The sequence below is a fragment of the Lonchura striata genome, chromosome 1 (assembly GCF_050655825.1).
Source record: "Lonchura striata isolate lonStrDom1 chromosome 1, ASM5065582v1, whole genome shotgun sequence".
Lineage (NCBI taxonomy): Eukaryota > Metazoa > Chordata > Aves > Passeriformes > Estrildidae > Lonchura > Lonchura striata.
Genome location: NC_140703.1, coordinates 28030415 through 28316386, shown reverse-complemented (window position 1 = coordinate 28316386; position 285972 = coordinate 28030415). Strand labels below are relative to the sequence as shown.

At 45.2% G+C, this 285972-nt stretch overlaps 4 protein-coding genes and 1 long non-coding RNA gene across 14 annotated transcripts in view; 3 read left to right on the top strand and 2 right to left on the bottom strand.

Annotated features, from left to right (window-relative positions):
* Positions 1–6067, top strand: part of LOC146768628 (uncharacterized) — a 9895-nt gene extending 3828 nt beyond the window's left edge. The window contains exon 3 of the long non-coding RNA XR_014958422.1: positions 2741–6067. This is a non-coding gene — a long non-coding RNA (uncharacterized LOC146768628). The remainder of the gene's footprint in view (positions 1–2740) is intronic.
* A 2433-nt stretch (positions 6068–8500) lies between these two features.
* ARHGAP31 (Rho GTPase activating protein 31) lies at positions 8501–69361 on the top strand. 2 transcript variants are annotated; one of them, XM_021548869.4, is made up of 12 exons: positions 8501–10488; positions 45254–45356; positions 45845–45989; positions 50538–50620; positions 51223–51330; positions 53009–53154; positions 54442–54640; positions 56389–56513; positions 58929–58988; positions 59798–60418; positions 60730–61040; positions 61940–69361. In XM_021548869.4, the coding sequence occupies exons 1-12, from the start codon at positions 10389–10391 to the stop codon at positions 64397–64399; spliced, it is 4461 nt and encodes a 1486-aa protein (XP_021404544.2). In that variant the 5' UTR covers positions 8501–10388; the 3' UTR covers positions 64400–69361. The 2 variants fall into 2 exon arrangements, with proteins under 2 accessions (XP_021404544.2, XP_021404545.2); XM_021548870.2 differs by lacking the exon at positions 8501–10488 and adding an exon at positions 10500–34991.
* A 4081-nt stretch (positions 69362–73442) lies between these two features.
* UPK1B (uroplakin 1B) lies at positions 73443–86954 on the bottom strand. 2 transcript variants are annotated; one of them, XM_085591744.1, is made up of 8 exons: positions 86787–86954; positions 81538–81625; positions 80810–81010; positions 79247–79321; positions 78427–78537; positions 77963–78142; positions 77119–77199; positions 73443–76511 (listed from the first exon to the last, which is right to left on the bottom strand). In XM_085591744.1, the coding sequence occupies exons 2-8, from the start codon at positions 81604–81606 to the stop codon at positions 76461–76463; spliced, it is 768 nt and encodes a 255-aa protein (XP_085447870.1). In that variant the 5' UTR covers positions 81607–81625; positions 86787–86954; the 3' UTR covers positions 73443–76460. The 2 variants fall into 2 exon arrangements, with proteins under 2 accessions (XP_085447870.1, XP_021404719.1); XM_021549044.3 differs by having other exon boundaries at positions 86744–86805.
* An 11984-nt stretch (positions 86955–98938) lies between these two features.
* TEX55 (testis expressed 55) lies at positions 98939–101852 on the bottom strand. 3 transcript variants are annotated; one of them, XM_085591751.1, is made up of 5 exons: positions 101695–101786; positions 101404–101625; positions 100327–100766; positions 99987–100049; positions 98939–99332 (listed from the first exon to the last, which is right to left on the bottom strand). In XM_085591751.1, the coding sequence occupies exons 3-5, from the start codon at positions 100489–100491 to the stop codon at positions 99279–99281; spliced, it is 282 nt and encodes a 93-aa protein (XP_085447877.1). In that variant the 5' UTR covers positions 100492–100766; positions 101404–101625; positions 101695–101786; the 3' UTR covers positions 98939–99278. The 3 variants fall into 3 exon arrangements, with proteins under 3 accessions (XP_085447877.1, XP_021404695.2, XP_085447882.1); XM_021549020.2 differs by lacking the exon at positions 101404–101625 and having other exon boundaries at positions 101695–101852; XM_085591756.1 differs by lacking the exon at positions 101404–101625 and having other exon boundaries at positions 101626–101771.
* Positions 101853–107768: 5916 nt separating this feature from the next.
* On the top strand, positions 107769–248207 carry IGSF11 (immunoglobulin superfamily member 11). 6 transcript variants are annotated; one of them, XM_085591651.1, is made up of 8 exons: positions 107769–107910; positions 114185–114415; positions 240784–240947; positions 242120–242327; positions 243115–243270; positions 244274–244396; positions 244628–244778; positions 245394–248207. In XM_085591651.1, exons 2-8 carry the CDS (start codon positions 114376–114378, stop codon positions 245842–245844), a joined length of 1293 nt encoding a protein of 430 aa, XP_085447777.1. In that variant the 5' UTR covers positions 107769–107910; positions 114185–114375; the 3' UTR covers positions 245845–248207. The 6 variants fall into 6 exon arrangements, with proteins under 6 accessions (XP_085447777.1, XP_031361410.1, XP_021404779.1 ...); XM_021549107.4 differs by lacking the exons at positions 107769–107910; positions 114185–114415 and adding exons at positions 162971–163109; positions 163608–163809; XM_031505550.3 differs by lacking the exons at positions 107769–107910; positions 114185–114415 and adding an exon at positions 136297–136419.
* Positions 248208–285972: the final 37765 nt, after the last annotated feature.

The window sequence follows — 285972 nt, the reverse complement described above, 5'->3', positions numbered from 1 at the left end:
AGGAGCTGCTACAGAGACAGGCCTCTTTTTCTCAGCTTGATATCCAAAATTTTCCAAGTTTTTTGGGTTTGTAGCTTTAAAATTTCTCTATGCACTAATGATTGCTGTAGCTTTTTTGGTAGTGGTTTATCCTGAAATCTTAAGAGTCTTACAAGAAGCCCCCTGACACCAGGAGCTGGGACTTCGTGGCAGTTGCTGTGTGACAATAATATTAGAATCCAGAAAACTCAACACATACTGGGTTTTCTAATAACTCCCTTATCTTCTATGACAAAGGCAATTCCCAATTGACTCAGTTTTATTGAAGGCCTTTGAGTTACTCAAATTATCTTCTGTGATATGCTGAAGTGCAACACTGTAGGGTCTTTCATGCTGTATCCTATAGACCCTGTCTGCTAGGGGTCAGTCTAAAATGCAGCCTCTCCTTGATGCATTAATTTCTTCCTTTTACTGATTTACCTGTAAAACATGAATTTTAGCACTTGGGTAGTTCCTTGTACCCTCCATTCATATACAGTTTCCCCGTGAGACTGCTTTCCTACGAAGCCCATGAATCAGTGTTGTGTGCCCATGGTCTCAAAATATTATTATCTACTTATTTTTGCCCCAGCTGCATTTTTCATGACAGCATGCGTTCTCCTAAGCTGTTCTTAAAAGTTGGTTCCATTTTCAAGTTGGAAATACTTGGTATTGTTACAAAAAAATGCTATATAACTCAAACCATTGGATTTGTCCCAGCACCTCTTAAATTTGCCAGAGTACTGTGTGTATGGGGTGATCAGTGGAGTGAGACTATGACACTGGCACTGGGGTGGCATGCACTCCTGCCCACCTCCTCACAAGAGATTTATACCACTCTTCTCAGGCAGGACTAGATGTCTGTGGTTTAGGCAGATATTTTTCTAGCTAGTCTTTCTGTAAATTTTGCTATCATTCTGGTACTCAGCACCTTTCTTACACAGCTGGAAATGTTGCCACTTTTTTTTTTTTTCCCCCCAAGAAAACCTCTCTTAGTGCTTATGGGTTTAAAGGAAGACCCAAATCTGATCCAGCTGAAGGATGTTCCTGGAATCTCCCTCAGGGATACACATGTCCTTTTCTGGCTAGAGATATTTCGGCTCAGAGGGTCAAAAGAAGCAGCAAAGTTGGAACTTAAGGTAGTGGAACAAATCCATTTTGGATGCAAATCTGTGATTTCCAGTCTCTCATCATTTAGGCTGCTGTGGATTAGGCAGACCTCTCAGACTTAAAAAAGACTTTCATTCTCTCTTCTCCCTTATATGGTTTTTTTGTTTGTTTGTTTGTTTTTTACTTTGGCTCCTTTTGTTTAAAACAAGCAGAAGTAACCTTATTCTTGCTCTGCACACCAGTAGGGCTGGGGCTGCTTTTTCTCTCCCCTTACAGTGCTGCTGTAGCAGAGAATGGTGGCCAAACACCACAAGAGCACAGAAAAGAACAATGGGGTGAGGGAGAAGGGCATCTGACCACACCTGTAACCCTATATGTACATGAGCAGCTCCTACTACAATCAGGGCAGAGATAGCAAAAGCTTTCCAGGAACAACCTGCTGCTAAAATGTGCTCTGGCAGGAATACAGGATTGGGGGTGAGGGAGAACACAGAGCAGATCTTGCTTTGCTCCTTGCCATGCTGATTTGCTGTCTCTTGGCATTCCCTCCGTGTCTTCTGACACCTCCTCAAAGACAGTCCTCGGGGCAGGGCCACACCACAGAGCTCTTGCAAGGGGGAAAAGGCCATGGTGGAGGTTGGAGTGAAGAGGCACGATTGCTTCCCATTTCTCAGTACAGTATGTTACAAGGGGCCCATTGCAAAGCTTGGCCGCCTGACAGTTTCGTTTGCAAGAGCCTTGGCCCCTCTCCAAGCAATTCTTTCAGGTCTCATTGTTTGGAAGGAAACAAACAAGGGGAACAGCACTGGGTGGGCACACCAGAAGAGGGTCTAAATATAGCAGGGCAGCATTAGGGAGCCAGGCTTTCTAGCCAAAGCTTACTCCAAAGATGACAATCCCGCTCTGCTAGTCTACAGAAAAGACACCAGATCTGCTGTAGGCACCCCAGTTACACAGGAGAGGGCTCTCGAGATGTCCCAGTCCTCTTGGCCACCTACACTAGCCATAAAAGTTGAAAGCAGACTGTTAAGCTGAGTAAGTAATTGCAAAGCACAAAGAGAATATAACCAGTTTTAACCTGAAGTCTTCTGAGTAGTTTCTGCTATAATTTACACCCAGTCTAACTTCAGCACGAGTCAGGAAATAATCTGAACTACAGATTCAGGCAATGAGGTGTAAGAATGAAGGCAAGCCAAGAGCCCTTTCGATCTGTGATGGAAAGAAGGGAACTTTGTGCCACCTTTGCTTGGAGGTGCTGAGACTCAGTAGGATTCAAACTAAATAATTTTGCTGACAGCACTGCAGAGCTGGTGACATTTCTGAAAGCAAAGGAAAAGAGAAAACATGTGTGCTAAAGAAGTTTAAAAACATCCTCTTTAACTTGGCATATCCCCACAGAAAACACATCCCTCTAGAACAGCCAGGGCACAGGTAAGGAAACGTTAAAGGAGAATCGTGGCTTTTTCTGACGTAGTTATGGGGGATTTAATTTTACACATCCTGAGCAAGGGGACACTCAAAGGAGTTTCCCCACAGAGCTGCTTTTCCTGCTTAGTACCTTCAGCATTTGAGAGCACAGTAGAAAGGCAAGTTGTTTTTCCACTTAACCTAGGGGCATGCCTGACCATGAAGAGAGATGTGGGGTGAGGCAGGAAGAAAGAACACGAAGGAAGAGGGAAAATGATCAGCCTTGCAGAGGAGACAATAGGAGATCATTTGTGCAGACCCACCAGAGCATTTCCTACAGGGATGTAGCTCAGCAAGCAGAAATAAGAAACAACAAATGTGCCAGAGCCTGCCACATGCAGGAACACCTGGCCTTGCCTGATGCAGCTGCCAGCACTCTCTACCCCTCACAGCTGCCAGCCCTCGTTAGAGGTGTCTGCAAAGAGGACATGTGGCTTTTGTAAACTTGTATTTCCTCTCTTCCCCCTTGTATTTCCTCTCTTTGATGCCACCAAATCATGCTTTGCCCTGCTATAGACAGAGAAAAGGTGTGAAACAGCAGACTGTCCTCGCTGAAGACCACCATCATAGCTGGTGATTCTTCGTAGGAACTCATTCTTGTGCTGGATGTTCAGGCACAACAGAAGGAATCTTAGTTGAAAGCTTGTGCTAAAACAAGATATAAGTCTCTCATACAAAAGATGATTCATGCAAGTCAACAAGAGAAGACCTCAGAATAAAAGAACTCAGGTTTTAAATGACTTTTAAAAATAGCATGTAACAGGCTAGCTTTTATCCCTAAAATAGTAAGTGTCCCCTGAGCTATTTGTTGAGATTTTTATTTCCAACAACAACAACATTATTATGAAACAGCCCTTATCTTCTACAGAAAGTGACCAAAATGGATGATTGCTGGGGCAAACCCCTAAATCCACTTCTTTTCCCCCTTCCAGCTTAGTCCTTATAATAGAGGTTAATTGTCAGCCCTTGGCCTTGAGTCACCATTAAAATAATGCAAGGCTGCCGTTTTTATGCAGTCAGGTTAACCCACAACTTCCTTGTCCTGTGGCAACATGATTAGCAGAACGGATGATAAGAGAGGTACATCTGAAGGTGGAAATACAGGCAGTGAAGTGGGTGCTGGTTTCAGTGCTCTCTGCATGGTGATGAGCTGGGCTAATCAGAAATTATGCACGTGGGGTTTTTTTACAGAGTGCTGCAAATGCTGTTGTTTGGCAGAACTGAGGACAGGAGAGACAAAATAGTTTATTTTGTTTTATTATAGGCCTCTGGCTCAATAGATTTTTCATTACTGTTAGAACAGTGTTTATAGGCTAAAGGGCTGGGGAAACTGCAACAAAATCAGTGGGTTGCAAATGTGGAGGAAGAGATTGATACTTGAAACTCTCCTTCTATCTCTTAGGATGTGGTAGTAAATCTGCCACATAGTGACAAAGCAAGGGGTGTCTGAAGGGAGAGAGAGATAGATCTCCTCAGGATTCTCTTTCCCAACTGAGTTTTCTCAGCTACTAGAGACTCTGTCTGTGCTTGAAAATTCTGATTATCACTTGTATTCACAGACTAGTAAGACATAAGAAGAAATGGCCTTATGGTTAAGACATTCCCCATGTTTACAGGTGTAGCTGATTGGGCTTTTTGCTGTGCTATGGAGTCACAATGTAGTTTTAAGCAAGCTCTTCAATTTCTGTGGGCCTCTTTGGTTAGCTGATTGGATGGAAAAAAGCAGGCAAAAACATTTCCTGGTTTGGTGGGAATCTTTATTGTTGATATTTGCAGTGAGGCAATGTGTTAAAGGAATCACCTCTGTGACACACTACCTTGCTTGTACTCAGTATAAAGTTGCCAGCTGTCTTTTCAAAGTTATTCAAAAATTTGCTGGCAGGATGCTCTCAGAAAGGCCTGTGTGACTTTGGAATGTCTCCAGCATGGAAATTTTCTGGTTTTCCTGCCTCACCAAATGGGTCATCCTGCTGGTAAGATGCTAGGAGGAGGTTCAGACCATGCCTCTGAGATGAAGGAAGGTTTTGCTAGCTGTGTGGCTTGTCTGAAAGATTTCTTTTCTCTTAATGTTTGTTTTACAATACTGTCATATATTACTGAGCTATCAATAGAGTTTTACACAGGGAGACACAAAGCCTTTCTGTAATGGTCATCATACTGTTTAAATAATGAACAGTTTGAGTCCCCAGTCAAGAATTAGACATCCTCTGTGCTAGATGCTGGACAAACACAGAATTAGGCAAATATCATGGTTCAAACAAGTTTGTGCTCTGAGTTAGGGAACGGAGATATGTTCCTCATCCTGTTTTCTGTATCCAAGACATCTCTGAAAGGACTGTGAACAGTGAGAGAAGGCAATCTGGCTAAAAACATAGTTGTATGCTTTGTAGTTGTGCTCAGTATGGTCAGTACTGAATTATCATGTTATATTGGGGTACTTAGAATCATGTAGGTTGGAAAAGACCTTTAAGATCATTGAGTCCAGCACTGCCAAGTCCATCCCCAGACCTCATACCCCTGGCTACACTGTCATGTCATGGACAGTAAGCAGCAGCAAGGAGACTTGGTAGCATGTGTGAGGTGCCTCCTTCATTTGTTCCTGAGCTGCTGGGATCTGCAAAGTAGCTGACAAAACAGTTGCACAGGGCAGAGAGGCATATTAAAGAAAAACACAGAACAAAGTATGTCAGGGTGTAGGTCAAGAGGGTAGAAGGCAAAAAGAGAGGTGGGAGCTGAGGAGACAGGGCTTGTGTGGCTGAGAATGGGTGGAATTAGGAACCAAGAGTTGTGGATGCCCTGTGACAAGGATCAACCCCATACTCTGTGGTTCAAAATGTACTCAGAGAAACAAAAGAACTCCACGCCAGTCTTTGGCTTCACAATACACTCCAGCTTTGGCCACAGAGATGGGAGTAGACAGGAAACTGCTCTGGAGAGGGGCAGGAGAGGAAAGAGAGTATGCTGAGGGGTGGGGAGGGAGGGTGAACTGGCGTGTCAGAGTCTAACAATGAACCGTCTGTGTCAGGAAAACAGACGCACTCGGCAGGGCTATTTTTAGGGGTTCAGATCTCCCCCTCTCTGAGTCTGCCTCCCCCCCTCTTCTGTGCTGAGTGGCGCCTGGCAGATTGGTGGAGATTTAAAGGCCACAGATAGGAAAGAGCTCAAACACAATGAAGGAAATGCAGCAGGGAGGGGAGAGATGGATGCTCAGAAATAGCCTGTGTGACGCCTCAGCCACGGCCCCAGCTCTTAGTGGAAGGGGAAGAAATATTTAGACCTAATGGCCAAAACTTGTTCCCCAGGCTCTCAGAGGGCTCCTGGTGTCACTGATACCTTGTCTGTGAGAATGGAGAGAACTGTGAAGAACTGTAAAGTCATTATCTGTGCTGTGCTCATTCACACACGAGGCTGGCTCACCACATCCGTTCTCAAGCTGAAGGGTGGGTGAGGCAGGGCAGATCAGCAGTGAAGCAAGGTGGGAAGGTGCCCCACCTTCCTGCATGAACCTGTGGCCCTCACTGACAGTGAGGCCTTTGTAACTGACTTAAAATCCTGACCTATATTTACAGGTTAAAAGGGAAGGAACTAAAGTCATTGTCAGGGGTCATGGCTTTCAGATTTGGGCTGTGGCACTGTGGGGCTACTGGTCATCACACTCTGCACATGTTGGCACAAATGAGGAAGGAATCTATGGAAAGATGCTATGAGAACCCTGATGTGGCTTGGTGTTGCTCCTATTCTGCATTCACTTCTTTCTTTTTCTATTTTTTTAAGGAGGGAGAGAATCCCCCATTCTTTTCCATCTGTTTAACCTTGAATTCTATTTTGCTTTCCATACTTCTTGCCTGAGATCTTTTCCTCTTCAGGTTTGCCTGATCTTGTCTGTAAAATCTTTCAGAGGAGGGACACTGGCTCACTCCTTAGCCCTGCTCACTCAAGCTAGTTCCGAGCCCTGCCTCCTGGGTGCGCAAATCCAGATTTCGTATTTTTTCCTCTCTGGAGAACATCGCCCCTTTCCCTCAGAAAAATCCTTGGCTCAGCACTGATTTCAGGCTCCGATATGAAGTGCTTTATTTGTAAAGCCTCCCTTGTTTGGCTCCTGCTCACCTTGCCTGACCTTCTCCTCCTCCTTCTCCTCCTCCTCCTTCTTCCCCTCCTCTTCTTGGCTACAGGCTCCCTGGGCACTCCTGTAGCAACCTCCCCTCTGTCCTCTTGCTGAACCTTATCCTGGCATGGGAATAGCCACCCCTGTAGCCCAGCCTGCCTGGCAAGAGCTCTCCTGGAGCTTCTCAGGATTTCTTTCTGTTGCTGCAGCACACGCCTCTTTCATCCAGCTTGCCATGCCATTTCCTTTCTCCTCCCTCCATGGGAACGAGGAGCTGGGCAGCAAACCTATAGCATCTGAAATAGCTTCTGTGAATAAAGTGGGAATATTCCCTGGATTGTTTCTCACTTCTCTTCCCTCTGCTTGTGCTTCAGATACTGTTTTTTCTTGTCATGGGGGTGCCAGTCTCTCTGCTTTCCCCACTACGGTACCATGGTGGTGATGGCTGTTGGTGCAGCCTGCCACTGGACACTTAGGGTCCAGGGTCCTGGCTGGAATCAGGGCAGTAGACCACAGATCCCATATAACCAAAATGAGATGGCAGCACCTAATTTCTGCAGTGTTCATCAGCCAGCAAGACCCACCACCATGACTTCCAAAGATGGCACCAAGAAATGGTGCTTCCAGCTGAATATGCCTGCAGGCCTGTAATAAACACCACGGGCTGAGGGTGATGTGCTGATCCAGCAGTGCTGCTGAGTGCCCATGCTCTGGGACAGTGAACCTTGGAGCAGGGCTGTGCAAGGGAGGGGAGGGGGTCCGTGCTGCACAGGGTTCTTGCCTGAACCTGGGGCCAGAACTCCCTCGCTGGTGGCATGAGGAAGCTTAACTTATGGAGGGGGTGATTTTATTTTTTAAATTTATTTATTTATTTGTTTATTTATTTATTTATTTATTTTTAAATGAAGACATCCTCGTCTGAAGATATTCTGTTTGGATAGACTTGCAAGAGGAGTGTAGAGAAACCATATCTAAGATGATGGAGGGCAATGGAGATGGGACAGGAGCATGATGTAGAGGGTCACCAGATGAAAGCACAGGTGCACATAGACCCTGGTAGTGATGTGACCTCCATCTGATGTAGAGCAGTGGAGGAGACCAGCACAGTGATATTAAACATCTTGTTTAGCTCAGGAAGGGAGGAGTCTGCAGAGGGGAGTTCAGGGCTTCAAAGAAGATGGTGTGGTTACTCACCATGGTGAACTTGCTCTCTCACTGTTGGTCCTGTGTGGGGACTCAGCCATGTGGGAAAGGGCTGCTGAGTGCAGCAGGACACGCCTCCTCCCTGAGGGGCTAGGACAGGGCTTCATCTTCCAGCCACCCAGACAGGGGGAGGATGGGCTGGCAAGGCGTCCAGGTCTGAGCGTCCTGTTGTCTGTGCAAGCTGTCTGAAGTGCAGCCCTTGGCAGGCAGGCAGGATGCACTGTGGCACGCGATGGCTTTGGCGGCATGGCAGTGCGGGGAGGGATTCAATGCTCTGACTCAACCTCAAGGTGCTGTGAGAAGTTCAGAATAATTCAAGGAAGTTCTAAGTGTTTCATGAGACTGAGGGTTCCTGAGAACAACGACTGGTCTGGTAGTGAGAGCTGAGTTTTCCTCCTTAGCCTGAGAGTGGGAGCAGAAGCAGGGACGTGACAGGCCAGACATCTCTGTGACACATTCTGGAAATCACTCTCCCCTCAACCCATCAGTCATCAACCTGTAAAATGGGGATAATTATGATAATTGCAGTGATAAACTGCACAATTGGAGCTATAACTGTGCAAGGTCCCTCACTAGGTCCCTTGGTGTTTTTACTTATGTGTGAAGTGGTAACATGCAACACCTCTAAAGGAAAAAAAAAGTCACTGTACCAACAGAACCTGAATTGATTTTGGCAGTGGTCAAATCTCAGACAGAGGCTTGATTTCTCTGAAAAATTACTCTCAAGTGAGTGAGGTGGTGAGTTTGCAGAGGGGTTCCTCTGACCCATGAGAGTGAAGAACCAAGGCTTGTGAAGGGAGGTGGGTTAAGGGTGTCCTTTGCCCTGTTTCCTGGCCAGTTTTCCTCCAAACCAAAACTACTTTCCTTGTCTTTGGCCCGATTTTTAGTGAAAAGCTGTAATATCCTGTTTTTCATTTGCTTGCTAATTTTTTAACCCAGACCCATACAGCTACATTTGCACAGTGTAAGAGGGGGTCAATGAAGCCTTGGGAGAGTTAATTTTGCCTCCTTGGGTATGCTGGTGGTCATACCCAGTCCCGTAATGAAATCTGAATTTCTGGGATAAAAATATATGAAGTAAGTGCAAGGAACTGCTGTAATGAGCTGGCATATGTGTGTACTGAAAACTGGACCAGGAAAGTATTTGTGAGGTGAAGGGGATGATGACACAGACAAGGCTCAGGGCCTGAAGGCAGACCTGTCCCATTTCCCTTCTTGCTGTACTGAGTCATTCCAGCTCCTTATCTAAATCCCTTTGTTGGTCAGGGGGAGCCTTTTTTGGGAGCTGACTCGAAAGTATGTGAACTCACATGCCCGAAGAGCATCTGTTTCTGCTTGCCGGGGAGGAGGGAGCTGAAGGTTTCGCTCCTTCCCCCTCTAATGCCCCGACGCTCGGACCCCTTCTTGCACTTCAGCAGCTCTGTAGAGGAAGGCAGACCCGGCAGTGACAGAGATGCTGGAGGGCAGGAAGGCGCCTCGCAGCGAAGGAGGCGGCGAGCGGAGGCAGGGATTCACTGGAGAGGCTCCGGGTGTCCCCGCTCGCCGCCGGACCCGGGCTGCGGGCTGCTAGGGCAGGAAGCGCCGGGCCGCGCCGGGGCTGCCTGGCCCCGCAGGGATTTCCTCCCGGGCAATCCGCTATCTGCCAGGGCAAATCTTCCCTCTGCCTCCCCCATCCCCATCCCTGCTCCCCCAGCTCCTCTCCCCGCCTTCCCTCAGCCTCTCGCTCACACACGCACACACACACGCACTTTACTGCCAAAAACCGTCCTCCGCCCCCCTCCTCAGCTAACTTCCTTTCAGCATTTTTTTTCTTTTTGAGCTGGATTATCCTAGGATTTGTAAAACGGGGGAAAGGAGAGAGCGACTGAGCAGGAGTCAGGACAGGAAGCTGGTTTCTCATTCCTCCAAGTGTCCAAAGCAGGAGGAGGGGAAGGGGGGGAGCCAAAGAGGAGCCTTGTGCAGACTCTTCCCCAGTCCCTTTTCATTAGTCCGTTTGAACTTCCAGTCTCCTCCGAAAGCCGAGAGGAGGACGACCAGACTGGGACGCCTTCTGCTGGAAGTGGCGACAGCGCGACTGACGAAAGCCAGAAGGTGGCTGTGGAGGGTCCCGGGATCGCGCTGAGGGAAAAGACGTCCTCCCACCATCTCCTGCCCCCAACTTGCCAGCTCTGATGCGGGCACCCACCCACCACCCACTTGCCTCTGATGAGAACCCTTCTGGGCTCAGGCTATGATCGCTGCTGCTGCGGGCTGTGGAGCCTCCTCTCGCCCTGACCTTCTTCTGCCACAGGAGCAGCCCAACATCTGGTGGGGATTAATGTTTACTTCTCTGGCTGGACGCTGTACGGGACCCCCGATGTTGCTCCCTGGGAGCGGGACACGGGCGGTGGTCTGAGGAGAAGAGCAAGAATTTTGTCGCCCAGCGTGAGGCCGGGGGGAGGGGGGCAAGGCAGGAGGGGGGTGAACCTCTTTTGGGACTAACCTCATGAAGAACAAGGGAGCCAAACAGAAACTCAAGAGGAAGGGAGCCGCGAGCGCGTTCGGCTGCGACCTGACGGAGTATCTCGAGAGCTCTGGGCAGGATGGTAAATGCTTCTTTATTCTCGCTCTGGTTGCAGAAAAGCCAAGCGCGTGTCCCCCTGTTCTACTGGCAGGACTGCAAACCAGACCTTTCCACAAGCTAAGGGTTAGACAACCTGGAGCTGATTTATCCCTGGGAAGTGGAGTCACTGCCCCGTTACTCACAATGAATGAATGATCGGAAGATTGCTTTGGTGATGCATCTGCATGACCCTTGCATGAGTAGTGCTGTGTGTGTGGAAAGGACTGGGCTGGGGTTCTCGGGCTGCCTAAATGTGTATGAAGACAGCCCGACATCAGTCGTGATGCCCTCTTCCATCTGCCTGGCAGTGGAGGGGGTAACAGGCTTTTAGGGAGCCAGGTTTGGAAATCTGAACTGTGCTTAGTGTTGCCTCCTCCAGGATTTCAAAATCCACCTTAAGTCCATGAGACTGGAAATTGGGAGGACTCTAGGGAGGAACTGGACTCCAGTACAGTTCCCATGTTGTCCTTGGACTACTGGACAGAGACAGGACAGAGACTGGGTTATGGGGTGGAGTACGGTGTGTGGTGTAGGAGGCATCTGAGCCAACACGTTGAGCTAACTACCCTGAGCTAACCACCCTGCCTGTTGGCTTTCACTCCTTCTCCCCTTGACCTTCATGCTCCCAGGTATTGAATGAGAACACAGTAGCTCAGACAAGAGGTAACTTCAATAAAATAAGGGGGTCCTGAGTTTGAAATGGTCAGTCCTTGACGAGGGAAGGAGCAGAATGTTTTTTCTTAAAGTGAGTTGGATTACAAGAGAAGTGGTTGTGAGTTTGGCCAGCAGAAGGACCTGCAGTTTAGCAAGAGGAAAAAATAAATACATGCCTGTTACCATCTGTGACGTTAGCATTATGATCCTGATTTAGCATTATGTTCCAATTTGAATTGACCAGTATTACCAATGTCAGGTCATTTCAAGGGAAAAAAAAAAAAGACTTCTAACAGCAATGTCAGCTTTGTACAGGGAGAGCTGTACAATCAGGTCTTTCATTTGCTGATGAGCATGGCTGATGAAGTGCAGTGTGGAACCACACTGGCAGAGGGATGGGCTACATAACAGGAGTACTTTCCATTGCACAGTGAAGAGGGCAGTAAATGTATCACTAAGATGAAATGTTATATATGAGCATTTTTTTTAGGTATGGGGGAAAACCAGCCATTCAATTTCATTGTGGGTTGTCTGCAACAGGTACTGGATCTTTTAACTTATATAGCTCTTAAAAGCAACTGAATTAAGTGTCAAAAAATAACAGACTTAATGAGCTGATGTCCTTTTGCCAGTGTGAGGTGCAGAGAGATAAATTCCATCCAGTGCTACCATGGACCTCTGTGGTGGAGGAACTATTTACAGCTGTTTACAGCAGCACATCCCACAACCCAGTGCTGTGGGATACAGAACTAAAAGCGTTGTTGTAGGTTTATTGGTAAGGGTGTAAGTTGGATTGGAAATTACAGTTAATCAGGACAAAGGGAAAAGAAATTAAAGTATTAGAGAGAATTGATTTTGTTGGTAGGAGGACTCTCAGGATAAATAGAAATAACCAAGAATGCTGGAGTGATGAATTGGGGGAAAAAAGAAAGGTTGAGATGTCACCAGGGCATCCTAAACTTGCAACCAAATTAGAATAGCATTCAGAGTATGAGAGATGGTTGATTTGGGGAGAGTTGAGTTGTCCTGCTAAGAATTATTTCCAGTGAAAAGTCATTGCTCCTGTAAGCAGCAGGTTTTGTAGGGACATAAAGCTGTAGCTTTCTCTCTGCTTTGTTTTCTTCTCAGCGCTGTGTGTTTAACTGGTGGGATGTAGGCTCAGGTTGTTCTCTACTCAGAAGCAACAAAGCTCTAAGAGCGTTCCTGATATTTGAGAGTGGTGAGGAGCAGGAGAGCACTTTGGCTGCTGTCCAGCAAACATTTTGTTGTGGCCTTTCTGAAAGCAGGTTTTAAAACGCACCCAGAAGGGTTAACTGGAAAAGAAGATGCTGTGGGCCCGGCAGGACGTGAGTCATATTGGTCGTGCTTTCCGTGCTCAGGTTTGCGCTATGCCATCCTGCAGTGCCGCTCTGTGTGACCGGAGCTGCACAGGCAAGGAGAGGCTGGACCTGCTTTGCTGGTGCTGGCTAAGGGAGCACAGGGGATGGCCAAGGCTAGTGAAGATGATTCAGTTTGGAATTTTTCCCTCTGGGCTAGTACATGACCTTTACAGTTAGGGGGTGCTGCACAACTTGTGCGATGCTTTGTGGAAGAGAGGCACAACTTAAGTCCCTACATGCTTGTGGTTGTTGACGAGCAGCTTGAGCTTTCTGTAAGGACCTTAGTCCCTGTGTTGTTGCCAAATTCCAGTGGAGAGAATTATATTCTGCTAAAGGTATCAGCATTTCCTCTCTTCCCATTTAACTCTTTAATAACTTGATATGGTTCTCTTCAGACAGCCAAAGATCCCGCTGTCTCCCTTACCAGATCCATGTACCTAAACCTCTGTTAGAAAGAACTTTATGATAATACAATAAAAGCTGCAGCAGAACTACAAAGTATGTAAAAACAATCAAATAGGATGACTTCAGCAGGTACACTGAAGCAGCTCAGGAGCAAAAAACGTGATACAAAGCCTTTAGCCTTAAGTTGATTCTTCAGATCTGACACAGGTCAGTGGTGATGGGCAGATGTGGATGTCTGGTGGTTGGTTACACACTCAGATGTGTTGAATTTACTGTGTTTCAAGTCAGTTCCTGTCAGTACCACATTTGACCCTACTTGGCCTTTTCCTGCTGGCAGTCTCTGCACAGACACTGGTCACACTTCTTATGGGGGCAGACTGCTATCAGTGTACAGAAGCATTTAAAATCATGACTCAGGCCACAGAAACCACGATATAGAATCTGTGCTGGGTTCTTTGTCCACTTTCTGTTTTCCAAAACTTCAGTGTGCATCTGGGTTATGTTTTCAAATCTTTCTTTGGTAAGAGAGCTAGAAACTTGGGGAAAAAATAAGCTTCTCTTCCTCCTCACCATAATTATCAAACAATAGCTTAAATAGCAGTGTGTATTGAGGACAAGCTCACATCAGACATAAAGGAATGGTGCTGGCAATACCAATAAGGAAAAGTTGTCTAATTTTACGTAGTCCCTCCTGTGTCACTTTTAGCACTGAATCCACACTTGAAAGCAAGTGATCTTTTGGAATATAAAAGCTTCACTAGAAAGCAGTGTCTATGCCCAGACTTTGGACATGGATAGGTGTCCATGCAGAAGGAAGTGAGTGCTAATGCCTTCTACTAAAACTTTTTACTGTGCCAAACTTCACTGAAATATATCTGTGTAATGGGGCTAACAGATAATAGTCTTGAAGGATTAACATTCGAGTCATGTTTTGGCCTCTTGATAACCAGCTTGATTTCCAGAGGAGAAAAATGCATTGTGCCTCTGCTGAAGTCAGTGGAAGTTGCACATCAGGCTCTCAGTTACTGTAATAACAACAATATAATTTTCTGGTTATGAATGGGCCAGCAGAGAAGACAAGACACAAGTTTGTGCACCATCTTTAGCTGGGGCAGGACACTCTGAACTGCTTAAGAAAACAGTCACAAAGAACAGTCTTGCTTCTGGTTATATCACAGAAGTGTTGCAAGAGGAGGCTGTTGTAAGAGTCAAAGCTGTTAAAGTGAGAGGAACTAAATCAAAAGGAATTTTAATATTCCCAGTTCTTCTAACTGTGAGTGATTCAAGCTGGGATTTCAGGTATACAGCCAGGTACAACTTCCACTCTTTAAAATGGAAATGCACACAGCATCTACAAGAATTGGATTGTGATGGTAAAAGATAATCCAGTCTTTTGCATAGGAACCACTACCAATTTAAACCTATCTTTGCTTCATATACTTAGAGCCAGGTAGGACTTGAAAAAAGCCTGCATGTTTCCTGTGGGTTTTTTGGTATGCTGGTGTTGAGATGTTGGGCTAAGAGGTGCTACTAGGTGTGCACAAAGCCAAATCTCAGACTTGATGCCTTGTTCTTATGGTGCAGGTCAGCTCTGTGTGTCTGAGACTCCCCTATTTGCTGGAGAGTTAATTCTGCTGTTGCTGCACCCCTCTGTGGTTTCTTCCACATCTGTTTCCTGCCTGATGTTGTCTGGTTGGGATGCAATGAGCTCAGCTTTTCCCCTCAACCCCCTCCCATACTCCTCACAGCTCCCTCAATAGCTCTCACCCAAACCCCTTTCTATCTGTTCATCTAATGCAGCTTATTGTCTTTGTTTGTTTCTTGCTTTAGAAAAAGGGTTACTTCGTTTGAGAAGTTTTGAAGCCACCAACTCCCTTGTTCTCCTCATTTGAGGGGAGAGAGAGCAAAGCCAGCCAGCAGCTCTCCCTGAGGCTGGGAAGGGAAGAGGAGCTGTTGTCTTCAAATGTAGACAGGGAGACATGTGAGGAAACCCTTACAAGTCCCTTGATTGTAGTATAGGAAAGGAGACAACAACATGGCTAGCCCATATCACACTCTTCTGTGCTGTGTGGCTCTGCAGGGGCTGCTTCTGCCTGGTCACTGCTGCATTTGAATGAAAGAATAAGGAAAATGTTCATTTTGGTCTCAAAAAGGCAGTGGCTCCACAAGCAGGTTCCTCAATGCATCTAAGAGTGGCAGTAGGCAAAGACTTTGCTGTAGTGTAGGAAAAGACTATTCTGTAGCATAGGCAAGTAGTTTAGAGGAAAAGCAGCAACAATAATTCAGCAATAGTGTGCCTGGTACAAAGGAAATGTGGGCTTGGATACTGCTTCCTTGTTTTGGTACAGCCCCTTAAGCACACTGTCCCCTGCACAGTGATTTTGTCATCACATATTTCACTGTGAAGCTGCCTTGTTCTTGTGACTGGATAAGATCTGTCACTCAGGAAAAAAAATTCTTGCTTCAAAAGGGAACAGATTCCCTTTTGAATCAATCATTAAACCTGCTACACAGATGTGAAGCAGCTTTTCTGGGCCCTGTGGCTTTCTTTCCTCACTCTTGCATGTCTTTTGGGATAGGAGCATGCTGGGATGAGCATGAGGGTGCATGCAAGCCCATAGCACAAGTAAGTGTGTGTCACACAAGGTTGCATTTGTGTTCACTTAGGACATTTTTTGAAGCTGCCTTTCCCGTAGTGATGTTTCAAAGTGAAGGCATGTCCATACCTTTGGGTAGGTGCTTTTGGTTAGTGATGCATGCAAGAAGTCCTGGGAAAACTGCTGAAGAATCATTAAAGGCAAAGTGGAGGAAAAAGACAAAACGTATTTATTTTTTTTTTAAAGTCCCCTCAGAGAAATGAAAATGCCACACACTCATTTAATCTGCTGCAGAAGAATGAAGAGCTGCATTCATCCCACTCTCAAAATTAGAAACTGTGGCACTGGGAATTTCTGTCTCAAGAACTGATCAAGCTGAAAAGAAACCTTTTTGTGGAGCCAAATTGCCTTCAATCTAGATCTCTTTCCTGACCTACCTTACTCTGTGGCTATGCAAACACTTGTCTTCAATCAGGGAAGGAAACAGCAGGGGCTGGAGGAGAGCAGGATAAGAACAGCCTCTTGGGCTGGCTCAGAAATGCTTTAGTCCTCATTTTTTGTGTGTGGTGTGCTGCTGGGGTCTGATGCATATTTTCACACTGCTGATATGCTGGGAAGCCACATGGCCTGCACTCTGTGGGGTCTATTCCTGGCTCTAGTCATGAAGGCTGTGTGGATATTTAAGGCTGCATCCCCTCAGCCTTGTGACAGGAGCAACAGGGATGGTTGAACTCTGAAGTTTTGGGGAAAAAGAAGTGGGATTGTGTTATTGTACAGTGAAGGAGAGCTGTGGCAGCGGGGCCTGAGAGCTGAGTACCTGTATTGGCAGGTAGAGGAGCTAGGCTGGGCTTTGAGGGGAAGACAGCTCCTTGGCCTTTCAGTGTCAGCCAAAGCATGTCCAGTGGACAAGAAGCTTTGCTGCCAAAATGGATACTGTGGAGGAAATTATTAATAATGTAAATTCTTGCATTTTCTCCACCCTCTGTCACAAGTGGAGCATCACACTTTGAGTCCCAGATACCAGCCTCTATGGCAACAAGTGAGAGCAAAAAGACACTGGGAACAACAGGAACAGAAGCCATCTGTTTGCTTCTGTTACTTTGCTGTTCCTTCTTGGTTTGGATTATGTTTGTGTTACTTCCTCAATCTGTTTCTGGTTCCTGGGACCTGGATTTTTGTGTCTCTGTGGCACAATGTTACTGTTGTTTAACATTCATGTTGCAAGCTCAGCTCCTTGTTCTGTATTGACTTTCCATTGCTAGCACTGTGTGATTAGCAGAGAACTCTTGCATGTTGCCTCCTGCTTTACATTTCCCTTACTGAGCACTGCAGGAGGCAGATGTGTGGTTTGCATGCACCGAGCCCCACTTTGATCCTGCCTTCTCCCCCACCCCCTGCAAACAGCATGATTCACATCTTGCCTGCAGGTTTTAGATTAGGACACATATTTTGATTTAGCAAATGTTTTCTCTTTGTTGGTAGCAGCTGATTTCATCTGGTCTTGGAAACTAAGGAGCAGGGACTCCACTGCTTGTGGTGTCCCAGCTCTCAAAGGTTGAGGGAAACAGCTGTAGTGGATGAAACCCTGGCAGTGCATGGGGTGGATGTACAACACAGGCTGATCTAGACGTGATGAGCAAGTCTGGGAGGTCCCCATTGGTCAGGGGTGCTTGGGTCCCAAGCTTTAGTGTAGGCCTGGTTCTAATTTGGAGAGCTCAGAAAGCACGGGTCTGTAACTTGGGCTTTGCATCTATGACGCAGTTCTACAGCAGCAACATTTGCTGGCAGTCAGGGTTGTGCCAAAAATTTATGTTCCAGTGTTTCTCCTTTAACGGTAATAAGGGAAATGAAAACAGCCTGTCAGTAATGGTATAACCAGCCCTGCTCTGAAGGGCCAGGGGTGGGGTGGCTGTCAGATTGACTGCCCACATCATGGCTTGGACTGGATCTCTATCTGGAGGGCGATTAAATGATGGAGAGCTACCAGCATCTGCCTCCAGCCCAGCACCACCAACAGGGTGCCAGATACACTTAAAGCTCTGACATGGAAACCTACAGATACCTTATTGAAATGCAAAGGCTGCTAAATGGCTGCACTGCTGGTTATTTCAAGGGCAACTAGTGTTCCTAGCCATCTACTAGTGGTTCCTTTTCATACATTCCCAGAGCCTCAAGCCTCAGCTGTCCTTTGCTCGCATGCCAGAGCCTTCAGCTTCTCTGCTGATAGCTTCAGTTAATGTGTTTTGCATTGTCAACAACAATAAAAATCCTGAAACCAAACCAACAAACAAAACCCCACAAAACCCGCCCTGAAAAGCCAAAACAAAAAAAAGAATGTGCAGTATGTTTACAATGCACACAGAGAACAGTGTAACATAAATTGAATTTATTGTTAAATGAAATTACATTGTGTAACTGTGCTGACTATATTATTATAACTTTCATACTTAATTCAATAATGTAGACTCTGTTTTCTACATTTATCTGAAACCACAAGCAGACTTTCCAATCTTCTGCAGATTGCAGATATGAAAGTACTTAACCATGGACTTAAGACCTACCTTTTAGTCAGATGTTGGGGTCTTTGCATGCAATGAAGTTATAGACACCAATACTAACCTTCACCCTCACTCAAATGCCAGATCACTGCTACCCCTGTGTGTTAGAGTGAGGAGTTCAGTCCCTAATGCTACAAGTCTTGTGGCACATAAGTGCACAGGGAAGTGCCAGTCCTCTTCTGTTTCACCCTCCTGCCTTGAACACAGCCCTGCAGCTGGATTAGATTCCCCATTTTCACCTGAGTGGGGGCCCTTTTGATTTTAACAGTGCACCAAAAGGAGAAAACTCATGGTTTTTGCAGTTGCCTTCAGTTCCTCCACCTCAGCTGCTGTGTTCTCACTTGGAAGCAGCCACCTGGTCTTCTTCTTCCTGGTGTCACCAGCTGATGACCTGTGTGACAGACTCAGCTCCAGGCAGTGTTGTCAGGCTGGCTGGATGGCTGCCTTGTCTTAGGTGAGTTAATGTCCATGTAGGAAGAGTTACCTTAACAGCAGTAGAAAATGTTACAGAATCACAGAATTACTGAGCAGGGGCATCTTGAGGTTAAATAGACCAAATCTTCTGCTCTAGCAGGGTCAGCTTGAGTGAGTTGCCCAGGACTGTGTCCACTTGAATTTTGAATATCTCCACGGAGTTTTGAATATAACCTCTGTGAGCAAACTGATCCAGCCTCAGACTACCATCAAAGTAAAAAAGTATTGTGTTCAGATGGAGTGTCCTGATTTCTAATTTATGTGTCTTTTATTGTCAATTGGCACAATTGAGAATAGACTTGCTCCCTTTTCTTCATTCCCTTGCAGCAGGTCTTCATTCACAATGATAGATTCTTCCTGGCTGAACAATCCCAGCCTGTCCTCATAGGAGAGATGCTTGAGTCCCTTATTCATCTCCATGGCCTTGAGCTTGCTCCATCAAGTCCTTCTTGTACTGTGGAGGCCAGAGCTGGACACAGGACTCCAGCTGTGGGGTCAGCAGTGCTGAGCAGAGGGGAAGGATCACCTCCCTCAACCTGCTCGCAACTCACCTCCTAACTATTCTGATGTTCTTAGTAATCTGTACAGTTACTAGCAGAGATTTTCCTTGGCATTACAGGTTTTGTGCAATCAGGATGCTGTAAAAGATCCTTTCTGCCTTGCTTTAATGCTCTTTCTGGCCTGGTTTATAGTCAAAAGGAACTGTCTTCTCATAAAGAGCCCCAGTTCTTTAATGGTTTCTGAAGTTTTGCTGCTGGTCAGCCCAAATAAATTAATTTATATAATACACTGCTATGTTGCATGTTCTGAAAGCCATGCAGAGCCTTGGCTTAATAGAAAGTCTACAAAAAATGCTTAGAAGCAGCACACTTTTATCAGGTGGTGTTTCTAAGAGCTCCCCCTCTCCTCCCTCAAAGCCACGATGCACAGAACCAGGGCACTGTGGCCAAGCTCCTTTCTGCCAAAGCATGTCCAGCAGACTGGAGAGTGAGAAACTTTGCTGCCACAATGGATAACGTGGGGAAAATTATTAATAATGCAAATCTTGCTTTTTCTCCACCCACTCTCACAAGTGGAGCATCACATTTTGAATCCCAGATACCAGCCTCTATGGCAACAAGGGGGAGCAGAAAGTCACTGGGAACGAGGGGAGCAGAAGCCGTGTTATATCTCCAGCTTGGGGATCGAGCAAGGGGAGGGGAAACTCACATCCCTTTGCAGGATTCTCAGCTGTGTCTGCTGCTCTTAGAAATATGCCCTGAGCAGCTGACTTGGGTTCATAGCAATTTGTCTCCAGCTCCTCACTGCCCTCTTCTACACTCAGGGCTCAGCTAACTAAATGCCTTTGGAAATGCTATTATCTCCTGTGCTCTCTAGGGCCAGGAGCAGTGTAGAGATTTATTATCTGGAACAGGAGGCTTTGTTTAGTTCTGTAAAGCACAGAAGACTTAAAGAAAGAACAAAAAATAAACGCCAAACCAAATGCAAAACTCACTTTAAATCTCATGCCTTTTATTTGCTCTTGCCAATCTGGGAACATGCATGTATTTTGTTTTGTTGTGTCATTAGATACTGTCACATGAGGAAATGGTTAGAGGAGATACACCTCCATCTCTAGAATAGGGATTGAACATCCAAATGGCCAGAAGACATTCCTGATGTAACTAAGTTGTGTAATTTATTTCCTGAAAAGCATCAGACAGGAGACCAGGTCAACTTCTCCAATACAAACTTCATTTAAATTTCACTAAACACACCAGCATTGATACTGCCTTTTTACCTGAAAGATGCTGAACATGCTCACAAATTTTCTATACACGTGGGATGCAAGGCTGAGAATCCAGGCTGGATCTATGCCTGAACTCACCATCTATATTCACTGGCTCCTCAAAAAATGCTGATTTAGCAGACAGAACACTGAGAGGAAGGGTGTGTGTGTGTGTGTGTGTGTTTATCTGCAGCTGGATATTTCAGCTGGGATATTTTTGATACATTGGCATTCTGCATTTACCATCTCAGCAGTGAATGTGACTGTCAGTCCTGTTGCAGACAGGCAGCTTGGCAGAACAGCAGAGCCATCCGGCATGTGGAAAACTCTTTGCTGCACATGTAACTGGTGCTAATTTTTCTATTCTTCTCCTGTTGTGGTGCTGCTGATGGTGGTGGCAGTCACACCTCAGGAGGTTCAGAGGTGTGATCAGGCAGGGCGAGCTTCCTTATTGAGTTCTTGCATCTGTGCTGCAATTTGTGTGAAATAAACAAGCTGTCAGTGGGCCTGAATTGTTTACTTGCTTCGTGCAAAATCAGAGAGAGAAAGAGATTCACCATTTTGCTTTTCCTGTTTTTATCTTCTCAGTGTGCTCCAATTGGTAGTGCATTTTCCTTACTCTTGTTCTGGTCAGGTAATTTCAGATACATGAGAGGCTAAATGAGAACAAACTCTCTTGTGAGATTTATTGCATCTTCTGCTTCTAATCAAGCCAGAAAAATAGAGCAACAGACTTCCTTCTGTAATCCTGTTCTCTCCATTCCAGTCCCGACTGGAAACCAGAAGTACAACAAGGAGGAATGCAGGGAAAAAAAAAAAAGTTAAAACAAATGTCCTGGAATCTCTAAGAAGAGTGTGGGGTTTGGCCTGAGGTGATGGCTCAGGGGTGCAGAGGGAGCATGGAAGATTCTCCCTTCTCTCAAGTGTTTTCAGTTCCCTCTACTTAGCTGGTTTTTTGGGTTTTTTTGACCTCCACCTGTGCTACTCTCCCCATCTCCCTCCATTTTGATAACTTTATTGCCAGGATGGCAGTATGCACATGCTGCCAAAGTCAATATATCAAGCTCTGTGCCCAAGGCAGGCTTAGGAGCAGTAAATGAGAAGAGCTGCTCTTGATCCATTGAGTCCATCATTCTTCCCTCCTGGCTCGATAGTGACTTATATACTGCTGTCTAAGGTTCGCTGTGTAAAGCCACAAGCGAGGGCTGAGCCAGGAAATTCAGTTCTATATCCCAGTAACTTCAGTTGAGGGTCACCCTCCAGACTTGCCAGAACCTAGACAAGGAATGGAATCCCCTGCAGCCCCATCTGTAGATCAGGTGGGTTTAGGTGACCCAGTGCCTGCTGTCCTCCTCGGGGTGGCAGGCAGAACACAGTGGTAGAGGCAGCCTCCATCACAGCTCACAAACCTGCTTGAGGCAGGGAGGAGTTGATGTGACAAACACAAAGGAGGGCTAGGAGTCCTAATTATCCTCATTTCTATCCTGCTAAAATACCCATCTGTCACTCTGCTGCAATAATGAGATTTGAGAAGATTAACTGGATGCTGCTGAGGCCCCCTCAGCATGGCAGCTCAAGTAAGTGTGCCGCTGCTCTGCTCTAAGCCTTGCTTGCAGCAATTACACCCCAAGCAGGTTTTTATGTCTGGTTAGTGCTTGCATGGGAGTGGCCCAAAAAAATCTGCTACAGGAATGGGATGGGTGATTCAGAAGATGGCAAGCGTAGAAACAGCTCTGTCAAGTTGCTGTCTTGGCAGCATTTGGGGAAATGTTGCCATTTGGGCACATGTTAAAACAAGGACCCCAATATTTAAAAAAAAATCCCTGTTTTATCTTTTTCTTTCCTAGAGCATAGGGTCTCTTACAAATGCACATGCTGTGCTGTGTCTCTTCCTTTGCAGACGCAACTTCTGCTGGAGCTAGGATTTGTTTTTTTTATCCAGTGTCCTAAACTGGCACGTAGTGCTGCTCTGCCTGGCTCAACAGCTGCCACCTCCCAGCCTAGAGGTGGGTGGAGTGAGTCTTGTTTTTGCAGTTTGTGAAATATTTCAGGATGTAAAGCACTCATTAAATTATTGATGTTAGCTCTTGGGCATTAAACAGATGTGAACTACAGCTCTGGATCCTAAGGGCTTTAGAGGCTTATCCCTGCCCTAATGATGGTTCCCTGTTTGGGATTTTTCATGCATCTCTTACTACAGATTTGAACTCACTGCAGGATGGTGGAAGGATTTAGCAGATGGACAAAGGGTGACTGCAAGGCTTTTCTTTGCAACATTATATACCTGTGAAGTAAATCTAATTGAACTCTGGTAGAAAAAGGGGAAAGACACGTGCGTATTTTCTTTTGGAGAATGGGAAAAATTAGAAAAATGTGTTCTTGCCTCTTGACAGAACATGTTTGCAGGGTATGAAAAGATTTTGAATAGTTGCGATTCAAGGAACAGTGCAGGTGCACCTGACATCAATTCTTGTGCTTAAGGAAAGATATTGCAGCTTGTAACATGCCTTATTCCTATCCCTTTCCCCAGTCCTGCCTCCTTGAAAAGTGGCTGGCAGCAGTAGCACTGCTGACTTTACCTTGGTGATGACAGGGTGGAGGTTGGGACTTTTGATGCAGCCCTGTCTTTGCAGAAACTTCAGCTCTTTGGCTGGGCTGTGGTGGTGAAAAACAGCACCTTGGCTGGTGTGGGAGAAGGAAGGGAAGGTAAAAAATGTGGCACCATGAGCTGTTGAGATCTCTGGGCAACTCTGATGGCTTCTTGCTGGTTCCCAGGGAACCGACTGCAAACAAAACTCCGTGTATGGCAGGAAAATCTGTTCCCAGATTTGGCAGGGGGTCCCGTGTTTGTGTTTGAATGGGACGTGTTCAAGAGGTTTCTCCCTTCATCTCTGCTTTCCCACCCATTTTCTCCTCTCTGCTTCGGGGCACTGTGGGGACACAAAACCCTCCTGTTTGTTGTGGGGCAGAAGAAGGGTGAGGGCCATCCCTGACCCTCTCCTCCCCTCAGCAGTTTGCATGGTAATTAGCTCGTCCCTACCAGACAAGCCCACAGCCCAACAGAGCGACAATTCAGATGCTGAACAATGTCCAATTATCCATCCTTGGGAGCAAGAGGCCACTCCCTGACACGTGGGCTCCATGTCCCTGGCCAGATGGCTCCTCAAACTCCCTTGGCTGGCCCAGTAATGCTGCTTGGGGAATTTGACACGTGTCAGCAGTTTTGGCTGAGTGCTTTTGTGAGCTACCAGCAGCGCAGTTGCCTGAAATATCGGGAAGAGCTCCGTGTGTGCCCTGGGCAGTGCTGCCCATTTCATGCCCTGTGCTGAGGCAAGGCTGGTGGCTACCAGGGAACATGGGTGTTCTCGTGTGGAGGGAGATTTTGCAGCCTCAGCTTGGCTACCTGTGTCCCTCATCTGGTCTGGGGACCTGCTGGACATGTAAGCAGCTTAAAAGCACACCTTTTCCTTTTCTCTGCATTCCAGCATTTGTGCACCAGTGAAGGCTGAACTGCTCAGATTGGAGTTTGAACCGCGTGAAGGAGGTGGCAGGAGTCACATCCCATGGCATGCCACAGGCCTTGGCAAGCTCTGCTCCTGCCACTGCCTGGCTCAATGAGAGACCTTAGGGCACTCCTTCTTTTTCCTCATCCTACCTCCCTCATCAGTGATTAAATGATGCTAGTATAACTTCATTTTTGGTGCAAAGTTCCCATTATTGTTATTAAATGGGAAGAGTTGTAGCTGTTTTCATCACCCAGTACTGAAAAGTGGGCTTCTGCATCTCTGGGGAGGGACACATTGAGTGAGAGTGAGGGCAGCAAAGGATTGGGCTCACCCAGCTTGCCTGTCTCAGCAGGTTCCATACCAAGAGCCTCTGAGGGAGGTGTGAGGAGCACCAGGGTGACATTACATGCCCAGAGTGCTCTGTTCTGACTTGGTGAGGCTTCTGCCCTGATACGTGGCAATTTAGCTTTGAAGAGAACATGACAGCCATTTACTATCTAACCTCTGGGGTTAGGGAATGGAAAAAACAATGCAGCATGGATCTGAAATAGCAGAAGAGATTACCCTAGACTGGAACTTAGCCAGGCTGCTTCTGCTAATCTTGCAAAAAAAAAAAAAAAAAAAAAAAAAAAAGGAAACCAAGCAGAAAAATAATAATAATAAAAAAATGCTATAAAGATTTTCTGCAAGACTTCATTTTATAGTCTCTGATTTAGAAGGGAGAATATGCAATAACACAGCTTTGCCTTTGCACACCATGGGATGGGTTCATTACTGACTCATGGATAGGACTGTCCCTTACAAGTTGCCTGCAGCAACTTCAATTGATTCTGGCTTTGGGACCAGGCCCAACCTTAATTTATGGATAGAAGTAATAATAATAATGCATCCAAACAAAAAGCTAGGAGGAAAGAAGTGTGGCAGAGAAATGGAAAAGGACACCAGAGGAAATGGATAGGAAAAGGGAAAAAGGGCAAAAGTAGTATGGAGAAAAGCATGTGAGGAAATTCCAATATGCTTGAAAGGGAGGAGGTGGAGGTAGGAAAAACTAGTCTGAGGGCAAAACTGACTGTACTGGAACAAATGGAGACTGCTAATGAATAGTGGAAGAGAGAGGGCTGTAAGTGGGAACAAAATCCAAAATAGTGGCAGCTTTGTTAGTGGGGTGGAACAGAGGAAGAGACACCATTCTGGCTACAGACAGCTGAAGGATAGACAGGAACATGCTCAAAGTGTTGACCACTCTTTTATCCAAAACTCCTCTTTTTTACCCAAAAGTAAAAGTAAAGATATTTACCCAAAAGTGAGACAGGGCAAGAGGTAAAAGAACAATTTCTGCCTCATTTCAGCCCTTGGAACAAGCTTGGTTTTATGAAGTGCAAAGGAGATGGCATTGAGTTACTACATTGCAAGTGACACTTTTTTTTTCATCAGCTAACTACATTTTTTCATTCCCCTTTTGGCGCCTAACTGATGTAAAAATGAGCTTCAGTCTCTGACTAGTTCCAAAGTCTATGGATGTGAATAAGAGCAGCTTTGCCTTGCTTGGTTAAGCTCTCAATACTTAATGTTTAAATGTGCTCATCTTCATCCCCTGCTGAAGGATGCAGTGCTTCAGCTCCTTTTGCTTTGGAAGCCTGTGCTACGAATCAAAACTCCTCTGGATTTTACAGTCTCCAGCAAGGTCCTACTTTTAGATCTTTCAGTTCATCCCCCTTTGAGACACACCTGTGCAAGAATATGAACTTAGCCTGGAGTTTTCTTCCCTCTGAAACACATCAGCCAAGTACTAAAATCAGGATAAAGGTCATGGCCTGAAGTGTGTGGCTCAGCTGTGCTGGCTGTGGAGAACTGCAAAGACAAAGAGATGATGGACTTGTACAGCAGCACTGCAGCTATCAAAATGTAAGGAAGTTTGATTAAGTTGATCTCAACGCCCTTTTCCTGCAACACCCCTTCTTGTGTTTGCAAAGTGTTTGTTAGTGTCTCAAAGCCCTTAGTACAGCAAGATCCAGGAGTCAGAAAGGCAAAAGAAACACAGCAGAAACCCAATTCCTGGACATAGGCCTTTAAGAAATGTAGCACATTAAAGGATTTTTTCTTTGGTTGCTTCCTCTTTCCTTGCTTCCTCCAGTCTTTGTTATTCCCAGCAACGACTTTATTTACTTATTTGCTTCTTCCCAAACCACTGGACAGACGGGGGCTTCATCAGGGAGCAGTTTAGCTGGAGTGGGCAAAACAATGGGGCTTTAATCAGGGTGCCTCCAGCAGCCACTGCTGGCCAGAGGTTTCTCTGAATTCCCAACATGGAACAGTTGCCTCTTTCATGAAGTGCCTGTGGGATGAGCACAGGATTGCTACACCCAAAGCATTTTCATGCAGCCACAGCTCTCTGAAAGGAAACACTGCTGAGGACACCGCCTGCAACGCCCCAAGCTACTGGGATGACCAGCATGAGAGAGTCTTTCTTCCAGGCCTGGGCTGTGTTTGCCTTCCACATGCAATCTGTGAATAGCTCAAGCCTGGAAAGTGTTTAGGAAAGCATCTAACTTTTCCCTTAAAGGAGAAAAAAAAAAAAAAAGGAAGGAAAAAGAAAAAAGAGTACGTCAGGGATAAAGAAATAGTTTCCAGTGGCTTGATGCAGTGTGGCCAAACTATTTGTAATAATTTCCTTTAAATTCCCTTTATATAGAAAGAATTAAATATGAAATCATGAATCAGGAAGCAGTCATCCCGCCAGCCAGTGACATGCACAGAGAGATCAGAGCAAAGTGAGAAAGACACAGAACAGCAGGAAACTTGCAAAAACCTTTTTTAGCTCTCTCTTTTTCTTCCTCTTTTTGTTTAGTGTACACATTCATGTAGAACTAACATTTCTGACCCAAAAGAAGCTGCAGGAATCTCCTGCTGTTCCTTGTCTCTCCGATGGCAGCCCTAAACCTTCCTGTCTTGATGTGTCTCATCTGTCTGTGTTTCCTGATGGATGTTGCAGTCCCCAGATGTTTGGATACCTGATTCATCTCAAAGAAGACTGTGAAACATTCGGTATTCTTAAATACCCAGCTTTGTAATTGCTTTGTTTAACTTTGCAACATTCTGAACTCATATAAGGCAATAATAAAAATCACTGCTGTTTTCCTTCAAAGTTTTTTGCCATTGCTGCTTCTAAATTTGTGTGCACACAATGGCTTTTGCTTTTGCACCAGCAAGGTTTTAACATTTCTGTTTCCTGAATCCGTATTTTTCCAATGGCTTTTTTTCAAACCCTCTGTAAAGGTTCCTATCGGGAGTCACCAGGCTTTTGTGTAAAGGAGGACAGATGTTACCCAAGGGCTAGCAAACTAAAGTGAAGAAATTTAGCTAAAAAAACCTGAAGTCAGACAAACAGACCTTGTGCCTGTTGTCTAAGAAGGTCTACAGGCCCACAAAGTTGACTTGAGTAGCATTTGAGTTTTGCATATCTCAGGAGCCTGCTGGATTACACTCTTGAGCTCTCTGGAGCCTTTGTTGTGTCTCAGCCAAAATTAGAGATGAAGATGCCTCTCTGAAGCCCTGTTCATTTCTTGAACTTATTCATTTCAGATTGCTCTGATCAGGGCTGAATTTGAAGTACAGACGCCTGACTTCAATTTCCCTGAAATACAGGGTGTTCATCTCAGGATTTTTATCTGAGTCTGTCTCTAGCTTGGCTCCAAGGGAAAAGAGAATAAATACTACAGGCCAGGAGACTGCAGATGCAAAAAATTATAGGCTTTAAAATGTCACTAGCTGAGCACATAATAGATATTCTTCACATTTTATGATTAGCTGTTGTGCTCTGTTGGCCAGTGCTGCCTTCCTGATGCAATTTATAAAGGAGTCTCAGGTCAGAGTGAGGCAAGCCAGATTCAAAACTGGATTTCCTGAAAACACCACTATCTTTTGCAACTTTTCCTTAGTTTTCTTTGAGCAGGACAAGCTTGCCTGTGTACACCTGACTGTGACTCCCATCCGCTTTGCCATCTCCCCTTCCATTCCTAGTCCAACAGGACATCATCCACCCAAATATCTGCTTCCACACTGCAAAACCAGCTGGTTTATGAACCAGGTTATGCAGCTGAATCATGCCATCATGCCCAGCATTTCAGACCAAGGGAAGTGCATTATGTGTAGCATTCATACAACTGTCTCACATCGCTGCCCAGAGCCATCTTAGAAACTGGGATGACCTGAATGCTGTGTGTGAAACCAGTCTCTACATGGGGCCATCTGTGCCTTGGGTACCAGGCCACTGATCTTTAGACCTTGGCAGCTTTATCTGCACTTCATGGATTTGTAGCTTCCCTGCAGCTCCTTTCGTCTGCTGCTCGGGTGGGCCAGAGGTGCAGCTGGTCTCACTGAATGTCCCCTGCCTGGCATCCTCTGGTGTATGGAGCTGTGGAATAGAAGGGGATGTGCAGAGATGGAACATCCTACAGTGTGGCAAAGTTGGATGGAGCAGGACTGTACAAACCAAGGGATCCAGTTAGGAGCATACCCCTTGTCTGTATGTTGTGCCACAAGCCTTCCCTAGCATGGGGCTCTCGTCACTCGCTGTGTCCTTTCAAGCACTCCATACACAGAGTCTCCTGCGGTGGGACACAAGCAGTTTAAGGGATTTTCATGTTGTCAGGAAAAGAATGTCTTCATGTTGTTACTGTGTCTCTGAAAGGTTTCTCTAGCACCTTGTTGCCTTCTGACTCCTTGCCTCCATTTCAGCATGCTGCCTTTTACCACTGAGCTCCTCCAGAGGCACAGCCTGCATGGCATGGGGCCAGCCTCTGACCTCAGTGATACTAGTATAAGTCTGGGATACTGCAGCCAACTGGTATGGAAGTACTCAGTTCTGAATATACAGAAAGTACTCCCAGCCATAAAGGGGCTTATGATTTGGGTTACTGAAACAGTAGATCAAAGGCAATTTCTATGTGATAGCCATATTTGCAAATCTCTCTTGTGACAAAGCGTTTCTTCAACATCCACACTTTTCCTGTTACTACCAGAGTGAGCCTTTAATTAATTCCAAGGAAGTCCAAAGAATGCACCAGAGGAACTCAACTGATGCCAAGAATGAAAAAAGAACAAAATTTTAGGTGGATTTGTCCACAGAAGATAGACTGTTGTAATTTGCTGCAGTTGACATTTAAGACAGTGGTACTGTCAGCTCCAAGAGAAGTATGGTGTGTTGGCCTAGAACACTTCTCAGATTGCTGGGAAACTCCTGGTGAGGATGGATATGGATCAGAGGAGTGCTCAAGTTGAAAGTGTCAATGACACTGTCTGCATAGGAGGTTTTGGAGACCTGGAGACAAGGCATTGTCTGTTTTGAGTGCACTTGAATGACCTTTCTTGAATGAAACCAAGCTGCAGACAAATATGATCTTTTGTGAGACTTACAGCAAAATTCCTCTTTGGCCAGGGTCACTTTTTGTTGTAATTGAAGAAAATTAATGGATAATAAAGAGTGAGAAAAAGCATTGTGATAGGAAAAGATCAACTGAACCTGAGAGATGCAGAGCAGAGAGCAGGAAGAGGCTCAGCTCATTCCTTAATTGGATCACATCCTTACCATAATGCTTCCCAGGAAAGTGCAGTAGAGCAGCATTGCTCAGGCTTCTCAGGCTGAAGCCAAATATGTTATTTTAGAGGCCATGACCAAAATTTTGCAGCATATTGGTGGGCAAAGCAGAGAGAGAGAGAGCAGGACAATAGCCCTGGAAGTCCTGATGATCCCCCTTGGTACAAACACTTCAGGTGGGCTGAGGAGCAGCCCTTACTGGGGAGTGCTGGCTAAAAGTGTTTCCTGTGATGGGGCAGAAAGAAATGGACTGTGGTTGGTAGTTTCCTCAGCTGATTTTCCCCATTCCTTCCAAGAACTTTGCCCTGGGCTACTGTGACAGCAGGCAGACACATTTTATGGGCAGTTCCCTGAGGTCAGGCAGAGCCTGCTGGGCTCAGCATAGACTCTCCTGCAATCTTACAGGGAACAACATGGGTCAGGAAGGTCCCAGGTCATCTCAGAGCAGTCCTGGGGGCACCTGAGGAGGTCTCTGGGGCAGGATATGCCTGGCCACCCTATCCCTACCCTGACACACATACCCTTGGATTTGACAGAAGTCAGCAGAGCTAGAACAGTCATGAGATGTGAGTTCTGACAGCTCTGCAGTCAGTTGGCTCAGGAGGCAGCAGTAATGCATATATTTGGACTCTTCCTCCAGACAAAGCAGGGAATGTGTCTGAAGGGGCAAGTGTCCATCCCAATATCCAAGAGAGCCCTGAGCCCCCAGCATGGTTTTCCTGTGTGCTTGGTAGCATCAGCAGCTGCTGGTTTGGAACAGTCTGCATATCCTTGTGCCAGCCAGGGCAGCTGGAGGTGGATTTGTTTTCTGTTGATTTCATGGCAATGTTGCTGCTTCAGGCCACTGCCTTGGTGTGAGGAACAACATCCTAGAGGAGACACCCAGTGAACTGCTGAGTGCTCCATGGCTGGCCAATCCTCATGCCCGGCGTGGGAAGTGGTCAGACCACCCTGAGGGCATCAACAAAGCCTTCATGTTTGCTGACATTTCAAGGGAACAGAGAAGGGAGCAAAAGCTGGGAACAAAAGCTAGGAACAAAAGTCTTTGATGCAATTTAGAGCTGCAGTTGGAAGATATGGGCCTGAATTGTAAATGCCAGATCCAAGTGCCTTTTTGCTGGGGAGGGATTTTAAACCGCCACCCAGGTCCCAAAGGTGGGGTTTGAGTCTGAATTCCAGGGAAAGAAAATTATGCTGAAAACTGAGTGCTCTGTGAAATCAGAATGACAGGTAAAAAGAGGAAAAACTAGGTAGCTGAGGAGATGGAGGAAGTCAGAGGACTAGGAATGCAAAAAGTGTGGTATAGCTGATATGTAAACAGAAAAAGCATCTTTTGCAAGAAGTTCAGGCCTCTCCTCACCCACCCCCAACCTCCCTTCCCTGAAATGATCAGAAATATTGCAGTTTCTCCCTAGATGACCCCTTGATACAGTCTTGCTATTATTGTGGTATTCAGTTATGAGAAAACCATTCAAAAGGAAAAAAAAAAAAAGAAAAGAATTATAGAAGTGACACCAAGCCACAAAGCACAGGACTAATTCCAAACATTCCCAAGATCAGGGCTACTGAAGTCTGATCTTTTGGCAACAATGGACTTTTAGAACAAAAAATCTAAACGTTTCTCTGACCATCTGATCAGTGATCTCTGATTCCAATCTCCTGAGGTTTTAGCCTGTATGTTCAGGTTTAGGATAGAACTTTGGTTAGGGAGATTCTTTCTGGTTTGGTGGAAGCTTGGGGGAAACTGATCCTCTTCCAGAAAAACACATTTGTGTGAGATTTTCAACTCATCTTTCTGGGTCAGTGATTCTGACAAAGGTAAGTTTCTGTTTGCTAGGAATTGAGACAAAAGAAAACTGGTGCTTAACCTTGAGTCTTCCACTATCTCTGTGCATGACTCAGGCTGCCAAATAATTTCTGTTTCTCTTTTTGCACCTATGGGATGAGAATGATCCTTGTCCTCTGTTAATTCTTGACTCCTTGCCGAGGGCTTAGATTTTTGCTGACATAAGCAAAGCACATTTTGTGAGACTGTGCTGAGGTTTTATCCTCACAATGGGGGACGTGACATACAAGCAAGATTTCAAATGAGGGGTTTCTGTGTCCTGAGGGTTGAAAAGCAAACCATAGGACACTCACCTCCTTTTTTCTCATTCATTGACAAGAAACACATGCATTATTCTGGGCTTCAGCTTGCAAGGAACAGTGCTGCCATCCTCAGAAGTGTACAGAGAGGAGCAAACACTAGGCAGGCATTGATGATAGCACTCAGTGTCCATTAGAGCTGGTTCCTGTTTTGCACTGTGCTGTACTCCATCTTCCCCTACCACAAGACTTCCTTTCATCCAGAATTGGAATAAAAAAGGAGAAACTACTCCTAAATAAAATTTCTCCAAAAGGTTTAATTATGTTTAAAATAATGATAAAGTAGTAAATATATTTCATCTTCTAGAAACAATGTATTTGAATGTTTGTTTGAAAAATTGAACAGAATCCATGCATTCTGGTGAAACATTTTGATTTTGTGACGTGCACACTTTCCTACTGGAAAATCTTTCAGCTGGATGATTTTCAAATGGCCTTTGTTCCCACATGCTTTAGTATCCAATTTAAGCTCCAGCTGCTGGTTGTGGTTGCCCCTTGCTGTAGTGAGTACTGGCACTTATGCTTTCCTTTAACACAACAAACCCTTCCAGGGAATCTTTCTGTGGCTTAAAAGGCATCACCTGATAATGACATGGGAAGGTCAGTGAGATGATTTTGTCTTTGTCTCAGTGGAGAACCATTCAGTTCAATCTCCTGATGGAGTTTGAGTATCCAGGAAACCTGCCTCCCACCTTCTCCCTGAGAAGGCAATTCTGTGCCATACTATGTTTCAGTTTTAGGAGGTTTTCTCTACTCTTTAATGTTCTCTCACAGTTTCATTCACTCGTAGCTACAAGCCCTTGATCACCAAGAAGCAGCTGTTTCACTCCATGTTGTGCCTGCCCTGTGCACACTACTACTGCGTGCCTTCGTTTCTCTCCTGGTCATTTGGGCCAGCTGTGCCTATTTACCACCAGTGCTTTGTTCTTCCTTGCTAGTTAATCCCTGTAAGTCATTAGAGTTTCTGCTCCTTTTCTCTTCCTCCTCCCCATATGCTGCATGGTATCCTGTTTTCCTTGTAATTGTAGCCACACTGCAGGGCTGAAAGACTCAAGGATTTTTCCATTAATAATCCCCACGCCCTTTTCCTGGTCAGTACACTGCTTAAGAGGGATTGAGGTAATTCATTCACGAATAGCAGCGGGATGTAGAGAGGGGGACAGAGCACTAGGAAGATGTGGGCACGGTGGAGTCTGTCTGTCCTGCACGACCCTTCAGCCAAGGGAGGTTTTGCTCGTGGTCCCCCCATCCCACTGCCGTGTGTGAGCACTGGCACGGCTCCAGCCATGGGGGGCACACCCTCTGTGCCTGGGAAGGCTTGCTCCAGTGTCAGCACTGCAGATTTCAGCAGCCCTGGCCAACTCCTGCTAGGAGAATGTAGGTGGGCTTTTTTTCCTTTGCGTCTTGCACCCTTCAGCAGCCGTTACGATTTTGCAGCTGCACCTTGAGTAAGACTTTCTTCTGGTGAGGAAAACTAAGCCCCAGACCACTCTCTTGCAGCTCTGCTGGCTCTGCCAGACTTGGGGCCATATCTGCTGCTGACTACAGTTGCATACAGCTGGAATAATTTTGTCCATTTGCCTCTGTGGCAATTTATGAACAGAACTTGGAAGTATAGTCCTTTGCTTAATTAATGCAGTGTCACAGGAAGGCGACTAGGCCGCAGATAGGGAAAAAAGGAGAAAATCACATTATAACAATATATTTTATTGACATATACCTGTGACTCACCCCTAGAAGAGCACTAGTTCTAGACAGTCCGCTATGGAGCAGGTCCTATTCTGGTTACTGTTGTGCGCCCCTTAGAAAACACCCTCCCCAGCCCACCTGTTTGGCTACAGTGGTATGGAAAATGCAGTGGTATAGAAAATGTTGGGGGGCTCTATTTCCCCAGTCAAGGGAAACCCTTTCTTGCTGGGGTGTATGTCCTAAGGGAACCCAACTGCTTGCTCTGTGAGGGAGGCCATGGGACCCTCGTGGCTGAAATCCTGCGAAGGACAGGCAGCACTGTTATCCTCTGGCTGTGCTCCTCACCCTCTGCCTTGCTGTGTGTCCCTGTAGCCACAGGCTCCACGACTGTTTCTTACACTGAGCAGCAAACTGCAGAATTCCTGCTGGGAGATGGGACAAGCCCATTGGCTCCTCTAGTGGGACAAATGCAAACCTTGTATACAATGGGCTGGGGGAGGCCCAAAATGATGTCTGGTTAGGTTTCCTCTTCTCTGTTGTGGCAGTGGCACACACAGTGGCAGTCTGAGGAGCTGAAGTGATTCAGCTTGGTGTGAGCTGTGTTCTGCACATTCGTCGCCCATTTTCTCCTCTGTCGATGAAACAGCACTGGCAGTGGTGGTGATTCCTCCATTTGAGAGAATAAAAAGGAAGGCAACAGTCTAGTGTAAAGGTCTTGGCATTTCCCACAGCTTATGACAGCACTGCTGGAACGCAGGGGCTGTGGCTGTAGCTATTCTATTGTGAGCTTACATTCCTTAGCAGTGGGAAATCAGCAGCTGTAATTAGTCTCTGATGTTCTCTGCTAATAAGTGATTTTCTGCTACTTGCAAATATCAGCATCCCTAAGACATAACTGTATTGTTTTGACCTCTTATCTCTTCTCCCTCCTCCTCATTGAGAGGGACCCCAGATGTTCTCCAAGACTATTTGGAAAAAAAAAACCATCCAGCCTTGCTCCTCCCTATTACATCCCTTTCTCCAATACTATTTTTTTTCTTTCCCGGCCAGTGGGTAGGAAAATGGTTCCTGCTAGTCCTCATGGAAAAGGACACAGATGCCTTCAGGAAGCCCATTTGCTTTAGGAGGAAGAGGAGCCTGACATCAACAGGAAGAGCTGTGCAGCAGAGCTGCTCCTGCCTCTTAGAGAGGGGGGCCTTGAAAACAATGTCAGCTCGCAGTGTAGGACTGGCCAGCAGGAAACGCATGCACCCTGGTGTTTGCTGTGCAGAGGAAATGATAAGCACTACCTGGCCTGACTTGGAGCACAGATAGCATGGGGGGAAAAAAAAGAGGGGGGAGGGGGAGCGGGAAAGTTGTTTTTCTTCATACCGCTTCAGAGCCTGTCCTTTGCAAAACGGATAACAAAATAAAGTGTGAAATATGGAATGCATCAGGAATCTGTTGGGGGGCTTGGAAACTGAGGAACGCAATTGCCAAGTGATTAGATTTACTGCTTTAGTAACTGCTTGATATTGGGCTTTTTCCCAATGTTAGCCCTAGAGTGACCCTTAGTTTGATAACCCCTGGCATGCATATTTATTAAGAGGTGAAGGGAGTGATAGGCTGGTATCCCCTGTAGAACTGGGAGGATTTTTTGTGCAAGAAAGACATGGGGAGAGTACTACCACTGGGAGCAGAAGGGCCTTTTGAGTACAAAGAAAAGTGCTGTACAGGTAAATATCTTTCCTGACTTGTCCTTACTAGGTGAGGGGATAGAAGCCTTCTTGAGAAGTAAGGAGATACCATCAGCTGTGTTTCTTTTCTTCTTTTACTAGTCTTTAAAAGCAGTATTGTGCCTTCTTCATCACTGACCATCTGTCAGAATTAGTTTCTATTTCTGATGTCCTTGCACCTTTGGCAGGTAGTTGCAGAGGTCCCTGTGGCTTAGCCTTGAAAAAAACATTCCTTGTCCCCTGGGTGCATTTCTGTAGTTGTGTGCTGACGTCCTGATGTGGAGGTGGACAGACACAAGCAGCATGGCAAGAAACAGTCTAAACAATCCTAGCCCAGTGTCAGCCTCTAGAAGGCTGGCAGGCTTTGTGACACCATCTGCAAATGCTATTCTGCCTCCTTTGCTGTCCTTGCTGATTCTCTCAGGCTCTGGAGAGTAAGCAAACTGCCCTCTTGCAACATATGTGAGCACTGATGTGCCACAAGGCTGGCAGATGGAGCAGAGCTGTGCTCCCTGCTGTTTCTGCAAGAAGCCCTGAAGGAGCAGCACCACATCCAGATGTTTGAGCCAGGCTGCTCAGCAGCTTCTTGTTGAGCTCTTTACCCTCCCTGGTGTACGGAAAGGAAAACAAGATCCTTGGGATCACGACTGTAAGAATTCACTTTACAGTGCTGCAGCCTATGAAGATGAAAAGGTGCAGCCAATATGACCCATATCCCATGGGTTGCCCTTCTTAACTAAATTACTGAGTGAAACCAATCTGCTGAGACTGGTTCTGGACTTGCTGATGCAGGTGTCCGTGCATGCTTGAGGAACAGCCCCCAGACCAACAGCTTTCCTTGGCTGTGGGTGAGTGCTTCACCCAGCAAAGCCTTCAGCAGCAACAAGCAGAGCAATGCTACAACAAGCAAGAGGACCAGCATGTCATGATGTGTCCCCAGACCTATGACATTGGGCTAGCATGAATTTCACATCTTTTGACTTTGTTAGGCTTTGATTGACATCTCAATAAAACCCAGCTATTTGTCTAAGAATGTCATGGTAATGCACATGAAACCTCAAGCACACACTCCCACTCATGTACATACATAAACAAATATGGGGGTATGTATAAAAATACATTCATGTATATGCATTTATATGCTGATAATGCATTTATTTATGTGTAGAGTTATATGTGTCTGATCAGATGCTGCTTCTGGCAGAATTTTCCCCATGATTTTTGGACACAGAAACTGAGCCCACATACTGTTGTGATCATATATCCTGGGCACTACTTAGGATGGGCAGAACAGCACCTTGTTTCAGCAGAAAAACATCAGCAATCCGAATCACCCACAGCTTAATCCTCTTCAAAGAAAGACTGACCTGTTTTCAGCCTCCTCTAAGCAGGGCTGGGGGGAACATTTCTAGGTGACCTTCCATTGCCAGCAGAAGTCTTAATTGTCCACTCTGTGCTGAAACTCACACCATCATTTTGTGCTCCTGTAAAGCTGGTGAAAATACTTCTATCATTTGAATACCTCCTTTACTAGTATTTGCATGTCACAGTAAAAGATAAGAGGATGTAGAACAAATTGATTTTCTTTTCTTTTGTGGAAGATACTGATGAGTCCAATGGGATTTTTTGTATGAGTGTGTTTCTTTGGGTCAGGAAACCTAGAATTGAAAACACTCAGTCTAAATATAAGCTTAGGAACTGAGCAAAGATGGAAAGGATTTGGTGCTGCTTGGCTACGAATTATAATGCTTGATTATTGCTAGTGCCTTTGCATGTTTGTTTTCAATCAGATTGACATCATAAAACCTTATTTACTTTCTTGCAAAAGTCTGTTTTCATTTGCCTTTCACTTCTCATTTGAAGCTGTTATGGGTTTGCATTTGGGCTCCTCATCTGTCTGCCTGTGATATGTAATGATCCTCATTGATTTTTCCTGCTCTTTGCCCTAAGTTCTTGACTGTGTGTAAAACAGCCCATTTGAAATAACCTCTGGAAATTGCTGGACTGCTCTTGACTAGGAGAGCCCTAGAGGCAAGATCAGGAAGAGGCCTGAGTGAAAGAACATTGCTGCATAACCTAATGTCAGTCTGCATCAGTCCATCAGTGTGACAGAGGGCAAAAGAAAAAGGAAGGGAGAAGATATTAAGTGCTGTGAGATTCAACCCTGCCATTTTTCTTCCACATGAGAGCTTGGTCCAGGACCAGCTTCTCTGTTACTTTGTACCTTGCTACTGAATGATAACCTGGGCTCTCAGAGGGGTGATGGGTCCCTGTTCTCCCTTTAACACACCTGAGCTCATTGGGACTGCCATCCTGAGTTAGCTGGCACAGCTGGATGTGTGCTTTAAAGCTTGGGAGTGGCTGTCAAGTATGCTTGAAGGAGAACCATGAGTGCTGGTGGACCTCCATTCTGTCCTTGCACATTTGAAGGAAAATTGCACATTCCAGAAATTTCCTGGAAAAGAATAGCAGAGAGAACTGCAGAGGAGCCCACTTTGCTGTAGCTTGGGTGTTCATGAGATAACAACCCAGTTCCTTGCTTCATCCTGTCTTTCTGCAGCCTTCCAATAGCATTTATTTGGGAATTATTTGCTTTGTCACCACCATGCCATCACTACAAAAGTGAAGTAAGGATCTGTGGAGCAGTGAGAGATCATTACAGAGCAGGACAGGAACTGCAGGCAGATTGCATGTCCTCTAGAGATTGCTACAGATTTCAGTGTATGGAGATAGTGTTTGTGAAGGGCACAGGACAAAGGACTTCAAAACTGTTTAACTAGTTGCTGGTATACTTCAGGTGCACATCAAGACCTAAGCACTCAGAATTTCCTTCTAATAGCCCCAGTAGTCTGTCTTATAAAGAGAAACCTGGAATCCCTATTGCCTGGCACACTAGAGTCCAAGTTGAAAAGGACTAAGGGACAGACTAACCCTGACAACTAATCAGGTGGCAGGCCCAGGTAAAAGATGGAGACTGCACTTGTTTTATAACTTTCTTCTGAAGCGCTTGTAAATGAAAACATGTAGGTCAAAATCTGGCAAGAGGAGGAAGTAGCTTATTGAGTCCATATAATTTTGTTGCTTTGTTGCCAGCAGTTAAGTGGGTTAGTATGGCTTACTTGGGTTTCTATACTTAAGAAGAGAGCAGAAGAAGAAAGGAAAGTATGATATAGAAAACATACCATGAGCTTGTTTATTGATCTGGATTAAAGACAGCAGGCTCTCAAGAGACTTCAGATGAAGTCTACATTACTGACTTACCATCCCATCACCCAACACTTACCTGGGCTCTTCCCTGGCAGGTTGCTTCTCCCAGCTCCTTTGAGCTGCAGGATTGGCATTGCCCCATTTTGGCACTCCATCAGCTGGTGCAGCCTTTGGATTTGTTAGTGGTTTTCATACATGTCACCAGAATCAAGGCCAATGGCAGAATTCCTGTCTTACACCTTGCTTATCATCACAGTATCTAGGCATTTACCAAGACAGAGGTCAATTCATTACATGGAGCTTCAAAACTATTCTGATATTTTCTATACTTACACCCGAATCTATTTCCAGACACAGCATAAATTATCCAGTTAGTCCTATCTACAGAATTATTTATCCCAATTGCTTGTGATGTGATAAACAAAATGTTGTACAATATCCACTCTAATCTGCTGTGGATCAGAGTTGTTAGGATTTGAATGGTTAGCTGAGGATGTGCACAGCTCATTGACCTGCCATGCAGATACTGAGCCACTGTTTTCTGAGGTGGTTGTACCATAGGATCATAAAAGTTAGGAGTGGAGATATCCTGTTCTGTTATCTGTTTTTTTTTTTTTTTTTTTTTTTTCAGGAAATTCTCAGCAGGATGTTTTCCTAACAAAACTATTCTAGTATTTAGTACAACCTCTTTCAAAAGTGCCTGCGTGACAGAATTTGCCAGCTATGTCAAGGTAAAGTCACATTTCAGAGGGGCACAGTGACCGCTGGGCTGAGAGTCAGCGTTCAGTGTCTGCTTTGGCAGTGCTTCCTCTTAGGCTTTCTTTGATGTGTGCTGTCTATGAGCTGGCTGGGTCTGCCAAAAGCTTTTTCAGTCCTGCTTCAAACATCACAGTTGTCAGATCTGCTCTGGAAAAATCAGGTGTTCCTACATATCTTATTTAGATATGTTAGATGTAAGCTGGGTATAATATCAATGGGGAAAAAAAATCCTTGATGGTGGTGCCATTGGCTTCACTCAGACTCACAGCTGAGCCTGCAGGTTGTGTTGAAATGCATGTGCCTGGAATCAGAAGGCCACATCCCAAAGAGCACTCAGTGTTTCCACTTCCCATGCAGGCCATGGAGGGTGATGGCTCTCAGCATTTGACAGATCTGAGATCTGTTTTTCCTACATTTTTGCCCACCAAATCAGAACAGTGCACAGGACAGTGCTTTCATCACTGGGAATGGCACTGTTGTGATAACCTTTGTGACATTGCAGGGGCATTTCCCATAGAAGCAGAGGGAAAAAAACACATGAAGTGTGTGACTTACACAGTGAATAAATTGTGCTGTCCATGTGGACAGGATCACCTTGGTGCCAACCATTCATCCTTTTAAACTGAGTTTATGGCAGCTAAGGGAGAACAGCCAAGGTGAATTGTAACAAGTTGGTTTGTTTTTAAGCCTGTTTGGTGCTGTTTACCTGTCTCATGCTGTTCAAATACAGGGGGGGTGTGTGTGTATTGGAGGGGTTGTGGCAGCTTAGCCACAGCTAATAGCCAAATTCAACACTGGAATTTGAGAGTGGAAAAGGTTTTGACTTTTTTTTTTTTTTTTTTTTTTTTTGATTCTGTAAAATGAATTTAATGCTGGTGAAAAGCACAGACATCCTGGAAAATTAATCTCTTTGTCCTTGTAGCATTTATATCCTGACAGGGCAAACCATCCTCTTTCCCAGCTCTGCCAACTTCATCTCTGAACAAGAGAGACCCTCTGCAGGGATTTTGGATGCTGTGGTCCCTTCCATCCCTGGCGGCTGCTGGCAAGGAGATGGTGGAAGGCAAAGGAAATGCCACGTGGGAAGGCAGGATTTGCCACTGGTTAGGGCTGTGCACTGGGAGAAAATCTGGTGTTGTGACTGATGTGCTGCACCAGGGCTCGAGTGAGCTGCAGGGAGGAGAGAACAGTTTGATCTGCTCTTGAGTCTGTTTCTCAACCAACCTTATGCCTAGTGAAAATTGGGCTATGTCAGCAAAAAAGAAAAAAAAATATAGTGAATCAGCTTTAAAACTCGTGATTTACAGTAGAAAGTCAGGAAATGCAGAAAAATATCAGAGATACTGATGATCAAGTATGTTGCCATTTGTACAATGTTTTTCCTTTCCTGTGATTAGGAGGCCAACTGAATATATTAGTTGGTTCTGTTTCATTATTTTTTGTACAAAATAACTTGCACTTAGTATAGACTGAAACACTTTTTAAAAGGAAGTCTTTCCTATTTTAGTAATTTAAATTGAAACAGGAGACTTTTGACCTTTATTGTCATGGAACTGACATAGCATGATAGGAAACATGCACTACTATTGAGGGTAATTGAAGACAATTTAAAAAAATACTTATGTATAACAAAACCAAAATGATGAAATAAAAATGTCTACAACTTTTTTTTTTTTTTTTTTTTTTTTTTTTTTTGTGGTGCAGAATTCATAGTGGGGAGAAATGAAAAAAAAATCCAAACTATTTCCTGCAAGTCAAAAATCAAAAAGTTGTTCCAGGTGAAATGAAAGGTCTGCATTTATCCTCCCAATAGCTGAACTAAAATTAAAATAAAATTAGAGAGGACATGAAACCTCCACCATGTGGCAGAAACCAGTGCTTATCCTTACAAGGAGTAGTGTAAGAAAATGACAGAAGGATAAAGTAGAAAATTAAGTATGCTGCTATTCAGTCCGTTCAGTGCAGTGTACCCTGAGCACATGGCCCAGTACAGGCTAGCTTACTGTTTAACTGGGCACTATTCACACTGACTGGGTAGGGTGTCTCTACCCCATGGAGACTTAGAGTTTCTTCTGGAAGGTGGCACTGAAAGTCACAGGATATTGCTTGCATCTCCTGCTGGACCAGCATTTTCCTTGCTCTTTGCTGGCTTTAGTGGGAGGCCAGGTGGCCATCCTCCCACTGGTCACTTGAGGGGATCACTCCCTGTTTTCTTAGTGACCTCTCCACCTTGGGCTGCCTGGGGATCCAAAATGCTCAATCCAGTGCCAGATGAAGCCTTTGTCAGGCCGGCAAAGGATGGGCACCTTGCTGGTGGGTGGGAAGGGACAGGAGAGGGCAGAGTCAGCAGTGCTGGGAGGTGGGCATTTCAGTGCCCACTGCTGCCACTGCAAGCTGGGGGCATCAGAAGGAGGACAACACAGTGCCTGACCCAGTGAGAGTAGCAGACACCTGTAAAGAAGTGGCATGGGCTGTTGTCTTGGAAAAGACCCTGGTGAAGGTGCATGTCTGTGCATGCTGAACTTGGAGGTGATACCCAGTGAGAGTGGAATGAGTTACTGCGACTGCCCTTCTGGTTTATTTTCGTCTAGGGGAAGAGAAGTATTGTCTTTTGTGTGCAGTATGTTTATAACTCAATTTCCCTTCTGACTGATGCCTTGCTCCATGCGCTCTCATCCTCCTCCATCTGGTTTCTATTGTAGTTTTAAATGAGGACAGTTGGACTGTCTGGCAGAACCAGCGGGGTCTGTGTGACACCAGCCATCCCTTCCAGCTTCTAAACCTTCCAAGCTTCCAGCACAGTGTTCATTATAGGAGTGTCAAGATTGGACTCCCTGCCCCCATCTCCTTTCTATGCCTGCATGTACAGCCCCTGCTGCAAATCCCCATCCATGTATGATCTTCCTTTGGGAGACACCCAGCCCTGTGATTTACATGCCCTGTGACTCTGATAGAGACCTGCTGTAAAGCACATGCCAGAGTCTGTACCTTCCTGCATTCAGGGTTGATCCCAGCCTCAGTTCATCAGGAGCCATGTCTGAAATAATCCTACCAGCTCAGAAACTCCTGGAAGTGGGAGAGAGCTGCTCACTGCTGCTCTAACCTCACCAGCCCCAAAAGCCCAAAAGGCTAAGCTTTGTAGGAGATCAGAGCAGCTCAGGAATGCCAGAGCTACAGGTCCTGCTCAAAGAAAACATTTATTGTGCTCCAGTTCCATACAAGTGCTGCATTTAGGGGTTTGATTTGCAGGAAGTTGATGTAGTCCCTTCACCTCCAGGGATCTGAGGTTGAAGTCTGTAATTTTCAGTTGCAAGTGAAAGGTGTCTTATATGGGATTTTTTTTTTGACATCACAAAACTGCCACAAATTTTAGCATAACTGACTGTTTCTCTTCCTATGAGCCAAAGACCTGGTATGGCAGGAAATCTTGTGCATGATGAGTGAAGGGCACTGGCAGAGATATGTGAGAAGTCTAGGGTTGCAAAAGCAAGTTAAAATGCAGGGCTGCTGTAAGAGATACTGGCAGAGCTCAATGTATATTTCCTATTTGCAATCTGTAGGTTGTCTCTGCTCTGGAGTTTTCACCCACTTTTAAAAATGGGTTGAATTTTATACATTTGCTGCAGGTTGTTCCCCTCAGGCCCATGTTTTTTGCTTACCAGTCCTCAACAGATGGATCTAGCCTTCTCTTCTTCTTCTGTATAGGGGGTTTGCTTACCTGCCTGAGGCCTCTTGTCCTAATTCACTCCAAGGAAACTTAGAACTCAGCCAAAAAACTTTTGTGATTTAATAGCTCTTACTTTCAAGAGGTCAAATTAGTCACAACAAACATCAGTATGTGCATTTTTAGGTGGTTTTCTTATTCTTAATACGGAGGTTTTTAAAAAGTATCTCAAAAAGGATGCTTTGTGCATGGACCCCATTTTTTGGCAGCCAGACACCATCATATGAGGTTTGTCTCCATGAAAGACTGTTAACCTTTAGACAAACCTTGTCATGTGGCTATCATGATCAAATATGTTTTCTGTTCAATTAATTCTTCTTTTTTTAGGTTGCATGGAGTTCAATGATTTCTATCCTCTCACAGATAGATCTGAGGTGGACGTGGATCTGCCTAACTTTCATTTTTGCTGGTTACATGTCATTTATTCCAAGACCCCTACCAAGAAGGAAATTTTATAATGCTATGTATGCATAGCTTCTACCATAAAGATGTTAAAGCCTGATTTTCCAGAAATGGAAATCAGACCTGAAGTAATTTGTCTTTCCCTTCTTTTAGCATTCTCATCACCATATGATCTGAATTCCCTACTGCAGTTCCAGATAATCAGGACTTACTCAGAGACAGGAAGGTCCTCTTTTTTTGATGTGTCACTACTTGGACTTTTCTTGGAAGGATATTAAGGAAATTTAGTACTTATTTTTCCCCCCTCTATCTCCTTCTACACCATTCAGTCTGCACAGCAAGCAGGTGTTGCATGCACTGAAAGGAATGCTTCTCAGGTTCTTTCCTTTTGGGAAGGCACTGATGCACCTTCCCTCCGAAGTCCATGAGGAGAGAATACCATAGCTTTGTGACTGTTGTGAACAAAGCTTTCACTCTGAAGACTTCATCTGTTCTCTTTGCAATTCCTTGGTTTCATGAACACTATTGTAGGCTTAGGGCCTCTGCCATGAGCTCCACCCAACAACTTGAGGGTCTTGAAAATCAGCACAAGGGCTTTGAGTGTGACACAGCATGACCAATGTACTCATGTTACGAGTGCATGCTCAAAAACCCCATAAAGTCAATTTTTCCCTGTTGTTTTGGAGAAGGTCCTTTGCCTGAGAAGAATTAGTCTGTTTGGACCATTCAGGCTTCCAAGTAATCACTGAGACTTTGTGTATGCCTGCATTTGGGTTGGCCAAAAGACAAGAGAAGGGACACACAAAAGGACTTCTTCTTTACTTCCCTCAGCAAGTCAGGAGGCAGAAGGGCAGCACTTCCCTGACTGACTGGCTCAGTGGCAGTGTGTCACTGAGGTGGGTGCAAGCTTGGAGCCCTTCTCTCCAGAGCCTGTGCCCTGCAGTGCTTGGCAAGGACAGGTCCACCCCATGAACTGGCTCTGGCCCCAGTGGCTCCCATGGGAAATAATAAAATAATGAAAATGAATAATGTACTAACTGTTTTTGTTCAGGCTGTCACTGGAGGGCTGTCTTTGGATGTCATCTGATGAAGCACACGTTAACATATCATTATAGTCCTGAACTTTGAGCAGGAGAGCTCCGGGAAGGTCCAGCCAGAGGCATTGTCTCCAGGGTGTCACAAAGATGAAGTAATTGCTATGCCTGGCTTTCCAGTCAAATCTATGGCTTAGTTGGTTTTCCTCCATACAGCTTTTGAAATGTGCAGTGCAGCAGAGTCAGCATTATAGCTGGGAACTTTTGACTTGTGCATTTACTGACTTTTATGCCTATGGCTGTGTGAAGCATTGCATTAAATACACAGTAGTTTCTAGCACCTAATAAGGAAGGGCTTTCTTACTGTTATTGTTATAGCTTGGGTTGTTATAGTACTGGGGACAGGAAGGCTTGATCTGACCAAGAAAATGGGGAGTTCTTATACCTATATAATGGGGAAAAAAATAAACATATACTTTGGGTCCAGGTCTGGATGTAAATGTTGTGCCTCAGGCTCCTCTCAGCTTTAAGACTGGTTAAGTCTTTGTCTAGTTATGCTGATGGAGTTCTTTTGAAGTCAATGTCAGGTTTTGTCAGTGTGCAGATCTAGTCAATATTTGAACTTTATTCCCCCTCATTGGGATTTATGAGCACTAAACTGTGGGTATGTAGGCTTATATGGAAGTGTGAATGCTTCTCTGATTTTTGTCCAAGCCAATGAGACCTTTTGGCACAATTCAGCAAGGCTGGAGCTCTATACTGAAGAGGGTGGAGGTTCCCAGGACCTCATGCTTTACCACATGCTTTCAATTAGAATTAAAGAACTTATTTTATTTTATATTGGAAGAAAAAGGAAGAGAGGGAAACCCTACCTTTCTTTCTGCTATGTTACTGTGACTTCAGGGTCAGTCATTGTCACATGTCAATGAGCATTGCATGGCACAACCACAGCATATCCTCAAGGGCACCTTGCAAGGGTTATTTTTGATTTGCCCTGTATTTCTGTCATTGCTGTACCCTTTCTGCATCCACAGAGAGCCTCTGCTGTTTTTTCATGGAACTGTCTCCTTTGTGGTGACCTGTGGGAGCTGTTAGTGTGTATTCACTGGACATCTTGCTTTGCTTTCCTCTCGTAGTCCCTTACGTGCTGAAGAGCTGTGCGGAGTTCATTGAGACTCATGGCATCGTGGATGGGATCTACCGGCTCTCAGGAGTGACATCCAACATACAGAAGTTGAGGTAAGGGCCATGTTTGGGAGTGTCAGAGGGATTCAGGGACATTGCTCAGTACCTTTGTGGCATTAGTCCCTCAGGTACAACTGTGACCAACAGACCTCCACACTGATGCAGAAGATAAACTATCTTTGAAGTTGGTAACAGGGAGAGACAACATTTTAGGGACTAGTCAAAAAAATCCCTAGATCTCCCCCTGCATCTCTTAGTGGGAAAGGCATGGAGGGTCTCAGCACAAATGCTGAGTTGCTCTCTCTCACTCTGGGACAAAGCAATCTCTTTATATCAGTTTGAGGTCCACTCCCTGTGTTAGCGATAATGGCAAGTAATTGAAACTTCAGGGCCTGAGCTTGGGACACAATCTGGGCCAGCCTGCAGAGACATCTCTGCTTTCCCATTTGTTTTTCTCTAGCTGTAAGCAAGTACTTAGGGTGGAGTAGTGGCCTGCTACAGTTCTTATTCACCCATATTGTTATGCTTCCATGCTCTTTCAGACAAGAGTTTGTTTCTGACCAATGCCCAGATTTGACAAGGGAAGTTTACCTCCAGGACATCCACTGTGTGGGGTCACTCTGCAAGCTGTACTTCAGGGAACTGCCCAACCCTCTCCTCACTTATGAGCTCTACAAGAAATTCACGGTGAGACCCTTGGCTGTTCTTGTTCCTCTCCAGCAGTGTGGATGTGCTGCAGATTCCTCCATGACAGCTGTTTGGGATTCACTCCAATGTCCTGACTTCTGGTGCATCTATCCATATAAACACTTCTCAGTGCTCTTCCCTTCTCATCTCATGTTGGCTCTCTTTCCCTGTCCTTGTTTCTTTTCACCATTTCATGTTTATTTCTCTCAGTTTGTCTGCTGTTTCCTCCCCTTCATTTTGCTATTTTTTTCACTGCAGTGCTCCCCTGCTGTCTCTCCATTGTGCACCTCTTCCCAGCACTACTAATTCTCTTTCTTTTCCTCATTACTGTCCATCACTGAGTCCTCTAGGTCACCGGGGTTGTGATCATAATCGCAGGGGCGCGGTTTCCTCGTCCCTGCACCTCCAACTGCCCCTGACACCTGCACCAACTGATTGTCCAGCCCATGTGTAAAGCATCAACTTTTCTGTATCTGTCACATTTTTCATACCCGTTTGTAGGGCTGCAAGTGAGGATACTGGTTATGCCAGATACGGCATATCAGGTCCATCATGATCACATTATAAATACAAATGGCAGAGGAAAGTGGCAACTGGCCAAGCAGAAATCTCTAACTTTGTTTAAAGAGATTACAATTCAAAGAGTAGTTACTTGATTCTGGAAAACAGCCATAGATTATATGTGGATACAGTTGGAGCTTAGGAGCAGACTGCGGGGGAGCAGAAATATAAGACCACAAAGCTGGAATTTCTAAGAGACTTGGCTAATTTTGATGACAGATAATATTTTATTAAAAGGTGGCACAGCAAGCTATGCTTGTTATTAAAGCTGCCTGTTTCTTAGCACTCTAAATCTACTTTCAGTTTTTTTATGACACTAGCAAATTTACATCCCATCACTGAGGCTGAAATCTTGCATGCTGAAGGTATGCACTTTCAGCTAAAAGAATTTACCAACTTCTTAAGATAACTGGTGTGGGGGAAGGGAAAGATTGTTTTCTCAGTGCTAGAAACATCTCTGCTTTGGTAAGAATTTCTGTCATCCTATTCTTTTCCATTTGCTGGGAGGAGGAGGCGACAGCCATTGCCAAAAATGTTAGATGTTGCGGAGAAGTTCTGCAAAATCAGGTGTTTCTGTCTGAGTTGTCTCTATCCCGAATCAAGCACTTCCAAGTGGCACTACTGTGGCACAGGAGGCACTGGGAGAGATCCATGGGGTCCTCACAAGCTCCCCAAAATCTCCCTGCTGCCTGTTTTGGGAAGAGGTATCAGTGCAAGGGGTGCTTGCTGTGGGGCAAAGCCAGATGGGACCAGCCAAGCAGGAACTTGCTGTAAGAAGTCAGGTAGCTGTTAGGGACACGACTCTGCTGGGGATTTTGGGGTGGGAGTGGCTCGCTGTGCTGCCTGACAGCTGTGCAGTAATGTTAGGTGTCTTGCTGTTCCAAATATTAAGTAAGATAGGTCTTTGTTTCAAGGTGTATATAGTCAAATCTTCAGGGAAAATCCTGAGCAAATTTGAAAAATTGTCCTGTGTCTTCAGGATATAAGGATTCTGAGGATATGGGGTAGGATTGCTGGAGACAGTCAGGATGAAAATACAGGGTATTATTCAACCATTCATTGTAACTGATGAGTCTCATTCTTGTTGGAGCTATTTGGCCAGTGTCTTCCTGGCTATCACTACTGATTTATGGAAGAAAAAATGCTCTAAAGGAAACATTAAGATTTAGATGGAAACTTCTTTTTAGGAAAGAATGTTTGCTGAAAAGTGAAGTTTTGGGATGATGACTTGCAGATTTTCAGTAGATACATTTGGTAAATAGCTTTATTTAGAAACAAAGGGAAAACATTTCTGTAGCTGTCTGAGTGTTTCTCTTACAAGTATTTTCTAAAGGAAATGGTTCAATGTTTCATCAACACATCTAACTTACATAAAATGTCTTTCAGAAAAGGGTTAAATAGTTCCACATTTTAATTATAATTTATGTAACTGATGTTTGAGTGCAATGCTTTTGGTCAACCTTGAACAGTTGTTTTCTAAAATCTTCCCAAAATGTTATCACTTTGGGTTGACCTAAAAGGGTGTTTTTTTAAAATTTCTGGCTTTTCAGTTTTTCCACTTAGCCACAAAATCCATTATTCATGTAAGCCTGTTCAGTAGGGATTTATAATTGGTAACCCAGCTGACAGGAAGCACAGTCAGATACTAGAAGGAAAGAAAGAAAAAAGTCCAATTCCCCAAGGAGCAGAAAACCCACTAGGAGTGTGTCTATGTGTGTGTGGGGTGTCTGAACAGGGAACAGTGGCAGCTGTACTCCAGCAGATGAGTGCTGGAAGGAATAAAGAACACATGCTAATCCCAGCCTGACTGAGCCAGAGCTGGCTCTGAGCTGGTTTAGGCTGCACTTTGAGTCACCACAGTGATTCAGAGATTTCTGTCTAAGGAAAGTCAAATTCTTAATGACTAGGGAAGGGGTGGCTTTTTGGTCATCACTATGTCAAGTTCACAGGTGTAACATCCTACTCATGACCTCACTGGCTATAAATTTTTTGCCAGATGATTGCCATCTTGTATCCTAGTGATGGATGGTTGTTTCTCAGGACAGATAAATTGACTCTGCTTGGCTTGTTCTAGCCTGGGCATAGAGGGACCAGCTCTAGGAGGCCAACTTAGCTTCTCTCTCTGGACTTTATTCCACTTGTTAACCAGGGCTCATGAATTATGCCCTTCCAGAATCACTAGTGCAGATTAAAAAAATTAAATGGCATAAATTCATACCACGATGAACAGATATGCAAGAAATGGAATTATTGGTCCTTCCTTGAATTCTGTATTCTGCTGCTGTAATCTGCAGTTTAGGAGGGCTCCTCAGGTCTCAAAAGCACAGCTCGTGTGTGTCAGACATGTGGCTTGGAGGATTGAATGGGTCATGACCTCAGAGAAGCTGATATTCACTTGCTGTCTAATCATTAGGTCTTTGAGACCTGGAAGGTTGAATATGAGAATAAAAATGTGCACCAGGGGAGAAAAATATTGTTTACAATCTAGTTGAAACACTAATGCTTTATATGCACCAGTTAAAGTTTTTATTTCTCTCAGTCTCCATCTTTGGACAAGGCTATTCAACTGGAAAATTGTATTAAAGTTAGAAGAGCTCTTATGCTTCAGATTTCTGGTTTTCTGGTTTTGTGTTTTTTCTTGTGGTTTTTTTTTTTTTTTTTTTTTTAAAGGCACCATAGCCACGTGTAAAATCACTAGAAGGAGTTAATCTGCCTTTAATTTGGGCAAACCAAATGCATGTGCATCTCATATATACCTGACTAGTGACCTCACTTGCTTTGATCTGCCATCACTTCTCTGGCCTGGAAACTGGCAGAGTTTGGTTAGCTGATGGTTGCAGATGAGAAGTGATCCACAGGGAAAGGGGCAGTGACAAAACCAGAGGTGGTAGCATCATCACAGGGGGTGCTGTAGTGGCTGCTGCAGGAAGATGCTTCTCTAGCAGTGGCTGGTAATTTCATGTTCATGATGTTTCAGCAATGGCTGGCTTGGGAAGGGTTGTTTCCTTCCTTTCCTTCCCTGGCAGTGCTGACATCTGTCTGGAGGCAAAGCTTGTGCTGGTGCTGTGGGTCGCAGCATCCTCCTTTGAACTGCTCCAATCTCCAGTGGCAGTGGGGTGGTAGGAGGAGGCTCCCAGACAGTCATGCACTGTTTGAACTGGCTGGTGGCTTGTCCTCCCCCAGCACAAATATTGAAAGGGAATAAATGAACAGATGAATGCCAATGCAGTGAACTCCTAGGAATGCTGACAAAAGCTTCTCATGGCTCTCTGAGCTCTTGGTCTGCAGAGATTTGCTCAAGACTGAGATGTATAACCTTGACTCTGTCTAACCCTGAGTATAGGAATTTATTAATCTGCTGGGCAGAGATTCTGCTAAGGCTTCTTCCATCATGAAAAATGCAAACCCACAAAAATAATCCCCTCATCTGTGTTGTTATGACAGTCAAAATATTGTTTATTTTGAAGAATACGGAACATGTGTTCTCATAACACAACTTGAAAAACATGTTTTAACAGGTTATTTTTGGGGGGGGGTGTCATTGCTTTTTGCTTTTTCCATTATTTTCACTTCTCTCTTTCTCCTCTCTTTTTATTTAATCCATCATTACCTAAGTTTAAAAAAGTGAAAAGAACCAAAAAAATATCCCATGAAAAGCAAAGCAAAACAAACAAACACAAGCCAAAAAAAAACCCCAACAAACTCTGTAATTTGTAATCAAAGGCCTAAGTCTTTGATTTCCCCTCTCCCATAAATACTGACCACCATGTCTGAATGTCTGGGCATGGTGTGCTGAGACATGGAATGACAGTGCAGGAAATCTCTTGTTGTGCTGGGGACACAAAGAAACTTCTTCTTCCAATAGCTCTGTAGGGTAACACGAGAGCATTCCCTCTGAGCCAGGGTGTCTCGTGTGACCCTTCTTATCCCTCTTCCTTTTCCCCTGAGTCCATTCCCAGGGTGTACTGTTTCCTTGTGTCCCTGCAGGAAGCAGTGTCACGCTTCCCTGAGGACGAGCAGCTGGCACGAATTCAAAATGTCATCCAGGAGCTGCCACCATCACATTACAGGTAAGATTGGGTCCACAGGGGTGCTGAGGATCAGCGTGCTGACCTCACCCTCATCAGGGAATATTGCCTGAAATAGCTCTAGGATTCATTTCCAGAAATCAATCTCCAAAAGCTGACTCACCATTTCCAAATCTGGCATTTACATATCATTGAACAAACCTTTGTTAGAGACAGGACAAGGTCTCCCTGCTGCACTCTTATCATCCTCCTTCCCCAAGTATGACCACTGTGGCAACCTTGGGCAGTGTCCTCGGTGTGGTAAGGAGATGATAACCTGCTGGAGGTGCTTGAGCAAGAGCTAAGAGCTCAGCCTTTGCAGCATCCCATTCCCTCTTCCACCCATCTCCCATCTTCTTTGCTCCCATTATGCTAAGGATAGTTTGGTTCATGCCCCACCTTTGGCCACCCCAGAGCTCAGTTGTTCAGATATTCACTTCCATCCCATGCAAATGCTGGTGCTGTGACTCCTCTGCCCCATGGGCTCTGTTGTGCCATTGCAGACACCTGGGGAGGGGACAGGGATGGCTCTGAGCCTCGCTGTCCCAGCAGGCAGGCCCTGGTAATGTGACACATTTTCTTTTTTTTATGTGAAACCACTGCAGAACATTGGAATACCTGATCAAGCACCTGACTCACCTGGCCTCCTTCAGCAACATGACCAACATGCACACCAGAAACCTGGCCTTGGTGTGGGCTCCAAATCTCCTCAGGTACAGTAGAGATTCCTCTAACCCAGAGCACCATCCTGAGCTCCAAGGGGAGTGGCAGCATCTGACCGTGATGACCTGAGGGAAATGCAAGGACAGGGAAAAGCTGAGCAACTAAAGGAAAGAGCACAGCAGAACGAACAGCTTTTCTTCTAGGTTGAATAATCGAAGATTTTACTGCCAGCATCCAAGGAAGCTTGTGGGTTTTTGTATTTCTTATTAAAAAAAGTTGTTATTTGCAAGTTGAGCATAGATTTAGAAATGAGGACTTAACTCACCACTTGGGAATGTTAATAACATTTTTGATGGTGCCAGTGCTTCTGCAGCAGGGCAGAGAGGGACAGCAAGGATCAGAAGGGAGAAAAACAGGGCAGTAATACTAGAGACCTGTTCCCAGATCTTCTTGTGCAAAATTGAGATGAGCTTGCTGGGCTTGAAATGGCAGCCAGTGTCAGATCTCAAGACCACCAGCTAGTTTTTCATGTTTGTTATGCCTGGCACTCTGCTGTGAAGAAGCCTGGATTAGATGCAGGCAGGGGTTTGGCTGCTATGTTGTAGAGCTAAGCAGAACAAGGAAAAATCGCATCTGGGAAAAAGAAATGAAGTATTTTGTATCTTGTCAAAGTTCCCTTTCTGTCCATCCAATACCCCTGCATTTAGAGGAATGAGCTGTGCAGGGAGAGTCCAGGACTGCAGCTGGGCAGGAGAGAGGTGATGGTGGGCAGCCCTGGGCTGGCAAAGAATGTTGTCTAGAGAGGTACAGGCCTGAAAAGCATGCTCTAAAGAGTTATCTCACCATTCTGAATCCCAAAAATGGCAGAGCATGTTCTGAAAATGAATCAAATGTTGACTGTTGAATATCATAAATTGGGCCTTTACTACTGAGACATTTTCATTCTAGCATCTGTCCTTGTCAAAAAAAAAAAAAAAAAAACCAAAAAATGAAGTCTGTTTTTCCTTTGCAATCTTTCATAAGTACAAGTCCCAGGGAGTAAAAGAAAGGAGCGAGCAATGCAACTGCAGTCTCCTCACAGGGTTATCCTCTTGGCAATGCCCCAAGCTGTTATCTAACACACCAGTCATTAACTTTACAAAGGATCCATTGCCCAAAGATAATTTCTTCAGCAACACTTTGGCATGTCAAGATAAGGAATATTCCTTTGCTGAGAGCAAGATTGAGAATGTGGGAGCACAGGGTGGGCAGAAAAGAGACTATTGGAGCACACAGCAAAGTGTTGAAGAAATTGGCATGGGGAAGACCTGGGCAGAGTCTAAGGGATTTCACTGAGAGGTGATTGAAGCACTGAGTAGGGATCTAGGAGCAGCCTTTGAAGGTTCCTGTGTTGTCTTTCAGGCCCAGCCTTGAAATAGCTAAAACAGGAAAAAGGGAGAAGAATGGAACTTGAGAGTCACAGTTTTACCTGCTGAAGGATGTGAAAGCCAAGTGGGGAAAATTACACATTCAGGAAAGGAAGTAGCAGGGATGGCAAAGAAATAAGAGAAAATAATTTTTAAGAGTGGAAAGAGAGGATGAGGGCCTGTGAGGGAAGGAGAGGAAGAGGTACAGAAAGAGTGGGGAAATCATCCCTGTTGCCTTGCTTGCAGGAAGAAATCCTATCTGTCCTTGCCAGGGGCTGTGTGTGGCAATGCTCACTGCTGGTACCTCTCTTTCCTCATGCAGGTCCAAGGAGATTGAGGCAGTTGGCTGCAATGGGGATGCAGCTTTCCTGGAGGTGCGAGTGCAGCAATTGGTGATCGAGTTCATCCTCAACCATGTGGATCAGATCTTCAACAACAACAGGAAAGCCAGCTCTGCAGAGAACATTGGTAGCAACCTCCCTGAGCCACTTCACGTGTCGCTTGCTATGTAGTTCAGCTCTCCCTTCAACTATTATTACAAGAACAGTAACCCTTGCTATCACCACAGACTTTCCCAAAGACACCTTGAGCCCAATATCTCATTACTCTTGTCTTCTTCATTCCTATCTTCAACATTTTCTTTTTCAATACTAGCCTCCTTTAGTGTTTTCTCAGGCTGCCTTATGTCTCATCTTTTGCATGATCTCATATGGCTTAACCCTTTCCACAAAAGGAAGACCACCTGATTGATTCTCAGTCTTGGTCTAAGCTTTCTCTGTAAGTCCATCAGCCACAGTCTCATCTCTTCTCCAGTTACAATTCCTCATACCAACAATACCTGCCCTGCAGCCACTATTTCCACCCAAGTCAGAGGTCACACTCCCTGGCACTCCCGGGAAAAAAAAAATCTTGTGCTCCAAAAACTTATATCGTGTTCCTGAGGACATTTTATAAAAGAGAGGTATCTTTTTCCTGGGACATCAATAGTTTTCAGAGATGCTGATTTTGCTTTTTAGTGATGGTTTTATTGGCAAAGACTGGGAAGTGAGAAGGCATGGATCCACAGTGACCTCACATAATTGCAAAAATATGCACCTTCCCATTTTACACACTCAAAAGACTTCTGATACCTTCAATACTCAGGCAGTATCCACCTTTCTGCTTTCCAGCCCTATGTCAGCTTATTCTGCCCATCTTTACCCAAACATGGCTTTCCCCCTCCTCCCGTAAACAGACACTTTCAATTCTCTGGGCTATCAGTGAGACTGCTTTCTGTGGCCCTGAAATGGATTAGAAAGTTCAAGTAATGCTGGTTTTTAGAACAATCCCCTGTCCTGCAATGAGACAAGGAGAAAGATGTGGAAGTGAGAGAAAGAACTAGGCACCAAACTGGGATCAGAACTGCTCCAAAACTGGGGGAGGGTGAGATGGAGGAAGGGAGTGAGGGAGGAGTGAAGGGAATGTGTGAATCCTGGTGGTTTTCAGAGACACCTCCTTCACTCAGAAGTGTCTGCAGCAGAGGAAGCAAATCCACACAACACAGCCTTTGGCTGGCAAGCATGGCCCCTGCTGGGAATGTACTCAGATGGATAAGGTTGCTGGGGAGCTGAAAGGCTTATCTGACAAAAGCCTTTCTCCCTGCACGTGCCACTTCTTTCCCCCCTCCACAGGAGATGTTCCAGTCAAATAAAGTCATGAAGCTCTTGCTCCCATCTCTCCTCACCCCAGGCTGGAATGTGTTTTCTTGTTTTTTAGAGAGCTCATCAGTTGTGAAAAGTTTGACCCTCCCCTCGGCCTCCCTGCCAATGAAACTGGTAAGCCTGGAAGAAGCCCAGGCACGGAGCTTGTCTGCATCCCATCCTGCTCGGAAGGAGAGGAGAGAGAACAGCTTGCCTGAAATTGTGCCTGTAATTGGGTCCCTCTTCCACACAGTTGTTGACCTTCCTGACAGCAAGTAAGTGACAAGAGGAGTGTAAAGCACAAACAAAAAAATGCAGGTTCCCCAGTGAGATTGGGGGTTAATTCTGTTAATGTGATACCCCCACACCTGCACTCTTCTGAGTCTACTGCCACTACACAAAGAAAATTCAGTGTCCTCAAAAGAGGCAGAGCTACTCCTGAGAAGTATTGCAGGTGCTGGGTTCATAGCTTCTCTAGTTCTCATCTCTCCATCAGGGCAGCACCTCACAGACCTCTTGCAGGGGGAATGAATTGTCTTTGCATCCTTGTGCCAGCCAGAAGTTGGCTAAATATGGGATGAGCATGGAGCAGGTTGGGACAGAGCTCGTCCACGAGTTCCACCTGCTGGTGGCTGGTCCAGGGCACGCCTGGTGCCACTGACCTGCTCCAGATTCTTCATTCTCCTGGTTCCTCTGCAATTACAGCCAATCAGGAAGGCTCTTTTTCACTCCAGCATGGAAAGATATGCCAGCTATGCCTATGTCAGGAGAAGAGTCTGATTTCAGCTGAGGTTGCTGCAGTTGTTGGCACAGCTGCCCAGAATAAGTATTTATCTATTGGTCTATCTAACTGTTAATATATAGCCACTCTACTGCCTGGTTATGATAGATTATAGCCTCTGCAGCAAGAGGCTCATTAATCTACTGACCCAGAAAGCAGCAGAACAAAGATATTTATTGGCACTTGATATATTAAAGAAAAAAGAGTCATCTAACAGAATACTGGCAAGAGGATAACCAGCTTAAGACAAAAGGAAGTTTGTCCCTCTAGAGTGTCTTCTTCTTTCTTACTTGAATAGAAAAGTTCTATGCCCAAGATATTAATCCTCTTTGTAGGACTGATTTGTACTTGTCTGTGTATTGATCAGAAAGAAAAGCAGAAATATGGGGATAGAAAGCTCAATGTGGAGAGCAAGACAGGGAGCTAAGAGAATTCTTGCTCTGAAAGATGCTGAGATTGAAGGAGGAGTCAGAATAAGAATGAAGGAAGTGAAACAGAGCTTCATGAAGAAATATGTATACAAGGAAAAAATTATATTAGGACAAAAAGCCTCTTTCTGCAAAAGCTGGGATTTCCAAAGAGACACAGGGAGCTGGTGTCCCACTTCCTCTTATGGTTATGAGAAATTGATTTAATTCCCTTAAACCTCCTCCTCTTTGGTAAGAACATGATACTTGCATGTGAATATATAACATGTGTGATTAAATTAATACTAGCCTGAGAAGCATTAACAGCAACTTTTCATTAAGGAATCCCTATATTTTTTGCCATAAGATGTGGTCTTTAAAACATAACTTTGAGCACTGAGAAATGGTACCAGTTCCATCAGTTCCCTGGAATTTATCATACATTATGTCACTGTTAAAAAGGCAATTTTTCTTTGCTTTATTGCAGGATAGTCTGAGCCTTGAAAACCACTCCTTTCTGGAGACTAGCATGGTTGATTGCTCAATCACTGGTGCTGTAGCATGATGCCAGAATCAACTATCTGAAGGCTTAGGTGTCTTTCCATCCATTAAATAATTAAATCAGTACAGATAAATCACTTACAGCGTGACTGCTACCTATGAGCCAAAAAGGGTTGGATGTATAGCTATGCTTTTCATGCTTTAGAGTTAAAAGAAGTGTGAGAAGAAAAAAATGGAAAATGTTGAGGGGAGACAGCTCAGAGGCCTTTGGAGGGTATTAAAAAGGCAGAAGTCTCTAAGGTTTGGTGACTACCTGAGCCTTTTTTCTTTCCAGGAGGAAATTATCTACCAAGTCCAAGAAATGGAAGTCAATATTTAATTTGGGCCGCTCTGGCTCAGAATCAAAGTCTAAACTGAGTCGAAATGGGAGTGTCTTTGTAAGGGCACAGAAGCTCTCTGGTAAGAACACAATTTACAGCTGAATGTTTCTCTCTGAGGCTTTCTCTTGTGTTGTTGGTAGCATGGGACAACCTGTATCCACTTGCCACTAATGCCATAGACTTGAGATAGTCTAATGGGGTCATGCTTGTGGCCTGGTTTCATGCACATATCATTTTCCTGTGATGGCAAGAAACACCCTTCCAGGAGGATTGGACAGACAGATATAGTAAATATTGCATTTTGGTACCTGATAAATAGGCTCCTGTTGTCCAGCTGTCAAGTCTGGGGACTAGGAAATGTTACGTAGGTTTGCATTAGTCCACTGTTCCAGCCCAGCCAGTCTCTTTCTCCTGAGGCTCATTACATGGCGCTGGGTGAATGGCTGTCTTTCTAGCCTGTCCTTCCAGGCTGTCCTTCCTCTAAAGGACTTTAATGAACCAACTGCATTCCATGTCTTTGTGAAAAACGAGGCACCAGGAGTGTCTTCAGCTCTGGCTCTCAGCCCTTTGAGGGAAGCTATTGCTTTTGCAGAATTTACAAGAGAGAAGTTCTGTTTTCTTCTGGCTGTAATCCCAAGTCCTAACCTCTTCTGGGCTGCAATCTCTTAAACACTCTGCTTCCTAGAAAATCACATGGCAGTGCCATTTCCCAGTGTTAAGAAATGATGACTCAAGCTCTAAAAATCATGACCTTGACTTAAAAGTAATCACATTCTTAAAAAGAAAGCATGCTCTTTTAATTTGAATTCATAAAGAAATGTTTTGGGTTTATATGTTCCAGAGTGTTTTAGTATCTCCAAGTCAATGAATGATTTTCTATAGGGAGATGAAAGTGGAATTTTTCTTCATATAATCTCATCACATCAGGAGCTGGTGTTTGGAGGACCACTGCCTAACAATAGACTTCAAATAAAACAGTTAATATTGGCAACATGAGCTAGTACCACATATAAGAAAGGCTGTATTTGGATCACAAATGAGTGTGAAGCCAAATGCTGGATCCAGTTCTTTTTGGACCTCTGCCTTCCCCATGTTTTGCATGTACAGATGGCCTCACACAGTGTGGCCACGACAGACTTCAAAATAGCTCTGTATCCTATTTTGATCACGGGATCACCTTCTCACTTTGATAAGGAACACTGTCTCAAAATAGTGCTAACCCAAGGAGGCCCAGGAATGATGGCACCCCCAGTGATGGTGGAGGCTGAGCCTTTTTCCAAGGACAGTACTGAGTGACAGGGGCTGGACATTTTCACCAGCAGGACACACAAATGCGCAGCCTTGTGCAGAGTTTTCAGTGCTAAAGCCGTGCCTTATTGTGCTGCTGTGTTACATTTTTCAGTGCTCTCTGCTTACAGCCTAATGTGAGGGAACAGATGAAGCTGCTGCTGAAACTCAGCACATGCTTTAGCACAGCTTGTGTCTGTGCACACAAATCTGTAAGTCACGTAAAATGTGACTTGCCGCAGCTCCCCAGCTTTAATTCTGCTCCTCCTGGAAAACGGAAACAGTGCTCGAGACATAGTGTCTTATGAATGTAAAAAGTAGCCAGGACTCCATGTAAATGTAAAAAGTAGCTGGAGTTTCTCCTACGCTCATTTGAGAGTCGGAGCTAGAAGCCTCCATTATATAAACAGATGAGGTCCAACAAGCCTGGTGACTTTCTGCTTTACCTACTTTGTGCAACTCTGTAAACAGCAAACTTTACTCCCAGACATTTTCCAGATCTCCATGGAACCTTTTTGGACTGCCAGAGTATAACTTGTCTTCCTTGCCAGCTATATTTCCCCACCTCCCTTCCTTTTTCAGAGCAGTAATAGCTACAAGCTTCCAAAACCTCTCAGGAACAGACTTGTGGAGTGTATAGTAACAAATGACAGCGTGTTTCTGGACAAGCAAGTCCAGTGAAGATGGCCAGCAAAATAGATTTCTCACTGCCCTCAGAAATTTCCCAGAGTTCTTGCTGGAGGCAGGGTATGCTCGCATCAGCAAAAGAGCCGGGAGTTCAATGTAAAAATAACCCAACATTTGCTATCAGGAATGAGAGATGATAAGGCATTTATGTCAGTTTAGTTAGAAAGTCCCCCACAACCAATAGCCTGACTAAGTTGGGGAGGGGAGTGGCACATGACAGCTTTGGGGATGCTTAACTGTTCAGGCTCAGAGTGGAGGTGGTGTTGTCTGGCTGGGTTAAGTATAGCTCTCCACATGTCCAGCAGGTGCAAAGCTGTTGTTAGCACTAGCAGATCCCCAGCTGTGTGGACAAGTGTTGTGGGTAATAAGCCATGTGGTGTAGATACATGGGGGAATGCTTAGAAATGGAAAATGTCTGCCTGGCATGCCTGTCTATATGTATGCAGCCTTTGATCTTTACGGGCTGAAGCCTGCAAAGCCACAGGATCTGATACCTGCTTCTAAACCTCTTTTTCCACAGAAAAAGCAACTATTCGGCCTGCAAAGAGCATGGACTCGTTGTGTTCCCTGCCAGTGGAAGGTGAGACATCCACAGCCTGCCTATAGTGTTAGGGGGACAGAGTGCAGCTCTGCATTTTCAGCAGCATGGATCACAAAATCACAGAACAGTTTGGGTTGAAAGGGACTTCAGAAATCTCCTAGTTCCAGCAACCCTGCCAATAAGCCTTCCACTACATCAGGTGCTACCAACACTTGAGCAAGCCTTGAACACTTCCAGGGATGGGGCATCCACAGCTTCTCGGACAGCCTGTTCCAGTGTCTCACCACCCTCAATGGATGAGCAGTCTGTGTCTATCTCACCATGTTGTATATCTTTGTGTACTTATGTCATGGGTGCTGATGTGTGTCCCCACCTCTGTGTGTGTGCACTTCTGACTCTTTTCTGTGTTGTTTATCTCGGTGCATCCACCTGAGAGTTACCACTGTGTTTAGCTGCACCTTTATTGGTAGTTGGACTGCTTTGATTTCTTTCTTGGTTATTCTTGGCACAAAAATCCCATTTGTAGATGAAAAATACTTAGAAAAAGCTGACAAAGCCTGGTGTGTGCATTGTGGGCAGTATGTGATAGTCTGCATCTGATGGAGAAGGGTGTCTAATAAAAGTCTGAGCCGATTTCCACTGGAGGGCATCCAGTGCCCTGCTGCCTGCCTGTTTTGAAAGAAGCCCTAGGGCTAGAGAATAGAAAGCCTTCAGTGCCACTTGTCTCTATCTGTCTGGGGAAATCTGAGGGCAGGACTCATCCCTGGAGGGATTGAGGAGGGCTCCTCACAGAGGAGGTTTGCTAGTTCTTTGCTTCTCACTAACTTGCTCTCTGTTCCTGTCTCTAGGGGAGGATGACAAAAGCAGGTTCAAACGCTCAGTGACTACTGGAGGATTCTTTGTTCCCACCAAGATACGGACAGGAGGCACAGGCAGCTCATATGACCTCAGAAAAGAGAATGAGTGGGAGCGGGAAGGATCTGCCATGGGGGCCAAAGGAAGTTCAGAGCTGGGTGGGGAGAGAGGTCTTCCCCGGACACCGCAGGTGAAGTCACCCCCTGAGCAGCTGAAGGTTTTCCGGGTAGCAGAGGATGCTGAAAATGAGCAGACTTCAGCCAAAGGAGTGCTCATGTTCTACACCTCTGAAACAGCCACCAAGTCAGGCTTCCCGAGCAGCCTCTTTCCCTTGGAGGCCTCTCCTCATCACCAGAGGAAAGCCCTGAACATCTCGGAGCCATTTGCTGTATCTGTCCCGCTGAGGGTATCGGCAGTCATCAGCACCAACAGCACACCCTGCCGCCTGCCCACCAAGGAGAAGCATTCCCTCTCCAGTCTAGAGGAGCTGTCTTCTCTGGTGGAGGGCACGAGCCCCTCTGCTCTGGAGGCAGGGACCCACACAAGGACAGAGCAGGCAACAGAGCGCAAGGAGAAACAGCCGGGGCCAACTCTGCCAGTGGCAGCATCCAGAGGTAAATTGTGTTAAGGAGGGGGGTATGGATCCTCAGGTGGGCTGCTGGAAGTGTCCTGCAGCTTGGTGGTGTGGAGGTTTCTCCAGCTTGAGCTTGTGGCAGGGAAGAAACTAAACTATAGCAGGGTGGGTGTCGATTTGATGGCAGGTCAGGGTGGTGCTTGTTGCGGTAAGGAGCCTGGGGAGGTCAGCGACCTCCCAGTAACATCTGGTTGTGCCTGGAGGGAGCTCTCTAGCTTTGTTAGTTGGTGTTGGCTCTTGGCACAAGTTTTCAGTCTCACGTAGTTACATTTGTTTGTGTTTCTGATCCAGGCTCTCATCCCGAGGAGCTGGTGGCAGCTGGGAAACCTGAGTCCCTAGAAATGCTACAGCCAGCAGCAGAAAATCAGGAGACATGTGGGCAAAGCAGCTGCACAAGCAGCACCAGCAGCCCCCAGCATTCCTCAGAGCAGAGTCCCACCTTGGAACAAACACCAGCTTCTGAGTTCCATAAGGAACCACTCCCAGCAGACAAAGCAGAGCAAGGACAGCTCAGGATGAAGGATGTCTCCTCAGAAGTCAGCTGTGACCAACAGGAGATTGAGATGGCTAAGACAGAAGAAGGATCACGCCTAAGAGATGTGGTAAGGAAGAAGGCATGAGAAGGGTGGGGGACCATGACATGGTAGTGACTGGGAGATTGTTTAAAGTTCCATTGCGTGTCTGCAGTTGTGAAAACTCAGTCTGTAACTTAGGCCAAGCAGCTCCAAGAATTGGACATGAACTGATTGATTTAATTTCTGTGAAATCACCATGTGGTGATTTACCTTTATGTAACTACCTACTATGCCCTTTTGGTCATCTCTTCCTGTAACTGTACAATTTCAGTCTGTACCATCTGTCTGCTCTGAGACTCTCCAGATGTGAGACTGTCCGGATGTCTGAACATTTTGACCCATGGTCTCTGAATTCCCCTTCTATTTTTGCTGTCCCATTTGTCCTGGCCAGCCTGAACGGTCCTTTTTACTCCCATTCTCTACACACAATTTTATTTTTTTAATTCTTACTATTTTTTTTCCTCCTCTGTATCTCTAGCAAAGCCTTTTCACCAAGTTTCTTACAGCGATACTCATCTCTGGACAGCTATTTAAAGATCTGTTGGCATATCTCCTTGAATAGATTATTCATTCTATTTTGTGTGCAGTTTGGGAATGCATATTCTCTGGCAAGGCCAAGTGAGCCTGAATGGGAATAGCTGAGAAATGGGCTGGAACATTCCAGCTGCTCATTCAGCTCACTATTTCAGTATGTCTGTCCAGGCCTCCTTTTGGCTGCACCTCAGACCTTCTCCTCCATAAACCCACTTGTTTATAGATGTATTTTCTTCCTTGAACTGGTAGCAGTTGTGTGTCTGTATTTCTGTGCCCATGAGCGTGCTCACCCAGCAGTCTGGCTATTCTAGGAGGGCTGTTTGGGGAAAAAGGAGGGGTATTTACTGGTAAGTTGTGAGCTCCCAGGTGATGGTGTTTCCTCTGTTTTTCAGACTGAGGAGGACCTGACGAATGCCCTTCTAGAACCACTCTGGCCAGAGATACAGCAGGAGCTGAAAATTATAGAACCTGAAGAGGAGCTCTTGCTCTTGCCAGCAGCTGTTCCCAAGACAAGCCCAATTTCTGAATCCTCCTCTTCACTACAAACAGATAGTCTTTGCTGTGGCCCGGGGCAGAGTCCAACACTCAGTGAGCAGAAATCTGAAAGCAGAGCATCACAGATAAGTCAGGTGCCTTTATTTGGTGCCAGTGGCATGGAGCAACAAGACAGCCTCCCCAGCTGCCAGTCTGATGCAATTGCACAACAGAGTGGTGCTTCAGCCCTACCCAAACTGGGCACTCTTCCAATGGGCTCAGCCACTCCAAAGAACCACCAGTCAATGGTGGAGAGCAGGAGTGAATGTCTTACTCCTACCCCGGACTGGAAGCTTCATGGTCAATCAGAATTTAGTGAGATTGCCACTAGTGATGGATTATCTTGTTCCAAAGGAGCATGTCCAGAATCAGGGAAGGAAAAAGATGGCACTTACCAGTTCCAGAGGGAAAAGGATGGTCTTACCAGAGTCCACACTGAGAAGGAGAAGCATGAGATAATGACTACTGATGAAAGGGACACATTCTCCTCCAAGGCACTGATTGGAGCTGGAATCCAGGAGGTGAAGGAAGGCAATGCTGTTAGCAGAACCCAGGATGCCACTGACCAGGATGATGAGGATGCCTGGACAGATAATGTGCAGAGCTTAGAACTTGTGGAGCCTTGGGAGGATCACCAGTGGGTTACAAGCCCTCTCCATTCTCCCACCTTTAAGGACATTCAGGAGAAGATGACCCAGGAGTTTCACCCACAGGGCCAGAGAGCAGAGACAGGAATTTCTCTTAGGCCGCGGTTCAGTCGCAGCCTCTCCCTGGACAGTAAAGACACAGTGCTGAGTCTCTGGACTACCCCGTTCTCTTTCATAGATGCCACTGACCAGCAGCAGCCATGTGGTGACATTCTGCATTCAGCGACTTGTGAGCTAGCCAAAACACAACCCATGTCCCCCTCTACTTTGGGCAAAGCGATGCAAGATGAGAATGGCCCAAGTCCTCCAGAAGAACCTTCAAAACCTGAGTACCCCCTTATCAGGGAGAAAGCACCAGGTGAGAAAGCAGGACCCTCCAGAGTCCCTCTTTTGGAGACAGAGAGAAGAAAAGTGCATGTGAGCAAAGAAAACCCTTGGAGCCCAAAGCTTGAGTTATCTTTGTCATACCAAAATAATCCAGGCAGTTCTTCACAGACTAAGAACACAAAGGAGGAGTTATCCATCTCTCAGGACACTGCCCTGGGAGGAGAGACTGTCACAAAAGCCTTGTCTTCTGCCACTGAGTCACAGCTGAGTAATAAAGGTGAAGAAACACCTCGCAAAGTAAAGACCAGGCCTTCATCCCTCAACTTGGATTCACTCCTCCCAGCCCCAGATTTCTTCACATTTGAGAGCCTGTCCATGCCATCTGCCCCTGGGAACCTCCTATATGGGCAGAAGGAAGTAAAAAGCAGTGATTCTGTCCCATCCCTGCCAACACACTGCCCTGCTGCCAGTAGGGGTGTTCCCTGGGGGTCTCATTTCAATGCCCCTGTGGATCTAGACTTGGATTACCTGGCAGTGGCCCACGCCACCACTGGCCGTCGTAACTCTGCCCCCGTCAGCGTATCAGCTGTCAGGACCTCCTTCATGATTAAGATGTGCCAGGCTAGAGCGGTGCCCGTGATACCGCCCAAGATTCAGTACACCCAGATCCCCCAGCCCCTGCAGGCTCAGAATGCTGCTCCAGCCACTGAGAAGAAGGAAGCAGAAGCCAAGCAGGCCATCAGGCAAGCTCCACGGGTGGCATGGAGCCACCTGGATGCCCCCAAGAGCCCGCTGACAGAAAAGAAAGCCAAAGCAGAGAAAGAAAACAGTGACCCTGCTCAAAAGGACTCAGCATGTCCTTGGCATGGCAGCCTGGGCTCTCCACTGGAGCCACCTCAGTCCAGTCATCACTCTGCTCTGGATGCCCCTGTTCTGCGCCGAAAGCGCACATCTGGCGGGGAGACAGCTGGAGATAACCCACAATCTTCAAAGATAGAGAGGCCATCAGGGTTCTCCAAACCCTCCTACAGATCTAGGCCTGGGAGGCCTCAGAGTCTGATTCTCTTCAGTCCCCCTTTCCCCATCATGGACCACCCCACGTCCTCAGCAGACTCCAGGGTATTGTTGTCACCCATCAGGAGCCCCACCCAGACCACCTCCCCGAGCCCCATTTGCGGCGATCTGTCCGACCCCGCGCGGATGACGCCCGAGGGGGTGACGCTGCGGAACAAAATGACCATCCCCAAGAACGGCCAGAGACTGGAGACCTCCACCAGCTGCTTCTACCAGCCCCAGAGGCGCTCTGTGATCCTGGATGGACGAAGTGGGAGGCAGATTGAGTAGCAGCTGCTCCTCCTATTCATTTTCTGTGATGGTTGGAATGGGAATATTCAAGACCAACTCTGTTGCCATTTTGCTGTTGTTAAAACTATTCTGTGCAAGATGGACCTGAATCCTTTATGGTTTCCTACAAAGCTTTTGCTATGGTATCTTTGTCTTGCTTTTCATTCCCCTTGTTGCTCCTGCCTAGTCCCTCACTGTCTTTTTTTTTTTATGGTAAGCCAGCCCCAGGGAACTTGCATTTCTCACACCTGTTCTCTAATAAGCCCTGTGAAAGTCTCATCCTCCCTATGGAAAAAAAGGAAAGGTAAATCTTTGAATAATTAGAATATAGGACTGAGAGGAAACGTTGTTACTAAACACTGCAGTTCAGGGTGCAGGGGCGCAGCATGTGCTGAGGAGGTAAGTCCAGATGTTTGGGAACTCCTATCATTGTTTCCCAGACATCAATGAAGACTTCCTGATTTATACAGTGTAAATAAACAGTGCAGGAGGCTGGGCATAGCTAAAGAGGAAGGTGAAGTTGGCATGAGCAAATCACACAGGGTGTGAGGCACCCAGGGATGTTCCAGTGATAAACATCTAAGGTGAGGACGCTGCCTCCAGCTCTCTCCTTGCATCAGAGACGGTGCTCTTTCCAGCCTGTGCAAGGGCTGGAATAAAAGCACCTGGGCGGAAGTGCCTAGTTGTTCTTTCAGTCTTCCAGGCCTTGCTCACAAGTTCTCTGTGCTCAGTCTTTCCTTCCTCGGGCACACAAGATGGGTGTGGCTGAGGAATGAGTGTGCAGCTGGCTGCCCAGCAGTAGAGACCCCTCAGGCTGAAAGCAGTGGCAGCCAAGGCAAGGTCATACTGAAGGCCAGTATTGACTGTTTTCATCTTTGCTTAAAGCCAGATGACACCTCTGCAGCTGTCTACAGCTGAGCTCCACACTGCCAACAGTAGACAAAAGCAAGAGGATCTTCTTATCTCCATGTCCTTGGGCTTTTGCCCTCTTGCACACTGACTGACATATCTTTGACCCTTGGTCTTTCATTGCCACTGTGTGGCATGTCCCCAGGTGCTTCTACTCCATTTCAGTTTTGTCTCCTATTAGTTTACACTGTTTGTTTGAGAGTGTGGCTGGTTGCCACCACCCTGGACCTCAGTGCTTTCAGACTGATTAAGAGTATGGTAAAGAGGATGATTTCTGGGACTGCAGAACAGATCATGACAAGTCCTGAGAGGGGTATTTGAAGTGAATTAAACTCTCTCCTGAAGGAAACATTAATGTTACAGGCAAATATGTGTTCAGATATGCAACAGCTGCCATGGGAATAGAATTAAAGCTTCCTTTATAAAACCTCTAACTCTGTATTCACCACAGGCTCATCTATTGCCTGATCTATGGCTGTGGGTGATGGCAAAGTCAGGTACAGCCTGTGCTGTCTCTGCAATTTAAGTGTCACTGGTGACTACAGAGGAGACAGGAACACAGGTGTTGCTGCCAGCACTGAGATTGTCCCTGTAATGTGCTTGGAGGGGCCATCATTCCTGGAGATGTCTGAGTCTGCAGGCCCTCAGGTGGGTGTGATGGGCTATAGTTTAAGCAGTAAACTATTAGGAAGTGCTATAACCACCACAATGAGTGTCACCCAGAATTTCCCAAAAGATGTGTGTTTAGGGCTTTGTTTTGTAAAGTACTGGCAATTTCCAATGGTTGGTAAACTCACCCCATGAGTTCCTAGTCTGCACACACTGTGTCACTTTATTAGTGCCATTGTGGCTGGAGAGCCCTGAGCCCTCCAATACAGTGCTTTCTCTGAACTCTTTGATTGCTAAAGGAGAGATATGCCAGGGTATTTTTGAGAAGTTATGGGCCCACAAACATAAAGAATATATCTTCAGAAGAATTTTCTCCTTCCATTTCCAAAGGGAATGTGAAAAACAAGAGGTCTTTTCCTTGTCACAAGCTGCAGTCTTTGATCCTCCCCACTGCACTCTTTATTTGTGTATAGTGCCACATGGGAGCAGAGCAGAGAACTAAGTCTGTGCTGTCAGTTTTGTTGAAGGAGATTATTAAACTAGATGAGAGCCTGGAGTTCTTATTTAGGTCCATGTTCTTTCACAGGCAGCAGCCTATGCTTTACCTGGGCAAGCTGTGGACAGCAGGCCCAAAATATGCAGCTTCATGACAATTGTATTATTCTACTCCAAGACCATAATATGCCTGTTATTAAAACTAGGGAATTTCCAGTTCTTCATGCTCCTCATAGTTAGCACAGCTCCACACTGCATATACATGTCACTGTCTCCTGAGAAAGCTTTTAGTTGCTATGGCTGGGTTAATGACAAAGGAAAGGTGTGATATGAGGTATTGTGGTAAGGTTTTAGAGGAAGTAATAGTTGTGGAAATGATGCCCAGGTTTTTTGGCATCAACAAAAGAATTTACTTTGGACAAGGACTTATAGTCTCTCAGGTCCTAGAAGTTTTGACTGCCAAGGCAGCTGGAAGGGAGTGAGAGAAGCTCACAATAAGGAAAGGTGATGAAACCTTGCATATTACAACCATTTTTTTCCACCTCCTTATTTTTATTTAAGCTGATCTATGAACAAGAAATGAGGTCTGGCAATTTGTATATAATACACTGTCTTTATTCATAACAGCATTCCAGTAAGTAATAGCGCTTTTGGCATAAATGGTGAAACTCCTGCAAGAGAAAATTATTAGAAATTTTTACTTGATATTAAAGATCAGCCTCAACTAAGATCTGTATCCAGACTATACTTTTAAAGGATGTTTCAGAATTTGAACTCAACAACAGAGTTGGGTCCTGGATTTTAATTAAGCAGAGATGCTGCAATGGTATCTCTGTTTTGTAGCTTGATCCCATTGCTTATCTACAATTTAATCTCTAGCCTTCAGCTGATGTATCCAGAACTCTTAAAATAAAGTCCCAGGTCCTGCAGAGATGAAAGCACGTTCTTGGTTGTAAGGTGTCATGTTATTCTCAGCTTCAGACTCAGCCTTCTGCAGAGTCTGTAAAATCTGATGATGGATCCATGCTGATAGTGGTACCTGCAGTCAGCTTGAAGGACCAGAGCTTGGGAGCTGGACAGTGCCAGAAGACAGATGCCACCTCCCAGTGAATGGTGCTGGCTGGGTGGCAGGAGCTTCCTGAGAGCTTTACTGAGCTATCCCCAATGTCAGTTCAGGGTCAGACCTTATCTCTTTAAGAAAGGATTTTCTTTTTTCTTGTGTTTTTTTCTCCATGGCTTTGGGTTTGGTTTTAATTGTTTTTGTTTATATGTTTGTTTGTGGGTTTTGTTTCTGTTTTTCCTTTGTTTATCTGTGAAACATTATGAAGAAGGATAGATTGGATTTATGGGAGATGGGTCTGGCCCAGGTGAGCAAAGCTGGTTTTTCTTGGCATTATTGAAAGGGCCTTCCTAAATAGACTGGCTCATCATCTGCAGCTCCACAAGGATCACTTCAGAGACCCTGCAGGACATTTCAGTTCTCATGAGACTGTGGAAAGTAAAGGCTGTTGTCCAGTTTGCAGATGGCCTCAGTATCAGACATGACAAAATATCAGCAGCATGTGTTGCTTGTGGGCTTTTACAAGTGGAAGAAGAGTGAGTATATTTCACTTATTCTTCTCATGTAGTCAGAGGGTTGGTGCAGCTTCTCTTAAATGTAGCTCAGAGTGAAATGGCTGAGCTGGCAAAGGTGAGAATCCCTGATAGAAAGGAGGGACATGGACAATGTTAGCTCCTGTGGGAGCTGCCTCACTGGCAGGAGAGTAAACAGAAATGAAGGTTATATTTTATCTTATAAACCCCAGTCCTCTGGGCTGTCCATCTCATGCTATCACTGTATAAAGACTGAAGTACTTATTTTTTCACCTTTAGAGCTTCAGAGGAACTTTAGTCTGTATTAGAGAGCATCCATGAAGTCTGCAACATTTTCCCTTATCCAGCGTCCAAATGGTGCAATCAAAATATTTTTTTCTTTTTTTATGAATTCTGAAACACCTGTATTGGTGAATATTTTAAAATTTTATATATATATATCTATATATATATATATATAAAAGATCATTCTATGTAAATGTATTAAAAGAAGGAAATGTAATTAACATGAAGGAATTGCCTAAATAGTATTTTACACATCTGTGAAACTTGGGCTGATGCGTGGAACTGTTTTCTGCTGCTATGTTTGCAGCACTGAGAGTGTGAGATCAAGTGGCTATTTGCCCACAGAGTAGCCAATTAGTCCTGGTTAATCTGTGGTGGGCAGAAGGCCTGAATGTGCCTTCCTGAGAAGGATCTTGTCCTGGGAAAGGAGGGACAAGACCAGGGGAGACCAGAGATCAAGGGCTGATTTAGCTTTCCACCACAATCTTCTCTCCAGGACTCGAAAATGCAAACACTCTACTGAAGCATATACAGCCCTTCAAACATGCCCAGGTTTTTCAGTTGTCCTTTTTGTTTCTCCCCATCTCTGGAAAAAAAAAAAAGAAAAAAATCTCTAGGGATGGGGGAGAAGCTGCAGCTGATCCCTATTTTGTTTAACCTTTGCTTGCTCCTAACTAATGTAAAGGGTTGGTGAAAACTAATTCTGTTCCAAGCAAGGAATGGAAAACTTTCCATTGAGTTCAACAGGAGATAGAGTAGGACTTTAACAGCCCCAGAAAGGAAGGATGGCAGAAGGCAAGAACTTTCTGAGGGCTCCATACAGCAGTCCAGACCTTGGATCTTGTGCTTGCAGGCACTAGTACCCTTTTGAATATTATTTGCTGCCAGGTCAAGAGAAGGGTTGGAAGCTGGACACTATGAAGAGGACTGTCTCCATCCCACTGGCCGTGGTTTTGTGATTATTTTTCCTGCTAGCTCTGATGAATTACAGTTTTGTTAAGCTTTTTTCTCTGTGTGGACTTGCCTGCCTCTGTGCATGATTGTTAAAAAAAAAAAAAAAAAAAAAGAAAACAGCCACGAAAGAAAGATGTTTTGCCAGGTCTCAGCCATGAGATTAAACTGGAGTTTTTATAAAAACAGATCTGTGCCCTAGTGATGTTGTGGAACATTTCATTTTTTTCTGGATTTGGTTTATGAATACAGTGCAAATGCTTTTGTCATCATCTCACATGGAGTTTGAGCCCCTCTTTTGTTTTGTGAGTCACAAAGGCCAGGACATTGACCCAGTGTTTTTGTGGGCTTTGATGGTGAGGTCTGAAGGTTAGGGTCTGACCACACACTTTTCTGATTGGGGGTTATGGGAGCTGCAGTTGCTCTGCAGCTCTGAAAATGAAGTGAAGGCTTGGAGATTTCTGTAGAATTACTGTTACCTGAAATGCTTTAAAATTTTCAAGGCTAAAATAATCTTTTCTCTTATCATTGCTATTTCTACCAGGCTGAAGTTTCAGTGATGTGCAACCATGTCCTCATATTTAGCAAATCTTCTGCAGAATTCTGCCTTGTCTGTGATAATGCAGAGGAACTCAGAGTAGAGCATGGAAAAACTTTGTGATCCCAGTTCTTATACAGCAGAAGCCAGGCTGGAATAGGAGAAGGAAGTTACTATGAAGGCTGCTGGTGCATCATTTATGCACTTCTGTTGATTTGTAAAGGACCAACAAGAACTTAAACAAATTCATTATTTAGTTCCTTGGCTGTAATTGAGCCAATTTCTGAGCTGTATCATGGAAGTGAATATTATTATTATGTGTCCCTTATTCCATCCTGGGATCAAAGAGAGGGAAAAAAAAGAGGAGTGTTTTGTGCTTGTAGCCTCAGTGGATATATCTGCAGTGCAACTTGATCACTGTTCTCCCTAAAGGCAGATGAATCATCAGGTTAAGTGAAATATTTTTTTTCCTACTCAGCAGCTGAACTCAGGGCTTGACTCCCTTTCCTACCTTCTTCATGACTTCAGTTTCCCTTTAGGAAAATGCCTGGGTTGTGCTTCCTGCTTACCATGGCAACTGGCATACAAATTGAGAGAGAAAACCATGTTTGTTGAACTCTGGAATTGTTGTTAGCCAGAGCCAGTTATTAGTGCTGCATGAGAACCAGTATTTTCCCATTCTTTGTGCCACAGAGTCTCGTAATGACTTGGCCATAAGGCAAGGGGAGAACCTCAGACTGCCCCACAGCATTCCCATGGTTACAAAAACCAGGCCAAAGGGACACTGCAGACCTGCTCCTGCTGCAGTCGGCTCTGTGCCCTAAATCAGGGAGCTTAAACACATGGAAGTGCTTGAACACTCTTTGAGGCAGTTTCTTTTGCCTGCCTGACTCCGGGCAATACCCTGTGTAGGTTGTATTGAAAGCCACAGCTACAACATTTTGGACACCTTTCAGCTAAGCCAGAACCAGGATTAAGCAAGTTCCCAAGGTGGCTGTTAAGCAGCTGGCACCAAGCCAGCATTTGACAGTGGTGTCTTGTGCATCCTCACTGCAACACAGGAATCCAGCCGCTCGGGGCAGCAGGACATCCCACTACTATCCCACTGGATGGGGCTAAAAGTCAGCTGGCGGCAAAGGGGAAGCAGGCAGGGCAGGGAAGGCACAAGGCACCACCATCACCAAAAAAAACAAAATCATAAGAGCCAAGATAGAGAAAGGCAGTGAGATTTCAGAGTTCATTTTCCATCTGGACAGGATAAACTATTCAAAGAACGTGCCTCACCACAAGGGTAAAGGATGAACAGTTTCAGTGTTAAGGATTAGAAATGAATAGGATCTGCAAAGCTCAGATCTGCCAGAGTCCTGATGCTCTCAGAAGGTAGACACAGTGTGTTAAAACTTGAATATTTGCCTCACTCTGTAATTAAACATATTTCCACATGTCTTATTAGCGAACTGCAGTGTGAGATGAGCTACATTTTGCAAACCTAAACAACTCCTAAGAATTATGTCTGCAATTTGGGTCCAGATCCATCTTAAAATGGGACCTGTTTTCTTCTGTAGCACATCTGTTGCAGAGGGTATATTTCTCTGTCATTTAAATCCCTTATCTGAAAAGACCAGGAATTATTTGAATTCAGCGAGAGGAAATGACTTAAAAAAAAAACTTTGTAGCTGCTTAAGAAAGAACCACAAGGCACACAAACATGGGAACAACCAGAACTGGAGAAAGGGGAAAACACACATGATGATTATTCAACAGAGGAAGTTTCTAGATAAGTAAAACCCAAAAAGGGAAAGAAACCAAACACCCAACAGCCATAAGATTGAGTTGAACCAGTCTGAAGAATATCAGGTAACATTTTCTTTTCCTCTTCCTTCACAGGGATCAGGAAGCAGAAATCAGAAAAAATAGTAAAATAGTGATCACAAACTGCTTTAGTTTTTTTCTTCTTCTTTTTTTTTTTTTTTTTTCACTGTGAGATAATTTACTTTAAACATCAAGGGTCACACAGTATAAAAGGACTAGGCTGGTTATTTACAGGGTGACATGGATTTACAGTCTCCAGTCTCTGTGCCAACCACAGCACCCTGCTAAAGGTGAGCATGGCTTTGGGAAGAATAGAGAAGGCCTGCATTGGCTCACAGTTAGCAACAGCCCTGGGCAGCCAGAGCAGCTCACTGCTCATCACTTTTCTCTCTTGCAGGGTTTATCTCAACTGGTGATCGTGCAAGAACTGCACATGACCTTGCCTGTGATGTAATTCCACCTCGCAAGCAAGTCAGAAACACACTCACCTTTTTTCCTGTTGAGGATAAAACCTCAGCACTCATCATTCACTCCTCCCAAAGCAGGATCTCCTAAAGATGCCTGAGATTACAGGCAGAGCTCTTGCAGGAGGTTCCCAGCATACCACATGTTGCAGAGGATTTCCCCAGTTGCCAAGGAGGGCAGGGCTGCTAAGGGATGGGAGTAGAAGGATTCATTTAGGAGCTAGTTTTAGGTCACTGGTCCCAAAAAACATTTGCTTGGCATGAGTCCTTGTTGTAATGAATGTGAAAAACGAAGATGCCAGGGCAGTGAGCAGGGACAGGAATAAATCACCCATGTCAGAAGATACAGAACACCACTGTCAGCCTGGTTCCTAGTTTTCCCAATGAGGTGGGTAGCCAGATGTTAAGTATGGCTATTGGCCATTGTATGGTGTACATGAACCAGCAAAGTAAAGAAAAACAGGGCCTGAAAGGGTCCATGCAAAGAGGTTGCATGCAGAAGAAGTGAGGGGAAAGGAGGAAGGGGTAGGAAAACTTGTTGGATAAATGGGGTTGAGGCACAAAATTCACAATGGCAGCCCCACATTGCCCCATTGCCTAAAGGAACAGACAGACACCTTCAGTACTGCCAGCAACAAACATTCAGCAGGGTGAAAACCAGCAGGTTACATTTCTATGTGTGTGGGAGGCCAGCAGCTGAGGATGTGGGATTCTTTTTGGATTGGAGGATACAGCATTCCACCGGCTATGAGCAGAGGGGTGCGTCTCAGCGAGATTCTTCATTTCTCAGAGCTGGGATTATTGCAGTAAATTAATAATCTAAAAATACATTTAGTAACCCCATGGGAGAATTGAAGTGTGCTTTTATTGCCATGAGAGAATTGTGAATATTCACACCTATAGAGAATAAATGCACAGAGCAAATCTGCAAACAAACCAAATGACTTTCACCTGCAGCATTTTTTTCTTCATCCTGTTTTAGCAGGATGTCTTAATCCAGCAGTTCTTATGCACACATGCATACTGCCTGCTCTGAAGACCATGTACATCCATGCCTTCAGGAAGCAATCCAAACAGCTGAGAATGACCAGGATTTTTTTTACAAGTCTCAGCTGACACATAAGCCTGGTCCCCACCATTGCTGTCACAGACTCCATCCCTTCCTCACCCTTTCCCTGGCAACCCAGGTAATTTCAGAGGCTGGAATCAACCTTCAGAAGCACAGATTTTTCTGATTTTTCAGCAGGATTTTTCATGACCCTGATCAATATCATTCTGTCATCAGTCCAATCCTCTCCTTTACCCTTAGTTCAGGCAGATAAAGCTGTTTTTTCCTGGATGCACTGTGGCATGTTTGGCACTTCGGTACAAATCCACCAACACCTGGTTTACTTGGTCACAGCTTTTATTTTTTTAGTACAGAAATCATAAATTGCAATGGGAGGGAAAGGCTTAAGAAGCAGAAAGCACATTTGAAGAACCCAAACTGAATTGACCTGAGCTGCCATTTATGTAATAGGTCAATGGTATCATTTGCAGCTGGTCGGAGCAGTTAATACTGCAATAGTCTATTTAAACTATTCTCAGTCTTTCTTCTCCTTCAAAATCCTGCAGCATTTTCCTCTATATTAAATGCAGTGCTGTAATCATACCACACTTAAATGGAGCAGAAAAGTCTGAAGCAAAAGACCAGAAGAGGAAAGTAATACTTGATCTTAATTGCTTCTGTGGTCCTACCATTTTCTTCAGGCAGAATGTCCAGTGACACCCATGTTCAGAAAGCCTTACTAGCCTCTAGAAAGTCCCACAACCAGTTGTTTCATCCATCTGCAGAGCTGCTTGAGTTTCAGAAAAAACTCAGGCAAGAGGCCCTTATGCAGGAGGGCAGCTTTCCATGACCAAGAGTTATTGGAGGTGTTTGGCTGAGCAAGGGCAGAGTCTCTGTGCCTGCCATGTCCTTCCTGCCCTGTTTCTCCCCTCTCTGCTGTTGCAGTTGGCAGGAATTTGCAGTTTCTGGCAAGTAGCAGAGAATCTAGTCTTTGCCATTGCTCCCTAACTTTGGCAGATGCTGATCCTCTTTAGATTTCTTTACATTTAGGTATTACTGTAGTTTTCAGCAGCATAAACATAAAACCACCCAACCCTACTGATGCCTTGTGAAGGCTGACCTAGAACAGAGGTTCTAAATGGAGTAAAGGATAAAGCAGCTATTTATTAAAAGACCTCAGTGGATGCACCTTGGGTAGTACAAGAGCCCAGCCAGGGCTACACCCAAGATAAACCAAAATGGTCATAAAAATGGGTGACCAATCATGAGGTCTTTCACTTGGTGACCAGTCACGAGGTCTTTCACTTCCATAAGTTCTGGTCCATTAGCATAGTGGAGTTAATTGTCCAATTATAGCTTTAGGTTATGAAGTCCCAGCCTTCTTTTTTTTTTTTTTTTCTTCAGTCCACATTGTTTATGCTCTTGAGCCTTAAATTTGGGTCTGTTGTTCTTGGTCCCCAGCTAAGAAAGGAATTGTTTTGTCTAGCTGTTCTGTGAAGAGAGCTTACTATCCCTTAATATGAAACTCAGAACTACGCACTAAAGCAGTACAGATTCTGAAAAATATAAAAGCTAAAACCTAAGGCATCACTACCACCAAACCACCCCCTCACTCCATTGAAAACCAAACTTTAACCACTCACATACACATGTCTGCGTGGTCAATCCATGACTCAAGTCTCACAACAAAAGTGCTGAAGACTAATTTCCTTATGGAATTCCTCAGAGTCTCTAAGACAGTCACCACACCACTGAACCAGGGGAGTAGCTGATCCATGAGGATTGTCAGTTCTGAAGGCACAGGTATACAGAAAACTCCTGTGTTGTAGGGACCCATTTCTTCCTCAATCTCTTCACCCTTATCTGCCTCCTCCTCTCCCCCAGCACTCAGGCAAGGAATTATTTCGCTTCTGAGTTTCTGTAGCACATCACATCTTGGTGCTTTAGCATCTCTGTTACAGGCTGTTAAAACCTGTCACTACCCTGCCCCACATGTCCCAGACACAGACCTTTATTATTTACCCTTCCCAAGGACACAATCTTGAACAAGGGAAAAAAAAAATCACTTCCACTTCTTTTTAATTAGTATTTTGGTGAATATACAAAAACAAAGAACCAAGGCAGATGGCAAGCATCAGGACCTGAACCAGCACATCTTTGAAAGAAGCTTCACCTTAAAACACTCTACAGAGGAGCACATTTCTGACAATGCATTTAACTACTGAAGCGCTCACTAGGAAAGACACCAGCTCAGTCTGGACCAAAGTAAACAGCCTTTACTAAACTGAGTGACAACTGCAAGCACTGATGTAAGGACTGGGTTTTGTTCAGTTAGCTCCTTGCTTGCTTTTTTTCACAAGAGTTATTCACTGCCATTATTTATTTGCCTTTTGTCCTACCTGATCCAGGGATGTGGAAGGGGAACGACACAGAGGGCATGACCATTTACACACAGGTAGCTAAAGCAAGAAGCACAATAAACCAGGAGCATGAGACAGCTATGATTGCAAAGGCAACTACAGCACAGAACCCCTTGTATTCTGCACAAATCCTAGCCCATAGATGTACAGATTCTTGTGCAAAGTACATAAGAGCTTTTTTGAAGGATTTGCTTGTTAGCAAGTGGAGCTTTTCCTGGCACTTCTGAAGGTAGGGGCACATGCAGTAGTTTCATCAGTGACAGGAGGTAGGCTTCCATATAGGCAGCATATTGCTGAGGAGTGAGCTAGCCTTTTATTGGGCTTGACTAGCAACAGACTTTTTACCTTTGACATATTTTTATTGCTGCCACACTTAAAAGCTCAGAGAATTTGCCTTATTCTAAGGCAAGGGTGACAGAGACCAGCAAGAGAAGTTGATAAGTAGAATACATTATATATATATATTCTGCAGTTTTTCCCTTGCAGCATCTGTCCTTACTGGTCACAGGAGGTTACAGTTTTGCTCATATAGCCTTTGCTGAAGCGTTATAATTTAAATTCAAACTAATTTTAGAGAGACATTTTTCTGGACCAAGTGTATATGGACATTTTCTTTTCTGATGTCATCAAAGAACAAAGCAGACCACTTTTTTTTTTTTTTCTCATCTTATGCTCCAGGATATCTTGCACAATGAAAGAAGGATTGTGCTTCATCCAGGAGGCATTAAGGCTGCAGAACAAGGGGCAAAGCAGGGACAAGAAGATTCTTTCTTGCAGTCATCAGTTCTTTGTGTCAAGTTTTTGGAGAGGCAAAAGTATATATGGCAGAGGTAGTGGGAAAACTTCAAATCCTCCATGGCCTGAGGAGAATGGAGTGGGAGACAAAAAAACGCAGTTTCACATGGCTCTTCAAGACAGCACTGAGGACACCAGGCCTTCAGTCTTCAATCCCACTCCAGTAGAACATGGTGCCAAGGAGGATGCAGAACTGAAATGACAACACTATTTAGTTTCTCTGCCCCCCATTTCCTCCTCTCCACCCCTCCCCCAGCTTCATTTAGTCCTACTGGTTGGGGAAAGTAAAAGAAATTCTTGAAAAACAAAGCCTGTTCGGGCAGAGGATTTTAAAGTTTTTTATCTGCACAGAAACTACACAATAAAGAAAGAAGATACATGCAGCTATAACTATTTGACTGTATCACTCTGCTCACTGGGGATTATCTGTCATGAAGCTGCTGAACTCTGAGTATTGAATACACTCATACAAAATCTTCGAACTACAAGCTCAATTATCTATCATGATGATCCAATACCCTCCACAAAGAAGCATCTGCAAGTTGTGTTTGCTGTGTTGCATTGCTGAGATGGCAGCAGGTCACAGCAGGCTGGAAACCACCTAGTTCCCCCCCACTGGAAGAATGGAGGGGAGCTTGTAAATGTAGCCCTTAGTGGAGCAGGCTACAGGCAGATTTGTGATGAACGAATGACGATAATCTATGGATGTTTTAAATGCGTCAGTCCTGTCATCCACCTCCACCCAACTGGGTGTGGAATAGCAAGAGAGGAGGAAATAAAGGCAAATATTAAGTACTTACAGTCCAGCAGAGGATGGCAAAGCCAAACCAGGCAACACCCCGGTGTGCTTTCACTGGCCCAGAAATAGCATCATAACAACCCTGAAAGACAACCGGCAATGACTCAGCACCAGCAATGAGCCTGCACTGCAAGGTGACAAATGTATCCACCCCCAAGAGAGACTGAGGTGGCACAGTGGCATGCTCCTCTCCTACTGAAATTTGGGTAGCTCAGTGTCTCAAAAAACCAAGCCAGAGCTACACTGCTTATTGACAACTTGCAGATTTTCTGGCTCCAAATACAAAGTAGACCCATCTCAAACAATTCAAGGACAACTTGCTGTGCCATCCACTTGCCAAGTGCACTTAGATAACCAAACACAGTTGACACAGAATTGAACTCCAGAATCAAGAAGTGTCAATAAAATTTGGAAGCTTGAATGCCTTCTAGAAATTCAAGCTAATTCAGAAGCTAATGCTTATGACCCAGCAATCTAGTGAATAGGACACAATGGTCTACTAAAAAGTTCTTCCTTGAGGAGGAGAACTGCTGATTTGCCTACTCATATTGTATCTTTGAGCTAAATTTGATTTAGCTACTGTCCATCTACATGTTAGAGATGTAATTTCTTACCATTGGCTTGGGAGATTTCTCTCTCCATCAAGAAAGACTTTATCCTAAAAAAAAATCCTGTCCTACGTTCAGCAACATGGCCAGGACTCTACGGGCATTTCTTGTCCTCCAGAAAGCTTTTGAACACCTGTACCTTACAGTGAAGGAGAAAGGCTATTCATGGTTTCTATCCCTTCCAGCAAGGCGTTTTGACTGATGTATGCTAACTGGAAAAAGCAGAGATTATCTTACATTGCTTTTATAGTAGCCAGGCACTCCAAGTTTGCAGCCATCAAGGTTGACAGGATCCTCTTTTTCATCCAGCACGCAGCACATCCGTGGCCAGGGGTAGTCGGCGTCGCTGTGTGTGGTGCGGAAAGCAGATGTGTACTCCTGCCAGTCGGAGGGGCCCTTCACCCCACAGCAGTTGTTCTGCAGGGACACAGAAGGGAAGGGTCTTTGTGGGCTCAGGTCACAGCCCTGCACATGTCAGGACAGCAGTTAGGCATTCATCACAGATTTATGGGAGAGATTTTTGAAGTGCCTGCCTTTGACAGTCTGCCGTCTGATAAACGAGTTAAAGGGGGAGTGTGTCAAAACTTTCTTTAAGGTTCAAGGCAGATGCCATCCTCTTTATTATCCAGCAGCCCTAAGAAGGACTTGAAATTCCAGGCTTGCAGAGCATTTAGTAATTAGTGACTTTTCAGAGTTATTACCTGACGCATGAAGTCATTCCATGTCTTTGTGGCCTCATCTCCACTGTTATTGGCTGGATCTGACGGCTCATATCTGTCCAGCATTTGCTTCAGGAAGGACTCTGGAGCGAGCTACAGAAAAAAAACCAAACCAAACAAACAAAAAACCAGAGAAAAATGCAGAAGCTATGTAAATAAGTGGCCACGTAAAGCAAATATAGGGTTATTTGGGGAGGATTTGTTTTCTTGCTGGAGAACAGGAATGCCTTCTGGTTTTACACGAGAATAAAGAGCAGGATTTGAGGAGCAGGAGCAACAAAGATGAAGATCCCAAGCAGACACTACTGGATGTATATCACAAGAGCTGTGCAGAAGCTATGGATTGTATTTGGTATGTTGGCACTAAAGCACCGCAAATAATTTCCCTCCCCACACTATCTCCAATAATCCATGTAATCTTTTCCTCACCAGTAACACTGCCTGGGGCAATGCTGAAGATTTGTCCTCTCTGTGTATGAGAGATTAATCAGCTGGTAGCTGAAAGGCTAAACACTGTATTGATGATTCAACTAACCCTCACTATTATTTACTTAACTACAAGGTGTTAAACATTTTAAAATGTTAAAAATAACAAAACTATGTTTGAAAGAACAAAGTTATTTCTTTGATTAAAATAATGATGTTGGAGTTTTTCCTCTTGGGGTTGTCTTCCGTTCAGCAGTAGGCCTATGAGTTTAACCCTGTATTATCATATTTATTATGCTGAACAGGGTGACTGTGTGCCCTAGAAGTTGTGTTTCCCAGCAAAGTTAAAAAAATGCATGAGAAAAAAAATACTCACTGAGTCTTGCTGAGTTGCTGCTGTGATGCAAGAAGCCATTTCAAATGCAAAAGTGATCAGCATCAGAACGATGTACTGTGGCAGAAAGAGAGCAGAATTGGTCTTTGGAGAAACAGTTCAGCATTTTGTTCAAGATTAAGCTGGAAACCCTGCCTGATGCAAAGGTGGCCAGGCTATTGTATTCCCTCTTACCCAGCCTGAATGTTCTCATAGCCCTTCCCAGTGCTTGTTCCAATTTGCAATCTGCTTTCTTGAAGATGAATGACTGGAATTGTTCTCCATCTCACGGACAAGATTTCATCAGAACCTCATGGCATTAAGACTATCCTGCCTCCACAGAAAATACTTTGTCTTTTCTTTGTTGTGTGTCATTGGCAGCCTATGTTTGTGTAATGTGTCCTCCTTTCACTTCTACTTACCAGCTATCAACTGTTCAGCAGGAAGCTGTTCACTCCTAGCAGGAGAGATTATACTTTGGGGAAAGGGAAGGTGCAGTTTAGGGCATCATTCAGATCCCCGTGATTTTTCATCATCAGATTTCCTGAACATTCCTACATTGTGAGGAAAGATCCTTCATGGAAACAGATTATAAGGGTTACCTCTCACAGTGTTTTTCACTCCTTCTTTTCCCTTTCCAGCATAATCCCTTTGATATTTTCCATATTTTCTTTGGAGTTCTCATGTATCTATTCCTCCTTCCACATTTTATAATGTTCTTCTCTGATTTAAAGCATTTTTTTCTATTTATCCCAGCTTCTGTCCCTTGTACTCTCTCATAAAACCAGAGCCTTGGGTTTCAACCAAGACACCAAAATTCAGAGTTAAGGTAATTCTGTTTCCTCAGCTGTTTGCTGGCATAGTCCCTGGCCCAAGTGTTCAGGTTTCTGAATGCCTCTTGTCTATAAGAGACACCCTGAAATCCCACAGTAATCCACAAAAGAGCTCATTTGAGAGTTTTCATCTCTACCCTTTGTTAATTCGAGCACCTTAAGTTTTGCCACTGCCATACTAAACAAATAAGTAAGACACTTTACAGAGATTTGTCCACATCTTAACATTTTCTTTGGCTTATCCAAAGCTCTGTCCCCACCCCTGTAATTTCTGCCTGCCCTGCTGATGTCTTATGTTCTTCATTGCACCTGTGTTTGGTATCCTGACACTTACTAATGCCTTGTAGAGAAATCATTTTTTATCAGCTCCTAAACTGAATAGGGTATGACAGCTGAAAAGCAGTAAGGGGTGGGGAGAAACAAGGATCTAAACCACATCCCAGATATAGGTCATTGTACAAGTGCTCCTGTATTGCTTCAGGGCAAGGTCAGGGTCAAGCCAGTCAAACCTTCACTGTGGCTATCTCCATTTATTCCCTCAACCTAGTTCAGGTGCTTCTTATGCATGAGTCTTCACAGGAGTCACCACAGCCATGATCAAGAAGAACCTTTGTCTCCTTATCAGTATAAAAGCTGTCTTTGCTCATTGGTTGATTCCCAAGGTGACCAGGGACACTAAAGCAGAGTTTGTTCAGTTTGGCACCAGTAGGAAGGCAAATTTTGCTACACTTACCACCAGCAGCAAGGTCCTGCTGGCCTTAATGACTCCAATGATACCAAGGATAGACAGGACAAAGAGTGCAAGGCCGACAAAGATGCCAATCCAGGCAGCAGCGTAGATGTCACTGTTTTCTGTGACTTTCAGCAGAGAGTAGAGCTCATGGGAGTTAGCCACAACGTAGATACACTCTGCTGTCAGGGCAATGCCACACATCTGAGAAGCACAAGAAACCCATTTGTTCAAGGTTCCTCAAAGAAATAGCAAAGACAGAAACAGGTGTAGACTGCTTTCCTTTAATTCAACTTCCTGCCAAGTGGGAGCTACCCAACTCGCTCTGCCCAGCTCTACAATCTCTTGTATTGGGACTTCACAGAAGAATTGCAGACAAATCTCACCCAGCTTTGATCTGAGAGGTCAGGCCTATGACTTGAGGATGTTAAGAAACAATGAACAGAACCATTCCATCACTATATGGAGGGAGGTGGGTGGAAAAATGTTGGTCTGCTCCTGCTGACAGTTCTAAGGCTTTTCCCCTAGCACCCATCTTGGTATTGTGGATCTGCCCCTGCTGTCCCTTTCCCACCCAATTAATCATCTAGCACAGCTCGCCTTATCCTCTTCTCTCATGCTTTACTGCACCATGTAAGTGTGGACTTCACAAGTGAAGAGGGAGAACTACTGTTTTAAGAAGTGTCATACTGGAAGGAAGCCTCCACCCATACTTGTTCCACTTCACTTACCCCAATGACCACATTCCCAAAGACTAACAGACCCTGCAAGATGTGTACGCAATCATCGCTTTTTGCCATCTTTAATTCTTCATGCAACCTAGAAAACAACAAATACAGTATTCAATTAAATCACCAGTAAAATATGCTTCACTCAGAAACATAAATTATCCATGTGGAGAAGGGTAGACAGAACTTGCCAGCCTGTCTGTACACCTCCCATCCCTTGCTTTATCGTAGTTTCAGAGGAGACCTCCCCAGGTGTTAATCTGCTAACTCAAATTCTCCCTGATACTTGAGCTACAGAAGATTGGGACCATTCTGGGGACAGCTGGTGTCTTCAGCTCCCTTTTGAAGAGGATTTTCATCCTCACAACAGCACTCACAACAACCTCAGCTCATGGTGTGTTATTTCTACCTGGCCAGAAATACTAACTACATCTGGATGGAGAGGGGACAAGTTCAGCACCCTTACCTCGCCTCTATTCCAAAAGAGCCAGTGTTGCTCCAAGGAATGCTATCCTGGGCCATTTTGATCAGCACCACCATGGGAGTGAACTGGCATCCACGGTGCTCTGGCTGTATCCCACACACACCTACAGCACAGGGCTTTGCTACGAGTAGCCTCATCTCCCACCCCTGCTGGGAATGGGAGCTGAGGCCCCCAAGTCAGGTGTGAGGGAGGAAGAGAAGGAGGGAGGGGGCAGCTCACGTTGCAGCTGGCTCATGGGAGCCATGCCAAGTAGCATGGCTACCAAATTCCTGAGAGTGCTATATCCTGCAGTCAGGTGCCCTGCATCAAATTCATCCCCTTCCAGAGACAGCAGTATAAAGGCATCAGTCAGAGGTGTGAGACCTGGAGAAAGAAGCTTGGACACTTCTTTTTTTCTTTCAAAGGGATGGAACACGTGCATGGAGAGGGTAAGGGTTAAAAAACACAACCATGAGCCAACTGTATTTACCAGGTAGTTAAGAAAATAAAAACCAGGAAAGAAAGGCTACAGTGAGCCCAGCTTGAGCAGACAACAGGAAAAACTGCTTGAATGTCCTTCTGCCTGACTACCTGCACTTGTGTCTCTCTTTTGCTGGGGCCACTGACTTTGCAATTCTTCAAGGAAGTTTCTGGGAAATATGAGCAGATAAAGCTGTCAGTGAAGGGGAGCTTTCTGAGGAACAGAGCACTGTGAGACCTCTCTAAAAATGCCACCTCCTGCCTCCTCAGCAGCTGCCCTTTTTGGGGTATGCAGGACTTCCAACGGTGACAGATGAGAACCAAGCACTTCCTAGCACTCTTTCTGCAGTGGTTTGAGGGTTAGGCATGCAGACATCTCCAGTGCTCGCACCATTATATCGGCAGTGCCTAAGCATTTCTGTGTGATAGCATGTGTAGGAATTTTTAAATAATATGTCACCATTACTTTTAAGTTGAGAAGACTTTTTAGTCCCAGACAGGTGTTTGGAGGCCAGACCCAGTATACATGAAACTGTATGGCTCTGTATTTGAAAATGGCAGGCTCATGAAGTCAACCTGGATCTCTGTCCCTGCCAAACTTCCTGACAAGCCAGGCTGTCCAGGTCAAATCTGAGTCTGAGCAATGTTCAGCCATGTGTTCTATAACACAACACTGTAGAATCTGACAAACCTAAGACAAATCCTGGTCTCCCACGTATCTGAGAGGTGGAGAGACTACTGCCTGGCTCATGGACCTGTGTGCTGCAAAGTTCAGAGATGTCAAAAAACCCTTTAGTTGTGGCCATCTAAGGGACATCACAAGTCAGGTAGCTGTTCAAAAAGCAAAGAACTCTTTCCTGCTTGAACACAGGTACTTGAACTCTGAGTGTACATGGAAAAGTGGGTCTGCTCCAGTTGCAGTGTATAAAGCAAGGTTGAGTGTGTTACCCTGTCCAGTGTAAAAACAACACTCACACCTTGCACATGGGCTGTCCATCCAGCCCAAGCTCTTGCCTCTCCACAAGCTGTCTTCTCCTTGGAGAAGCTGGCTGACTTCTGTCTCCCCTTGGGCAGGTATTATTGCAGTCACATTAGCTGGAGAAATCAAGCCCCTTCTCTTGGGGTGAGCCCACCTCCAGTGGGCTACTGATTGTGAGGAAAGCTGGACACAGTCACCACCACAGGTATCAGCTGGAAAACGGCAAGTTTCCAGACAACCTAAGGTTCTCCAGTACCTTAACTAAATTCAATGGGATTGCAGAGCAGGGGGAAGCAGAGAGACCAGGAAGAGGAAAAGGGAGGGGGAAAAGGATTTAGTCTAGACCTAAAAAAACCTCATTGTTGCCATATTTCTATGAATTATCCCTCTGCCTCCAAGTGATTGGTGCCAACAGAGTTCATTTCCTGGTGTCCACTTTATTAACATGTGCCATATGGGTCAACACCTTGCCTGACCTCTTGTCCATTGCAGGTGGTCCAATATCGCCATCAGCAATGAGAGACCAGGCAGGTGTTCCAAGGCCATGACAGCAGCTGAGCAGCTGGAGAGCCAATCCTCCAACATGTCCCACAGGGGAAGCTGTGGGAGATGGGGAGCTTTTCCTCATGCCACGGAGATGAGCTGTTTTTATCAAGAGTGGCACAGGTGCACGACTACAGAGGCATGAGGCAAAATTGGCTGGCGTGCCCAAGGCAGGCTGTACACAGAAGCAACTCACAGGCACCCCCAGGTGTGACAGTGGTGGGCAGCCCTCCTCCCAACCCCCAGAGACACAGCTGCCAGCAGCCTCTGCCCATGGAAACAAATACATTTGGAGGTAGAGAAGCCTTTTTCTTGGGCTTGTTAAAATTAGTTTTATGGCCCAAATGCAGTTTCCAGGGGCTTCAGGGAAACCCCTGAGGAAACTGGAGCTACAGCTACAACCATTATCCAAAATTTCCACATAAGAAGGCAGCCAGGTCCTGGAATTTCAACCTTGACCTGGTGTTCCTTGGCACATCCTAGAAACCTTGCAATTTAGTTGTGACCTATCTAGGTTTCAGGTATTCAATTATCATTGCCACAGATTTTGCTCCATGCTCTAAGCAGCTTTGGAAAGGCATCTGTTGCTCTCATTGTACCAAAAATCCGTGTCCCTCCTGAGGCACATACTTCTTACTCTCCCTGACAGTCTGGTCACAACCAGTACAACTGGTTGTAACTTCTCCCTTCTCCTCTCCCCTCACACCCCCAAAACACTCTTTACGCTCATGGGGGTCCAGCTGAGCCTGCCAGAGCCCAGGAGAGGTGGTAGCCTTGCCTCCCCCTGGTACTCCACAAGCTGCAGACAACCTATTATTTCCACACCCTTGAAGCTTTCTTGACCTCCCCTTGCTTTCTTTACTCTCAGACTTCTGAGATCCTTAGCACAACTGTGGGAGTTGAAAAGGAAGATTCTTTTGCAGAGGTTGCTTTCTTCCCTTGTATTTTAGTTGATAACCTCATGCAGGCTTTGAAAGGACACTCTTCTGGCAACAATTCCTGGCCTCAAATAGGATTTGGGGTGCGTTGTGCACCCCTCACACACATTGTGCTGGTCAGTCTTTTGAAGCCTCCACACCCCGTTTCTACAGGCTGAGACAGGATTTCAGGAGCCTTACAGATGAATTCCTTCTTCTTAGCCTAGCTCTACTCCATCTCTAGCCAAAAAAGCCAATGGATAAGAATTCATTCGGCATTGCCCAACACAGAACCAGGTGGCGTTTTGATTGCCTTACGTTTGTGCTAGTTGTCAAGGACTGTGACAAAAGGACATCTCAAGACATCCCTGTGAGCATCATTGGCTTGGCTCCTGGAGGTTTCTCAGCATGGTGATGGGGCTTGCAGGGGCTTCACATCACCCCTTGCTACCTCCCTTTCCCTCAGCATCCCTGCTCAGGGCATTCTCATGCCCCGATGCAAGGAGGCCGAGACAAAGGATGCGTTTGTTTTGTGACTCACGGCTCTGCCCACCTTGGCTGAAGGGCTCCGCAGCACTCGAGTGCAGCTGAGCAAACCCGGCCGCTCAGCAGCAGAATCCTGGTCCCTGCCCGCACAGCCCTGCGGGCAGGAGCCTGGGCACCACCCCTGCTGTGCCAGCCCACTGGAGAGCGTGTCTCTACAGGCAGGAGCAAGATGCCCGGGCTAGCCCTCGGGTGCTGATGGAGCGAAGTCACCCAGGTGGAACTGCTGCCGGAGGTGCTGTGCCAAGGCCAGTGCCATGGGAAGCTCCGTGAGCCACAGACCTGCCCACACCCAGACTTCCTGTGAACCCCGGTGCATCAGCAATAAACTTACTTTTGGGTTTTTTTTTAATTGGTTATGATGGAAAATTTACCCCCTAAGGGGCTTAAAATGAAGGTGTTTTCCAAGTGCTTGGGACACCTTGAGAATTACACAGCTTTTAAGAGGAAGTAATTTAATATGTTAATGATGAATCACTTGAACTCCACTGTAAGAAGCTGAATGTTTTACAAATGTCAGTTCATCATTTGTTTACTTATTTAAAAGCAAACATCTCCAGTGGACACAAACTCACACACTCCTGCCCTGCTGGACTTTCCCCAGTGCTCCACCTCTGACAGAAAACTGCTTGTGTGCTAGGAGTCAACCACACTCAGAAATGGAAGAAGCAGACACTTATTTTGTGCTACCAGAGTAGAAAAATAAAGCAAAAACATCAGCATCAAGCAGGGGTCACAGACTAATTAAGTTTCCTTTCAAAGAGATTGCTATGAAATGAAGCCTGTGTGAACAGTGGTGTGGCTGGTAAATCATCATCAAGCATAATTACCTTGTAAGTAGAGCTGGGAGGTAGGTTTTTCCTCTCTCCTTTATTAATTCAGCACAGCCAAAACAAGCAGGTTATTTAAAATTTCCTATTTTCACAAGTGAGGGGGAACTACAAGATTAGTCTTCCTCTACAAAAACTTTTCCTTTTTTTTTTTAACACTCAGATTTACAACAGATTTAATTTTTCCATTCCCTTCTCCCCGGTCTTTAGGAGAAAAAATATGAAACAAATTAAAATAGCCATAGAGAAGACACAGCCTGAGGTAAGAAAAATGAAATACTTAATAATTTCATGCAGTTAACTGTATCCAGGTACCAGACTCCCACATACCAAACACAGTCCAGGGACTAAAATAAAAAACCATTAAACATAAGAGCTGTCTTTTCTCCTAATAGTCACTTCTGGCTCACATGCATCTTTAAAAGGAAGACCATGACCAAAGCAAGGCACTCACCACTCTTTTCCTGTGATGCTTCCCAGCAGAAATCCCAACCCACCTGCAAAACTGAAAAGGCCCCTTTCTCCCACCTCTGGTGCTCTTTAAAGAGCCCAGTTTGCTGAGGAGCGTGCTGCGTGATTGGTGGGGTGCCCATCACATGAGGAAAACTTTTTTTTTCTAGCCAAACCTGTTCCCCAGTCCTCCTGGGACCGAAGGGTGTCTCTGTGATTCTTAGATCATATCGGAATGCCGTTGTGCTGAAAACACAAAGCTTGAAAGAATTTCTATTCTTATACTCTCAAAAGGGTGGATGCGTGAATCACTCATATGAGGTACTTGAACTTTAAAGAGGATGGGCAAGTTGGAAAGACGTAAATATACAAGGATTGCTGGATCACTGTTTGAACGTAGGTATAAGAAGAATGCACTGAATAAAAAAAGCAAGTAAATGAATTTTAATGTTTTCATTTAATTATGTAGCACGGGAAAGATCCAGTGGTTTGGGTTGGATCCATTTTAGTTTTATTCAGCTTGGGATTTTTTTTGGAAATAGAAGTGTAAGTGTTGGCTGCTCTGCAGGACACTGTCAATGACATGAAAAGTGGGGAGAATATTCCATTTCCTTGTGCACTCTGGATTTTTCATGTAGTCAGTCCTATTAAGACGGAGCAAAATCAAGAACAGATATATGTATTAATTGGCCTGTGATGAACTGAGAAAAGCTAAGGCTAAGAAACACAACAGAAAAGAAATGTCTCTCACCTTCCCCTCCCTCCCTCATTCCAGCACAAGTTTGCCAAAAGTCAAGATTCACATTTCTGGTGCCTTGAACATGTCTCTGGCAAAAGTACAGGTACTTGTTGTTCTTTATCTGCTGATGCAAAAACCAGCCAAATAAATAACAGACTTGGGAAGGGTAATGGGAGTTCCATAATGTTAGAGCCCCTCACAAGTCAAAAAACAAGCACAAATATAACATGTATATGTTCTATCAGTGATCATCCTGGCAAATATTTTGGGTGAAATTAGTGAGCAGTGCCAGTCCACTGGAGAGCGTGTCTCTACAGGCAGGAGCAAGAAGTCTTATGGATTCCTTGATACTTGTAGACAACTGAAGAGAGATCCCACTCTCCCATGAGGTCTGTGTGAGATTTAACCCTGAAGAAAGGACAGTACTTTTGGCATTTCCAGTTCCATCAGGTACCACAGCCATAAGCAAAATGAGACCCAGCCATTGTAGCCAGCCTGATCTAGTAGAAAGGGACAAGAAAATAGTCCCTTGGGGCCTCAAGAATACAGATGCAGATTTGTCTAGACTTAAATGCCTCAGACCTCCTTGCCCATTAATTTTGCTCCCTACAACCCCTACAGTCTATTTTGGTGCAGTTGCCACCCCATATTTTGGCAATGCTGATGAGACTAGGTGTTTCACACCAGCTGGTATCCTGGGCTCTAGAAAGGCAGACTCCCATCATCGTTGTTGGATATTGAGAGCAGCTGGCAGGGGAAAAAGCAGTGTATCCGTCTCCTGAGCATCACAGCCAGGCTGATCTTGGGGCAGTGATTAGACAAAAGCCTGCCATGGTAAAACACCCCATCACATCTCAGCTGGGAGGAGAAAAGAGACTGCAACTGTAGAGATACTGTCTGGGGAAAACAACATGAGGAGAGGGAAGGGGAAGCTGGCAGTGAAGTTCATAGTCTTGCCAATCAGTAGCACTGAAAGTAGCTGCTGGGAGAGAACCCAGGTGCAGCTGAGCTCTTGCAGCTCTGTACCTGTCCAGGACACTGCAAAAAGCTGTTAGAGTGAATCCTTGTTTGGGCTGGAAGAGTGGGTTAGGCTGGGCTCAGTGGTGGTCACCCTTCAGCTGCCATTACCATTTGGCTCTCACAGTTTGTTAATCTGGTTTAAAATCTCGGTGAGAATATTTTTTATGTTCTCTGGAGAGAAATTTGATATAGGAGAGGAGAGGCTTGGGATGGAGGTTTTTGTTTGTTTCTTTGCACTTCTTTTGGTGTGTGCCAACAAAGTCAGACTATGAGTTTACATGAATGCCTGTGCAGAGCAGAGGGTCAGACAGAGACCTTGTCTGGGGAGGGAGCACAGTGGGGCTGACAAGCCAGTGCTGGGAAGACCCTGTTCCCACAGGGGTGCCTCACCAGTGGGGTGCCTGCAGCTGTTTTAGCCTCCCCTGTAGGACTGTGGCTGTGCTGGCCTACTTCAGACAGACCAACACTTCCATACAAACAGACCCACACATTTGTGCAAGCTCTTGCACTTGGGAAAGCTCCAGACTGCTGAGTGTGCACACTCTGCACAGAACCATACGTGTGTACATGCACAGCTACAAACCCATAGACGTGTGTGCTTTGTGTATCCAGCCACAGATACACATATGTGCACACCTCTGCTGCAAGTAAAGGCAAAGTGGGACTTGGGGATGAAGACATGCTGCCATTTGGGGTTTCATCTGCAGGGACAGTCAGATACTGAGGCCATAGCCTGGCATATTTTCAGATGGAGGTGGCAAATGGATTTCTCATAAGATCTATTACTTGGTTATTGTTATGTGCTCAGTGGGTGACAGGGAAAAGTTAGAACATGCCTGTCACAAAGTATGCTGTGTTTATTCAAAATTGGTATGGAAGGCATGCTAGAGGATGCCCAAAGCTGCTAGGAAGGGCTGATTAGATGTTGTGGTTAGTTCCAGTGTGTTGGTTCCAGTCCTCACCTCTAAGAATACTTTCCTGCCTTCCTGAATCCTTTGAAGTTATTCTCTTCATAGCATGGAAATAATGACTTAAGGCTGAGATAATATGAGAGCGAGGAATTAGGGAGAGAGCGAGCGCACAGAAAGGAAAAGGAGCTTGTGGTCAAAGTAGCAGACTCCCAGGAGTAATCTCTGTGACCCCCTTCTGTCAGTGTCATGACAGAGCCACTGCCATCTGTGAGCAGGAGGCTCCTGATTGCATGTGTGGTGTTGCACAGTAAGATCAAAGCTCATGGTTGAGGAATCGGGCTTGGGAAATCTCCCTTGTCCTACCAGTGTGGCTTCAGTGTTGGCCAAGCCTGTGCTTCCATGTACAGGTTCAGCTTGACACACACTGTCTGTTTGTACCAGGGAGGGGACTTTTTTAATGATTGTCCCTCCAGTATATGGTGGCAAGTTCACAGCAGCACTTCTGGGAGTAAAGCCAAGCATCCCTGTTGCAGGATGCTGCAGAGAGGCTGCCTGTGAGTGGAGTGGCTGCCACCTTTCCTGCTAGAGTCCTGACCTCATCAGCTGGGTCAGCAACCTCCTCCTTGAGGGCACTGCTGCCCGTAGCCCCAGCCCCAATTCCTGCCACCCGGCTTTGCTCCTGCATTCCCGGGAGGGCTGTGAACAGCTGCTTCCCAGTTTGCAGTTTGACCTTCCTTCCCTGAGCCAGATTTGGGTTTGAGGATCGTGTCTACCACCCAAGCCCTCCACGTGCCATGGCTGGGAGCCAGCTCCTCCTCGGAGCAGAAGGGAATTCCTAATGGCTGCCTCCTCTCCCATCTCAGTGCATCTGCACAGGGGGTGAGGATGCAGGCGGCAGGGGACAGATGTCCACTGTGCCTCCTGGGTTTGCAACTGGCCTGGCCTCCTGCCAGCCTTGCCTCCCACCTCTCCAGCTGAGTCGTGTCTTTTGCTACAGCTGCCTCCCCCTTTCGGCATAATTTTTGCCCTTTTTTGCCACTTATATACCTCACAACCTCAAGAGAGAGGAGTAACTGTGGGGTGCAGAGAATAAATAAGTGAACACCACCTAGTGAGATCAGGGGAGAGCAACTCTGTCTCTGAAATTGTTTACCAAACAGTGCTGAGTGTGGGGAGACAAATGGCATACCATGAGCAACAACCATGGGCTAATTATAGTGGGTTAGGATAAACCACTGGGCCACTGGGCTGCTCACCCCAGCTAAACCTGCAAACATATAGGCTGAAAAGCAGAACTGTATATATATAAATATATTTAATATGATGTGGAATGCAGTCAGTAACTTCTGAAACTTACCTTGGTGAAGAGTGTTACAGAGAACACAGATACAAGCAATGCTGGCAATGCAGGGGTTTTGCATTTAGATATGAATATGGCATTGCATTCTTCATTCCTAAGAAAAGTGCTTATAGGGCATACTCTTAAGGACTGTTTTTTTTTTTGATATTTTGGGTTAGGAGAGGGAGGCATCTTATCTTTCCAATATTGTAGGGTAGCTTTATTCATGAATTTATAACCATGTCTATATTTTGGTGTCATGAAAACTTGCAATTTTGGGTAGTTGCATAAAGCCTGAGGTACTGGGATCATGAGATTGCATGAAAATCTGTTCTTTCAGCCTTTCAGAAGATAATGTTCTTCCTCAATGTGAGCAAGCAGAAAGGACAAACAACTTAGAGAAAGCTGCTCTGTCTGGTAAGGAACTGAGGTCAGGCAGGGAACTGCTTCCCCAGGGAGGTTTGGGCTAGCATTCATAGTGATATTTGCATGTGTAGGTAAAGGCAGTAACAAATTAAATCTCACTACTCTGCTGCTAAAAATTAGACCAGCTGCTCTTGCTCCCTTCCTCAGTGGTCTCAACCCAAAAGCATGGAGAAGTAGTGGATTCTTGTAAAGATTAATCTTTATTGGCTACTACTACTGTTAATAAAGGAGACCCTCAGGGTGCCTTCTTGTACTCACCGAGAGAGATTTGGGCTCTAAATCTCACCCTAAGGATGTCTCTTACTCTGCTGACTACGAAGGGAATTTGTAGGAGAGCCTCAACACATGCCCCAGGCCAATTTCTGCAAAGGAAAATCCGGACCAAAGTATCTGCATCTTAGAGCTGCTGATCTCACTCAGGTCTTTCAGCAACCCACAGGTCACATTTTTGTACACACAAGAACCATTAGATTAAATTAGCATGGAGGAGCATGGGAGAGTGCAGAGGTTAAACTCTGCCCTCACTCCCCTACCACCAGCAGGAGTTTCTCCTGGCAGGGAAGGGGAGCCAAGCCCAAAAGTGACACTCCACACCCAACACCCTTGAGGGCATAAAGGGGCCAGTAAATGGGACATGGTGTTCTCTTGCATCTCATCTTCAGATGAGGGCAGGCCAGCTCACCCTGAAGAGGAGCCTGGCCACGGGCAATCATAAAAATCACAGATTCATAGGATGGTTTGGGTTGGAAGGGACCTTAAAGATCATCTAGTTCTGACCCTCCTGCTCTGGGCAGGGATGCCACTCACTAGACTAAGTTGCTCAGAGCCCCATCCAACATGGCCTTGAACACTTCCAGCGATGGGGCATTCACAGTTTCTCTGGGCAACTTGTTCCTGTGCCTTGCCACCCTCTGAGTAAAGTATTTTTTCCTAACATGTAATCTAAACCTGCCCTCTTTCAGTTTCAAGCTATTGCTTCTTGTCTTATCACTACCTGCTCATATAAAACATCCATCTCCCTCCTTTTTATAAGCCCCAATTAGGTACTGGAAGACTACAATGAGGTTTCCCCAAAGCCTTCTCTCCTCTAAGCTGAACAACCTCACCCCTCAAAGCCTGTCTTATTAGGAGCAGAGCTCACAGGGAAGGCTCAGAGGAAGATAGAAATCTCATTGTGCCTTGGCAAATGATTGCCTGGGATTTGCAGAGATCTTTGTCAGGAGAAAAGACTTTTGATAAGGCAGAAATTTTCTGCTTGTCTTTTAGTTAGCTTCTTTAAAAGGCTGCCCAGGAAGATCTGCTAGACAGTGTCTCTGTATTGCTCTTGGTTATGAAACCTGGCCTCTTAAATGCTGCATATGTCAGTGTCAATACGGCCATTAGGATGTGGTCCTGCTCCCAAATGGCCTTGGCACTATGATGGTCCTTTACTACTGTTGGTTCACTTGAGTTTCCCCTAACAGACTGGGAACAAACTGTCCTGTCTGGATCTCGTGACTGCATTGTTCTTGCTAATGGTTGAAAACATCTCCTCCAAAATCCCCTCTGTCAGTCGTGAGCCACAACATGCTTCAAAGAAGAGAGCTTGTTTGGGAACGTTTACTGCTTGTTTGCAAGGGGCCAAAGAAACTTGTTCACATTGAATCCAGCTTATTATTGAAGAGTGTTTGGGGATACCTCATTCCTCCCAAACCCAGTGCTTATCTCCTCTGCATTTGCTGCATCTGATGCAGGAGGCCACAAAGGGCTGGCAGTGGAGCACTGCCATCTACATATGGTTGCCTGTCAGTACCCAGTTTCCAACACACTTGCTGTAAGCATATGTCGCATTTATCTCAGCATTTCCAACATCCACCTTGCCAGAGGGCTGGAGCACCCAGCAGAAAGAAGGACGAGAGTCAATTAAAGCTGCATCACAACAGTCTTGGCAGGGGGAGGAACGGGAATAGCAGAGGGGTGTTGGCTGGTGCAACACCGTGATGGAAATAAATAGCACCCGCCTCGGGCGAGTTTATAGCGCTCCCGGGGTGACGGCCTCTGCCTCGGCAAGGGTGTGCCTGATGTCTCACACCGACTCACTGCTTTAACAGAACCCTAGGCACTGGCCACAATTCTTCCACTGCAACTCTTTCAAGGTTCCAGTACCGAATGGGAAACGTCCCTGAGAAATCTGTGAGACTCAGACCCTGCCGTGCACTTGGGCTCTGACCCAGTCAAGCCTGTACCGAGCTGCACCTGGCTTTCAGTTTCAGGTGGACGAGGGATGAGCTTGTGCTTTAGGCCATCTAGCCCTTCTACACAGATCTTTGTGCCTCTGCTCGTAGCTACGCTCCATGGCTGGATGTAAACTCATGCCTCTGAACAGCCTTTAGTAAAAGGCTCAGCCGGTCTGTGCTGCCCTCTCATGGGCTCACATAGGAAAGGTTACATTTTATTCTGTTTTTTTTAGCTCAAGATGCTTTTTAACCTGCTACTCCAATGCTGTTTTTCCACACGTGATTTCTGAGAAGCCAGGAAGGCTTAGAACAACTACTAGGAGGTCTATGGATGCAAACTAGGAAAAGGTGTGCTGGACCCTGCTCAGCTTCTACCTTTTTAAAGGGCTTTGCTCTTCATTTACAAAGATTTAATCATCTAATGGGGCAAAATGTAGGGAGCTGTCACTAAACTTCTCCCATATGTGCTCCTATCTGCCAAGGCAAACATAAATTGTCATCATGGCATCACATCAGGGTCAAGGAGTCTCTCAAGATAGCTCTGTTATGCTGCCAAGGATTCAGACAACAGGGCCAAAAGCTGGGTTCTCCAATGGGCAGTGTTTGCTTTCAACACCGTGGGGTTTCAGCAATCTGGCAATGCCGTCCTTCACTGAATCTCCTTGCAAGGAGGCAGGATGCTACACTAGATGCAGGGTATGCTTAAACAATAGTGGGATAGAGCTGGCATCAATCTACTCTTCAGAGGAACTGTGGTGTTCATAATGTTTATGCAAATTTGAGACACTCCTAAAAACCTTTGAGTCTCTGACCAATCGCCTGCATGCAATACAGCCTTCCCCCTAATATCTACTCACCTGTCCAAACTCCAAAATCTCCTCAAGGTGGGAACTGTTTTTCTTCAAAGGCTGGTATGACACGTGTTTTTTCCATTAACAAACAATTGCAGCATTACACATCCTTTATTCACCTGTTTCCTGTTTTATGCTAGAAGTTAAGCTGAGGAACAGGAAAGAGGAAGGACAGAGGTCACCTCTTTTCCTTACCAACTCCCTAACCCAACATGGATCCTGCCTCCCAGTTAATAATAATTTTTAAGGTTGGACCACATTATTCTAAATAAGGCATTGGTCTTAAAGACTTGTAAGTTTATAGTGAAATTTCCATGGCAAATGTAAACTGAGAGTTGTACTCCCTTAGCTACAATGCTTCCTTTTCTATTTTGAGAAATGCACTAGATAGCTGTGCACATTCATAACTCTGGCTCTGTGCAGCTGCATGTTCCTCCACCTCTTGCCTCTTTAATGACAATGAAAAAGATGCTTGTTTTGGTCTCCAAATAACAATGGCAAAAAGAAAATGAGTCCATCTCATTGTTTTTTTTTCCTGGTATTATTTACTGCAGTTTATGACATGACACCAGCAGTTTTCTGACCTGGAAGATAGTTTACCCCAGACTCCTGCATGAGCAAGCCATGGAGATGTCCTTCTCAGTGCTTGAGAACAATAAGGTCTGTGACAAAGGAGGGTGAGCTATTCCCATCTGTGAGAGGAGTTGCATGGGGAATTGAGATGATAGCCTTGAGGGAGAAGAGCCCCTCCATTCACTCATACCAGCAATTTCTAAAACAGACCAACTGCTGAGATGTACGCAGTTTCCAGTGTTGAATTATACATACAGAAATGTCTTGCTTCTGCTTCACCTAAATCCATGTGTTCTGCAGTGACATTCCAGCCCACTGCCTTTCTCCAGGAGATGATGAATGACTATTCATCCAATCCATGTCTCTTCAACAACTCAAAGTCCTTCTTTTCATTATTGTATGTCAAACTGCGGCTGTGAGCTTTTGGTGATGTTGCTACATCAGTGTTGTCCATAAGCACAGTCCCCAGAAAAGAAATGCAGCCATGGATAATAATGCCTGACCTTAAGGAAATGTTTCTTCATTTTCTGCTGCATTTCATCTGGATGAAAGAATGGTCAAGAGAAGCTTTCCCTGGAATACAACCTGGAGGCATGTCAGACAGGGTTTGATCAATTTGCCTCAGTATATTCCCTTTCCAAGCACTTCCACATTCTCCAGTCTTCAGCCCAAGCTCTCTTTAGCTAAGCTCTTTGTTGGACTTTACCCAGAGGTTATTTTCTTCCATTTCAGACATGAAAGCAGTTGCTGCTGCCTACTATGAGTTCCACACAATTGTGAAACTTTGAAATCAATGGCATTTAACTAGCTTAAAGTTGGTGTTATATAGCAGTGATTCATACACAGTGAGTCACAATGAAATGTCTCATGCTGTAACCAGCTGCCCATTGAAGGAAGATCTTGCCCTCTACCTAAGAACCAGAGCAGAGGCTGTGTGAACTTTTCAAAAGATTTTTAATCAGCTGTTACAACTTTTTTCCCCCATTGGTTAGAAGCACTACACAGGCAACTTCAGGATTGCTTGGGGCAGCTGTGTCTTTTCAAATTCCATACAGAGATGGCAGAAAAAGAAACTGGTGTTTTGGTCCAAGAGCTCTATTTTACAGGGACTGCATTTTCCTCCTGATTGGATCCTCTGTGTCCTGCCTCTGGAGGAGCACAAGGTTCACAACAGAAATAGTCTGGGCACCATAAGACCATGCCATTTGGCAGATTAACTGGGTGTTGCACCTCTGTGTAACAAAAAAATCTCTTCCTTGAAAATAATGCGTTTTCTCAGTACCCAGCTCATACTGCAGAGGAATCATCCTTGGGAACTACAAATTACCTCTAACTTCCACACCTTCCACTTCATGACTTATCCACTAGAAGTACGCAGAGATACATAGGTGTGGTAAAAAAAATCCCAAACCACCCTTTCTAAAAGAATGCACTTCAGTGCACAGCCATTTCCCTTCTGGAGAGGAGAAAGAGCAAACAGCAGATGTTAGTCACGTTGCTTAGCACTCTGGAGGGCATTCAGATGTGCTGTGACTAGTGGGCTGTAAGGACTTATATGGAAGAGTTTCGGTTACACACGAGGAACTGCTAATTCCTTCTGAGAGCACTCAAGGCAAGAAACTTAATGACAGTTTAATGTCATGTTGATAAATGTCCACTTACAAAAAAGAAATAAAGATCCAATGGTTTTGGAAAGAAATTGTGGAAAAGGGACAGTCACTCTGGAATTAAGGCTACAGTAAAAGTTTCCATTTTAAATCTAACTTTTCTTCAGCACAGAAAAGCCTTCTTATACACAAAGAGCAGTGCCTTAATGTGAAGTAGATTTTTTTCTAGAGCTAGAGTGTAGTTTTCAGAATAATTCTGAAGCAGATAAAAAAATACAGCTGTGTGACACTACCTTAACCACTGTAATCTGCATTCTGGAGGATCGTTTTTTTGTTTGTTTTTATAAAATTAAGTTTGATCATCTGAGAGGTTTGAGGTGAAGGAAGTGACATTTCTCCTTAGCTCATGGTAAGCTCCTCAAGATTTTTGATCTAGCTCCTTGCTCAGAGATTATATACACCCTCCCCCACCAAACTCTGAATGCCGAAGGATTTTCCTTGGCCCACAGTCTTCCCCAGTCTCATGCCATCTACACGTGCCAACTCCAGGCCCACAGAGCTTGTCCTGGGTACAGCCTCATTCATCTCTAGAAAAACGCTCCTCAAAGGAGAAAGACCTCTCCTTAACAGAAAGAAAAGAACAGAAAACACTGATTATCTTTTCTGAGAAACAGAAAAGACAGATGCTCTCTCTTATGTGTACTGGGGAGGAATTCTTGCAGCCACACAGCAACTTTGTTAGCATGAGATGAGGTGGCCAGGCCACCAAAGGAAAATTGTGACCCTGAGATTACTGAGGAACACCGGGTATGGCCTCTCTTGCAAAACTTCTGTCATCTGTAAGAAGACTGCTTTCCAGGTCATTTCAACCTACCTGAGATAGGAATTAAGGATGTTACCTTGCATAACTTCCTTCATGCTGACATGAAGTTGAAGGCATATACTTATAGTCTGAGAACATATTACAGGTCAAAAGCTTTTCATAAGCAAAAGACAAAAACCAACTGCAATACTCAAATGACAGAGGCAGGAAATACACAGTGAAGGCTGTACCCCAAGGCACCCTAATCCTGTTCTGCAATAAAATTCAAAGACATGTCAGCTTCTCTGTCTCCTGGGACAATGTGCTGACAAATGACCATAGAGATGAGAAGGCTTCAAACACTATCTTCAGCTTCCATACATTTCCTGTTCCACAGAGATATATTAGGACAGAGCACATATGCATAATTTTTCAGCCTGATACATTTTTTGGTCAAGAATTTGTACGCAGATCAATCTCAGATTCTCACTGTCAGATTTTTCCAGTTGCTGGAGATAAGTAAGGATTTCAAGATCATATCACTGCTGCAGTGGGACCTAGATGCCTAAGTCTACATTAAAACTATTATAAAACCAATCAAGATTTAATCTGAATCTTGAGCCATCTTTAGGCTCACAATAACCAAGTCCCTTCCCTATGAATGACAGGGGTTACCTGCCTTCAATCTTGAAATGTGAGTTAACTGATCCTTTTTGAGAAACTCAGATAGAAAGGAAACTCATCTCACACATGGAATTTGTATGCCAAATACTTGCCCTCTGTTACTCCCAGACTTTTGGCGCCCAAGCTGTGCTGTGTAGAACCACACAATCCAATCATCATACATTATTTTTTTTAAATAAATAGATGGAAGTTTTTATGGTGCTCTCTTCATATCCATAGAAACAGTCATTTGGGAATACACCACCACTCATCAGGAAATTAGAGCACTTGCCTAAAAAAGGGAAAAGCCTGTAGTGACATAAAAACCTTTTCTGTCATCTATTTCATGTAGACAATCTATTAAGCCAAAATAACAGTATGCTCTGTTGCACATTTTCAATAATTGTCAGGCAAGACACAAGAAAAAGAAAGAAAAAAGTTTTTTTTACAGATTAGAAGCAGACACGTGGATAGTATGAAAATAAGCACTGTAAGTGTTTCAAAAATCCAACACAGTTCACAGGCACTGCTGTTTGTGTATAACACTGTTCAAATGATGTGCTTGTGAAATGCACCTTGACTCTTAATCCTCTGGGCTACCAGTGCTTGGTTTTGGTTTGTTTGCTTTTATTCACCTCCCACATTCCTGAGTGAAAATGTCTCCTGAAAGCATAAAGGGTGTATGCAACTGTTGCTTTACTGTTCTGGTTATACACTGTACTTACAATGATACAGGAAGGGCCACCCCAAAAAACAGTGATCAGTGTCCAGCAGGGATGATTTAGGGTGAGACAACTGTATCCAGTGTGTGGAAGAGGTGAAGAGACAGCTTCTAGCATCAGAGGAGCTCTGGGGGCAGTGGGAAAGCCCAGTTGCAAACTATCAAAGTACGAGATAGGCATTGGTGCTGCTGCATAGCTGGACACAGTAAGCCACTGATGCAGCATGAAAAAAGAACGCTGTGGGTTGTCCCGGGCTGCTTTTTAACTCTTAACTTGCTTTTGTCCTTGCACTGTCTGAGCTGTGAGGTTTCTTTGCACAGAGAGGCAGTGTGGAGATATGAGATTTATGTATTTATATGCCTAGAAGTTCAGCAGACCTGCCTCTTCAAGATGTGCCATATGTGCATGAAGATCCATGCACACTTAGATTTCAGTCTGTGATTCCAAACCAAAACTTGGCTGCAGGATTTGAACCCAAGGGGAAGAGGAAGCACAAGCATACAAAACAGAAAAACCAGGCAAGAGACAGCAAAGCAGATATTTTCCAAGTTCTTGCTAATGACTACATCGTGCTGTGAAGGCATGGTGTGGCAATACCACAACAGCAAGGTCAATGAGGGCCAAAAGGAGTGCACAAGCCCTCTTCTAGAAACACCTTCACATCTTTGTTCTAGTCTGATAGTTTCTCCGCTTCTGCTTGCCTGGCATTTATCATAGACTGCACCTGGGCAAAAGGAAAAGGAAAAGAGTCATTTGGGAGCTTATTTGCTTTCACACTGATGCCCAGAACTGACCCTGACATTCCTCTGGAGGTTCTGTGCTTAGTGCATCATGGACCCAGCAGCAAACCTTAAAGATGGTGCCTCTCCTGACTGACTAGAGGGCAATTAAGACACTCACTCTTTTCCTCTGTCTGATTTCTTCAAACCTCCTCCCAAGAAGCAACCCACACGTCTAACTTGCTCCCAACCTATTGTTTCACTTCACTGACTTTGAATTACCTGTGTTTTAATACCCTGCAGGATCAGCAGAGACAGCTCTCTTGAATAGGGGGGTGTGGGCAGAAAAAAGTGCTCCCACCCAGTTTGGGACAGGGGCAGCTAGAGAAGGTCACAGAGATCTCTGTCATTAAGCTGTCTTCAATTCTCAGGTAATTCCAGGGCACATTCACCCCATTCTTCCCACACCCTCCCATACCTTTCCTTCCTCTCAGAACACACACGGTCCCTTGCAACCCTGGCACTGTGCTGTTCCTTGTGTTTTCTTCCTCCCAAGACAGCACACACAAAGTCAGGGAAACAGTTCTGGGCTGACCACGATTCTGGTGTGCTCAGCAAAGCTGACCCCATCCCCACAGAGCCCCAGCAAGGCACCCTACCTCCAGCAATATGAACTGTAAGGGGTCATCAGGCTTATGGAACAGCAGTTTTTCTGTGATATCCTGAGACAGAGACAGACAGAAGGAAAGAATTATTGATCCTTGGATAGATTGGTGCCTGCACTTCCTGTTCCAATAGCATCTGCGTTTTAAAAAGCAAGATTTTCTTCAGACACCAAAGATGATCCAAGGTCCTTTTCTACAGCTTTTTCTTAAGTCTTATACTTAAGAAAGCACAGGACAAGGAGGGGTCTGGGGGAGGGATAATTTGGTTCAAGCTAATTTTAGACCAAGCTTCTCATGTAAGCCTCTGGAAGGAGACAAGAAATATGTATTTCACCTGAAATATCTGTAGAATTTTATGTTCCTCTGCATAATTCATGGCGACTTGATAGGGGTCTCCAAAAATCTCTGGATTCTCCAATGATTCAAATGTAATCTCTGTTGCTGACAACACATTCTCAACGGTGTTACTGCCATCCTGTGTGGATTCGGAGGTGTGCATCTTGACTTTGAAACCTCGAAGTTCACCCACAGGTGATCTGATCTCAGGTGAGCTTTCCCTGGATGCAGACTATACAATGAGCAGGAAGTGATCAGAACGTGGTGGCTCCTTGACAGCCAGCTGGTCTGCAGTGGCAATTCCACTATAGATGGCTGGGCTGCAGATGCTGGTGCTTCCAGACCAGGTAAGGTATCCAGTGATGGTGGGGATTCAACTATAGGTGTGTGGTCCTCAGATTCCTCCACTTCAGATTCTGAAAGATCGTTGAACCTTTGCTACAATAGTTAGCAGATAAAGAACATTTTAAACATATATCTCCACAGACTAGGCACAGGACATTACTCCGTCCTCTGCAAATATGCTGCAGCCACATTTCAAGCATGCACTAATAGGGTTTATTTCTGTGACAGGTCCCACCTGCACCTTCTGCATGATCACAGACACTCTACTTAAGCTCCAGCCCAAGCCTTCAGAACTGGTCTGAATTACGCAGTGGTTGTATCTGTGCCTGATCCTCACTGACTAGTTTTCCTAGGGTGACCCTGAGTGTATATTCTAGGTAGTTTCTATGGAGGTCCCTTGGATGGGACGCGACTCATGACCCTTCCTTGCCTGCGACTCTCGGTGAGCCCTCTGCTGTGCACGCTGCCTGCACTGTGGCTGCCCTCAGCTCCTGCCTCATCCCCTGCTTGGTGCAGCTCCAGCTTTGCTCCCTGACAGCAGCAGCTGAAATTTGTGCAGGCTTTATCCATCCACCCCTTGAGCAGGACTGTGCTGTGTCCATGCCCCACACTTCCATCCCTGGACCTGTGACTGTGTGCGGCCGGTTCCTTCCTCCCACCCCGAGTCCCGGTTGCTGCAATGTTGCCTGTTGCTGGGGGAGGCCCGAGGGGGAGCAGGAGCGGCGCTCACCCTCCTGGAACTGGGAAGGAGGGTGCAGTTCTTGGGGACAACGGGTTGTTGACAACGGGTTCGCTTCCTGCAGAAGGGAGGCGGTGGGAGGGGAGGCGGGCGGCGCAGCCAGGGGAGCGGGGGGAGCAGTTCCCGGCCGGGGCTCTCCCTCACCTGGCCCGGCTGTGCGGGGAAGGGCAGGGGGAGCGGGGGGAGCAGTTCCCGGCCGGGGCTCTCCCTCACCTGGCCCGGCTGTGCGGGGAAGGGCAGGGGGAGCGGGAGGAGCAGTTCCCGGCCGGGGCTCTCCCTCACCTGGCCCGGCTGTGCGGGGAAGGGCAGGGGGCGCTTCGCCCCCCGCCTGCGCCGGCTCTTTGTGCCGCTCGCCGCTCGCCGTAGCCGGGAGAGCGGCGCGGGGCGCGGGAAGCCGCGGCGGTTGCCGGGGTAACGCGGTCACGTGCCTCGGCGCTGAGTGCCGCGCGGCCATCTTGGGTGAGGGCGGAGTTCCAGGGCGGAGTTCCGGGCGGGCACGGGGGATCCTGGAGTTCCTCGGTGGGGAAAGCCCTCCGAACGAGTCTATCGATGGCCGTGCTGGACGATGCCAGTAACTGCCATGTCCGGGCTTTGCTCAGTCATGTCCAGGAACGGTGACTCCACCACCTCCCTGGGCAGCCCATTTCAATGTCTGATCTCGTTTTTTGTGAAGAAATTCTTCCTGATGTCCAACCTAAGCTTCCCCTGGCGCAGCTTAAGACTGTGTCCCCTTGTCCTACCGCTGGTTGCCTGGCAGAAGAGACCAACCCCCCTTGGTTACACTCTGTTTACAGGTGGTTGTAGAGGGTGGTAAGGCTCCCCCTGAGCCTGCTTTCCTCCAGGCTAAGCATCCCTCAGCTGCTTCTTGTAGGACTTCTGCTCCGACACATTCACCAGCTTCATTGCCTTTTCTGGACTCTCTCCAGCACCTCAATGTCTTGTAGTGAAGGGCCCCAGAAATGGGCTCCATTCAGAAGCGACGGGATTTGAGGAGTGGCCTCCCCAGAGCTGAGTACAGGGGGACAATCACTGTCCTGGTCCTGCTGCTCACACAATTCCTGATGCAGGCCAGGATGTCACTGGTGGTAATGCCTGGCCCTGGCCTGGTCTTAGCTCTGGCTCCGGTTCTGGTTTTGGTTCTAGTTCTGGTCTCATCCTGGAAAAGGACATGTCAAATAGCTTGTAAAGGAAAGCAGGGAAGCAAGGGGTAGGGTAGTAGAGTGCTGAGAGAAATATTTCCATGTACTTTGATGTGAGAGGTACTTTCTCTTGGTCTCAGTTTTACACAGATCCAGACAGTTTGTGTTCTGTGTGATGAACTTCATCAGAAAAAGCAAATAAACAGACTGCCAGTTTTCCCCAAAGAGGAGATGAAAGGATAAAGATAAAAGCTCTGCTGGGTTACCACAGTAACCAGCTTCTGACATATTCTGGTTCATGCTCCAGTCTGACAAGAGCTGGGTTTGAAACAACTGGCTCAAAATGCCATGGGGGCTTATGGGGATGAGAGGAGGGGAGATACAGAACTTCAAAAGCTGTTCTAAACTTACAGATGCCACTTCCATTCAGAGCAGTTCACTTGGCGTGTGTTTTTCAGGTTATGCCATTGGCCTTTTAAGAAAAACAGCTGCCTCACTGCTCCAGTACCAGGTTCATGACAGTGCTGTCCATATCCTCAGCCATGCTGATCACTCAGATGGTCTTGCACTGGAGCACTGCTGTTTGCACTCACGGGTTGCCAGGGCATTCCCTCTCTGATCTCTTCTTGCATCTCCCATTTCTCTATGTGACAGTGATGGTTCCAGGCAGCATGGGGCTGCCAGATTTTTTTAACTGCTGATACAGTTTTATCTGAAGGAGGCATCTTGATATCAGTTGTGTGTTAGGTGGTTGTGTGCTGAGCCATCCCAGAGCTGTGTTCTCCACAGCATGACTCCCATGGGTTTCTCCTCTCTGTCCTCTACTGGACCGGACTAAGCAGTTCTCAGCTGCCTACTGGCTTCAAATAGTGTCATGCTGTGGGTAAATCTCGAGCCCCATGTGTTCCTTTCATCTGTGCCTCATTGGTAAACATCAGATCTCTCCATTTTCAACCCCACTGCCTACTGCAGGGATCTGGCTGCTGGCTCTGGAAAGCTAGGATTTTGCACAGGGAAGTAAGATGAATGACTCTATTAAATAAACATCACTGCTCTGTTTATTCTTTCAAAAGAACAGATTAAAAAACCAGAAGATGCATTTTAGATGCATTAGAAATTCTGAGCAAAATAATGCCTTAAATACAATGCTCATGTAAGATAAATCACATGGCTTTTTTCTACACAGGCACATGGAAAGCAAAAGCATATTATTATATCATTATTTATATGGCACCATATGCTAAGTCTGGAACTTAAAGACTTTGAAATAAATAAGAAAACACCAGCTGCAGATTAGCAATACACTCCTTTATTGGAAGTCACTGTGTAACTGTGGCTATCATTCCTGCTGTTAAGTTAAAACTTAAATAAATTGTCAGAGAAATAAGATAGCCATTAGAGATTCAGTGTCTATCTCCTGGGGATGCTTTTTCTAACAGCTGTAACAAAGACCTGCTGCTGGTTCTATCCTATCTCTGTAGTAACTCACTGCATTTGTCCCTGCAGTAATGCACAGTTGTTCAGTAGAGATGGTTGAGCTGCTCACTATAAATAATGTTGGTTAACAATGCGGCCCCTTTTGGGTTAATAAATTATGCTCAAACCACTCTTGAGCCTCTTTGATTGGTTTCTTGCAAGTCTGCAGTGGAGAGTTGGAAGAAATCACTTTCCACAGTCTGTTTACTTTGAATATTTCTTCTTATTTTATTGAGCTGTAAATATACCTATATAATAGCCAAATCCTGAAAATGCCTATCTCAAATTCTGGTCGCCTCATCCAATACTTGAAAAATCATAATGAGATGCAGGGGATGGAACATATCAGCAAATTTAAATGTCATTGCTTAAAGGGGCAGAGTGCCTTGGTGAGCACCATGCTGGGAGATTTGTTCCTCTCCTTTGTGTGGGATTTGCTGTCTGAAGCTGGGGTTTCCCGCAGGCTGGGGCTAGTGGCCGGAGCAGGGAGCTCACCTGCCACATGATCCATGAGCTGTGGCTGCCCAGTCGATACTCACATCCCATGCCTCACGCTTCTCTGTATGCTGCAGCCCCAAAACTCTCTGACCTGTGCTTTTCCACAGCTGTGGCCAGACATAGTTAAAGCCTTCCTGAGCTCTGGTGAACAAAGACCAGCTTTAGGTCATGGAGCAATGAGCAGAAAAAAACCCCCAGGCTGTGAGGCAGAGGGTTGGAGTCCTTGGAGAGACACCTCTGCTCATCTGTGTCCTCACTGGTGACTCTGTGGGGGTCTTGAGGCTGTCCTGCACATTGGTTCCTTATCTCAGTGGTGGGTTAATTGTTCTGCCCTCGATGCAGAGGGTTTTTGAGAAAAAAAAATAGGCTAGGAGGAGAGCAGGTGTTGGTGCAAGAGAGTGGAGAAAGCCAGCTCCTGCATGAGGTAGAGGGCTGGGGTGCAAGGGGAAGAGAGGTGGCTGGGGCTGCTGATTTGCACCCAGACTGTGCCTGTACCAGCAAACTTTGCTGTGGGTGTGCTTCTGGCAGTGATGTTGAAGAGGAGACCGCAGCCAGGTGTCTGTGCTCGTCCAGGTGGCTGTGAGTGTGTGCTGGCAAATGCAGCACATCCCGCAGCCCGGGCTCTGCCCGCATTTCCCAGCAGAGAGCAGCAGAGCCTCGTCGCTGCTCGCACCTCGGAGTGCGGCAGCACTTGCCTCCGCAAGGCACAGCAGTGAACCTTCGCTGAGCCCGCAGGCGTGTCAGGCCTGTCCAGAGCATTGCTGTGGGCAAACAGAAGGCACATGCTCTCAATAACGAAGATTCGGGGCTTTTCTGAAAATCAAGATGTTTGCAGAAATCAGTGAGGCCTTTTTTGAAGGGGTGTTCTCTGAATTGTCTTTCTGCTCAAAGTTTGCTGAGAGTGCCTCAAGTATGGCTTCTGAAAGTGGGGGCAACAGGATAAGCAAACCTCTTTTGTATATGACCAGCATGGACTAGGTACCCCTCAAGGTCTCCTTCAGTCCAGTCTTTGGCAGTGCAGGAAAGAGATATGTTATTAGCTTCTGTGTTTGGAAATACTTGTTTTGGGACCCTGTTTAGCCTACCTTAGATTTAACCCTTTCTGTTAAAAATAAAGTTTCAGCTGTCTCTTTTTCCCCCCCATTTGTAATGTTACCAGGAGTGTTACTGGAGATAAAGATGAATGAAAAAAGTGGGATAGTTTCTTTGCCAAGGTGCCAAAATGAATTAATTGGTGTCTAGTTTAGATAACATTCTCAAGGAAAACAAGACTTTCTTCCCCATTTGGAAATTTACCTGCTGTTCCTATGGTATTTAAATAAGTAAAATTTGTGATTGTATTAGAAGCTCCTCAGCAGTATTAACTGGGACAGGTTTTGTAATTCTTTAATTGTCTCATTCTAGTTCCCGAAACTTATGTTTTTTTTATATGTTCTTTTGGATACTAAACACAGACCTTCTGGGAGGCACAGAAGGGCTTGTAAGGCAGTGGGCTCAAGTTTGGTTTCACCATCACATGGCATGAGGGAGAGGGGATGCTGTGTTCTGTCCACAGTGAACCTCCATCCAATCCTGCCTCCATCAGCTGTGAAACCCCAGATGGAAGGAAGGGTCCAGACGTGAAGTTCAGCTGAGGGAGTGGTGCCTGTGGAAGATGCTGGGCATAAAGACAGTGGCTGGGTATTGAGAAGACTCTGGTTTGCCTTTTTGCTCCATCCTGAGAACACTGCTTCATTGCTGTGCTCCCCTCTGCTGTGAACCCATTCCTGGCATTGGAATAGGGAGTCAGGCATGATACGGAACAGGATTTTGGAAGGCAAATGTATCACACAGTGACAGCAAGATCCTGGATAACTCTGTCAGTAGATCCCTCTTGAAGAGGCTGTAAGCCACAGATGGTTCTGAGGGGCTTTCTGCATTCCTCAAAGCCCTGTGGCCATGGTACCCTCTTCACCCTCTCTTCCCCACACCCCCTTATTTGGCCTTTATGCCAAGCTAATTTAAAATATGATGCAGACCATCTCAGCCCTGGGGTCACTCAGCTGGCCTCTGCAGCCCCCCACCACTCACCCTAGGTAGGATCTGTCGTCTTTATTGATGCAAATGATACTCTGTCTCTGAATCATAGCTGTACATGGGAAAGGTGCAATTAGCTGCTGCACAGAGCCAGGCCTGTCTGCCTTCCCTTGTTTAACAGAGGCTTTAATTAAAGACCCCCTGATGCTAGAAAGGCACATTAATTATTCATTTGAAAACATTTACATAGAGTCCCCCGTTTCCCTTCTTCAATAAATTATCAGTTTCACATCTCCATAATTCATCGAAATGACTAAAAATACATTGTCTCAGCCTCCATCACCTCCCTTTTCACTTTGTCTATTCCAACTGTGACGGGTTCAGCATCTTAATGTGAAGGTCTCCTACTGCTCTTAAGTAAAAAGAGAGGATAGAATACAAGAAGAAGAGGGAGAGGGAAAGATTTATCCCCTGATGGTAGTCATACAGATGGCAATAATTTTTGTTTTTTTCTTTCCCACAAAACTGGCATGGTCCTGAGGTTTGAAGAAGCTCATTGACTAATTCTAATAAGGAAAAATTCCCTGAGAGGAGGAGAAAATATGTTTCCAGGGGCAGAAGAGGACTGGGTTTAGATGTTTTCTATGCTCAGATGTAAACAGCCTGTGTGATCCTTAGTCCAGCAGTTAATCTCCCTACAGCATCCCTGTACCTCACCTGTAGACCAGGCCAGCAGTTCCCTCTCTGCCTGCTAGAGGGATGGTGCTTTACTAATTATGAGCTGTTCTGATAAAGGTGTGTGAAAAAGGAAAAAAAACCAGATAAGATTAGGCAGAGGGAGAAGGCTTGCAGCAATTCACAACAAAGATGTCACTGCAGGCACAACTGAGGGAAAATTCACTTCAAATGGTTTTCTCCAATGCATTTCACTTTGTAACAAAGTGAACTGTCACATGAGAGAGGAAAAATCCAGTCCTCTGAGGGCTTGGTCTTAACATGTGGAGTTAAGACAAGTTAGTGTGAGGTGTGAGGTAATGTGCAGAAGTTGAAGTGCACTTTACTTCTGTGTGGGGGCTCTGATACAGAAGGAAAATGGCCGTAGTTCACTATGGTGACAATTACACAAAAGGAAAGCAAAAATCACTTTATCTCCATATATCCATGCAGGGCTTAACATGCTTTCACGTGCACTCATTTCACGTCTTTCATAATTTACCTTAACTTTCATGAATGTTCTAATCTGCAGGGATTGGAGAAGTGCGTGCTCCATAACTACTGTTGCTGGAAAATCTGGAGCAGTCTTGATGTGTACAGAAATCAGTGCAGATGTGCTCTCCTGGGAGCAGGGGGAGCCAGATGCTGCAAACAGGTGAGCTTCTAGGATGGGTGGAAGGATGGGTACTGGCAACTTTCTTGGGATGTGGTCAAAGAGAGCATTAGAGAATGAACCAGGAAAGGAGTGTTGACTTCAGAGAAGTTGGCCCACTTACCTTTAAAAGTTCAGTGTTTTCAGAGGGAAATATAAAGCTTATTTTTAGCCCTGAGCACACACAGGAGCTAAGTCTGAGACTAAAAATGAGGTGGAACTGATTACAAAGAGAGTGATACACTTATCTGAAGCATTACTTTATTGACTTCTGTGAGGTTTTTTCTTTCTCTTGCCCTTGTTGCTGTTTTAGATGAGTTATCTTGGCTCAGCAGTGAATAACATGGTGACAAAAATCTTGTCCAATCATAAGGCTAGGTCTAAACCTTGGGCACTGCTATCTTAAATCTGAGAGACTAGAAGCCCTTCCCTCATTTCAACACACTGATTAAATTTACTAAGATATAAATATCATCTATTGCTTACCAATTAAATTATAGTTCACATTATTTTATTAAAGGATCTGAATTAACATTCTTCTGGACGTAAGAGAAGCATGTTTTTGCAGGCAATAGTTAAAAGCTCCCATGCTTTTCTTCCATCTAAACAAATTAGATTAAAATGTTCTGTAGTAAGTTTTTTTAGCACTTATATTATCTATGGAGACCCCTTAAAAATTGTCCAGGCAATGACTTTCATCCAAATGTATGTAAGTATCAGTGTTGAGATACCTCACTCACAATCCAGCCTTTGCTGTTAAATTTGTATTGGCCTTAAAATGCTTTGAAGTAATAATCAGTGCTGTGTCTCCAGGGGGATAGGACAATATGTAATTGGCTTAAACAGAAGGAAGATCTCGTTAGACATTAAGAAGCCTTTACTAATGGTACAGTAATTAAGCACAGGAATAAATGGCTCGAGGCCTTCTGCCTGTAGAGAAGTTTGGATGAACACACTGAATCTTGTCTTCTCCCACAAGGAAAACAGAGATCATTCTTTGCAGTTTCTTTCAACTGCATTTTCTATGATTTTGCAAATGTCCACAAAATTTTCTTGCCAAAAGTGGCAATAGCAGCATTTTCATTGCCACTGCATTGTCATTTAAAATGCTGCCCCACCAGTGCCCCAGCGGAAGAACGAGCTGAAATAACAGAATGCCAATGAGAGCATCCTTTCTTTCCAAGCTGGCAGGAGCAAGCCATTCTGGAAGGTGATGTACATCTCCCATAACCCATGCTCCAGCTTCCTTGGTTGAGCCAAATTGTCTTCCCTGCTTGTCAAATGGGAGAAGTGTTAACACTGTAATTAGAAACATTAAAGCAATCAAAATGAGCATACAGGCATAATTAAGGCACTATTGCTTTATGTCCCCTGCAGGCATTCTTTTGCAATAAATGACTTTTTGGTTTAATTTAAGCCTCTTCGAAAACACCACTAAAACAAAGGGGCAAAGGAGTTTCTGTCCATGTATTCACCAGTAAAACTACTTTGTTTTCAATCTCATAATGTAGTTTATACTGGTAAAATTTCCCTGCACTGACAAAATAGAGGGTATTGCTGAATAAAGAGCTTAGCTTGAAAAGAATGAGTTGGGTCTGGACAACAAGAATCCAAGAGGAGCAAGAGAGACTTCACTGGCTCTGGATCAAGCCCTTCGTAAAAGAGAAATTAGCTATGCTGTGCCAGTGTTGGATGTGATGTTATGAAAGTGCCATTTTTCCCTGAGAAAGAAAGGTACACAGAATAATTAACAAGGCTGGAAGAGTTTTTTGTAACCTGGGTGGATGAATAAAGGAGAGATGAAGATCAGGAACATTGGGTGATTATGGAGGAGTTGCAACTCTTCTGCTCCTCTGTAAGTCTAGAGTGATCTTGCACTATGAAAGAGGTGGAGCCCCATTTACAGTGCTCACTGGGTTAAACCTTGGAGAAGTAGATGTTCAGCTCTGACTTGCTGAGGCTGAGCTCTCTGCAGAAAATAGCCACAACTTGTCTAACTGAGAAAGATGGGCCCAGCACCGTGTGTGCATGTATATATGGCGTGATTTGGGTGCTGACAAAGAAGCACAATTGGCACCCATTGGAAAAGTTCTTCCTCTCAGTTCCTCATTCTGCCATAGGAATTCTTTTTTCTTGTGGGCCTGGTAGTTGTAATGGCCAATTCAGCCTGAGAAAAGGGGCTCAGGGTTACCCAGGGGTCAAGGCAGAGTTGCTTGCACACAATGGCTTAGATGGAATGGGAATATGCACATACAAGTGTGTGAATATTTTCTGTCCTGGTTGCCTTCAGCTCACAGGAAGGTTGAGTGACTGGAGAACTGGCATGTGGATTTATTTGAGGTTTATGTTAACCTTCCCACTGGTGGGAGGTTACAGGGTCTACTGAGTATTCCTAATGGTCTGGGAAGAATATTCAAATTTGACCATCTCTGCAGGGATTTGATCTTACACTATGTTCTCAAGAAATGTCTTCCTTGTGTCCAGTTTTCTCTGTTTTAATGAACTTCAGATCTTTGATTTATCCTCTGATAAGATCCCATGCAAACCCTCAATCTGTCTGGTGTAGGTGAGAAATGTAACAGAGCCAGCTAATGGTGGTGCAGAAGGAAGAACAAAGCCACTTTCTTTGAGAACCTGCCTTCCTGACAGGATTAACAAGGCTCGTGTTAGCACTGTGGGGTCACTGTCCCACTCATGGCTCTTCCAGACTCAACTGTTTGCCCATGAGCCAGAAGAGTGACACCTCCACATTTGGCATCCCCCACCACTTATTCCTGGACTTGGCTGCTGTGAGCTGCAGGCTAAACTCATCACATATTCCTTCATGCAGGTAACATGACAAGCAACAGGTACTGCAGGATACTGCTGCAGCTTCCTGGTCCTAGTACTACCCTCACAGATACCAAGTAGTATCCATCAGGATCTGAATGTTCCTGTGCTGGGCAGCTGAGAAGAGATGGCAGTGTAAGTCACAGAGGCAAATAACAGACTCTGAGTCTGAGTTTCATTATAGTTCTTAATGCAAAAAGTGAGCCATGGTAAGAGTCAATGGGTGTACCCTTCCTACTCAAAATTGACTAAGCAAGAGGTTTGGGGATGCAAGGGGAATTTTTTTGGCTCATATTTTGGGACACACATGAAGACTAGAACTGTGGAAATGACATTTGCCTTTGTTCACTCTATCTCTGGCTAAGATCTCTGCAGTCATAGAATTACTAGAGTGAGTAGCTCCCTTATACCAAAGCTTTGCCCTCTTGTTGAGGCTGCTGCTTCCCCTGGTTGCTTGGCAGGTTGCCTGGGTTAGGATTGCTGAAGTTCCTGACTAGGGAAAAAAGAAGTACAAGAGAACCTTTATGCTGGAGACTCTCCTGCAGCACCTCTGCAGAGGGGCACAAATGCCACTCCTCTATCTCACTTTTTCTTGTCCCTGTCCCCAGTGAGTGTTGCCACAGCTGACGTGCCATCTGTACAGAGCAGACTGATGGCCCTTTCCCTTGCCCTCTGCCCTCTGCAGAGGCAAGGGGCTGGCAACTGGCTGCGACAGACGGGCAGAAGGACAAGGTGAACGTCACAGGCAGCACCAAGAAAATCCATCTGAAATGTTGCTCCATATGGGGAAGTACAGTTCCAGCTGTTCAGCCTTCAGAGTAAGCTAGCTCTGAAGCTGCTGCTACCCTGGCTGTAATGCTAGGCAAGCACAGCCCCATCAGAGCTGGTGAATAGGGGGAAAGCAGCAGGGGTAGCAGCATCACGCTGGTACAAGGAATCTCGTGATGCTATTGCTCCCCATGATTATGCTGTTAACAGCCAAGCAGGGTGGAGTTTAATGAGCAAAGGTAGATGAGAAAAGGAAAACAACTGAGACAAATGATGTTTAAATGTGATGGCTCATTAAACAAAATCTCTCTCTATGTTTCTTTCCTTGGTAGCAACAAAAGGGACAATGGCCATAAGTAAAAGGCAACCCACTGACAACAGGAAGGATTTATAGAAAGCAACACACTTAATTTAGCTGCTCCAGCACGAATGAGCAGAGATGTTTTGCATCAAGTAACTCAAGTGAAGGATTTTGCAATGTCTTTGTATGAGACAGAGTGCTCTTTTCTGCTCAAACCATAGGAGCTTCTTGCTATTTGAATATCAAGGACAAGTCCTGTTTTTCTTCATATCTGAATTCTTTTTGTCTTCAGCAGATGTTTTGCAGTGCAGAAGTCAGTGCACTGTGAGCTGGGGGCCTCATATTTATGTGTCAACCATCTTGTCTGACCTGGTTTAACAATGCCTGCCTGTGGGCCCTTGATCCTGACCAGATACTGTAGCTTTCACTGAACTGTAGGCCTTCACAGATTTTGGGAAGTTAGGCTAATCAATTCTCCTTCAAAAGAGAGCAACAGCTTCACTGGTGTCCTTCCTGACAGATGTAAAACCACTTCCCAAAGCAGCTGTGCGGTAGAGGCTCCACACCCCCTCAGCAGAGCAACTATTCCAGTGTTTCAATGCCATTATCCACCTTGTCAGTATATTGTGTCAGGAATGAGAAAGACTGAGTACATTATCCCTTCTGATGTTAGGGTATCTTGGATAGGAAGAAAATGGTATATTTACTATTCTTTACTTGTTTTCTTCATGGGCAGCTCAGCCTTATCAGAGATTACATTGTACAGTACTGGAAAGTATACTCATTTGGATGCTGTAGAAAGTGTGCTGCTAGGTCTCTCCATAATTTCAGAGCAGATCCAGAGATGAAATTTAAACCCCATATTCACTGGCGTTTTTGAAGGTCATGTGCCAAAGAGCTAATACAGATTCTAGTATTCCTGGTGAAATGGTGGTGCACAACAGCAGTGATTTTGTTGGTTGTGTTCTGCACATGGCTGTACTGACATTGTAAACCACAGTAAAACAGGTAACTTCGTTCTGTCTGATGTATCAGAAGGTCTTCTGTCTCCAAATGTCATTTGATCCCAGAGGAATTGAACTGATTTGAAAGCAGCTTTCATCAACACCCTCTCTGTTCCAAGTGAGGAGCTTGCACCATTGGAACTACCTATTCACAAATCTTGTGGGAAGGCAGCCAGCAAAATGCAGTGTCCATACAGAAAGTGCTTATTGGTTAAGAGATGGCAACTCTGTGGACAGGAGAAATGCTGCTGAGACAACTTATCTACAGTGAGGAGTTTAAACATTCAGTTCTCACTTCCCTACCACTGGCATCTCCTACTCAGTGGAAGTCAAAATGTTGCAGTTGAGCAACATCTCATTTTGTGCACAGAAATCAATGATCTGATTGGTTGCCCTCAGACTGGTTTTCGTTCAAAATTGCTGAAGCCCCATTACCTGGATGATATGAGTCAGAGAAATTAAAGTCTCACGGATTATGATGTTATAAGGCAATCTGAGTCTGCAAAAGAATAGCCTAAATATTTGATATCAGCACATGTTGTGTTTGCAATTGACACTTTGAAGGCAGATGCCTAAGGCTAGAACAAGCTACAAGAAAAGCAGACCACAACAATAAGTCAAGGCCATCTGAATATGCAGTGGCTGAAGTATGTTTCACCTTAGAATCTGGCAGTGGGTGAATTTCCAAAACTTCTTACTGACAGCAAGATTTACCTCCAACTGCATTGCTAAAGTGTGGGTATGTGGAAAGCTCTGACACTGCAAAGATCAGCAGAGATCCAGTCGGCGCAGGTGGTGCATTGGAGAGTTGTGCTGCTCTTGTTAGACACAGTAGACACAGCCGATGGGTTGAATGGCTCTCCAGAGTCTGCAGCCTGCATTGACTCATTTTCTGTTGACTGAAAGCAGACATTTGGCCCCAAGGTCACATGCAAGTGCCCACAGTCCAGACAGCCACATCTAAAACTGTCTGTGAATACACACAGTACTTCTCACTCCTGAGCTGCAAACCTCACCTTGGTGTGCACCGTGTCAGTCAATAACAAAAGCAAGCAGCTGGAAAAGGTGGTTGCCAAAGAATAATCTCCGGTTCCCTGGGAATGATATCAGTTTAGTGTTTAAGACCACTCCTTCCACCTTATTTCACACCGTAAGGATACAGAAAGTATCTGGAAACTGTGTTTTGAGTCGGAATGTCTTCTGAAGGGTATTTTCACAAAACATTCAATCCCAGAAGTCAAGTATGTATAAATGTATATATAAATGTCTTCCTCCTTGCAAAAGGGAAACCTTTTGCCCACCCTGTCTATTTTATAAATGACTTCTCTTGACTTTGCTCTGATGGATTTCCTAGAGTTTTCTTATTTCTTTCCAGGTGGCCTCTCTCCAGTTCCACATCTACTGATGACCACATTTTCTTCCTGTGTCTGTTGAAGGCAATGACCACTAATATCTGTTCGAAACCAGCTTCCCATGGGCAGATCCAGGGAGCTTCTCATGACAAAGAACAATTTGATGTTCATACAATTTGCTGGCATGTAAACTCACCAAGGATGACCAGAAGAAATGGTACCTGACTGTCTTCATAAATTTCCTCAAGTGCCTGGTGGGTAGCAGAACATGTTCTTGCCAATGACCTCTGAGATTGCATTGTAAAATTAACCTAAAGCAGTTAAAAAGCAACTGGAGGGGAAGGATGTATTTTACGTCAATTCAGTCAAAAAGTCCTCAGAATTAGTTGCCTGAAGTGTTTGGGAAAGCTGACAAAGTATAATAGCACAGAGACTATTTTCTTGCTTCTTAGCAAAGACAGCATTAATCGTCTGTGCTTAATATAGCCTTCCACATGCCAACTGGGTGCAAAATTATGGCTGGTATTAGAAAACCACTTACCATGTGGACAGGCTTAAAGTGCAATAAGCTGTGGGGTGTGGATGCAGATGGAATATGCCTAAGGACAAACAGTGACCTTGAGAATTGTATGCCATGTCTCTGGAGATATAGTGCCTCTTCATTATGAATCCTGACAGACATGGAGCTCTTCATCAGTGGTGGGGAAAGGAAGGACTTAGATTTGGAGCCAGGCTTGAATTTTGCAGTCCAGGTATATCTAGAGATGTCTGAGCATGAGAGATTTACTGGAATGGGTTGTATACACTGTTATAATATCTGTATTCATAATGTATAAGCCAATATACATCAAGAGTGTTTCAGAGAGAGAATCCACTGCTTTAGATGTTTGCAAGAACAGCATGTATAGGAAAAAACGATCCTTTTCTGTACCCAGTCTGGCTTGATTGATGTATCTTCCACAAAATAGTTATCCTTATTTTGGTAGAAAAGGAGCAGAAGTATGGCTGAGTATCTCATCTCAGACTTTGTCTTAGCACTTGAGGAATGCAGAGTATATCAAATAAGGTCAAACCCTTTAACACCCTGCATTGTAACATCTGTACAACACAGCTTAGAGATTGTTGTTCTGGTATTACTACCTAGTAAAGTGGGCTCAGTGGTGCAGTGCTTATATAACACTCTTGCATGAATTGTGTCTCAATCCTGTTTTTCTCCCAGTAGATCTTCTTGAAGTTATTAATAAATAATTTTAGCTAGTAAGTTTCAGGTCTTGCAACCCATTCTTTATTGTTCTATCTGTAGTTGGCCTCCTTTGTTATGCAGCAATGTCTCTTGGTGGTCTCTGATGAGGAGATCAATTTCAAGAGCATGATAATAAATGTACTGTCATTAAAGTCTTTTGGACAAATATAAATCTTTGCTAAAATTAGAAGACATGCAGCACAGTATTTCCACCGTTATCCAGACACTGCCATGCAACATCATCATGCAGACTGAGTTGAGCGGAAGGCTGATTCATGGATCAGGATTTTTGATAATCAACCAACACTAGTATTTAGGTAATTAAGTCTGTAAAGGATGTTATGACATCTCTATCTTACGTGTAGTGCCAGTTATCAAGACAGCTTCTTTTTATAGCTAAAATATACCTTTCCTGCCTTAAAACATTATGATAATTGTGGGAATGTCTCTTATTACTGAACCACCTACCACTTGATGAAAATGACAGAGCTCAGCTTGTGTGAATTAATTCTGAAAGCACAGAGGAGACTAGCTATGGCTCCTCATCTGACTACTGGAAGCATGAAAGGTGGGGTGGAACTGAAAGAATCAACTAAAAAGAAGGGGAAGTGAGAACATCCCAGCATTTCCAAGTGTCATCTTCTTTTATTAGTCGGCAAGATGACTGCCACTGAGACCCATTAAGCTGAGGGGCTGATCCTTGTCTTGCCTTCCAGCTGGAAAAGGGGCCCCTGGAAAATGGCTGCATATTGTGCCAAGGCTTTGCTATTGCACCTGTCCAGAGGTAGGAGCATCCTTTACTGCTGCACATGCTCTGGTGCAAACCCCTCTCCTGGCCACAGCCAGGAAGGGAGAGTTGACTTCATGAAAAGCAGCGGTTGTGCACTTAATGTCTTGTGTTGTTACAAGATGTGTTGGTTTTTAGTTATACTGGGGATCCATTTACTTCCCAACATGAAGCTGGGAAGCATAGCCATGCTCCTTACTGCTAGGCTGCCATCTGGGCTGTGAATAGAAGGTCAGCCCTGTCTCCAGACCACAGACACACACTGTGATCTCTGACCCTCTCACTGGCAATCTTCCAACAAACTCTGCCCCATGTTCAGATTTGGGGAGAAGTAGCCTTAATTGTGTGCCAGACCTCTGATGCACACTTTGCAAAATCTTCTGGGGTCTGTCTGAATGACTAAATAACCAGGCCCAAGGTGCTGGCTCTGAGCTGGAGTGTTGTAGCTGTGCTGGTGTTCATCTGAACCCTGGCACTTCAAGCTGCTCACTGTGCTTCTTCCACTGGGTGATACCTCACCATTCCTGCTTCCTTCTCCCGTTTTCCTTCCATTCCCATGGCAAGAAAGACTTCTTGGCTTTTAGGTGGGGGTAGGTCACAGCAGATGTATGTTCTCCTTTGAGACTTACCCACTGCTTGGCTTAATTAATCCTGACACATTGCAGTTGCTGTTACGGAAGAAACGTCAAGAGAAATTAGACCAGCTGGTAGCATGAAAACTGGGGAAGCGTGGTGCCTCACTTTCCTGGATAAATCTCATTTGCTTTCCTGGCAGGGGCTGTGGGGGACTGGATGGCTGTGAGCAGAGAGTCTGACCTGTGTCACCTGCTCGTGCCACAGTCGCCTTGCACCAGGATCCAGCAAAAGGACATCAAGGACCTGTTCCCCAAACAAGCCAAGCAGGGGATCTCACCAGCAGCAAATGGCATGGCTGGGCTTTCATGAGAACTAGGACAGCCCTGGGATCTGGCTTGGCTTAGGGTCCTGGTTACCTGAAGTGTAAGGCTGTGAGGAGCTCTGGGGCTTTGTTGAGCTCCTCAGGGAGGAGATAAGCACTACTAAGTTGCTTCTTTATCTTCTTTTATTCTATCTATGAGCACCTTTAGCAGTTGTTTCTCACCATTTCCTTCACCTTTATATCTATTCACTTGAATGTTTTCATATACCAATCAATTTTGTGGGATTTATCAGCAGCTTTCATGCTTTTTTTTCCTTAAAGAAAGCAACCTTCATATTTTGATGCTTCATTAGACCATCACATCTGAGCTCTTTCCTTTCTGCGGCGATCTGATTTAATAAAATGAGAAGCCAATCTAATAATACACAGTGCAGCTGCACAATGTGGATGCATTGTGTGTATTTCCCCCATATGAACATCTTCTCCTCTGTGCTCTCCTGTGGCACATCAGTTTGTAAGTGTGTAGATGCCACAAATCTGGAATAGAATTGCACTTGCAGAGAGATGGCTTTAACACTTAAATATGGCCCAAAGTTCAGGAGCATTTTTTTGTGCTGCTTTGGGGATGTATGCAGTTAAAATTTCATCTCTGCTTGATGATTGGCAAAAAAATCTCTTTGTTCTACCAGACAGCACTTACCTGCCAAGGGCATGTTACTCATACTTAATATTTAAATATTCAGAACAAGACCTTGCCATGGCATGGTATCTCTAGCTTGAAAAGCTCAGAAGTAAGTTTGGCTTCTGGTGGAATAAAAGGGATATTTTTCTCCTGTTTTGAACACATAGATTGCACATCCTGTTGTGGTGTTGAAGATCTCACTCCTGATTTCTGCGCTGGGCTCAGTGCAGGAGTGCTCTCCTGGGAGTCCTCTGGGGAGTGGATCATGAGCTGTGCTGCACCAAGAAGCAGAGAAGAGACCGGGAACTCAGAGAGAAGAGCAGAGAGGAGGAAAAGGAAAGATGGTTTTGTGAGGGCCATGCCACTCCTTAAGGGACAAAGGCCTGCCTGCAGCAGATGTTTTGGTAGCTGTGATGGCACCGTCAGGTTCTCTGCACTGTCCCAGCAAGTTCCAAGCTCAGGGGTTGGTCTAGGCACAGGGTTTCCCAGACCAGGAGGTTATAGGAGGCAGCAAGACAGTCACAGTCTCTTGCCCACTATACCTATTTGTGCAAAAGAAATTTGAGCTGTTGGTGGCCAGTGGCAGCCCCTCTGATCTGCAGCAATCGGTGCATTGTGTTGGTGTGTGTCCACCAAAGCTCAGCTGACCCTTGAGAGAACAGTGCCATGGTCTTGTGCATTGTGTCCCTCATCCCCATCCTACCCATACTCCTCAAAAGGTCACAGCACTGCTTGTTCTCTCTCTCCTGTGGTCAGGGAAAAGGGGGATGTTGTATTGTGCTGTGGAAGACTCGGTTTTTGGAAACAAGCCCTTCTCTCTTACTTTGGGCTTGATCTGATGCTTTCTGCACATATCCAGTGTGTAGGACGGCAAAGGGAATGGGATTTGGGGGCTATGAGAAGCTGAGAAGCATGGCTCAGATATCAATCCCTGTCCTCATGTCTATTCATTTTTTCTTTTGCTATACCACCTTCAAGAGGTCCTAGTCAAGAGTCCTAGAGATTGCTGGACCAGGCTGCACAAAATGCTTGCTGTGTGTGGTAACAGCAGGTCTGCCTGCCCTCTGGGTGGTGAGTTTTCAGTGAATTTATAGGAGGTCAGTAGGCATCACTGCTCTATGGGTCCTAGCGTCCATTTCCTTTTTGGAAGAGCTTAAGGAGCTGTGAGCATGGAAAGCAGCCTCACAGCCCTGTGTGGAGAGGAGTGTGTATTTGCATGGTGTTGATCATGCTGCATGAGGTGGGAATGCACTTCTGCCACGTTTCAGGCCACTGCCTGAGCTGAGGCTGTCTCATGCTGAGAGGTGCACACATGAGGGCTGCTCTGGTATTTTATTCCACAAACTACGTGTATTTCATTGACCAAAACTGCCTACAATTTAGAAAGGGATGGCCAGTTTAAGTCATTTTAACACAAGCACACAAGGACCCCATGGTGATGTGAAAAGATGGCTGTCCCAACTCAACAGGCATTTCTGCCCTGTTGGAAGTTGCCTGGAAGTTGCCAGACCTGCACAATCTGCTGGGGAAGCTGTTCAGGTTTCCCTCCCTCATCCAAGTTGTGTACAAACCTCAAGCTTAGCTCACATCAACCATTCTGATAGCTTCAAGTAATGTGTTGAATCTGTAGCTCAGATGGACTGTGGACTGGTTCCCAGCAGTGCTGTGCAAGCTCCATCCCTGCAGAGGCAGGGAGGGGACTGAGGTACATCTGCTCTTCGCTGGCAAGGCTGAACCTGAGGGAAGGCACCTCTGCATTGCCTGAGGCCTTTCTCATTCACAGCCTTACCCTGGTTTAGTTAAACATCACAATCCTCTCCCTGAGCTCTCTCATGTTAGTCTAAAAGTGTTTTACATCTGCTTTTTAATTCATAATTTTCTTACAGACTTAACTTGGATCATCATAAGCTTTTCTCAATCCTGTAGAGTACAAGTGAAGTCAGGAGGGGCTTCAACTAAATGCATATTACACAAGAATAATTTTATGGGTAGGCAAGCTCTGATCAACATGACTGAGGACTTGTGAATATTCACAGCCATTAAAGTCAAAATAAATACAGTGTGGGTGACCTAATAGATTCAGTCAGTTCAGTAGCAGGAACTGCTGTCAGTGTCCATGAACAAAGAAAGACAAAGTTCCTTCAAAGAAATAAAAAAAGTATATTCACTCTGCATTATTCACCCAACCACAGCTTCTCAGGGAAACCAAGCTGTTAATGTCTGCAATGGGAGAAAGCAAAGCAAAAAGTACAAGAGAAATGGAAACAAAGTATTTTTTCATGTTCTAGCTACTGGGACTAAACTATTAAACATGTTTGCTCAGGGTGGAAGGGTATGAGATATGAAGCCCTCAGGCAGGAACAGTGATACACAAAGATACCTCTGGGGCTTTTCACTTTAGCTCTGAAAGGTGCTCCAAGGATGGTTTTCACTAGACTCACATGAAGGAAGGAGAGATTCCCCCCACACCCATTCTTGTAGGACTGCAGATAGTAGGAGTGGAAGGACTGGCACCTGGCTGTGTTGGGAGGAAAGACTTACTGATGGTTCTGCTGTCCTCATACTAATGCTCTTGAATAAACCACTAGAAGTTAACTATCATTAGTGTCTCAACAAATTACAAAAAGGTTTGGGGACCTGCTCCTTTGGGCACTTTAGTAAACCTGGACCTTATTAGACATCTTTTAGAAAGTCAGTAAAGTCTTTGCACATTTACTTCAATGTTATTAATTTAAAAGGGCTACTCAATTAAGAGAGTCCACTAACTTGTAAAACTTTACTTATTTACACTGCTTCTTGGCGAAGGATTTTCTCAGAGTGTGATGATGATAAGCTTAGGCATTACAAATCCTCTTGCTGCTTTTGTCAACAGGCAGCCTGAGAGCATTAATCAGAGAGATGCATGCTTCCCAGCAGTGGCTTCACTCCAGCTCCCTGCTGCTTCTCTCCTATGGGGTACTGCCCTGCAGGGCACCAGCTTCCCTCCGAGTCTGGAGGAGCTCTGCACACCAGCATTAGCTTTTACCAAGGCTGGGGACCCCATTTGAAAGGCAGCAGGAAATTGGGATGCTTATCATGACCAATTTTTAGGCAGCAAGAAAGAAGGAAGCTGTGTTTGCCTCAAAAGCAAAGCACTCTCCCCAAATCATGCATTTTGTCTCAAGGCAATTTTCTCGCACCATGCGAGTCTCCAGTACACGAAGCTTCATCAGGGCAAGATGTGGGGTACACTTGGGCTTCAAAGCATGCTCCAAATCACTTTTCAGACAAGTGAAAAATTGCAGATCAACTTACTGCTGCAGAGAAGGGAAATGGGAGTGCAGGGTGAGGAGGACTGGGAGTATTGTGGCCTCCAAGACCTCCAGATCACCTTTAGGGATGTCCCAAATGCTCCTTGTTTGTCTGGGAGCCTCCAAGTCATTTCAGGCCAAGTCAGTCATGCAGCTCTGTGGTGCTCACACAGCAAATGTGGTAGGTAAATGCTGCTGCTGATCCTGGAAGGTGCTTGTCTACATTAATGGTATGAGGAACTTTGCAAGATTTCTGCCCTGCCCCAGCCCAGGGTGTTAATTTTCCCTCTGTCACTGCTGCAAGTGAGAATTAACAAGGATGATTTTCTCATTCCCAATATTTACTGAGATTTTGCTCTGGACACTTGGTGAATCCCCATCTCCCTGATGTGCAGACACTCTGGGTGCACAAAGTGTGAACTTTGAACCTACTGGAAGACTGGGACAAGTCCTTCCTTCCTCCATTATGGACTCACTGAGATGGTGCTGGGGAGGGTGAATCAGTCGACTGGTGCTATGGGCAAGAAAGCCACTGTCACAGGCAGTGAGAAAAACGGGTAGCATCCATCTGCCTGAACAGGCAGATATTAGACACATGGAGAGTTTGACACAGGTTGTGTAGCAGTGAATTATTGTACATTTTGACCCTTTGTTCAGTGTCTGCCTCTCTGGCTACTTGGACTTCTTTCTGTGTTATTCAGAGCATTATGCTGTGTATTGACATTTGCCTTCTTTGAAAGCTGCAGGGAGAGGATTACCCACTGCTTTCCTGCATGGCAAATGCCAATAATGAAATTGAATGCAGTGGGTTCTTCCTTCATCAGGAGCTGCAAGGCTTCACAAGCATGTCATAAATGTGGTGGTAGCCTTTGCTGCCCTGAAAGGGTTCACTTCTTGAAGCAAATTGATTTCCCCTCTGAGGCAGCATGAAAGCAAAGTTTTTCAGCTCTGACTATTCTACAGGTGCTTGTGCAAAATCTAATGAATCTGTTAATGTGCAATGCAAGGATGTTGCTAGGAAACTTGTGAGAGCTAAATGAGGAAATGCTGTTAATAGAGGCAAGTGGCAGGGCCTCAAAGTTTTCCTTTGCAGTCTTGCTGATGGTTATTATTATATAAACAGGGCCAATTGTGGCACTGTGTTGGGTCATGCTCTGGTGACAGCAGGTCTGCTTAAAAAGCAGTAAAATAAATTTTAAAAACGGCTTGACTCTTGTGGGTTTTGATGTTCTTTTATCCCAGATAAGCTTTACTACACAATCTGCTTCTGTAAAGGGTGGGTAGCTGCCTTCTCTTGTGATGTGCTGATGAGAACTTTGCATTGCCTTGTTTCACTGTGCCTATTTGACATTCACTGGTGACTGATCTGAACCAGCCTGTGCAGACCTGTCTAAGCCCCAAAATGGGGCAGTGCTTTCCCAGTCAGCCTGAAATTTTTGTGAGCTCTAGAGCACTGAGAGAAGTGATTTTTGCTTCTGCATTTGTCTGTCTCCAGTGGGCCTCGTGGAGTTTAATTCAGCTCAAAGATGATATTGAATGAGAGATTTTCTTCCCCTCTTTGTGGTGTTCAAATGCCGATAGAGCTCAACGGATGCAAAATTAGCAGTGACTGCTAATATCTTATGGTTGGAAGAGACCAAGAATCTTTTGGCACAGATTGCCTGTGGGCAGACTTAAATGATCTTCCCAAGTTAAGCCCTCTTGCCTTTCCCTCCTAATGGCACACTATTTCTGTAACAAGTGTTGCTCTTCGTGCCATAACTAACCCTAAGAAGCAGCTGATTTTGCTTCTTCTGAAGGATAGGGAGCGCTGATGTCTCTTTTGTAGAAACATTGAACTGTGTATGTTATGTACTTCCCAACTGCTGAGGAAGTTTGGGCTGGCAATCCTGGCTTCCTCCCAGCTGAAGCTGTGACATTCTGCTGCTTGAGCTTTTCTTCCAGCCTCTTCAGTTCATAATACTTCTATTCATGTCATCACTTGTTGCATTCATTTTTATCTTAGATTTTATTTTTTAGAAACAGCTAGGGGAAAAAACCAAACCAACTAAAGAAAGTTACAAAACTCCAGCAGCAAAGGTTTTCTTTGGATGTAGCTACTTGTTCTCTCACCTAAGAGTGAACTGCAGGTACCAGCTGTCAGCGGGAAAGTCTTTGCTGTTGTGTGATTTGTGGATGGGAGCAAGTTGCATGCCAGGTAAACTTTGTTTTGGAATGAGTTGACAAGGGACTTGTTCCTAATGTGTCCTGAAATACAAGTTGTTTATGTGGCTCATCTTGAAGAAGCCCTGATAACCTTTTAGCCCACTGCATGTGAACTGCTGGGGCAAAAAAAAAAAAACAAACAAAAAACAACAAAAAACCCTGGAATAATGTAGTGAATTTAAAATGTTGTTTGGAAGACTTCTTTCTCTTTGGCTCCCTAGTGTTGAGATCCAAAGATTCTTTAGATTCTTTGTTTGTGGGTTTTTTGATTTTTTTTTTTTTTTAATCTTGAAGGCTTTGCAAAAGATTATCTAATATATTTTTTTTATCTCTTAGCTGGTCTAATAAAAATTAATTCCTTTCCCTAGAAACATCTCAGCTACAGCCTAAAGAATTCACAACTACAACAATACTACTACTGTGAACAAAGTTGCCTCCATTTCAATGAATTCAACTGTGTAGAATTCAAAGGGAATTATCTGTGCAACCATTTAAAAATTACTCAAATGCATTTCTATGCAGAGAAGTCATAGCATTAAAATCTCATGTCTTTTCAGGACATGTGTCCCCTTTGTGCAGCTGGGAACTGCCCTTCCCTAATAGCATGAGGCTCCTATTTCTTCACAACCACCAGGCATTAAAGATGAGAGGGTTTTTGTTGTAGAGGGCTTTTATGCCTAGAAAAGCATCACTTGCCCAAGGCTGAATCTGAATCTTGTCTGTCCTGAGTGGGGATAGTTTGGGGAGAAATGCCTTTGAAACTGATGAGTTATTTGTAACACTAGAATACATTTGGTGAAGAGGAATTAATGGGTAGAGTACAGCTGAGCTGGTGAAAGGTACATGATTAATTCAGTTTTGACAAGACTGTATAATTTATAGCCTGGATCACACCTTCAGTTAGGCATATCGCATTCTTTATTTCTACAACTGTAGAGCCTAGGAATACCAAACCTGAATGTCAGCCATAGTGTTCTCGGTTCTGCACACACACAGAAGTACAGAAATAAAGGTACAATGTGAAAGAGAAAGAGCACACCTGAATAATGCTGAGACTATTTTGGGAGGCAATCCTGCTCAGCAGTGAAATATTGAACTATTGAAGTTTTCATGCTTAATGACTACCTGACTATTTCCATAAATGTCCCAGTTTCTGTCTTTGCAGCCATTCCTTCATGGAGGAATGTTTGATTCCAAAGAGAAATAAGCTGAGAGGGCAGGACAAGCATTGCAAAGGCAGATGTCTAGTGATGCTGTAGGTGATGTTTGGTTTGGATGCCAGGGTCTCTAGTGTTTTGCTCATGAGGGATGGGTGGGTTCCTGCCTTCTGGTGAGCTGAAACTGTAGGACAGAATGATAGAAGAGGACATGACTCAAGTGATGAGGAAAGCTAGATAGGCTGGAGCATCTGGTTCCTGTAAGGCCAGTGGCTGCCCTTGCTGTGGGCTCATCTCTCAACATCAAACAGCCTAGGGAAAGCAGGCTCAAATGTACCCCAGCCCCTTTAGACTGTGGGGAAGGACACCCTGCCAATTACTGTGAAGTGGATGTCAGTCAAAACCCCATGTTGCTATTGTGGCACTGAAAATTTTGCTATCCTACCTGTAGGGCTTGCAAGGCTATTGTAGGAACTCTGCTGTGCACCTCTGACACACCTTGGGGCTGCTGCTCACTGCAGAGCTTGTGCTCCCCTTGTTAGTGATTTCAGAAGTATCACTGCATACATCAATATGCAGGAAACTAACTTAGCATCTCTGCCAGGTGTCTGTTTTCCTGTAGCCTTCCCCAGTATTTCAGACTGGATTGGTAATGAGCAGAGAGCTATATTTGTGTGGAAGTGAGATGCCAGCTCCTTAAAGATTCATTTATTGGGCTGCAGGCCAAGGAATATTTTGGCCCTTGATTGCACGTTACTTGCTGCATTTACTTAATCAAATGGGGAAGCTTTTAAATTTTCAATCCAACAACATGAATACATTATTGTACAGTCCTCTGATTTCCCTTCTAGCAACATGTCAGTAATTAAAATGGGGCTAAGGAGGAAAGAATCAACAGTGCAATTTGTCTGAGTCACTCTGGGATGTAGGTATGGATAAGGACTGTGCTCTTGTCTCTTTCATAACATCAAGATCCATTTTATGAGTTGCCTTAGAAAAATCTGGTTTGTAGCTCTTTGATTTCCTAGAGAAATCTAGCTTTTTTTTCTCTTTTGGGAGAGGGATTTATCCTTGGAGATGACACCTCCTGGAAATCATTATAGAAAATAGTATCCGTGGTAACTGGAGCTGATATTTCTATACTCAGAAGAAATCTGTGCCATCTTAAACTGGGAGTTGATTGGATGGGGGAGGATAACTTCAGAAAAAAAAGCTGCTTTGAAGCACTCGAGAGAGGATCAGGAAGCCATGTGAGGTGCTCAAATGTAACTTTACACACAAGTAAATATAACATTACACACAAGTGTAAGGCCAGCCCAAATTCAGTAGTACCTGCATCGTCTTTCAAATGCTGGTATGTCCAGAGAAGTCTTTTGGACCTTTCCTGTCCTACAGGCACTCTAAGCTGTTAAACTATGTTTAAACTGCAGATACTAGTGTGAGAACGCTTGCTTTGGTTAGCATGCCCTGTTAGCAGAATGAGCTTGCTGTCATCCTCTGCTGATTAAATCGGATTGAGCTGAAGTGCTGGTGCAGGGATGTAGAGGCCTTGATCCCTTACCACAAGAAAACAAGGGGAAGCTCAGGAAGCTGGGCTTCTTCAGCCTGGAGGAGAGAAGGGATAGGGGAACAGATACCTGTATTCCAATGGATATGTGAAAGTCATAAAGAATATGGAGGTAGACCCTTTTTACTGAGGATAATTAGTGGAGAAGCACAGAGAAGTTTTGGAGTTTGTATCCATGTAGATTTTGAAGAATTAACTGGTCAGAGATCCAAGAAATCTGGTCTGAATTAAATTTTGACCCTACTGAAATTTTTAATTTGCTAATTTTTTTTTAAGTGAGGGGTATTTGTTTGGTGTTCTGTTTTTTTTTTTTTTTTTTTTTTTTATTACTGTTGCTAAACTTGGTTGACTCATAGACAACACCATTCCTTCAAATCTTTGAGGAAAAAGCCTTTCAAACTTTTTCTATATTTGAGAAGCTCAAATATAGAAGCTGAACTGAAATCTCTTAACAAAAGGATGCAGCATAGGGAGAAAACAGTTTCGGTAGAATTTTGGATGAAAAACTTGGTTCAAGTCTATGCTTACTTTCAGAAGGGTCTAGGCAAAGTGAACAACACTGGGGACAGTAACTAGGACTCCTCAGAATTATTTCATATTCGATGTAGTTGCACCCAAGGGCCCACTGGTAATGGAGCCCCCCTAGGTTGGTCCACATGCCTTTGAAGAACAGGCAGATGAAGAAAAAAGTGAATTTTTTATTAAGGGCTTAATTTAGCTAAACAGAATTGAATCTCCGCTACCACACTAAAAACTCCAATTGGTTTCCTAAAAGCCTGATCCTCTCTGGCTGACCAACCAGCAGCTGCTACTACTTCGTATCTTTTTGGGAGCACCTGTTTTCAAAAATACAAACCCAGATGAGGTAATGTGCTCCCTGCTCCTCATATTGATGCAGTAGAGGGAAATGCAGGCATGGTGTGATAGCAGAGACCTTGAAAGCGACAGAGGATGCAGCACAGAGGAGAGGTGTTGGGGTGATGACAAAAGACATTCAAGATACCAATATGCACATCACCTCTACAAACAACTCACAGGAGATCAGATAAAGAAATGGGGACATGAGAGCTGGACAAGGCATATATTAAAGAAGAAAGAAAAGAAAAAAAAATCAGTATATGTAAACATTCTCCATGCATAGTAAATCTGGAAGCACTGCGGACTTGCAGGCCAAAGAAAGAGGAATGAACTGTAAAATGTTGCTAAAAAATGTATAAACTTTGCTACATACTAATCTTAGATGGAGGAGAAAGAATATATCACCCTTATGTTCTTTCCTACAAAGAGAAAAATGGGATGCTTGCCAGGAAGTGTGAAAACTGATTCCAACTGTATTATTACTCAGATATTTTCTATATATTAGTTTTTATTTTTTTGCATCTAATAATTAGGTTTAGGTAAATAATATTTCTTAATTCGACTGTTATGATTTCAATTTCACTAACAGTAAATTCCTAGGTTTGCATATACTTGTTTATTTATTGTCTGTAAGAAAGGATGTGAGTGTAACTGTGACACTCAGCAGAATCACAGAATCATTTAGGTTGGACCTCCAAGATCATTTGGTCCAACCTTTGACTGAACAACCTTGTCAACTAAACCATGGTGCAAAGTGGCACATCCAGTTGTTTCTAAAAGTGAAACAACTGGATGTTGGTGAGTCCACCACTTCCCTGGGCAGCCCAATCTGATGCCTGACAATCCTTTCTCTGTTGTTTCTCCCTGTGAAAGGGACATCCTCCTGATGTCCAACCTGAACCTTCCCTAGCACAGATTATGGCTGTGTCCTCTCCTGTCACTGGTTGCCTGAGAGAAGAGGCTGATCCCCACCTGGCCACAGCCTCCTTTCAGGGAGTTGTAGAGTGATAAGTTCACTGCTGAGCCTCCTTTTCTCCAGGCTAAACGCCCCCAGGTCCCTCAGCCACTCCTCATAACATTCACTTTCTGGACTGTTTCCCAGCTCTGTTGCCCTTCTCTGGGCACTCTGCAGCACCTCAGTGTCCTTCTTGCAGTCAGGGGCCCAGACCTGGGCACAGCACTCACGGTGCAGCCTCACCAGTGCCAAGCACAGGGGGACAATCGCTGCCGTGGTCCTGCTGGCCACAGTGTTGCTGACACAGGCCAGGATGCCACTGGCCTTGGGCACATGTTGGCTCGTGTGGAGCCACTGTTGACCAGCACCCCCAGGTCCCTTTCCTCTGGGCACATTTCCAGCCACTCTTTCCCATACCCGTAGTGCTGCCTGGGGTTGCTGTGACCAATGTGCAGGACTTGGCACTTGGCCTTGTGAGCAGGTGAGTGATAGCCATGAAAAAATAAAAAAGAAGCAATGAATGAAAGGAGTAACTTCCTTAGGCCTCTGGCATGAGACATTTTCCTGCTCTTCCTACTTGCGGTATTTCATAAGACCAGGTTCCTTTTGTGATGTTTTCCGGAGAATCCAGCAAGTGAGAGGTACCACAGACTGCTGCTAACCAAAAGTCAATTTGCACTAGGGGAAATTTTCCTCTAAAGCAGGCATCAAGCAGACTTTTAAGTTACTGCCTCTTCTAGTCCAGTCCTGAACTCAGTGATGCATCTTTATTTCCTTTCTCTTAATGTGAGAGGGATGCTGTTAAGATTCCTGGAGACTTCATTTCTGCAGGCAGCTGCTATGCTCAGTCTTGGCTGTACAGCAGCAACAGCTACAAAACCCAGAAATAGTTTTGTCGGTGTGACCTGTTCTGTCCAGACCATTTTGCTGAAATAAGCAAAAAGAAAAGCAACTGGTGTAGTGGGTTTTGTACTGCTGAGCGAGGCACCTTGCTGAGACCGCTGCTCTCATTTCTCATACTGTAACCGTCTATGTTGAAAGGATTCATTGCCATTCACCTTTAGGAGTTTAATTTGCATAATCATTTTTTCTTGCAGGGCTTCAGAATTGGCTGATCTGGACTCTCCACTTCAAAATAACTTAACTGTGCTTTTCAATATGCACACAATGCTGTGAGCTAGAACAAAACGATCTTGTTGTGTTACCATAGAGACACCCAGGGTCTAGGAAGGGTTCCTGCTTGAAATCATACTGTTAAAGGGACAAGGGCTGTTAAAATTTGATGAAGGGCTTAATCCTTGACCAGGCACTGGTATAAATCAGCGCCACCAGGGTGAAATGGACTGGCAGTCCCAATGCAGTTCTTTACAGACAACACTCTCCAGTCCAACTGGCCCAAAAGGGGCTGTCGTCTTGGTAGACTCAGAGAAAAAAAAAAAAAAATAAAAGAGGTGGAGGAAGCAGGGGAAAGGTCCAGGAAATTAACTTGGAAATGCTGAATGACTTTATGTTTTTCCTTCATTTTCTCCCCTCCTGTTTTGATTTGACTTCTAATTAAAAGACTTTTCTTTGCACTTAGACAACTCAACTTTGCTTTTTAAGCATACATTTTTTAAGCACTACTAAATGAAGGCAGGCATGAGGGAAGGTGCAGGGTTGACAACTTTGCTCTGGAGACTGAAGTCCTGCATTCACAATTAAAGGCGAGTGGTTGGACTATAGCTGCATTCCTGTGTTATCCTGGAGAAAATAAGATGTGGACTGAGAGGACACTACCTTTTATGACCCTGTAGAGTTTTTAGTGTTGGTGCTGTAGTTGCCTGTCATAATGACCATTTTGTGCAGTGTAGGGAGGACACATGCCTTGTTGTGTACATAAAGGGAAGCAGAAATTGGTTGTGAGTAGACTCAGCAAAAAACCTTCTGGCATTTGTGTTTACTTGGGACCATGGTGTCTGGGCTGCTTATGTGAACATCAAAAAGGTGCTTAAGAGTCCTACTTGTCAACTTACTTAAAAAACTCTAGTGCAAATTGGAGAGAGACTATTTACTCTACCCATTTTAGTTAATTGGTGTTGACCCTGGAGTTAAAATCCCTAAATGAGCATTAGAAAGAGCACCGGTGAACACGTCTTGAAAATTCCACTTTTGTCATTGTCTGACAGTGGTGGGAGGTGCAGATCTGCCTTATGTTATACATGGAGCTATTTTCTAACTCTCCAACAGTGGCTGTTGATTCAGTTCCATAAGACATCCTGGCTCTCAAGTCTGGTGAGGGCAGAGTTTAATCCTTCCTGCTGTTCTTAAGTCAGCTCTGATTACTTCTTCCTCTGGCTTAAATCCTGGCTCTGATGGACTCACCTGATGACTGTTTCATTATGTAAAGAATGGTAGGGTCTCCAGGAGAAGTTCTGCTCTCTGTCTTTTTGCTGTGAAACAAATCCTTTCTGGCCCAGGCAAGCGTAAATTATGTACACCCTGCCTTGCATAGGCAACCATGTCATATTGTGCTAATGCAGGACGTTCAGCAGAGCTAAATTTGTGCACATGCAGAACACTATTAACTCTTCAGGTGCTCTATACTCTCATAAATACCCATGTGTGGCCCATGGCTAGAACTAGGTAACAGCAAGAAATGCTGTCAATAATAGCTTGGGAGCTTGCATTCCTGTCAGTAATGATTTAGAGAATGGTTTAGACTTCTTGCAGGACAGAAGAAAGGAAGATCAGCTGGCATGGGCTCTGAGCAGCTTCCCAGCAGCCCAGCAAGTGCTGCAACAAGGAGAGGTTTGAGTCTGAAGTGGAGCATGGGAAATTAGAAATGCTAGCCAGCAGGTCACGTCAAAGTACAAGCTTAGTTTTGTTCTGATATTATTTCATTCTTAGGTTGCTTCTAAGCAGAAGACTACATTTGCTGCCACATGGCTGCTGAGATTTTGTAGGAGTCACCCTTGGGATGCTGCTGGCTCCCTGTGTTGAAGGATTAAGTCAGACTCAGAAGATGCTCAACATTTGTCCCACGAAAATACTGAGGGGGTTGAGGTGTATTTAGCAGCTACTTCAGTGCAGTGGTAATAAATACCAGCATGATGTATAAGGGAGAAACCTTGCCCAAACTGACCTTTTGGCCAGTAACATGTACCCCCCTTATCATTGCATAGGTCACCTGTTTTATCTGTAGGTTCATTGCACTGTGGATACCAAAGATCTGAGCTCTCTCCTCCATCAGTCCAACAGAGGTGCTTTGTCAGCTGCAGAGTAACATAGACACTGCTGTGGTCCTTGAGCCAAGCAGCCATCTGGAACTGGAAATGGCCCTGAAGGTGTTAGAGAGACACCTACATTGCTCTGTGAGCTTTGAAAACTGGTGTTTGCTGCATGTGGCTCTTCCTGTCCTGTTCTCTCCAGACTGTCCTGTATATCCCCAGGATTTTCACCACTATGTGAGATATCTCTGGCCTTTGTGGGTAACTTGTGGATTAAAAGTTATTTTTGCAAGTTATTGATACAGGCACAATTAGTAAAATCAAAATTAAGAGAAGTGGACATATCCACTGGTACAAGGATTTGAGCCTCTTTTTTCCTGGATTCCTTATAAATTTTCAGTCCTCGTTGGAAAAGCAAGTAAGTGGCTGAAAAAACATTATGTATAGTTACTAGCTGCTAATGAACATCAGAGAGTTAAGAAATGCAGAAAACTGCAATATCTTTTATTAGACCAGCAGATGTAATAAGGAAAAAAACAGATTCGTTTTCAAGCATGGAAGCTCTTCTTCAGGTCAATGTGCCCAAAAGCATGTTGGTATTTTCAGCTACATCAGCTGGTCTAGTAAAAGTTATTGCTTCTCCATAGAAGTTATTGCACTTCACATATCTTTAGACCATCAAAGCCACAGCAACACTGCTACTAAACAAGATTATCAAAGACCCATTTTGTATCACAACTGCAGGAATACATCCACATGAATCCTAACTTTAGTGTATTTCTTCTCAATTTTGTCATCTATTTATTTTCTGTCACAGCTGTGTGTAATAAATTTCAGCAGTTCTGGGAAAAAAAAGGAAGAGTGATTGATTTTCATTTTCTGGGCTTTATAAGGTTTGCTACTTAGAAGAGTTGTTATTACCACCATTTGCTGGTGTTTAGTGGAAGATTTAATTCACCTACTGTAATGATTTGGGGAAATCTGTCAATGTACAATTTAGAAAGTTGTTATGTAAATGGCAGCATTATGAAATGCTTTTATGTGGATGCAGCATCCCCTGTTTCCTAAGAGGCGTGGCAGTGTGTGTCTGACAGGGTACAATGGACACTTGTTAACCACAGCAAGAACAGCACGTCCAAAGAAAGATTTAGTCAGAGCTTGGGAACCAATTTGTTTCAAACATGTCTGCATGGGCAGGATTTGGGGGAGTGAGTGAGAGATGAAGGATTTCAAAATGTTAAATTAAAAGCTTTGGTTTTTGTAGACACCAGAACACTGGGTGACTTTGGGCAGGAGAAGATGGGAGAGAAGAGGATTTTGTAGCTGAGCAGGTTTGCTTTTACAGTGGGAACAGCCAAGGAAAACGCAGGAGATGTAAAAATACGGAGGGAGTTGGTTAGATTGTTGATTATCTCAAAGTGCATTGGGGTACTCCAGGATAGTCAGAAATTGCATAAATGGGGTGCATAGAAATTTATTTATTCCCCACACTACTGTGGAAGGGAGCAACTTGCAGTGCTCTAAGCAAAATCAGCATGTCATAGGTACTACAGGTCTGGGATGAAGAAACCAGCCAGAGCAGTGTGGCCACGAGGGTAGAAAGCTCATGTTGAGGCAGTGTCTCAGCCCAGCTCCTGGAGTTTGGCTGTGTGGCTCCCTGCCCAGAGTGGGGACAGCAGAGAGAGAGGGTTCTTGATGTGTGGGTCAAAGTGGCCTTGGAGGAAGAAACAATGCAATGGCCTACTTCAGTGCTGAGAAGTTTGAAAGTACGCCTAATCCACCCGGGTTTCCATGGACACATCCGCTCCTGCCATCTGGCACCGAAGGAGTGTGGAAATTTGCTTGTTGTTTCAGGGCTGGTTTCCAGCTATTCCTCAGGTCTGACATGCAAGCACAGGCCATTGCTGTGCCAGGGATCAGGTTATCCTGGCCAACACATGGACAGGGCTCACCCAAAAGCCTATGCTGGCCGTGCATTGGATTCACAGCACCTGCACTGGACTGCACACGATGCTGGACACTGAGGGCCCAGTGCTGTTGCTCCTGCTTGTTCCATATTCAGGCTTTCAAAATCACAAACCTTTACAATTGGGACAGTATTCCCATATAACCAGTCCTGTAGCCAGTAGGAAAAAAATCTGCAGTAGATGGGTTGACAGGGTTATCACTGTTTTTTCTTCTATTTAGTGACCTCTGTTTTATATGCACAGGTGTTCAGCAAAATAAAGCCAGGGTTTTGTTTGAATTAGTTTTATTGAAAAGGCACAGACATAGTTAATTGGGTATATATTTGAAGGGCTGTCATATTTCTTCTCAGATAGGATTAAAACAGTTCAATCTGCAAACTCTATTTCGTCTGTCAAAGGGAGATAACCAATTCCACAGACTGAAATTATTAATGATCAACTGAGTGAATTTTATCCATCTTTTTATATCTTGGAAGGACACCTCACTGAAGCTGATTTTGATCAATTTGTAAGCAATGTCACCTTCAATAAATTCCCATCTGACAATAGATAACCCAGTAACAAGCTGGGAGACAGCAATGGTGATGTAAGACCTGGCATCCATTGCAGCCCTTGAACCCAACTGCATCCCCACTGGATTTTTAGAGCCATGTTAAGGCAAAAGGGGAAAAACAAAATAGCATTATCCTGGAAAAAAAGCTTTCTTTTCAAATTTGACTCATAAAGATGTTTTTCATTGAGACATGAGAATTACATTACTTATCATAATTCTTTCAAAAGAAAAAGGTGGGAGTGGTTTCTTTTTTTATTTTTTTTTTCCATATCCTTGCCCAGCCTAGCATGCACAATCTTGGAAGTAGCTTGGCCATTCAATTTAAGGATCCTATGTGTGTTCTTCTGAGTAACGTACCACAAATGAATCCTGCAGTGGTTATCTGCCAGCATCTGATGCCTGGGATATGGCAAAGCACATCTCCTCTATCCATGATGTACTATTCCATCAATGCCGAGGAAGAGGTATAGACACTCACTGGTGGGAAAATAGGCTGCTAGATATTTGCACAGGAAATATCTGTGCTCATAGCTCTAGTATCCAACCAGCTGGAGTGTGCTGCACTCACTGGATAAATGGTTGGCATAAGCCTAATATTCTGGGGAAGTCTCAAGGACAGCTAAAGTGGAAATTCAGAGTTCTAGGAACAGTATCTCCTCGTCCACGTCCTTTCTGTACAATCTGCAAGCTATTTTTGGAAGTGGCGATAAGGTGAAGAGGGAGCCAGAGTGAGAGGACTGACTGGTGCATCTGAAGATTATTATTCCCTGTGGCTGCTCCATCCTTCTGGAGTGTGGCCACAGATTGTTCTTGCAGTTGCTGCAAGAAGCAGCTAAAGTCACTTGCTTTTTAACTGTGGTTTGTAGGTATGGTACAGTATCAGCTGTGGTGACCAGATCTGAAAGCTGATTACAATGTTCCCTGATACTAGCAGCTTGCATCAGGAGGGAGTCATGTGGGTCCATTTTGGGTAGAAATACTTTCTCTGACCACCAGGCTCTCAATTCACATTATGCTCACTTCACTTTTTAGGAAGCACATTAATTAATTTACTGTACAGGGTGAACTGATCTTTGCTGTTTACCTGCCAGCTGATGCACAGCAGGATGCAAGGAACAGTCCAGAGTGAGCTGGGATGGCATTTGCTAATGCAGTGTGTCCTTATACTAAAAAACCACACTTATTTCCATTAGGTCAAGACAGCTTCCAAGTCTTGGCAGATCAGGAAGGCAGTGCGGCAGTTCTAGGGAGAATGTGCAATTTTTCTTGTTTTCACTTGATTTGTCTTTGCATCTTTTCATTCTTGGAAGTGATCTGCAGGAGTAAGGGCAGTGCCAGGCCACTATGCCAAACATGCTCTCTGCTCTCTGCCCTTGACTTTACTGAAGGAGGTTATGTTTGGCAAGAACATAGGCCTTCATTGTAAGTGAACGTGTGGACATACGGATTATATTCCCTCAAGGTGGTCACTGAGTGTATGCACAAGGATGGAGGTTTCCTGGAACTGCTTCTGATCATAAAATCATTGTTTTCCTATGTCCTTTTGCAGCAAGTCAGCTGGAGGAAAGAGAAGCAGTCTGAGAGAGTCTGAGAAAACTTCAATTCCCATATTGCCACAGAATGAGGGGAACAGCTGGGCTATGACTCTCCCTTCGATGCTTTTCTTAAGTGTTATGGTTCAGCTGCTTGAGCCTTTGCTAAGAGCTGGATCCTCAATGGAGCAAAAGCCTCTTTTAGTTTGCTGCAGGGCTGGAGTGGAGGGTGTGTTGCAAGAGTGCTAGAACTGTCAGAACACCTGTATCATCAGGTTTCATGTTGGAAAACATGTAGCAGGCACCAGACCAACCTGAAGAGAGACTGGAGGGTACATCCCCTGAGTCACCATGTGGTGCCTTCTCGCCTTTCTGAGCCACCACTCGCTGAATGAAATCCCAGCCCATGTGGCAGTGAGCGTTTTTGCTGCCTGGTAAGGGTAGGTCAACCATTGCTTCTTGTAAACAGTTAGTTTTATTTCAGAACTAAGATAAACTGGTAAACCTGGACTGCTGGGGTGACATTTTTACCTAGTCCTCTGATAGAAGTTTGCCAAAGCTTGATGCTGGGCAAGGCAGAGCTTAACCTAGGCTAACCAAGGCTGGCGAAATGGTAGTTAGCTTTCCACATACTGTTATTATGGGAACCAAGTTGTGCTTTTTTTTTTTTTTCATGGTTCTTAAAGTAATTTCTGTTTTTCTACCCCTGAGACTTTTCCTTGCCATCTTCATTCCTAGGTGCAGCTCTCCCCCACCCCTCTTCACAGGGGTAGTGCAGCCATGTAAAGGGTCAGAGCACCTTTTGAGGCAGCTGAGGGGGCAGAAACCTGAACAGTGCCTAGCAATAGGGTAGTCTGGGCAGCGGGATGCTCTCAGGGACTGTGAATGGGAAGGAGGTAGGGAGAGGCATGACAAGATGGATTCACTGCCTGCAGGATGCAAAGGCTGCATAGCTGTGCTTTGGTGGGGAGGAACCAAAAGTTGAGTGGGGGAATGCAGCAACTGGACATTTGACAGAATTGTTAGAGAGTTTTCCTTGTCAATCTGCTTATTTTCACAAAGTAAAACTACCGTGATCAGACTCGGACAGGGAGCTGGCTGTGTGTGAGGACTCATTCTGTGCAAGCTTTCTGCTTGATCCTTTCCCCAGGAGATCAGCCTAAATTCAGAAAGGGCGCCTTTCCTCCTTTTCTACCCTCTACATAGACACTTGATGTGTGCTGATTTTCAACTGATTAATTTTTCTGCGCAGCCTTAAGAACTGCACTGACTTAAGCTTGTGACAACTTGTTGGCGATTCCTGCGTTACACAGAATTGCAGTTCCCCAACTCCAAGAACTGCCTCACACCCTTTACAGGTACCTCGGTCGGTGTCATAGGAGCGCGGAACGCTCGTGTTTCCCAGGCTCCTGAATGGCGGAGTTAGGATGGTTCATACCTTTGCGGTGTTTATACTGCGCGCTGCAGCGGTGACCAGACCCATGCAGACCATCCCAAATATTTTGCCGTGTGCTGCCGCTGTCATCTTCAATGCAGCTGCAGGCAGGCTCCGGAAAGAAGAAGCCCCCACGCTGCCGCGATGACCCGGAGGAGCGGTGGGGGGGCAGTCTCCAGCCCTGCGCTGGACCGCACCTCCTCACCCCGGCCCGTGTAGCACCCCTACGGATGCAGCGGCGCCGGGTCGGCGGGGAAGGGGAGGAGGGGGGAAGCCCCGATTTGTGCGGAGAGAGGAGGAGGGTGGCGGGACGTGGCGCTGCGCGCCGGGACGGTGCCGCGCGGGGGGTGACAGCCGCAGCCCGGCGGGTTGCGGGGGCGGCTCGGGGCCGCCAGGCTGCGCTCTCGGTCCGGCCGCCGCGCCTGCCGCCCTCCCCGGGCGAGCGGGGCTCGGGGCACGGCGGAGCCTCGCCGCGAGCGGGCGGTCCCGGGACGGCGGCGGCACCGGCGGCGGCGGCACCGGCGGCGGCGGGGAGAGGCAGGGCTCGGCGGCCCGCTCCGCGCCCCTCGCCCGGCCCGGCATGACGCGGCGGCGCCCCGGCGGCGGCGGGAGGTGGGTGCCGGCAGCCCTGGCCGCGCTCCTGGCCCTCAGAGGTGAGTGCTGCACGGGCGGAGCGGGGCGCGGCAGCGGCGCTCGGGCATCGCCCCGGGGCCGCGGGGTCGCCGGTGCCGCGGCGGTGCCCGCGCCCGGGGAAGTTTTGATTGCGGTCCCGCCGGTGATGCTCGGGAATGCGGCGGCGGGCGAGTGCTTTTGCAGGCAGGCATGGGGAAGGAGCGCTGCTCTGCTCGGCTCCTTCTGCTGCCTCCGCTGCACCATCCTCCCTACTATTCTTATATATACATATTTAATTTAATTTTTTTTTTTTTTTTTTTTTACGGTGCCGTAAAACTTGCTTGAAACTGGGCTTCACGTTAGGCTCAGTTGTCTGGGCCTAGCCCTTTGGTAAGCTCACCTGTGTGGAAAACTCTGGTCTATCCCTCAGGCCCTGAGGCAGCAGGGAACTTTCCGCAGAGATGGTGACAGGCTGCTCGGAGCCCCCTGTGTCCCCCCACCCTCTCCTCTGCCTCCTCCTTCCAGGCACACGGCGCACCGCTCCAGCTCCAAGATAGATACGTGCCTGCCCCCGGGGACGCGGAGTCTCCAGCACCTCCCGCCCCCTATAGCCCTGCCGAAATAAGGTGTGTTCCCTGCTCTCCGTGCGGAGAGGAAACAAATTGCACATGACAGATGCTACTCACATCACTTAGCGCATTGCCAGGGAGCACCAGGAGGTGCTGCATTAAGGGCAGCAGAAGAAGCTACCAAGTGCAAGATGTTCAGACTCATCTGTTGATCAGGTGGCAATGCCTCCTTCCAAGTAATGCTAAACTTTAGAGCAGCCTGCTTATTTATGGTTTACAGAGGTCCACATGGCAATTTTCCTAAGGTCTTCCCTTTAATGCAGGCACTCGCTAAGCAGTTTTGCAGAGCTCAGCTCGGCAGTGAGCAGCCCACAGCTTTGAGACAGCTGGGCCACCTTCACTGCTGGGAAACTGGGAAACTTGCTGCAAGAGGTCCCTGAGACAGCGAGAGGACAGTAAGAAATGATGGGGTCTCCCATGAGAAGACCAGAGATGTCTCAGCAAGGTCTAGATGAAACCTCCTCACAGTTGAGATCTGGATGGAGTCTACTGCTTGGGTGGCTGTGCCTTGCTGTCACTGCCCTGCGAGGCACAGCAGGCTTCCCCCTCTACACAGGACTTGGTTAGAAAAAAGTCTTGTGATGGATAAATGAACTTTTCACAAATGCCTCAGCCTCAAATGCACCCTGCATTCCTGTCCCCAGAAAATGTTTGGGAGTCTGAGTCTCATGCATTAACTGGAAATTGCACCTGCTGACTTCAAAGAGATGAATTATGGAAAAAAAATAAAGTTTACTAGCATTAAGTTGAAAGAAATAATCTCAGTTTTCATACTTTACACTATTGATTTGCGTTTTGTGCTTTTCCCAATTTGGAAAGCAAGTTCAATTATTTTCAGGTTCTCAATGATACAGGTTTCTTTGCCTGCAGACATTGCAAAGGTGTACATGTCTATGGAGTTACTGGACTTGATGCAGTTAGAGGCATGTAAGTGGTGAAGTCTTTCTGTTCATGTGATATCACTGCAAAAACATACAACAATAAACAGATATAAGGTTAAAATTGAAGGGATATTTAATTATCCTTCTAAACAGAAAGATTGACTTAATATTTACTTTTCTTTTTTTTATGGTTGAGGGCACACAGGGACTGTGACGTTGGAGAGAACTAGGTGTGAAAACACACTTTTCCATGAAAAATTTATCTGCAATAGTGTAGTGGTTTTTCTTGCAATTTCCTTTAAGACATCATAATTACCTGAATGAAGCACCTGTTTCTCAAGCTTGGCTTTTTTTCATTTTTTCTTAGGAAAAATCTTTAGAAGATGGTGGTAGATGAAAATAGCTGTGGTACACAGTTATTTCTGTGGTACACAGTATGGCCATATTTTCAGTGGTTCTTGAGTATGAAAAGAAAACACTGTAAGGGATAAGGAACAGACATACACCCAGGAAAGCTGAAATTGGGAGATTTTTTTCTAAACAACATTTGCAGAAGATCAGTAAGTGTGTTTCTGCTCTGGGCTGCCAAGTATGGTTAGGAAGAGTGATTTTATTTTTTTTTTTTCCTCTTTTTGAGATTTCAGACTGGTTTAGAAGATAGAATAAAAATAAGGGGTCATATGCAGAGTGATTCCTAAATTAAAAGTAAGAGTTAAAAGTAGGAGGATCAGAAAGAGTATATATTCAGGCAAAATACTTAATGCCAATAAAATGAAAGTTGTTGGGGAAAAAAGACCTTGGAGGTAATTTCATCATTCTCACACTTTATACCTACAATAAAATAAAATTGTACTTCATAATGATATTTAAGTCAATTATTATAGTGCCATTTTCATATGTTGTTTTGCAATTTTTAGAATAACAATTATTTTTTGTAACTGGTGTTAGTTGCCCATTTTCTGGGCCTACTATATCCATGTTTAATGGTCTTGGGCCAAGGGCAGCATCTATGTTTTCCCTCTAAAACATTATAAGCATAATAATTTTTTGTGGAAATAATATTTTCCCGGGAGAAATTTAGGGAAAGATAGGAGGGAATTCTCTTTAGAGCTTTGAAACCAAACCTGGGATTGCTAATCAATCCTCCTATGTCTCCAGAAATAGCATCCTGCAAATTGTCAAATGTGGTAGAAATCACACTTTGGGTACAGTCAGAGTGCAGAACTGACGTGTTTTTTAACTGCATGGTGTTTGGATCCTGTGACACAGAATTGCAACAGGTGAGATTTCAGCGTGTTACAGTCCACTGCAGATGGATCTTGCAAGAGCAGGGGGTGAGGGTGCCTGGCTGCAGTGGATTAATGCAACAGCAGGTCTGCAGCTCCTCATGTGACTTTTTGGAGTCGCTCTCCTGTCGGTCTGAGGCTCTCACAGCTGAAACACTTCTGGCCTTGCAGCACCCTTGTGCCACCCACCAGCTCTGCACCAGGTCCTCAGCCCTGGAAAGTACTGTGTCAGTCCCTTGCCCTTCCATGCTTTTGCAGTTTTTTTTTTTGGAACAGATTGCCATTTGTGTCAAGCTGTGTGGTTTTGTGACGTGTAGATAAATCATTTTGCTCGCGACCTGACCTTGGTCCCCAGCGGTAGGCACAGATGCATTAACTACTTCTTTCTGAAGTGGGCATCGTTCCCTTCTTTTGGAAATGATTCTTTAGCTCTGTTTCTTCAGTATTGCCTAAACTGCAATTTTCTTTTTATGAGATTCCGTTCTCAAGGGATCTCAGAGTGCCTCAGGAGCAGCTATATTTAGTTGCTCAGTAGTAATATGGATATACAGAGTATGGCATAAACAACTCTTTAACTTAGGAAACTTAGGAATTATTTTTCCTGCCTTCTTGGGGGAGTAGTGTTTTTATTCTTGTACCATAGTACAGATGGAGAAAGCAAGACTCAGTGAGACCTCGTGACCCACTGAAGGTCAGTGGATGCTGGTAGTAATCTTGAGTGTCTTGGAACAAACTGTAACCACAGGAGGATGCTTAAATTTATGCAGCAGGTTAAGCAATAATGTAATGGTCCTCTTCAGGGATGTTCACTACTAAATTGTGGTGAGTCATCTATATTTAGCAGGATGCTACTATCATCGTGCTTTTTAAGTAAAGTGCTTTTAACACAGTTTATTTCAAGGAGAAGTGCATGCACTGAAAATCTGTTCTTTGTAGTTTCCTCCTTGTAGAGCATTAATGGTGCCTTCCCTTTTGTAAGTGTTCAGAGAAAAATTTAGCTCCTGGTTGTTTAACAGACAGCAGTGTAGCAAAGACAGTTCTCTGGTTTTTACTACTTTGTGTTTGCACGGTTATTTATGAACATTACCTAATTGAGAGTCTCCAAAATTACTTTGTGAGGGCAGTCAGTTTGATTTGCAGCATGGAAAACTGATGTGTGCAGAGATGAAATTATTTTCTTGCTGTCAGGTAAGACATTTGCTCATCCTCTCCTTTAGAGAAGTCACAATTACAGGGCTTCTGGTCATATGCCTCCCTACTTTATTCTCACAACTGTTTCATGTCTTGTGCACCAGGGAGAAAGGACAACATTTTTAACTGCGCAGAGTGAACTTTTAAGGGTTTTTTGTTTTTTTTTTTCTTACAAGGTTTTATCTCTTTGGTTTTGGAGGTCACTTGTGTCCTGGCTTCTGCCTTTTTTTTCCTCTGCTTGAGCTGGGCTGCTCTGTTTCATCTGGATTGAGGAATTTGGCTTCATTCTAAATGGAAGTAGAAGTCAAATGCTTTGATGGTTTTGAAAGGAAATTTTTGAGAGAAATTCCATCTTAGGACACTGATACTTTGTCTCTTTGTGGAGTTGTATTGTTATAATACAAGGAGGTACCCTAAGCAAAAAGATTCTTTGATGAGAAAAGTCAAAAGTTTTCATCCCAAAGATGCTTAAATTGGATGTTTCTGTATTTTTGATTTTTTCCCTCCCCATTTTTCTTTTGAAACACACAAAATCATAACTGTGATTTGATTTTACAAAATCAAAACTTATCATGTTTGATAAGTTCTGGTTTAGTGGAAGTAACTTCAGTGAAGCTTTAGTTGCTGCTTTTTTTTTCTACAGGGTATTTAAAAAGAACTGTGATAAAAAACAACTTGCAGCAATTGGTCATACCCGTGCACAGTCTCTGCCCATTATTTTGGCCATCTTGACACATGTATGCAAACACTATGTACACATGTATGTGGCACTGCTCTTGTCCTTATTCATTGTGCTGTAGAGCATTGCACTGAAAAAGTCAAGTTTCTATTTAAGAAATACAGCAGATAGATATTTGTTAATATTTGTTTCCTCTTCTGGAACAGTCACTGGAGAAATCAGAACAGGACTAGCAGGTTGAACTCAGTCCCTTATTATTTGTGCATATGCAGAGCCACAGCTCTCCTCCTGGCAGCATAGCAATACTTGTACATTTGCATCTCTGCATGAAGCTAATTTCAAGTGTAATTTTGGTATTAGGCTGATCATATTGCTTATTTAGGGACAAAAACTTGTGCAGTTATTTTCTCATAGTCTCATGAGCCAACCTAGCTATGAGAACAAGAGCTTCTGCTTCACAAGCATCAGCAGGAGAAAGCCATTGTCTGAATTCTACTTGGTTACATCTGAGCTTAGATTTTACCATGAATGCTGAAGGCAGGAGTGTTGTTTGTGGGGAGGCAATGACAGACACCCTGTTCTCAATCTGTGGTGCATTTCTGCAGCAGCCTGTCTAAGCAGTCCTGGGCCAGGTCAGCCTGCTGGTCTCTGCTGCCATGGCCAAATCTAGATGCTCCCATGGGAGGTGTCAAAACCTCCTCAGTAAGAAACTGGTGCCAAACATTTATCAAAGAGGAGTCTGCTGTCATGTCTGTGCTACAGGTTGCCCTAGGAGTAGGCTGGTGTATGCATTGCTCTGGACTTTAATGCCTACCAAACCAATTTTAAGGTATGAGCACACTCCACTTCTGTCAGAATCTGTGGTATTGATGATTCTGAGATTGTAGAAAGTCTTTTTCTGCCCCGTTGCCAAAGAAGAAGCCATAATCTGTCTGTGCTGTTTTCAAGGTTTATTCTTGCTTATCTCTAACATGTTCTGCTGCCCTGCCGCAGCTCTGTCCTGCAGGGCAGCGTGTGGGGCTCTGCCCTCAGTGGGATGTTACAAACATTATATACCAGAAACTACCTGTGCTATATTTACAATAATGTGCCAATATCTGTCACCTACGTTGAACAATGTGTCCCCAGCCTAAACCAATAGAAAAATGCCAACACTACAGTGAAACATGGAGGGCATGAAGAAGGAGAAAAAGGACAAGACACACCCAATTTCCTCCATCTTTTCCCCTTTGGACCCCTAATCTAGAAACCTAAAATTTTACTTTTGCACCCATGCTGTTGCGGAAGATAGATAAATATGATTATCCATAGATAATGCAGCCAGGATGAGAACAGTTCTCCCAGCTGGCCGGACGGTGCCCCTGCCTTTGGATGGGTTCAGGGTTCAAGTGGACTGTTCCATCCCACCCCGCAAAAGATGTATGGTTCACCCCGCACCTCTGTCCCTCCCCTAAAACATCAGTGCCTGTAACCCCATTGGCCTGAGCCTTGTTCCAGCCCACCTTGAAGCCCCTTTATAAGGAGGCTTCAAGGGGCCACGCGGTCTCTTGGAACTCCCTCCCCTCCTGGAACCTCATCCCCTCCCTTGGAGCTTCCCTTCTCCTAGAGCATCCTTTTGTCTCTCCCCTCCCCCCCCTCCCAGGCCCGGCCATGTGCTGCGCCTGGCAGCACGAGGCAGGACCTTCTGCACCCCCAATAAACCTCTTTCCCCAAGAGCAAACTTCAGAGATCTCTGCCTCCATTCATCTACACCGTGCTGGAGCCTGATATTTTCTACACCGTGCCACACTTAATTGTTACTTATATCAAACACTCTGAGCTGGTAATTAATCCTGTAAGATTGAAAACTCTTTTCCATGGACAGAGATCAGAGACAGTGTCTCTGGGGGCTCTGTACAGGGGGGTTCCTGACCCCCTGCCAGGGTCCCAGGCCTTCCAGGGCCGCCAGAGGGAAGCTCTGGATTCCCACACACTTCCTTGCCATAAAATGAATTAAGTCATATATATTCCATCTACCAATGCAGAGCAAATAAAGCATCCATGTCCTCCCTTCCTCAGGCAAGCCCCCCCACTTACAAAGCAGCAGATGTAAATCTTTCCCCTTGCCAGGGGCCAGTTTGATCTGGGCTAACCGAGCCCCTGGTGCTGTGTCCTCAGCTGGTGCCCAGCAGGCTGGGTGTGCCTGGGCACACCATCCCCTTGGCCTCCTGAGCAGAGGGGCTGTGGGTGGGCTGCAGGCTCAGCTCTCCCTCTGCCCAGCACAGGAACAGCCTCTGCCAGGAGCAAGTGGGCTGGCACACCCTCTCTGCAGGCCCACTGGGGAGATTACTTCCTAATCCCCACTAATTAGAAGTTGGCTAGTGCCTGGAAGCATGAGGGTAGAGTGATGTTATGCTTTTTTCAGTCTACTTTTTGGGGTTTTTTTTGTTCTACCTAATGTATCTGTGGATGTTCCCAGTGTCCTTGTGAATGCATGGGCGTCTGTGATTTCTGCTGAGCTCTTGACTTGACTATAACATGGGCTAATCATTCCTGGTAGTTAATTATTGGCTGTGCTTAGAAGAAGCAGAAAAAGTAAAAACAGAAAAGGAAAATGACAATATTTTCCTTATGTCTGGTCATGTTTCCTGCTCTTTAGGAATGCTGAACAACCTTTCTTTTTTTCTCTTGAAAAAACAAGCAAACACAAAAAGCCCACAAGCAAACAAAAGCCACAGAGTACCTGTTTCACTTCTTCATTCCCATTTGATAACTTCTTTCTATTTAACTCATCTCCAAGTTAAATTGTCCCAATTTTAACGGTGTTTGACCATTAAGTGTTTTTGACTGGTGAATGGCGAAACCTTTGTCTGCCTCCTGCATTTTCAAGTACACCATGCAGAAGTAACCACAGCAATTCCAGCTGAGGGTGAGCTTTCAGTGTTCATGGTGGCATTAGAATACTTCCAGCATCCTTGTGTTCAGCCTCTGCCTTTAGACACCCTGACAGTTTGCTTGCTTCTTTGACCACCGCTGTATGTTGAACAGATGTTTTCATTGAGCCGTTCACAGTGATACCAAGATATTTTTCTCAAGTGATTACTTTTGAATTAGAGCCCCATGGTATACAAGTAGTTCAGATTATTCTCTCAAGTTCTTATTACTGTCCGTTTGGTATGTTGGATTTCATCCTGCATTATGCTGCCCACTTGCTGAGCTTTGTCAGATCCCTTGGAAGTCTCTCTCAATCTTCTTTTGTCTCAGCCAGCCCAAATCACTTTGCCAGCTTCCTGTCTCTCTCCCAGATATTAAGGAATAGATTAAACCACCCCAGAACTGGTTAGAAACATGGGGGTAATCCCTTGTAATCAGGGCCAGAGCGAGGGCAGGGGCAGAGGAGCTCTCACGCTTCTGAGCTTGGGCACTGAGGAGTGGGGCAGCAGCTCCGGGCTCAGCCTGACCTCAGCTGGCCTGAACCCCACTGGGGGCAAGGCAAGGGGAAGAGTTCCCACGCCAGGCAAGCAGGGGACAGGTCTGGCACTGAGCTGGCATCCTGCCCAGAACAGTTTAGCAGGTGCACTTTGAAGTGACAGAAAATTAATTACTTCATCCTGTCCTTTTCCTTCCAAAATTAGAGTGGATTGCAGGGCCACAAGTTCCCCTGAGCAGAGATCAAGCTGTTTTGTCTCCTGTTGTGTACTTTTATGGGTTTAGGGTACTAGGCTGGTTTAACCAAGCCCTGCTGACACTTCCAGGAGTGCCTGTAGCCTCCATTATGAAGAGCACGCCAGCTTCAAGAACCACCTGACCTAGTAAGAGTTTGCTTGTCTTTGCTAGTAACAGTCACTTGAGAAATTTCTTTCTTCAACTGTTCCACACTTCTGGACTTACCTCAGTACATAAATGTACTGAAATGATTGGGTTTTGACTTTTGCACTTGGCCTTCAGTTTTTCTTTCAGTTCTATCTATTATTTTATGAAGCAGTTGTTTAGACTGAATCATTTCTTGTTTCTGTTGTTTGGCCATACAATGTGCTCTCTTGCTTCTCAGCAGTTTTTTGTTTAGGACACTGAGTACATTTTCAGTGATGATGCTGAGATTGCTTCAACACACCACCATACAGTGTAAAAATTTTAGTTCCCCTGCTTTTGGAGTTAGGCTGTTTGTACCCTTTCTGCTTTGAATTGTTTTTTCTAACATGTAAGAGGCACAATGCAGAATTCAGCTACTGTATTTCTCACAGGGATGTTAAATTTGGTTGTGTAGCAGTCACTGTGTCTTTAGATCAATTGCAGGGTTTTTAACTTCTAAGTGTGCTGGGACAGGTTGTTCCAAGTCCCACCTCCACTCTTTTAGATGCTGCAGAATTGTAGCCTGCTGTGACTCTTAGCCAATTCCTGCACATCTTGCTGAAGTCACTATTTTTCTGTTTTCTTTGACTTTGTTCCTTTGCTCTCACTCCACACCATGGAGTAGATATTCTTTACCTGATCAGGAGGCCATTGGGAAATACAGGTTGCTTTAGAGAAATTTGGTTTTTAGTTAACTTTTCTTCCTCTTCAGCCTTAGCTATCTAGATGAGATCTGTGTATCACCCATCTTGCAGTTTGATATCTCTGCCTCTTTACCCACACTGTATTTCCAGTCAGGGCATGAGTCTGTGATGAATTCTGCAGCTGTGGACACACAGACTGCAAGGCATGTTGGACACTGTGTTGTTGGTATGGCTGTATAAAGAGGTTGTTGCATCATGTTCTAGGGGCTGGTTCCCTGCATCAAACCTGCAGTGCTTCTTGGAGTTTTTACTCCAGCTGCTCTGACCTGTGCCCCCACATGTGGTCTAGCTGCACTCTGAAATGTTTGGTTTGGAGGTGGTATCTCAGCAAATGCAGCCCTGCTTCTTGGTTAAAGGGTCCCTGGGAGCTCCTGAAAGGAATGCATCACTCACTCTGCTGCCTCCCACTGCTTGTGCCAGTGAAGGGGCCCTGGGAAAGGAGACAGGGATGGGTGGAAGATGGGTTGCTTTAGTGAAGCAGAAGGTGATGGAGAGCTTTTGCAGGGCACTGCTGAGCTTGTGTGATTTCTGGGCTGCTTCCATGACTAACTGAGTGGTTGATCTTCACTGTTTAATGGGGTTTGTTGTCTGAATGTTGTTATTTGTTATCTCCATTGGTTGTGGAGCTGCTGTGTGAAGACCTGCTTGGCTTTCTGGCTGTGTGAGCTAGTGACTCGGAGAGACTGGGAGGACCTTGGCTACTTGGCAGAGGGACAGAATGGCCTCAGTCTGTCTGCAGAATCGTCATGTCCTTGGCTTGTCAAGGACAGCCCTTCCTTTTGCCCCTGAAACAGCTGCTGTGCCCTGGGCCCTTATTACGGGACTCATCCGCAATCAGCGCCTCCTCTCCTGTGCTGGAAATGCCTGGGATGCGGGGAGCAGGCTTGTGTGCCTCAGCTGCACGCAGCTGCAGCGAGGCTGTGCTTTGCTTCTTTGGGGAATGCTCCGTGCTAGCTCTCCTGTAGCTTTTTTTGCACAGTTTCGTCTGTTCTCGCTGCTCTCGCCCTTATTCCCAGTGGCTGTTTTGCCTTTTTTTTTTTTTTTTTTTTTTTTTTTTTTTTTCCTTTTCTTTTCTTTTCTTTTGCAAGACTTCATTTCAGCTGCCACGTTGGCAGCAGTTGTCTGTTTATGCACAGAATAGGTACAGCACAGGCAGGCTTCCCCCACCCTCTTGGTCCCCATCCTCCAACCCTCCTGCACTGCATCCCCCGTGCCCCGCAGCATCACCCTGAGCCAGAGGGCTCACAGCGAGGTGAAGGGGGGAGCTGAGGCATCCATCCCATCGCCACCGGCTTGTGTTGCATCCTAATTGCAAATAGCCCTTCCGGCGTCAGCAGTTTGTGGCAATAATTGACAGGAGGTGCCGGCGAGGTGCTGAGTCAGAGCGAGGTGTGCTTGCCAAGTCACTGCAGCAGAAGGAGCCCGATCGCCTCGTGTGGAGGGATGCCAGTGGACGGTGGGTTTCCTAGCTGCCTTTTGGGCCTCTTTCTTTCCTTCCTCTGAGGCTGCGATTCAGCAGCAGTGATGCTATGCATGTAAGGGAAAAAAACAGGGGATCAGGGGAGCTCTTTATTTTTTGCTTTTTCCTTTTTTTTTTTTTTTTTTTTTTGGCTGTGAGCACTGGGATTAGGGGATGTGGGCTCCATTCCCACCTGCTGCCACTGGGTTTCTGTGCTGTCATTTCTGTGCTCCGAGCAAGCAGAAGGGGTTGAGAACACATCTTGGGGGATAGTGTCGAGAGAGTGGCCCTAGTGACATATTGATGTCTCCTGGGAGAGGAAAAGCAGCATGTGACATCCTCAGCTGGGCAAGGGGGATGGCTATGCAAGCCAAAAAAGCTGCAAAATAAAATTATTGAAAAGGTGTTCTGTCCTGTCCTTCCTGAGGGTTGTTTCTGCTGCAGTGTCCTACCATTTATTTAGGGGTTTGAAATTACTCGTTTGGCATGCAGGAAGATGAGTGCTTGTCCTGTATGCATCTAGCACCTGATGGACTCCAGGTCAGGCTCCTGAGAGCTTTGTCATTTATTCCTGACCTTCTTGAACATGGCTAACGTCAATGTTTATACCACAGCTGAATCTGTCCCAGAGGTCTGGATTCTTTCCTTTTTCTTGCTTCAGGGTGACTTCAGTTGTCTTTGTTTTTCTCCCTCTCTGTAGCACTGGGTACCTTTTTCCTACCTTGGACAAAAGTCAGTATTTGTTTCACGGTGATCTAAATATATGTGTCTTCTGTATGCTGCCTTTGTAAGGAGAGCATACTATTTTTGCTTTTAGTAACCACTTTGTGGAAAGAGATGAGGAGCATGAAGACAGAGGCCCATGTATTTTTCAGAACCCTTCCTATCTATGCTGCGCTCTGCCCACCCACTTTTTTAATGCTAATCCTTGTATAATCTTTCTCTTCACTGACTCAGGTAACAGCCATATTATCTAGATCACCATGCTGCTGATGGAGAGAACTGAGGCCCCGAGATGGGAAGTGCCTTTGCCATGGTCATGCAGGACTCCCATGGCCAGCCTGGGGTTGGAGCCTGCATCTCCTGACTGCCAGCCCTTGCCTTCTCCACTGGACAATGCTACCTGTCCACTGATTTAATCAGTGGCCTGCTGAATACTTTTCCTCTTCAGTTTTTGTGGCAGTGGCTTATGGGTGATTATCGATTCTGAGTCTTTAGACAAAATCTGCAGCGACTAAATCAAATGCAGTTCTTCCCTCATCCTTGCCTTGACCACTTTCATAATGAATATTTTGCACTGGACCCCCAGAGAGGTGGCCCTGGGGTCACAGGTGAGGGGACTGTGCAAGGTATCTGTCCTCCTCGCTTCCAGTTTGCTGCCTGTTCAAGTGCTGGGGGCACTGTGACACTGGTGGCAATCTCAAACAATCTGTGCCTTGAGGATGCTTTGGAGGAAATCTTTCCCAACGGGGTTCTGCTGCAGGATCAGCCAGGGCTGATCAGAATCAGATCAGGGCTGGTTTGGGAGGAAGGTCTGAGCTGTGACTGTCCTGCATTCGAGTTCTGTTTCTGTGTGGGTTTTGCCCTGCATGGTGGAGATGTGTTAGCCAGGGGTCTCCTACAGAGAAGAGTGAGTCTTGTCCTCAGGCATTGTGAAGTTTTTTCTTCATTGCTTAAGGGAACCTTGGTCTCCATCTGGTCTAGTGCAGCCCTTCTTCCTTATTCACTCTCTACCTATGATGTGTCTTCACCCTGAAAACAGAAAAAAATAGAGCATTGTCTGTTGCAATTGGGATTTTATAAGATACCAGTGGGAATTAAGCACACAATTCCCTCAGGTTCTTTTTAAACAGCCTGGCTGATGTGAATTTATGTTGGCAATAAGCAAGAGTGGAAGCAGTCCTGTCAGCAGAGCCATTGCTATTCTCCCTGTGTTTGATGTAGAAACTGCTGTGGTAAAGCTTATTTAGCTTTGAGGTCTGTGTGTCAGCACCTGGGACCAGAGCCTACAAGAGGTCTCTGATGTGCGTGGACCCCATGCTTTTGCCTCCTCGGAGGGTCTTTTCAAGCACTCAGAAGGTCAGTGGAAATACCAGTGTGCAACAACACTGTGTGTAGGGCTGCTGTGCTGGACAAATGCACCTGACATCCACTGGGCCAAGGACTGAGCCTGCTATGAGTCAGTCAGGACGATGAAACTCTGCCAAACCAGCTCTTCTTTCCTTTACAAGGGGTAAAAATGTGCATGGATGGTGAGGAGTAGCATTTAATTGCAACTCACTGCAATAGAATTTGCTTAGGAGATAACAGAGAGATTCTTCTGACAGCTGCAAGAATCCTTTTTTATTCTTTTTATCCATAACCAAAGAAGGACAACTTGTATCATTTTCCACAAATGGAGAAATTTAGTGACAATCATCATAGTTTTAATTAAAAATAAACAGTTATGATATAAAATAAAAAAAAAATGCTGGAGATCAAACAAGTTGTGGAATATAGCTGTCACTTAGAACAAAACAGGACACAAATAAGAAGAAAAAGCTGCCTTCATCCTTGGTTATGAGTGAGAATCCTTTCTGGGATTTTGTTTTCGTGGCTAAAATTAATTTCACAGTGTAATTTAGGTTTCTTTTTGGAATTTGTTCCTCTGGCCATATAGCCAGGGCACAGCTGGCAGCTTCTCTTGCAGCTGCAGGAGGAGAGAAGTGATTCAGGTAGGGATGCTGCTGCCCCTGTGATCCAGTGCAGAGCCAGTGGGTCCCAGAAGGCCACTGTTGTCTCTTGCCAGTGATCTGCTTCCAGCTTCCCCTCACCCCTTTCACCTTTATGAAAATATTCAGTGTGTGGCTCGATGGACACAAAGGAGTGTCCACCTTTCATTGTGAATTTATGTGAGATGGGCCCAAGTTGTGGAAATCTCATTAAATTGGTGAACTGTGTTAAGGCTTCCATTCATTCTGGCTTTGCTCAGAGTACAGTTTGGATTATTCTTTCAGATTTGAAGAGTTATTCAGCCTTGGAGCTTAAAATCAACTTAGAGGCTAAAATCAGACTAGGTCTCCTTAGCTTAGCTTTAAAAACAAACATATTACACTCCAAGCCCATTAAAGCCAAAAGGCTGTCTTAATGCATGTATATATATATATATAATATATATAATAATGCACATATAACTGTACAGTCAAAAATAAAGCAGCACTGGGAAATGCATAAGTTAATAATGCCATGTTATGTATCCTGTATCATTTATGGCATGAATCCTGTATCTTTTATGGCATGAATTTTATAGTCTAAGTGGTAGTAAGATTAGAGGTAGGTGAATAATTTATAGCAAATAATTTATTTAATGAATTCCTCTTCCATTCCTATTTGAAAATTGTTTGTGAACATCCTGCGGTTTCTTTGCATTTTACTTATTTGAAATTACTTACTGAATGGCTTCTACAAATAATATTTGACACGCCACATGCTCATAAGAAGGTTTGTTGTTTTTCTTTTTTTAACAGCTCCCTAAGAGGGGGAGCAGCATTTCAGCTCCAGATTTGGTTGCTCAGCACTGATACAAAGTGAAAGTTCATGCCATAGTATTTTACTATCCTGACAGCTCAAAGTAATGGCTAGAATTAAGCAGTTCCTGAAATGTATTAAGAATTAGCTATTAATTTTTAATAATTTTTCAGACTGTTTGTGGGAATAGGCAAGCTCAAAACTCACTTTTGCTAGTGAGTGCTAAAATTGCTCAAAATGTGTTACTTCCTTGTACATTTACGTCAGTAAATTAGAATAGCTGCAGAAATGAACAGAACGCTCTAAGGTCCACAGTCAGCAGTGTGCTGTGCATATGCCTGACTTCAGGCATATTCCTGAGTAGATGCATAAGTGGTAGAATGGCAAATTATGAGCTTCAGCATATGTTTAAGTGGTTTTCTGAATTAGGGACCAAAATAGAGAACAAAGCAAATTTATCTTTCATGAAAGTGAACATACAAGAGAATTCTGTTTCCTCATCTGCAATTACAGGGCACTTTATTTTTCTGAGGGAGAGTGTGGGGGAGTGGTGATATAAATGTTGAATTAAGTTGCAGTATTTCTGATTTCATCAAATACAAGGCAGTTTATCTGAAGTTTCTCATACATGTCTCTGTGCTTTTTTCCCCCGCTTAAGTACTGGAGGAAATAGCATGAAGAATTGAAAAACAAAGAAACAAACAAAAACCCATAGCCATTAGTTTCAGTTTTTATTTATATCTTCATCTTTTAAGATTCCTCAGATTTCAGTACATTTGCCATGTACTTGGAAATATTAAATAATGCTCGACAAAAGTAATGCAAATAATGCACCACAGAAAGAAGAGCTTTCTCTGGATCTGCAAGGAATAGGTGTGAATTACTTCAGCATCTTAAAGAACAGTTGCAACAATGTCAGCTGCTGAAGGTCTACCTTTTTGTGTGCAACTTTTGTGCACATTGTGGAAAGCAGCTTCTGAAGCTGCGTGAGACACCCTTCATCTCTGTAACACAGGTGATGCTTCGTTGGCCTGCCTGAAGGCACAGTTAAATAGTTGGTTTTTTGGGTCTGTGAACCAGTGAGACCTCATATTCTTCCTGTTTGTGTCTTTGGGCTGACCTGTGTGGGGTCGCTTAGGTGTAGTAGAGGGTGGAGCATGGCAGTGAGTGCTTTACCTGTACCTGTCCACCTAATGTCATGAATGTTATGAAAAGAAAATTAACATGCTTAAGGCCTTTGCTCTTCTGTCAGAGGAGGGGTGGGTGCAGGGGCCAAATGCTTCTGAGCCACAGGGCCCATGGATTTAGTGAGCTGGCACTTCTGAGCTAGCAGAAGAGCAGAGACAGTTCAGGAGAGGGTGGTCTGGGAAGCTGGGAAGAGAAAGAGCCATCTCTGGGTGATCGGTGATGTGTGGGATGCAACTGCAGAAATAGGCAGTCAGTTTTGGCTGAGGAAGAGGGCTTGTCCCTGCTGACTTGTGAGAGCTAAAATGACCTCCTTGGAGTGGAGGGTTGAAGGAGTAAAGTGTTGTGTGTCGTGCCAACGATCAGAAATGCCACACTGGGCACCAAACCCCCAGACCAGACATCCCACGAAGACAAGCCTGCCAAAAGTGGTCATTGATGTCCATCGATGCTTGTGTGCAAGGAACTGCACCCATGAGAGGAGGGCTCCTTCCAAAGAGAGGGTTTATGGACCTCTGTACACACTGATATGCCCTTTAGGTGATGATCCAGATCCCAGTCTTGCACATATGGAAATCAGTGGTAGAGTTTCAGCTTCGTGTGGTTGGGAAGGTGTGGGAATGTTTGTCAAGCAACAGAAAAGAGGGTTGGATCTGGACTAGGAGTGTGTGCTGCAGGGAGGACTGGGGAGTGCCTGGACTGTGCATTCCCTGATCTATATTCCTATTTATTGATCCATGCTCCTCACCCACCTGTCTTCCTCCATGTACTCTACTGTGACTGCAGCCCCAGGGCTGGAGAAGACCCTGTAGGAAAAGCTGGCAGTGAAATTCTGAGTATTGCACCAACAGTCTTCCCTCCTCTTTCTAAGGCTTTCAGAACACTAATCACATGAAATATACCCAAACTTATTGCTCATCCCTGGCACCTTTTATGACCTCAGTGATGAATGTTAAAACATTGAAACATTGAAATTAAAAAGTAGCCGCCTGTACCGAACAAGGTAAACAGCAAATGGTCCCAACGGTCTGCCACGTTCCTTAACACACCGCAGGGATGCCTTTAGCAGCAAAAGAAGTAGCACTGTGTTAGGTTTACAAGGGCAGTGATGCTATACCCCACAAGGGCAGTGGCACTCGTGTCTATGACAGGAATGGCATCAAGAGACCTTTGAAGTGATTGCATCCTCAGTATTTTGGGACCAGAGCCTGGCCAGCTCAGGAAGGTGAGAGATCAAAGGCCACTTCTGAATTTAGCTCACTTTCATAGAGCCTTGGGACAAAAAATGGCAGAAGAGGTTGGCTTGAGAAGAAGTGTGGCTATATCTCCATCCAGCAGCTAGTGCCAATGATGACAAATTGGCACCCCACAAAAATTCAGTTTTATATGAGGCGATCTCCCAAAAGAAACATATGGCAGATGCAGGGCTGCCTTCTTAAAATGGACTTTTAAAGAGGTCTAAGATGTGTCTTATCTTGTGCCTTTCTGTGTTGTTCTGGCTTCAGTGTTACAGACTTATCAATCATATAAATAAAATATAATAATAATAACAACAACAATAATAACAATTATTATTTATAATTTTACACTCCTGTGGGAAAGACCCTGGTTATGCCAAGTGGTTCTGCTGTGACTCCAATGGGATGGTGCACAGTTGCAGACCTAAATGGCTGTGGCCATACCTCACGCTTTCTGTGTCTCTCTCACAGTCAGCCAGGACAAGTCAAAACAGGCAAAAGGAAAGAAAATAGACAAATTTCCGCATCCATAGCAGCTGGAGTGAACGCCAAACAGATGGGCTCTTCCACCCCGATTATCCTAACCTCCTAAATATAGAAATACAGGCTTTTTTTTCCTCCCTTCTTTTCTATTTTTTTATAAATTTAAATTACCCGAGGGGGTGGTGTTAGCTCACGCTAGGGCAGTGCTAACGAGTGCAAATAGAAGTCATCTGCTGACAGAGTCAGATCATGGCTTCTGCTCATGACTATCCCCCCACCCTGCCCACACACATTTCTTCCATTGGAAGTGGGGGGAATGATAGGGGCTGAAGCTGTTCTGTCTGTGCGGTGGGGGAATATCAGTGTGTGCACAAAGAGGCTTTTATTTCAAATTCGATCAGTACTTATGCAAATACACGGAGTAAATAAGCACCAAAAAATATGATTAAGAACTATACGTCCTTGCCTCCTCCTGCAGATGGTTTGGTGAGTAGATGTGGTAGCAGTACTTCGAGTCACTGGAGGAGTTCACAGCTATTTTGGTTATCATTGCACAAGCACACTGATAGATATGGGGTAGAAAGGTGCAGGATCTGCTTTTTTATCATGTACCAAGTCGTGGTTTTTTGCAGCATGCAGAGAGATTGGAGCGATGTCTTCTGGCAGTGGGCTGGTTGTGCCTGAACAACCTCATCCTTTTTGTTCTGCAGTAGTTGACATCAGCAAAGCAGCAGCAGGGCAGTGCTTTGTGTGATTTTTTTGGACTTCTTTTGCTGTACTGAGGACTTGGATATGAAAATTCTGATTTTTTTTTTTTTTCCAATGGGGAAACACACCACCTAACCAATGCTTTGTTTTCCATTCATTTATCAGTTTACTTTTTCTCTTTCTTGCCCCGGGGGCTGCATTTTGTACCTGTTATCAGGCTTTTGTTCCCTGACCAGTCTTGGAGAGCAGGTGGCAGGAGGAGGTGCTGCCTGCACTATATAGCAGAGGAGTGTGAGGCTGTGCCTTTCCCTGCCCTGTTCTACACTTGAACGGTGGAGAGTGCACACACCTGGGTCTTGCTTTCCCACCTCTAGCAAGGGAATGAATGACAGGGGCTTGTTTCAGGATGCTGTCAAGGAAAAACATTGTGTTGGTACTGTATTAATGCTATCACTGTAACCATGAACCAAGATATATAATGGGGATAAAGGTTAGGAGCAAAACTGCCCTGACTTGGGGCCCAGCCAAGCAGAACTGCAATGTTTTTCCCTTGTCATTATATACAAGGGTGTGTTGTGCTCTGTGGATGTATCTGTGCTACCATCAGTGCAGATATACAAATAGACCGTGTGTAAGACTTCAGAGACTCTGTGAAGAGGTTCTTTATCTTATGGGCTGCTCTCCATGAAAGGCTAGCAAGTAGTTTATTAAAGCTCCCAGGGCTCATTTTGCTTGTGTGCTTTTGCTCTCCTGCAGAAACTCAAATAGGTGCAACTTTAACCCCAGGTGCCCGAGTGCCATCATTGAGTTCTGCAGGATTTGCATCATCCTTAGAGTTTCCTACATACAGGAGAGGCCAACAACTTTTAGAGGAGGCTGGCTAGGGGAGGCATGAAATTTGCACTGTGGAAGAAGGCCTCTAAGAATAAGTTCATCCAGCAGCTGGCAGGCTGACAGAACTGCAGGAGATCCTGCCTTGGAAAGAAGGATGAAGCTGGTGATTTCCTGAGGTTGCAGTGCAGGGGATTGTTTCCCCATGTCTCTTCAGGGTAGAGTGCTTCTCTTGTTACACTGAGGTCATGCAGAGTGGCTTGTCTGGACTGTGAAGCACACAGATCCTATAGGTACTGGGCAGTGAGGTGAAAGCAAATAAATACATCTGGAAGCTTCCCCTGGAAACAGTTTGTTTTTAACATGGTGGGGGGTCATTCCACCAGTAATAAACTCAACTGAGTTCAATATCTGCACTGTGTCCCCTAGAGCCTGGGTCAGAAAAGGTTTGCAGCCTGGCTGCAGTGGCAGACCTGTGCTAGCTTCCTGCCTTTGCTTAGGAGTCAGGCTAAGCCCTCACAGGTACTGCATAGAGGGGATCCCAGTGAGAGCACCTTGGCTTTGCAGCAGAGGAGCTTTGGCACGGTTCCTTCACTCTGATTCACGAGTGGCCCTATCAAAGCTGGCTGGCACAGCACAGGGTCACTCGAGCATCTCCACGCTATGCACTTGAGTACTCCTGACCAGCAGCAGCGGCTCAGGGGTGCAGGCACACCCGTGCTGGCTCTGTGCACTGCCTGCTTGGCAGAGCTGCCTCGCCCGGGCTCCCAGCCACTGCGCGCTGCCTCTGTCCCTCGCAGTGGCTGTCCCTGTCTGTTGGAACTCTAAATGTCCCTCAGACATTTTTGGAGGTTCCAGGCCCTCGTCAGAAGCATTTGAGACCCTGGCAGGCAGCTGGAAACAGCTGTGATTTTGAGTTTGAGCCATGGAATGAGTTACCAACTTTGCAGGTAGAACAAGAAGTCACAAAAGTTTAGATATTACAGTAGAAGTAGTTACAAAGTAGAAAGAAGAATTTTTTAGTATTGTACAAGGGAGTTTTAGCACCTGTGCAGGGGGTTTTTTACTTTGTACATGGGGGTCAGAAGTTTTAAGATGGAGGAATGTAGGCCAGTCCTGTTCCTCCTCTTTCTTCTTCCTTACCTCCATGTTCTTGATGATGTTGGCACTCATGGATTGGTTTAGAGTAGAAAAGCACCATTTAATATAGGTAGTAGGTATTGGGGAAAAACTGTAAACATTTATCATGTAATGTACCATATAAAAGATAGCAGCAGCCGGGGCAGGGGGAGAGAAGAAGAAGACAGCAGACAGAGAGGGTGTCAGGGGTGTGTGTGTCTCTGCCTGAGCTGCTGATCAAACCACAGCAGCCAGAGAAGAAAATCTTTTAGATAGCTTGCAATAAACTGCCTTGAGACCGAACAAGAGGCTGCAGAGTTTTCTTTGGAAGCACGGGTTGGAGGAGAGACTTTTCCACCACATGAAACCCCTGAACGAGGCCGGGGTTCCAACACCCGTCTGTGCTGATGGAGTCAGGGCACCTCGGGCTGTGCTAACCCTGACGGAGCCACCACCCTATTTCTGCACCCAGGGCATTAAATCCATATGGCTTGGATCCTCTCTAGGGATGCAAACAGCATTTTTAGGATTTAAAAACATAATGGTACTGCAATCCAAGGCTTGTTGTGCTGCTTGTGTTTAAGGATGCCTGATAATTTTTAGTTATGATTTTCACCTTTTCTTGCCTCAGTTTTGCTCTTGATAAATGTTGTTAAAAGTCCCCCTAGTTACAGTTGTTGCCCCCTGAGTAGCTGTGATTATCATGATTGTTGTCCTGTCTTTGTTTTGAGTCACTTTACTATCTTGCCAGGCTTGAAAGAGATTGCCTGGAACTTTCTTATCCCTGGGTTCTAGCTCAGACTGGATTTGCATGAAAAATTTTACCCTCCTTTCTACTATTTTTGAGAATAAGTTTGGGGGGAAATAGTTTCCTGCATATATGAAAAGGGAAATGTTTTATTTTGAATGCTGCCTTTCCACCATGTTGTGTAGCCAGGCCTTGAAGCGCAGCAGAAGGGTGATCTGTGTGCTTTTTGTCACCTTTGAGAAAATCTACATGAATTAGGTTAGATAAAGAGCCTTTGAAAAATCAAATGTGATTGTCCATGTGCTCGGCAGAGGCTGCACAGAATTCATTGAGGACAAAGCCTCAGAGTTTTCACCCCTTGCAGCTTCTTTGTGTGACTGGGACACAAACCCAGAGCTCCCCTGCAGATGCCATCAGCTGTCACTAGGAGCAGGGAATGGACCTGTGTCTCCTTTACCTGCTTGGGTTCTTTCTTTGTCATTCTTGGAGGTGGTGGAGAAGAAAACCATCTTAATCATGTTCAAGAGAGAGGAGTTGGTCAGGAAGGTGACTGAGGCAGGGTCCCTGCAGACTGAGGAGCGTGGTGGGAATGCACTGAAGGGTGGGGGGAAGAAGGGAGGAAGCGGATCCAGATGGGGCTGAATGGAGAAGGACTCCCTGGGAGTCAGTCACATAATGGGATGCCCACCAAGCCTTTTCTGCTTTAGAAAATCACCTCTCTCAGCTTCCCCTGGGGGAGATTACAGCCACCCAGAGGGATTGAAACTGGGAGCCTTTGTGAGGGATCCTCTGGCCTGATGAGGCTCAGAGGAGAGGGGGGCAGGATGAGTCTGGGCCTGCCTGTGTCACATTTTAGAGGAACTGAAAAACTAGAAGAACTGAGAACCCTGAAAACCTCCCCAGGGACTCAGCAATTCTATCTTCTGGCTGGGAATTGAGGATATACCACAAATATAACCTCCATTCACACAGTTATTGTAAAGCCAGTAAACCAGATGATTAAATATAGGCTCAGTTTCTGTCTATCCTGGAGGTTGAAAGAATCAGGAAGAAACAAAAATATATGGTTTATTTATTTGTTTGTTTTAGTGCATAATCACCTATATTTTAGCAGTGCCAGTGGATGTGGCATCTGTTGGTGTTGCTTTTCTGGCAGCATCTGTGCTGAATACCTGGGCTGTGTTGATACTTGAGTGATTAGACAGCTTGTTTATAAACTACCTTGATGAAGGCTGGTACTTGTACCACTGAGGTTAAACAGGAGGTTAATTAACATCATATGAAGGTAATAATGATTAATAATTGCTACATTACTAACAAGAAGCAGCAATGAATTTTTAAAATCAGGATAGTTTGAATTCCTGTGAAGTAGATTGCCACTTCCATCCTTTCCCTCCAGGTATATTACATTTCTGAAATGTCTCCTGTCCCTTTTGTGCTGAGACACTGCTTACCTTGGCAAGGGTCAAAAGATGCTTTTGGGGCAATAGTGCTCTTCCCTGCTTTTGTTTTTGTTCAAAAGAGTGGAAGCTGAGGACAAAATTATCTCTTGCCTGGTGCGATGTGTATTTTGTAGCAGCTGTTTAACCCGGCCTTTTGCATGGAAATGACTCGAAGTACATGAACTTGGACCTCTAACTTACAATAGCTTAGCAGTTTTTTGCTCAGAATCCATAATTCAGAGCCAAGATAGATGGTGTATTTCAGGGTTTGGGCAGAGAGCCACCTGTACAGCATGAGGAAGAGTGAAGTTCCCAGAGCACCTTCCCCCTGGCTCTCACAGCACCTGGGGCTGCGGCAGGCTGGTTGGAGGAGAGAGGTGAAGCTGATCAAACACGGCTCCAGTAGCAGTTGATGGCATGGTATTATCCCTCCCTTGCCATTGTGGAGAAAAGGCACTAAGGCTTGTGAAACATATGCTGAGATCACCATGCTTTGTCAGCTCCAGTGAGCTGCATCCTGCTGCTCAGCACGGTCTGTAAATACTCTTTACTGTGCAGGGAAGATGTGGGGTCTGGCTATCCTTGTCTGCTTGCTCCTAAATTTTCCTACAGGCAGGTCAGTTGCATAAGTATTTGGGAGATGTGTGTTTGCTGCATGGCATTCCTGGGAGCAAGGAGGAAAATTTTTTATTTAGCTCTTCTGGTTTCTTGTCAGACTGTGACAAGACACAGTGGTCAAGGTTACTGACCACATCGAGAGCAGGTGAAGGCAGCCTAACTCTCAAATGGAAAGAGATTTTTTCCTTAAATCATTCACCAAGTGATTGTGAATTAAGAGTGAATTATTTTCAAATGGATCATGAATTGAGAGTAAATAATTTTTTTAAATGGTGTGTTGTGAAGCAATTGCAGATAGTAGAAGGGCTAGAATGGACACCAGGAACTGCCTGGGGATAACTAAAATGCTTTCTCCTACAAGAATCAATGGCAGCAAGAGATCCTCCTCTCCTTTCCTGTCCTCTCATCTCCAGGTGCTTTACTTGCATGTAAGTAGCTATTGATTATATGGCTGGTGTGGCTCTTAATTCCTTGGGGAATACACAGCTGGAGAAGGGTTCATTTCTCTGCAGAAAACATTGGTCTCTCCCAGTATGGAATCTTAGCTTTTTAACCAAAGCAACCTCTCTCCCACATCAGTGAGCCTTGAAAAGATGTACTTTTGTTCTCTCTGTCCATGGCATTTTGTACTTTTTTAAAATGCTTTAGATAAAGACTTTCTTACCTATTGGTGGGAGTTGGAGAATGGCAGACTTCTGGGAAAATGAAACTTCCCTGTGTTTGTCCAAAGTTCTATTTCCAAGGGTGTTCCTGTTGTCCATTAGTTAGCTAAGAAACACAATGAATGAGAAATATAGTGAGCAATGACTTACTCAAGTGAAGGGAGAAGGTGGGCAGGACATAGGTGGTTTTTTTTTTTTTTTTGTTTCTTTAATCCCTGCTTTTTATACTTCTGTTTTGAATATCTGCCCCGTGGATCACCTAGGCAGTTCCTAGCAAACCCAATTAAAAACCAGAGTTCAGTGTATCACTTCTTTTTTTCTTGTGGCTTGTGATCTTGTCCTGTGATAATTGGGCTTTGGAGTAAGTCCTAGTGAATGACTCTGAAACTACAACACCATAGACAAAAAACAATATTTTTGCTCATGACCAAGATAGGAATATGCCAGCTAAAGGTCACTTTTAGGTTCTGTCTTTTTCCAGTGCCATGGCTGGACAAATCATGCATGGGAAAGGGATGTCATCAAGACTGGGGAGAAGATATTTCCCTTCTTGGTCAAGCCTGATCCAGGATGGAGACTGGGATGAGGAGAGAAAAGTTGACCTGAGATGCTGGGCACTGTAGGACAGCTACTGTCTCCCAGGGTCTTGTTGGAGTTGTTCACCCTGGAGAAGAAAAGGCTCCGGGGTGACCTTAGAGCACTTTTTAGTGCCTGAAATGGGTTACAAGAGATCTGAGGAAGGATTTCTTAGAAGGGTATGTAATGGTAGGACAAAGGGTAACAGCTTCAAAGTAAAAGAGAGTAGGTTGAGATTAGATACTAGGAAGCAATTCTGTACTGTGAGGGTGGTGAGGCTTTGGCACAGGTTGCCCAGAGAAGCTGTGGATGCCCCATCCCTGGAAGTATTTGAAACCAGGCTGGATGGGGCTCTGAGCAACCTGGTCCAGTGGAAGGGATCCCTGTTCATGGCAGGGGGACTGGAACTAGATGATCTTTAATATCCCTTCCAAACCAAACCATTCTGTGATTCTACCTAGAACTAATTTTGACTGATAGCATAGCACAAGCACAGCTGTGAAAATAAAGCCACAGGTTGGCTTGTAGAATTCCCTGTGATTGAAGTCATAATGTCTCCTCTTAATTAATTTAATTCTGGTTTAATTAATTGAGGGTTTGCCTTGATTTATTCCATTGCTGAATTGCTCACTCAGATGGCTTGTGTGAAGAGCTGCTGCATTTCCTTGCAGACTGGAAAGTTGTGTTATAATGTAATAATCAAACACAAATTCCTGCTGATACTACCCCCCTCCTCTCACCTCGTCCCACTCCTCCACCAGGGGAAAAATAATTGAAAAGGAAGGAATGGATCCAGGTTCTAATGCTTAAAGAAGAGCAAGGCTTTACTTAGAACTTGATAACCATTTTTTGCATTGAGTTATTGGATCCAGGTTCTAATGCTTAAAGAAGAGCAAGGCTTTACTTAGAACTTGATAACCATTTTTTGCATTGAGTTATCAGCATGTCTCTGTGCCAGTCTGCTACAAAACCATGGGCACAAGGCCTTATTCCTTGCAGCTGCTATTCTTCCATGTCTAATGTGGCTCATTTGAGTTTGGGATTGTTTTTGGGATCATAGCACATTAGATGCCCAGCCAACCCCATTTGCTTCTGATGGGGCAAGTTACTCTGGGTGCTCCCTCGCCTTCACTGGTGTGAAAAATGCATATTTATGATTGACTTTTTGCAAATGTTACAATGAATATTATATGTGTAATGTTAGAAAATTATGCTGTATTAATTCTCTTACATATTGTGTTAAGTGTAGTTTTAAGTTACAACATAATGTTAAAATAGAGACTATGTATGTGGGGAAGTTTTTTTTTTTTTAGGGATGAGATACTCACTTTGAGGAACACCTAAATCTTCCAAAGGAGAGGAATTTATGGCTTCTTATCAGAAGAAGCTAATTTCTTCAGGCCTTGCCCAGACTCGAAGACTTCAGGGGAGTAAAGGAAATAGTTGACATACAACAGACAGAGTTTCTTGTTTAGAAGAGAATGTATGCATAACCATGAAGAATGTATGAATATGCAACAAGTGTATTGGTTTAAGGGTAATTCCTTTGTTCACAAGTCATGCTTTTCGTGACTTAGTGTCCGAGAGCATCCTGACGTCCGTAATTCTTTGCTTTTTATTGTCTTGTAATTGTCCTAACTCCAAACTTTATTACTCTAATTGTATTATTATTTTTATAACCATTTTATTATTATTAAACTTTAAAAATTTTAAAAACCAAGTGATTGGCGTTTTTCACACTGGCAAAGTATTTTGTTCTCCGTGTTCTCCCCCTTCCAGCATCCACTTGTGCCGTGTATGAGCCGGAGAGCGTCTCCCCCTCCTCCATCCCCGTGCCCCTGTATCCTTTTCCCCATCCAAAATCTCCCAGCGGTCTTCTTGCTGTTTGTGAGGAGCCAGCAACCCTCCTCCTCCTCCTCCCCTTCCCGGCTGGGTGCAAGTGCCTGATTTCCATTTGAATGGCAGCCTTTCTGCTGAGGCTTCCCAGGGCCCCGGGAGCGAACAAGGAGCGCAGTGTTCCCGGCCGGGATGCTCAGCCAGCCCCGCCGGCCTCAGTGCGCTCTGCAGCCCCTCCGCCGGAGCCCGGGGCGCCGGGCTGCTGGGGGACAGGCTGCCCCGGGCAACCTGCCACTCATTTGAAGCACTCCCAGCCTGTTCCCGCTTCTGCCTTTATGCTCTAGCAGAGGCTTGTTTGAGTTGCAGCTGGTTTTCGTGCGGCACCGAGGTAATAAAAGGAGGGAGGGATAAGTCAGCCTGGAGTGGTGGCAGGGGAGAGGACGAGCTGGGGTCCTTTGCCAAAGGCTCGGAGGATGAGTGGGTGTGTGTGGGTGAGCCCGTGTCCTGGCCAGGCCTTCTGTCTCCTTAGTTCTTGCTGATGCCTCCGGTCAAAGCTGACCTGTGCCTTGTTCCTGAAGTTCCCTTCTAAAAACTGCATCCTGCCAAGCAGCAAGTTCTCTGGATTGGCGTTTGTTTCCAGACATGCAGGTGCACTCCCCAGCTCCAAGGTTTCAGGGTAAAGGCAGGACAGAGGAGCAGCACCTGACCTGCCCTAGGAATGCTGAGAGTGGGCAAAGCCTCCTGCCCCACCCCACCACTCGCAGCCTTTGTCAGGGCTGTCTCCACAGTGAACTGGCTGGGTTTGAAGCACCAGAGTCTCCTTACTACAGTGAGATGTGGATGAGAACTGACAGCCCTCTGCTAATTTTTTTTTTTTTTTTTTGAGTTTTCCTTCTAGATTATGCTGGTGCAGGTGTCACGATGGATTCCACCTTCCACCATGGGGAAGCTCCACTTCCTGGCGAGGTGTGGAATAACTTGCCAACTTCTCCTGCTGCTTTTAGCATCCAGGAGCCCTTGGTGGCATGAGAAACCCCAACTGGCAAGTCATGAAGGAGCTCCAGACACTGTGATGTCCCAATAGGACTGTGGGTGCTGCTTTTATGAATCAGTTTTTGGTTTTTGGTTGGTTTTTTTTTTCCCTCTGTGGGCAGAGGTAAGGGATTCCAGGTTTGTTTGTGTTCCTCCCCAGATAGTGTCACACTGATGACATTTAAATTCAGTGGAGCAGGCACAGAAGGGGCAGCAGCAGAGCAGGCTTCCCTCTCTGGTGTTGTAGGAAGAGCCAGCTGGAGCGTGGGGACAGTGATGAGGCCAGGCAGACCTCTGCCAAGGCTGGCGGCAAACAAAGCCCACTAAAACCGGTTATAATGTGTTAAATCGCTAGTTCACAGCAGACAAGAAGGAGAAACCTTTCTCTTCTGTGTTTATGGGTAAATTGCTCAGAAGTAAAGGTAACCATTGCTTCTGGTAACATAAATTTTAATCTAGCTGCACCCTTTTTATCTTTTTTGGTTCTTCCACTGAGTACTGTGCATTTGTTGCTTGAGTGCTGAGTTCCTGCAGTTCTGATTTCCCTTTCTTGAAGAAGATCTTGATTCAAATGAGCTATACCCCTCTGCAGCACACAAATGATGGAGCATGTGCAGGGGTCTGGAGGTCTTGCCTTCACCCCCTCATCTTCCATCCCATTCTGGCAGCTCGATAGGACTGGTGGTACAGGGGTGGCACTGAATTCTGCAGTCAGTGTGGGACTCATTCAAATTGGTGGTGGAGGCTTGGAGCAGGTCAGAGACTGTTTCTCTGCTGCCAGCAGAAGCACTGGAAATCCAGCATTCTCTGCTCCCTGAGCTTTGGGGGTTGGTGCCCTTAGTGGTGGTGTGAAGGATGGTGCCTTTATTTCCAGCTTTTGGGAGGAATTATTTGTAATATAAAAGGATAGAAATTATTGTGAAAAGTTGCCACAACTTCTTTATTAGCAGAGTACTTCTTGCTCTTTGCCGTGAGGAAGAAAAAAGGGATAGAAAAAAAAAAAACCAACTGATTAAAAAATGTTTCCAAATTTCTGTTAGTGGCAGCATGCTCTGAGGCAGCTCAGCACTTGGTGCTGTTTGAGGCTGTAGGGGCTGGAGTGCTTTTATGCTCAGAACTTCAGCTGGCAGCCTGCACAGACTTCCCTAGGGAGCACCATGGATGCTCAGAGCTCAGCAGGATCAGACCTTATATTAACATTACCAAATGATGAAGCACAAGGCGCCCAGAGAAAAATAAGTTTGAGTCCCACTGGAATTCTTGGACTCCTGTGACAATTTTTAGTATGGAAACTTTGAGCAAGTTTTAACACAGCCTACAAACTGTTGAAATCTTCGTATTTCTGGGGTGTATAGATCCTGCATGAGGGGACCTTCTTACAAAAAGACAGCTTTTGAATGCTGCAGTCCCTCTTACAGAGTTTACTCTTGTGCAGCTTCTGAAACTTGTTCAGAGCAAGCAGCTCTAGTTATGTATAAGAGATAATATGTAACTGAACTGATATTTTTTCTTTTTCTTTTTCTTTTTTTTTTTTTTCCTCAGTGGAATTCTTTGGGAACTCAAGAAGAGAAAAATACAGATGCTTGAGTTACTGTAATATAAATGTCACAGATGAATAAGTTTCTAAATTGTGACATTTAGGAAATAATATCTTGTCTTTTTTGCACTAGGAGAAGACTATAATTTCAGTGTGAATATTTCTTTGTGTTTTTGTTTTTTAAATTTATTTTTAGAAGACTGTTTTGCTGGGTATTGAGCATATAAAACCCTGAGATGATGTTGCTATGAGAACCTTCAGCATTTCATTTCCAGATTAGGAGACTTTAGTTATGAGACTGTCACGATAGTTCAGCTCAGCTTGTTGCATTTTAGTTTTATGAATAAATCTACACAAGGTTATCACCTGGGTGACTTGAGTGACTCACAATTAAGTAAAAGGAAATGAAGAAGTTACCCTCCAAGAAAACCCAAGTCCAACAATTTGTCTAAATATAAACCCCTATAAATTCAGCTATAAATATGGTCCTGGAAAAAGCTCAGTGTTTTCTCTTGACAGCTGCATTCTAAATTCTTAGAACTTTGAATTTACACTTCCTCTGCTGGGAAGGGAGTATCTCTTCATGCTCCTCTCTGCACAGTTCAGCAGGACACATTCACTAAGAAAAGAAACCCTTCCCAAGATGAGCAGACTCTTCAGCTGCACAGTGATCCTTGGGTACTTTGACTCAAGGTTATTTACTTTCCCTCCCTTTTGAAATTTTTTAATTACTATATTTGTGACATTGGCATCCAGTTTGCTCCATTTCCTGGGATTTTGTCTTTTACATCCATAAAGAAGCATAGTTTGGGTTTTTGGGTTGTTTGGGTTTTTGTCTTTTACATCCATAAAGAGGCAGAGCTGTGGGAGCTGTTTGTTGTGCCTCTTTAGTTTGTCACACAACCTGCAGTAACTACCATTGAGAGTAGGTGGTGAGGGGAGAACAAAGAGTTTATGCCTGTTAGGATTTCATGATTTTGATAAAAATGTGCTGCTTTCTTTCAGATCCAGGTATGTTTGATTAGCCAGGGAAGGAGGGGTGGGTTCCCACTGGCACAGCAGGTGTATTTCTCCAGCACACCCAGGACCCTGGCAGCAGATGCTACAGGCTGGCTCCCAGCTCACTCTGCCTGCCATGCTGAATGGGGGGACTGGGAAGCACCAGTGGACTGGCACTTCTAAGTCTGCATCAGTGAAGTCATTTTTCCAGCAGAAGCCATTTCCTTTCCCATAGCACCTTCCTATCTTTCTTGCAGGGAGGATGCAGTGGCAGCAGCCACTACTGCATCTCAGCAAGTCTGTGCAGATAACTTGCAGCAAGTCACAGAGAAAATGCCTCCTTTCTGCAGGGGTTTAATTAGGCTGTTGTCAGAATCTGAGGTATCGATGATTCCGAGATTGTAAAAAGTCTTTGTCTTTCTGCCCCGTTGCCAAAGAAGAAGCCATAATTCGTCTGTGCTGTTTTCAAGGTTGTTTATTCTTGCTCATCTCTAACATGTTCTGCTGCCCTGCTGCAGCTCTGTCCTGCAGGGCAGCGTGTGGAGCTCTGCCCTCAGTGGGATGTTACAAACATTAAATACCAGAAACTACCTGTGCTATATTTACAATAATGTGCCAATATCTGTCACCTACATTGAACAGTGTGTCCCCAGCCTAAACCAATAGAAAAATGCCAACACTACAGTGAAACTTGGAGGGCATGAAGAAGGAGAAAAAGGACAAAACACACCCAATTTCCTCCATCTTGTCCTCTTTGAACTCCTTATCTAGAATCCTAAAATTTTACTTTTGCACCCATGCCACACTTAATTATTACTTGTATCAAACACTCAGAGCTGGTAATTCATCCTGTAAGATTGAAAACTCTTTTCCATGGACAGAGATCAGAGACAGTGTCTCTGGGGGCTCTGTACAGGGGGGTTCCTGACCCCCTGCCAGGGTCCCAGGCCTTCCAGGGCAGCCAGAGGGAAGCCCTGGATCCCCACATGCTGTCAATTACCTTAGCAGAGGAGGCACACTTACCGTGCCATAGGGTGGGCATCAGTCAAGCTGGGTGTGAAAGGGCAGGAGCCACAGGTGTGTGGAGAGACTGAGCTCCCCAAGACTTGCAAAGGCTGAATAAAGCACAGCACTTGCAGTGGTGCACCTCTGATGCATTGTGAAGGCTGGCCTAGAACAGAGACTAGATGGAGGTACGAATAAAATAGGATTTATAAAGAGGCCTCAATAGATCCACCTTGGACAGCACAAGAGCCCAGCTGCGGCAAAACCCCAGGTGAACCCAAAATGGTCACAAAATGGATGACTAGTCATGGTGTCTCACACTTTTATAAGTTTTGGGCCATTAGCACATTGGAGTCAATTGTCCAATTACAGCTTTAGCTCATGAAATCCCATCCTTCTTGTTTTCTCTCTTTGATCTGCTGTTATTTATGCTCTTGGGTCTGAGATCTGGATCACCTGTCCTTGGTCCCCAGCTAGAGAAGGAATTGTTTTGTCCACCTACTCTGTGAAGAGAGCTTACTACCCCTAGTATGAAGCCCAGACCCACACACTAAGCAGCACAGAATCTGGAAATATAAAATTTAAAGCCTGAGGCGCCGCCTCCAGTGAGTGAGGTCACAGGCTGCACCACCAGAAGTGTGCTGGACCTCTAGTGATGTGTGTGAGTGCTCTGGAACTCTCTTAGAGCTGGATGTGGTGTGGGCAGTGTGTGTGCTGCTGTGTGTACTTGTGTGGTGGTCCTGCTGTCCTTCGAGGTGAAGCTGTATTTTAACAGTGTGTGAGGAAATGTGGTATTTGAAAGGTTGCTTTGATGCTCTGAGTGGGCTTCATGTTGCCCTCTGAGCCTGTGCTGGAAGACTGCTAAACATTGTGTCATCTGTCCTTGAAATTGCCTCATGAGCAAGGCAGTGGAGATACTGCTGGGCACGAAGGGGGGACATTGGCTGAGCTGTGTTTCAGGAGGTATTTTCCTGCTCTTTCCTTTGCCATTCCCCACAAAGAGTCAAAAATTAGATGACAAAATAGGAAACGGATCCTCCCCAAAAAATGCCATCTTTAAAACCAATAACGATTGGAAAGGATTGTGCACAAACTTAGAGTGTGCAGCAAAGTGCCTGGTGTGGTTTGTTCTGTGCCTGAAGGCTGAGCAAGCAGCTGTGAGTGAAATCATGTACAAGTGCACACACACAAACACAGAGCTCTGCATTTGCCAGCAACCTGCACTCTGCATATGAAATATCATGTCTGTGCTAAAGGTCCATCATCTGAGGGGGTTGTGCTGTCAGGAACTACAAAGGAGAGAATCATTGCTATATACATTGCTGGAAAACCTGAAAGGTTGCAGAAGCAGGACTAACTGTGCTGTTTAGGCTTCTTTTTAAAATTTTTATTTATTAAAATGCTCTAGATGCAGAGTAGCTCTTCTCATTATTTATAACTGTCACTACTGCCTTGAAATGAAACTGCTGGCACTTTGATAAATGTGGTGAAAGCTTGTCTGGTGTCCCTGCTACTTCTCTAAAGTGCCTCCTGCGTCCTCTGCTGAATTGCTGTTTCATCAGTTTGGACAGCAGTGTTCCTCAGCAAATTGCAGTAAAAGTCTCTTGCATCATCCCATGCTAATGGAAATGGAGCAGGAGGGAGTGAGCCTGTGCCATGAGCATCCTGTAAGTGCTAGGCAGAGCAGGGACAGGAGGAAGAAGACAGCCCTGCTGAGCACCACTCACTCTCCATCCTGGTGAGTTTGGTGGGATAAAGGCTGCTGTTCAGGGTTGCTGTGAGCATGTTTTTCTTTTGCCTTGTGCTGACAGCTAGGATGTCATTCCTGTTTGAATTGCTTGTGCCCAAGGGCAAAAATTAAGTTGTTCCAGCCTCAGCCCCTCCTTCCCATCATCTCAGTGGCCATGGTGTCAGGACAGTCAAGTGATGGGCTGTACTGGGGCTGTCCTGATAGCTGAGTGCAGGGACCTTTTAAAAAGCTGGAAGAATGCAAATCCCCTGAGATCAGAGAAAGCTAAAATGCTGACATTGAAGAATCTAGTGACCAAAACAAAGGGAGAAAGTTTGTTTAAAACAACCAACCAACAAAGAAACTAACCAACAGCAACAAAGAGGAAGCATCTCAAAACCTTGACTTCTCCTTTGAGCAGAGGGACGTTCTCTTAGATCTTCTTGCTAAGCAGAAGCTGCACTTGTGCTGAAGCAAGCCTGTCAGGATGATGAGGCAATAGAAAACTTGTCTTGCAAGGGGAGATTAGAAGAGCTTGGACTGTTAGCATGAGGAAAATGGCAGGGGGAGTATAGGAGTGCTCTGTAAATATGTTAGCAGGTAAACAGGGTGAATAGGGAAGAGTTTTTTTAAGGCTAAAATAAGGTGTTTGCAACAGTACAGGCTCTGATAAATTAATTGTGGTAATCTAGTCTAGGAATTAGACCACAGTTTCATACTGCAAGGTGGGAGAAATTTGGAGAGCAGCTTCCAAACAGGACAACAGGAACAAAATTCCCAGACAGGCTTTGAGGACTCTTGATCTGTCTGTGAAGGGGATTGTATTAAGAGGGCCAGGCTCTGTCTGCCAGCAGATTCTGCTCTATGCTGCTTCCTGTATTTCTAGTCCCACATTAACTATTCAGGCTTTTTGTATGAGATGTGCATAGATAGAAATCATACATTAAACCGAGTGGTTTGCAACTTGAAACTAATTTGTTTGGGGCATGTGTTTTTTTGTCATTTGGTTTTTGTCATTTGGTTTTGGTTTCTTTTTTTTTTTTTTTTTCTTCTTTTTTTTTTTTTTCCCATGGCTTCTTTCAGGGTGTCCTTTTGACCCGAATATGCCACAGCAGCATTTCACCCAGTGCCCAGGTTTCCCCTTCCTCGTCCTCGAGCCGTCTCACTTTTGTGCAAGCTGTTTCTACCAATGCATAGCACAACTCAGCACTTTTGGGGGATGAAAGCTATTTACCAGCTAAGAGGGCAAGAGTACAAAACTATTTTCAGCTCTGTGACCCACCTCGGCCAATTGGATTGTGTCTGATAATCCTATTTGGTGGAGATGGGTTCACATAACCTAAAATAGTTTCTGCTCTTTGCCTTTACCTCCGACTCTGGTGCCTACACAGCAACTGGGCTGGGGTGCCTGTGCTGTAAGACCTGACCTCCAGAAGGGAGAGGGGCAGTGTGAGAGCTTGGGCTGAAGCTCCTTTCCAGGAGGTTGTCCCTTTATCCTCACTGGTGTCCTGTGAGGGGATGCCCTTGAGCCATGGTGTGAGCTTGCTCTCCACTGCTGTTGAATTAGGCATGGATGTGTCTACCTCTCACCTTCTTATTACAGCCCAGGCATCAGTCTTGGCTTGTCCTTTTGGTGAGGAACAGTATTTTGGATTGCCACTGGAGCACTTTCATTTTTGCCTGCACTCCCACATACTCCATTGTGTAGCCTAGAATGGGCAGGAAGGAATTAAATCAGATGAAGAAAAGGACATTGGTATTGTCTTACAAAATTCACTTCAAATGTGTAAAGAATTTCAAAGTAATGAAAAATCTATTGCCTAAATTAGGCCAAGAATAGATGTTGCTATTTAGCCCAAACTTTCCAGACATAATTTGAGGTTCTAGGGCTTTTATTAGTGCTGTAACTAAATAGTGAACTTCCTTTTTTACTCCAGTTTTACTTTGAGGAAAGAATTGTGAAGTTTCATTGTCTACTTCACCTTTTTAGCTTTGTACCTTGGTGCCACTTTTACCCTTGTTTCGCAGGAGTCTCCAAAATACTGCATTTGCAAGAAGTCATCAAATCATACAGCCAGATTAAGAAAGGAAACCCTACTGAGGGAAAGGAGGCCTATAATGTGGATTTAGGCAGAGTATTAGGCATAAGAATATCCAAGCCAGCAGGCTGCAGGAATCTAGACTTCAGAGCTGCTACTCAGGGATTCCTTGAGTATTTGGGATGGGGGTGGGTGTGTAAAGCTGAATATCTCTGAGCTTGTAGAGGACTACAGAGCAGGAATGTTGCCGAGTTTTGTGGTTACCAGTTATAGCTCAGCTGAGCTGAGGCACTTTCTGGCCTTGGTTACTACAACTTTCATCCCTTTGATGGATGGAGAGTACCAGACACACTGAGCTGGGCTCACATGCCTGCCTCCTCCCTCATCAAAAAGGAACAACTGTGGACCAATCCCCTGGGCAGTCCCAATGGCAGTGGGAGATCCTGTGCCCTCCCTTGAGGGGTAAGATGAGATGCTCCCTCTGGCACAGGTCCCTCAGGTGCTGCTCAGCCATACCATGGCTCAGTGCTGCTTCTGGCTTGTGCTCATCAAAGCTATCCCCCTTATTTCAAGGAATAAAACTTGGAATAGCAGAGGCATGTTCCCCAGAGGAGTGGGAGGAATAGGAAGGCTGTCTGAGGGTAAGGTGCAGTCTGGTATGAGAATCGCAGAATATTTGGAGTTGGAAGGGACCCACAAGGATCATCAAGTCCAGCTTTTAAGTGAATGACCCATACAGGGATTGAATCCACAACCTTGGCATTCTGTTTTTTTGATTTTTTTTTAAGCACCAGGCTCCAACCAAGAGAACTCAGGGTCATTTTCCTAGCAAAAGCATAAACTGGAGGTTGTGGAATGTTACTAAACCCAGTGTCAGCTTAGGCATGGGGCTTTTGTTGCCATGGGTGCTGGACCAGGCTGAGCCTGACTCCCAGTGCTGTGTGTGGTGAGCCTTTGTCTGCCCTGTGATGCAGCAAAACACTTGGCAAGTGTTGTCAGAGACCAGTGTATGCAGTGCTTTGCACTGCTTTAGACAGTGCTTTTCATCATGGGCCATTGCAGATGCTGAGTTAAGCCTGGCAGCAAACCCAGGAGGTGGGCCAAGTGTGCTACAAGCCAGGGCAGGCTGGGGAAGCATGTGGAGCCACCCTTGTGGATTACAGGATGGGCAGAGCAGGGGCAGCCTCCTGGCTGTTTCCCTTTCTTGGCAGCATTCAGACTCAGAGTTCATGGCACGATGGTTCGATCACTCCAACCTGCAGCTTCTCCCTCACCTGCCCTCCTGGCCTGTGCAGCAGCAGCAGCAGCAGCTGCTGCATGGGAATGGAATGCTTTTCCTGCCACACAAATATCCAGCACTGCAAAACTAGCCTGAAGTTTCTCCCTTTCCCCCCTGTCCCAGTATCCTTGTTCTTCTGGGTTTTCAGGGATCATGTGAGTTCTCCCAGAGATATTCAGCAGGGACATGTGGCTTATTGTTGCTTCTTTTTTCTGCCTTCTCACGAAGTAAAACCTTTTTCTTGTTTCAGTGTTAGCTCAGCAAGGGCATTGGATTTGGATCCAGCATGAAGATGAGCAGCCAGCATAAAACCTGGGCGAGGTTTTGGAGTAAATAAAACACCCAATTCATCTCACGGTGTCATTTGCACCAGATGTCTTGGAAACCAGAGCCTCAGTCGGACAGGCAAGCCTGCACCCACTGGAATTGAAAGGATCTTTCCAGCCTGAGTGCTGGCATCCCTAGAGGGATTTCCTTCTAGGCTTTCTCAGTTTACCTGGACAATAGTCATAAGCTTAGCCTTTCTTGCACATGCTTTAATCTCATGTTTCAGACTGTCTGCTAGTCATCTGTAGGGTCAGGAGGGCATTTCTCTCTCTGATCAGTATGGCAGATCTGCTGCAGTCTGGTTGGGTTTTTCTTCCTTCTCAGTACTTTAGGGCACATTTTACTTTTTCAAATTTCTTGGTGCTTTTGCCTAAGAAGTTACACCTGATGGTGAAGGCAGAACATTGCAGGGTGTCAGTGGAGTACTTTATGTGCATTCCTGCCCCTGGGCATTCTGCATTTACATCTTTGGGTGCTGTCAGCAGCACAGGACACCAAGAGGAGGGTAAAATTTCTCTTTGTGGGAGCTTTTCATATCAAAATGCCCATTGCCAGAGTGCCAGAAATTGCATGGTGTTTCCAGTCCATCCTTCCTAGTGACTGGGATGCAATTCATCCAAGGACTGGCAGGGTGCTCGCTGTCTGTGGTGGGGATTTGGCTTCCTTGGGGACTGCCACCAAGTTTTCCTGCATCCTACTCCAAATGTAGCCCATGTCCTCAACCTACTCAGATCTAAGGGCTGCTGTGCTCCCCTCCCTTCCCTCTTCCCCTGTGAATTTTGTAATTCACCTTATTTAGTTCAGAATTGCAGCAGTCAGGGTATTAAAAAAATAAATAAACTAAAAATCTATCAATAATATGCATTTAGAAACAAGCCTACAGGGTGCTTAATTAAACCAAATGCGATGGGAGGCAGCCAAAAGGCATCTGTGGTGTGTGTGTGCACAGACAGCTGGCCATGGGGGAGCAGCACGTGTGTACGTGTGGGTGAGAGAGGGAATGAAAGATCTGGTTAAATGGATCCTTTCTATCCGAGCTCTAAATATAATGTTCTTAAATGAGGAACCCATGAGAAAACAGCAATGCCCTCATGAAATATGTGGAGAGGCTTGTGCCAGGAAAAGGTCAGCAGCCTGGCTTTGCAGGGCTAGCACAGCTGTAGGCTGGGGTGACTGAGGGTTTTGGTGGGGAAGAGACAGCCCAGCCAGCCCTCTCCTGGGCACAGGGACTACATTTTCCTGCTGGATTCAAGCTGGAAGGCTGGTGGCTCTCACCTAGTTTGAAAGAGACAAAAGGCAGGCTGGGAGAGGGATGTGTGGGCTTTTCTTTTACCCAGGCTTTGATTGCTGGCAGGAAGTGGAAAGAGGAATGGAAACAAAGCTATGAATTTCAACTTCTGTTTTGTCCCTGGCATCCATAAAATCTATACCTCTTTCCTTCATGAGCTAATTACCACCTGGATATCATAAGGACCTGATTTTATTTTCTTCTTCAGTTACTTTGGAAGACACAAACAGAGAAACCTAGGTGTACTGGGGGAAGTAATTCTGACCTACTAGACCTGCCTTTTCTTTTTAAATCATTTTCATAGAGTCATCTACGCAGTGTGTCCATTTTTTTTTCAGCTTGTGTTCTCTATTTGCCAAAAATATTTAGCTTCTTCCCTTTCACAGCCCTGCAGAGTCCCTCCTCATTTGTCTACTATTGTAAATGCAGGCGAACCCAATGGGAAGAAATGATGATGTTCAACTCTAGTTCAGAAGGCTGAATGATTTCTTTATTATAACTATGCTAAAATACATTAATATACTATATAAAAAGAAGATACTAAAGCTACATACTACTTTCTCTGACTCTAACTCTAATACAACTTGCAACCCTCTCTCAAGAGTCCAGTCCCAGGGGGGTTGGATTGGCCATCAGGCTCAAACAATCCTCACCAGAATCCAATCAAGCACTACTGCAGGTAAAAAATTCTCCAAACACATTCCACATAGGAAAATCAAGGAGCAGAAATAGAAACAGAAATAGTTTTCTCTTTCTTCTCTCTGTGCACCTCTATGAAAAATCCTGAGAGTGAGAGAAATGTGCTTGCCACAGCCTACCTCTGCTGTCCCAGAAAAGGGAGGCAGAGGACCCTGGTGCCGGGTAGCTTTCCCTGATGGGAACCCTCGGGGAGAGTTGCCCATTTCTGGGGAGCTGAGGATGTCAATGTGCCGTGTGCCCGCAGCGGGTCCTGCAGTGAGCAGCTCTCCTGCTGCCATGGTACAGGGTGTGGGTGCCACAGCTGTGTGCAAAGCCAGCATCATCCTCCTGTGCCTGATGCCCACTTAAAAACAAGGGGGAGCAGAAAAAAGGTTTTTGTTTTCCAGCTGAAATAGCTTCATCGAGTCATGGGCACAGTCGCTGTAAATGCAGCTGTTGTGTGTGGCCCTGGGATGACTGGCTCTGCTGTGCATCAGGCCCACAGGGGCTCCTCTGAGCTGGGGGCTGGTGAAAGCCACAAGATGTGATGGTGGGAAAGGATTGCCACAAGGATGGAGGTTTGCCATCCATTGCAAATAGCCTTGCAGCTGAGAGGTTTGCTGAGTGTGAGGTGTAGCTGTGGATGCTGCTAGCTTCTCAGCCACAGGACAGCAGTGAGCCATGTTGCTAGCTGGAATAAGAGGAATATTGCATCCATGATGGTGGCTTTGTAGTCTGTGAAGCTTGCAGTCCTGTGCCTTCTCTGAAATTCAGGTTGGTGAAAAGAATTAGGGTGGAAGGGCCCATCTAATCCACCTGCAGGCAGAGCAGTGCAGCTTGTAACTTTACATTAAGGACTTCCAGCTGCACCTTTGTTGTCAGGTTTGGCAACTGCACAGCCTTTCTCTGGCTTCCCAGTGAGCTCTAGACTGCCTCAACACATGTGGAGCCATTGTATGTGTTGAGTTGTAAAGGAGGGTGGATGCTCTGTCGAGATCCTGGTTCAAGCTGCTCCTCCACAATGCCATTTCTGTGCCAAGCAGGTAATGCAGGTTCTTATTGGCTCTAATTAATGCTCCTGGCAGTGATGACAAGTGGCCTGCAGAAGTGTGAATCTAGTTTAAAGAGCCTAAGAAGCCAAAAAAAAAAAAAAGAAAATAAACAAAGCCTTCTAATCTGATCTATTATGCTCAAGCCAAGAGATCAGCAAAATGATCAAGCAAGGAAGAGAAACAACTTCTGGCTACTAGATTTTGCATGCCTATCCAGGCGAAGTGCTGGGGGTAACTATTAAATGATTGTGGCACACTGAACATCAATCTTGTAGCAAGCTTGGATAATACCCTCTGGTGAATTAACAAGGACTGCTGATATCTAAGTGCTTTTCAGCTGTGTGTTGCCAGGAATAAGTCTCACTTCTGGGGGGACCTGAGTCTCTCCTCAATCTGAGTTTAATTCCCTCCCATCTGCTGTCTGCATTTCCCGATGATCCTCACCCAAGTAGGGCACAGTGTGTGTTTTGAGGGGAGTGGGGACATGCTGGGCTCTCTGTGGGCTGACATTTCCCAGCCAGAGAATTTCTGCTGTGTGGGAATGTCCAGGGTCTGCTGCACTCTTTGTGCCCCCACACGAGCAGCCGGGTGCTGCCTCAGCTGAAGCTCCTGGGAGCCTCTGCTAAGGTGGCTCTGCTGATAGAACAAAACCGACTAAGCTTGTGCAGTCTGAAGCAGGGGACAAAGGCAGTCTCATTCCCACCATTGCTGGGAAAAATGGGCATAATTATCTCATTATTCCTGCAGCCTCCACAGCTCCCAGAGAACGAGTAACTGGTGTGCAACAATGCCTCTGCTGTAAATGACGCCCTCAGCACATTCCACTGAAGCAGAAGATGGAGGTACAAAGCACTGTCTGCCCCCAGACCACGCTCACATTCAGCAATGGGGCTTTGGTCCACTGAGCTTTAAGTTTTGGGTTGTTGTTTTTGTTTTGATTTTTTGAAAGTGGGGCAAGGAGCTCTGTGTGGGCTTTCTGCTGCTTTATTGATTAAATCAAGGGCATGGTGCATGTTCAGTTTGCAGGGGTTGGAGTTGTGCAAGAAGCTGTGGCACCCTTGTCCCAGATGTGACTGGCATCTTCACTCAGTGGGCAGGAAGGGGCACTTGTGTCCTGGCTGTGCCAGTGGAAATCTGGAGAGTGCCACTTCTTCCTCCTGGATCTGTCAAAATGAATTTTCCTCTTTTGGCATCAAAAGTGTCCCTGAGATCCTTGTTTGGAAGGAGGCAAGACTAGGGGGTAGGAACAGGAGAGATTTTGCCAAGCTTCATGCAGCCTGCAGACATGTAAGAGCAGAACTGGATGCCATGACTCAGGTTTAGTTGCTTTGCCTTGTTTAAAAGGTGTCCCATAAAAAGAAACAGATGCTGCCATTAGGAGCAGAGAAGATTCTTTTGTCAGACTTCTTCATGTTTCACTGATCCATTGCTGGTTGGTGGCGGTTACTGCAGTGCTGCTGATGCCTGTCCCATTATCTGTGGATGCCTGAAATCTGGAGTACATTTGTTTTTCTCTCTACTTGTTACTCACATGAGAAATATTAGGAAGCTGTCTCCCAGGTTTTCCTGGAGTGTTTCTGGAAGACTGAAAAAGTGTACCAATAAGTTTCTTCATCCTTGTCTGAAAATTGCATTGGCTTTCAGGAAAAGGAGATATTTTGCACAGTGTTTGCCAGGCAACTGATTTAATTAAGTGTTAACATACAGCAGGATATGATTTTTCAATGTTTGTTTAAGTTTCCATTCTGTTGGTTGTGATGTGAATTTCATTGGAGATGTCTTTGGCAAAAATGAAGAACTTGAGATCTAAAATTTTTAATGTGTCTTAAAAACAACTAAAAGAGCAGGTGTAAAAAACTCCATCCATACATGAATTTTCACTTAGGCCTCAGACTATTGCAAACCCACAAAAACAAAAATCCAGAGACCTAAGCATCCTTCTCTGCAGCCCTGCAGGGAGCAAGGCTGGTGTTGGCTGGCACAGGAGCTTTCTCAGCTGGGCAGAGTGAGGTGGGTGTGGGTGCTCCTGGCAGAGAGCAGAGCAGAGCCAGCTGCAGGGAGCCAGGGCAGCCCCCATCACTTTGTTCCAGGCTCTGATGCTGACTTGCTACAGAATTTGAGTGGCTCCTTTTCCAGCAGATAAAACTGGGAAGGGTGACTGTTGCTTGTAGTGAAAGGAGGCAGTGTGTGAATTGGTGGGGGTTGTGCTTGTGCCTCTGCAAAGTGCTGGATGGATGTAAAATGTCTTTATTCCCTGTCTGGTCCCAAACTAAAAACCCTGTGAGGCTGTGCAGAGGAGGGATCCCTCTTCCTTGCAGGCCATCTGCAATTCTTCCTGCCAGCAGCCTCTGCTGCTCCCACACTGAGCCAGCAACTTGATGGTATGTTGGGGCTGGCTGGCTCTGAGCAAGCGGTGGCTTACACAGAGGGTGGAGCTATCTGAAATCCTGCACCTAACCTTGGCAAGGACAGGCTGTAGCCAAGCAATAAGACTTCTCCATCTTTGCCACGCCATCTGTCTTCTTCAACTTTCTGTAATCTTTCAGCTGCCGGATTAGAAATTATCACTATGCAGTACTGGGCTGAATCCAAAGCAGGGTTCTTCCTTCAAGTGATTCAGGAGAGGAAAGCCTCGCTGAAATGTGGTGTATCTTCCACCTCCTCAGGACCCTTCAGGGTCACACCTGCCCACCTTGGAGCATCCTGGAATAGTAGAGCTGGATTTATGCTTTGTGTCTTGATATTTTCCAATGCCATGTGCAGGGGTAGAGGGGATAGCACTTGTGATTTAGCAGGACAAGTGTTGGGAGAGGAACACAACTGTTAATTTCTCCTCTCGTCTGGCCTTGGCTAAATAACATACTCAATGCTGATGCACATGTGGAAGAAGTTCTGAGTCCTGCACTTGCTCATTATCAGTCTGACTTTCTGGAATCAAAGGAGAAATTGATCTTTCCTCTGTGTTTTTACAGCCCCAAATATTTTGAGGAGTGAGACAAAATGCTTCTTTCTCTTGTACTGTTTCTAGCATCCATGTTATCAGTGTTGCATTGTCAGATGTTTCCTTGCTGCTTAAAACATTTTGCCTCTTCTTCCAGCACCAAAGGCATTCTTTCCACAGGGGACACAAAATTTTGTGGTAGGCTCAGCACAGAGCGATTGGTGCACGATGCACTGGTGTCACCCAGACACTGAAGCAGGCTTAGTGCCTTTGTGCCACAAATGCATGCAGGACTCTGGAACACAGTAAGACAGCTTTCCTGCTCTTACCCAACTGCTGGTACTGCCAGTTTTAGCAGAGTGACTGCTGCTAGCTTTTCCTTGAGGTTTCCCAGTTGTATCTTGTATCTGGAAGAATATTTAGGGACCTGTGGCTTAAGCACCTGGCAGTAACACTGAGGGTATGACATCTGCCTACCTACAGAAGTGCTGCCATGCCCAGGGTCCCTCCTGGCATCTGGAGAAGTCAGTGTGGTGGCTGGGATGGTGGGAAAGGAGGCAGTGAGCTGTCTCAGTTGGAGGACCAGGGAGATGCCTGGTTCCTCATGCCAGTCAAAAGCCAGCAGTATTTTATAAAGGGCTGGTGCTGGTGGTTATGGGCATTATTTTAGAATGTGTTTTATTCATGTTGAAATTTGAACCAGAAGAGGAACAGCTTAGTTGGTTATGCAGTATCAGAAGGAATAGGGAGCCATTAAAATGTATCTGGGTGAGCAAAGCTGGGTGCACAGAGAGGCAGAAAATCTCAGCAGTGAGAAGGGGTCCTTTGGTAGCACTTATTTTTCTGACAGAATCTGCACTTTTGTTGCTGCTCTGTGAGGTGCAGTGCAGAAAGGATGACTGCCTGGAGGGTGCTGCTGGGAGGTGAAGCTGTGTGCAGTTTCCTCAGGGAAGCAGCAGTTCCTTTTGTGAGCCATTGCTCTGTGTGTGCCCGTGTTAATGGTGCTGATCTGCCACTCAGTGTCATAGGTCCCTGCCTCCCAAAAGAACCTGCACTATGGAAAGGGAACAGAGAGGGGAAAGAAAAGATGAGAAGCAGGGGATTTACAGGCTCACAGGGAGGTGATGTGGACAATGCCTACATGAGACACTGCAGGCAGAAGTAAGCTCACTTGACCTCCTATCTGAGCCCATGGATGAAAGCCAGCATTGGTCTGGAAGCCATGAGATTGCTTCAGTGCAGCACTGGGTATAGGCTCATTCTCCTTGTATCTCAGCATGCCAACCACAGCTGTGCATCTTCATCCTGGCTGAATCCAAAGCAGGGTTCCTCCTTCAAGTGATTCTGCCTGCAATACTCCAGGTAAATATACCTGTGGTGCTGCAGGTGCCACCTTCTGCTTATAATCCCTGCTTTTCCCAAAGTGCAGCCCACCTGGAGCCCACCAAGTGCATGTTTAAGGGAACGCTACTCAGGCTGTCCCCTAAATGAGTCAAATGGCTCTAATGTGCACCAGCTGGTCCCATCACCTTCAGATGTAATTGTTTAATGTACATGTTGTACGTCAGCTTAACAACTTGACAGTGCTGTGGTTCACACAGAAATATCACAATGCAACACTGCAGCATGACCAGTTCTCCTGAACTGCACCTTTAAAAATAACAGTTAGGCTGAAGATCCCAATTTATGTTTCTCTGGAAGGCTGAATGCTGTGGATGCCTTTGTTGTGCTAGCAGAGTGTCAGTGTTTGGGAAGTCACTTGCTAATCCTCCAACAGTGGTTGGAGGATTAAGTTCAGAAGGGGTGGGTTTGCCCTGAGGAATGATCCCTAAAATTGCTGATTTGGAGAGTCCCTTCTAGTCTCTGCAGTTGTTTGTACACAAACCTATCATCTATTCTTGTCCTGGGATTTGCTGTTTATGTGGAGGAGAACAAATAAAGAGTCTTCTGCAATTTCAATGGAAGCCAGGGAGCTTTTAAGCAGGCAGGGCAGCTACTGGCATCCCTGTCTCTCTGCTGAAGAAATGGGCTGACTGCTACGAGAAATGTGAGATGTCACAGTTCCTTTTCATCTGAGGGATGAAAAACACTGTACAGGCATTTAAGCTTTGCAAAATCTCCCTGCAAGATGTAGGAGGAATTTTTTTACAGATGGAGAAACTGAGACAAAATGCCTTGCTGCTGCTTGATCCATTCATTACTGAAAGAATTGAGGACAGAAGTTGGGACACCTATTCATAGCATTGACCACAAGGTCCTCCCTCCCTGTCACCTTGGGAGGGATGTAGCCCATGCAGCAGTGCTCCTGGGAGGGCATTCAGTGTCTACCTTGGTCAGGAGACTATTTTGCAGATATGACTCCTCCATTTTTGCAATACATTGCCTCTGACCTGTATTTCTTACAGATATTTTGTTTCACCACCCCATTTCTACTATGTCAGCCTGCAGGACCCATCTGTATGTGCTTCCCATTCCCTATCCCTCCCCATTTTCAATCTATGCCAGTGCACTGCTTACTTGAATCATAAAAACTCTCACCTTGAGTGGGCATTTTGTTTCCCTGCTTGTGGTTCTGTGCTCCCCTTTCCGTATTGCCCTGCCAGCTGTGGCACAAACAAAACCTGTCTGTGGGGGGAGGGAGCAGGCTGGGGATGCCCATCCTCAGGGACATGTTGTGAATGAGAGATGCTACTCTGTCCTCCCTTCCTCTTCCCTGCAGTGAGCTGACCATCTGCTTACCTTAATGGACTAGAGATTAGCCTGGGGGTTAAGTTATCAACATAATTAACCTAGATTTCTCCTCTACGGCTGAGGCAATTTTTACTTATCTGCTGCTCAGGTGATGTTGTGAAATTCAGACTGCTCTCGAGGAACAACAGAAACTGGAGCAAGTGGAGGGGAAAACTTTCAAAGTTTGAAATTACTCTGAAGCTCCCAAGGCGCAGAGATGAGAGATGATGAAGCTTGTGCAGGGTCACGTATGTTCTCAGCTATGAGAACAGTATTGAAGAGAAGTCTAATATATTATTAATACTGCCTGTTCTTTACGTGGAGGGCTTTTCAGGTCTTTGTCTCAAACCAGGCAAGACTCATTACCTCTGTTTATGAAAATTTGTTCCTGGAACACATGCAGAAAGCTAACAAATTGAAAATATTACATCCCTGTGTTTCTGTCCAGGTGACTTTTGTCATCTACCTGTAGGACACTTCCCAGCCTGTGCTCAGTGGTTCAGTCACAGGCTATCGTTCCATCCTGTACTCATGTATCACCAGAAACTCTCTTCATTCTGGCTGAGGATGCTAGAGCTAATGTGACTCTACAGCCACGTGTGGGTGGCTTTTATGCTACATTTTCCTTGACAGTGAAATATTGCAGTTGCCACTTCATAGCATCCCTAGCTGCTTTTCCTGCCCTAGATTCAGGCAGTTTGTGGATAGTGCTATCAGACTTATGCTCAGGCAGCCTTCCTTTGCAGGGCCCCAAGTTTCAAAGGGCACCAACTTCCTTCACACACCCCCTGAATTCTTCTGCCTGTGGCTGTGGCATTGAGGCCATGTGCCTTTGCACTTGGATTCAGCTTGCCCTGGCTGGGCATCCCTTGTGGAGGCTGTGAGTGAGGGAGCCCTGTCTGAGGACGTGCCACTCCAACGATCATTGTAATTACCTGTCCTGGAAGCATTTAATCCCTTGGTTCAATAAAACCAACAAATGATAGTGGGAGTAGGAAACTGCAGCCGGCTGGAGGACGGCCCCGCCAGGAGCAATGAGATGTGTGAATGAATGAACACCCTCATCCTGCCAGAGACCCCTCATCTTCCTAATGGTGAAATTAGCATGCAGCTTTGGTCAGATCCCACGCACAGCTCCGTGCTCAGCTGCAGACATCTCATTGGCACAGGGGCGGGCAAGCTAGAAGGAGTTCAAAGAGTAGCAACAATTAGTGTGCTGGGGGGGGAGCTGAGGTATGGAGAAGGCTTAAAGCAACTGAGTGTGTTTATCGTGGAAAATTGGTGATTAAGGGGGGAAACCTAACTGTCTTCCTGTAATTTGAAGGGTGTGAATTTGAGGTAGAGGAGCTGATCAGAAGGGTAGCAGGAGGTATACAAGTAGGAGTGATGTGCTACAGCTCAAGGAAAGAAATGTAGGTAGAATATCAAGCGAACTCTTAATTACGTTTTTTGGTCTGGCTTATGAGTGACAATGGTAAGGATATGATTTTTTTCTGATGCATATATACAGACAGAAAAATGCTGGAAGAGAGACCCTCTAGTAGTAAATTATCCTGTGCAGCAAGGGCTGGACTGCCTGAGTCCATACACGCTTGGTCCCCTTCTCCACATCTTTTTTGTTCTTTACAAATATATATATATATATATATATAGGAGGAAACAAACAGCATCCCCACTTGTGATTTTCAGTGGAGACATGTTGCAAATGTTACATTTTCCAGTAACACTTTACCCCACACTGTCACTGTAAAATCTGTCTGCTGTCAAACTGCAGTGGGGTGTCAGTCCTCATGTCTCTGCTAAGGTCTGGGAAGGATTTGGAGGACATTAGCAGCACCCAACGCCCCCAGACTCTGCTTAGAGCAGCTGTCCTCGGTGAAATGGGGGGAGCCCTGGTGGGGAGCCCTGCTGTTGCTGAGTTTGGAGATAGAAAAGGCTCAGACCACGCCTGTATTGATTTTGTATGTAGTGCTTGGTATGGTGTATCAGTGTGCCCACCACGCTGCTGGGCTTGTGCTCTGCTTTTCAGTTATGGCTTAAAATTGGCAGACCTGTCTTTTTGGGTGGCAGAGACCAGTCACAGTGTAGGGAGGTTCTCCCTTGTCTTGGATGTGAAGGATTTGAGTTTCCTTATGAGGGGTTTACAATCTCTGTCTGTGCTTTTGGAAGCATTAGAGGACCTGTAGCTGGAGCACAATGACAGGTACCTAATGTGTTTGTCCTCTGTCATCCCATGATTGTGCCCATGCAGAAAAGGCAGGATCACTCTCCTGACAGACAGCTGAAACATTTACTCGAGTGATGCTTCTAGTGATGGCTGTGCTGCAGCTTTCTTACTATTTGAAATGATACCCCACCACCCCTCCCAGGAAGCCTCCCTATACACTGGGACGTCTATTATAGTAGGGATTGTTTCCTGTTTACAGAACCATAGAATCACTAAGCTGAAAAGGACCCATCATGGTCATTGAGTCCAACTGCTGGGCCTGGACAGGACACCCCAAGAGTCACACCATGTGCCTTAGAGCATTGTCCAAATGCTTTTTGAACTCTGTCAAGCTTGGTGCTGTGTCCACTTCTCTGGGGAGCCTGTTCCAGTGCCCAACCACCCTCTGGGGGAAAAATCTTTTCCTTGATATCCAGACTAAACCTGCCCTGACTCACTTCATGCTGTTTCCTTGAGCCCTGTCACTGGTCATGAGAGTGAAGAGATGTGTACCTTCCCTTCCCTTTCTCTCCTGAGGATCCCAAAGACCACCATGAGGGCTCCTCTTGTCCAGGCTGAACAAACCAAGTGAGCCACTCCTCACAAGGCTTCCCCTCCAGACCCCTCACCATCCTTGTGGCCCTCTTTTGGTCATTTTCTAACAGCCTAATGTCTTTCTTATATTACAGTGCCCAAAACTGCCCCATCACTTGAGGTGAAGCTGCCCCAGTGCAGAGCAGAGCAGGACAATCCCCTCTCTTGCCCAGCTGTGATGCTGTGCTTGATGCCCCCCAGGGCACAATTGGCCCTCCTGGTTGCCAGGGCACTGCTCATTCAGATTCAGCTTTCCACCAGCCAGGACCCCCAGGTCCCTTTCCACAGAGCTTTTCTCCAGCCACTTGTTCCCCAGTCTGCACACAGAACCAGGGGTGCCCCATGCAGACTCTGGCACTTGCCCTTCTTAAACTTCATAGGATTGATCCACATGAAGTTTACACATTCACCGCCTCCCCCACCCCTTCCCTACCCTGCTCTGCAGCTGCCTGCATGCTTTCCATAGAATTTGCAGAGTATTTTTGTTGTCAGGAAATGTTGCTTAGAATGGGTTCCCATTGCAAGCATCTCACCTCAGTGATCTCCAAAATAATGTGTTTTCCAAGTTTGCAGGTGCCCACGCTATCTGTAATGCACAGAAATTCCTCACCTTGTACCTGATCTGTTCTCCTGCTCCTGCCTGCCTTTCTCTCCAAACCTGCATGATATCCCCCTAATTGTGTTGCTGTTTTTCACACCAGCTGCCCACACAGAGGGGCAGCTGTGACACCAGGTACTAGCATGGCAAATGCTGCCATAGTGCCCCTGCTCCACCACGGTTCTTACCTGGGGCGGCTGCTCCCCATCTTCATCATCCTAACACGGAGTGACTCAGCTCGACTGCCCCTGCAGTAACCTGCCTCGCCATGAATTGGAGACCTTTACAGCTGAAGGTTTGCCTCTAACATCTTTTTTTAGCTTGCCAGATTCTCTGCTCTGGGACTGCTTGCAGACAACATTGCAGGTTTTATTTCCGAAGCAGGCAGCATCGTAATTAAGAGGTCCCAAAATGAACTCAGCCTTTCAATAACAAAGCATAATAAAATCAGCTCCTAACAAGACTGATGGGAGAGCAGTCAGGCTGTTTCAGCATCCACACAGACACTTTACCTGACAGAATAATAGCCAGTTTCTTTCAGCTGTTAAGTCCACCTTCTCTGTTAGGATCTGTCAGCTGCTCTCACCTCAGGATCCACCAACAAAGGGGTGCATCCTTGTCTTTTTGGGGAGGTAACAGCACCAGCTAAGAGGTAGAAGCTTTCAGCCTGGCAAATTTCCAAACACCTCTAGAGAGGAAAATCCTGCCACTGGCAGGCACTGACTGTAGAGTCAGATAATGCAACCAATGGCAACTGCAGGACTGATCCTTTACCTCCTCCCCACAGGCAGGCAGCTCTGAACAGCTGTGGTCTGTGACAGCATGTAGAAAATCAGGGTCTGTAGCATTATGTTGACATAGACAACCAAATTTTGAGACCTGGTGTCTTGAGAAACTGAAGGCATCTTTCTCTCAGGCAGACTTGTATCAGCTATTTCACAGCCAATACATACTTGCTACACACTAAAATATTTGCTGACTTGCAGCTAGGCTGGTGTGCTCTGGGAGACTCCATCTCTATGTTATGGGCCATTTTGGGTGCTGCCTGGTCCTAATTTGTTTCAAGAGATGCAACTGAGCTGCTGGTCCTGGCTCCAGCAATGCTTAATGAACCTCCCAGTCAACTGGCCTGGATAAAATTTGGCTGGGTCTTGTTACCGGGTCTTACCTTCCATGTCTGACAAGGTCTAGCGAAAAGCTGCTTGATGGTCATCATGTCATTGTCATCCTGGGTCTGTGAGAGAAGGCAGGTGATTGCCTAAAGAGCAAAGGATCCTGGAACCCTGAAAAAGCTTGAACTGCTTGCCCAGGCAAAGGTAAAGACCCTTCCTTGAAGGTATTCCAAACCCACAAGACTTTGTGGGACAGTGTGGGTACAGAACAAGAGTATCCTTTACCCCCTGTGTCTAATGCCTTCTCAACTCAGGGAGCCACTGGCTGCCTGCTTTGCTGAGGCTGGTCAGGGTGGCCACACAGTGCTGAGGATGTGTCTGCCAGCAGGGAGCAAGCCTGGACTGAGTCTGCACCAGGGAACAAAGCTGTGCACAGAGACAGTTCCTCTTTTCCCCTGCTCCCTGACAGGAGACGAGGCAACTCCTTGCCTGGGTCCTTCTTGCAGGGAGGGGGTTGGTAGCTGGTGTCGTGCTGGAGGGAGCTGGCAGTGCTGGCAGGGATTGTGGGGCCAGGGTGCAGAGCAGTGTTGTAGGGCAGGGCACTTGTGCAAGTGGCTGTCACTCTCCTGGCATCTCCAGAGTGCTTGACAGCTGGGAACACAATGCAGACAACGCTTATGTGAAAGGAAGTGACAGCAAGGAAATGGAAACCTCTGGAAGCATACCAGAGAGTGAAGCCTCATCATAACATACCCCCAGGCCAGATCAGAATTACTTCAATGCAATGATTCATTACTTTTTTCCTCTGCTTTTCTCTCAGCAAGGAGATGCTACAGATTTTGATTCGTATTGCTGAGTATGTAAAATATCATGTTGCACACTTCAAGAAAATGCTGGCCAAATAAAATATGAGTTCTGCACTGAAAAGCTAATTTAAATGAGTTTTCAGGATAGCAGAGCCTTGGCTTTCTAGAATCATAGTATTTTAGTGTTTGCTTTATTTTGCAAAAGGAACCCAAATACTTTGAAACTTCTGCTTGTCAACCACAAAGTCCAGGAAGAAGTTTTCCCTAGCACCTCCTGCCATGTAAATTTATATTTGTTATTGGAGGTATCTGTGTCTTGTATTTTCACCAGATTTCAGACTGATTTCTGTGTAACAAGGTAGGATGAAGCCCTCTTTTATTAGAGCCTGGATGCCATGGGGATGTGATAGACCATGTGGTGACCATCTCTCTTTTCCTTTTTACCATACTGGCAGAAAAACAGTATCTGGTATTGGATTTTACTTTCTCCTGAGAAGGAAAAAAAGAGATGGGAGTAATATCACAGTGGACATGCATGCTGTCATTGTGGCTTAATGCCACAACTGTCATTAAGAACCTTTTGAGGCCAGTGGGCATCCCTAACTGCTGATCACACCAGGACTGGGGACCAACATTTGCCCACAGTGGAGCTATGATGGCCAAACAGCTTATTTCTCCTCTTCATCTTGACCTGTATAAATCTTGTAGAGCAGAAAGTGGTTATGATAATTTATCATTTGATGAGCTTCAGCTTTGTGTCTGGCAGATACTAATGGAGAAAATGTTGTCATCCAAATCCAAGCAGCCTTCAGCTGGAGTTAAATTACAGCATTGCTGAAGAGCTACAGATTTGAGAAAGAAAATAATAACAGGTGGGCAGATTATTAAAATACAGTGCATACAATACCTGGAGGGTAAATATAATCAGCTTTGAGATGACAGTGAAACCTGAGGAGTGTTTTGACAGTGGAGAAGGCTGGTATACATGTGCCTTCACAGTGAGGACTCCTGGTTACACAGCTGGAGAGCTGATATCTTTATTTCAGAAACTTGTTTTCCATCATAGAGGAGGACTACTTGCACCTGACAGCTCACAGGCAGCCTGGATGCATCTTCTTTCACTGTGTTTTGCAGTAGGCTTCCTGCAGCATCCCAGGAACCAGAAAATCTTCCTGCAAAACTGTGTGCTTTGAAAGGCATTGCAGAGGATGGTTCAAAGCAGCCTTGGGCTGCATGGCTTGCCCTGGGTTCTTGTGAACCACCACGTGGCTGTGACCACGAGCAGCAGCAGTCCTGCCCACCCCTAATTCCAGAGTGTGGGAATCCAGGGCTTCCCTCTGGCTGCCCTGGAAAGCCTGGGACCCTGGCAGGGGGTCAGGAACCCCCCTGTACAGAGCCCCCAGAGACACTGTCTGTGATCTCTGTCCATGGAAAAGAGTTTTCAATCTTACAGGATGAATTACCAGCTCTGGGTGTTTGATATAACTAATAATTAAGTGTGGCACGGGTGCAAAAGTAAAATTTTAGGATTCTAGATTAGGGGTTCAAAGGGGATAAGATGGAGGAAATTGGGTGTGTCTTGTCCTTTTTCTCCTTCTTCATGCCCTCCATGTTTCACTGTAGTGTTGGCATTTTTCTATTGGTTTAGGCTGGGGACACACTGTTCAATGTAGGTGACAGATATTGACACATTATTGTAAATATAGCACAGGTAGTTTCTGGTATTTAATGTTTGTAACATCCCACTGAGGGCAGAGCCCCACACGCTGCCCTGCAGGACAGAGCTGCGGCAGGGCAGCAGAACATGTTAGAGATAAGCAAGAATAAACAACCTTGAAAACAGCACAGACCAATTATGGCTTCTTCTTTGGCAATGGGGCAGAAAGACAGAGACTTTTTACAATCTCGGAATCATCAATACCTCAGATTCTGACACAGAGGAGCAGTGTCACAGCTTCTCTAGGTATGGGCGACTTCCTTTTCTGCTCAGGTGTACTTTCTTCTCCACCTCATGCATGGGCTCAGCTCACCCTGGCAGCCTCTTGCCCCATGTATCATGCAAGCTTTTCACCTTCTGTCCTGCACACACTTCAGTTGTTTGTTCTCTCATACCTTTACTTCACTGGCTGGCTGGGGAAGATTATTCATGCCAATAAAACTGATAAACTGCCAAAGAGGGTGAGACACAGTTTTAGTAACTGCCATAACAGTGAATTTGCTGACCTGGCATAGGGAGGGGAAAGGGAAAGGCTTGTGAATTAATTACAGTGCTGAAGCAGTGCTGAGGAGAGCATGGCTTTCTGCTGGAAGTGGATGTTACTTGGCTGAAGACAGGGTCCAATTGCTGTACACCAGAGGAGGCAGCAAAGGCACAGGGTTAAGAGTCAGGGCTGCTCAGGGAGTGGGCTTGGGTGCTGTAAACTGCATTGAGACCTTGCTGCAACACTCTGCCCCCCATCCATGACTTGCCACTGCTTCCCCTATACTGGCATTTTAAATCACACCCCAGAACTGACTCTTTAGAGAGCTGCACAATTTCTGGGGCTGATGTGAAGGCAGCATGACAAGGTGTGGGCAAAATCAGGATGCCAGAAAATCATGATTTAATCTGCTTGGAGTGCTGTTCAATACCAAATCTTGGTTCTAGCTGTGCCACTGACCTGGGCAAAGACAGGTCACCATGCTGTGGGCAGAGAGGGACAAACTGCTGTTGTGGTCAGTATTGCTCACTGTATCCCTAGATGCTTTCCAGTAGTCTGGAAAAATCTGGTGCCTGCCTTGTTTTGCAAAGCTAAAGCTGTCTCTGGAGTGCCCCAGCCATGCTGTGGTCCCCTGTCCCACTTGCAGGGCTGGAGGAAGATGAAGATCAAACGCTCATCTCTCAGCACTGCTGCTTTCTCTTCTGCCCTTCATCCAAGGCACCAGCTTGGGGAAAACTAATTGGTAAGTGGCTGTGGTGAAGCATTGAACAAAGTGGCTCCAGTTCTTCCCAGTTTTCTGAGAAATTCCAGAGAAAGATACAGAGGGTGAGCAAACTTGCTACCCATAAGAGGCTTGGAGGCTCAGAGGCTCAGCAGTGGGTGTTAGTTCCAAGAGAAAGGCAACGTGTTGAACAGAATCTCCAGAGATTTCAAGTTTTATGAATCTAGAAGGAAGAGCATCTCTTTTGAAAGGTGTATTATCTCTGAAAGTAGAAAATAATTATTACTGTACCAGTGTGATAGTTACCTATCATGTTTACAAATCTTTGTTGCCAAAGGAAAAATATCTCAATACATTTAGAATACAAGTTGCCTCCTTAGGGGCCACCTTATCTCTGATATATGACTGATTACTTGGCCAGAGAAAGGTTATTGCAAGAAATAGACTTGACCTTTTAAGCATACAGCTGAGATTTCCAGCAGGAGTGAGCACCACACTTTCTAAATGAATGTTTTAGTAGGCAATGAAAGCAGAAGAGTGCAGCTAATTAAAGATGTATGTCAAAGAAAATAGATGGAATAATAAAAGGTAAATAAATATTAGAGAAGACAAACATATTGTCAAAATAGAAGTCAAAGCCAGCCAGCAGAGAGAGGGAAGAGTCCTATGTGGAACAAAACCAGCCATTTTGAGAACTGTGCTTAGCATTAAATTGCAAAGAAATACAAAAATAAAATGCAATTATGGCTATACAGCTGGAGGAAAAAGCTATTATGATGATGGTGCAGAGTCATTGGTAACTGTATGATGAGAAAATGTAAAAAAACCTTTCAGCCATCTGGTCAAGCCTAGTACTTACACAGTTCTCATTGTTCATGGTCCCCACATCAAAGCTGCACTCAGCAGTATTTTAAGACTGGATCTATAGTAATAGGACATAGGACCAGACATGCAACCAAATGCATGCAAACCTCTAAATTTCTCATCAGCTTTTGAAGAGACAATCCTGAGCGTTGCTTCTGCTTTTGCTGTGCCTCCCCTGTAAAGTGAATGTAGGTTACAAGTATTGGTTTACTATTCCTACACCCAGTCAGACCTGTGGAAGGGCGGGGGGGGTTAACATAGGGAGCATGTAGACACCTGAGCTGGGATTTAGCCTTGACTCTGGCTCATCACTCTTAATATTATTAAAAAACAGGACCACAGGATTGTGGGAATCCAAGGCTTCCCTCTAACTGCCTTAAAAAGCCTAAAACCCTAACAAAAAGTCAAACCCCCCTATACAAAGCCCCGAGAGACACTGTCTCTGATCTCTATCCATAAAAAAAATTTCAATCTTACAAAATAAATTACAAGCTCTAAATGTTTAATATAAATAATAATTAAATATAGCACAAGTACAAAAATAAAATTTTAAAATTCTAAATTAAAAGTCCAAAAAGCACAAAATAAAAAAAAAAAAGTGTATCTTGTCCTTTTTCTCCTTCTTCATGCCCTCCATGTTTCACTATAATATTAGCATTTTTCTATTAATTTAAGTTAAAAACACACTATTCAACTATTCAACATAAATAATAAATATTAACACATTATTATAAATATAACACACATATTTTCTAATATATAATGTTTATAACATCCCACTAAAAGGCAGAGCCCCACAACTGCCCTGCAAAACAAACCTACAGCAGGGCAGCAAAACATGTTATAAATAAACAAAAATAAACAACCTTAAAAACCAACACAAACAAACTATAACTTCTTCTTTAGCAACAAAGCAAAAAACCAAAAGCTTTTTACAATCTCAAAATCATCAATACCTCAAACTCAAAACACAGGATCTCCAATGACTAGAAGTGATCTGGTTCTCAGCTTTATCTGTGGTCTGAAAGCCAAGGTCTCGAGAAGCATGGCTCTTCTGTGGGAAGCCTGGGCTTGCAGAGAAAGCACTCTGCTGGCAACTCATCTTGGGTAGCATTTCATTTTTTCCCATGAAGGTCTCCTTGCTTTGCTATGGGCTTTTGTTTGGTCGGGCTCAATGAGTGTGGGAGCACTGGGAGCCTGGATCTGGGAAAGCAGTTAAGGAAGGGTGGTTACAGGTTTCTTGTGTTTACAGGGATGATTGTATTTTACGTATCTTTTGGTGCATCTCTGTTTGGGGAGGACTGAAGGGAGACCTGATGTCAGAGAAGAGGGGATTGAGTGTGGGTTGGAGCAAAGCAGCTCTCTGAACTTGAAGGTGGTGTCACCATTGCTGCTGTTGTTAAGAGCTCTGGGGCAGAGCAGGCGATGATTTCAGTCACAGCATCTTGGTGTATCTCAGTGAGATGCCCATTCAGAGAGACATGAGTACCTAGTGTGGGCTGACCTCTGTGGGCCCTGCTGAAGGAGGAGAGGCAGTGCAGTGGAAGGCTGCTCTAGACTGGGTATGCACTTTTGATTCCAGGTGATGGTTGCTCAAAGGTAGCTGGTACAAAGGGCTGCCTGGCAGCAGACTCCCCATGACAAATGCTCACTGGCCACCACCAACTCAGGGCTGTTGTGGAAGGAGGTTGACTTAAATCACGGGTTCAGTCCGTGGGGACCTGCCTTCAGCCTCAGCAGGTGCCCCAGGCCCCGTGGAAAGGCAGGGGCACAGCTGCTCTAAGGGTCACTGCCTTCTAATGCTGCCACTGCTTTGCTGCCTGCATGCTGAGGACAGAGAGGAAGAGGAGCCAACAGTTTTTTGTTGACAAAGCTGTCTTAATACCTGTGTAGATCTATAGGCAGAGTTGCCTGAGGAAAGATGAAAAATTAATGGGGACATTTTCACCCTGGCTGGCTCACATGCCATTTTAATCCTGCTGCCAACATGACGGGCATTTCTGCCTGAGAAGAAGCACCGAGTGAAATCCAAATCGTTTGACAAGGAGCAAAAACAGCTACTGATGGGGCCTGGGGCAACAAATCAGTTTGTAAACACTCTGCTTTCAGGAAGGTCTGTACACAGATTTTGTTTGTATGGTGGCTTGGGCCAAGGTCTGAAAACCTCAGAAATGTGCGCTGTCTTCAACAGAAGTCAGTCTCTGTTGCAAATGGGCTGGTAGTGGGGAACAGGTGAAGAAACCTGTTTTATTCCAGACGTGCAAGGTAGCACCTGTGTAATGGAAGGTATGATTTGTTAAGTGTGCAAATCTTTAGTCTGTTCCTCTGGTTGAAGGAACCTTAATGTTTAGCTGGTAAGTTGCAGACACAGTGGCAGCTAATGCCAAGAGAAGTGTCATAAAAGCAATGGCTGTTGGATTTCACAGAGAAATGCTGAGCAATGTGCTGAGCTCAAAATGTGGGATGAAATAGAGAATTAATTGCTTCTGGGGAGCAGGGGAAGTGGGATCTGTGGGTGCAAGAAAGTTAGAGCAAGAAGTAATAAATGAATCAAGGTTTGCCCAGGCTCATGTAGTTCAGGTTCCAACACAATTTCCCACAGATCTCTACCTGGGAGCTGTGGGGTGAGCAACAAGTGAGTGCCCCCAGGGGTCAGGATGAGAAGAGACACGCTGCTTTCCATGTAGTCCTCCAGTAGCCCTGCATTATCACAACCCATTCTTTGTAAGCCAGGCAAAAGGACTTGTCCTCTTTCCAGAGAGATCAAGCCTGAAATGTAAAAATAGTCCGATTTGGACTGGAGCTTAAACCTAAAGTGATTACATGACTTCTATTAAAACAAAAAGCAAACAAGCAAACCCTATTTTCCTCTGGTGATTACATAACTCACAAATCAGATGAATGGGCAGTCTTCAAAGCCATGGCCAGAGGAAAACACCTGTACATCGTGAGCCCAGTGGCTGTGTGCTGCAGGAACTGGTGCTCTGATGGAGGCTGACTGTTCTTGCCCTGCATGTACCTTGCAGCCTTCTGCTCCCCTGCAAGGGCATGTGTGCCTTTTCCCAGCTATATTTGGTGGCTTCATAACCTCTTCTTCAGTTTGGCATTTCTTACCGCACTGCTGTCTCTCTGCTATGGGGTACAGAACTGCTCTGTCAGGCACCTGGGACTTGGAGGACTGCAAACCAGCTGGTTTTGCCATTGTCTGTCAGCAGCATGGGCAGCAGGGCAGCTGTGTGTTGTACTGGGAGAAGTAAGAACAGCAGAAGAGGTTGTATTTACAGACCCTGCCTCCACACTTTGCATGCTGTACACACAGTGCAATGCACATACTCCTGAAGAGCCTCACAGATGTGTGATCTGAATGGCAGACCAGGATTTCTCTGCAAAGAACTTCAGTAAAAACTTGTGTAAATCAGTACCTGCTGGTCTCCTGCTGTGGAGATTTCCTATAGTACAAGGAAGTTTACTTAAATGAGGGTTACATACCCCAAATGATAGTGTTCTTGAATCATCAGCAGCTGAGAGATCGTTGTGTGTTGTGACTTGTGCTCTGTGTGATTTCTCAGGTGCCTTTGTCCTCACTGCAGGTCATCAGTCAGTCTCTCAGCTGGAAGTTGCTGCTGAGTGTGCTACACCTTTTTGTAAATGCTGAGGATGAAAGATATGGCCTTTCATATTTTTGATACATAGCTTGAGGGCTTTAAATTTTTCCTGGCCTGAAATCCTTCTGGAAACCTGGCTTGTGTAAAGCCAACACAGAGTGGCAGATTTGAGTTGCATATCCCTGAACTCAAGGCCCTCCTGGCTGGGTGTCCAGCAGGTCTCTGGCCCCTTCACCTGGTAAAGTGGTGGCAGAAGAAGTGACTGATTTCCCATCAGCTTACCTACTGCTCTGGAAGTAAAGTGTTAATGTGGGGAACAGCATTGCAAAATGTGTTCATTAAAGATGGATGTGGGAAAGACAGGTTTTTAGGGGATAATGGATATGCTGGGAGTGTGTAGGCAAGGCAGGGAGTTGCTAGGTCAGTAGAGTTATGGGCAGGACCTGGAGGATGCCTTGCCCGCACTGCTGAATGTGTAGGGTTATCTGCAGGAGTGGAACCAGCACATGGCTTTACCCTGGGCCAGTAGCAAGGACTGGGCTCACGTGCCCTGTCCAGAATATGTGTGAGGCTGCGACAGCAGCCACAGAAAAGCTAAGGATTACTCTGCAGTGAAGGTACTTGTCTGGGAGGACTTGTCTGGGCTCCCCTAAGCAGCTGGGTTACTGAGTCAGACACTGAAAAATAGAAAGCTGAGCAGTTCAACATGCTGCATGTTGGTGATGGGATGAGCCCTCTGCCCTGTGCTGCTGTCCTTTTATAGGCTTTCTTTCTTGCACTTCTGCCTCTTGAATTCATATCCTCAGGCTGTTTGCTTCACTCAAAGCTTATCAGTATTCTCCTAAGAATGGGGTTGGATTGTTTCTTGTCCAGGGACAATTTGCAGTCAGAACTAAGTAGAAAAAGAGGCTCCTTCATGTGAGAGCCTTGGGATCCTGCTCCAAGCAAAATGATCACTGCTTCACACTGTGTAGGAAGGCCCCACTGCCAGCCCCACTTGCCTGGATGTCATAGGGTAGAAACAGGAGAGCAAAGCAAAGATCAGAGACAGAGCTGGGTGCTTCAGGGTGTGGTGGGGGCTCCGAGTTTGCAGCAGGCTTTCTTCAATGAGCTGCAAAAGGAATTTGCAATGTTTGCTCTCAGAGGGGCAAGAAGATCTATTAGTACAAAGAGGGGTGACCTAACCCCCAAAATGTACCTGCTGGTGGAGTTAATTCTTTGATCACTATCAGTAATATCCAGGAAATATGTGAATGACCCAAGTCTTCACTGTCTATAATGTATTGCTGAAGTGTGAAGAGCCTTGTTGTCTCATGCTCTGCTGCTATAGCATCCTGACAGCTCCTTTGCTTCAGAGACCTCTTGTAAAGACATTGATAGTTACAATGGGAGGGGGGTGGAATATAGGAAGGAGCCAAACTAAAGCACATTTTATGTAAAAGCATATGTTAACACAGATACCTCGACCCTGAGTGCATGATACTCATTGCATTCTGTTTGCTCAAGACTTGCATTGAGGTGCCAGGGCTGCTGCCATGTCAGGCTGCTCTCATGGCCCTCAGCTGCTGCAGAGTACACTGGGTCTGCCTGATCCAGCCTGGCACCTCTGAGCTGTAACACTGGTGATGCTTTGAAGCTGTCTGGGGAGGGAAGCTGCCTGTGGAGAGTGTCTGGTGAAATTTAGACATAATCCTGGTTCCTGTAACCCTATCCATGAAAAGGACTGTGTTTCTCCAAAGGAAGACAGTGCCAGCAAGCCATAGTGCTCAGTCTAGGCACTAAACTTTCTCGTTCTTGAGGTAGTTAAAGAATCCTGCATTATTGGTCACGGTATCTGCTGGTATTGGATCATCTACACAACTTGATTGCTTCAGCAATCTGCACCAATTGCACTTTCTGCCACGTTACAAAAGTTGGTTGTTTTTTTCCTGAAGAGCTCTATCTAAAACTGTACTCTCTCCTACCAAATGATGCATCTCATTCTCTGTGCCTGAGATGCATTGCACTAGTGACACCTTGATTGTACTCTTCCAGATTTTTGGGAGGCTTTCTCCTTCTCTCTTCCCTTGTATTTCTTGACTGCTCTGTTATATATGTGAAAGTGCCTTCACCAGGCACTGGGTAGTGGAGCTGATCCATTGCTCTGCTGGGTCTGGTACATCACACACAAATTATACCTGGAGTTACCTCCCTACAGTTTTATAGCTTTCTTCCCTTTCTTTTTTCCCTTTTTCCTGCTCATGGTCTCAATGGGTTTTTCTGCATCCTTTCCCAAGGTAATGCAGAGCAGCTGTATCAAAAGGGCTGCAGCTACAGGTGAGCTCTGTCTCTTGCAGACCAGATCTAACGTGGAATTCTTGTCTGAGCTGTAATGGGGTGTTATACCATAGTCAGAGCTCCCCAAGAAAGGTGAGGAACCGAAACCCAGATCAGGCTGAACACCCCCAAGGCTCCTGGATGGAGAGCTCCAGACCACAAAACTGGCCCCTTCACCAGCCCTTCCCAGTGTGTTGGATGTGATCACTCTTATCCCCTCTGTAGTCTTGCTGCCTTGCACACTGTTCTGCCATCCTGCCTGTGGTGTGTGCCTTGTTCGTCATGGTGCTGTGCCACACTGCAAGAGCTGCTCAGGTAGGGTAGCCCTCTGGCCTGTTCCTTGTGCTGTGCTCTAGAAATGCCTCATCTGCTCAGGCAGAGGGAAGGTTTATCCTTTTTTCCTAGTACATCATTGGTCTCATAAAAGACTTAAGTGACTCCGTTCAGTGGTGCAGAAAAATGGACTCAGTGTTTTCTGTCTGGTGACTCTTGCTTCTTTCCAGTTTTTTCTGAGTCTAAATCTTTCCCTGTATCCCTCTGGTCTCCCAGTTTGTCCCACTCCAATCCATGCACAATCAGGGGTCTTTTGCACTTTTGCTTCTGCCTTTCTCCCACTGCTTCCCTCCATGCGCATCCTTGTGCTTACACAGAGACATGCTGTCCTCTTGGTCACCCAGTGTCTGGGGCAGGGTGCTCAAAGACAGTGGCTCCTTTTTCAGCCATGCCTGTCCAAGGAGCCTGGCAATCTCCCAGGCTTTGTCATGTTCATCTGCCAGCCCAGGGCTGCCCTCACTTCACTTGCCCTCCAGGAGCCTTGAACAACTCTTCCCTCCCAGCAGTGCCTCCTGGGGTGCTGTGCACATACCCAGCCACCGAGTCTGTGTGGACCTGGCAGAGCTTGTACACTCAGTTTCATTTTACCTGTGATCTTACACCAGTCTTTGTGAGCTGTGTTCCAGGAGTAATGCTGCTTTGCTGGCCTGCAGCCCCTGTGGCAGGCCCAGGTTGCCCACCCCACAAACACACTGTGTGTGAGCAGTGCCTGCCAGCGCTGCTAAAGGGCTCCTGGCATGCTTGGCCTGACTTGTGTGTAGCAGTTCAGTCCATATTTTTTTGAAACATTTCAGGAAGGACAGAATGAAATCTGTTTGGTTTGGCAGTGAGACTTCTCAGCCCTTCCTTCTGCTCAGAACAGGGGCGATGCCCATATATTTTTATCTCCACTTTGATGTTGAATTCCTTGTCTTTATTTGGCTTGCTGTCTTCTTCCCCCTTCCAGGATGCCTCTGGCTGTACCTGGTTATATCCAGCCCTTTGGCATCCATGCAGGGATTCTTGTGAGGGTGCTGGCCACCCCCTCATTCTCCACCTGTTACAAAGATTTGGGGATGGGGGGGTGAGGACTTGGATAACAGTTGCATCTGGTGGATAGAGTTAATCCCTGGAGTCTTGAGCATCTCCTATTTTACTGGCCCGCCTGCTTTCCTGCCTCCAGCCCCTGCCCTGTTGGGGTAAGGTTACTTGTCAGAATCTGAGGTATTGATGATTCCAAGATTGTAAAAAGTCTCTGTCTCTCAGCCCCATTGCCAAAGAAGAAGCCATAATTTGTCTGTGCTGTTTCCAAGGTTGTTTATTCTTGCTTATCTCTAACATGTTCTGCTGCCCTGCCACAGGTCTGTCCTGCAGGGCAGCGTGTGGGGCTCTGCCCTCAGTGGGATGTTACAAACATTAAATACCAGAAACTACCTGTGCTGGATTTACAATAATGTGCCAATATCTGTCACCTACATTGAACAGTGTGTCCCCAGCCTAAACCAATAGAAAAATGCCAACGCTACAGTGAAACATGGAGGGCATGAAGAAGGAGAAAAAGGACAAGACACACCCAGTTTCCTCCATCTTGTCCCTTTGAACCCCTAATCAAGAATCCTAAAATTTTACTTTTGCACCCGTGCCACACTTAGTTATTACTTATATCAAACACCCAGAGCTGGTAATTCATCCTGTAAGATTGAAAACTCTTTTCCATGGACAGAGATCAGAGACAGTGTCTCTGGGGGCTCTGTACAGGGGGGTTCCTGCCCCCCTGCCAGGGTCCCAGGCCTTCCAGGGCCACCAGAGGGAAGCCCTGGATTCCCACAGTTACTGAAGATGGAGGGGGTGGGAGCCATGGGGGGAGTGTGTCTATTCTGAGGAGCTGGGTTTGGTTACCACTCCAAGCACGTGGCATGCCAGAGACGCTTGGGTATCGCTGGCAGGGAACGTGTGGTACTGGGGCAGGGGGCAGGAGCTGCACCATGGGAGCAGGAGAGCACAGCCAAGGAGCTGCCAGGCTGCAGGACCCGTTTTTCTTTACCCAGATGATTACAGAGATAAAATGTGTCAAAGACCAGGAAGCAGTGACACTGAAAGAACCTACAGCAGTTCATCTATTAGCCTGAAATTATTCCTTCTCCTGAGCTCCCCACTACCATGCTTCCTTGGCAGTGAGGCAGAGGATACAGATCTGTTTTTTGCGTGGATAGCTATGGTGAAATGACTCATCTGAGAATGTGGGGGTTTGTGGCACAGGGATGACCAAAGCCTGGGTCACAGATGGCCTGGTAGATTTGTAACTTATCTGCTAGATGGTAATGTGTGTTGCAGAGATTGCTTAGATACAGTATTTTGGATATCTACAGATAATGATAAGGCAGCGTTCACATGTAAAGTGCTGTTCAACACACTTTATAATTCCTTCAGGTACAGAAGCTCAGTTTGCAAAAAGAGACTTCATGACCTTAGGAACAAGGCACAAGGCAGGGATATGATGAGTTAATGTACTCAGCTTGGGCTTGCTCTGATTTCTCTGTGCTTGCTGGTGACATATGGGTGAATGAGGACAGTGCTGCACCTAGATGTGTGTCTAATGTCACTGTGCAGTGTGTGGGCATGCCTGGAAGGAGCTTTCTTATATCAATTTGCATCTGTACCTACATGGTACCTGGTACTTACGCCTCTTTTATAAACCTGTAAAGAAAATGGTATTTTCACCTGCTGACAAACACAAAAAAGCTCATTCGGGAAACTTGTGTGCCTGCAGGTTCTTGTCCTACATCCCACACTCCTGCAATGCTGTCTTCTGCTGACATCCCCAGGATCAGGCACCACAGCACTTGCAGAGAGTGCATACATCTTCAGGCACCACATACCCTGCCAAAGGATTCCACATGACCACCCCAGCCCCTGCCCAAACTGTTAGCACTGAGCTTCTTCCTACCTTGCTTTTGACCCTTAGAAATATCCTTTGCTTTCTCCTCTCCTTGCTCTTTACTTGGCCAGGTACTGGACTGTCAAGTGTGTGGCTTTGGGATCTGTGTGTGGTGATTGACTCCCTGGCAGGAGAAACCAGCCAGCTGTTACAATAGTTTGTCACAACACAAATTTACCCATCTCCTCAATGTCACAAATTTTACAGGAAAGAAACCTTGGAGATGCCTACAGCTTTGTTAAATTTTCTGACCAGCAGGTTTGAAAACGGTGTGGGTGACAAAATACTGACGTACACCCACACAAACTCTTGGTGTGATCTCAAGAAATGACATAAGTGTTGTATATATAGACAGCAATCATAGCTCTTTGTCTTGAAAGCAAGGCCACATCTCTAATTTGACTACCAATCAAGTTTTGTCATTTTTCTTTCTGAATTACTTGCACAAACACTCTTGGTGTTTTCTGAACTTCTCTGTGGTGGCTATTTAGTGGGCAGTTGTGCTTGGACCAGTGTTCTGGTCTCACTGCTGCTGTGGTTTTCTGGCTTGGCGACCCCAGGCATCACATCTTTACCTAACTAGAGGCCCAGCAGGCCAGCCCCCATTCCCCAGGCACGTCCCCTGTGTGTGGATCCTCCAAAGCCCATGGCAAAATATCTGTGCCTGTTTGTTCCCTGCCTGGCAATTCCCATTTGAGAGGGATGTAGGAGAGCCGTGTGGGAAAGCATTGCACTGTTTCATGAATAAAAGGATATTTACAAAACAACAGGGTTTGTTGTGGCTACATGCAGACTTTACACCAGACAGAGATGCCAGCGTTCCTAAGAATCTCAAGCAGAAAGACTATTCACAGGCAGAGTCAGCTGATTCATTTATTCATGAACAGTAATTTTTATGGGGAAGTACTCTTGAAAATAGAATATTTAGGAAATAAAATCAATAGTCCTTTTTAAGAATTCCAGAGCTATTGGTGAAAGGGAAGTAAAGTTGTTTCATACTTTTCATTATGTGATGCTTGATAAAGCACAGTAGAATCATACTTTCTCAGTCTGAACATTTTTTATATATTGCCTCAGTAACCAGAAGTAGAGCTGCTGTCTTGCTGCTATTACTTATTGTGCTGTTTCAAGAGATAGGTTCAGCTCTTACTGCTTCTTTGTCTGCAGTCTATCAAAGTTTCATATTTTTTCCTCCAGATTTTTACGTATGACATTATGTGGTTCCCCCATGATGGTTTTTTTCCCTACAGGATGCTACTCTGGTGTCTCCTGCTTTCTCAAACTTCTGTCATTGGTTTTTAAACTTTCCTACTTCAGTCCTTCATTCAGGTTTTTACCTTTTTGTGTTCTTTTCCCCAAATACTCCACCAGTTCTCCATCCAAACACATTTTATTACCACCTCAATCACCATTTCTGCATCTAGATATCTCCCTTTAAAGTTTTTTCTGTTTGCACTGAGTTTCCTTTTCAGTGCTGATAGAGTTTCTGCCTTGCCCTTGTTTTTTTTCCAAATCTGTGCTCTAGCATCTTACTTCTTGTACCCTGTTTTAGCTTAAGATCTCTTGGAATCATATTTTACTCTTAATGTTACCAAAGACAGTGGTTTCACAGGGTCTCCAAGTGCTACAGTAGTAAAAATACATATTTAAAATTCATCATCCCACTAGGGCACATTCCTGATGTCCTAACCTAGCAATTTCCTTGCTCTTAGTGCGTGGGCTTTTCAAATGCTGTGATAGAGAAGTATATTGTAGTCACTTAGCAACCAGAACTGGTTTTTTGAAAGCAAAAAATATGGGTTTTGTTTGTAATTCTGGTTTCTGGAACTTTAACAATTGCATGCTCAGGAAATCAATGCAGTGTTTGCAGGGTTGCAGAATGAAGATGCTGTGTTGGTTTATGGGCTTGCTTGCAGGCTCATGGGCTTGCATGCTAACCTGCTTGTTCTCCTCGGTTATAGATAGGACACGGTATTTTCTTATCCTCTTCTTTTGTACCTGATTTGATAGAGTGTTGCTGAACTCCACTTAAAAGTGGTCACTGGGAACTTTGGTGCCCAAAAATCTGGAGAAATCAGTTCCTCAGCTGCAGAGGCAGGCTGCCTCCAATGCATCCCCGGCTGTCAAAAGTTCCAAGTGCCCTTTATTCAACAGCCAGAGCTTCCAGCTTTGTCCCTGGCAAACTCTGCATTGCAGCTCCGAGTGATCAATGCAAAAGATTTTGGCATAAGAAAACTAAAAGTGTGGGTACAACACAAACCAAATTGAATTGCAAAATAAAAGAGCGCAGGCAATTCTCCTGATTGTATTATTCAGCCTCACATTCACTTAATTAAGCCCAGGCATTTTCTAATGAAAGCGCAGCCCCTGCGGGATTTCCCGCTGGCGGGGCAGGGCTCGGGGGAGCCTGTTCTTGGGGATGGGGATGGCGATGCTGCGGGACAGCCGGGAGCCACCAAACCCAAAAAGTGCCGGCGGCCCCGGGGTGGGAGCCGCGCTCGCATCCCGCTTCCCAGGCAGGCACTGCCCTCTAATGCCGCTCCCCGGTAGCGGAGCAGCGTGCTCGGGCTTCGGGATAAAACGGGATGGCATCGCTCCCGCGGGGATCGGGGAGAAGCGAGGAATAATTCTGGGGATGCCCCGAAGCCAGCGGAGGTGTCAGACTCTCCATCCCTAGGCGAGCCTGGTGCTGCAGCCTGACACAGGAGCTGCTGTGGTGCCTCCTGTACTTGAAATGGGCTTTTCTTTCTGGAAGTAAACTTCTCCCGAAATTCACTGTAAAAGAGCTCCAGGTCAGAAACGTTGCCCCAGGGCTTTATTTATAGCTGACCTGTCTTAGGTGAGGCCACGGCTTGAGCTGCTGCAGAGGGAAGGTTGCCCTTTGTCAGTGCTGCCCTTTTTGGTTCAGAGAGGCATGTCCAAGCTGCACACTGCAGTTATGGCAGAGATGTCCAAAATTACCGAATCTTGCAGATCTTGTGGGCAGATTTCCATCCCTCTGAGCCTATGTCTTAACAGAGGAGCAGAATTTGCTCCTTCTGCTTCCTTCTGAAGATGAGTTTGCCTTTGCTTTCTCTACCAGGTTGCCATTGGGTAGGGGCTCTGGTAGTCCTGGCAGTGGGCTCACCTTTTGGAATCATAATTTGCCACAGGGAAATCAAACCACCAAGAAGAGCTGATGTTTTAGATACTGGCCTGTGGCATCCAGGCTGCAGCACAGCAGAGGCTCCATGGAGCCATAGTGCTGGAGGAAGGGCTGGAGGAAGGCTGCAGAGGTGGGTGGCGTGGGGTCACCTCCCTGTGGTACAGGATGGAGAGTGGTATGGAGCAGAAAGCTTCTGCCAATAATGGAGTTCACTGTTTTCCTGACCTGAGGGCAATTGGGTATGAAGCTTGAAGCTTGGCTGGGAATGGCTCATCATAAGACTGTCATCAGTTGGTTTAAGTCGATACCAATTACAAGGTTATTAATTAAAAAAAATGTGACTGCTGTGGGTAATGATTGTAACCCTTTATTTTCCAGATAGTCACATGGCAAATATTTAGTATGAATTAGAGCTCTCTACATGCACTGACTGATAAAGGATCTGCCCCATGTGTTTTAAATGTCATAATAACATAGCTTTAAGTATTAAGATTGATGTTTTTTGTTTCAGGATTGTGTTTTTCCAGCCTTGAGGAATCTGCTTTCACTCAAGACTCCCTATTCATGCATCTTCTTCTGTCTGAGAAAACAAAAGTTTCCTCAAACACAGCACAACATGAAAGGGTGAATGTTCAATCAGGCATGGAATCCCGCCTGATGTCATCTCTTGTTTCCAAAGAAGTTTTCTGGCATTCCACTAAGTGTTCCCATGCTTTGATCTGTGGGAAAGAGATACTAGGGTAGTCACCATCCTTTACTGGCTCTGAGATAAGAACTTGCTGCTCATATTATTGCATATGAGTCGTGTTCTGGGGTCAGCCTGCAGACTGTGTGCCTGCCACATCCTGGAGGATGAAGCTTGGGGCTGACTGCTGCACATGAGGACTGGTGTATTTGCTGAAGCAAACCTGCACCTCTGAGAGTTTCCAGGGTGGCCTGGTGGACCCTTTTCTGTGTTCACAGAGGGGCACAGCCTTCCGGGGAAGAGAGGAGTAGAGGGAGGCAGTGAGAGAGCTACCTGTAACTGTCTCACCTTGTGAAGCAACCGGTGCTGTGTGGGAGTCCACGGCTTCCCTCTGGCTGCCCTGGAAGGCCTGGGACCCTGGCAGGGGGTCAGGAACCCCCCTGTACAGAGCCCCCAGAGACACTGTCTGTGATCTCTGTCCATGGAAAAGAGTTTTCAATCTTATAGGATGAATTACAAGCTCTGAGTGTTTGATATAAGTAATAATTAAGTGTGGCATGGGTGCAAAAGTAAAATATTAAGTTTCTAGATTAGGAGTTCAAAGGGGACAAGGTGGAGGAAATTGGGTGTGTCTTGTCCTTTTTCTCCTTCTTCATGCCCTCCATGTTTCACTGTAGTGTTGGCATTTTTCTATTGGTTTAGGCTGGGGACACACTGTTCAACGTAGGTGACAGATATTGGCACATTATTGTAAATCCAGCACAGGTAGTTTCTGGTATATAATGTTTGTAACATCCCACTGAGGGCAGAGCCCCACACGCTGCCCTGCAGGACAGAGCTGCGGCAGGGCAGCAGAACATGTTAGAGATAAGCAAGAATAAACAACCTTGAAAACAGCACAGATGAATTATGGCTTCTTCTTTGGCAACGGGGCAGAAAGACAGAGACTTTTTACAATCTCAGAATTATCAATACCTCAGATTCTGACAGTGCTGCCTTATTTCTGTTCTGCACCTGAGGCTCAAGAGCAAAGAGCTGCCTGGCTTTGGTTTGTTGTTCATCAGCCAAACTTAGAGACAGCTCCAAAATGAGCTGTCCCCTCCTTCCAGACCTCTCCTCTCCCTACACCTCTAAGGCAAGCACTAAGCCTTCCAGTGCTGCCCAGTTGTGCCTGGAAATGCTGTCCCCACCCTTGCTGGCACACAACTTGATGGATCTGGGGGCATGAATCCTTCTCAGGGACGCACGTAGCCCTGGCTCCATCACCACTGGGCAGGACAGATGTGAGTCCACGTGCATCAGTGACGCAGGCAAACTGGATTTGGCCAGCTGCCGGGGCTTTGAATGTTCATTTTGGGGGAGGGAGGGAGAGAGGGAGGTAGGACAGGAAAGGGGAAAACCTTCCCTCTGCCTGCTTCTGGTACTGAGGTGCAGGGGCTGTAAGCAGAGGAGGAGCCAGGGCAGGGCTGTTGCTTTGCTAGGAGATCCTTTTCCCCTTGATGGCAGAGACCTAATATTGTAGGGCCAACGCACGGGAGCGGCTGGAGCTGTCTGTCCTTTTTCTGCATCCGATGGATTTATGTGCATCTGTGTGTGTTGCTTTGTTTTTCCACCCTGTATTTTTTAGTAATAATCCCCTCCAAGGTTACAGAGATATCATTTGTCAGGCAAGCCGACAGAGCTCTTTCTTACTATGGGATTACATAAGAGAACACAGGCTTTATTACCATTTTAGGACGTATTAGCATTGTGGATTATTTCCATAGAGACTGAGCACAGTGGCAGCTTTCACTCAGGATTCCCTTGTCCTTCCTTCCCCCCAACATCTCACTTAAAAAAAAATATATCCATTAGTGAAAAAACAAGCAGGAAGCATCCTATGAAGTGTGGTCCATGATCAATGTTGTATGTGGAGGGCTGACACAAGTGCCAAGAGTGCATTGCAAGACTGCACTCAGAAAGAGGGATTGCAAGGAGATGATGCAGAGCAGCAAGAAAGCAGACATGCCTTCTTCATTCCTGCTTGTCCTCTGCCTTCATATGAGGCTAGGCAGGGCTGCTGCCCCTGCCTTGGTCGTTCTTTGCCTGTGGAATCATGGCAGGTTAAGTCAGTGCTTCATGTCTCAATTGAACAGCCTGTAAAATGGGGAGGTTAATTATGCTGGGGTATCCTGTTGGCCATGGTAATGTATGAGACTATGATTGATCCACAGCAGCTTTTCTGTGACAAAGGCCAGTCCTGGAACAGCTGTCTCATACTGGCTATGAGTCTTTTGAGCTGCCAGCAGAGTAGGAAAAGACTGTGGAGCATTTCTGTAAATAAATGAAACTGCACATTCCTCCCTTGGAAAAGCATCTGGCCATACTTTTAAGTCCTGCATTTCTGATGCATGCTTAACCAGGCTGTGGAGGGATCTCCTCCACACATAGATTAGCAGGGGATATTTCAGGTCTTTCCTCTTTTCCTCAAAACTTATGGAGAACAGAGATACTCTTCTTGAGCAAGTCTTAAGGGGAGAAGGGGTTCATAATGAACCTTAAACTGTATCATGCAAAGCTGCTAGACACAAGTGCCGAGACAGATGCCAGTTCACTTAGCAGTGACCAGTCTCCATGTCTGGAAAGAAGTCTTTTGTTCCACTGCTTCCTGGTCTTTTCAGGGATCATAAATCATCTAATTAGTGCTTCTTCTCCTGATGCTGCTCATATATAACCAGTAACATGAAAATTGTACTAGACCTGAGCAACCCCCAGCTTAGGGAACACCTGCAGTGTTTGCACTGCAATCATACGTCACAACTGTCCCTCAGAGCCAGTCTTACAAGTCAGCAATCAGAGAGCTAACTTGTATCCAAGAAAGAGGCTGCTGCTCTGTTTCTTGGATTTGTTCATACCCATGCTCCAGTGTGTCCATGTGCACACCTCTTCCCTGCCAGTGAAACCAGTGAGATCCGGGTAGCAAATGTACTCCAGTGGCAGACAGGCCTCTGCAGAAGAGGTGCTTTCTACAGGAGCAGCAAGAGCTAAATAAAAATTCACTGAGGATCGGTCAGTCTTGAGTGGCTTGCTGCAGAAAAGCAGGGAATTTGAGGTTGTTGGAAATGTGTGGGAACATATTGTTCAATTCTGTGATGGCTGCTGTAGAAACTCATATTAATTCCTGGACAGCCACATACTAGACAGTTAAAGCAAACCAGGCTTCAGATATTCTGCTCAAGAAGCTTTTGGTTCCTCTTTGGAAGAACAAGTTTAACCAGAGCATTGAGAAAGTAGCTATCCTATTGTGTCCCTGGCAATTGGGTTGCTTCAGTGCTTTATCAGCACATCAGCATCCTTACCTGGGATATTGTACTGAAAAACTTGATATTTACCTGTAGGCTAATTGCACTGGAGTAAATTTCTTGCCATTAATAGATATGTTCTTTGCTGCTGTAGAGAAACGTGTCCAAGAGAGGAAAAAAAAATAAAATGAAGTTCTCATTTTTGTGATTTGCCTTATCAACTTTGTGTTCTCTCATGGGTGAGTTTCATGTTTTCTTCTCAACAAAAGGACCTAAAGACCCTTTAAAACCCTCAAGAGACAGAAGTTTCTGGCTAATGACTGTGTAAGTAACAGGATGCTTTTCTCACACAAAGTAGAAGAGGTTTGGATCTTTAAAGATTTTTAGTTGGATTCCTCATCCAGTCATAGGACATTTGTTGGCCAGCTGAAAGTGCCCTATGATCTTTACTTTCTATAGGACAGACCAGGTGTGATATTTAAAAAACTGAGTCTCTCAGTCCTTAGAGAAGTGTATTTACAGAAATGCTTTGTAATATAAGATGTCTTATCCAACCCAAAGTGGGGTCTCACAACAGACCCCAGCAAGGCAAACTTGTTTGTGGGAAACAGCCTAAGGAAAAGTCCCTGTGGGTTCTACTCTGAACTGCTATGGCCTCACCTTGAAGATTGTGTGCAGTTTTGGGCACCACAATATAAGAAGGATACTAAGCTCTTAGAAAGTGTCCAAAGGAGGGCAGTGAGAATGGAGAAGGGCCTTGAGGGGAAGTTTTGTGAGGAGCAGCTGAGGTCACTTGGGCTGTTCAGCCTGGAGAAGAAGAGACTGAGGGGAGACCTCACTGCAGCTACAGCTTCCTTGTAAGGGTGAAAGGAGGGGCAGGCACTGATCTCTTCTCTGTGGTGACCAGTGACAGGACCTGAGAGAATGGCCTGAACTTGTTTCAGGGGAGTTTTAGTCTGGATATTAGAAGAAAGTTCTTTCCCCAGAAGGTGGTTGGGCACTGGAACAGGCTCCCCAAAGAAGTGGTTACAGCACCAAGCCTGGCAGAGTTCAAGAAGTGTTGGTGGCTGGAGACTTTACCCAGAGACCTGACTTTCCCTCAGCTGAAAACAAGATGAAGAGTTTTCTTAGGTGAAATTTGCTACAGTTCAGAAAAGAATTCTTCTAGGATGTTCCTATCAGCCTATGGAAATCACTAGGGAATCCCTTAGGTATCAGATCCTAGACATTCTGCTCTGCAGGGCTTAAGGCTTTTCTTCATGGCAGCAACACCAGCACCCACACACTGCAACACCTTGGTGTGGTTCTTGAGGGTTTTGGGTATTTGTGGATGGACTGCAAGGGTTTGTGCCTTGAACTGATGACTGATGGAACAAACCTGCAGACCTATGCAGGCAGTGGGGCTGGTTGCATTTCTCATGCAAACAGCATGAGAAATTTCTCATGCAAACAGCATGTGCTCTTCCAGAAGCCTCAGGGAAGGACACACATCTGAACTGGGCTGCCTGTGGAAATTATTAGTATCTGTTTATCACAGCTATGTGAAAGCAGAGTAGCAGATAAATAAAATGGAGAACCTTCTTTCTACCACAGTTCCAGGAGTTCCTTCGCCTCAATACTTCCTCATTCATGTGGCACAAATCAGTGATGGTTTCCTAGCTGGATTGCATCTGCAGAACTGCAGGGAGATGAGCAGGCATCACTTCTGTCTCTTGTGGCCCTCAAACACTCTTTGAGTGAAGTTCTAATGGCAGATTCTGCAGCCACTGAGGATGCAGGAGACATCCATCTCCAACCTTACTACCCTGTGTCTTGCCTAAGGCATCTGCTAACTTTGGTGCAGTGGGAAACATGTGAAAATGTTTGTCAGTGATGGAGGGTGATCCTTGGGGTAGTCCCATTAACCTCCACCAGAGCCTATCCTGCCCAGGGGCCCTGTGCACACAAACTACTGCCTTGGGAGCCACAGGTGTAACTTAATTCTTGCTTCTCCTTGTTTTTGTTTGATAAATCCCTCACCAAAGTGAGCATGAGGACTTGGGGTATGTTAGATGGGCTGCATAGAAGGCTGTTTCCTGTGTGGAAATAGCACAGTGAAGCTGATGTGTCCTAGCTGCAATCAGCCTTGCATGGCATGTGGACACAATTGTTCTTTTTTGTAAGTCATCAGACTGTGCTTGCACAGGGCTCTAAAAAGACTATGGTAGCAGCCTAATTTCTCTTTTTCTGCTCTCGTGGTTTTAGGAGATTAAAAAAGAAAGAATTAGTTGAGGAGCACCTGGTCATACAACAGTCCTGTGGGTGTGTTGGTATGAACCCTGAGTGGCTCATGATATACTCTGAAAATTTGAAGAAGCTTACCCAAAATGAAATGCCTTATCTACTTACTTTGTGTGATCCTACCTTCAGTTCCAGAATGGGAGACCTCTCAGGGACCATAGCAACCACTGTGGAGAAGTTCTGCTTATCTACTCCAAAGAATGGTGGGTGTGATATTCAACTCCTTGTGCCTGTGTTGTATTGAACCCCCAGTGTTCTTAAAAGTTGCCTTTGTTAGACACCTGTCCTTATTTAGTGCTTTATTTGAGCACTGTATGTATGGTGCATTTGAACTCACCACCCTAAGAGTTGCTTCATTGCTTCATGCTGCACTCTGTGAAATAAGGATAATTATTCATCTTTAGGCATATTATAGGGTATTTGGTAGTCTGAATTTTACTCTGCATGGGCTTGCCTCTATGGTGATATCTTCTGAACTGGGACTGATTTGATGCCTTGGGAAGGCAGTGTGATTGCTCTTCCAAGTGACTTCCAGAGTCATGTGTATTGCTTGTAGGGCAGAAAGGGGGAACCTGGAGATGAACCTCCAATCTGAGAAAAACACCCTAATTTCAGAGTTATCCTCAATTTCCAGGGACACTGACACCAACATTTCAATTTGTGGAACCCACTTAGTCTTGCAGCAAGAAGAAAAACACCCTTTGACTTATAAATTGAGCACATTTAATGGGGAGCAGCACAGGAGCAGTCATTATTAATAATTATTTGCATAACAATAGCCTTTCTTCAATAGATCTCGCAAAGATGGGCAAACATGAATTAATTCATCCTTGAACTACCCACATGGGAGGATGAAAAGTATCATTATCCACATGAACAGTTTCTCTGCATGATTTTACTAATTATAGTATAGCACTTAGGTGTTGTTATATGTGCTGTGTAAGAAGGTAAATAACATTTTAAAAAGAGAACCAAAGGCGTTTTGCACCCAATCAGACTTTTTACAGCACTCACACTATATTGTCTCCAGCAATGGGCAGAATTATTCTGGCAGAAGGTGGAGGAAATGGGCAGCATAGGCAGAGCTATAAATAGGTGAAATGCCTTTCTTATGACCTGCAGGAGTGGGCCTTTAAAAGAACTGGATTAAGATAGCAACTCAAGTTGCACACTCTGCACCATACCAGACCATCTTCTACCTTCCTCTGTCACTTGGAGGGATCTCATTCCTGATCCTAGCAAGGCAGTGTAACACAACCCTCCCAAAAAGGCTGTGCTGTTCCATTAGCACTGCCTTACAATTTAACCAGGCTGGTCCAATGAGGTGTGGGGGCACCTTCTGCTTTTTGATGCTTTCAGCATTAGGGAAGCAGCTACTGCCTCAAAGCCCTGGGGAAATGCCACTGAAATACTTCCAGCTACCTGGGAGCCTGTGGGTATTCCTCCTTCCTGGCATCCGAGACTTCCAGCAAGGCCTTTGCTGTGCTTTTTTCCTGCTAAGCTCATGGAAAATAGCTGGCTCTAGGTTTTCCTGAGGACAGCCCAGCACTTGGGCATGGCAGTGTCTGAAATAAATATAGTTTTGGAGGAGAGTTCATTTCCCCTGAATTAATGCAGCCTGACACAGAGCGCAGGAGCATGTGCCATCTGGTCAGATCTGCCTTGATTTTCTGAACAAGGGGGAGGGTAACTGATACTTTTATGAACTGTGCTTGCTGCACAGGCGAGAACAGTAATCCCATAGGTACTGAAAATGAGAAATGCTAATCTGAAATTAAAACGGGTAAACGTGCACAGGCCTGGTAAGGTTGTGAAGATCAAAACCTTGTTCTTTAAGGAAATGAGCATTTTTATCTTGAGAAACCCCAGGCACAGCCACGTAGCCCACCAATTTAATAGGAGGTGGTGGGGTAGCATGTTGCTCTAGCGAGATCCAGCTTGTTCCCCGCACATATAGGGTTTAATGTAATTTCCTTCCTCATCCCATGATGTTTGCATGTTCTCCGCAGAGATTTCACTCCTTTATTACCTGTCCATGCCACCTGCTCCACCCTGGGCCTGTTTTGCCATTGCTTTCTGCTGCTGCTGTATAAATTGGGCTGGAACATGTCCCTCTCATTCCTCCTCAGCGAGAGAGCAACCATTTAATTCCACTCTTGCCTGCAGTCCTGCCGAGTGCGTAATGAAATGGCCAGGTTGCGTGGGTTCTCCCTGGGAGGGAGTCAGCAGCAGTCCAGCGGTGTGTTGTAGTGCCAGCTGTGATGCTGGAGGAGATCCTCATCTCCTTGCTTGTGCTGCCCATAGGAGCAGGGCCTGTGTGCTCACAAGCCATGGGCGAGCATTCCGTGCAAGCTGCCGGAAAGTTCAAGACAGCCACGTGTGCCCTGCGGCCATGGCTACGAAGTCACAGCTGGCCATGACTTTGGTACAGGACAGGCTCTTAAGGCCAGCCGTGCTGGCCTTCATTTAGCAGATAATGGCTGAGAAACCCAGAGGCATGTGTAAGGCAGGACAGAAAGTGTTCTCCTTGCTTTCCTAACAAAATTGTGCCCTGGCTACATGCCTTTCAGACTTTCAGCCATCACCCTGCAGTACAAAATAGTATGAGGGCTCTGAAGCTTCTCTGCAAATCAGGTGAGGCTGGACTGCAGTGCCACCAAGAGCAAAGAGGACAGCAGGAAGGTGACAAAAAGCTGCTTTCACATGCAGCAAAGCACTGAGGGAATCTGTCAAGGTGCAGAGAGAGATGCAGGTAGTAACTTCCTTTGCCTGCCTGAGGTTTGTACTGCCTGCATTGCTCAAAGATAAAACCTATCATCCCTTCACATATGCTTGGGATGAAACAGAGTTGTGGGCTAACAGAGTCCAAAACAGAGGCAAAAATGGGGTGTGGAAACAGCATAGGTGATCATTGCATTTTTTTCTGGGGGTTTTTGCACACATTCATGGCCAAAGCCTCTGTCATCCTGGAATTCATGTCACTGAAGCACAGCCTTGTGCCTCCCACCTAAGGGGTTAATTTCTTTGCTGCATTTAGGTCTTCCTCTGGAGCTGTGGGTTCAGCCCCTCAGTGAGAAGTGGGTACAGAGCACACAGAGCCAGCGTGCTCTGCTTGGTGCTGGGGCCAGCACCAGCTCATGTGGATGTGAGGGCTGCAGGAAGGACAAAAATTGGAGGCATGTTTTCTGTGTGGTTAATTCAAGGAGAGTATTGTAGCTCTTTTGGCCAGGAAAGATGAGAGGGGAGAGGACATTTTCCTGTGGTAGCTTGGTTGTCCTTTTTCCCTGATGAAAAGCAGAAGCAGTACCTTGATGTATTCCTTCCATTCTAACATTTAGGACAACTTGCCTGGCTTTTTAGGGGGAGATGCATTGCAATGTTTGGGTAAAATATGCTATAAAAGAGGGTGAAGGTTTATCTGGCCTGCAAAATCCAGTTAAAGGGTCAAGACTGGGGTTTAGTTCATGACAGTGAGATTCTGGCTCAGAAATTTCCATTGGTTTTAGGAGTGCTGGACTCATCATCTCTGCAAGGGGCATGTTTCTGTTAAGATACTGTATTTATTTCTCTCCTGTCCTATTCCATCTTTTCTTCTGGAAAGAAGATACCTCCAAAATCAGGGAACTTAACTCTTCTCTCTCACTTTTTTTTTTTTTTTTAACTCCCAACCTTGGTTTTGTTTCTGGACCAGAATGCCCGGTACAATCATGCAAAGGTCTTTTATTTATGTTTGGCTGGGAGCTGACCAGATGCCCCAGCCTGTGAAATAATCACCATCTGTTGATTGTAATTGCAAGTCAAAAGCCAAAAGCCTGGAAGGTTTTTTCAATGATGTATTCAAAGAACTGCAGCTTGACTTTTCTGAATAAAAACAAAAGCTTCTGCTTTGGGTCAGACTTTTTTTTTTTTTTTAATACCTCCCCACATGGTGAATTCCTATGAATAGCTCAGCTACTCATTCCCTCCTTGTCAGATGCAATTTGACTTTGAGCTTTCTGGGTTTTTTCACTGCTGTCTGAGAAGGTGGCATCATTGCTGTGCCCTGGTGCATTGTGCCCCTCTTCTGCAGCTCATCACTTTGGTGGGGAACATGCTTGTCTGAGGTGCCCCACACACGGAGTTTCTTCTCTCCCTTCTCTCTTTTTTGTCTCTCTGATATTCTGCCATTCTCACATCAATCAAAGCTGTCTCTGGGGAAGAAGGACAATGCCGAATATTGCAGGTGCAGTGAGAATCAATAATTCATTTAATCATAAATTAATAAATGATGATGCTGCTTGGGGAGAAGGGGAGGGAAAGAAAGAACATTAATAAAGTGGTTTCCAGATCAATTCCACAACTCTGAGAGACTGAAGGAAGGCTCCAGAGGGCCTGAACTTGGTAATTGTCAAGATGTGTAGGAGTCCCTCAATACCATCACTGCTGCTGCTTGGCTTTAATTCAGTGATACAGCTGCTGTCTGCCCCCTCTCCTGTGGAATTTGGAGGCAGCAGAACTTCAGTATTCGCAGGATGCAGAGCAGAATGCCTCTGGGTGGGGCAAGTGAGCCGTATAGAAATTTTTCTGCCTGCTGGATGAAAGCATTGCAGTTCCTCAATTGCTTCTGCCAGGCACTGAGAGGAAGGCAGGTCTTCACTCCTAGGCCCCCAAGAGCTGAGCTGGCTTCTCTGGGACCACGGGGTGCAACTGAGTTGTTATTCCTACCGGGTGACCTGGGAACACTCAATGCTGTGCTGCATCTGGCCCTGCCCAAAACACATGGTGGCGAATACATATGTGCATCCCATCTGCTTGACACTGCAGCATATGAAGGCAGGGCAAGCCAGGATTTAGCCATCAGAACATGAGGAATACATTTAATAAGGATGTTGAGTGTATTAACCTCCAGAAGATGCCTCTCAGCCAGGCAATGCCTGTTTGTTCCAGTAAGGGGGCAAAGACTTCCCAAAGCACTCCATTCTGTAGTGGTGGGCGCAACGGGCAGCCAAATTTGTCACAAGCTGCACATTTCTCTCTGGTGTGCTCTGTCCTGCCCTGCCTGCAGTAGTGCAGACCTTTCACAGCAGCTCAGCTGAAGGCCCTTGGGGCTGCTGAGAACTATTACTCCTGTTTTCTCCTTCATTGGCTCTTAAGTAACATCTGACACAGGGGCAGGATTTGGCTTTTTGAAAATACGTACGACCCCAAGGATGTTTCTTGTGCATTAAGTGCTCTGTGGGTCTACCTGCAGTTTGAGCTGACTTAAATTTCTATGAGAGATGAAAATGTTTATTTTTATCACTGTCCAGAATAGGTCAGGTCTGTTTATGCAGTGCTTAGAGAAATTCAGGAGCTGTGCCCCTCTCCCAGCCCTTCCTCTGGTCAGCAGACATCTGGAAACATGAACTCCCTAGGGGCAGGAGGTCTTTACTATGTATTTGTATGTCACTGTACTAGTAATGGTAATGAATAGTGGAATTAGAGCCTCAGTATCTCTTTTATGTAACCACACATGTTGTTAGTGGGCATTAGATTAGCCAGAGCTGCTCAAATGCCCATCAAGGCTGTTTTGTCTCAGCGGTGGTTTGAATTTTGCCCAGTGCTTGCGTACGGGGTAAAAAGTCTGTTTTTCCTAGAAGGAAGGAACAAATCAATGCAAGCAAGGGTGCTGCTGTAGCCTGGGAGCTGGGATCTCAGACAGTGCAAAGACTGGTAGACAGAATGGATCTCTAAAATGCTCTCTCTGGATGCAGTAGTATCTATTTTCTGTGCTCCTTCTTTTCTTTTTGTTGAATTATTTCTGATTTAAACTGATTCAGAAGCAGAACAAGGCTAACCTATTTCCTGGTGTAAGGTCTACTTTTTTTCTTCCTGGTTTAATCTCATAACTCCTAGTTATTACCTCCTCTCACTCTGCAGTGTTCACATGCATCAAGGGTGTATCTTACAGTTTACTACCCTAGGGTTGTTCCTTAATAAAAAGTATGCATTTGGCCCTGCATAGTCTTCTGTGTATATTCTTCCATGTCTGTTTATCAATCATCTCTGATTTTTTTCTAGTTTGCTGTTTACCTATTTGTGATGAGAAAAAAATGATGGAATTAAACACATTGAATCCTTGGACTGGTTATGTTGAAATGGTGTAGACAGCCTCCCCTCCCTTCCTTCCTTTTCTGTGTTGAGATGCACTTCTGCTTCCCACTCAAAATTGTGAGAGCCTAATTTGCTAATGAAGCACATCAAGATTTTTTATTTGCTTCTTTTCTGTAACTTCAAGTTTCAGGGAGTGAAACAGTTTCTCTGCTTTCTCCCTTCTGCTGCATATCCATCTTTTAGATTACTGCTCTCCAGAGATATTAACTGTTTTCTTTTTTCTGTGTTGATGGGTTCAGTTTGTGGCTTTGGTCACTCCAGATGCAATCATCCTCTGTCCCACTCATGCTACTCTCTGCTTTGACTTTCAGACCATTGCCCTCACATGCTCAATTTTAAGGAGTTATCATTTATCGAGGCCCTCTTTCTTTGTCTTCCATTATATTTGCAATTTCTCTGTAGGGTGGCAACTGCAAATTTCATGGACAGTTAGTGTTGTTTTTCTGTGACACTGTTTTAATAAGGCCACCATGGATGAAAACCCCTTGACATGTCATTTATAATTTCTCAGTCCAACAAAGCATATTTTCTTTTGGTACCACTGCCCAGTATTTTGATCCATGGCTTTTGGTTCCAGTGGGGCACTATCAAATCCTTCAAATTCCTAAAGCTTCAAATTCTCTTCCCTATATTTCCTCTGTGTGCTAATGTGTATCTATATTAAAAAGCGAAAGATTTTAACTTGTATATTTCATGTGATTTTATTCTTTAGATTCTTAATGACCCTACATATTTGTTTGATTATTTCACTAAGGCTAGACATTGACTTAGAATTAAATATTGCTGGCTCTATTCCTTATTGAAAATCTTTATTATGTTTGCTGTTTGGCTGGTTTTGTGGAACCTCCCTAACTCAATGTAAATTGTCAGATTGTTTGTCACTGGGATAATACGTTTGTCAATGCCTCACCCTAACAAATTAGGCCCCTGATCCTGCATACATTTATGCAGGTGCTTATATGTATAGATTGCCTAACATTCAGCCCTGCATTAGTTCTGTTGATGTGAAAAATGCTTTAAAAAAATTTCTGTCTTCTCTGGATTAAGTTGTAGGATGTTGCTTGCTTTATTTCATTTGTGGACATATAATTTCTCAAGTTCTTTTTGCTTCTGCTTTTTTTAAACTTGTTTTTTTCTCCTCTTTTCTAGTCCAAATTCCTCTCTTTTTTCTTATGTCTAGAGACAGATTTACAAAAGCTGTTCAGCCATTTCTGAACTATTCATTTCATCCTCATCCTCACTTATTAATGAACCCACCTTCTTTCTGGTGCTGCTTCTCCTCCTGATGAATTTGTAAATCCCTTCTTATTCTCCTCAATGCCTTAGGCAACATAAATTCATTTGGTTTTTTTTTCCCTCCTTGCCCTTATCTCTTTCTTGCATCCTTAACTGGCACTGTATATTCTTGTTTAGTCACAACCCCCATTTGCAGCAAAAGATTTTCTGGTGATTTTCTTAATGAAAAGGCATCGATAGGATAACACCATGCTGTACATTATGATATGATCTGAAATGTTTCATTTAAAAGTTGTGTGTTGTGGAGCTTTCTCAGGGTCAATTTATGTTGCAGTCACTGCATAGCAAAGCTAGCATTTTGGCTTAAGCATTTCTTGGCTAAAATTTAAAAGTGCTCAGCATGGCTTGAACAGGGCAAGACAGGCAGCTGAGCAAATAGGAATTCCTCTGCTTTTTGAGTGGTTTCATGCACTGTGCTATGCTGACTGCCCATTACAAGAGCTGCTCTCCTTCCCTGGTAGTAGATACAGAGAAAGCTCCCTTTCTAAGGGGAGTCCTTCTAACCCGGAGTGGGTGGTGGAGGTCTGTGAGTGTTTCAGACACTTACTGCTCAGGAGAAGGTAGAGAGCTAAGAGGAAACCTTGGCTGAAACATTGAGTGGCTGTAAAAGGGGAGAACAAGCAGTTCTTTCCATCCTTGAAAGCTCCACTTCAAGACAGATTGGTAACAGTGCTGTGCTTGAAAAGAGGTGTGGTGGTATCTGAGCTTCATCAGCATGGGCAGACAGAAATGTCCCATGACCTCTGTGACTGCTGCCACCAGGGATGGCAAACCTGCCTTGGGCAGCAAGGCTGGAGAGTGCCTGGTGAAGGAGTTTTTTGCACGAGATCTGGAAAAAATAAACCTGGAGGGTAAATTTAGAGGCTCGTTAGAGAAGACCTATTCAGCCAAGGCTGATATTGTGAGCTGTAAAAATGCCTGTAACTCAGCTCATGAGAATGGGGCTGTACCACTGACCTGCCTTATGACCTTGGAAAAGTCTCTGCCCATGTTCAGTTTCCCAATCCCTTAAAACAGGCACAGTGATGCAGGGTTACAGGGCTTTGGCCAGCTCCTGACTGTGAAATGCTCCAAAAAACTGGGTAGAAATGGAAGTGTTTCTTTCTTTTAGGGAGTCAGAGTGAAGCTTTTTGTGGGGCAGAGCAGGAAGAAGTGGATTGTATTTAGTGGTTCCCACCACATCTTTTTGGGGTGCTCTGACCCACCTTTCTCTCCCTTTGTGGATGCCGTGGAGAGCAGCTATGCACAAGAAGAATATAATGAGATCATGAGTTCTCATGTGGCTCTGAGACCAGAAGCCATTCTGTCTTCACCTTCCCAAATCATGGCATCCTTTACACCCTTCCTGGAGATGGACAAGTCAGGAGTTACACAGAGACCCAAGGAGGTGAAAAAAGAAGGAAAACCACAAAATATGCATAAAAGCAGAGTTTACCCTCATAGACCCATACTTTTCCCATAGACCCATACTTTCTCCCTTCTTCTGTGCCCCACAGTGTTGGCCAACATGAGGGTGGGGAGCCTGCCAGAGTTCTGGTCAGTATGGTTATTTTCTCAGAGGAAATGTCTTTTTGTTTACACTGGGGAGAGAGAAGCTTAGAGAAGAGACCTGGCACAGAGCAGTTGGGATTTGGTTAATCTGCTTAGAAATACATTAATCGGAGGATCAGATGCTGTCAACAATACTCTTTCCCCTCACTCTCTTCCCTCTTTCAGTACCTTCCTCATCACTGCTCCCACTGGATCCTATTCCTCACCCTCCTTCCTGCAACTCTCATCTCCCCTGCTGTGAATGCCAGGGAGTAATGAAGGAAAAGGAGATTAAAGCAAAATTAACAAATAAAATATAAATCCTGGACCTAAATGAAAATTAAAAATGGGTACTCAGCTGTTTATTTATTTCCCTAGAAATAACTTTGTACCCCAGCCAAAATAAATGTAGCCAGGATTTCCCTGGGAAGTTCTGGGGAAAACAGTCAGGTTTCAAAAGATAATAACTAGTGGAAATTGTGTCTGTCTGCTTTTCCCTTTGATTCCATCCATATGACATTATCATGGCATTATGACAGTGACTGGAGAAAAGATTACTCCAACCCTCACTGCCTCCAGCAGAAATTGCAGGTACTCAGCCTCTGGCTGTCATCTCTTGTCCAAAGATGGGCATCCATAATTGTCAGTGGTCACAATTTAGGGGGTGCTGTGATTAAAACTGGAGCCAGGCTGTTCAGTTTCTCTTTGGACACTGGGATAATGATGCACACAAGGACATTACCTGTACAGGGAGAGAAGCCCTGAAAGGAGTTACCACTGTTAGTGGCACATTGCTCAACATCCTGTTGCTTTTTTGCCTGGCCTCTGGTGAATTGGAAAGGAGGCTCAAAGATGGCATTCCAGGACTACATGAAGCCAAGACTGAGGCCAAATTTGTTGCTCTCTGAGCTCTTTTGTAGTAGAATTTCTGTTTTCAGAAGAGTTTTTGTTCTATATGCACTGTTTTCTTCTGACATTTTTATTTTATGAATTTTTCAAGAGAAGCACAAGAACAAAAGACATTGCAGTGAACAAACTATCAGTACCAACTGGGAGATAAAGAAAGAAAGTAGCTAGCAGTTGCTATCTACTCATAGTATTTGTTTTTTTTCTGCACATATTTTTATATTGCTGGGTTTTGTTCTGAGATGTGCAGTACTCTATTTCATTCTCTGTATGAAGGTATAATCATAGGCAATGCAGGATATGTGGTGTAGCTTGCTTAATTTCAAGGAAAACATTTCAATTCAGGGATCTCCTGACCTCCGAGCCATTATTTTAACAGCATTACAGTTGCATTAATTTTGGAGATTCTGCAATCCCATGTTAATCCACATTCCATTGAAGCCAGTACACAGACACCCATTGTCTTAAGCTGGGGTTGGTTCAGGTCATTACTCTTCAAATTGTGCTAAGGGAAAGGATGAGAATAAAGGGAAGGGTGCAGTGGTTATCAGAGCTCAGTTTCTTTTTTGTGTTTTCATGGGTGAAGTAAAGGCTATCTTAGAAAGAAATTGAGGTGGTAAGTATTTTTCCAGGAGAATTGGGGTATTTTTGAGAGAGAAAGAGGTATGAGAACACAAGGCTGCTGCCTAAGAGTGCAGCAGTACTTGCCCCAAATAGAAACAGAATGTTTTGGCCACAGAGATCTCAGTGTGTTATCTGTACAACGGGAAGATGTGTCCTTGTGCCAGTGCCCCTTCTCAGTTCCCTCATGCTAGAACACTGCACTGAAGAGAAGGTGAGAACTCACTCCTGGTTCTCGTCTGTGTGTTTTAGAGGAAGATCCAAAGGAAACAGTGCTGCTTATGTAAGCACAAGAGGAGGTGTACTCAGCTATTTGAGGACATGTGAACCCTGTTAAAGTTGGTGCATTCCAGCTCTGCTTGGCCTGCCTCCTGTATTCCCCCAGCCAATGTGCCCCACCTGCCAGCTAAGTGTGGCTGCCAGGCTGGGTGGCGGTGTCTGCTGGCTGTGTCCTGCAGGTCCTTTGCAGGCCTCTTTTTCACAATGCATTTTTAGTGCTGATCTCATGACCCGTACTAGAGTGTGAACTGTTGGCACTCTGGGACAACACTTTTGAAAGAACTGGGCTTGAGCACTGGACTTCCAACCAAAAAGTGGTCATAAGATTTTCCTGATGGCTGTGTCCAGACCTTGTGCCAGTGAGGGAGAAATACTGAATTAGCATGGTCACAGGTTCTTGTGCTTTGACTTCCTGCCAGCAGGTGGGAGGTAAGGATCCAATAAACATGTCAGAGTTGTGTACCTTGGACAGCAGCCCCACACACCTGAGGTGCTCCATTACTTCTGGTTGGGAGCTGGGGCTTTGATACCTGCTGGTTGACATTATAGCACTGAACCAGGGTGTGTGTAGGGATTTTGTCTGTCTGGGCAAAGGAGGGTGTGATAACATTGCTGCTTCTATTTTGTTCAACATGAGTAAGAGTCAGAGGGGCTGCAGTAGCACATATCTTGCTGTGAGCTACCATCAGGAAAGTACACAATGTCCTTTCCAGTGTGGCATTTTTGCTGGTTTTAACATGCTACTTGGATTAAACCTAGTACAGACATATGCTGTGTCTGCTGAGGACAGATACTTGAGGGTTTGGAGCTAGACTATATCTCAAAAATGTAGGGAGCTGGTACTTGTTTTTTCTTTGCAGGTCTTTCTTCACCATGCTTTTTCTCTGTCTGACAAAGCAGTGTCATCCCTGCTTTTTCCATCATCTTAACAGTTTTGTGACTTTGTTTGGTCTTGCCTCAGGCCCCATGATTGGGCTACTGGCTGGAATTTGGGTTGCAGCGGATACTCCAAGAAAGAAGCCCTTCAATGAGGAATCTTTTCCTGTGAGTTTGTGGGCCCCAAGTTGGGCAACTCCCCTGACAGGGGAGACCCTCCTGGAGCAGTTCTGTGTCAGGAACAAGAGATGCATTGGACTTTTTCAGTCTTCAGCTTCTGGTTTTTTTCATCTTATCAAAACTTCAGCACACTGTCTGCGCCCAGACCTTGCATGTGCAAAAACAGCACAAAAATGGCCAACAACCTCATGCTGCAAGGCCCTTTTAAGTCTAATCAAAAACTAAACTACCCAATTAAGGAGTGACACCTAAATTATTTTCCTTTCTAACCCAATAACTGACCCCTAAAGACTTGCAATGCAGATTTTTCTACCCAATTACAAGGTACCACCTAAACCCAAGAAGAAAGAGGAAGAAGAAGAGAGAAGAAAGGAATTCAAGACAAGACCCTATATCCTCCATCTTAAACCCATCTGTAACATACTAAAAATCCTAAAACCTAAATTTCTCACCCATGTGACATACTTCACTACTATCTACAATCTATTTCACACTTTTATGATTTCTAGTTTACCTTGAGGCTTTGGAAGTTTTCTCCATGAATGAGGGTCAAAGTCAGTGTTTTCCTGGGAGTCAGAGCACCCCAGGGCAGACAGGGGTATATTCCTCTTGCCCTGGGTTCCCACATTTTCCCACGTGCCTTGTCCCTGGAGTGTCATGAAGGAGTTATGAAAGAACAGTTGCCTCCTACCAGTCTCTTCCCCAGCCCAAGGTGTTGCCATTGACTTCCTTGCTCATAGCCAAGACCTGACTTGACAGAGTTCACACCCTGATGTGCTCCTTCTCAGGCTCAGTGTTAGATGTTGGTGTGGATGCGTGTTTCTGGTCTGAGAAGGGAGTTTGGAAGTGCTGGGATGCTTGTCCCTTCCAGCATGGCTACATACAACACCTGCACTATTGCTGAACAAGCTGTGGATCCCTGGGGAAAGTGGACTTCCTACACATCTCTTCTTTTTTTCTGTGACCTCCTTCTTATCTCCTGGAGACTGTCCCTACAGTTGAAGCATGCAGAAGTTTGTGATTTTGGGGCATCTTTTTGGGCCAGTGATATGTGGACTGTGGTCTGGAACACAGGTGAGCACTGTGTAGGTAAACTCTAATAAATAGTAGAAACAGTGATTTCATTCAGCCACTCTCCAAAAATAAGAGTGCATTGCAGGCTAGAAGTTCCGGCACCACGATTCTGGTCTGTGTGCTGCTTAGCGAAATAGCAGGCTAAGTCTCAGTCAGCCCTGTCCTGAATTTAAAGCTGCCTGAGATGGAATTTTTTCAGCCTCCATGGAGCAGTTTGTTACAGAGCTTTGCTGTTGTCACAGCTAGATAGCTAGTCAGAGATCTCGCTGCAAATTTTGTTGCTAATAAAGATGATTGGTGGGGAAAAGAGAACTATTTTTATCATGCAAATTAAAAGCATACTACATTTATCTTTTAACATTTTTCTATATATTTTTCTTCTGTTTCTTTTCTGTCCCTTTGATGTATCTCCCTATCTCTATCTCATTTCCTACCTTCCTTCTTCCACGATTATCACTTTCTCCTTTCACAGGGAGCAGAAAGAAGCATCTGTTGTGCTTTTTGAGTTCCCACTTAATCCTACCTGATCCCCCATTATTAGAAGGTTCCTTTCCCTCTGGTACCTTTGTGCTTGGCACAGATGAGTATGGCAGAACCCTGCAGAGAGTCCTGTGCTTTTAGGATGCTTCCCAGGTACCGCCTCCAGCCCTATCGCCTTCCTCACTCAATCCAAACAGCTCGTGCTCGGATGCTGTTGTTACCACTCATTTCTTCCAGCCTGATGGATGGAAGATGGATAGAAGTGATGCTTGGAGCTTTGGAATATGTTCATTAATTAGGCCTCCTGGGGTACTGTATTCCCGGAGGTGTATTCTGTGTGCGGATGCGGAGCTGGCGGGCGGGAGGAGAGGGCCTGCCTGGCTCTGGAGCATACGCTGTGCTTCCTGCTGGTTTGCAGGCTTGCTTTAACAGTTGGTCATTCCTTAAAGCCTCATCCCCCTGCAGAAGTGGAGAGAGCCTGGGATGCCTTGGAGGGGCAAAGAGATGCAATCGAGTTTGACAGGATTTGCACCATAAATTAAGTGCTGAATGTTCACATTTGACACTCCAGTTCCGTGGAGCTTTTGGGTAGCCCTTCACAGAGAAATCTGTCAGAAACCCAAGCATCCAGAAAACAGGGGGAAAGCCACTCTGCCACCTCCTGTTTTTCACTTCTCAGAGGATGCAAAACACCAAATTGGTGCTGCATGGCCTTGTCAGCTCTAGTGTGCCGGGGAGGAAGGTACTGTCATGGCAGGGAGCTTGCACACTGCCCTCCCTCCACCCCCCATCCCACACCTCCACGCTTGGTGTTTCATTTTAGATGTAATGGGGATGTGGTGGCAGCACCACCATTCTTCTTGATTGATTAAAAGTAAAAGTATGACCCAAACTCATTTAGTTATATCGAGCCAGGAATGTTCTTGTAAAAAGAGTAACAGAAGCTTGGTTTCATATCATAGATTTCCCATTTCCAAAGGTAGATGTATTTTCTCTGTCTGTCCTCTGTGGTTATGGATTATTGCTGTATGTGTTGTCTGAAGCAATGCTGTCTTCCAGCTTAGCAGAAGTGCTCTACTCCATTGTTGTATTGCTTCCTAGGGCCTGGAAAAGACTTCATCTTTTTGTGGCTTGTAGATTGTCCTGTACTGAGAGCTGGGCAAGCAGTTCTAAAAAGCTGTTCCTTTGATAGAAGTCATCCCTGAGTGGGCAACAGCCTTGTGCCAGTCTCAGTACAGCACAACCTCCTACAATAGCATCCTGTCATTAGAGCTGAATTCCTTCCTTGTGGCCTGTGTTTACTGTCAACATACAGAACATTCCTGTTGCAGCATCAAAAGGCAACTCCTGAACTTCTGTGGTTTTAGGATTTGTGCAATGTCTTTCTCCAACTCTCAGTTCCTCCTGCTCAGAGACTACTCTTGTCCTGCTGTATGGTTCTTTAGCCATTCCACATCCTGCTTAGAGGCAATCAAATTATCTGTGGAGATATGGGGCTCTTGCAGAAGCCTCTGGTGGGTAGGCTTTCCATGTATCTGTGTGAGATGTGTATTTTAAGCCATGCTGATTTACCTCCATCAGTAGCCATCAAGTGTACACTGTTGCATTTATTCCTCTCTGCCCTTCAACAAATGTTTTCCCCAGGGTCATATTCTAGCTTGCAACCTATCTCTTGGAGTATTTATTGTGTTCAGCCTGCATCTACGCCTCAGGGTATGATTTCTGCTCCTTGCAGAAGTCTCAATGCTTTTTCTCCTGCTTTCCCTCAATACCACACGCCCAAGCAGCACAAAGAACTCTTGGGGTGAGGGGACACCACCCCAATTCACAGCCAGGCAAAAGGAGTCAGGCAGTCAGACGTACTGCTGGGACAGCTGCTGAGGTGGGTGGATAGGTCAGAGGCTGTCCCTGCTTCCCTTCCCCTGCCAGGGGTTACCCTCAGTTCAGGGTGTCAGCGTGGCAGCCTGCATTCTTGTTCTTTAGCCTGATCCTTTCAGGGCGACCTGTGGCAGAAAAGAAATTGCTCTTACCCATTAACCAGGACCTTTTTGCCAGAACTGTGTGAGAGAGAGCTCTTACACCAGCGGTTCCATTGGCAGGTGTGAGTGGGAGGCAGAGGGATGAGGAGTGCGAGGGATGCTTCTCTGCCCCTCTGGGAGCAACCAGCCACAGGAGCAGCTATGGCCTCAGCAGGAGTGACTGCCCCTCTTCTTCCAGCAGCTACAGACTGCAGAGCCCAGCAATCAAACACACATACACATTTTTCAGTGGCAGGCCGGACTTTGACCAAGTAAGTTTTAGCTTTCTGACTTTAGGCTGATTTATCTCAGCTGGTTTTTATGGAGTCTGAGAAGCAGCCTGCAACCCTTGAAAGGCCGGTGCACCAGAGTTTGGAAATCCCTCCTCCACCAGGAAAAATCATCTTCATGTTTATGTGAGTGTGTGCAGCATCTTCTCCCTCACGTTGTCATTTTTGAACTGGAGAGAGCTGGTGTGAGCACTCGCAGAAGGCAAGGAAAGCAGGTTGGGTGAATACTGTCGAAGCAAATTCAGGCTTATTATTCAAACAGATGTTCATGAATATATTTTGCCATACTTGCAGACTTTTATTTGTAATCTGACTTGATGGGCACATGAGTTTAAAAGTAGAAGACTGAATTTATGGAAGGAGAGATGATTTGGAAGTTGAACTACCAAGCGAGAGAGTGAGAGTTCATGCCTGGCTCTGCACAAGCATAGGCACATCACCTGGGCTTATTGCTCCTTGCCTCCCCTGGGTCCCAGGGGTGCTCAGATCCTGCTGAGAGAACACATCAGCATCCTGAGCAGGACTATTTGTGTGCTGACTTGTCTGTTCATTCATAATTGTTGTTTTCTTTGTTTTATACTGTTGCCAAGTATAGTGGAAATTTGCTACTTTTTAATCCTCCTGCCTTATCACTCCCCTGCCCCCAAGTCAGGGCTCTCCTCCTTTACTCTTCTGCTTTCTCAGCTTCCACGGGAAGCTGTCAAAACCTTTCTTGGTGGCACTTCTGTGAAACCAGGTCTCTGTGAACTTTTGGTGATACAATGACTTCACTGCCTGGTGCACAAGAGGAGAATCTGGGAAAGAAGCCAAAGCATGATTCTACTACAGTGATTATTATTATTTCCATTAGCAAGTATGGCAGGAAAAGTTATGATAAACAAGGGAGAGATAAGTGCGATTTGTAGGTGTTTAAACCCTTCTGTGCATTTTTTAAAAAAATTTGTTTCTTTTTCTCCCTGAATACAAGCACTGATTTAAAGCTAGGAGTAAATTGCTTCATTTTTACCCAGAGCCTGGTGATAATAGGGGTGCCCACGTGTGGGGTAGCGTAGCCTATTCATTCTCACACAGTACCTATCACACAGCAGGTAGCAGCCCTGACTGCAGATGAGATGTCCTCTCCTCTGACAGCATCTGGAGGGTCAGAGAGGCACCAGCACCTCCCTGAGGGGGACAGTCCCTGTGAGGAACGCTGAGCTCCAGGATAGCTTGGATTAATGGAGACGAGAGATCTCTGAAGGCTGCTCTTAGAATATCAGGTTTATTAGGGATGGAGAAAGGGCTTGCTTGGAGCTGCCAGACGCAGCACGTGGCAAGGCTTGAGGGGATGCGGGAGGGGAGAGACAAGGGGTAGAGAGGATGCTCTAGGAGAGGGTGGAAGTTCCAAGGGGGTGGGGGTTCCAAGAAAGGGGAAGTTCCAAGAGGGTGGAGGTTCCAAGAGAGCTTCTGGCTCCTCAGGGACCCCTTATCAGAGGGCTTCAAGGTGGGCTGGAACAAGACTTGGGCCAATGGGGTCACAGACACCTGATGTTTCAGGGGAGGGTTACAGGTGTGGGGTGACCCATACATTTTGGGGGTGAGATAGAACAGTCCATTTGACCTTTGGACCTGTCTGTAGGTAAGGGCATTGTCCAGCCAGAAAGGGGATTGCCTTCATCCTGGCTGTACTACTGTAAATCTTTTGCTGGCTGCCCGTGCAGCTTCCTCACCCAGGAGGTGCGTGGGCATCACTCACCTCAGCTGGCACCATGGTTCATCTGGCGTGGACCCAGCTGGCTGCAGGTGAAGGCATCCTCCTGAGGATGGGCTCAGGTGGAGAATTTGGACAGCAACGAGCCTGAGAGTGCAGAAATGAGCGTAGGAGAGAGGTTGTTTTGTGATGGTGACTGCTAGCATAAGTGTGCTGAGGCAGCTGTTAAAAACAGTGATGCTGAAAGAGAAAGTTTTACCCCTTGTGGTAAACGATGTGGCAGCACAGACTTTAGAGAAGGAAACCTACTGCTCAGCCTCCTGCAGAGCTGTAAGGCAGCAGCTGGTAAGAGAGCCGTGGCTCCAAAAATACTTGTGGAAAATGCAACACTTCTGCACATGCTGACTGGTCCCTTGGTTCCCCCTTTGGGCAAACAAAGAGGAGCACAAAAAAGTAAGTAAAATTGAGGGTTCAGCCTTTTCCAGCCCTTGGGAACCACAAGTAGGTTTCTCCGAGTTTTAAGGATACCTGGGGAGAGCAGTGAGTACCTCTCTTGGCTTCAAGAGAAAAGAAAGAGTTTGGGGAGACTTCTTTATGCAGAGTAGCATTGATCTGAGATTTTAATAATGCAGTGCACTTGTAAGTGTTCCAAACGGTGAGATTTTTGAATTAATTTTTAATCCATGGTTTAACATTAAAGATTAACATGTGTTTCAAATTTCAGAAAGGGATTTCACCCCTGAAAGGCTAAGACTTTCTTCAGTGGCTTCTTAGGGTTTTGTTCTATTTTACTTTTTTTTTTTTTCCTTTTTCTCCCTTCTGGGTATATAAAATATTAAAAAAAACCAAAAAAAACCCAAACCAACAAAAAACCCCCAACAAACAGCACACAAAAATAACCCCAAAAACAAAGGAAAGGGAAAACCCAACACACAGGCTGTAGTTGGGGAATTTTGAACTTGTTGTTAAACCAGTGTCCAATCGGACTCTTTCATATTAATGCTGCTCTGTGTGCTTTTAGACTTGTCAGGAGAAACAACATCTGTGAAAAACTGAGCCAGCTGTGCAGAAAAAAACGTTAGATCAGAGCAGTTGTGTACTTTGCTACTTGGGCATAAGCAACTTCTTGCATCTGTTACAGAGGGAAAATTTGCAAAATGTTTTCCTGAGACTTTTACTCTAAAAGACAAGGGAAGCATGTAGCAGTTTTAGGTTTGCAAAAGTTAGCAGCTGTTATAAAAGGGAATTCAGGACATCATGGGAAGGGAAGAAGAGAGGGCAAGCATAAAATCAGATGGCACTGTGAGGCTTGGTCATCCAGGGTTGACTCTTAGATCTTGGCATCAGAAAATAAGTTGGTAAGGAGGAGGTGGATTGTCAGGTACAGTAGCAGCAGCATCTGCATTCCCAAAGTCCCCTTTCTGCATTGCAAGCATGTTATGATTGTACTCTGTGTTTTTTGAAAAGCTCCTCAAGGGGTTTGGAGCATTTTATAAGCATTTGATAGTTCCTTGAGGGTGCCTGCTTTGTGCCTCCCAGCCTGGAATGCTTTGGGCCAGGGCTGCTTGCAGAAAATATTTGCTTGTAGAATCATGTTGGCCTCCAATGGAGCTGAACATAGTGAACCTTCTTGGTTATTCTTTTTTCTCCTTGATAAGATGTGTGTGTGTGTTAATTTGAAATCAATACTAATACTTAGTACAGTGGTGGAGAGAGTGATTAATAGGCAGAGCAAGGCCCATGAATCAGGTTCTTCAGTCCTGTTCCTGTCTCACCATTGACTTGCTGCATGGTGTTCGGCTGAGTTATACCCTTGCTCCATCTTGGTTTTCCTCACTGCAAAATGGAGACTCTGCATTCCTTCCTGGCATATTTTAGAGCTATCAGTGCAACTTTCTGCATTTGAGTTTTTCAGCATGATGCTGTGTACACGACTAGAATGCCGGGAGGGCTGGCACTGGCTGGAGGGGAAAGTGCAGAGCATTTGGGAAAAATCAGGCTCAGTGATCTTAGCTTGGATGCTTAGAGCTGCAGATGCTTCAGCTCTGGGTACACAATGAGCAGGGAGAGGCTCTCAGCTCTGGGATGTGTTTCTCTTTGCACCCTGTGCTGGCACATGCCAAAAGGACACATAGCAGATGGACAGCAGATTTGTATTAATCTGGCTGTGTACATTTCATCTGTTGGTCCTGTTTCTGACATTCAGTGTGGGAATGATTATCCCAAATGCCTGGAGTGTTGGGAACTTATTTATAGTCAGTAACTCTTGCAGCAGAGCTTTGGGTTTTGGTGCAGGCAGGTTGGAAAGATTGCATTTGCAGAGGGCAGGGAGCATGGGGTGACTCTCCTTCAGGGAAAGGACTGCCAGACGTGTTGCTGTGGCTTTTGTGTGGAAATCTCTGTGCCTGACACTCTCCCCTTGAGCCACATGGGGACCAAACTTCACATGGAAACATCTACAGCTCCAGCACTCTGGGTGCACCCATGAGAAGGTTGTGATGTAGCTAAAGCAAGTAACAAACTGGATATTTATTGCAGGGAAGTCCTAATGTACCCTCTCTGTCTCATTTCACATCACAGTGAGAGATCAGGTCTTGTAATGGAAGGACCAAAAATCAGGGTAAATTTCCACTGGGAAAACAGACTATTCACATGATGTTGAAAGGCCATAGCATATTAAGTATGCATGTGTGTATTCACTGCACTGGTTCTGCACAAAATTATGCAAAGTCAGAATTTATGTAATATCTAAATATATGGCAAAAGTTTAAATGCATTGAAATAAAGTGTTCTTACCTTATTGAACTGAAGTGTGCCAATAATACTATAATTAAATGGGGAAGTCAAAGCAATTCATTTTGTCTTCACTCACTGAAAATGTCATCAAAGCTGATAGTCCTACAACCTATTTTGATTTTAATGAAAACTCTTCTTTTCCCAGTGGAAAATTGTCCTTTTACAACCTCTTTTAGACAGCTCAACTCATAATCTGAAACATTCAATTATTGACCTGACATTTGCCAGAGCAAAAGACAAATTTGGGTTTTCCTTTCTTTCCAATTTATATGAAAAAGTGCCTGCTTTTTTTTTTTTTTTTTTTTTTTTTTGGTAATTTCATTCTGTTTGGTTGTTTTTAATGATTTTAATAATTTTAAATCCAAAGTAGTTTGGGATTAATGAAGTTTAAGATATGGAAGTCTAATGTCTTTGAATATGCCCATGTAGACTAGTTTCAATCCGACTACTTTGAGAGACTTTGCTTTAATCAGTTTTGTTTGGAGACAGGGAAGTTTCATGGTGATTTTCCACATTCTTAAGCCTTAAAGGCTCTCTCTCCTATGAACAAGCTACAGGAGTATTTTTTAAACCCCAGTTTGTCAAGCTACTTAAACATGTGCCTAATTTTTAAACATATATTTTCAAATATATTTCCACTGACCTACCTGCCTTTAGTGGAATTTCTAGGACATATCAAATGCACCCAGGCATCAGTGTCTGGCTGAGCAGCCCTGGCTCCAGGTGGGCTCCTGTTGGCCATGCAGGTGACAACTTTGGTGAAGCAGGACTCAGTCAGGTCACAGAGCAGGAAAATTGTTAAGGGACCTCAAAGTTGTGGTGAACAACAAACTTTGGCCAAGTATCCTTCTACTTGCAAACCTTGTGCACTCCATAGGATGAGTGCATTTCATACAGAGGACACAAAATGGGTGTGGAAAGCAGATAGCCAACTTTTTGGCATTGCCTCAGCCAAAATTTACTGTTGTCTGGACCAGATCCTTTAAGAATTTGATACTCATCCTGGTGACAATCCCTTCTAACCTCAAGGAAAGTGGGATTAGCCTATGTTTTTCCTCTCAGAAAGGGCTTGGGAGGTTGATTTCTTGGGGATTGCTTTTATTTTAATATATTTAAATATTTTAAATTATATGATTCAAATATTTTAAATATTTAATTTTATTTTGTTTTGTCTTAGGCACCCCTTTTTTAAGGGGTGACCCCACCATAATCCCCCACAGGCCAACATAAGCAAGTCCCCAGGTCTTCACCCAGCCTGTGTTTAACAGGGTGAGCCCTGTGCCTTTTTTGTTCATCAGCCTCTGCTCTTCCTCCTTTTGGAGGAAGGTGGACATAGCTCTTGATGCTTTGGGTACAAGCAGTTGGATGAACCATAGCTGGGATATTTGCACTGGAGTTTGGCCTAAGGATGGTTGTCTGGCAGCTGCATTTCCCCACCACATGAGCTGTATATTCCAGCCTGCCCACCCATTCATCCTGCCTTCCCCTGTGCCAGCTCCCTTCACTGGACTTTAATCTTATTCCTTCTGGGCTCTGTCCTTCCCGCTCAATATACCACTGAATATATTTAAACCTTGAGTTGTTTTCCCTTATTAAGCAGTTTATCACTGTTGCAATATTTTTTGTATTTTTTTTTTCTTTTAGCCAGGAGAGAAGGAAGAACTTTATTCTTTTGACCATAAATCATTTACAAAGCTGCTGGGCTGTTAATGTATTTTTTATGTCTTGGCAAACAAAAAATAGAAGTGAGTGTCTTAGTAAAGCTTTGCCAACCTGTTTTAATTTCAGCTTCCTAACCCTGACTCTCTGTTCCCCAGTCTTGGGAGCAGGTACATTTCTCTTGCAGAGGCACCAGTGGATACTTTCTCCCCAAGGAGACCACGTTGCTGTGTCAGCAGTGGCACGTGCTGTTGCCTGCTCTTGGCACTGATCTGCATCATGACACATCTCTGCTGACTGGGCTGTGCTGGGAGAATACTAGCAAAGAAAGGGGATCAGGGAGGGTGGGAACTCAAGCCTATTTCTGCTTTTAGATCCTGGCAAGAGCTCTAATCAGATGCCCACTCTGGGGTAAGCCATGCTACATGCAACTCTCAATTCATCCCATGCAGCCTCAACCTGTACTTTTCTTGCGTGGGCTCAGGTGTGGTTACAGATACTCACAGGGATGCTTGAGGATGCTTTCAGAGATGAGGGCTGGCCATAATGGAGCTTCCCAAATGTTAAGAGCTGTCTTCAGTGATGTTTTGCAACCTGCTTCAGGAAAATAAGGCAAATGCATACCTTCACTGCTCTATGTCAGCTCTGTGCATTTCCCCTCTTTCAGGAAACATAGACACCAATCTTTGTGTAAAAGGTGAATTTTCATTTTTGGTGTGCTGTGACAAGCAGTAAGATAATTAAGAGGAGGGATATGGGAGGTTTATGTTGGCATCCCAGCTAGATGAATGGGTAAGTCTGCAGCTCAGAGCTGTTGCTGCAGGCTTTTTGCAAACTCAAGCTGAGCTTCTTACCTTAAATGTACTTGTAGGAACATTTGATAAGCTTTCATCCCCAAGTCACTTCAGCTAAAGTAACTGGCTGTGGTCATTTAAAATGTTCCCATTCCTAGACATGCATTACTGTAGGATGATGCCCCTGCTGTAGCAGTGAGCAGAACAGAACAGTGTGTCTGCAATGCAGCTTTCCCTTCTCACAGCAAAGGATGTTAGAATGTCCCCACACCTTCCTCAGCAGGTTATGTTAATGCCTAGCTGTGAGGTAGAGGCACTGCTTCTTTTCAGCTTTGGCTGGCTTTGGGGCAATAACCTTGTGTTAAGCAACAAGGCAAACAGCAGAGCATGACAACATCTTAAGTTACTGCAGCAGGATTCCCCAGAGCTGATCTATCACAGGAGTAGGGGGATGAAGGGAAAGGAACTGTGTTTTCCAAGTCTTGGTTTTGTAAAATACTAAGAATAGGGAAATAACTTTCTGTGCCCAGTTAAACTTTTGCTTTCCTCCTTGTCTGTGCCTGGTATTTGGAAAATAGCATTTCAAGCATCTCTGAAGGACCTGAGGAGAGGGAAATGACTGGCTTCCTGTTCCAAGGACACACCACTTCATTTGTACCTTGGGTATCCTGCCTTGTGTGGCCTTCATCTCTCTTCTGTAGACAGACTGCCTGCTCCTGATTTGCCCACCTGAGTCCCAGGGTATGAGTCATTGATGACTGATTCTAAGCACAGCCAGGGATGGACAAAATTGACACCAAATGGTCCTACAGAGTGGGCTGAATTAGCCTTACCCATCTCAATAAGTGGCCTTAGCCACTCTCAATTTAGGGGAGAAATGAGTGAGCTCTTTCAGTTCCTCTTCCCCCCTGAGTCCCCTCTGGCCTTGCTCATCTGCTATAGCAAAAAACACCCCAACCTCCGAAGTGCAGCTGCTCCTTGAGTCCTCTGCAAATGCTGTGAATTCAAGGACTGCCAGCTCAGAGTGCAGCAGTTTCTGTTTCCAGCCAGTGCCGCATGCATCAGAGGGAAGTGTTAAAATTTCCCATAATGTACTTAATAGTGCAACACTATACTATGGAAAGGGGATTAATGCATGCCCAGAGCACAGCCATTGATTAGTTTCATCCTAGCTAATGTCATTGTAGATGCTATTTTTGTTCCTATCAATGTTCCTTTGTATTTTTATAATTTTGCTATAATACAATGCAGTTGTTTTTCTGCCTCTAACTTGCACACATATTGCCTTCAAGGCAGCAGAGACAGATGCAAGGCATCCATCCCAGCTTGCTGGAGCTGCAAAGGTGGCAGCTCTCCCAGTAGCTTCAGCAAGGCTTGATAGAAGCACATAAGAGAAGCCTGTACTGGGATCACAGCAGGAGTCCAAAACTGGGAAGGACCATTTGGGTCATCAGCTCAATGAAGCTGCATCTCTAAACCAGATTTGGGTTCTTGTTCCCTCTTAGAACATGCCAACAAGCTGCTCTAACACTATATTCTTCTCACTGTTCAAAAACTTCTGCATTTCAAGTCTGTGCCTAATTAAACAGAAGCATTAAGATCTATTGGAAAAACACTGTTCAGGCGCTCAGGGAGTTTAACATCACGTGAACCCTATCTGGAGAGCACAGCCCCTCTCAATTTCCCTGGCAGGTTTGATACTCAGCAGTTCAGCAAATCAAACTCTTGAGGTCTAAACCTGAGCACATGAGGATCTCACACTAATGGGGACCCTCTGAAGATACCTGAAGCTGTCTGGCTTGCTCAGCAGGATCCAGGGAGTTTGTGCCAGAAACAGGGAAGGAATCAAATTCCTCAGTATGTCATGAGAGCCCCTTTCATACCCCTGGAAGAGCTAATCCAGCTCCTCTGACAAGGACATGGAAGGGAACTAACACCGTTCTAGAAGTATGTGCAGCTGAAAGCTTTTCTGAAAGCTTTTAACTTTTTTTTTTTTTTTTGGTCATAGAGTCCATTCTTTGTCCTGTCTATGGCTGCAGACTGGGGAGGTCAGCACAGGGAGATATGCTCTATCTCAGTCAGTCATCCCAATCAGTCAGTTGTTGGAAATCTTCCTCCCAACTGGCCTGCAGAGAAAGACTTATTTCCAAAAGAGAAGATGGCAGGGGTGGTAGTGACTGCTGCTCACTCGTCAGCAGCTGAGGCCAGAGTGGAGTGGGTCATCAGGAATTCTCCCCTGTTAGTTTTCTCTCTAGTTCAGATGAGGTTATAATTGGTAAGGAAGAAGGGTCAGTGTGATCAGCACAGTTTCAGAGGTACTGAACAGCTACTCCAGTTCTTGGCAAGAAGCACTGCAGGGCTCAACTTCAAGACCCTGACACTGTTTTCTCCCTGGATTAGTGTCTGCTAGCCTGTGTATCCCACAGGTTGGGCAGCAATATTACTCTTACTAGAGTAAAATGGGTCTTTTCACTTGGGAGGCTCTATGCTGGGGTGATGACTTGTTACCACGAGCTGTATCTGATGGCTTCTCCAGGGATAAAGGTGCCTATTGGCCTGCATTTAACAGGAATACTAACACTCGAAACACCTCAGAGGAAAAGTTAGCGTCATAGTTTTAATACCTGTTTTACAGAGACCTTGCTCTAAACCATAATAGATGGAATGGTTTTCCTGCTGTTAGTTCCAGTCTATCCTGCAGAACCAGCAAATATAGGAGGGGAAGTGTTGGAAATTATTTTATACACTGTTCCATTGTCCCTCACAGGTTACTATCCCATTGCTAGACCTGTCAGCCACTTGTATAACATGTGCCCTCAAACTGGGGCACAGAAGCAATCCCCCTATGAATGTCTGGAGCAAACTTTGCTCTCTTGCTGTGAGCTGGCAGGGGGGCTATTGTTTGCTGGAGCCCTTCTTTCCTCACTCCATTACTCCCATTATTATTGTTCCAAGGAGGTTTCTACCAAGCATCCTTCCCAGGAAAATTTGTGCTAGGCCACCTTGGACCAAGGATGCAGTCTGCTATGACAGTGTGAATCTGTCCCAAATGCCTACCCTGCAGAATGACTTTGTAGCCTGGAAGTTTTTCCATGGTACAATTTCCTTAGTGAACTAGAAATAGTCTAGCTGGGCATAAATTCAGATCTGTGCTCCATTGCAGTGCTGGGTGATGTTGGTTCCCCAAGCAGGGTGGAGTCTACTGCAGGCTGCCTCCAGACACTGGGGTGGGTAAATACTGTGTTTGGTTAGATGGACCCTGAGGTAGTAAGTGTACCATGTCCAGAATGAAGCAGGACACACAGTCCCTGGTGAGAATGGGCAAGACCAGTATTCAAGCATCTTGTTGACCAGCCAGTTTGGATGCTGTCATGTCATGCTTGATAACTTCAATGTTTTCTGTGTTTGGAACTGCAAGCCAGGCTCCTTCAGGGGCTTTTGAGTGTTTGCTGCAGAGGCAGGTCCTATGGCAGGTGTACTGCCTGCATGTGTTCCTGTCTCCTCCTGCTGTGAGTCACTTTTTCCTGGGTTGTAGGTTTTGCTGCTGTTCAGTCTGCTGGGTTGGCAGTGTACCTCAGCTCATCGGGATGGGAGACATTTCTCTTCTTTAGCACAGGGGTTAGCTTTGGTCCAGACTCAGAGATGTGAGGCAGGCAAAAGGCACAGCAACTTGTATTTTCCTTTCATCTCACGAAAAAGACTGCTCTGCAGTTTCTCCCTCCATTGCCTGCAGTTGCCAGATGGAACACTGTGCTTCTACCCTATTCTTAAAACTTCTGTGTGACCTCATCTTTGCCTCTGTAACAAGGGACCCAAAATGTCATACTGCCAAAGGAATCCTCCCCAGCATGTGGCAACAGGATTGATAATTGTGCTGGGACAGGCAGGAGCCATTCGAGTAATTCCTTGGGTTTCAGATGCAAGCTGAATCAGCTTGAAGCGTTATTCTCATTTTCTCCACAGTGACACACACTCCTGCACATTTTCCCTTGAGGTCTGGAGATGCAGAATGCAGCTGAGGGTTTCTTACATCCCTTTCACACCTTCTTCCCTCCTTCCTCCTCTGGCCATTTGCTTCCCTGGCTTGCCAGCACTGCAGAGTGGGCTTTTACTTTGGTCTCTACCTTTGGGTATCAGGAGTTTGCTGATAGCAAGTGCCAAAAGCTGCTGATTATACTGGTGCTCTCTGGAAGAAAGGTGTGGCAGTGAGTGGGAGCTGGGAACATTTTTCTACCAACGTAGAATGAGTCAAAATGCTTAGATTTACCCATGTCTTTCAGGTTCACTGTATCTGGTATATTCTGAAAGCTCTGTGAAGCTTGCAACCCCTCTAGGGCAGCTAGAAAATGTGGCAGCATCTGACTCCTCCTTACACTCACCAGGGAGGGCAATGTGTGCTGTGGGACTGTGTCCTATGTGCTTGTGCCATGATGTATGAATTACCTACATAGACTCCTTCATGCATACCAGGGAGGGAGCTGAGGTGCTACTTGGAAAAGCAGCAGCAGCAGTGAGCCATCAAAAATGAAATCAGTTCTGTTGCCAGAATAATTACTTGCTCCTAAAAATGTGAAGAAATTCCAAAAGAGCCTCTGCAGCCAACACATTCTTCTGCTGACTGGTTTGCTGGTAGGGGACAGAAAAATGGAGCATCCCTTCTAATTAGTGATGGGAGCTTGCTGCTTCAGGATCAAAGGAGAACGCTGTTTGCTGAATCAAGCTAAGATCAAAGTGTCCTGTGTACAGGAAGGGCCCATTCCTCTTTCTGCTGACAGTGGTGTACCCTGCTCATCCTCTGGGCATGCTGCTTACAGGGCTGCTTAATTACTAAGTAAGGAGGAGACTGCAGTCACAAGAGAGGGTGAAATGGCCATTGTAATCCAATTCTGAGAGATGATTTCGTGGTGATCGATTCTTTGTCTCTCTGAAGTCATTAAACTTCTGAATGCTTAGAAAATACCTGGATTGTGTAACTTTGCAGAAGGAGACTTCTTACAATATCCTTTGCTTGATTTTCTGACCTCTTATGTGTAATTTGACTCAGTAGGCTGTGTGTGCATATATCTATATTTGCATTTATATCTACTCCAGGGACTTGAAGTCCTCATTCCTTAGGCTGCACATTGAAAAATCCTTATTCCAATAGATATGCTAAATTGGAAATCTTTTTTTCCCTCTCTCTTCTGCCTCCCTCCTCTTGCATTAATACAAACCCATATTTTTGCAATGCCTAATTTGAAATGTTTAAACACAAATCATTTGGTTGAATTTTCCTAGTAGGTGTCACCCTTGGCATACAGGTTTTTAAGTGTATGTGACTGTGTGGATCCATCTGTGTTTTGGGCCATGACTGTTAGTGTGGAAGAATGAAGTCACAAAAATACCTGCATAGATGGACAAGTGCATATGTAAATGTTACATTTTTTAGTAGTCTTGAGATGGTGCAGCTTCTGAAAAGGTTTTGATCTTTTCTCTTTAGGCTGTCTCACTGGGAAAAGAGCCATCTTATAATACTGCCAACCCAGTACTGTGCTAACACACCACCCTACCTCCCTGTTCATGCTGCTGGAAGAAGCCTTTGCCTACATCTTCTCTTGCCTTGTTCAGTCTTTCTTGTCAGAAGTGGCTCTGTTTTCTCCAGCTGTAGCCCTGCAGGTGCCACTCAGCATAACAAAATGAGCCTTTAAGTGACACCTGCCTTGTGCACCAAAAGAGCCAAAAAAAGGGACAAAGAGCAGTTGGCATGCCCTGGGCTGCCTGGGGTAAAGGCAATCTGAGGAGCTGTATTGCCTGGTGGCTTAACAAGGCAGAGATAGGACAGTGTGGTGTGTGTGGGGGTGCTCATCTTGCAGCCAGGTTCAAACCTTGACAAGAAAAATGAATGGAGACCTCAACTCCTCCTTAGTGCTTCCCTGCACCATGGCATTCAAATTAAAAGGGATGCTGTGTTGCCTTGAAAGGAAAAGGAGATAATGTGGGCTGTAGGGTGTTGCAGCATAAGAGTGGGGTACTGGCAGGGAAAAGGGAATGTGTGTTTCCTTTCATTTTTAAAATTGCTCATGAATATATTGGAAAATTTTCAAATGTAGCAAAAAAATATTTTTACGGTGAATAAATTATGCATGTTCTATTTTAGTGTTTTCATTATTCTTCAGGATGTTTACAATCAACTAATAATAAATATTAGGAGTAGGAAGAGGGTGATTAGACATGAAAATCTCATCATCTTGATGACTGAATGATTGATGTAACTAATCCTGCAAAGCAAACTGAAAGTCTAACTTTTCCAGTAAATTGGAACACTCACACTTAAGTGAGTGTTCTTACTTTTAAGAAGTGTACTTCTTACACTTACTTTTCTGAATGACAAGAATTTGAATATGTGGGTTTTTCATGGAACAGAAAGTGGAAGGGATAAGGAATGAGGCTGAAAAACACATAGTGCTGTTCCAAATTGGATGAGTAGTTTCTTTTCCTCTCATGGAGAAGATCTCATTAAATCCATGCTGAACATAACAGAAGAACTTCCCGCACCACGTTGGAGAGAGAGCTCAATCCAATAGATGTTCAAATCATTGTGACTCCCTGTACACTGGTTAGCACATGGATGATGCTAGACTAGTCATGGCAAGATAGCCTTCAAATTTCAGCCTGTGGAAAAGACAATTCCTTGTTGGAGTCACATTCAGCAAGAGAGATCTCCAAAGTTGACATGGATCCCTTCTGGGCTTTGGGCTACTGCCACTGCCTGGCCAGCCGTAAGAAAATGAGGAGTCCAAATCCATTCCCAGCCTGTTGCCCACAGACACAGCTGGAAGGCAGATGCCTTGTGATAAAGGTGATGCTTATTACTGGCTCTTCAAGTTATTTACTTCTGCTTGCTACTGACAGACTTGCCTAGGAGATTGATGGATTAAGCTTCCACCAGCTGTTTCTCATCCAGCCACCTAATTCTCTGAGATGTTAGCATTGGAGATTAACTGTTTCCTTAGGAGTTTCCAAAACGTTCCATGTTTTAAGTATGACCCAAGACAATGAGGAAAGTCAGACTCGGGATGCTTTTTTCCCACAAAGAAAGAAACTTGTGAGCTTCACTTGAAGAGGTTAAGGTGAAATTTTGTCTGACAATGTCCTAAATAATTTCTGAGCCTCCCTGAATTACTCAGGGCTTTAAAGGTAGGAGATGTGGAGAAAGGAATGGAAGTTTGGAGGAGGTGGCTGAGTATTTGCCAAGTCCTGGAGTACTGCAACTCTGGAGCAGTCAGTTCAAACACCAAAACACATGGAAGGCTGTGCAGGTGCTAGAATCTTTGGATTTGTAGCATCCGAAGCTCACCATCTCCAGGCTCTGGTGCTGCATTTCTACCTTAGGCAGCCTGGGAGGGATCTCAGCAGACAAGCATGTGGGGACACTCACCTTTTCCTCAGACTGTTTGATATCTTAGTAGTTCAGATAGAAAACTATTCTCATAAAGCATTTCACCTTCAGCAAAGCACTGTCTCTTGGCAGAAAATAGAAATTTTGCAGGCAGCCCTTCCTGGATTCAGCATAGACTCATAGTAACCTTCCTGGGTGGTCTGCAGACAGCACCTGAATGTTAGCAGTATTCTGCTGTTGGCTTGGAGCTTGAAAACTCCTTCTCTTCTTCTCTAGCACTCTTCTACATGCTTTGAACAAGAAAATGGTGAGCTATCATGCAGAGACATAGCTTTTTTGTAGTCGATATTTTGATTTTGTAGGGAAAAATGGTTTAAAGCATTTTAGGGCTACTCAAAGGGGCGGAGGAGACCCCTTGGTTAGTTTCATTTGACAAGGTTTTGGTGGTAGGAACAGAGGTATTTCCCTGTGTAACTTGCAGTCTTAAAATGGCAGCCTTGAGCTGCTGTACTGAGAAGCTGGGGCTTATCGGGCTTTTGTCTTTGTCCATGTATGTGGAATGCTAAGAAGTGAAAGGTGGAAATTCAGGAAAATAAATGAGATTTGATGAGATCCTTCATTAGCAATAGTAATTTTTCATCAGCTAAACAGAAATGACTGGACTGGAAAATATTTCAAATTTTAACCCTTTAGATTAAAAATATTTTTAAAATACTTCTGGGCTTGCTGTACTTTAGGAAACATAAAATTGGGAGGAGAGCTGTGTATCTTGGTTAATATTACAGTTTCTTTTTCTCATTCCCTGATGTTTGGTATCATTAAGATTGATGGGTTTGAAAACATATCTCTTTCTCTTAGATACAGTTTGGTTGTTCTTGTAACCCTTTGCCTGTTGTCAAAAAAATCACTGCTGTTTTGAGAGGCTCTGAAACTAGAGTGCCCTCATGTAAAAGGACCACATATGTACATTTGTCTGTAAAAAATGTCTGCATGAGAGCAGAGTGATCTGTGAGGAATGAATATAATTCCTTTTAGATTGATGTAGTAGGGTACAGTTGTGCAGGAATGTGTGGGAATCCAGGACTTCCCTCTGGCTGCCCTGGAAGGCCTGGGACTCTGGCAGGGGGTCAGGAACCCCCTGTACAGAGCCCCCAGAGACACTGTCTGTGATCTCTGTCCATGGAAAAGAGTTTTCAATCTTACAGGATGAATTACCAGCTCTGAGTGTTTGATACAAGTAATAATTAAGTGTGGCACGGGTGCAAAAGTAAAATTTTAGGATTCTAGATTAGGGGTCCAAAGGGCACAAGATGGAGGAAATTGGGTGTGTCTTGTCCTTTTCCTCCTTCTTCATGCCCTCCATGTTTCACTGTAGTGTTGGCATTTTTCTATTGGTTCAGGCTGGGGACACACTGTTCAACGTAGGTGACAGATATTGGCACATTATTGTAAATCCAGCACAGGTAGTTTCTGGTATTTAATGTTTGTAACATCCCACTGAGGGCAGAGCCCCACAGGCTGCCCTGCAGGACAGAGCTGCGGCAGGGCAGCAGAACATGTTAGAGATAAGCAAGAATAAACAACCTTGAAAACAGCACAGATGAATTATGACTTCTTCTTTGGCAGCGGGGCAGAAAGACAGAGACTTTTTACCATCTTGGAATCATCAATACCTCAGATTCCGACAGGAATGGGATGCTGTGTTGTGACCTGCCACTGGGGCCACCTGCAGTGCTTTGAACTGTGTGTTCTTCTCTTTCCAGGTCTGGTGTGTCCTCTGGAGGTGTCAGTCAGTTCAGGGAGTATCCAGGTTGCCCGAGGCCAGACAGCAGTGTTGCCCTGCACCTTCACCACTAACGCTGCTCTCACTAACCTTAATGTCATCTGGATGGTCATTCCTCTTTCCAACGCCAACCAGCCTCAACAGGTAGGTCTTTTCTGATGGGAACATATATTTCCTTGGGATTTTCCTGTTCCCCACCATGTTCTGGATGTAGGCCCTCTACGATGCTGGGTCTATGGCTGTCCAAAAAATTCATTGTCCCGTCACTGCTGAACATACCCTCTGGATACTACATGCATCTGTTTTCTTCAGTGTTTTGTTAAGAGATGCACATTGTGTCCTTGGCTGGATGTGCAGCTGGGGCAAGTGTATGTGATACTGTGTTGCTGCCCTGGGCCTCTGATGTTTGTGTGTTCAAGAGAGCACAGGAGATGTAATCCAGGTTTTGGCGCACTGGATGTAGAATTTGGAGGGCCTGGGAGTAGCTGCAGCTTTAAACCTGTGAAATCTATGCAAAATGTCATCTAACACATAACTTCTCATAGCATAGACTCATAGCAACCTTTTATTTCCCTTTTTTTCTTCACTGTCTATAGCTTTTGCAATACTAGCAAATGAGAGTATATAATGGTGGGCACAAGAATCATAGCCTGAGATATGCTGGCCTGCTTTTTTTGCCCACATTCTCTGACAACAGAAGAACACCATTTCTCTGAAATACATCTTGGGTCACACTGCCCTGATCACATTTTGTATTCAGTGTGAGAACCTGCACTCAAGAATACTTGCTCCTCAGGGACTTGGTCTGAGCACAGTCTAACTGGCAGAGGCTGTGCAGGTTCAAAGGTTACACTGCCTGTCATTCAGCTCATCCCAAAGATCTTCAGTGAGCAGTGTCAAATCATGGCAGGATCTTACTGACAGACACTCAAAATGATACTGTCCATTGGGCAGATGCTTTTCATCAAAATATTCACTGACCTGCAGAGAGCCTCTGCTTCTGTACATTGATCCTGTCCAGATGGGTAATGACTATCTTGTGAGGGAGACTGGTATTGCCAGTCCAACTACACCAGAAGATTTGGGTATCTTTCTGGTCTGTTACCTTTATAAACATTTTTATTGATGTAAAATGGGCTACAAAGTGTGTTCCTGTTTTGGAAAAAGCACCTGTGCTAGGATGTATATTGAGGTTTGGTTTATTCAGAGATCCTTTAGTAACTGGTCCTTTTGGCTTTGGAAGCTCATGTTTTGCTTGCTGTTCTTCCTTCTTGCTCAGTTCCTGTGGAGTGTTTGAGCCTTCCTTTCTTTTCCAGGTTATTCTCTACCAAGGGGGTCAGATCTTTGGTGGTGCACCCCAGTTCTATGGGCGAGTGGGGTTTGCTGTGACAATGCCAACCACCAGTGCCTCCATCTTCATCAACAACACTCAGCTATCGGATACTGGCACCTACCAGTGTTTGGTCAACAATCTTCCCGACCGAGGCGTCAGGAATATTGGAGTCATTGGACTGACTGTCTTGGGTGTGTTTATTGGTATTATGGGCGGGGGTCAGGGGCAAGGGGACCTCTGTGCATGATAGTGCATCATGAACAATATGGTACTGTGTGTCTTTGAGCCCACCGACATCCCATGGGGAGGAATGGGCTGCCTTGTGGGTACTGTGGGATTTTGTAGGGCACACAGACTTCATATGCAGGCAGTGTGTAATGAAGTTTTAAAATATGGTGGAGAGAAAGTTTTTGTGGTGGTGTTGTGATATGGAGTTGCAAAGAAGCAGGAATAAAGTATGAGGGCATCCTGGAGTGCTGGATGGAGAGTAAGGGGTTTGGTGCATAGCAACAGGAGAAGAGAATGACTTTATATCTTTGCTTCCTTTCCATGAAAACTGTTAGTTCTGGATGCTCCCACTGATGCTAAATACTCCAAAGTGCATGCCATTATAAAGATATGAAAGCAAAACCCAATCACAGTAAATTCTGTCAGCCACTCTGTTAACTTTTACAATCCTTGCTGTCTCAAAGACAGAAATTTTCACCTTTTTTTCAATGGAGGGATCTAAGAGAACTGGGTCCTGTGAAAGCCAGCAGTAGTCTGTAAACCCTGATGGGCTGGTGGGTAAGGAATCTTTGTGTGAATTGTCACCTCCCAAACCATAATGAATTCTTGTCTGCTGCCTTGTTCTTGTCCCCTTGACAGCTCATGCCACTGTCCTTGCTTTCCCCAGCAGCACATGTCCAGAGTGAGCCTGCATTCCACTGTTTGGTCACATTTCCTGATTTGCTATCACCTTGCCCTCTTCTCTCGCAGTTCCTCCTTCTGCCCCGCTTTGCAGAATCCAGGGGTCCCTGGACGTGGGCAGCGATATCACACTGACCTGCAGCTCGGAAGAAGGCATCCCCCGGCCAACATACCTCTGGGAGAAACTGGACAATGTCCCCAAGTTGCCCCCAACTGCCACACAAGGTGCTCATTCTGTTGATTATCCTCTTTATTTCCCTGGTAGCAGTCTGGGCTGTCCCTTGTCTGAGCTGCCAGAGGTGGCATGGCTCATTGAGCATCAGCCATCATTTGCATGGTCCCTTTATTGGAATGAAGATTCCTAAAGCCCACGGTGAATGGGGTACCCTCCAGAGGCCACTTAAATTTTTGAAGTTTTCTTGGTCCAGAAACATGTTCCCCATTGAAAAACAAGGATTGGGTTGAATGGAAGAGGGAGAGAGTGATTTCTGGATGTTCGCATGTGGCTGGAAATTTCAGCTGCCAACTCACCTGCATTTTAAACCAAATGAAAGGCTTATAGAATGGAAACGGGGAGAAGAGAGGCAGAATCATCCCAGGAAAATATGGTCAGCTTTCCACACTTATACCACAGTTCTCCAATAAATTACTGCCAGAGCTGCTTTTCAGATCTATGGAGAAGCAGGGCTCTGACCAAACTGGTGTTTCCCAGCCTCAAGTCCTACCCTTAGGTTTTCTTAACCTAGGTGTCCTGATCAAATACTGATAGCTGTACTTTTGCCCTTTATTTTGCTGTATTTTAAGAATATGGCAGCTTTCAGTTTCATATAATTCAGTAATGAGGAATATTGGCAGAGCAGGAAATGGGGAGCCCAGGGATGGGAGAGTAGGGATTCTGCAGAGAGACTGAATTCAACAAGTAGATCTGGGTATAGGTAATTTTGCATCTCTTTCTTCCCTGTTCTTGCACAACACAGAGAGTCCCAAGCTTTCATCTGCACAAATTCCTCTATAAGAAAAGAAAGAAACATCTAGTGTAAGCTCCTTAAGGACTAATCTTGTCTCTGTGTGTGTATGTGCACGCACAATGCTTCCATCTAAAGGTTATTTCCTAATTTATTTCTCTCTTAATAGTCTCACACCAAAATTCTCTGTTTGCTGGCTTTGCCTTTTCATGGTTTTCCTCAAGCGGGGGAGGGATTTAAATCCTTCTTTTCTCTCTGACTAGACCAAGTCCAGGGCACTGTCACTCTCAGAAATATCAGCACTGCGTCCTCAGGTCTTTACCAATGTGTGGCTTCAAATGCCATTGGAACCAGCACTTGCCTTCTGGACCTGCAAGTCATTGCACGTAAGTATTTTGCCAGGGAAGGCTTGGCCACCTGCTTCTGTCTTGTGACAGTAAGGTGTGTAACCATATTTGCTGTGAGCCACCACGTGCCTCTCTATCAGAAGATAATCATGCCTTGGAATGGGAACATTGCCTTTCTCCCCTCCCAAGCCTCAGCAGCTTCATGTGCTTATAGAAGGCCACAGCCCATCCCTGATTTCTTCTCCATGCTCTGTTCAATCATCTCCACAGCTCACCCACGGAGTATCGGCCTGATTGCAGGAGCAGTGGCCACAGGTGCTGTTGTGCTCGTTGTTTGCATTGTGTTGGTGGCTGTAGCACTGTTCTATTGGAAAAATAAACACAAAGAAGAAGAAGAGGAGGAAATTCCCAATGAGATAAGGTAAGGGTTGGGGAAAGCTGGTGGTGGGGGACCTCCAAGCAAAAGCTGCAGCTGACAGCTGAATGGGAAACCTCATTTTTGTTAATTCTGGGTGTGTTCCCTGGGATCAGGGAAAGATGTCCTTATATGTTCAGAAAATGGAGGGAGAAAATGAAGAATGGTAACAATACATTTTGTGTTCAGTATCGCCTATAATGCCTTTAATCCCTCTGCCAGCAAGAGGGATGGGACTTCATGTTGTTATTAGCTCTGTAGGAGAGTGATGTGGTGGGAATTCTGACCCATAATGTGATAGCTGAAAAGCTCTGGAGATATGACTATGATATTTTCTGGTCACAGAGGTTACAGTCACAGTTACCACTGTCTGGCACTGCCTGACTTTCTCTGTAGACACAAGAGCATGGGTCATTTGCCTCAGTGGCAAATTTGGCACATGGAGCACACAGGTAGGTCCTGCAGAGAGCGATGAGCAAATGGGCCAAGGAGCAATCTGATTCACACTGGTGCTGTCCTTCTCCTTGAATCAATGGTGACCCCAGCATGGTGGTTGGGGGTGGGGGTGTTGGACAAGTGGGCCAGTGTCCTCCATATGCCCTCACACCTTGTCCTTCCCAGGGAGGATGACCTGCCACCCAAATGCTCCTCTGCCGCCAAGACGTTCCACGCTGACGCGTCCTCATCAGAGAACGACACCCTCACCTCGTCCAACACCTACAACAGCCGCTACTGGAACGACCCCAAAGCCAACCACGCCACAGACTCCTTCACCCGCTTCAGCAACAGCAACGATGCTCACCAGCCCCCCTTCTCCCGCTCAGGGAGCACCAGTGCCCGCCCCGTCTATGCCAACGGCGGCCACCCGTCCCCGGCTCCCCCTAAGACACTGGTGGTGACGGCCAGCACGGCGCCGTCGCCTCAGGAGGTGATCCGGAGCAACGGCTCGGTCAGCAGGAAGCCGCGGCTGCCGCACACCCGTTCCTACGCGGTCAGCCAGGCCACGCTGGAGCGGATCGGGGCTGTCCCCGTCATGGTGCCCGCCCAGAGCCGGGCTGGCTCCCTGGTGTAGGACCGTGTTGGCGGCTGACGGCTGAGCAAGGGGCCTCTCATCTCCTGGCGTGGGGTGAAGAGACCCTACTCCTTCCTGAAAGGCAGCGAGGCGGTGGGGGCGTCACACATTGACCTCTCCGCCTGCCCTCCCCTCTCGAGGCTGCTGCCAGCTGGTGGGACAGCCCTGGCCAAGCCGCTTTCCCCCCAGCTGCTGGAGCTCCTCGCGCCAATGGACGCCACGGATGTGCCAAGGCCGGAGGAGCAGGGAGGTCGGGATGTGCTCCCGGGCTGCTGGGCCCCAGCTGGGACATGCACTCGGGCCTGACCCTGGGGAGAACTTTTGCTTTTTTTTCCTGTTGGTTTTCTTGGGGACTGATTCCATTCATTTGGGTCTTTCAGGGAGGTTCGGGAGATATATATATATATTTTTTTTTTCCATTGTTGTTGCTGTTTTGTTTCCAAGAGGATGATGACCTGTGTTAGGGCAGGAAAGGCTGTGCAGCCCCAGCTTCCCATGGCCCTGGCCCCACTGTTGGATTAGGGAGAACTGGGTGTTGGATTAGGGTGCACTGGGGCTGGGTTTGGGGAGGCATGGGACAGGCTGGGGGGGTGAGATGAAGGCACAGCCACCAACCCAGTCAAGGGGATGGTTGGGTGAGGGTGTGGGCCAGGAATCATTTGTCCTTATTTTTTGCAGTTCTTCCCCCCACCTCAGCACACACAGACACACACACACAGACACATGCAGATCCTCAGACTGGGTGTTTCTCCTGCACGAGGTTGGAGTGCCACCAGAGCCCTGTTTATAGCTGTGGAGGATGCAGCCATCTGAGCATCTTTCCCTGAGACACTCGGTGCAGGGCAAGGCTGTACCGCTGCTGCTGCTGTTGCTGCTGTTGCTGCTGCTCTAGGGCTTGGATCTCTTTTTTTCTTTTTCTTGGGGTGTTGCTGTGGTTATTCAGGAGGCAGAGAGGAGCAAGATGGTGTCACAGAGCACCAGGCAGGTTCATGAGGCATCTGTTGCTCCTGGGCTGCTCTGATTTAGGGCAAGTGACTTCAAACCCCACAATTTTGATGTTTGCATGGTGGATTTTATTCATCAGGCTGTGCAGGGCTGGGCAGCATGGCAGGGCTTGGAGCCTTCACAGAGAGGCATCAGAGTTTTCATTCCTGCTCTCCCACAGACTTGTTAGCAGGATTTGTTTCCTGCTTTAGAATGCAAAGGCTTAATGAAAGCCCACACACTATCTCTCTGCCTCCCCCACTTCCCTCAATGTCCTGGGACTGGGTACTGGTGGCATCTGCCAGTGGCCCTGCCATCTCCTTGCAGCCTGGCAGGTGGTTGTGGCTCTACTTTTTTCTATTGCAACTAAATAGCCTTAATCAAAGCCAAGAGTTGAAACCTCTGAAGGAACCTGATGCCACTTGGAGGGCTGGACTGAGGGCTGGGATTTCCTCTCCTAGAGAGCACTGGTTCAAAGAGGCCATGCCTGGATAGATGTTTTATCCCTCCTGCATAACACCAAGCCTTGCACAGGCAAAGGCAGTGATCACCTCAAAAAAGCACCAGAGCTCTCCCAGGTCTGCTCTTGGAAAAGCAATGTGGGGAGTCACAGGTGACTTCCATAGTTCTTACATTGGAAAAAGGGTCTGTTTAAGCCAACAGACTCTTCCTCATCCCCACTTTCCTTGTCCCGGCACGGCTTTACTTTCCCTAGCAGTGCACAAACCTTGGGCAGGACCTTCTACCTAAGCAGTACAAATGCAAGCACAGACTCTGAGGAAGAGGAGGGAGAGGTGAGGGCTGGGTTCCCACATGGACACACTGGCTTTTTGGGAGACTGGGAGCTCCCAAGCAGCACTAGGTTTGAAGCATGGCTGAGACTTTGTGCCTTCTTTTCTTAAAAAAAAAAAAAAAAAAAAAAAAAAAAAAAAAAGGAGATTAAAAAAAATAAAAATAAATCCAACTTCCCTTCTTCCCCCTCTATAGCACTGCATCCAGAATGTGTGCAAACCCCCCTGGTGGTGCAGGCAGGAGGTTTCTTTGTGTGCACACATTTCACTGGAGCAGTCCTGTTTCCTGCCTGTCTGCTCACTTTGCTGCTGGGGGGTAGGATTGATGGGGGAAAAAAAGTGGCTTTAGAAACCCTAATGTGGGAAGAAAAAAAACCCCAAAGCAATCAAAGAAAAGCCCAGACACATTCTCTCTGCTTTTGTAACAACCCCTGTGTGACATTTACAGGAACACTGCCCTCAGCAGGCGCCCTCCTCTACTGGGAAAGCTCTTCTGGTTCCTGCCCTCCATAAGACTGTTTGCTCCTCTTTCTTTGTTCTTTCTAATTGTATAAAATTCAATAAAATTTTATTCATATAAAAAAAGGACTTCTGCCTGCCTGCTGCTGCTTTTTTCTTCCTCCTACCTAATTCTGTAACTACAATGACTTTGGCCATTAATACTTATCCTTGATGTGACTGGCAGTAGGCAGTGACCACGCAACCGAGAGCTGAATCTTTTTAGGCCAGCCTATTTGGTAGTGAGCTCTGGTACTCGAGCCTTGTTTTTCACATTCATAATAGTCTGACACATTGCCCTTGAATGTACAATTTCCCAGGCTTGCAAGGTTGCTACTTCTCTAGCCAAAGGTGAGTTTTATTTTCTGTCTTTTGGCAGGGGAGACCCTATGCTGCTTTGAGCGATGTGGGGAAATGTTTTTTTATAATTGCCAAATTTTGCTCATGTATTGGTTTTCCAAGCAAAATCGTGACATCTTTAAAATCTAAGATTCAAAATCTAAGTCACTGACTTTCTTAGATAAGTTTGATGGGGGGAACTTTTAGGAATTTAACTGAAGTGCTGATCCCCATAGACAGAGCTTGTAAAGTTTCAGTGTCTGAGCGTTCACACTCTCAGGGCATAAGGGGACTGCAAAGCATATACTTCTTAGTCTGTATCAACAGCTACTACCAGAAGGTTATTATTAGTTAGGACAACCTGATGTTTTGCCAGGGATTTTGCATTTTTCTCTCCATGTTTCATTTTTCCAATTTCTTCTCTAAAATCCCACAGATATTCTGAAAGTGATTATTAAAGCTAGAAACCTGCAAATCCAACAGCCCTGCTGCACATGCATAATGTTCTTATTCCTGGGTATTTTTCAAAACCTACTTTGAAATACTCTTGTAAATGCGTTTTCAGCTATAGACCTTACTGTAAATAAGACAGCTGCATTGCCATTTTCAGGAAGTTGACATAGGAATCTTAATGTTTCCATTTATCACCTTTTGATCGTGCAATCTTGATGTGACATTAATAGCATCTTTACATTTTATTCCCATGATAGCCCTGTCAGTAGTCTGCTATACTATCCATCCCTTGCCACTGGTTTGCTCCTTACATCATCCTTCTACATGTCTTGTTGATCCAGAGTAGAATTGCCTTGGATGTGGGATGGTTTGCTAGGTTTGTGCATCACCTGGAATGCTGGAGTTTTAACCTGTAAATTCTGCCTAGCAAGGCAAAAAAAAACCCCAAAAAACCAAAAAACACCCAAACAAAACAAACAAAACAAACAAAAAAACCCAAAACAAAACAAAACAAAACAAAACCCCACCAATTAAATAACTTGATAGTGCTCCAGAGTTTTAATTTATCAGTAAAATTCAAACAGAAGTTCAAGCTATTGCAGCATTAAATAAAAGTCACCATTGAAATGGTTGAGTTTGCTGACAGCCTTCGTTCCAGATGTGCCATAGGGATTATCCACCACACACCATGGATGTTACTTTAAATGTTGGTACCTATGACTATGTCACCTTCTACCAAAAAATATCAGAGAGGAACTTGTTCTGAAACAAGGATTAACTGTACTTTTGAGTGCTGAGACAGAAATAACCATGAGAGGATGCTTCACACTTTAGAAGTGGATATCTTTTTAGAGGCTGGTGTAGATGAGAGCTCAGTTAAAAATATTTGGGAAAACTGGTCTGCAGACTGCCAGAAGTTTTTTTTAACTTACACAGCTTTTGGACTCATATCTGCTGATTCATCTGAACTAAAAAAAAAATAAAATTACTCAGATGCATGCACTTCAACGTACTCTTGCTGAAACACAGATGAGTTTCCAGCGGAAACCAGTCTAACAGATGGTATCCTGTCCAAAACTTCCCGGTTTCCCTGTGAGGATGGGGGATGCTCAGGACATCAGTCTTCCTTACATCATGTTTTAGGCCCTCATTAAGAGGACATCAAATCAGGGTAGTCTCAGATGCCACCCAGGAGGTAACTGGGTGATGGTACTGGACAGAGGAAATCAAACAAATATTTTTATATTGGAGGAATGTTAATGATAATCATGGTTTCATCAAGTACATTGGTAAGCTTTTGCAGGTTACTGGATTTTTCTTGAAAGCAACATTTGACATCTCAGCCTTATTCACTTGAGGCATGCATGTGTCTCTCTGTGTCTGCACTCTAACCTGGATCTTCCCAGCCATGGCACCACTGGTTTTTGAGCAGGTGGATGAGTCTGTTCATGTCTGCCACCACCAGGTGGACCAGGTGAAGGTTCTCTTATGGTGGTCTTGAACATTTCCAGCATGTGGAAAACTGCGACAGTACATGCCTTTCACAAGTTCACTTCTGAGCAAACCCATGAACATTAACTCATGGCCTCTGTTTAACAGAAGCCTGGAATGAGCTGTTGTCAGGTTTCTCAATGACTGAGTTGCCTTTCTTTCTGTGCTTTTTTCAAGTGCTGCTGGCTATCCTGCCTGCAGCTTGTTTTCCTGATGCCAGCAAAGCTCACCCACTGTGCCCCTGTTACAGGTCTGTTCTTGACATGAGAAAGGCAAGAGGTGCTGGTGAGGGTCAGGAATATGGGTGTTGAGAGAGGGAATGCAGTGTCACTGAGCTCACTGAGCCATGTCTCTTCTTGGCTGATGAGTAGATGGACATCAGAGACAAAGCAAGCCTTGAAAGCAGGGAGAGTGAAAGGCAGTGGCTCTTTTTCTTCACATTGCTTTCTTCCACGTCTGCCTCTGAGCATTGCGTGTGCCTGAGGATGCTACTGAGAATTACCAGGTCTGTGACCTCCTAAGCAAAGGAGGGCACATACAAGGAATTTACTGAGCCTTCCTTGGCAGTGGCTCAGAGCTCTTGTTGGCTGGTGGACAGCACAGAGAAAGGTTGTCTTAGGTCACCTACACAGCCATGGAGCCAGAGTGGAAGATAATATATGGCAAGAGCTTTGGAGATGTAAATGCTGTTTTTTAGGGAGGAGAAACTTGGTAGTCTTGAGACTTCCTGACTCTAGAGCTCTGGCATATTTTCTTTGATGTGTTTCCATGGACAATGACAGCTAAAAAAGCATTTTTTCCTTTAGCAGACAGCACTGCTAATGTGCAGGAACGGGGCGGTGCGCATGGCTAAGGATCAGACTCCTTACTAAGCCTTCTAATGCCATTTTCTGCTTGTTGTTTGTTCCTGATTTCCTCCTTCCTCCCACTTCCTCTGTAACATGTTTGAATGAGAAAGTGGGTTGGCAGGAAATTTAATCTATTCATGTAAAAACAAGCAAAAAAGCCCCAACCCCACAAAACAAATAGCAGGAAAGAGGAGAGATTAAGATGCAGCTTGCGTGGTTGGCTGGCAAGTGATGCTTTAGCAGTGGATGTAGCCTGGGTCAGGTCCTGGATTTGGACTTATTAAATCATACTTGGGAAGGGATGATGACTTTCTTCCAGTCAATATGCTTTAATGGGAAAACTGATGTGCATGTTCAAAAAGGCTAAGGGACTGGATACAGTAAAGGCTCTATAGTTTAATGCTTGTATTTAAACCCACTATGTTTGGTAGAGTCTGCCTTCCTGGATGCTATCAATATCTGCAGAATTTCTCTCAAGTAGCTAATTTTTCTTGAATGATCACAAGACCTTTTGGCAGGCAATCACCAGGTTGTTGTCCATGTGGACATTTCAGACGGGAAAGCCGTGTGGTCTGGGTTGCAGCAGCACTCTTTAAGGTGTGGCAGTTTCTAATGTTGCAGAGTAGTCTAGAGACTTTTTTTAGTGCTTGGAATCACTGGTACATCTTTTCCATCTGGGATCCTCTCCCCTCCTCTTAGATTGAGACTTATGGCACATCTGCCTCTGTGCTCCACATGAAGAACCAAAGGCAGCAAAGGCTAGAATTAGCTCCATAGAAAATCCAGTGTCACTTTAGACTCTCAAAATTAAGATTCTTAGGGATAGAAACTATTACAGAAATGTGCAATGGACAGTGTTGGGGAGGATGAATAAATATGGTTGCCTGGCATAGGATTTACAATAGTACAGCCAGGATGAAAACAATCCCCCCTACTGGCTGGACAATGCCCTTACCTGCAGACAGGTCCAAAGGTCAAATGGACTGTTCTATCTCACCCCCAAAATGTATGGGTCACCCCACACCTGTAACCCTCCCCTGAAACATCAGGTGTCTGTGACCCCATTGGCCCAAGTCTTGTTCCAGCCCACCTTGAAGCCCCCTGATAAGGGGTCCCTGAGGAGCCAGACGCTCTCTTGGAACCTCCACCCTCTCCTGGAGCATCCTCTTATCTCCCTCTACCCCTTGTCTCTCCCTTCCCGCACTCCCTAATGCCTGCCACATGTCATGTCTGGCGGCTCCATGCAGGGCCTTTCACCCTCTCTAATAAACCTGATATTCTAAGAGCAGCCTTCAGAGATCTCTCGTCTCCATCCATCCAAACCGTCCTGGAGCACAGAATCCCTGCAGACAGAAAGCGGTTTTCTTTTGGCTGTGGTTTCCTGCTGGGATTAATATGTATACAATCAAAGACTAACTTTTGGTGACACAAACAGCAGTAATAGGTGCACAAGCACACAGATCTCCCAGCAGCTCTCTCCGGGGGGCACTTGCTCAATGGCTGCAGCCTGCAGTCTGTTCCTGCTATTTGTGAACACAGTCTCCATGGTTTTGTTTGCTCATCTTCCTTGGCTGTGAGCGCATCCTCTACTTGCTCATCCATGCTCGGGGCCACGCAGGAGGTTGAAGCACGACAGTAAAAAGGGGGAGAACGCCCCGTGCTTTTGCTCAGCCCAGTCACCCAGAGCACACATCCCGCTTGTTTCCCGGGATAACCTGTGGTGTAGCTCCCAAATCGCGGTGCCTTTCGCCGCTCCTCCCGTCATCCCACCAGTTGCACACTGGCCAGGGAAAGTTGTGTCCTTGTTGGAAAGCAGGCGGGGAGCTTCGGGGCTATGTTCGCAGAGCAGCTGCACATTCTAATTTCCTCACTGCTTCCGGATTTGGGTCACAAAGACCGCCTTTTTTGGTGGCTCTACGCTGACATCCTCTGGAGGGATGAAGAAATTCCGCGATTCCCGTCGCTGCTCAGTTCGCCCGCACATGGCTGCGCCTCCTTAGGGGCTCCCGGGTTTGGCTTTTCCCCCTTGTGACCCTGCAAAGGTCAAGATGCTCTGCCCCTTGAGATGAACACCTCTTCCTTTTTTTCTCCTGCGATTGTCTCTCAGGATATGCTCTCAGCCTTGTGGTATCTGCTATGCTGGGGTGAAGAGGCTTGAGTACTTTGTGTCCCGGGAGCAAATGGTCCTCACCACAGCGTGCCTTTAGCCTCCCAGCTCCTTCTCTTGTTGTGATGGTCTGTGGTTCAAAGGCATGGGGGTACATAGACAGTGCCAGGGAACAGATGGGATGCAGTGTAAAAAGCTGCTCCCCCATATTTAACGGTATACAACACTGCAACTGGCTGGTTATGGGCTCACAGCTGACTTTAATTTGTCCTGCTGCCCTGCTGAGGCTGAGAGGAACTGCCTGGCTGACTTTTCTACCTCCTCCACACTGGGGCAATGTTTCAGAGCTTAGGAGAGCACCAGTGGAAGAACCACTGCAAACTAACTTTCATGTGCCTGCCGGCCAGCTCTGGAGATTCAAGGATTTACCGACCTTGTGAAACCAGCAACCATATCCCTGCTCATTAATGGGCCCAGATTAGTTGCAGCAGCAAGGACGCACAGAGTTTGGGGTCAGATATGAGAGCAAAGTAGTTGCTCATGCAAGTCCGGCGAGGCTTTGGTTCAGAAGGAAAGGTGATTATATGCAAACCTACCAAGTTTGATTTTCTTTTCAGCTATGTGTTGATGGAAAGAAGGAAACACGACCCTAATAGATTTTGGATGTGACTAAGACTCCAAAGCATTTCGTTTTACAAAGAGCCACCTCCAGCCCCAGGCAGTGGACTCCTGGGATATTAGAAATCAAAACTTGGTTCCAGACCTATGTTTACTAAAGATGGTGTATGAAATAGTCCTAACCACATTTGAAAGTTTATCTACTCAAATACTATTTTTCTTGAAACATGGCTCATAATCAGGATTTTCATGTCATGCCCTCATTTCAATTCTTGTCAGTCAAATCAAAAGCATTCAGCCCATGGGGCTTTTCTGGTAGCCTTTCAGCTGAGTTTTAATATAAACATTGTGCCCCCATCTGTCCCCAGCACACGCCAGACCTACAGGATGTCTAACCTTTCCTTCAAGTGACACAGAGTTCCTTGTCCACTGGCTGGGAGGGAGCTGCAGCTCCTGACAGCTCTGTCATATTTCTAAGCACAGAGTTCAAGATCTGTATTAAAATTGATCAAATCAGTCTCTGCCTGTTTTAAATTGGTTCTTTTTGGCCACAAATAATTCTTGGACTGTAGATTTGTGTTTTCTTTCCTTTTCCAAAGGTTTTTGGAAGTTATCATTGACTGTCTATCTTGTAGATATAATGGCCATACATCTTTGCAAGATATTTCAGTTCTTATAAACAGAAGTGTCAGCATTAGACTTGTGCTATTCAGAGCAAATCCATTGATTTTTAGTCTGAATCACAAAGGAAAGGGAATAGATTTCACAAACACAACTGCTACACAAGATATTTGTGGGAGAGAACAGTTGTGAAGTTTAAAATATGGTCACTATGGTTCTTCCCAATGTATGAATTTCTTTCATCTCCTTTTCATTGTTCATTTAAAGCTTTTGGTGGATTTTCTGCTGCTAAGCTGTACTTAATAAGCAAGAAGAATATTCCTTTTCATACTAACAGATTATCTTTAACACTCACTACTGCTATTGGAGTCAATGCTATTGCATTGGGAATCCTCCACTCCTACATTTCCTCCTGTCTTTATCAACAATGAGATCAGGGACAAAATGAAATTGTGGTGTGACTTAGAGAAGTAAAGAGAAAACCCCACCTGAGAGTGGCACACAATGAAATGGAGCTGTTAAACTGATGGAGTTAACCTGGGGCAAACCCGATGTGTGTGTGAGCATGCATTTGGGGCTGAGAGCAGGGTAGGTCACTTTAGGGGAAATGAATGAAGGCAGCATTAAGTTAACTTACAGCAAGGGTATTCACCCACAGTAGCACCTCAGTGTTTGGAACACTGGTTTGCAGGCCAGGTGGTATTGAAGCCATAAAACACCTTCATATAGTTAAGCCAAGTTATATTCACCAGTCAGTCACATCTCAGCCACTAGAGAGTTAAATTCAAACTCCTTTTTCAAGCTTAAATATAACTGTTCTTTAAATAATTCTTTACTTTGTAGGTATGTGATTTATATCCTTTAAGGGAAGGAAATTACTCAAGAGGATAGAAAAAATAGTACATTAAATGAAGACAAATACATCGGGTGCTTGTGATCCAGCAAACGTGCTGCTGGGATTCTAGTCAGATCTGGGTTTCACTCTCAGCTTGCCTTTGACTTGCTGAATTACCTGAGGTAAGCAGGAATGCAGGCACCCATCCTGGGGGGCCACAGCTGGGTGCCTGGAGTGCATGTCAGAGGCAGACCTGGTGGTTAATCTGAACATAGGAGCCTGGGAGTGAAAATATTAGCTCTAGTCTCACTGAGACTTTTGTTCCCCAACTGGAAAATGAATATAATCATAAGGAGCAGGATTGAGAAGGATTTATTAAAAAACCCCCCATATAATCTACACATACATGCGCGTGTGCATGTGCACACACAACCCCCCAGAGTCTGATCTAAGAGATCCAACTATATTTAATCCTCTGCTGAAGGATGGTTGGCTTGCTCTTAAACATCTCTGCTCAGAGAGTCTACAGTCTTACTAGGCACAAGGATAAAAGGGAATGCTTCCAACATTGGTTTTGACTGGCCGCCTCATAAGAGTTTTATATTTGAACTATAATCTACCTATTTCTTCATATGCACATTGCCAGCTCTGAGTGTTAACTTTGCCAGATACTGCAGAGAGGATATTCTAGGAATACACAGAACTCTGTATTTCTCATTGATTTGCACTCAGAGACTAGGATTTTCTTTAATCCTAGCCTATATTTTCAAGGAGCTGCCTAGTTCATTCACCTCCTCTGTTGACATTGCAGCTCTTCAAAGCAGGTGACCAGCCACATTCAAATTTGCTCTTAGGAGATGCAAGAAAGGATTTAATTCAGTTGTAGTAACCCCTGCATATCTGGTGGCTTCATCTAGTGGATAGGAAAGCTATGGGGGGGCTGTTTTTATTTAGCACCAAGCAAAATCAGTACCGTGGGTGTTCCCTAGGCACAGGAGAGCTGAGTATTATCTCCACAGGCAGGGCTGGGGTTAGAGTAGACCAGGCCAGCAGTCTTATCTCTCCCAGGTATGGCTGGGAGCTCTCTCCAGAGCCCTCCTCAAGCCTGAATGGAAAGACAAACTTGCTTTGCTAATTGGAGAAAAAGAGTAAGTTATGAGTCTAATGTTTCTGGTACTCCCTGTAGAAAATAGAGAGCTTTGGCTCTCTTTTGCATGTTTGGCTCTCTCATGTTGCTTGAAAGCAGGACCATCCAGTGGTTTTGGGGAGCAGCAGGTGGGTTTTAAGACTTGCACTGCTAACAGAAGGGGCACTGCTGCTCTTTGGAGTGGCACAAAACCCAGTCTTCTCTGTAAACTGGTGTCAGGATTTTATCAGTGCTGCACTGGTGGTTCAGCTTTCTTTCAGGATACCAGGTAGAAGCATCAGCTCTGTTGCCTGGGCTGCTTCTGACAGTGGCTGCAGCACTAAGAGATTCCCACCATGTTGGTTATTTGCAGTCATGGAGTGTGCTCAGGGTGAACTGGTGAAAACAGCTGTTGAGAGCCTTCACAGTGAATACAGTTCCTTTGCACAGTGACAGCCACAGCACAGACAGGGCAGCTGCATCTTTCTCAGTGCTGTCCCTCCTCATATGCTTCATTCCCAAGATAGCTTCTTTTCAAGCCCTTTCCCAAAGGCACAGTGTCCTACTCCCTCAGCCTCCTGCTCCCAGTCCTAGGTTTCTCTGGTTTTCTCCATCTCTTCCCCTCTTTCATCTCTTTATCCTCTCTTGGTGTTTGCCTCAGAGAGGACTTTTGTTCACCAGCTCAGTTTTGCCTCTCCTACTGCTGAAAAGCGTGTTCCCTTTCTGTGGAGATGCTTCTTCCCTTCCCTTCCCTTCCCTTCCCTTCCCTTCCCTTCCCTTCCCTTCCCTTCCCTTCCCTTCCCTTCCCTTCCCTTCCCTTCCCTTCCCTTCCCTTCCCTTCCCTTCCCTTCCCTTCCCTTCCCTTCCCTTCCCTTCCCTTCCCTTCCCTTCCCTTCCCTTCCCTTCCCTTCCCTTCCCTTCCCTTCCCTTCCCTTCCCTTCCCTTCCCTTCCCTTCCCTTCCCTTCCCTTCCCTTCCCTTCCCTCTGTTCCAAGCCTTCTCTCTTTTCCCTCTCTCCTACCACTTTTAGTCCTGTCCTCTCTAGTCCATGTGGCAGAAGCCTCTTGTTCAGTTTCCTCTTCCTCACTCTGGCTTTCAACTCTGTGCGTTTTTACTTCACCCATCCTTCCTCTGTTCATCCTTCTTCTGTCTCCTACCAATTGCCTCCATCTCCCCCAACTTTCCCAGTTGTGAGGTCCATTTAGCACCTGTGTGAGTCTCTGTAGAAACTCAGGTGATGGCTGGCAAGTTGCAAATATGGTGAGTCCAGTGATTTTACCAGCACCCAATGACTTTGTTTTACCATCTCTTCAGAGGGCAGCATGGTCTTGTCCAAACCTCTGTAACTGAATGGTGGTGGCATCACACCTCACACCTGTGCAATAGGCTTATCTCTTGGCTTTGCCCTGCCTCCAAGGTGCAGGGCTTCTGTGTGAATTATCACAGCATTACAGAATGATTTGGGTTGAGAGAGACCTCAAGGATCATCTTGTTCCAACTTCCCTGCCTGTGGCAGGGACACCTCCCACTATACCAGGTCGCTCAAAACCCTATCCAGCCTGGTCTTGAACACTTCCAAAGGCAGCCACACCTTCTCTGGGCAACCTGTTTTAGTGTCTCACCCCATTCACAGTGAAGAATTTCTTCCTAATATACAATCTATTTCTAACCTTTTTCAGTTTAAAGCCATTCCCCCTTGTCCTATCGTGCTATTGTAAGAAGACCCTCTCTATCTTACTTGTAGACCCCTGTCACACTATGACATGAAATAACTCACACATGGATGCTAGATGCAAAAGAGGGAAGAAAAGAACTAAAAAAGAGATTTTATTTTCTGACTGCAATATAAAGAATCCTAAAAGCAACAGCAGATTGGTGGGTGAAATTTCCACTTCTCCAACTACACTGGTTAAACTAACAGTCTGTCAATGTTCTCTACCTACAAAGAAGAATGTAAAACAATCATTTGTTGCAGAGGATGGATAAATATAATTATTCATAAATAATACAGCCAAGATAAAATAGTCCTCCCTGCTGGCTGGACAATGCCCCTGCCTACGGATGGGTCCAGGGGTCAAGTGGACTGTTCCATCTCACCCCCCAAAAATGTATGGTTCACCCTGCACCTGTAACCCTCCCCTAAAACATCAAGTGCCTGTAACCCCATTGGCCCGAGCCTTGTTCCAGCCCACCTTGAAGCCCCCTGAAAAGGGGGCTCTGAGGGGCCGGCGGCCTCTTGAAACTTCCCTTCCTCTTGGATCTTCCCCTCCTCTTGGAACTCCCCCTCTCCTAGAGCATCCTTTTGTCTCTCCCCTCCCCCACCTCCTTAAGCCTCTCCACGTGCTGCATCTGGCAGCTCGAGGCAGGACCTTTCTGCATCCCCAATAATCCTTATACCTCAAGAGCAGTCTTGAGAGATCTCTCGCCTCAATCCATCTACACCATCCTGGAGCAGGCAGCAATCGCTACAATCATTATTTAAATAAACAGTGTGAGAAAAGTTAGTAAAAAGATGTAAACATCAGAAGACATAAAAAACTTTTAGAAGAACTTTAAAACTCTCAAAAGAACAAAACAACAGACCCCCTTTAGATACTGGAAGGTTGCCACAAGATCTTGCTGGAGCTTTCTCTTCTTCAGGTTGAACCCCAGTTTTTTCACCCTGCCTTCATAGGAGAGGTGTTTCAGCCCTCTGATCCTTTTTATGACCTTTCCCTGGACTTGCTCCAACAGATCCACACAATTCCTGTATTGGGGGCCTCAGAGTTTGGTACAGTACTCCAGGTGGGTCTTGCAACAGCAAAGTAGAGGGGCAGAATCACAACCCTTGACCAAATGCTGATAACAGCCCCCAGATTCCCAAATTATGAGATGTCCATCCAAATCCACCCCTCCTTAGAGAGACGCACATGAGAGATAAATGGCCTTCATGTCAACTGTAGTTCATTGAGGATAGAAAATAAAATGAGTAATGAAAACAGCCAGCCCTGTTCCTGACCTCCCTTAGGGCTTAGCAGGGAGGCCAGATAGGATGTGGAGACCAGTTGGCCTCATGAGCTGGTGTGTTTGTGCTAGACAAAGACTGGGCTGAGTGGGCAGGAGCCAGTGTTTGGAAGAAGCTAGCCATGATACTATATGGACAGTCATGGTTACCTGGTGGACAGAGAGCTTTGGTCTCCAAGGCTGTCAAGGTAGCAGCTTCAACTATCAACCCATATCCTTTTTGCAAGGTATCAAAATCAGAGTTTGACGTTCAGCTGCCAGATGGAGTTTTTTTTTTGTTTTTCTTTTTTTTTTCGAGGGGGGGGTGGTAGGGGGAATATATATCCTTGGACAGAAAATAAATCTCAGTGACAGGAAATAAATGGAGGGCACCGAGTTGTCACTTTTAATAGACCATGAAAATGAGGATTTCTCTCTGGGTCACCTCTGCAGCCCCGCAGAGGTTCCCCTGACCTGGCCGCTGTGACCGTCGGAGCTGAGGGGGTCCCGAGGAGAGGAGGAGCCGCGGTCCTGTGGGGCGCCGGAGCCGCACCCGCTCCGAGCCCCTGGGATCCCGCAGAGAGCAGGAGCCGCCCCCGCTCCGAGTCCCTGGGATCCCGCAGGGTGCAGGAGACACAGCCCGCTCCGAGTCCCTGGGATCCCGCAGAGAGCAGGAGCCGCAACCCGCTCCGAGTCCCTGGGATCCCACAGAGAGCAGGAGCCGCACCCGCTCCGCTCCGAGTCCCTGGGATCCCGCTGGGCGCAGGAGCCGCCCCCGCTCCGAGTCCCTGGGATCCCGCAGGGTGCAGGAGACACAGCCCGCTCCGAGTCCCTGGGATCCCGCAGAGAGCAGGAGCCGCCCCCGCTCCGAGTCCCTGGGATCCCGCAGGGTGCAGGAGACACAGCCCGCTCCGAGTCCCTGGGATCCCGCAGAGAGCAGGAGCCGCAACCCGCTCCGAGTCCCTGGGATCCCGCTGGGCGCAGGAGCCGCCCCCGCTCCGAGTCCCTGGGATCCCACAGAGAGCAGGAGCCGCACCCGCTCCGAGTCCCTGGGATCCCGCAGAGAGCAGGAGCCGCACCCGCTCCGAATCCCTGGGATCCCGCAGAGAGCAGGAGCCGCCCCCGCTCCGCTCCGTGCCCCTGGGATCCCGCAGGGTGCAGGAGACACAGCCCGCTCCGAGTCCCTGGGATCCCGCAGAGAGCAGGAGCCGCAACCCGCTCCGAGTCCCTGGGATCCCGCTGGGCGCAGGAGCCGCCCCCGCTCCGCTCCGAGCCGCCGGGGCCGCACGGGCGGCGGCCGCTGGCGGGCAGGGACCGTCGGGGGGCAGCAGCAGCCAGCGCTTGGCAGCTGCACCCCCGGGAGCTGCCCGCATGCTCCCGACTGACGGCGAGCTGCGCCTGATCCCCACGGCCCTGCTGCCTTCCTAATCCCCATCGCATCGGGCTGCGCGGCGGTGACGCTTTAACATGCAGCATATGCACCCCTTTTCCCTATCCGCCGGGCTGTTTGTAAACCTAATTTAAGCGAAATCTCTCCCTGCTCTTATCGTTTCGCATCGCTCAGAAAGAATGGGTGGGAGGGGGGAAGTTAAATCAAGTAAGAGAGTTGCCAGCAATACATTATTTTCCCTTCCCTTTCTAGTACCATTTGTAACCATTCATTTACTGCGTAGGAAGGACTTGGCACCCTTGGGTGCAACCTTCATGTCTTTTAAGGCCGATGTCAGAGAGGAAAAATCCTCTAGGTTTCCTGGAAAGGGGTGAAGGAGACTGAGTAGCAGATTTACTTCCAGCTGGGATCCATCACAGTCCTGCTTTGGTAGGAGAAGGGTCAGCTTGAGTGAAGGGCTGTGCTGAGCCGCTCCAAGGCTGGGGTGGCAGCAGGCAGTACACAGAGGGAAGCAGTGGGATTTTGAAGAAATGCACAATTTCTTCTGGAAGTTATTAAAAAATGTCATGTGATTTGTTTGCAGATTAGTTCAATTTGTTTGTTTTTGACAATACCTACAGCTATTACCAGGGAGCAAGGAAGCAGCCTATGGTGTCCCAGAAAGTAAAACCCATGAAATTTGATTAAATTTTACAGTTAGAAAGGTAGAATATTTTACCTCCATAAATTCCTACCAAAGTAGTTTTAACCAGCTACAGGTTTTTCCCTGTCATTCTTCCCTGCTGAGATGCAGCTTTGCTGTTTAGTGTTTAACATCTTCTGCAATACAAAGGAGGGTTTAATTTTCATCCTAAGTGAAGTATTGCTTTTTTTTTAATATATTGTTTTCTTTGTTGTTTGTTTCTTATCATGATAAAAGTGGTAGGAAGTTTTAAAGATAAAAAAAGGCCATGGCAGTTTTTTCAAGGAGTTTAGAGCTTGCTCTTCTGAAGGATGCCAGAAGACTGACAGTAAGAAGAATGAGAGGGCACATTTCATATGTGCCTTTGTAGTTTTTTATTCAGTAATGTCAGTGTGTTTGGAGGAGCAGAGAAATGCTCACAGGTGTCTGAGAAGAGACCTTGGAAAGGCAAATATCTCATTGAAGGAGAGACTTGTAGAATGGCAGGAAGAGCTTTGCAGAAGGGATCAGGAAATCGTCTTTGGTCACAGGAGCCTTTTGGAAGAGGCAAGAGGCTACTCAAGAGGCTTCAGCAAAGCTGTTCCTAGAAAGCTGAGTGAAGACACAGGTGCAGACAAGTGGGTTGTCAAGGGAAGGGCAAAGTGTGTCAAATGGCCTGCAGAGGGGAAAGAGAACTGGTGAAGAATGGTTTTGGAGGTGTTTTGGGCATAAAGATGAGAGAGAGGGTAATGGTAGCAGCATCTTGTATACACTGAAGCTCAATGTGTTTCATGGTCAAAGCTCAAGGTAACACAGGTCCAGAGATGGGTTTGTTATGTTGGATACATCCTGAAGGGTCTGTATCAGGGCTTTTTTTGTACAATGAATGCAAATACATTTCCAGTGGCAGCTTGAAGGTCTGTATTACTATTATTCATCCTGTAAATAAACCTCCTGTGAAACTGCCTGGCAAAAAAAGAAAGATCGTAAACATTTGGTATGAAATTTCCATGCAATATTTTCACAGCAAATGTATGCTTTTCATGGGAAGGAGCATACATATTTTTCATCATAAAAATAAAAAAATTAAATTTTGGTATTTGTTTACTGGGATGGGCTATTTTTTTTTTTTTCCTCTTTCTCCCTATCATCTTGTTTTATTTCTTTTGGCTTTGAGTTTCTTGACATAAAGTCAACATTTTCTCCATCTGGGGACATTTGCTATTCTCTCCTATTTGTCAACATATTTATCTGAAATATCAACTGAGAAGGTCTCTGGATTTTCTTCTCCACTGTGAAGAGAGCTACATGGAACAATTCAAACCTTAGAAATAAGAAAAGAAGCCTTACAATTAGCATTGTTGTACCAGCCTGTGAAATCTCTTCCTAGATGTACACCAGTTGTACTGAGAGGGACACGTAGCCCCTCTTGTTATCTGCCTGAGGTTTTCAGGGTCTTGCTGCCCTGCTGATGAGGAAGCAGGGCCAGCAGGTGGCTGGATGGCTGTTTGGAGCCCCTTTGTGAGGAGCAGCTGGATTTGACACCACTGGCAGCACTCTGCAACACAGTGATTTGATGAGAGGAACATCTGCTGAAGACAGGTAACAGGACAAGAGAAACCTGCAGGCTTGCTGAATGGTAACTCAATTGTCAAGCTAGTGTTTGCAACACAGTGTGTCCTACTTCATCCACTTTCTTCTCCAGAGAGGTGAAGGATGCTTATGGACACCCTGGAAACATTCTGTATGGACTAACCCGCTGGAAAGCTGTTTGGCAAGAGGCAGCTAGGTCTGGCTGCAGCTCAGAACTCACCCATGTTACTTCATTATGAGAATGTTAAGTATGAAGTAATTATCCATCTTTCTTGGGTAACAGCAGAACACATGGAGATGCTGCACTGTAGCCATTTTCCTAATTGTGTCTGGTGGTGACCCTCCAGGAAGGACTGAGGACAGCAATTCTGACCCTTCACTACTGTCCAGTGGAGTATGCCTATCCTGCCTCTATACAGAACAAAATCAACTGGCCATCCTTCAGTTCCTTTCCCAGTCCATTGTGCTGCTCTGGATGGCTTAACCCACCCAGTTAGATTAACTAGGCTGATTCCTCCAAGGGCTGAAGGAACAGAGGGAGAAATTCACTGTGAATATTGGTTCATATTTGAAAGTGAATTTTCATTCAGAACAGAGCCACGTCCACATGACTGCTGCAGCTAAACCAACCAAGCATTGAATTGAGACTATTCATAACAAACTGTCCATGAATGGCCTGCAGGGCAAAAACTATCTGCAGGAGAAATTCATAGGCAATTTTGACTAATGAATGAATTTGGGAATTTGGCTTGCAGTTTGCAAACAATTCACAAATAGAAAAAAAAGTGCCATATGAAACTTATTGAATAAATTATTTACAGTGAAATATTTGTTCAGCTCTAATCTCTGTAACATGTATAGTTTATGGTGTTAGAAAGCATTTTAGGATTAGCTGTGGGAGCTATTTTTCAATGAAAAAAACCCCTTCCATTCAGAACAAATATATGAAAATCTGCTAATGTCACCTGCTGCAGAGGGAGCCTGGTAAAGAGCTCATTGGGAAAGGACACTTGGATGCCAGCAGTGTCCCTGGGCTCTTCAGAGCAGAAGTTAAAGGCTTGAAATCAGTTGTTCTTGCTGATTGCAGTAACTGAGAACAAAAGTGGGGCAATGACCTATGTGTGGCAGCCATTTGAGAGTAATTTTGCTTCTGCAATGGTATCCACTGGGACACTGAGCTGTGATCAATTTTCACCCAGGTTAAAAGAAACAACTCAAACCTTGTTATTTAACAAGGGTGTTTATATATTAGAGGCAGTAAATGTTAATCTGCCCAGAAGTTCTTTGCAGCCAGGTAGAGCATGACTTTATGCCTTTAATCCATAGCATTTTAATGCTGCTAATGCTAACAAGTCCTGCTGTGAGAAGGCTAGGTACCCCTTGAATAAATATGCTTTCAGGTTCATGCGAAAATGTTCCTAACTATCCTCTCTTTGGTGGGCCTCTAGATTCTGTTCAAGACCAGCCTTCTCCTTCTGTGCATGGGCTCTCCTGCTGCAGGGTCTCTTTGGCTGGGCCCTATCCATAACTCCAAATGCTTGCCAGCAGCCCTCAGTACCTTTTTTCCTGGCATGGAGTGGCATGGAGCAGGACCAGCTCAATGCTGCTACATGACCCAGGCAACATACCCCTCCTTTGCAGCAGCAGGAACTGGCTTCACCTTGGCAAAGCTGGAAGTGGAGCTGACTTCTGAAACTTGTCTGACAGTGGAAATAAGGTAACTCAGAAAATGCCAATCCAGGACAAAATCAAAAATGTTTCCATTTTGTGGTGGAAATCCTGGACAGCACTTCTGTGTGCACTTTCAAGTAGTACGATGACCAGCTGTTTTTTAAGTCCATCCTGCTTTTTTTTCCCTCAAATACACTGAAGGCATCTAAACTGAGTCTGGCTGGGAAGAGATACATGATGCACAAAGCCATCATATGGGGGGAAGCTATAGAAGCAGCGTGCATGGAATTCCATTGGAGATTAATAATGAGTTTGGTTTGGCATTTCATGACAAATGTCTTCAGGGAATAAACCTCATTCAACGAATGTGGGTTCGTGCTGCTCCTGTTTCTCACAATATTATCAAAGGTGGCTCTCACCCTTCCTTCTCTTATCCCATTTCTGTTAGTGTTCCCTCCATCCGTTGTTCTTCCATCCCCTCATCCACCGTGGCTCATTTGCCAGATCTCCTTCCTTGCCCGCTCTGGATACTGGCTTCAGCAGGTGAAAACTAATCCAGAATGCTCCATAGCAGACTTTTTTATGGTAGCAGTAGAAATAGAAACACAGACAGTGAGAGCAAATGAACATTGGCTCATACTCTTGTTCTTTGCCTTTAGTAATGTTGATGTTTCAGGAAATAAATGGCTCAGATTTGACTGTGAAGACATTTCCAAATGTATGGAGGTTTTAAAGCATTTGACTTTAGAACAATTACTGTTAAAGTCTATTAATTTTGTGGCATGATTTAGATGTCAAAAAACGAGAACTTACAGCAATGATAGTACTCTATTTTGGTACAAACAATGCATATCAAAGCAACTTTCCTGGAAGTGCCCATCTTGCAAACACTCCCTTTCAAATTCTGATTCATTGAGAGGAATAGGAACTGGAGGAAGCTATCCTGAAGCCATAATGGAGAATTCTTAAGTTAAAAATGATCTTAATAACATTGTTCTCTCTTTTTACAGCTCACTTTCATTATTGCAAATCAATGTTTCTAAGTAAGGGTCTTCTGTTATCCTTAAATCTTACTGGGTGATAAAGCAAATTTCTGAATAATAGGACATGCATTCAGACACTGGAACCTATTTGGGCTGCTTTGTCTTTATTTAAGCTCAGGCTGGCAAAGCCTTGTTTCATCTGCTGTCCTGTGTGTGGCACTGTAAAGTCGTGAAGAAGGAGCAGGGCCTTGGCAAGTCCTCACAGTACTGCTCCTGCATTGTGAGCAGACAAAAATCACCATGTACCTCTTTTGGGAAGGGACAAAGGAGCAATAGAGGAGAAATCAAGAGAAAGCAATGCAGTGAAAACATGGTGCTGACTTAGGACCTGTGGAATTGTAGTGAACCCAAAGACTCATTCACAGAAGTGTGGGCAGAGTTTCTTTAAGTTTTGCTTTTCCCTAGCACTGCCCTTAAAGGAAGCAGGACCCTGGGCAGAGAGTCCAGAGGGCAGTATTTTAATCAGTGTTCTGACAAATATGAACTATGGAAAAATGTTGAGTGAATTTGAGTTAATTAGCCTGCAGAAAAGAAAGCTGAAGGGGGAAGGTGGTAGCAGTCTTTTAAAGGCTGCTACAAGGAAAAAAGGCAATAAACTGTTATTCTCATCCATTGTGGATAGGACAAAGAATAATGGGCTTAAACTGCAGCAAGGAAGATTCAGGCTAGAAAGAAAATGGCCATGGCAGTGAAAACCCAAAATTATTGCCTGGGGAGAATGTGAAGATTCCATCACTGAAAAGTCTTTTAGGAGCAGATTAGGTGGGCATTTGCCATGCATGGTTTAGTTATAGTTCATCTTACCTCATGGCAAGGGACAAGATAAGTGGTATACTGAGGTTCCTCCATGCCTTTCTACTCTGTGGTTCCAGTTGTGCCTGGAATTCAGTCTGCTCCATACACAGATTGGAGAACTGGTGTCAGAGGCAAGAAGAAAACCCTCTCACAATTAGAACACTGATTCTGTGCTCCCTTGTGCTGTGCTGTGTTCTCAAATGCCTGTTGAAAACACATTCAGGTGGGTTCCCTACCAGTGATGTTGGGATATTGGTGTTAGGGGGAGGCTGGAGTCATGGACAGTTGAAACAATAGGTGTCCTCTGCAACAAGAGATGCCCTGTCACATTTATTTTCACAAATAGATAGGCTTGGTTCAAGATAGTTGGTCAAACTAAGCTGTTAAAATCATGCTCATGCTTCAAACATTTTTCAGATTTTTTTTCTCTAAACCTTCTTTGTCCTGATCCCTGTTACAGTTTTTTAGTAATTCCTGAAAGTCCTTTTCCCCATGCTGGTTTATAATGTTCCTGATCTTTCTCCTTTTAATCCCAGGAGAATTAACCAACCAGTCCATCTGAAAGCCACACAGTTCTTCCTCCTCTTTCACCCTCCCTCTGCTCTTTCAACCTGCCCCACAGAGAGCCCACTATCCTCAACGCTGTCAAATCCTGACAAAACCAAACAGAATAAATGCTGTTCAGTTGCTGTGCATTTATGCCCCAGTCGTTGCCTTTCCCCTCAGAGGAGGAGGGCTGGGCATCTCTGACTGTTTCTTTGACCATATGGTGACACCATCTCCGTCTTTGTCAATTCATGATGTTCCAAAAATCCTCACTTCCTGCTCCTTCCCAACCGCCAAGGTCTCTCCTGTGCTGTCCCAGATGTTATGCAAAATACAGCAGGCATTTATCACACCAGGCATGTTTAGATGATTTATAAGGCAGTGCCACCTGCCCTTCAGTCTCCCAGAAACATGTGCTGCTGACATTCTACAAGGAAATGCTTGTTCCTCCAGTCTAAACGGCTGGTGACAGGCTCTGGAAACCAGGTGGGCTGGTTTTCTTGTACCCGAAGGAAAAATCATAAAAGAGGGAAGGAGGAAAGCAGGTAGTTTGCTGAAGACCAGCACCTGTGCACAATGTTCCTGAAATGATGAACCTTGATTTCCAGGCCTCCTCACCCTGAGGCACAATCACACACACCTTCCTGGCTGCTGCTGTCCCAGCTTTCTGGCACGGCCCCCTGCCTGGGGTAAGTTTCCTTTGATACCTGTGTGCTGAGGTGTTCTTGTTGTCAGAACCCAACACCTGAACTAGGTTAGCTAACAATGACCTGTTCTTAAATCTTATCCATCTCCTTCAGCCTGAAATGGGGATGGGATTGCTTTCAGGAGCATCTGAGGCAGAAGATCTGGCCAAGCAATAATGTCTTCTTGGCTGCAGCTAGGAGAGGATATGGCATCCAGCCCTGATATTTGTGACTATAGAAGTGTCACCAAACACAGGTAAAAAGAGCTACGAGCTTGATATTCTTTTAAGCAAGTCAAATAATTTTTTTGCCTGATGTGTGAAGGACAGAAAATAAGGATAGAAAATCATTAGCTTGTCTCTACACAGTCTGTAAACATCTTCTGTGCTAAGCTATCAACAGCCTAGGTGAGATATGTTGCAGTTCTGAAGGGAAATTTCCACTGGCCTCCTGAAGAGACAGAGCTGGTCATCCATACAGGTATGGCCATCTTACTGCTTTAGTCATGATTATTTCAGCTGAAAAGCAGTGCTCTGCCAAGAAAATATGATCCCAGTTAGTGTCTAGCCAAAGTAAATAAGCAATAAGTCCTGTTTCTCACTCATACTGCTGTGGTATTAAAAGCTTAAGGAAAATCTAACTCCATATCTTCTCACATTGTGGTTTCTCATGCTTGCATGCCATTACAGCTCTATTTTGTGTCTTCTGATGGCTGTACCCATTTGTGTGGCCTCTATTTTATCAGACAATATTTTAACAATAGTGCTGGAAGCATTCACAATGTGATGGGAGATGAAAACTGGAAGTTCAGCAGTTCAATCCCTCCTCCGCCCCATATTTCTTGTATATCTGACGTGAAACTCAGTATGTATTATACCAGAGGGTAGAGAGCAGAGCAGAGCAGAATTCCCTTAAAATGCTTGAAGTTTAATGAGAATGAGCATGGAGCCCCCCACATGGCATGAAGACAGCTCAACAAGCAGTGAGCAGGCAATTGTGTCAGGAAACTATATAAAGAAAATGAAAAACAGAGATGGCCTTAGAGTGGATTTCCTCTGAGTATGAGAACTGGCTTCAAAGGAGCCAAAAGGAGCCCAAAAGGAGAAGAAAGTAGGTGTAGGAAAGAGGCAGCTCTCTCTTTCCTTGTGTTCCATTGTCTTGGAACTAAGCAGAGGAGCCAGAGGTTTACGTATGGGTGGAAAATAATATCTCCCAGTCAGAGATGGAGCACTTGAGACAGAAGCTTATAATGACAGCCCTTGCCAAAGTTTGCAGAAAATCCTCTGGGTTTGGGCCACTGGAATGGGCTAAAACCTATCTGTGCACACCAGCTTTCAGTAGTAAAGTTTATATATTGCAGTGCACTCTTACAGCAACTTTTTTTTCTCCTGCTTTCACTTAGCATTATTGTGAGCTCTGCCATTGTGACATTTTACAGCAAACACCCATCTGCAATATTTCCTTAATGACGAGAAATGCTATATTTCAGTCCCTCTATTTTCTGACGAGTAACAATGCCTCTTCCTCTAGAGCAGAGGGCTGTAGGCATTGTATTTTATTATTGTAGCTTTGTGTTTCTGGAGGATGTTGTCTGGTTAGACTCCCAAGTGATACAGATTTGCCAGGATTCCCTTAGCTGCCATCAGAATTTATAAAACCAAACCCCACCTGACCCCCAGTGACAGGCTGTTGGGATGGGAAACCTCTGTTAGTCCCCAGAAACCAGGTAAATAGAGCTGGGAAAACCTCCAGAGTCCACTGCTGTACCAGAGAATGGCTGTCTCCCAAACTCCTCTGCATGAGTGAAGCAACAGGCATTCCTCAGGGAGACAGGTCAGCATCTCCATTATCGAGTGTGCCCATCAGAGGCCAAATCTCCACCCTTTTAATTTCACCCTATTCTTCATAGCTGTAAGACCTTTATTCCTCCCAGGACAATTATTCTTCCATCAAATACTTGTAGCAGGTTAAGTATGCTCCTCTGGGTATAGCTAGGCAGCTATACATATTTAGATCTCTTTTCCTCCCCAGGAATCAATTTCCCCAGCCCTTTAATCATGTTTACTGCTATTCTCTGAATCTGTGCAGTTGCTGGTATTTTGCATTGGTTCCCATTAATCTCTGGGCTTTTGATAAGCTGTTAGGCTTCATCTTTGCCCTTTTTTCTACCAACAGAGAGGCAATCTCATGAAGCAGGTGACACTGAGCTAATGGCATTTTGTGGCTATGATTCTCTGCCTCCTTAGATTGCTGGTTGATTGTGGGAATCCAGGGCTTCCCTCTGGCTGCCCTGGAAGGCCTGGGACACTGGTAGGGGGTCAGGAACCCCCCTGTACAGAGCCCCCAGAGACACTGTCTCTGATCTCTGTCCATGGAAAAGAGTTTTCAATCTTACAGGATTAATTACTAGCTCTGAGTATTTGATACAAGTAATAATTAAGTGTGGCACGGGTGCAAAAGTAAAATTTTAGGATTCTAGATTAGGGTTTCAAAGGGGACAAGATGGAGGAAATTGGGTGTGTCTTGTCCTTTTTCTCCTTCTTCATGCCCTCCATGTTTCACTGTAGTGTTGGCATTTTTCTGGTTTGGTTTAGGCTGGGGACACACTGTTCAACGTAGGTGACAGATATTGGCACATTATTGTAAATCCAGCACAGGTAGTTTCTGGTATTTAATGTTTGTAACATCCCACTGAGGGCAGAGCCCCACACGCTGCCCTGCAGGACAGAGCTGCGGCAGGGCAGCAGAACATGTTAGAGATAAGCAAGAATAAACAACCTTGAAAACAGCACAGACAGATTATGGCTTCTTCTTTGGCAACGGGGCAGAAAGACAGAGACTTTTTACAATCTTGGAATCATCAATACCACAGCTGATCTCAGATATCAATCGCTTGTTGCAGCCTTTCCCATTAGGTGAACCGAGATGACAACAGTTCCCTCTCCTGTGAAGTTCTGGGAGATCTGTGTGTGCAAACATGATGGAAACATGAAACTGCACAGTTGTTATTGCTGCCTAGAGGAGTGGCTGGCATGGGGAGAGGGGTTCTCAGGCAGAGACCCCTCAGCCTCCTTCACACTCAGCAGCAGAGATGCTTTTGTGTTCCCTGGAGTCCCTCTCTGCTCACGTCTCTCTGAGCTGGGAAAGTCTCAAAGGAAGGAGGGCAGCTTAAGCTCAGGTTGGGGACAATTATGTTGCTTAACAATTTCACCTCCCTCTGATTCTTCCTCGTCAGTGAGGGACCAGCCCATTAACTCTCAATAAATTAATTAACTATGTTGTGCCTTAATCTCTCTGTAATATTTCACCGCTGAGTTTTCTAACAGAACCAAGACACTTACTGGCAGCTTTTTCTCCTTACTCGCCCTGGTATTTGACCCCTACAGGAGCAGCCTGGTTTCTCCCAGGATCTTGGATGCTGGTAAAGAGCTCTGCTTAACTTTCTTCCCTGCCATCTGCCATCCTGGCATTTCTTGGCCTCAGAACAGCAGATCAGATTTCACCTTAATCAAATTACAAAGGCTGAGGTAAGAGCTGTGGTCTCCAGGCTTGGACTGAAGCGGGACACCACAGTGGGCACAAGGTAGCAGATTCCTGCCAGTGAGCTTCCTGGTGCCAGTGCATAGAGTGTGAATCCCTCCTGGACAGGACCTGAAGGAAAACAGAGCAGCTGAGAGCTGGGTGGCTCTGCTTTGCCAGAAATGTTGAGCAAACACTGCTGGCTGCCCAGCGGTAAGGAATTGACTCCAAGCCTCCTTACTGCAGGCATCCTATCAAGGCTGATGTGTGTCTGCCTGGCTGGAGAGGCATCATCAGCCAGTGGCACAGACAGGGCAAATATGTGCCAATGGATGTGAGGCTGGAAAATGTGTCAGGCTGAATCCTACAAGCATCTTTTGTGTCAGGGAAGATGAATTGTAGGGGAAGGAGCTTGGCTTCTTTTAGAATTGTGGGAGGGAATTTTCTCAAGGGAGCTGTTCAGACACATGTTATAGTCCACATTGTCTGATGGCCAGAATTGGACTAAGATGAAATTTTGGTCTTTCATTTAGGATGAAGTCACTTTCCCATGTAGATACAGCTACTGTCCAGCTCTTGCAGCTGCTAAGATCCACATCTTATTCAATTTTTTTTTTTTTTTTTTCTGAAGCTACCCTGTTGTTTGTAAGTACCCTGGGCTGAGGGTTTGGACAAAGAGCTGAGGCCCACTTGTGTGAGCACTGAGGAAGAGGAGGGGAATCCTCACTTCTTCCCCTCTGTAGGTGCCCACAGAGCATGGCCCATGCCTGAAGTCAGCTATTCTGCACAGCAGGCTGGGAGCTGGCTGGTGAGAGGGGAAGTGGCTGCACAGTGCAGATGCCTGAGACATGCAAGCAGTGGGGAGCAGGAGGGTGAGCACAAGGCCATGAGTGATTAAGATCTAGGCTGGAGAGAAGACTTAGTTAAGGGTAACATCAAGGAAGTAAGTCAGGGAAGTAGAAAAGTTCAGAGCAGAGCTGAGGAGTGGGAAGGTTACTGAGGAGCAGTTTGGCCATGACATTCAGCAATAACATTTATGTACTGCTACAGCTTTTAGTCAAACACAAAAAAAGAAGACCAGAGGCCTTAAGATCTAGTCCTAGCCCCAGCCACACACCATCCCTTGGGCCAGGCCTAAGCTTCATGTAGGTTTGGCTGGAGCTGTGGTTAAGTAGCATTGCAGGAAGTTTGATGTTTAGATGTACAGTGTCATAGCACATCCAGACTAGTGGAGATGCTTACATGCCACAGAGATTTGTGCAAGGAGAAGTTGTAGACCACATACCCTTGTTCTGCCTTTTAGTATATTTAGATTATGGGCTGTGTCTCCAGGATTGTTTCATTTTAGGGATGATCTTCTGTCTTTCAAGGTTACTATGTACAATGCTATTGTTTTTCTCTTTGCTCAGTGTGATGGCTATTTTGGAAGCCATTTTAGGTGCCACATTCTCTATTTAAGCTGCAGAGGGCAAATCTAAGCACTTGCATGAACATTGGTGATGGGAAGGGAAGGGAAGGGAAGGGAAGGGAAGGGAAGGGAAGGGAAGGGAAGGTATTGAGTGATTAAATCATTGATTGGCACTAGTTACATGTGACAGAGGTTGTGGTGAGACCACAAACAAGTGTCTCTGGCCTTGATGGAACAGTGTAAAATGCTACAACTCTTTAGGCAGACGTAGATGAGTGTTTTTAGGTCTCAACTGTGGGGCAGTCCTCTCCTGTGAAGGGCTGTAACAAACAGCAGGAACTGCCATCCTCTTAGACTGTGTTGGCTCAATCACTGGAGAGCTGCTAGTGTGGCAGTAAAGGAGAAAATGTCTGCAGATGTACCATAAATATGAATTTGTGATCACTTGGCTTCTGTGTTACAGCAATGTTGGAATCTTTGCTCCTCAGTGCTGTGTGGGGTTGTGGGCTGTCCACACCAGCAGTTTTGCAGCTGACCACTCAAGGCAGCTTGTGAGAAAGGTATAAAGAGTGCTATCACATTGTTTAGGAAGAAGGAACAATTTTCAATTGTCACAATCCCCAATGAAGAAAAAGTACCACAGCTGAATAATGGTATAAAAATTATATATTATATGAATAGCATAAAATTATATGATATATAAATATCACATCCAGGCTGCTCTGGGAGCTACCAGTTGTTCTGGCAGTGGTGATGTTGCCTAATGTTGCCTGATGTTGCAGGTGAGGCTCTGACTCTGCTCCTTCACAGGAAAGATGCTTGCCCTTGCTTAGATGTTTCCTCACAATAAGAGCAACGAAGGCTCAAAGGTGTGAGCAGCTACTACTTGAGCAAAGAAGCTACCCTGAAACAAAAAGCTGCTCAGAAAACTGACAGGAATAGAAAATCTGAAGAAACCCACAGCTGTAGTGCCTTGTACCATAGGGGAAAGTGCACTGGGTTCCAGGAGCTATTGTTCCCTCAAGGGTACTGGCCTACAGGGAAACTGAAGGGCACCACTTCTTCAAACTGTTCCTTAGGAGGCCATGGATCCCTGCTGGGAAAGATCTGCAGCTTATTGGCTGTCTGCTGTAAACTTGGGAAAGATGTGCTTTCCTTCAGCACCTCTCACTTGAAAACATATCCAAAATTACTGACTAGAAATATGAGGCCATCATATGTTTATAGGTGGAATCTAGGCACAAGGGAGAGGTGAGGAGCACAGCATGTTAGCAAGGATTACAACACAAAAATACAAGTCACACAATCTAGCCAATCTCATCTGGGAGAAGGGAGACAGGCAGGGGAGGCAGATGTTTGACAACAGGTTTTATCTGCAGCGATGAGGTGATGCTTAGGAAGGAGTGCTTTTTAAAAGAGGGCTCCTAATACTTTCTTCTGTTCAGAACAGGCCATGTCTCTTTGCCAGGGAATGCAGATTCTACTTAGCTAGAGAGATGAGTGACTCGGGGAAAAATCATCACTTGTTTTCCTGTTTAAACAAAGATGCTTTCTCGTAATGATAACCAAAGCAGGAGTCAGCATCTCTTGGCAAATAAAGTGACATTAAAAGCATTTGCTGGAAATGTTTTCCACTTTGTTCTTGAGAAATATCCAGAGGATATTGATAGAGTAGAAGAGGACTCAGTTCTGCAGCAGGGGTCCAGCTACTGTGATTTGAGGTTTGGGAGGGGAACGACCAGAAGGGTGGTGAAGAACCTTTAGTGAGATGTAGGAGTTTCTTCCTCTGGGAAGCTTCTTATATTAAACCCACTAATCACTGGATGCCACCTGGCAAAATCCAAAGACAGAAAATATGCTCTTTCAAAATATGTTTAGAAGCTATTGGGATACGTCATCTCTGTTGGGGGGATGATTCACCAGCATGGGATAAGAAAACCACTGGGGAAATCATCCCTAGCATACAGACGAATCCAGGAATAGAGCCCAGCAATGTTGCTTTGAACACATTGCTGCTCTGCTCCCAGGGGATAAAGGCAGCAGCAAAGACTGACAGAGGATTTGCCTGCTCCTCAGAGAGAGCAGGCTGTGCACAGAAGCACAAATGGTTTGCATCCTGCCTGGCTTTGGGCTCTGCAGCTCCTCTGCAGTCAGCCCATGGGGTGGTTTGGAGGCTGTACCTGGCAACAAGGTTTCCTCTTGGGTATGTGGGGGTTCCTGTGGTCCTACACAGGATGGGAATCATGGTTCCCCTGTGTCGCTGTTGAGGCAGGATGGGAATGAGAAGACTCTGATCAGAAGGCTGCTGAGAGTAAAACTCCGGTTTATTCAAAATGCACTGCTCTTTTATACAGAGCTTTGTGAGGACCAACCCCATCGGTCCTGAAGTGAAAGCAACCACACCATTGGTGCAGAGTGCTTGACGCACAGTGATAGAACTTTGTTGGAACTCAAAATGTCCCTCAGACATTTTTGGAGGTTCCAGGCCTTGGCCAGAAGCATTTGAGACCTGGCAGGCAGCTGGAAACAGCTGTGATTTTGAGTTTGAGCCATGGAATGAGTTACCAACTTTGAAGGTGGAACAAGCAGTCACAAAGGGTTAGACAGTGTAGTAGAGGTAGTTACAAAGTAGAGGGGAGAATTTTTTAGTATTGTACAGGGGGGTTTTAGCACCTGTACAGGGGGGTTTTTACTTTGTACATGGGGGTCAGAAGTTTTAAGATGGAGGAAAGAGGGCCAATCCTGTTCCTCCTCCTTCTTCTTCCTTACCTCCATGTTCTTGATGATGTTGGTGCTTATGGATTGGTTTAGAGTGGAAAAGCACCATTTAATATAGGTAGTAGGTATTGGGGAAAAACTGCAAACATTTATCACGTAATGTACCATATAAAAGACAGCAGCAGCCCTGGGCAGGGAGAGAAGAAGAAGACAGCAGACAGAGAGGGTGTCAGGGGTGTGTATGCCTCTGCCTGGGCTGCTGACCAAACCACAGCAGCCAGAGAAGACAATCTTTTAGATAGCTTGCAATAAACTGCCTTGAGACTGAACAACAAGAGGCTGCAGAGTTTTCTTTGGAAGCACAGGTTGGAGAAGAGACTTTTCCACCACATGGAACCCATGAACCAGGCCGGGGTTCTGGCAGAACTTAACTATAAACAATGTGAAAAGAGAGATAAAGAATTATTTACATTCTTTTCCAACTCTTTCCCAGGCTTCTGCCTGGCTGGAAATTCTCAGTTTCTTTCTTTGACTGAATCTGAGACCCACACCCCTGTGCCTGAGGCTCCACAGGTTGCACTGTGGAAAGTGGGCACAGCAATCTTTAAAGCTGTCCTCTAAGGCTGAAGGTGCAGACTGTGCACACTGCTGGATGGGACTCCAAGGCCTATGGTTCTATCAGAAAGAACAAGACACTTTCCAGAAGCTAGTCTGAGATGAGCTAAACTCCTACCAGAGCTAAGGCTCATCTGTCAGCTCACTGGCCTCTCCCAAAAGATCAAGAATTCCTTGTCACAAAAAGAAGTGCAGTAGAATACTGCACCCAAACCATGTTGAAACAGGACATGAGAAGAAGAAAAGAATAAACCAGAGGTAAACCCCAGTACTTTATATACCCTTGGAAAACTGTCAACTCTGATGGTAATTAGAGCAACTGAAAAAACTATTAAAAGGCAAGGCAGCTACCTTTCCCACTGTCTGAGGATCATCCCAGCTTCCTTGGATCCACTGAGACAAGATTTCTAAAACTGGAGAAGATTCCTTGGCCTGTGGATATCTCACAGAGCCTCAGTGCAATAAAGGAAAGTCTTGCCTTCTGCCACAGAGGTTGACATGCACATGGGACTCTGTGCTGATCAATTGTGTATCAACACCATGAGTGTACTCCTGTGGCTTAAAAGCTCTGACCAGCCTCACCTGGACACTCCACTCAGGCACCCTCCACCACTGGTCAGGGCTTTTAGGCTCCAACACAGATTCTCAGTCCTGGATTGGGGCTTTGCCTCTGATTTGAGAAGACACTGTGGGTATCTTCTGCTTTTGGCTCATCTTCACATGTAGAGTAGTTGTATTTTTGTTGCCTCCTGATTTTAGGTGAGTGACCTCAGCCTCAAGGAAAAAGGGTGGGAAAAGTAGAGTTCCTCAGCAGCTGCTGACCACCTCTACCCACCCCACCTCAAAAAAAAAAAAAAAAAAAAAAAAGTTATCTATGCATTATTGCTTCAGTTATGGAAATTAAGGGATTCAGAGAAAGTGATCACTAAAAGGAAATGACAGACAGATTTCCAAGATTTCCATGTGGAAAAGAAATGTCAAGCTTTCTTCTTTATTCACTTGTTTCTGATGCTTCTAGTGCCAATAGCTTGAACAAGTCTGCCTTACAAATCAGGAGCTAGCATCTGACCTCTCAAAGAAAAAGGCTGAAATGAAGCATATATGTGAGTAATAAAATGTGCAGGAAATCTGCTTTGCCTAATCTGCATTTGCTCCTGAGAATGAGAAGCAGGCATATTTTTGTAGTGCCACTAACCTGTGGAATCACTGCTGTGTGAGAGCTTTGGGGTTGGAAGCTCGGCAGAATTGACAAGGTGAAGTGGTGTTAAAATAGCCAGGGAGAGTATACACATTTACATTAGATAGGTGAAAAGTGCAGAAGGGGACAGACATCCTTCATGCTTGAGAGTGAGAGTGTTTGCTCCCTGATAAGTGGCTGATTGAGGGAAGAAACTTCTCCTGTTGGTGGGCTCTTAATTGGCAGGATGGCAAATTGTCTTCTGCAGCTTCTTGTGCTCATCACGGAGGGAATCAGGCCCCTAAACTGCATGACCCTCACATGATCCAGTCTAGCACTTGCTTGCCTTGTTTCCTAGTTTTGTGAAACACCAGAAGCTAATGGTGGGGTTGCATTGAGAATGTAGTGAGTCGGCAGCAGTTTAGTAGGAGGTGAAATTATTTGTGCAGTGATCTGTTGACAGATGTGTGAATTGTACACAAACACAATACATGAAGTTGTGCAGCAAATAAACAAGTGACTGTGCTTCTAAATAGGTTCTACCTTGCTGTGGCATTCTCACTCCTGCTGCTCATTTCCCACCTCCAGGCTGAACAATAAAATCTGGCAATCTGCAAAGTGCTGTGAAACCTGTCTCCAGGATCTGGTGAAAGCTGCAAACCTGCTCTTATGCTGGCTCCTCAGGGCTGCTGTGGGTTCTGGGTGATGCTGCAGAAGGGAATGGGGGGCCCATGAGGCTAAAAAGTGCTCACAGCTCTGTGGAGATGGTGCTGCATGAGACTAAGGATGGTAAATGGAAGTGAGAACTCAAGGAACAAATATTCAGTATTCAGTCACTGCCAGAGCCAGGACAAAGAATGGAGTTCTTGATCCCCTTTCATGTGCTCCAGCCATTTGCCAAGGCTGCTGGACTTGTAAGTCTGTATTAGAGACTAGAGGAGTGTAAATGAAGAGAGCAGAAGGATTATCTCTGTGGAGACAAAGAAACACATCTTTCCTTTCTAGATTAGAAGAATGGTAGAGGAAAATACGATTAAGGACTTTCTAGAATTTTCCTTAAGACGGTAGGAAGTCCTAGGGAGGACTATTACAGTAATTTTTCTACTCTTGTCTTCTGTTGCAGCAGCAAGCTGTCCCCATAGTGCCCATCTTGTCTCTATTTGTATTGTACTCACACTCCCCAGCCATGTCTGAAATGGGATACAAAGAAGAATAGTGGAACTTGCCCTGAAAGTGTCACCCCTAATTAATATCCTCTAAGGCAGCTCCCTAATCAGTATGCAGATGTGGTTTCAGTGCAACTGCTTAATGGGCTCGCTCCTCAGAGCTGGGTATGACCCTGATGGACTCTGGTGCCACAGGGGGCTGCCATAAGCTCCATCCACTGGGCACTTCAGTGGCAGCCACCACACCAGAGAGCAGGTCCTGCCTGGGCAAGTCCATCTGGGGTGGGAGTGGAGTCAAATAAGAAGGGTAAATCTGATATGGTGGAGGAGAGAAGCCCAAAGTGTGACCAAAGATCTGGCTGGCAAACAATGTGGACAAAGGGACCTCACAAGCTTGTGTCCTATATTCTCCACACCCATGTCTACTCATGGCCGTCACTTATGTACTAAAGCCATTTCTTCTTCACAGAACTGTTCTGAAGTTGCTCTGCCCAGCTCTAAAAAGCATTTAAGTTGTCTGCTTTAGAACTTCTATCATATCCTGTTTCTTGTCTTTTCATGATCAAAAAGTTTATGAGTTTAGTTGATAGTTTTTGTGACAGAAAGGTCAGATGCATTTTGCACAGGCAAAATCTAAATTTTATAGAAACATTCCTTGCAAAACCTTTGTTGTCTCTCACCAACCTCATCTGTTTAGTTATAATTCAACACATTAGAAATATTAAGAGGGAGAAAATTTAAAAAAAAATCCTCCAAGGCCAACCATGGTGCTAGTAGGGACGACAAAGTGAAAAAAGTACTCCTTTATCAAAGAAGTCAGACCAAACAGCTGGGTTTCAACATGCTGAGCCATCAAGTGTGTGAATTCTGGAGTCTCTTTGAATCAGTGGTTCAGTATGGACTTGAAGATGTCTACTCATTTGTCTTCTGCTCCCTGGAGTTGTTTGTGCGTGCAGCTCCTGTGCTGATGGCAGCCAGCAGGCTGCCAGGCTTGTCCCTTGCAGCAGCCTGCCACGACATGACCTCAGCTGCGCAGTGTTAAATCCTCCATGATCACTATGGCAGAATTTCTACTCTGAGTGCACAAATGCCCCTGCCTTCACTATGTACCCTTAAACCCCTCTTTTCTCTGCCACACAGAGGCAAGAAAAGTTCATAAAGTAGAAGATTCCCCCTCTGTCTTATAGCCAGTGCCTAGGGCTGACATCTTTGGCTCAGATGAATCCTTGGTCCCAGCTGTCCCTCAGACAAGTTTTACAGTTTGTGAGTTGCAATTTTTCTGTGATGCTGTATCCCTGAGCATGAGGTGATGATGATTCACCACAGCAGCTGATTGACAAAATATTATCAAAGGAACACAAAGCAGGGAGTGAGCCAGTGTGCAGCAGGAAGGTCATAGACCTCCATCTTAAAAAGTCCAGGATGATTTTCTCCTATACCATTTCTATATAGTGATGAGCTGAATGTGTTTTTTCCCCATATTAGTCAAACCTTTAAGTAGCAATGAGAGGAGTTTCTGGAAGCTGAAAGTCTTCTGGGTAGAAATAATCCATCATTACAAGCCTAAGGCTTAGAGGTTTTTTCGCAGATCTTTAGAAAATGGTCAATGAAAAGTCTGAGAGCAGAAAAGTTAGGAATTTAAAAGAAGCTGCATTAAGAAGTGAGCTTTACAAAGCATATACTCCCATTAAAGCTGAGGTAAATCAAGGTTAAGCAACATGGAGTTAAGTAGGTGAGCCTTCTGTACCACTGGGCTTATTCATGATTTCTTAGTAATTAAAGTTGCTTCTTTAATTAAGGGTACCTGCAAAAGATGTTTGGTTTGCTTGTATATGGATTTCTTTTGTCTGTTGAATGACACAGAGTAGAACTTTAATGTTTCTTTTCCTTGTATTTAAGTTTTGCTACAAGAAATATCAAAACTATTGAGTCTGAGCTTTCCTAAACTTGCTGAGGGATTTGCATTTGAACTAATTAAAAGATCCCTTTCTACACTGAAGTCTTAGCAAAGCTTTCCTACCCCTCTTGCCAAACTAGGCATGAGAGTAAGGTAAATTTTTGAAATGCTTGGATGTTCAACTCTGCTACAGAGTTTGTGTTCAGGTCCTAAACCACTGGCTTAACTTTAATATCCCAACCTGACTGCCATCCCTGATTCTCAGTGAAGCATTGAGCACAGCCAAAGTAGCAGCTCAGTATCATCTTAATCCCATTCAATATGCCTTGGACTGAATGACTGCAGAGCAGTGAAGGGTCCAGCTCCTCCCTGGCATCTCTGAAAAAAATAACATGAAAATATGTTTGATCTAAGTGCCCAGAATTTCTTTTTCTCTGAGGAGTGGATAGTCACCACAGCAAGCTGGGATCCTTATAGCCATGAGGATCCTGATCTTGCTTCACCTGGAGAGGACAGGATCAGATATCTCTGTGTCCCTTCATATCCTCTAACTGTGTCCTTGAACTGTGTCAGCTCTGGAACATTTGCTCACGTCTCTTGTATAGATCATTGGAAGAATTTGAAATGCTAACCTGCCCTCTTGTCCCCTCAACACATCGTCCCAAGACAATTTGGTGGAAGAGACATTTCAGTTGCCCTCGGATATTTCATAACTTTAAATATTTTATAACAAATTAAATGTTAATTGTGTGCTGTCCAGGGGAGAAAATCATTGTAGTATTCAATTAACATTTAATATATTAGCCATCAAATATTTAAATAGCCTCTATCCAATGGATGTATTTCTTCTGCATTATCTGGCTTGGCTTCCCACAGAACTTTTCACCAGGATGCAAGAGCAGAATAACTTTAAAAGGACAGGGGGGGAAAATTATGTATCTGCCTATGGTTTCTTGCTTTTGAAGTTTTCCAGCATAATATAGAAGCTCTGGGTACTGGTGTGGGGGAGAATCAGCAAGCTGGTAGCTCCTGCAGTATTGCTTTGCTGTTTTGCAACCTCACCCTGACTATAAGTCATGACATCTTTGAGAAGGTGCCTAGAGATCTCTTACCTGTACACTGTACACTTGCCTCCTTAAGTCATTTCAAGGCTTCTTTGTTGTGCTGTGCTTCAAAATCAGCTTCTGTTCTCAGGGCCCTACATCTCATGGCTCCTGCTTACATTTCCAATTTGGGTTGCTTTTACGTTTTCTCCCCTTGATCTGTCCTCAGTCAGTGATCACTTCTGTCACCTTCCTTCACTGACAGGTTTGTCTTCTCTCCTGTCACCCTCATGTGCTTTCAGTACCTTGCTATAAGGTCTGTTCATCAAGCTGCTCTTTTATTCTAAAAGTAGCAGACCTTCTCCCCATCCTCCAAAAAGAAATACAAAAGTTTACTTGCTACCATAACAAAGCATATGTGTCTGTAGGGAAGAGATGATAAAATCATTACTTGTAAAGCTTACAACAGATGTTGCCTGGTAACTGAGGGCAGAATGAGGCTGGTTCTGTGGAGCAGCGTGATAGCAAGATGTGCTGCCTGACTTTACAGGTTTAAGACACAAAACAGAGACTGTGGGACAAATATTGGCTGGGAGAGCTGTCCCAAATCAGTGCCAGACTGATTTGGTAAATGACTTTGGTCGGCTGGTGTTAATGGGCTGAATATGAGAATTTGGTATATTGTTCGGGGACTTCAGAGTAGGAATCAGGTAGATTTGCTCAGTGTCTTTTGTTTTAAGAGGTGTTTCATCCCCATGGATGGATAGCCATGTTTGCAAAAGTTGGCCTTGGTACTCTCAGTACCATGGTCCTGTTGTAAAGTGATGGTGCTGATTGTAGGGATCTGGGTCACATTAGAAGAACTCTTGTAGGACCCTTCAAATGGAAAACCCTGTCTGGACCTTGACTACAAGCCAGTCGTGTGGTTCCCTCCGAGATCCCAGATATCTTTCTCACATTTTTGGATAAATGTATTTCTTATCTGGTTTTTAGTCTCTCACTCTGTTTCAAGGTGTGATGGCTTGCATATGTTCCCTGGCTGGCTTGGAAAAGCTGAACATGATATATTGTGTCTTGATGCAGAGCCCTCAGCAAAATGGACTAAGGAGATGGATATTGGTGTGCTTATTCCAGGTCTTGTTTCAGTTTTGGGGTCCACAGATCAAAAGCTGAAAGTGTTGGAGTCAGCTAAAAGAAAGATTTGGGGCTGGAAATATTCTCATCTGGAAAAAAAAGGCATTGACACTTTTATCTATTTAGCTTATCAAAGCGAAGGATCTTGATTGTGGAATAAAGCCAACAGGGAAAGAATTTGTCTGATAAGACAGCTCTTTGGTGCTCAAACATGTGAAGGGATCTGAGAACAGGAGATGGAAGCTAGAAAAACTGGGAATGGAAATAAAGCACAGCAGAGTAATGAGCTGTTTGGAAGAGATCTGTCAGAGGCAGAGAATTTCATCAGCACTCAAGTCTTCAGTCCAATCCTTTCAGCCTTCTACATGGGCTGCATGGTGTGAAGAGAAGTTGTGAGTCTGATTCAAGAACTATAGGTGGAGATTATGACCTGTGCTCTGCAGGAGGACAGAGTAGCCCTGGTTGCTTCTATTGTCTGTATTTGGATTAAAAAAAATTATGATGGCTGTAGTTCTGTGGCCTGCCTCTTCTGTTCCTGGCATGATATGGGAACATAAGGGCATAGACGTTTCTGAGGCTATGGACCTCGGTGTGCTGTGATACTACAGTACTCTGAATATTTACCACAAGGATTTGCCAGCTTTCTTGCTGCTCAGGTGTGCCAAGTTGCAATAGCCAAATGGAACCTAATTTAGGCCATATCCAGGTGGTCATGTCCTTAGCCCTTCAGTCATCCAGCACCAGATGCCCACCAGATGGTGGCAGCCATGCTACGGGGCAGAGTTTTTTCTGTGTTTATTTTGGCCTTGTCCTGGCTGTGAAGTTGACGCCCCTGAGTTTATAGTGCTGTGCCTGCCCTTCCCTTCGAGGGAAAAACGGGGTGCTGAAGAGGCAGGAGAGAACAGTGTGGGCTCTGGTCTCATTCCAGGAGCCCACAGTGTAAAACACTCTTGTGTAAACACAGCTAATCTGAGGTTAACTCCCTTTGCCTCTCCTTCTCTTACCTCTAGAATAAATTGCCCACATATCTTCCTGATGGCCTCTTTAAAGCAGAACTGATCAATTATATGGAAATATATATGTAGTACTCTGAAATAACAAGTCCTTGGAAACACCACACTGAGTCTGTGATGCTGTTTGCAGAACATGGACCGAATTTGTGTGAAACCTCTATTTAAAAAGTTTATCTCCTTGCCTGTAGGTTTCTAGGAGGGAAAGAACAGGGATGTCTGAAAGGAGGGGGTTGCTCTTTTGCAAAAAGTTCTGTTTCTGGGAGAAATTGAATAGCAGTGGCTATTCTGGCTTTCATACAGTCAGGGATGTTTCTGATCTGGACTCAAGCCCTAATTCTTTTACTCACCTATGCAGTACTGTATGTGTTATTCCATTTTCTTGAGATCTAGTTCTTTGGTATCTGTATGTATGAAGAAGGCTTAAGGTGGCTTTTAGAAGCTCAAGAACTTCTTAGAGCCTTGAATAAATAGAACTTTAATATTTCATGTCTTGTTCCTCTGATGGGACATCCTTGGCACTGTCTCATCCCTTGTAGGGTGAAGCAGGAGGATGGAATATCATTGTTTATGCTCAGTACTCCTTCCCACTGAGGTTGAGGGGAGCAAGATTTGAGATGTAGTTGATAAGCAGAGGGCTGAGGAGGCTGAAGTATTATTGGGAAGTTTGCTTGTTTGGAGAAGGTGAGTGTGGGGAGGGGTACTTAAAGCAGTGCTGCATTCCAGCTAGATCTCATCACTAAAGCTGAAGAAAACATTTGACACTGTTTTGGGGCAAGACTAAGTGGCCAAGGAGCAGCCATTAGAACTGCTGTAACAAGCAAAATTGTATATTAGTTCTGTAAGTCTCTGTGTTGGAAATAATGTTGACCATTTCCTAATGAGAGAAAAAATCTTTGATACTTTCAGGAGCCCTTGCCACAATTTGACCTCATTGAGAGGAAGTGCAGTTGGTCCCTGGCTTTCCCTTCATTTATCCCTTATTCCTCACACTGTGGAAAGCAGTTTGAGAGAGCCTCTAGCCTGTTTTGAGTAGGGAAATTTCCAGTTTCTTTGGTGTACTTTCTTACTTTCTTGCCTTGTGGTTAAAGAGCTAGGAACTGTTTTTTTTTTTTTTTAATATTCATCACCTTGAAAGAAGAGTCTTGTTGAATAATTTCATCTGCTTTTTTTGAGATTTGGGAAATGAGGATCGACCATAGATCTATGGGGATTGGTGTGAGAAAAATGATGTCCAGTCCTCCAAAGTGTGCTACAGCTATAGTTAGAAGACAGATTAAATAGGACATTCATGCCTGTTGTATGGATGCTAGCAAGACAGGTAGGACCACAGCCAGGGTGCAGGGCAGTCCAGTAAAGCTGCCATCCCTGTTGTTGGCAGCTTTGGGGCTGTATCTGCTCCCCCAGTCTCATCTATGGTTCTCTCAGACTGCTCTTGTATTTGCTTTTTTCTGTATTTGTTTTCAGGCTGTCTGTTTGATCACCCCTTCTCTGTCTCTTGGTTTGGTGTTGGTGGTTCCAGCCTTTTATTTCAATACCTTCAGTCCTGAGGAAGGGATCTAGGGTACTTCCCTCATGTATGCCAGCACTCCCTTTGCTAGTGTGATGTTCATCAAAGACAGCCACTGGTTTGGCTGCAATGGCCTGCAATGCCTTTTTGTTTTAATCCCCTGTCCTGCTTCCTAATGCATCCTTTCAGCCTATACCACCTCTTTTGTTCCAAATTTCCACAATATTAGCACAACCTTTCCCTCTAGTGATGTTGGGGAAACAAAACTGTGGTTTTTTTTTTATTTTTTTATTTTTTTATTTTTTTTTAACCAGGGCCATAGAAGGGACCTGCTTGGTTTTATCCCTCAGTCTAGTTTCACAGCTGTACCCATGTTATAAGCCTCACCATATGCTCTGAGCTGTGAGGGCACTTTGTCCCATCTTTGCTGTGTCTTTTAGACTGCATGGTCCACAGTAGAACTGTGCCTTTCCACTCTGCTGCATCTGGCAAACTGAAGGCACCTGGCACACTGTCAGTACTTAACAGAAATTAAATAGTAGTAATACAAAGACACCTAGAGAGATTAGAGACTTGGTACGAAAACAAGTGAAGAGTCAACTTGGCAAAAATGAAAGTTAATGCACCTGGCAGTGATGGGAATGTGGGAAAATGGAGCCCTCTATGAATATTTAAAGTGTGTAAACACCAAGTGGAGAAGGAGTTAGTTAATGTGTGTTGGGCAGAGCTAGCAGTGATGGGAAGAAATACAAATGAGAAAACCCTTATGGTGAGCTCATTGAGCTATTAAACAGTTTCCAAAAGGAAAGGCTAGGAGTTACTTTGCCTGGGATACAGTAAAAATACTATAGCAC

What these genes read in the sequence shown, in the direction of transcription:
- ARHGAP31 (XM_021548869.4), top strand. Translation starts at nt 10,389, where the DNA reads ATGAAGAACAAGGGAGCCAAACAGAAACTCAAGAGGAAGGGAGCCGCG. An exon ending in AGCTCTACAAGAAATTCACG is followed by an intron (nt 45,990 to 50,537) that starts GTGAGACCCTTG and finishes GTGTCCCTGCAG; the next exon opens with GAAGCAGTGTCACGCTTCCC. An exon ending in AAGGGCACAGAAGCTCTCTG is followed by an intron (nt 56,514 to 58,928) that starts GTAAGAACACAA and finishes CTTTTTCCACAG; the next exon opens with AAAAAGCAACTATTCGGCCT.
- UPK1B (XM_085591744.1), bottom strand. Translation starts at nt 81,606, where the DNA reads ATGGCAAAAAGCGATGATTGCGTACACATCTTGCAGGGTCTGTTAGTC. An exon ending in CAGCAACTCAGCAAGACTCA is followed by an intron (nt 78,538 to 79,246) that starts GTGAGTATTTTT and finishes TTTTTTCTGTAG; the next exon opens with CTCGCTCCAGAGTCCTTCCT. An exon ending in GGAATGACTTCATGCGTCAG is followed by an intron (nt 78,143 to 78,426) that starts GTAATAACTCTG and finishes GTGTCCCTGCAG; the next exon opens with AACAACTGCTGTGGGGTGAA.
- TEX55 (XM_021549020.2), bottom strand. Translation starts at nt 100,491, where the DNA reads ATGCACACCTCCGAATCCACACAGGATGGCAGTAACACCGTTGAGAAT. An exon ending in AAATTCTACAGATATTTCAG is followed by an intron (nt 100,050 to 100,326) that starts GTGAAATACATA and finishes TCTCTGTCTCAG; the next exon opens with GATATCACAGAAAAACTGCT. An exon ending in TACAGTTCATATTGCTGGAG is followed by an intron (nt 99,333 to 99,986) that starts GTAGGGTGCCTT and finishes CCTTTTGCCCAG; the next exon opens with GTGCAGTCTATGATAAATGC.
- IGSF11 (XM_021549104.3), top strand. Translation starts at nt 137,077, where the DNA reads ATGACGCGGCGGCGCCCCGGCGGCGGCGGGAGGTGGGTGCCGGCAGCC. An exon ending in CATTGGACTGACTGTCTTGG is followed by an intron (nt 242,328 to 243,114) that starts GTGTGTTTATTG and finishes CTTCTCTCGCAG; the next exon opens with TTCCTCCTTCTGCCCCGCTT. An exon ending in GGACCTGCAAGTCATTGCAC is followed by an intron (nt 244,397 to 244,627) that starts GTAAGTATTTTG and finishes TCATCTCCACAG; the next exon opens with CTCACCCACGGAGTATCGGC.